A 288,358-nucleotide genomic window follows, 5' to 3' on the forward strand; every position below is an offset into this window, starting at 1 on the left:
ACCGCACCCATAGGGACAGACCGAATCATGACTCGGGGTTTGTCATCTTCCCTCTGACACCATGCCCATATCCTCATGCCTGTCAATACTTTCTTTTTTTCCCCATCACTTTCATCTTCAGCTGAGGTAAGAAATAGCCTTCTTCCCTCCAATGAAATAACTCTTAACTGGCTCCCAAGTAACATCCTTTGTACTGCCCTAGAGATAAAAACCCTTTCTTAGGCTCAATTTCTTAAAGTTCTTCACCTGAGGCTCCTAAACTCAGTTGTTGGGAACTGATACTGCTTACTATGAATCCCTCAAGTTCTGTCCCTGGCACACTTCTGCTGGTGCCTCAGGACTGAATCCTACCACCTCTACCCTGCTCACTCAGGTTCAACTAAAAACCATACTCCTCATAGGTCAGGAGGTTTGCTTGACTCTGGACTTGTTCAAGGGTCTCAGTCACTTCTCTTTCAAGCAGACTCCTTGAACTTGCATGCAACTAGAATCTTCCAAGTCCTTCTTGTTTTATTTCTTAATATATTGAAATTGAGAGTGGATGTACATTTTGGGCTTTTGTCATGCACCCTTGCTACATGGTTAGCTCTAATATGAAACAGAATGAAATAAGATCAAAACCAAAAGAATACAGAAAAGGTCAGGAGAATACAGACCAAGGACTAACTGATTCCAACTGGGGGAATCAGGTAACAATTTAAGAAGATGTGATATTTGAGCTGAGCTTTGAAGGGTGGGTTGGATTTTGATTGGGGTTATGGAAGCATTTCAGCTTGAGAGACAGAGTTGTGACATCCATAGTGAGTTTGGGGAAATGAAAGTACACATCCACAGAACTTTGGGGGACTAAAATGTATTCTCAGAAATCAATTAAATTTTTTCCCTTCATAGTGGGTCCAAATATAAGTCAAACCACTCATATGTTGAAAAATGAATACAGAAAAAAGATTATTGAATCCCCTCCATGAACACTGAAGAGTTCAGTCTTAACTGGGAGGGAGGGAGTATTATGAAAGGGCCAGAGCAAGGAAGTAATATTTTTTTGAAAAATGTTTTTGAAAGCAAAGTAAATGTTGGATAGAGAACTGCTAGACTGAAGATAAGAGGACCAGTTAAGAAACTACTGTGGATTGAGAGTGACCAGTTTATTAAGTAGCCTGAATTCAGAGGGAATAAATCAGGAAATAATTTTGGAGGTCAGGTAGAGGGAAAGGGCTGCTCTTCTCTGACTGATGCTGCTGTTGTTACCTCGGCAGCTGGTGCTTCCTGTAGGGCAGATGTCCGAATGCTTCTCTTCCTGTTGGAGGCTCTTCTGTGTCTCCCCTGAGACCCACCCCCAAAGGTCTCAGTACCTCCATATTGTACCATCCCCTGTCAGGAGTGATACTTTTTCCAGCTCACTCTTCAGGGCAACCTTCAGCTTTTCAAGCTTCTGTCCTGGAGGCAGACCCCTCCATAGTCTTTTCTGTTGGATACTCTTCCCCCACCAGACAACTCTCTTAGGCTAGGATCTGCCTTACTTCAGTGACATTTGTGTGGCCCACCAGAACTGGGCTCTGCCTCCAGGTCTGCCAAACTCTGGAAATGCAAGCTGCCTTTCCCACTACCCCTCCCTCTTCCCTCTACTCACCTAGCCGCCAAAGGCAACTGCAGCCAGATGCCACCTTCAAACTGCTCCAGGTGCATCTCGTACCTAGACTCTCTGCCCTCCAAACACCAGGGTTTCATTAGGTTCTCTCAAGGACTCTTCTACTTCACTCCTGTATTATCCCTGGATGAGCCAAGGGGTTTATCCAGTTTACCCACTTAGAAAGAAGCATCCAGTTGGAGAAGGAGATGCCTGTTGACTTTCCCTATGAGTATGCCACCCCCACCAATCTATCCAAAGATTCCTCTTTGCCCCTATCACTAGGAATTCATCCTAATAACCCCCTTAGAGGGAACTTCTCTCTAATGAATCTCTATCCTTATCTTCCATAGACTATTAGAAATGATGGCTTCTGGAACAGTTGGTAAGTCCTGTTATGATAGGTCCTTTATAGAGGTCCTATTTAACATTCTTTTATATTCATAAATGTGAATACGAATGAAAGGTTCTCAGTAGGAATTGCCAAGATCCAAGTTTGGAGTCTGCCATTTCCTAAGTATATGACAGGAACACTCAGTACTTCACTTCCCTGAACTGGAAAAATGGGGTGCTAATTGTACCTATCTTCGGTGATACAATACTGTGAAAATTAAATGAATAATAAATCTAAAGAGCTTAGGTTATTGCTTGACCACAGTCTTATACGGTCTTTGCTTCTTGTTGCTCTCACATCACAATAGTGGGGTAATAGTGAAGATCCTTATGACAGGATTTCTCTCAAATATCTGAGTTAAAAATATGTTCTCTATTTAAGTGATGAATTACGATAGATCCACTTTAGTTTGGTCAAAAGTGTTAAGATCAAAAATGGATCCAGTCACTCAGCTAAGGGCAAATTTTTTTCATTGAGTCAATGAACTGGGGACAGGTAAAATTTTCAAATACTAGGAGTTAATATATCGGGGCTTATGGCTTTGAAGAATGGGTAACAGATTATTGGGCTGGAGATGAAGAGACCTGAGTTCTACTCATGGATCAACAATTAACAGTGTGTGAATACAGACAACTCACTTAATTCCCTGGGCCTTGGTTTTCACATTTGACAAAGGAAGGGTTGCACTGGACGGGAAGATAGCACGGTGAGGAGAGTGGACTCTGGTGACAGAGAGAACTAAACCCATATGAGCTCTGCTGTTTACCAGATCTGTACTCATGAGCAAATTATTTCACCTAAGTGTTGTTCCTCTATGTGCAAAAAGAGGATATTAATAGTGCCCGTCTCCCAGGGTTGTCGTGAAGATTAGAGAATTCATCTAAGTGCTGAGCCCAGAACATGGTACATAATAAGCATCCCAGAATATTACTTTAATAATGACTACCTACTATTATTTCCGGTTTCATGATTAAGTCCACGGATCATCCGCTGAGGCTATGAAATTTGTATCTGTACTGATCATGTTTCCTGAGGTCACCCTTCTGTTTTTTGGCTACTGTCTCCTTCTACTGTTCTCCTGACACATGAATTAAATACAATGATCTCCTTTTAGTAAGTGTACTTGGGTCTCTTTTAAATACATAGTCTTTAGTAATAAACTGAAAGTACATTTATGTCTTTCCACATGCAATTTGCCAGTAAGCAATCTACCTTTCTTTTACTTTATACTTATTTGTTTTGGTCTGGAAGACAAGTGGCCAGTGTTTTATTTTCACAGTAGACTGAAGATATCCATCCATTTAGCATTGATTTCAGTAAATATTTATCAACATATTGTCTGCTATGTGCTTGGCCCTGGTAGGTCCTTGGGACACAATGTCAGAAAGGCATGATCTCTGGCCTCAAATAGGTTTACAGTGACTAATACCTAGAAATATGACAGATCTTGGGTGCCCTGTGGAAGCTGGAGTATGCATGTATTTAAATTGGTCTTTAAGGTGGCAAAAGTAATTTCTACTAGGTGGTATAGTCTTAGGAATACTTTAGAAGGCTGTTTTATTTTCCCTCAATATTTCTTCTTCTAGGTGACTAGGTCCTGCTGAAGAAAATGGCCTAAACATGGGTCTGGTGTCACTACAAACTCTCCAACCTTAGGTGGCTTCTCAATGCTTCTTGGCCATCCTTCAATATTTCCCCCAGCATCTCCCTTTGTGGCTTCATCAGGACCAAAACCTTCCTTTCAGACCTTCTCCACTTATCTGACGCCTCTCATCCGCTGCCCTGTCCTTCCTTTTCAGAAAGTGACTTACTTACCTCACAGAGAAAGTCGAAATCTGAAAGTGGAATTCCTCAACTTCCTGCCACTACACTGACATATTCACCTGGGTTGTAACCCACCCTTTAGCAGCCGGGTATCTCTTTCTGCCCAAGGCCAGGCCATCTACTCCTTCACAGGATCCCATCCTTGCCTCTTTCTTCTCTCAATCTTCAACTGTTCACTGTCTCCCGGCTCCATCCTATCAGGTTTTAAATGTGCTCAAGACACTTGTCTTTAAAAAGTTTAGAAAACACAAGCCCTTTTCAAACATGCGTCTCTCAGATGCCACTCTATCTTCATAATGAAGCTGTTTGAACTTCATTCTGAGCTCACTGTCTGCGCCCCCTCCGCCCTGGTTCACATTCATCCTACTCCCGTTTCATATCAACAGCTCCATGAAGGCTGTCGATGATTTCGTTTTTGTGAAATCCAATAGGTATTTATCACTCATTTTATTTGACTTTCTCCCCTTCTTACTTGACTACACCTGTCCTTCTGGAAATACTTTGGTTCTTAAGTAATCTGATTTTGATTCCTATTTCAACATTCTGTCCTGATTCTTTAAGACAGCATCTTGAAATGAACCCTCCTAATAGCTCTTTTTCCAATTCCAGCTGTGATTAAACAATCCCACAGAGGTGGGCATATCTCTATCCTTGTTCCTATATTAAGAAGAGATATGGGGCAGAGGAGAGAGATTGAAAGAGAGAGACTGAAAGAGAGAGAGGGGAGAGAGAGAGAGAGAGAGAGAGAGAGAGAGAGAGAGAAAGAGAGAGAGAGAGAGAGAGATGATAGATATTTCCAATATGCTTTGAGAAATGCTGGGCCAAGTTTTGAGAGGAGAGGCTGGTGGGGATCTGTGGTTACACAACACTCAGGGACTACTCTGGAAAAAAGAAAACCCTGAGTATTGTTTTAACTCAAAATAGAGACAAAGTGAGAGGGGATTTAAATAAGTTCACATGTGGGGCTTTGTAATAATAAGTGCAGAACCGTGCCTGCCAGGTCTCACTGATTAGTCATAGATGTGGTTTCCATGGTGATTTCATACATAGGCTGAGCTCCCCACCCTGCTCCTCCTACCTTCACTGGTGCTTACATTAGGTGAGACAAACCACAAGAATAATTAATAAATATTTCAATGCTTTAAGGTCTGATCCAGATCCTGGAAAGCTACTGTCAAAAATAGATAACTTAGCTTACCATTCCTTATTTTGTATTCACTCAGGGAAATGGGGATCTAGGTAATTTCCAGATTTCCAACTTCATATGCCTCATGTTCAGTGGGCATGTTAGAATTTTTGTTTCCTTCTGGAAGAATGGAGAAAACATGACAGTAAGAGATGATATCTGGTCCGCATTTCAGCAACTTTTCTATTTTGGATACTACAAATTTTGTGTGTTCTCAGCATCACCTCAAAAGTAAACGAAAGTTAGAATAGCACCTATTGTATTTATCTAAGACCACATAAGTGAAAAAAGGCTATGTAAGGCATTCCTTAGGCAGATGTAGTATACGTTCAAAGTGATTTCTAAGAGTTCACTTAATTTAGCTATGCCAGACTGAAGATGGTTTTATCTTTAAATTATATACATTGAATAATTTTGGTCAAGCAAATCACGTGGTAGATAGATGGTTAGATAGAGAGGTTATGCTCACAGTTCCAAAAATAAGAATGTTTTCATTTATAATATTAATTAAACAAAACAGTATATTTGTTTTACTGTACTATGTGACAGGGACCATTACTTTTTCTTAAAACAGATTGAAATTCTTTTTAAGAATTTTTCTTAGAGTCACTAAAAAAAAAAAAAATTAAGGTCCTCAGTGGAGGCCTTGAAATGTATTTGAGTTTTGAATACATTCACTATGCAACTGAGAGTAAGTCTGGTAAATAAATATGCAGCTTGGGCAATGGGTTAACACAAAGTATGCAGCAATAAAACAGGTAAAGTGATCTTCTCATATGGCTTATAACTGGGCTCTGAAACACACTTTTCCAACCATTTTTCCTGCACCTGCAAATAAAATTAGGAAAAAGCAAACAATCGAAAAACAATATAAAATTATGCTTGCTTCAAAGCGTCTTTCTTACTTTAATTTTCTGTAAAAACTACATGCCTTTACATGAAATATATTTTTGGTCTCAGTTTACACAGGTGAGTATATGAAGTAATGGAGACCCTGCATTTCTGTTGAGTCCATTTCAGTTTTTATCACCCTAATAGTTGAGGAATTCTTTCTATATTTGTGTGCAGTGTAAAAGGATGGAACTAAAAAAATCAGTGTCCATAAATCTTACCTCTATAGAATATCTCAAAAATGGCCGTGCAATGCCTACTTTTCTCTCTAACCTGTTTGTGAAACTTGGTTGACTACATGCAATTCATTTGAGCTGCATAGACCTCCATTGGATGCCAAAATATTGATTTCAGCTTTTGTTTCCCACCCTATTTTGTTTCATAAAGGAATAAAACATTTCTTCAAATTCCTGTATTATATCCCAAAGTGCATCATCCAGTTTTGCTACCCTCCCTTTAAAATAAAGATCCGATATCCATATTGACCTTTTTCAGTCCACAAACTCTTCCACTCCCTGGTGATTGTGTGTTTTTTATACTTTATTTCAAATCATAAAATTACAGCGACATAAAATGTTAGGCTTGTAAATGGTCACAGAAATGATCCAGTCCAGTCTTCATAATTTATCAGTAAGAAAACACATTGAGACTGCAAAAGTAAGAGTAAGTAAGAGATTTGACATATTTGTTTTTTGGTGTGACAATGTCCTTGAGTATCAGTCTAACTAGTCCATATTTTTATAAAATAAATGGCTATAATATTTGAAAAATGTAATGTATGTTGAAACAAAACGGCACAGGTGAATTTTTGTTTGGTGTCATATTCTCCTGAGTGAAGGCATTTACTTGACTCTTTGCAAACACACCAGTAGAGTCTTATATTTAAACCGCTCAGTCATCATCATGTTAGCCAGGCACCTCCCGAGCTAGAACAGAGTTGTATTATTAGCTCCTCCCATTGCTTCCAGAGTTTTGTAATTCAAGCTGGACTGGGAAAGAGCACTCCTTTCTTCTTCTGTCCTTGGAATGATGCCATCCTTTCCTTCATTTGTTTGCTGAGGCCCCTTGCCTTATTTTCACCCCATCCTGGTGGCATTCCACCTTATTTGGCATTCAGTCATGTCACTGGGGTAAACTTCAAGACTGGCTCCTGTGTATTCTGATCTTCTGCCATTTTTTTTTCCTGGCGAAAAAGTCTACTGGTTATATGCCACAGTGTCCAATTCCAATTTAACACCTCCTTAGAGGAAAGTTATTCTTGCTTTTTCTAAATGTATTATATCTTTGCCTTAGTGTAGAATTTTAAATAAATCTTAGTGATAATAATTTTTCCTGACCTTTTCTATCCCTAATAGATTGCTAGAATTTTGTCTCAGTAGCAAAATGAAATGAACAATATATTACTTATTTAATACTTTGTCTAGAAGGAAGCATTTTGTCTATATGGATCTTAGACCATAAACGATCAAGAACTTCTTTTCAAGAATAATTGACGGAAAACCAATTTTCAGGAGCAAGACACATCAGTTCATTATATTTTGCAGAATTCCAAATATAAAGGCCATTTAAACAGAAACGATGTGTAAATGTTTGGAAAAACTTACATCCTTTTTTTTTTTTTTGCGGTACACGGGCCTCTCAGTGTTGTGGCCTCCCCCGTTGCGGAGCACAGGCTCCGGACGCGCAGGCTCAGCGGCCATGGCTCATGGGCCCAGCCGCTCCGCGGCATGTGGGCGGACCGGGGCACGAACCCGCGTCCCCTGCATCGGCAGGCGGACTCTCAACCACTGCGCCACCAGGGAAGCCCAAAACTTATATCCTTTTAAAGCAGTTGATACTTCCAATTATATTTCATTTTTCATGGACCATTATCATTACTCTCTATAGAAATTTAATTGATGTATTCAATGTGAATCCATTGTGTCAAAAATACTTCTATCAAATAATCCTATAATATTTGTGCAACCAACAGGTTATGAACCTTAATATGCAGAATAGTATAAAAGGTAAAAAAGTAACATTTTAGATGTAAAATAATGATTAGACCCATCAGAATTCTACATTCTCTTGGGTAAAAGTACATCATGGCTTAAAAGAAAACCTGTGAATTATTTACGAATCCCTCAAAATCAGAGGAAAGTTATTAGATTTCCTTTTTTTCCCTTCCCTCCCCCTCTCTCTCTCACTTCTCCCTTTCTTTCTTTCTCTCTCTCTCTCTCCCTTTCTTTCTTTCTTCCTTCCTTCCTTCCTCCCTCCCTCTCTCTCTCTTTCTTTTCTTTCTTTTTCTTTCTTTCTTTCTTTTTCTTTCTTTCTTTCTTTCCTCTTTCTTTCTTTCTTTCTTTCTCTCCCTCTCTCTCCCTTTCTCTCTCTCCCTTTCTTTCTTCCTTCCTTCCTCCCTCCCTCCCTTTCTTTCTTTCTCTCTCTCTCTCTCCCTTTCTTTCTTTCTTCCTTCCTTCCTTCCTCCCTCCCTCTCTCTTCTCTTTTCTTCTCTTTCTTTCTTTCTTTCTTTCTTTCCTCTTTCTTTCTTTCTCTTTCTTTCTTTCTTCTTTCTTTCTTTCTTTCTTTCTTTCTTTCTTTCTTTATTTCTTTCTCTCTCTCTCTCTCTCCCTTTCTCTCTCTCCCTTTCTTTCTTCCTTCCTTCCTTCCTCCCTTCCTCCCTTTCTTTCTTTCTTTCCCTCCTTTCTTCCTTTTCTAAGTCATGAGTTAAATACCATGCGGTTAGCAATGTATTTTAATAAAATAAAAATGTTCTTCGGAGGGATGTATACCCCTCTTTCTTTCATTTTTTGTTGTTGTGTTGAACCTTTCTTTCCTTTCTTATTTTTAAAAGAAAAATTGAATAAGTAGTTAAGTGACTGACAATAGCCATGGAAGATATTTTGTTAGAATTTTCTTGACATTTTTGTCTTGTGAGATTCTAGTTATAGGTTCTGGTTATTGGATTAAGTTGTGTCTGGAAATAAATATTTACCTCAAAAGATTATTTTAATATTTAATACCTGAAGTTCTCTTAAACTTTTTCCATATAGTAAAGAAATAGTGGTGTTTTTTTCATAGTAAGTACTTTAAAAATGTTTATTATATTATTACATGCACATATACACAGAAAAATGATACATATCATTATGATATGAAAATACACAAGACTGCAGATGTAAGAAATTTCACACACCACCTCTTCAACTAGAACATAGATCAAGAAACAAAATGGTATCAGCATCTTAGAAGCTCACTCATCTTTATTCCAATCTCTATTATCCCCACCCTAAGAATTAGCCACTTCTAATAAAATCGAGCAGTTTTGCCTGCTTTTGTATATTGCATATAGATTGAGTCATTTTATATGCACTATATATTTTTTCGGGGGGGGGCTCTAAGTCTTTCTCTAAATAATATTTTTTGTGAGATTCATTTATGTTGTTGCATGCGGCTATAGATTATATGTTCTCAGTCTGTCCAGCATTCCACTGTGGGCATATATCACAATCTATTGATCTATTTTACTGTTGATTGATCATTACGACTGTAATGAGATTTGAGCTAGTATGAAGAATACAATCTACTCTTAAAAAGTATGGAATTTGAGACCAAAGAGATTTGAGTCTAACTTGATGTGTGATCTGGGGTGATTTACCTAATTTCTCTTGGGGGGAATGCATAAATTAAACGAGGTAACTTTTCTAAAGTCTCTTGTACAGTGCCTGGTATGTCCAAGGAATTCCATAAGTGGTAGCTATAATTGCCCATGTGGAGAAATGCTTGATTTAAATGGCATAGATTAGCTTATTCATGACATTTTCACTTGGTAGGGAAGGAGAAAGGAAGAGAGACAAATAATGTGAATATCGTAATGGGTCTAGTCTAGTATAATGAAAAAACTTTGGTGTCAGAAAGAGTTTGTAGATATCCAGTTAGTTACTTAGATACTGTGTAACATTTATCTTCTATAAAATGAAGGAAATAGTGTTCTTTACTGAACACTGTAAAGATTATAATGAAATAAAATACATATCTCGTACATTTTCCCGCTCCTTTAAAACAGGAAAAAATGGCCCTATTCTTAGAACATTGTTTCCAAAAAGTTAGAGCAGGTTGAAAATCAAATATCACATTGCAAATACTACTTTGAGTGACAAACGTTCTGTGATGGAAATGAAGTATCTACTTTGCCTGCAGTCAGCAGTCAGATAGCCAGTTAAACAGGTGCAGATCTATTTTCTGTTATTTGTATGAAGGTAGGCATAGCTCCTAAGGTAAAGATGCATTCAGAGCTGCAGTGTAATTGGAATGACTCTAAATTACAGTGTACTGAAGGTAACCACTAAACAGACAAGTGTGGGTCAAGTCCATTTTTGTTTTGTTTAGAGTAACAGTAGGATTAATTTAGAAAAACAACATGAGAAGTCTGTAATTCTGTGATGAATAAAATGACACTTGTGAGCAAGGGGTAAAAAAGAAGGGGATAGATTGTGGAAGAATTACCATTATAGAGCTGGGTAATTTCCTTGGCAAAAGTAAGAAACTCTCCTTCCTTGGACAAGATTGTTCCACATTTGATACAAAAGTATGGAGGTCTGTCATGAGAGGTCAACTCAAAGCAAACAGAATTTTCATTGTTGTGAGCTCACAGGAGAAAGGGCAGCCAGGGACTAAATTGAGAGTGTATTCCTTTGTGTTCGTGAAAAGTTACCCATATAATTCCTTTACTTTTTATACTCATATTCTTTCTCTCCCTTGGTTGGATTTCAACAATATCTGACCACTTCCACTTCATTTTTTTTTTCCATACTGGTTATAGGGAGAAACAGTTATGTAACCTGCAAATCAAACAGGTGGATTTGGGAAATGAGGAAGGAGTTCTGAAATGATGACTGCTTTCTGTTGCCATTGAGGTTTATCCAATTTAACAGACACAAGATGACTCAACTGGATTCAGAGCTACAATAATTGCTGAGGAAGATAACTGTGGATACATGGGGTCATTTGGATATTATAAACAAAAGACATATGAATACTGTGAAACTACCAGCAGAAAGTCTCATAAAAACAATGACCCAGGGGCAGATCCAAGTTTCATGGGGCTTGACATTTATATAATTTTGGGGGGCCCTTTATACAAAATTAAGTACAAAAATGAATACTGAAATGAAAAAAGTCACAATAAGTTACTGGAACTTTGGAGACTGAGATCCTTTTTTCTCTGGCAACTGCCAGAAATTCTCACCCAGAAGTGTTTGCTGATTGCAACCTCACCTTTGCTTTCCCCTCCAACACTGAAACTCACAACAACCCCCCGGGTGCACAGGGGTACTTGCAAATGAGGCCTGGCCATTAAGCTTCGCTGGTAGCATCCTCTGCCTACAAGAATTTTCCGCTGTAGCTTACTTTATCTTGTTTGAGAAGCCTAAAATTACCGTGAAACATGACAGAAACTTTCCCTCTGATGCTTGCCATTTCATTGTAAGAACTAAAACCTCGCACACCTATCCCCTATCTGGACCTCGGCCGCGCAACTTGTATCAGTCCTAGGTTTTACGGGTACCGGGATGGTGTCCAACTGGGCCTCGGGCTACTCACCACGCTGCACGCCCACAGCCGGAGCCTGCGGCGACCGCACTCCGCTTGCGGCTAGGGGCTGGGGGCGGGCAGCGCGCCGGAGGGCGAGCCCGGGCCGCGCCTCCAGCTGATTGGCCGGGCCCGGCCCCTGGGGGCGGGCTCTCCCCCCCAGCTCGCCAGGCCCGGGGTGGCTATATTGGCACCGTTCCTGCTAGGTCGGGTCGCTTCCTCGCGCTGGGCTGGACGCAAGGAGAGGGCTTCTGAGGGCTGTGCGGGCGCAGGAAGCGGAGCGAGGCTGCCGACTGCGAGCCGGAGGCTGCGGGGCTGCAGTGCGATGAAGCAGTGGCTCAGCGAGCGGAGGCTGGCGGTGTGGCGCGACGGGCCGGCCCGGGGCCGGGGCTGCTGCTCCGGAGGCTGCTGAGGCGCCGCGGCTGCCGGCGCGGAGAGCGGCAGGCGAGAGGGAGGAGAGGCAGCGGAGCGCGGGGAAGCCGGCGGGGCGGCAGGCGTCTCTGGTTGGCCTCCCCGGTCGGGATCCCCGCGGTGGAACCATGCGGGTGGCCAAGTGGCTGACGGGGCTGCTCTACCAGCTCTCGCTCTTCATCACCAGGTCTTGGGAAGTTCACTTCCACCCCAGGCAGGGTAAGGTCACCGCGGGGCGCCTTCAGCAGCGTGGTGGGGCGCGTGCCCGAGTGGGACGGGCGGACGGAGGCGGGGGGAGCGGTTCTGCCCGCTGGGGGACCCTGGCCCAGCCGGGACTCTCGGGACTCCGGGATCAGTCAGCCCCAAGCATCCCCGGAGGTTGCGGCTGCGCGGTGTTTCGAGGAATCGCGCGCGGGGCACACGTTTCCCTCCGGGGACCACGCGGCGGGGACGCGTGGAGCAGGGTGGCGCGGGCGCCCGCGGGGCACGAGTTGGCGGCGGCAGGGGGGCGAAGAGGGGCGCGAGAAGGAGGTGCTGCTGAGGGCCCTGAGTGTCAGGGTCCCTGTTTGGGGAGGGTGGAGCGAATCGGGGTTGTGGGAAAGCAGGCAGGCACACTCACAGAGCGCACGTGTGTGTGTGTGCGCGCGCGCTCGCCAGCGTGTGTTCTTTCGTCGCGCCTCGCCGGGGGTATGGGGACCTGGGCCTCGGCTCTCTGGCTGGGACGTTTGGTTGAAGAAGTTCGGCGCTGGGGAGTTGGAAACGGGTAGAGGCTCAACGGCCTTTTCGCTGTGGTTGCAGAAGCCTTGGTGAGGACATTGGCCTCCTACGAAGTGGTGACCCCCGCGCGGGTCAATGAGTTCGGCGAAGTGTTCCCAAAGAGCCACCACTTCAGCCGGAGGAAGCGCAGCGCCGAGGCGCTGGAGCCCACGCCGTTCAGGACCCACTACCGAATCCGCGCCTACGGCCAGGTCTTCCAGCTGAACCTGAGCGCCGACGCGGCCTTCCTGGCTGCCGGCTACACCGAGGTGAACTTGGGAGCCCCTGCGCTCCGGGCTGAGGAGCGCCGCACGGCGCCCCCAGACCTGCGCCACTGCTTCTACCGCGGCCAGGTCAATGCTCGGGAGGATCACACAGCCGTCTTCAGCCTTTGTGGAGGCTTGGTAAGCGCGCTCGGGTCCCTTGGCATTTTCTTGGGATCCATCCTTGCTTGTTCAGGGAGCCGGGCATTGGCTTTTCCCGAATGGGCGGTTGGTTGACCTAAGAGATCAGAGTGGGCCACCAGAGGGATTAACACCTAGATGAACCCAAGCCAGAGGCCACTCCTTTCTTGCAGTGGGGAGAAGGGTTTGGAGGATCAGCATGTCTCTCCCTGCTGGGCAAAATTGACCCTTCTGTGCAAAGCTGCAAGAAAGAGTGTCAGATGCTGAGCTAGTCAGGGAGGTGGGGAGTGGCTTTCTGCTACACAGGAAGTGTGGTTTCCAGCAGGACAGCAGCCTCCTTCATTCAGACACACCCATTCTGGACCATCTATTAAGGCAGACTCCCCTGAAGTTACTTAAATTTATTCCTTGAATGAAGAATGATAGAATGAATAGAGAATGAATAAATGAAAAGGTTTGAAAACAAAGAGTTTTTGTTTGTTTTTTTGTTTTGGTTTGGTTTTTTTTGCTACTATGGGGATGGCCATTAATCTGTGAAGTACAGGATGGGGAAAAGGTTGAATATGCCAGTTTAAAATGCACTGCACTTAAAAATGTAGAGCATCTACAAAGACCTGGTGCCAGCAAATGAGAAATGATCATTAGAGTGACAAGAGTAAAGGATGTGGATTTTGTAAGAACCTCATTGCGGAGAGAGGAAATGAAATAAAATATTGGGTTCTATGTGTTTTATTTGTTTCTCTCCCTCTAAAACAGAGGTTCTAAACTTTTTTTTTTTTTTTTGCCATCAACTTTTCAGCATTCTAGGGGAAACCCAGGGCCTCCTCTCAGCATAATTTAAATGTGTAAAATAGCATACACGTTATTTAATTGGTTTCCTTTTAAATACTAACAGTAATCAAATGTTACAAGTATTAGAATTTGTGGTGTCATAATACATCCTTCTTTATTAATGCGTTAAATAATATCTATTGGGGAGGGGACTACTTACTTCTATACTTTTGTAGTGGTAATGAGAATAAACAATCCGGATAGTTTTGTATTACATTACATTAGAGTTGAAGTAGCTATTATTTTATTGCCAACAAAGTCACAATGTCTGTGGTTTTACCTACAATCATAATTGAAGGAAATGTTATGTATCAGAGGTTAGGGAAAATAAAGATGTCTTTCTCATCCAAGTTCATGGAACCTTTGGTTGAGAACACTTACATTAAAACATATATGAACTCACTTTATCATTAACTCCTCTGATACATACGTGTTCAAGAAGAAACAACTAAGAATTTGGCTACAGGATTCTTTCCAAGTATTCTAGCTTTTGTTGGGCAAATTTTAGATGAGTTTCAGAACACCAACATTGTTTACTCTTTGATGAAGTAGAAAATTGATAACAGTTCTTTCTAGGCCAAATGTAATACTTCCTTTCAGGGTAATTGGTGTAAGATGTCTTCCTGGGTGTGAGTATTGGTCATTACTAAGTAGATTTGGAACACCTCTTTGTTCTTTTTTCTGCTATTATCTTGATATATATATGTACGTATACATATATATATATGCCTTGGACAGTTTTCTTTTCGGCTGTAGATAAGTGTAAAATGCAACATCAGAATGGCAGAAACACACTAATATTTACACAGCCATCTACACATCAAAGGAAAGAAAAATATTCTCTTTTCTAGAACCTTTCAAAATGTTTAGTTTGTCTAGAAAATTCTAGATTTACTACCACAAATTTGTCATGGTCAGTATGTTTTCTTGATTTAGTATTTAAGGCATGGAAAAAATTCCAGATGGGAAGCATTATTAGGAGTGATGTTTCTGCTCATGTTGATTCATAATTTTTGTGTAGTTCAAATTATTATTCAGTATCTCCTTTTTGAAATCAAAAAACAGTTGGAAATGTTTTAAAGTCATAACAGGAGTTCATCCTTTTCCTGTCACTGTGTCAATTTGGATATAATTGTTTAGTTATCATGCATTATTAATTTGATTTATGTATGTACTTTGCTTTTGGTAGACTTACTGATATTATCAGAGTTTGATTTAACATCTAAAAACATATTTTCGTACCTATGTAACTCAGCTTTATCTCCATTTCTCTGTATGTGTAGGGCTGCGTTGAGGATATCAGTCACAGCAGAGATAGAAAGTTTCCAGTAGTACAGCACATAACTAGAGGTATCAGGATCTAAAAATCTTTTAGAAGTATGATCAGGACCCATTATAAGTCTAAATCACTGATGAGATTAGTGACATTTCTTTGATTTTTCTCCCTTGTGATATTAGCACTATAACGGATATTAGCTGTATATTTATGATTTTTTTATTTCTACCTTGACTCTATCCTTAGCACTCTTTAGAATAATAGTTTCATCAAATGGTGGAACTTCTGGTAGGTTTTAGAGTCCATTTATTATTATATCAGATTCCTGTTTTTCAGTCTCAGATTAATCTTTAGATCCAGATAAAGTTGTGTTACCCACAACCTGGACCAGCTGAGTTTTTGCAGATCCTCCTTGATACAATGCCCAAGATGTCAGTAATGCTCACTTCCAGCCCTGCTCCTACTGCTTCCCAGCTCATCTTTGTGACTTTGCATGTGTGCGCCTGTGATGATTCAGCTTTGATTTTTGTCAGTCCGTTAAACACTAAAGTTGAGATTTACTGAAGGATTTTTAGAGCCAGTCCTATTGAAGTTCTCTTTTGCTAGTTGCTCTTTGCTTTTAGTTTTGCTTTTAATCGTGAATGGATGTTGTACTTAATCAGATGCTTTTCCTGAATATATTGAATGAGTGTGTGACTTCCTCATTTTTTTTCTGCTAATGTTCATTGTCATGGCTGGATTCAAGCAAATGTTGACCATTGATGAAAACTGACCTCATACAGGGCAGCACAGTGTTCTGAGGCCTCTGTATTGTTTGGGAGGAAGGTGGGGAAATCATACTGTCCTCCAGTGCCTCTAGCCTCCGAGGTCCTTTGTGCCTCAGTCTCCTTGCATTTTTTTGGCACCAGCCGCTGAATTCTGGGCCTGAGAACTTGTGGCTTTTCTTGCTCAGTTGGGGCTCACTGTCTCTTTCCTACCTGGGCTCTCTCTGTTGCTGCGTATCCCTCTGAGTTCTGGATGCAACACCTAGTTGGCTTCTTCATGTGCAGCCTTCAACGCAGGGTCACTTAGATCCTGCTGCAGTGCTCTCTCCACATAAGGTGGTTTGCTGATGCCATTGGTAATCTTCCAGACCCCTCTAAGGCTCTGAGACCCTTCATGGCATATGAAAGTCTAGGGGGACTTGATCCCTCCCTTCGCCAAACTCTGCCACACCTCTATTTCAGTGAGTGCGTGTGTGTGTGGGGGGGGGGGGGGGCGGGGCTTGTAGAGGTCCGTCCCTTGAGTCCCACATAGCATGCTAAAGCACTTCTCTTGGCAGTCCTCCTAAACTATGTAACATGCCTTCTGCCTCCAGGGCCTTAAACCTTCAGTGGAGAAGTCAGTGCACATACATCTTCCCAGCCGTATCCATTGCCTCCATCGTTCTTTTCTTCCTGGAATCCACGGAGTTCCCCTTTCATATCTCATTCATTTGAGCTGTTCCCCTTCCATCTTCCCATTTGAGGTAGCATCTACCTTTCCTTTCTCTGGTGGCTACTGAGGAGTGTGACTTTTAAAGGAAGGGAATACAAACCAAGTTACTACTTTCCAAATATCTCTGTACATACAACCATTTAAAAAAATTGACATCACAACATACTTATTGATTTCATTCAGTTGCTAGTGTTGCATTAACCTCAAACATATAAACTAACATTTTCTTTTAATTTCTACACAGCTACTTTTTTTCCCCACTTCTAGAAGTCTTAGTATTTACGTGTTTTTCTCTTTCACTAAACCACTGAACCATGACTTGTATTGTTTAGTTTTCTTAAGTGTTTTGGGCCCAAGAACCAGAGGGGCTGAGTCTGCCAGAAATTTTCTTTGTTTCCTGTGGGTATAACTTTTGCTTTTCTTTTTTTTTTTTTGCGGTACGCGGGCCTCTCACTGTTGTGGCCTCTCGCGTTTTGGAGCACAGGCTCCGGACGCGCAGGCTCAGCGGCTATGGCTCACGGGCCCAGCCACTCCGCGGCATGTGGGATCTGCCCGGACCGGGGCACGAACCCGTGTTCCCTGCATCGGCAGGTGGACTCTCAACCACTGTGCCATCAGGGAAGCCCTACTTTTGCTTTTCTAATCTTTCTTTCTCTGTAACTTTTCTTTCTTCTAAGTGTAAGTATTTATCACGTAATTCAAACATTTCTGATTATTTATTTTGACATTTCTAAAATCTATAGTAGATATGAAAATAGAGCCAAATCATAAATTTACCTATATGTAATATAATGGCTAATCAAATTCTGTTTTTAGTTCATTGATAAAGTCACAGAATATATAGTTATCAGGCGTTAATATCTCTAGATTCAACTCTAAACTTTGTTTTCATGGCCATATTATCTATTTTCTCATGATGTTGATACACTCTTGCCAATTAGAGGTCAGTATTCCATAAGTTGTAATATTTGGGGCGTATCCTTGTCAGAATGGTGTATGTAAATTGTACAGAGGCTATTCCCAACAACCCCTGTCGCTCTACCAGCTCTCTTACATTACCTGGTTGGGTTCCCTTCTTCCAAAGGCCCTCAGGGACTAACCCGACTGCCTAGACAATTAGCTTCACTGTTTCTTGGTGGGATTTGAATCAATGCAGTCTTTTTGGTTGAAAGAAACAGTTTCCAGATGTCATAAAACCAGACATTGCATCTGGCTTATACAGTATTCTCACGGAGCAGTGGCTGTGTGTACTTTTTTGAAGTTTCTCATGTGAACCATTCTGTGGCATGTCAGGCACTAATGCCCTCTGATGACTGATTATTTAGGTGCTGTAGTACCTCCATGTTCAGACAGGAAATAAATGTATGGAAACTATCAGTAGTGTCTTTACCGGTTTTTGTCTTCTTAGAAAACTTATTTTTTAAACTTCCTATTTGCTCAGAAGTCACATAGCCTCAGGTCATTACACATGCCATTCTGTATTCATATTTTTTGTTGGAAAACTCATAAGGATCCCTTTTAGTTATTCCTATACTTAGTCAAATACTCAAGCAACACTAAGGAGAATTTCTTAGGCCTCTACCTTTAACATTCGCGTGTTAGCCTAGGTCCTCCACGAAGCAGATAGTAAGGTGGGATTAAATGTGCAAAGAGTTTAATAGGGGAAGTGTCTGTGTTAGAAAAAAGGAGCGAGCAGTGGAGTCTGAAACAGGTGAAGAGAGGATGAAAATGTTGGGTAGAAGCATCCCAGGCTTCCGGGCAGTCTAAGCAAGGTTCAGCAAAGCACCCCTCAAGCCAGATTTGCCTGGGACAACGGTGCCTTGCCTCCTAAGAATGAGTTTCCTCTTCATATCCTTGCCACACTCAGTTACCGTCTGGAGTGGTGCATGGGAGATATGGCTGGGGCACACGCACGGATGGATCTCAAAACCTGGAGTGGGGGTCCTTGGTCAATTATGCTCAGCATTCTCAGGGCCACCACATAGTGACCCCGGGCACATGTACACACACTCAATGAAAATAGTCTGTTAAATACTGTTAACAGAGGCGTACAAGGAGTGCTGGGTGAACTTTGAGGAAGGAGGGAGGAAGAGTGTTATGAGACCTGGGCTGGAGGAGGCTTCTCAGCTGGACTTTGAGGGATGAATAAACATTTGGGGATGTGAAAATTCAAGGGCTTCTTGTGGGTCTCTGCAGCTGAAGAGTAGGGTGCATTAGGAGGTGAGGGTGAAAGGTAAGGTTGAAGTCAGATTAAGGCCTGGAATGTACTGCGAAAGCGTGAAGGCTTAGACTGTAGATGGTGGGTTAGTTTGATGTGTTGGGAGGGGTCTGCCCTTATGCATCATGGTGCAAGGAGCAGGGGAGGCAGCGAGGTGCTGAGGAGATCACCACTGCAGTAAGGAAGAGCAGGGAATGGGAGCCGCAGGAAGCAATGCGGTTGCAGTGGCGAGAAGAGTTGGGTCCCTGCGGAAGGTGCACTATGAGACCAGTGGTTCTCAACTGGGGCAGTTTTGTCCCCCCGGGGAACATTTGGCAGAGTCTGGGGACACTCGGTTGTCACAGCTGTGCAGGGGGCAAGGGAAGCTACTGGCATCGGGTGGGTAGAGGCCAGGGACGTTGCTAAACATCCAACAATGCCCAGAATAGCCTCCTACAATGAAGAATTATCAAAATGTCAGTAGTGCTGAAGTTAAGCCACCTTGTAGGAGACCCATTAGAATTTTGGACCAGAAGAGCAGACAACCAAAATGGTTCTAATGACTCTGACTTAAATGACTGAGTGATCCTGTAGCCATTAACCAGGAAAGTTAATAACAGGAGAGGTGCCAAGAAAGAAATACTTATTCTAGAAACATTTGTTTGATTCTCTCATAGGTTTACTTTAATCTTCATAATGGTTTGAATTTATATTTACTCTTCTTTTTGTCTAGAATGTCCTTTGCCTTAAACTCCTACTCATCTTTCCAGATCCATCCTGAGCCTTCTTTTCTTTGTCCCATCTTCTCTACAAAGAGCTGACCAGGTTGTATACATATATCTTTGTTAAGTAATTTGCTTTATAACATTTTGACAATATATCATGAACATCTTTCCATTATATACCTACAGAGTAGTTCTTTATCATTTCTTACTGTTTTAAATTTCTAATTCTTATAATGACTTTGGGCTTTATGTCTCTGCAGATGTTTTAGTAAGAGGATGGCAGAGGCTGTCCTGAGAACCACTACCTGGACCCCACAGGTCAAAGAAACGTGGCCATTTCTTTGACAGTTCTCTCCACTTTTAGTGAGTTCATGTGACCTCAAATATACCTCAGTGCCTACAAAAAAGAGAAATGTTACAGAATTCACTCCTTGTTAGTGATGTTGCTGGGACACTATTTATGTAGCTGAATCATTTGGCTGCACGAATCTCGGATAGATGAGTCCAGAGTCTGTCTTATTTTCTTGATCCTCATGGGTAGGGGTGTGGTGAGAGAGCAGTGTCTTTTTAGGTGAGTATCAGCAATGTTTCCTCTCACATTTATGCTGGAGATCTGGAATTGCCCTGTGGAATGGGGAATAAAGAATGCTACTAGAGGAGAGAAGACTCTCTTTTCAAAAACTTTGCAATGAATCTTCTGCTTTAGGCTTCTGGGGCCAATTACATATTCTTCATATCATCGATTCATTCATTCAATGTGTGCTTATGTATAATACGCTATTTCCTAGGTGTGGTCAGTGGTGTTATAATGAGGAACTGTCAGGGGAAAATATCTTTTGCATTGAACAGAGTACCCTAAAATAAAGATGAATCTCAGAGTTAATCTTCATGACCTTTTATTACATAACACTTACCCTCTGCTTAGGGTAAAAAAGGGTAGCTGTAACATCTGTGTTTTTAGTGGAGACTTTTCCATCCTATATCAAACTATACTCACTTTCAAAACAGTTACTGACATCATTTTAACACACATTGTCTTTCTAAGGAAGTTAGGTAGATAGAATTATTTGTTTTGTTTTATAAGTCATGGAACTGAGGTTTGAGATATGAAGTGGCTTGCCCAAGATTCCATGAGTGCAGACCCAGGACTCATACTCAGGCTTTCTTATTACAAATAGCATCAAACTGATTCTAATACGACATATGATTAAAGATTGAGAAACTAAACATTTTAGTCTTCATGGTAGTAATTACCAGTGATTCAGTCCTTAAATGAAAATCCAATTTTATTAATAGTTGAGAGCAATCTGTTACTAAAATAAATTCTCAGTATTGGCTCTAAATAATTGCCTTGTTTAATAGTACCTTTATTTTGAACTAGTTCTATAGCCGCCAGTGCTTATGTGATAACTGTAAATGATTTGGGAAAAGAGTCCAAATGGTTTACATTTTGTGCTTGTTGTTTTTACCCTTTAATAAAATCTGAGAGTACATTATTATTGGTGGCTATAATACATGTGTTTACCATGTATTTAGGGAAAAGTACATGAATGAATGTCAAAATACTGAAATAAGAACAGTTTGGAAAAACTATTGTATAAAAATTCTCTAAACATAAAAATTTTGACCTATGAGAGTAAATTGGAACCAGTTGCATAATCACTTGCTGCCTTGGCAAATGGACCATCATTGCTTCAAGTAAATGGGAACCCTTTGCCCAAGTGAAAACTAGTTATGCTACTTTTAATAGTCATCAAAAGAAAGACTTTGGAATTTGATTGGCATTTCTCATGAATCAAATTGCAGTGCCCCTCCGCAGATAGGCAGGTTGCTAAAAATATGGCATGATCTAAATATAATTCTACGAACCACCTGTTTTATTAAGTCCTCCAATGCCTTACGAGGTTCCTTTCCAAGTTGAAAAAAAAAATTAAGTGCTTCCTTAGGAGCCTTTAGGCAAAGCTCTAATTTTTTTATTTTTTGAAGAGAAAGTCCTCTGCAGTGGGGTGGCTTATAGAAAAATGGCTGGAAGCAAAATGCTTTTAAGTCCTTCATTGATAAATACGGGCAAACCCCTTTGAGGACAAATTATTTTTTCTTGAAATTACTCTTTTAAGCATGAGGTTTTGTTGAAGAAAAGGCCTCTGAGTTATAAAGGCAGTATTATTAGCAGGCTAGAGTGTTCTAGCATGACTAAAGGAAGTGCTGATGGACTCGAAACAACTATATTCATCTTTCACATGAGAGTGCAGGTTGGACCCATGTGTGGGTTTATTGGAACATTATCATAGAAGTACCCCATAGTCAGAGTTTGATCCAAAAGGTATATAAAAAAAGTTTTCAAGGTATAGATATTTACAGTATTGTTTGGGGAAAGTGTGACATTATTCAAAATCGTTTTGGGATGAGTAACAAGCTGCCTCATTCCTGTTTGTATCTTTTACCAGGATGCTATCACATTTCTTCTGCTCAGCATGCTTTTTAAAAAAGGTAGAAAGTGATTTTTTCCCATGGGTCCATTTACTCAAGTTTCAAAAGTAGTCTTTGTTACCTCTAAGTATAGTTAATTATTTTTTCTGGGAAAGCAAAGCTGGAATTTTGGTATGTATTGAAAATAAGGGATTTGTAGTTATATTTGGAAAATAAACACTGGTAGAATGAATGAAATATGCTAGAGTATAGTATACTTCTAAGAAATAGATGAATTCTTTATAAATTTTTCTATTTTACAGACTAGAATTTCAGTATATCTGATGGAATTTCCTTAATTTTTAAGCCTTTTAAAAATGTGTAATCCTGGGGCTTCCCTGGTGGCGCAGTGGTTGGGAATCCGCCTGCCGATGCAGGGGACACGGGTTCGTGCCCCGGTCTGGGAAGATCCCACATGCTGTGAAGCGGCTGGGCCCGTGAGCCATGGCCGCTGGGCCTGTGCGTCCGGAGCCTGTGCTCCGCAATGGGGGAGGCCAAAATGGCGAGAGGCCCGCGTACCGCAAAAAAAAAAAAAAAAAAAAAAAAAAAAATGTGTAATCCTAATATACTAGCACATTATGTAACCAAGAGCACCTACACATTTTACTTTTCAGCATTAAAAGAAAACAAAATCATGTAACTATATCTCAGACAAGTCCCTAAACTATTGTAACTTAAGAATATTAGAGGGAAAAAAAAAGGATTACTAAAGGGTATATGGGGGGAAAATCAGGTACTTTACCATGTTACCAAAATGTTTATTTCGGGCTTCCCTGGTGGTGCAGTGGTTAAGAATCTGCCTGCCAATGCAGGGGACATGGGCTTGAGCCCTGGTCCGGGAAGATCCCACATGCCATGGAGCAACTAAGCCCGTGAGCCACAACTACTGAAGCCCGTGTGCCTAGAGCCCGGGCTCCGCACCAAGAGAAACCACCACAATGAGAAGCCCACGCACCGCAACGAAGAGTAGCCCCTGCTCGCTGCAACTAGAGAAAGCCCACGTGAAGCAACGAAGACCCAACACAGCCAAAAATAAAATAAATAGATAAATTTATTTAAAAAAATGTTTATTTCTACAGATATGTGTTGAGTGCCTGCTACGTCTCAGGCAATGTTTTAGGTTTGGGAACTGTAAAAATAGTAAAGCCTTTGGTACCTTTAAGGAGAGGTTGATGTGGTAATAATTATGAATGTAAAGAAGAATTTATGACTATAATTGCCCTAATCATTTAAACAGCTTGCAGTGACTATTCAGTTAAAATAGTGATTTACATATGCTCTTTACAATGGAATTTAAAGCAACAATTTCAAAGTTATTATCACTAAGTAATTTAAAGATAATTAAGAAATGAAAATGAAGCCTCATTCACTAAAACTGTGCTTATCATAGCATCCATAATTTAGTTATTCATTTCTGAATTGGTTTTTCACAGAAATACGCTTTTCTAAGTGGAAACTTGCCAAGTTTTACATGTAGGTAAATGTACCTTTGTGTATTTGGAGGCGTGGTGAGTGCTTTCCAGTGTCAAGCATAATGAGTGCAGCCTGCCCCTACCTGTTGAGCTTCTGCTGTGTGTCCCCTTGTTGGCAAAGTTTCAGCCTCACTCTTCTCTGTCACTTGAACCTGCCAAGCTTTCCCCGTCACTGGGCCTTTCAGTCACCGCTCTCCTGTTTGCAGTGTTCTCCCAGAGTTTTCCATGGCTCCCCCCTCGTTATTCTAGCCTCAGCCTAGAGTGCCTCCCTCCACCCTCTGGGATTCTCTGTCTCCTTGCCTTATTTTCTTTATTGTACTTGTTACCACCAGGCATATTACATTTTTATTATCTGTCTTTTCCCATGTAAGTATGAATTCTTTGAGGGCAGGGATTTCGTCATGCTCACCTCTGTATCTCTAGCCCCTAGAACTCTGCCTACTCATTAAGTATTTTTCAGCTGTCTTGTAGGGTTTATCAGAATTGGTGTGTGATCCCTAGCACAGTGCATTGGGTTAAGGCACGAACTGTGGAGCCAGCCTAACTGGGTTCACATCTTGGTCCTGTCTCTTACTAGGTGTGAGACTTGGACAGGGTACTTAACCTCACTGTTCCTCATTCATCTCACCTGTAAAATGGGGATAATAATAACTTACCTCAGTTATTATTAGGTGGAAATAAATTATAAGTGTATATGAATGATGTCTGCTGTATAGATCCGAGTTAGCTATTGAAATTATGATTAATGCCTACCCTCGATGATTTAGCCTCACCAAACTAGAGAAAGAGATTTATTGATCAGAGCTGACCATTTGAGGGATTCTTTCCACTCTCTTGACTACCAGTGGGTGCAAGTTCTTTCTGTTTCATCCCTTGCTGTCTTAGCAGCTGCACAAAGATATTATTTAATCTTCTGAAGTTATCGCTTTGACTCTCCTTCCTCCTCCTATTTCTCTTCAAACCTCTTGATAATTCACCAATGGAGCCCTTCTCAGAATGTTTTCAAGTGCCTAAGATAAATTACAAAATAAACCAATTTTATTGAAATACAGTTATCAGGATATTAAAAATAATTATGTAAAATTTTACCTATTATCACATTAAATAAGATCTAATGGCAGATCTAATAACACAGTTGTTGAGCATAAACAATATTTTGAGATCTCAAACATCTTCACGTGATGAAAATATCTGCTCTCCACTGGCAACATCACTGGGATCTGTTGCCTACATTCACAGTTGAAGAAAATTCTAACTTTCATTTATAGGTTCATGGTAATAAAAATGCAATTTTTTTCTCACCTGCTTATGGACTCTTTTTATTATAACATCCCTACATTCAAGAGTTCATATTCTAGCTCCAGCTTGCGTGTCCAGATTTGTCCTACGTCTCTGCTCAACATAAGCTGAGTTTACAAAAAGTAGGAAATAATCTCTTTCTTGGTTTAACAGATATTTATTGTGTACCACGCTGGCTGTGTGTCAGGTACTGTATAAGGCAATGTAAATTCAGGGCTAGGTCTCTTCCTGTATGAAACCTGTTTAATGAGGGAGAACAGTTATAAATAGCAAACGAATATATAAATACAACATTGTAAGTGCTCTGAAGAAGTCAAACAGTAGTAAACTCTAAAAAAGTAATTATTTTCAGGATTGGGGTAGGGATGTGGTTACCTAGTTAGCTGGTAAAGGAAAAACTTTCTGGGTAGCTGCTATTTGAAGCTGAGACTTGAACGATGAGATGGAGTCCACCAGGCAGGGGGCTGTGGCAGGAATATGAGGTGAAGGGTGGGAATTGGGAACAGTGTATATGAAGTACCTGAAGTGAAAAGGATGCTATACCTAGTCCATCCTGAATCCATCTGCTTTCTCCCACCTCTACCTGTACTGTTTCTAATGAATCCTTCTAGCATTTCTTCCAGGCAAATAGAAATATTTAGGTTTTTTTTCCTTCCTTTATTACACAATGGTAGTATACTATACATCCTGTTTTACAGTTTTATATTTTGGTATAATAATTGTATTGGAGGTCTTTCCATATCACTACATAAAATGTTTATTCTTTTTTGTCTATAACAAGATATTCCATTATATGGTTATACCATAGTTTATGTAAATATACTTTAACAGTGGACTGTTGAATTGGTTCCAATATTTTGCTGTTAAAAACAGTGCTGTAGTTAGTAACCTTAATTATATTAGCTCAACATGTGTGGAAATGTACAGTATCTGTTGGATAAATTTTCAAAAGGGGAATTTGCTGTGTTAAAGAACAAACACATTTGTAGTTGCCATAGATATTGCTAAATGCTTTGCACTGTGATTGCACTAATTTACATTTTCAACGGCTGTGTATCAGAGTGCCCATTTTTCCACAGACACATTTGAAGTATGTTATAAAACATTTAGAATTTTGCCAGTCTCATAGGTGAAAATGGTTTCTCAGTTTAGTATTAATTTCTGTTCTTCCTGAGTGAAGTTTAACATTTTTTTAATGGGTTTTGAGTCATGGTTAGAATGACCTTCCCTATTCCAAAGTGAAAGGGGCATTCTCTCATGTTACCTTCTAGTGCTGTTACAGTTTTATTTCAAAAGTTTACATCACTGACCCTTTGGAATTTATTCTGTGTGGGATGTATCCAAGTTATTTTGTCCACATGTCACAATCTATTAAATATACTCTTTCCTCATTGATTCGAGATGCAGTCTATATACTAATAATACTAAGTCCTGTGGTTTAGGATTTATTGCTTGCCTTTCTTTTCAGTTCATTGGTCGGTTGGTCTCCTCACATGCCAGCATTGGAGTGTTTAACTAATGTGGCTTTGTAATATTTTAACATCTTATAGTGCTAGTCCCACCTCACTGTTTTCTTATAATTATCTTGGTGATTTCTTTTTTCTGTATGTACTTTGGAAGCAGTTTACATGTTAAAAAATCTGTTGGTATTTTTTTGAGATCTTGTTATATTGAGGAACATGGCAAGTGGTTTCTAAGTTCTCTTCCTTTGTTCTCCAGTAGACCTTTGACATTTTACAGGAATCTGACAAATTTGTTTTATTCCTGGGCATTTAACCTTTTTTTTGTAAATTGGATTGCTTCTTCCATAGTATCTTCTCACTGTTTTTTATACACATGAATATTATTGAAGCCTGTGTATTTTCTCACTGAATTCACTTAGTTCTTATAGTAGTTTTTCAGTTAGTTCTTATTTGTTAAGGTATACACTGATGTTACCTATGAAGATGAAAGTTTTAACTCTTCCTTTCCAATTTTATGTTTCTAATCTTTTACCTAGTTCTGTTGTCTAGGACAGGTGATACTGGGCATCCTTATATTCCTGATCTAAGTGGGAATGCCTTGCATGTATCTTTGTTATGCATGATACTGTCTTTGGGCTGTGATAGAGTTTATCTTGTTAAGGGAGCATCTACCTATTTATATTTTATTGATATTTTTAAGATCAAGAATGTTCGGTGATTTTTTTCAAAAGACGTGATTTTTTTCCATTTGTGTAAGTGATGATGATGAATTAAGATTTCCAATATTGAGCCATAGTTACATTCTTATGATAAACTTCACCTCGTTGTATATTTTTCACACATTACTGACTTTTGTTTGTTAATACAGTTTCAGACTTTTAGCTTGATATTCATATGTGAGCTTGTCCTGTATTTGTTTTGTTTTTCTGGGTGGTTGTTTTGTTTTGTGCTGTCTTTACCAGGCTTTGCTATATGTTTGCACTAGCTTCATAAAAATAACTTGGATTTTTTTTCATTTTTGGGAACAGTTCAAATAACAATGGAATTATCTGCTCTTTCAAGGTTTGGTGGAATTCCTCTATGAAATCATCAAGGCCAGGAGTTTTTGTGATGTAACTCTGACATCTTTTTCTGTTGTTTGGTAGAAAAGGGGTCTGTTTGGATTTTTAACATTTCTGGAGTCATTTTGGTAAATATTATTTTCCCAGAAAATTATCTCTATCATAAGTTCTCCCTCTCACTGTCTGTTTTTCTGCTTTCCTTAGGCATTCGCATCTGGTAATCTTTCTCTTCCAACTGCTATACCATCACTGTCACCATAATTCAGGTTTTGTTACCTCTCTTCTGGGCTATAGCCTCTATCTCATAACTGCTAGTATTCTACCATACAGTGTCACTAGATTAAATTCCATGTCTTACAGCCTTATTCATTCCTTTAATATATGTTATCCAATATCTGCTATGTGGTAGGCATGACAGACATGCAGAGAAGAATACAGTCAAAGCTCTACTCTCATGGACTTATATGTTAGTGGATGGTATCAGACAAGAAACAAATATAAATAATAATCTCTCAGGTAGTGATAAACATGGAGAAAAATGAAACTGGATAGTGGGGATAGACGTAGGAGGCTGGGTAACGTTTTTAAATAGGGTCATGAATGTTGAGTAGGGACCTGAAACAAGTGATAGTGGGAGTGATCAGGAAAAAAGTGCTTGAGGCAGGTTTAGAAAGTGCAAAGGTCCTGAGGTGAGAGAATATTTGTCATGTTTGAGGAATAGCAAAGACATCAGGAATGGAGCTGTAGAATGAGCCAAGGTAGAATGGGAGAAGGTGAAGTCAGAACTGTTGGTCATCTGTGTGCTTGGAGGGGCCGGGTGGTGCAAAGGGGTGGGCAGATCACGCAGGACATTGTGGACCATGGTAAGGAATTTGAATCTTACTGAATGACGTGAAAAGTCATGTTACTTTTTTGTATTTGTTTTTTTGATTTGAGAGCAACGTGATCTAGACTTAAAAATTACTGTGACTCCTCTGTAGAGACAATAGAGGGCTATTGATTTAGTTCAGAAAGGAGAGAAAGTTAGGTTAGATCATGGGTGTAGTGATAAAATTTGGGAGAAGTGGTTGGATTTCAGTTATACCTTGAAGGTTGAGCCATTTACATTTGCAGATGAGTTGAATGTGGGATTTGAGAGAGACCCATCCTTGGTTTCTCTCTAAGGACTTTTGTCCTAAGCTATCTGAATACTACTGTTGCCATTTACTGAGGAGGGAGCATTGAAGAAATAGCAGGTTTGGACTGAAAAGAAAGAGTTTGTCTTTGGACATGTTGAGGTTGAGAATGCTACTAGGAAGTGTCAAAAAAGCAAGTTGGATGTTGGATTCTGGAATTCAGGAGACAGGTCTTTGAGAAAACTCTTCAATGGCTCCCCATTGCTTACAAATTCAAATTGCTAGCGTCACATTCAAGATCTTTTATCTGACCCCAGCCTTCCTTTTAAGTCTTGTCTCACTCTATTACCTTACATAGACCAAGCCAAAGAGGCTTTCTTACTTCTGGAATGTGCTAAGCCTTTGGCCATTTTAATGCCTTTGCCTATGCTATTCTTTATACCTGGAATACCTGTCATTTCACCTTGGTTTACTGGAATATTATCCAGTCTCCGTGACTTTATCCATAAGAGGGAGAAGTGAGCCAGGAAAGAAACATCATGTTTAGTTGATGCCATTTAGTGAATGAACTCCTGGCTGTCTTGTTTCTGTGCTCTCACGTTAACCTGTGGCAAAGCGTGCTTTCTCTGCTTAGTGACAGAAGAAAATTAATTTTTATTTTCTTTATTTCCAGATGGGAACATTTAAAGCACATGATGGTGAATATTTCTTAGAACCTATAATGAAGGCAGATGGGAGTGAACATGAAGATGATCATAACAAGCTACATCTTATATACAGACAGGAATTAAAGAGGAACTATTTCCTGCAGTCTCACAAGCCTTGTGAAGTTTCAGGTAAACTATGAAGTAAAACTCTTTACAGTAAAAATATGATACTATTTAAATCTTTTTCAGGTTAGAATTCACATATTTTCCTTAAATACTGATATATATGATATTTTAAATAAATTTTCTTGACCTGTAAGGATCCATTAGAAATTATCTGTAGAGAATTTTGTTGTAGACTAAATTTGAATCCAAAAATGTGTTCAGTAGAGTTGACCCTTGAACAGCATGTTGGATAGGGGCACTGACGCCCTCACAGTTGGAAATACATGTATAACTTTATAGTCAGCCCTCCTTATATTCAGTTCTCCATCCATGGATTCAAACAGCCATGATCATGTAGTACTGTAGTACAAATTTAGTGGAAAAAACCCACATAAGTGGACCCGTGCAATTCTAACCCGTGTTGTTCAAGGGTCCACTGTATCCGAGATTTGTAGCAAAAAATCAGAAAACTTTTATTTCAGTCTGTTAGTCACAGTAGTATGATTTTTCTCAGCAGAATTTTACATGATTAAAAAAACTGAACCTAAGTAACAATAACATGTTGCTCGATTTTGCATGCTTTTAAATTTGCATGAAGGAAGCATTGCAGATCGTTTTCTGGGACTTTTTTGCTTAGCATTGTTTCTGAGGTTCATCCACATGGGTACATGTAGCAGCTGTTCATTTTCATTGTTGAGTATATCACAGTGCACATATCCATTTTCCTGTTGATGAGCTTTCGGGTTATTTGCAGTTTTTTGCTATTATAAACAATGCTGCTGTGAAATTTTTTGTCCTCATCGCCTGTGTTTGAGTTTTTCCAAAGTATACACATAGATACTAGAGAATTCCACATTGTTTTGCAAAGTGGTTTTTGTCAGTTTATATTTTCAGCAATATATGAGAGAGATGTGTTTTTTTTCATTATTTCCTATAAAATTCAGACTAATGATTTATCATAGATCAGAATCTAGGAATTGCCAGTTTCTATAAAGTGTAAGTCTCTTGCTAGTAGAATACTTGTACATTGCATAGAAGTTGTATTAAGAGTTGTGTCCATATATGTACATGAATCTTCACTGTATCATTTTGTCACTCTGTCACCCTATGAAGAATGGAGAAAAGCACCTGCAGTTATCATCAAAGTACAAAATCTAGACAAAAGAGTGGGATTAGAAAGGATTTATTTGAGATTGTAGGTGTCCATAAACTATAGTTCCAAACACTGCGATGCCATCTGTTTTGGGATATAATGATATGTAGGCCTTTGAAGGTTTTCCCTGGGAATGCACTTCTTAACCTTTGCTATTATAGGAGTGCCATTTTGGAGTGGTTCTCACTGTGTCTAAGGCCGTGTTTTAAATCTATTGACACAATAGATGCCTTTCTTATGCTTTTAATATGAGCATAAGGGTTTCATTTTTGTGGCTTCAAAGAAAACACAAATGGGTACAGCTCCACAATAGAATTCTACAGAAGGCAGCTTATGCTTGTTCTGATCTACCATTCAGGAGCAGCTTGTTTAATGAATTGTTTAGCTTCTTAAGAAGAAAGCCACCAAGTAGACACTCTGAATGCATAAATGTTTCACATAATGATATGCAAGGTTTTGCATTCACAATCAGTGTTCATTATCAGAAAGAGAATGGTTCAAGAAAAGCCAGGCCCTTTTGTTTAAAAAACCAAAAAACTTATACTAAGTTAGATTTATTATTTATTTAAAGCTACAAATAACAAGCAAGTAGAAAGCTATGGGATTTACTTTTAATCATGATATTATTTCCCACAACATTTATCTACTAAAATGTTAAAAGTAGTATCATTCTTTTCAGTTCTTAAATTACCTACATTTTTAGGTATAATTGACATGCATATTTTTAATCACTAAAAAAGGCAATCGATTAGTGGCCTAAATACTTACCTGTTAATCATCATCTTGTTAGTAAAAATGGAGAGTTATAAATGTAATTAGTAAAATGTTATCAAAGGCTTTTTTCTTCTTCCCCAGTTCACACATTGTTGTTCAGAAATACTTGCAGAATCTTACGTATTCTAAAGGTAAACCTTCATTCAGGAGAATTCTTCAAGTAGGTAGGCCTAAAGATTTAGCGCTTGAACCAAAAGGATTAATTGGAAAAGGAAAGGTCATTTTCCCCCCATATTTCTATTGATTTTAATTCATTACAACCCTAAAATGTTGTAATTCGTAGTGACTTCAGCCTTGATGAATTAGATTAAGTTGTTTTTAACATCAGATTTCACCATGTGCCTTGAGGCCATACGAATTATATTTGGTAGCCAAACCTAAGCCTTTGTGGATGCCAGGTTCCCAGGTAGACATCAGACTTAGTCTAAGTAAAATCCAGTGGAAATAGCAAAACAAGCCCATAAAACCCATGAAATGAACAAACAACCACATAGTAACAAAATTAAAACCCAAGGGAGAGGGAAGCCCTGAAAAGCCTGACAGGAATGAAAATAAACCTCTAGATTCTGTTAAGTGTGGTTCTGCTGTTGTTTATCCTCCAAGGCGGATCAGAGCTGGTCTGTGTTCTTCAAGGGACCCGGTGAGCCTTGCTCCCTTTCTCCCATTGCAAATTTATTCATTGAGTCCTTAATATATATAAAGGAGGGAACTGGGTAAGACTTGAGTGTTTCTCTTCACTTAGGTTCTCCAAGCCCAATGGGTACAAAAGAACACAAAAACAGAAAAATTGCAAAACTGAGCGGAGGCTGCCCTACCTGTGTTAGGAGCAGATCAAGCGGCTGAGCAACAAAAATTGCCCTGGGTTTCACCAAGGAGGTGACATTTAAACCATTTAATTTTCACTATGAAGGATTTATCGGTATTTTCTAAGAAAAAAAAAAAAAAAAGGAGGATGGGCTTATATTAAAACATCTGTGGGATTTGATTTAGTTAAGTATGCTAAGAAGATAGACATAGAGATAACTGCCTTTGAAAGAAGAGTTTATTACTTACAGTCCCCAAGAGATGGGGACATGCCCCCCTGGGTCTCATGGAGAAGCACCCAGCTTGGTCAGGAGGTGAAGGAGGGAGGGAAAAGCATGGGCAAAGGCTTTGTTCCTGCAGTGATGGGAAGTTGTTACACAGGGTGTCTCCTGTTGGGCAGGAAGTGAACCACTGATCACAATTTGTGGTTTGTGGTCGGAAGGTTCGTAATACGGTTTCAGTGTGCTTGTTGAAAGCTGGACTGTGGCGGACATATAAACATCTTTGGCTGTTAGTTTGGTCCTGTGATTAATGCCAACTCATCAGTTACAAAAACTACAGCAGTTGGTTAGGACAGACCTCTAGATAAGGGGGAATAATATTTGTGTCTTCAGCGTCTTGATGTGTGTGAAGGAGAGTGTAGGTGGTAAGGGAAGATGAGGCCGTGAAGGCACACAGGCTGACCGAAAGGGCTCCAGGGTCTTGTAGGCTATTCCATAAGCCCTGGGGAAATGAAGAACTTCCAAAACAGAGACGTCCTCTCTTATAACGTATTACTCAGCTGGCAGATTATTTTTAAAGATAACTTTGGATTTGAATAAGAAAAGACTGAAGGCAGAAAGACCGAATCCAAGAAAGCAGCTCTCTTGTCAACAAAGGACGTGTCAAACAAGTAAAGTGCACATAAAGAATAAATTAAAGATGATTTCCTTAACGCATTTCCTTCAATTTTGATGGTACGGTAAAGATTTTTTTTTTTTGTGAGTGATCAATTTGGATATTTCTGTGAATGTCTGAGAATTGTCTTCTTAATAAAATTATATTTAGATATAGATGATTTCCCTTTCCTTTAAAGATAATTAATTGGCATGTGTTTGGGGAAACCCAGAGGTATCTTTAGTGTCAGCAGAAGCCACGGTTCACTTAGTAAGCTGGGAGTCAGGGAACAGAGTTCTACTTCTGGCTCTCTAACTGACTTTGAGACCTTAACCTCTCTGGGTCTTAACCTAGAGTAGGTAGTGAATGGCTGATGAATTTAATGGTTCCTATTTAAGTCAAGTTTAGGAGTTTCTATCTTAGACACCTCACAGATACAGGAACGCAGTTACCAGAAATGAGTGAAGTGAGGTGTCATTAGGACGTTGAGGTGTCCTTAGGGCAGTGGAATAGACATGCTTCTTGCAAAAGGTGCATTGGAAGTGTGGGACCATTATTACCAGATCCTTTGTATCTTACAGAGAAGCTGAAAATCTAAGATTTTTTTTTAAGTGGGGGAAAAAGTTAGAAACATGAGAGCTGAATTTGGCCTGTTGGCTGCCAGTTTGCAATCGTTTAATGATTTCTAAGGTTCCTGACATTTATAACATTTTATAAATTTGTGGGTAGAGAAGGAGGTGCCATTAATCTAGGAAGAGAGGATTGTAAATACGGCCGTGACAATGGCCAATATTTTGAACTAATAACTTGTTAATGGTATTTTTAAGAGTCAGCTCAAGCTTCTAAATATTTATAGAAATGACTATAGAGATGTTACTCATTTGCCCACCGTTTATTAAAACTACTCTCTCAAAGATCTCTTATGAGCTTCTACTTGCCAAAAGCAATCATCTCTCTCAGGCTTACTGCTACGTCATTTGGGGGGATTATTTCTCACTCTTGATCAACTTTGGCTTCTCTGACACACTTTGTGTCCATCTTTGCTGCTTTTCTTTCTTACCTTTCTTCCCATTTCAGTTCCTGGTCTTTGTTAGTTTACCATCTTCTAAGGTAAACATTTTTTAAAAGTGCTCTTCTTGGCCACCAGTTTACACCATTTCTTATATAGTCTGTGATTTTTTTGTACTTCTCTAATTTTAACTACTAACTTAAACGTTAGAGAACTTAAAAATGTTTATATTCAGCTCGTCTTGAGATGAAATCTCAGGTTTACAACTGCGTGATGCTGATGTTTTCTTGGATGTCCCAGCGGCATCTTAGACTCAATACATCTAAATCCGAAGCCATTCTCTCTTCTATCTCGCTCTTCGCCTGCACCCACAAAAGAAGCCTTTATTCTTTTGGTGTCCAAATTTATGTTTAAATCAAGCACATGCTGTAGTGGAAACTTAACAAGTATTGCTTTTTAAAGCCTTATTCAATTAACTAGAAAAGACTGATTTATATTTGAATAACAAATTATTTGCCTCACCCACTCAGGTTTTCCTGTTTTGCTTTATTTGTTCATCAGTATTCTAAAGTGCATGGAGGTAGTTTACTATTTTCCTAAGTGGCTATTCTTCAGTCTTATTGAACTAGTAATGTTCTTAAGTTAAATTTCATCCCAAACCAAAGAAATATCCTAAACTGTGAAATTTGACCTATTAAGATTTTGAGACTGTGAATGCTATGGAATAGAAGATACATATATATGGTTCTGTGCTTTTCAAAGCACTCTTCATAGTCATATGTCACTGATCCTTAGAGTAATTCTGAGCTATAATCATCCTCAACTTATGCATGTTTTCTGTGAGGGGAAGACCTCGTGGTGCTGTGACAATTGTTTGTTCCACACGCACAGGGTTATTTTATTAGCTGACCTGTTTTGCCAGTTGTGTGCTCTGCTTTGCCATGATTGTGAAATGTGCGTGTATTTAAGAATGCATTCCAAAGAGAAGAATCAGTCTGCTATACTTGATGCTTATTTTGTGTTGCATTATTAGGCCTGTGGCAATTCCCAGAGCTTTGAAGTCCTATTTTATGTGTGAAGTCTTGTGTTATCTAGTTTTACTTATAGTGAAGTTAATGATTCCCACATTGGGTGAATTGTGTGAAATGGGCAAATGAGGAAGGGAACCAATATGTTAGGAACCAGAAGGTATGTTTATCCAGTCTGTCAGGTGTATTTTGAAAGGTATATATCACTATAGGTAACTGAAATCCTCTATATTTTAACTGTGGTAACAATAGTTCTTTCCAGGAAGGACTATCCGAAAACTACATACTCTTTAGAATTAAACAGTTTTTAAAAATCTTCCTTTCTCTGTATTGGGATTACATATTTCATACTATATCCTTAAACTGGAGAATGTCTTGCTGGTAGAAATAATGATTCATTCTTCTAGTTTTGAAGCGTAGTGTTTTTTCTTGATGTTGTTTCTGTACTAGCTTGGGAATGAATGGGGAGAATTGTGATTCTTGAGGTAGAAGAGAAACTATTATAGTTATAACCCCTGATTGGAGAGTAAGCTACATCAGAGTCTTAAATATAATAGTGCCAAACCACTTCTCATATTTCTGTTAAGATTTGATTACATCTCACTGTAAAATTTGAGCTTCTTGTTTGTTGCTAGGAATCCTGATGTCAACTTGTTCTGGTTCATGTGTTCATGAAATCTACTGTTGAGGTGGGAATGAGATTATTAATTCTTCTTTGAAATGTACTGTGCATGTGTGTTTCTCTTCCACCTTCATTAAGAACTTTTCCGTCTTTGCTTTAGATTGGTCTACTTCTTGTTTTGAAATTCCTTGTAGGGATTTTAGTCACTTTGCAACTTGGTAAATTTTCTATGTGTTTTAACTTGACAGTAATATAAGCCTCACTGCTAGAATTGGATACATCTCCATTTTCCCTTTCTTACAGCAGTGCTTGTTCTTCAGTGATCTGTCTACCACCTTGTATTTTCTTTGGCTTCTTTCATACTTAATCACATGTTCTTTAAGAAGTTTTCTCATTAATGTTTCCTGTACAATGAGATGTGTCTCCTCAAATTTTTTTTTAAAAAAATCCCTTTGCTCTAAGTAGAAGTTTATTTAGATGCTCTTCACTTACAGAGATAAAAATGTGAATGGAGTCATTAGGTTTTAGCTCTTTTACTAATTGTATCTTATTACAGGTTCTTGCTTTACTAAAAATTGCTATTCATTTTACTTATAATTAGCATCTTATTCATTCTCCTGTGGTTAATGTACCTCCTCATGATTTTGTAAGACTAAGAACACAGGCTTTTGAATGTCCCATAGAATGTCTCACAGTTTAGGGGCTACTCTATTTATGCTGCACATAATTAACACTGTCTTGCATTGTTTTAAAATTTCTTATGTGCTCTGTTATCCTACCTCTCAGTTTTAAGATTCTTTGTTTATGCTCCTTAAAGTAAAAGGTTACATTTTATTTCCTTATTTACATTCCTCACAGCAACTAATACTATTGAAATATATTATGCATATAATAAATGCTGTGTAAATAGTTGAGGAATTGTTAGTACTAAAATAGCCGCTTACAGGTAGGCGTGTAAGATGAGGTTCATTCAGACGATGATTTGGGACCTCATAGAAAGAGAACCTAACTCAGATATGGAAGTCATGGAAGCTTACTGGAGAAAATAACTCATTATCTGAGACTCAAAAGAAGAGTAGGGATTAGTCAGGGAGAGAGTGAGAAGTATTTCATATGGAAGCAACAGCATGTATAAACACCTGGAGATGAGGCAGTACTAGAACCATGTGGGAACTATAAGTAATTAGTAAAAACTGTGGGATGCCAGGAGATGGTGAGATGACCTGATGCTGGGGAGGTCAGCAGGGGAAAGTTTGTGAAGGTCAGTGTAAACCTGGATTAGGTGTTTGGGCTTTAACTCAGCACCCATCCAGTAGATATTGGGAGTCGTCTCCCCCAGTAGTTCAGACAAAGTTCCCGGTATAGGGTCTGATTATTTTGTTTGACCTGACTTGGCCTGAGTTAATTGCTGTTATTGGAGACAGAGCTGTAATCAGCCACACCCACCCTGGTGGTGGGGTCAGATCACTGTAACTGTAACTATAGACTAAGTGGATGGACAGGGATAGATACCCAAAGAGAAATTGGGGACTGTTGTAAGAAGTTAGGTGAATAAATGCTGGGTAGAGAAAACCATAACATGCAGAAACACGGGATGGACAGTTGTGATATTGGGGTTAGAAAAATTGTGTTTGACGAGCTTTTGAGCACTGCAAAAGGCGATGCCAACAACTGATAAGTACAGAATGAAGGGGTTATTTCTGACATTAATGGGTTAGTAGCTGAACTTCATGTTGAAAGACATAGAATGTGTAGAGGACTGAGTTATTAATAGCTAAAATACAGGCTATGGTACAAGAAAGAGAACTGGTAATATTATTCTTAGTGTAATACTGTCCAGAATTTTCAGTTACCTCATTTTTTCTGCTGTCAGAAAATTCAATAATTTCACATATATTCTAGCAAACTTGGATTATCTGACCACACCTCTGTTTTTTATTTTGGGGTTGGAGAGAATGCAAATAGAAAGACTAGCCTAATATTCAGGTTGTGACTTTCAAAATTGGTGCCACAAGAAAATAGAAGAAATTTCTGAATCCTTTATCTTTTACTCTAGTAGTATATCCACTGCTAGCCCTAGAGGACTCCGTTTATAGTTCAGCTGGAAAGAGAAAATGTATGGTGTAGGGTCAATAAATAAAAAGCCTGCCCTTTCTGTTTCCCATCTCGTGGTGTGCCAGGAGAAGAAAGGACAATAAAAAAGCAAGAAGAGTGTCGTCGTGAAGTGTGTGTGGGCAGGTTTTCCCTGCTCCACGTTCTGGGGTGGGGTTGAATTTAATAAGTGGAGAAGAAGGCTGACTGCTAAGAGGAGACTCAGGTCCTTGTTCTACATCAATAACTCTGGAGGATGAGGTCTCAATTTTACCCTAACATGGGTTTGTTTATTCATTGGTTCATTCATTTATAAAATATTTATTGAGTACCTCCTTCACTGAAGCTACAAAGGTGCTGGGGCTGCATAACACGTACCATGACCAGCCTGTACAAGTACAGTTGCTGTGAGGGAGGGGGAGACGGTAGTAGGAGATGAAGCCAGCGTGGTAGTGGGAGGCTAGATCCTATAGTTGTAGGTGGATCCAGGTTGTGGGGCCTGAAGATTAAACAAAGGGCGGGGGGGGGCTTCTTTAAGAAAAATAATAGAGAAATTATGAATACAAAATTTCTAGGGTTCCTTTAAGGTCTTTGAAAGGGACTTCATAAGTGAGAGGTCAGAAGTTAACCCGTTTTAGGTTCATGGTGAACCCACCTCAACCTGTAGGACATTGTAAGTCACAGTAATGGCTTTGGCTTTAACTTTAACAGTGGAAACCACTGTAGGAGTTTGAACGTAGGAGTGACCTGATCAGCCTACGTTTTAAAGGGATCACTCAGATTGTTGTAAGGAATGCTGTAAGGCTAGCAGAAGGGCAGAAGCAAAGAGGGTTAGAGGCTATTGCAGTAATCATGTTGCTAAATGATGTCTTGAATTAGGGTGATAGCCATGAAGTTAGTGAGAAGTGGCCACATGCTCTGTACATTTTATTTAATTAATTAATTTATTTATTAAACATCTTTATTGGAGTATAATTGCTTTACAATGGTGTGTTAGTTTCTGCTTTATAACAAAGTGAATCAGCTATACATATACATATATTCCCCATATCCCCTCCCTCTTGCATCTCCCTCCCTCCCACCCTCCCTATCCCACCCCTCTAGGTGGTCACAAAGCATCGAGCTAATCTCTCTGTGCTATGCGGCTGCTCCCCACTAGCTATCGATTTTACGTTTGGTAGTGTATATATGTCCATGCCTCTCTCAGTTTCTCCCAGCTTACCCTTCCCCCTCCCCATATCCTCAAGTCCATTCTCTAGTAGGTCTGCATCTTTATTCCCATCCTGCCCCTAGGTTCTTCATGACCATTTTTTTTTTTTTTTTAGATTCCATATATATGTGTTAGCATACGGTATTTGTTTTTCTCTTTCTGACTTAACTTCATTCTGTATGACAGACTTTAGGTCTCTCCATCTCACTACAGATAACTCACTTTTGTTTATTTTAATGGCTGAGTAATATTCCTGTGTATACATGTGCCACATCTTCTTTATTCATTCATCTGTGGATGGACACTTAGGTTGCTTCCATGTCCTGGCTATTGTAAATAGAGCTGCAGTGAACACTGTGGTACATGACTCTTTTTGAATTATGGTTTTCTCAGGGTATATGCCCAGTACTGGGATTGCTGGGTCGTACGGTAGTTCTATTTTTAATTTTTTAAGGAACCTCCATACTGTTCTCCATAGTGGCTGTATCAATTTACATTCCCACCAGCAGTGCAGGAGGATTCCCTTTTCTCCACACCCTCTCCAGCATTTATTGTTTGTAGATTCTTTGATGATAGCCATTCTGACTGGTGTGAGATGGTATCTCATTGAGTTTTGATTTGCATTTCTCTAATGATTAATGATGTTGAACATTCTTTCATGTGTTTGTTGGCAATCTGTATATCTTCTTGGGAGAAATGTCTGTTTACGTCTTCTGCCCATTTTTGGATTGGGTTGTTTTTTTGTTATTGAGCTGCATGAGCTGCTTGTAAATTTTGGAGATTAATCCTTTGTCAGTTGCTTCATTTGCAAATATTTTCTCCCATTCAGAGGGTTGTCTTTTCATCTTGTTTATGGTTTCCTTTGCCGTGCAAAAGCTTTTAAGTTTAATTAGGTCCCATTTGTTTATTTTTGTTTTTATTTCCATTTCTCTAGGAGGTGGGTCAAAAAGGATTTTGCTATGATTTATGTCATAGAGTGTTCTGCCTATGTTTCCTCTAAGAGTTTGATAGTGTCTGGCCATACATTTAGGTCTTTAATCCATTTTGAGTTTATTTTTGTGTATGGTGCTAGGGAGTGTTCTAATTTCATTCTTTTATATGAAGCTGTCCAGTTTTCCCAGCACCACTTATTGAAGAGGTTGTCTTTTCTCCATTGTATATTCTTGTCTCCCTTATCAAAGATAAGGTGACCATATGTGCGAGGGTTTATCTCTGGGCTTTCTATCCTGTTCCATTGATCTATATTTCTGTTTTTGTGCCAGTACCATACTGTCTAGATTACTGTAGTTTTGTAGTATACTCTGAAGTCAGGGAGCCTGATTCCTCCAGCTCCGTTTTTCTTTCTCAAGATTTCTTTGGCTATTTGGGGTCTTTTGTGTTTCCATACAAATTGTGAAATTTTTTGCTCTAGTTCTGTGAAAAATGCCAGTGGTAGTTTGATAGGGATTGCATTGAATCTGTAGATTGCTTTGGGTAGTATAGCCATTTTCGCAATGTTGATTCTTCCAGTCCAAGAACATGGTATATCTCTCCATATGTATCATCTTTAATTTCTTTCATCAGTGTCTTATAGTTTTCTGCATACAGGTTTTTTGTCTCCTTAGGTAGGTTTATTCCTAGGTATTTTATTCTTTTTGTTGCAGTGGTAAATGGGAGTGTTTCTTTAATTTCACCTTCAGATTTCTCATCATTAGTGTATAGGAATGCAAGAGATTTCTGTGCATTAATTTTGTGTCCTGCTACTTTACCAAATTCATTGATTAACTCTAGTGGTTTTCTGGTAGCATCTTTAGGATTCTCTATGTATAGTATCATGTCATCTGCAAAGTGTGACAGTTTTACTTCTTCTTTTTCGATTTAGATTCCTTTTATTTCTTTTTCTTCTGTGACTGCTGTGGCTAAAACTTCGAAACTATGTTGAATAAAAGTGGTGACAGTGGGCAGCCTTGTCCTGTTCCTGATCTTAGTGTAAATGGTTTCAGTTTCTCACCATTGAGAATAATGTTGGCTGTGGGTTTGTCATATATGGCCTTTATTATGTTGAGGTAACTTCCCTCTATGCCTATTTTCTGCAGGGTTTTTATCATAAATGGGTGTTGAATTTTGTCGAAAGCTTTTTCTGCATCTATTGAGATGATCATATGGTTTTTATTCTTCAGTTTGTTAAGATTGTGTATCACAATGATTGATTTGCGTATATTGAAGAATCCTTGCATTCCTGGGATAAACCCCACTTGATCATGGTATGTGATCCTTTTAATGTGCTGTTGTATTCTGTTTGCTAGTATTTTGTTGAGGATTTTTGCATCTATGTTCATCCGTGATGTTGGCCTGTAGTTTTCTTTCTTTGTGACATGTTTGTCTGGTTTTGGTATCAGGGTGGGCTCGTAGAATGAGTTTGGGAGTGTTCCTCCCTGTGCTGTATTTTGGAAGCGTTTGAGAAAGATAGGTGTTAGCCCTTCTCTAAATGTTTGATAGAATTCACCTGTGAAACCATCTGTTCCTGGGCTTTTGTTTGTTGGAAGATTTTTAATCACAGTTTCAATTTCAGTGCTTGTGATTGGTCTGTTTATATTTTCTATTCCTGGTTCAGTCTCAGAAGGTTGTGCTTTTCTAAGAATTTGTCCATTTTTTCCAGGTTGTCTATTTTATTGGCATAGAGTTGCTTGTGGTAATCTCTCATGATCCTTTGTGTTTCTGCCATGTCAGTTGTTACTTCCCCTTTTTCATTTCTAATTCTATTGATTTGAGTCTTCTTTTTTTCTTGATGAGTCTGGCTAATCAATTTTGTTTATCTTCTCAAAGAACCAGCTTTTAGTTTTATTTATCTTTGTTATTGTTTCCTTCATTTCTTTTTAATTTATTTCTGATCTAATCTTTACAATTTCTCTCCTTCTGCTAACTTGGGGTTTTTTTGTTCTTCTTTCTCTAATTGCTTTAGGTGTAAGTTTAGGTTGTTTATTTGAGATGTTTCTTGTTTCTTAAGGTAGGATTGTGTTGCTATAAACTTCCCTCTTAGAACTGCTTTTGCTGCATCCCATAGGTTTTGGGTCGTCATGTTTGCATTGTCATTTGTTTCTAGGTGTTTTTTGATTTCCTCTTTGATTTCTTCAGTGATCTCTTGGTTATGAAGTAGTGTATTGTTTAGCCTCCACATGTTTGTATTTTTTATGGATTTTTTCCTGAAGTTGATATTCAGTCTCATAGCGTTGTGGTCAGAAAAGTTACTTGATACAATTTCAATTTTCTTAAATTTACGAAGGCTTGATTTGTGACCCAAGATATGATCTATCCCGGAGAATGTTCCATGAGCACTTGAGAAGAAAGTGTATTCTATTGTTTTTGGATGGAGTGTCCTATAAATATCAATTAAGTCCATCTTGTTAAATGTATCATTTAAGGTTTGTGTTTCCTTATTTATTTTCATTTTGGATGATCTGTCCATTGGTGAAAGTGGGGTGTTAAAAGTCCTCTACTATGATTGTGTCACTGTCAATTTCCCCTTTTATGGCTGTTAGCATTTGCCTTATGTATTGAGGTGCTCCTATGTTGGGTGCATAAATATTTACAATTGTTATATCTTCTTCTTGGATTGATCCCTTTATCATTATGTAGTGTCCTTCTTTTTCTCTTGTGATAGTCTTTGTTTTAAAGTCTATTTTGTCAGATATGAGAATTTCTACTCCAGCTTTCTTTTAGTTTCCATTTGCATGGAATATCTTTTTCCATCCCCTCACTTTCAGTCTGTATGTGTCCCTATATCTGAGTGGGTCTCTTGTAGACAGCATATATACGGGTATTGCGTTTGTATCCATTCAGCCAGTCTATGTCTTTTGGTTGGAGCATTTAATCCATTTACATTTAAGGTTATTATTGATATGTATGTTCTTATTACCATTTTCTTCATTCTTTTGGGTTTGTTAATGTGTGTGTTTTCCTTCTCTTGTGTTTCTTGCCTAGAGAAGTTCCTTTAGCGTTTGTTGTAAAGCTGGTTTGGTGGTGCTGAATTCTCTTAGCTTTTGCTTGTCTGCAAAGGTTTTAATTTCTCCGTCTAATCTGAATGAGTTCCTTGCTGGGTAGAGTAATCTTCATTGTAGGTGTTTCCCTTTCATCCCTTTAAATATGTCCTGCTACTCCCTTCTGGCTTGCAGAGTTTCTGCTGAAAGATCAGCTGTTAACCTTATGGGGATTCCCTTGTATGTTATTTGTTGTTTTTCCCTTGCTGCTTTTAATATTTTTTCTATTTAATTTTTGATGGTTCGATTAATATGTGTCTTGGTGTTTTTCTCCTTGTATTTATCCTGTATGGGGCTCTCTGCACTTCCTGGACTTGATTAACTATTTCCTTTCCCATATTGGGGAAGTTTTCAACTCTAATTTCTTCAAATATTTTCTTAGTCTGTTTCTTTTTCTCTTCTGGGACCCCTATGATTCGAATGTTGGTGTGTTTAATATTGTCCCAGAATTCTCTGAGACTGTTCTCAATTCTTTTCATTCTTTTTTCTTTATTTTGCTCTGCAGTAGTTATTCCCACTATTTTTTCTTCCAGATTACTTACCTGTTTTTCTACCTCAGTTATTCTGCTATTGATTCTTTCTAGAGAGTTTTTAATTTCATTTATTGTGTTGTTCATCATTGTTTGTTTGCTCTTTAGTTCTTCTAGGTCCTTGTTAAACGTTTCTTGTATGTTCTCCATTCTGTTTCCAAGATTTTGGATCATCTTTACTATCATTCCTCTGAATTCTTTTTCAGGTAGACTGCCTATTTCCTCTTCATTTGTTTGGTCTGGTGGGTTTTTACCTTGCTCCTTCGTCTGCTGTGTGTTTCTCTGTCTTCTCATTTTGCTTAACATACTGTGTTTGGGGTCTCCTTTTCACAGGCTGCAGGTTCGTAGTTCCCGTTGTTTTTGGTGTCTGCCCTCAGTGGCTAAGGTTGGTTCATTGGGTTGTGTAGGCTTATTGGTGGAGGGGACTAGTGCACGTGTTCCAGTGGATGAGGCTGGATCTTGTCTTTGTGGTGGGCAGGTCTGTGTCTGGTGTTGTGTTTTGTGGTGTCTGTGACCTTATTATGATTTTAGGCAGCCTTTTTGCTAATGGGTTGGGTTGCGTTCCTTTCTTGCTAGTTGTGTGTCAATGCTTGCTAGTGTCCTGCATTGTAGCTTGCTGGTCGTTGATTGGAGCTGGGTGTTGGTGTTGAGATGGAGATCTCAGGGAGATTTTAGCCGTTTGATATTACGTGGAGCCGGGAGATCTCTGGTGGACCAATGTCCTGAACTCGGCTTTCCCACCTCAGAGGCACAGGCCTGACACCTGGCCGTAGCACCAAGACCCTGTCATCCACATGGCTCAGAATAAAAGGGAGAAAAAAAGAAAAATAAATAGAGTTATAAAAATAAATATTAAAAATAAAAATATTAAAAAGTAAAGAAAAAAAAAAGAGAGACCAAACAAACCAATAAACAAACCCAGCAATGATAACAAGCACTAAAAACTATACTAACAAAAAATAAATAAAACGGACATACAGAACCCTAGGACACATGGTAAAAGCAAAGCTATACAGGCAAAATCACACAAGGAAGCATATACATACACACTCACAAAAAGAGAAAAAGGAAAAAAATATATATATATCATTGCTCCCAAATTCCACCGCCTTAATTTGGGATGATTCGTTGTCTATTCAGGTATTCCACAGATAAAGACTACATCAAGTTGGTTGTGGAGATTTAATCCGCTGCTCCTGAGGCTGCTGGGAGAAATTTCCCTTTCTCTTCTTTGTTGGCACAGCTCCTGGGGTTCCGCTTTGGATTTGGACCTGCCTCTGCATGTAGGTCGCCTGAGGGCATCTGTTCCCCCTCTCAGACAGGATGGGGTTAAAGGAGCAGCTGCTTCGGGGGCTCTGGCTCACTCAGGCCGCGGGGGAGGGAGGGGCACGGAGGGCGGGGCGAGCCTGCAGCGGCAGAGGCTAGTATGACGTTGCACCAGCCTGAGGCGCGCCGTGCGTTCTTCCGGGGGAGTTGTCCCTGGATCATGGGACCCTGGCAGTGGCGGGCTGCACAGGTTCCCTGGAAGGGAGGTGTGGATAGTGACCTGTGCTCGCACACAGGCTTCTTGGTGGCGGCAGCAGCAGCCTTAGCGTCTCATGCCCGTCTCTGGGGTCCGCGCTGTCAGCTGCGGCTCGCGCCCGTGTCTGGAGCTTGTTTAGGTGGTGCTCTGGATCCCCTCTTCTCACGCACCAGGAAACAAAGAGGGAAGGAAAAGTCTCTTGCCTCTTCGGCAGGTCCAGACTTTTTCCCAGACTCCCTCCCGGCTAGCTCTGGCGCACTAGCCCCCTTCAGGCTGTGTTCATGCCGCCAACCCCAGTACTCTCCCTGCGCTGCAACCGAAACCCGGGCCGTGGCGGGGGAGCAGACAAGCCTCTCGGGCTGGTGAGTGCTGGTCAGCACCGATCCTCTGTGCGGGAATCTCTCCACTTTGCCCTCCGCACCCCTGTGGCTGTGCTCTCCTCCGCGGCTCCGAAGCTCCCCCGCTCTGCCACCCGCAGTCTCCGCCCGCGAAGGGGCTTCCAGTGTGCGGAAACCTTTCCTCCTTAACAGCTCCCTTCCACAGGTGCAGGTCCTGTCCCCATTCTTTTGTCTCTGTTTTTTCTTTTGTCCTACCCATGTATGTTGGGAGTTTCTTGCCTTTTGGGATGTCTGAGGTCTTCTGCTAGCGTTCAGTAGGTGTTCTGTAGGAGTTGTTCCACGTGTAGATGTATTTCTGATGTATTTGTGGGGAGGAAGGTGAGCTCCATGTCTTACTCGTCCGCCATGTTGAAGGTCTCACTGTGTATGTTTTGTCAAGCTGATAGGTGGGTTGAGTGTGAGGGTTGACAGTAAAAATTGTCACAGATAATTCTGTGTTTGTCTGTTTGTTTTGCCTGAACAAATGGAAGGATGGAGTTGTCACTTGCTAAGATGGGGAAGTCTGAAGGAACCACAGGTTAGGAGGGAATAACAAGAATTAGGTTTTAGATATTTTGAATTTAAGGTGCCAATTAGGTATCCAAAGGGAGAATAGTCAGGTAGGCAAGAGAAAATATGAGTTGAGAGCTCAGTAGGGGAATCTGAGCTTGGGATAATAATTTGGGAGTCATACCATAAATTATATTGAAAGATAAGTTTGTGTGAAATTGCATAGGGAATGGATTAGAAAGAGAAGAGAAAACGTCCGAGGACTGTACTATATGGGGCATGTCGATTTTTAGCAGTTGGGGAGATGAGGAGAAAACTAGGAAGACTGAAAAGTAGAGGCCAGGGTGATAATTAAAGAGAACCCTGAGGAATGTGTGCCCCAAAGCCAAGTGAAAAAAATTTTCAAAAGGTAGGACTGATTAATTAGCTAAATGATGCTGAGAATTCAAAGAACATGAAGATTTAGAACTGATTATTGGATTTTGCAAAGTAGAGATGATTGGTGACCCTAACTGCTGTGCTGACTGGAATGGGTTCCAGAATATTTTCAGGAATAAAACTCATAAAATTAAGGTATTATTAAGATTAGATGAACTATCTTTAGGCTTTCCTTGTTGAGGACTAATCCTGTCAATGGTGAAAACCTTTATAGAAAAGATGATATATTAAACTTTGGAATGTAGCATAAAATAAAATAAAAGATGAAATAAAATAAATCTTTGAAATTAAGAGCTCAATATATCAATTTCAAACTTTGATTTATTCCTTTTGTCAAAATCCAGAAATAGTGGACTTAATAAAACTACCAAAAGCAGTGTAAATAAGTTTATTTTGTGTAAAAGTTAATTGAGATGTTTCATAGAAATTGAAAACATTTAGCATAACATTTATTCTGAAAAGTGTCCTTATATGTCCATCTGTTTTGCATAGTAGTTTTTCTTCCATTGGTTCTTATATCTGTTGTTGTGCCAACACCAAAAACAATGTTGCTAAAAATAGTCCTAAAAATAGTATAGCTCTATTATAAGTCTTGAAATGTGGTAGGACAAGTCCTTGATATATGTAAATTACCCTTTACATTTCCGTATATGTATTTTAGAATCAACTTGTTGGTTTCCACAAAAGGAAAAAAAGGGATTTTGATTGGATTTAATTGCATCAATAGATCAATTTGGAACAATGACATCTTTCTAATATTGTCTTCTAATCCATCAGTATGGCATATCCCTATATTCTTGCTTAATTTCCCATTTAATATTTTATAGATTTATTTGTAGAGGTCTTGTGTCTTTGTTTTCTTCCTGGGTATTTCGTCAGTTTTGACACTATTGTAAATGGTATAATTTTTAAAATTTCATCTTCTAATTATTGTACATAAAAATGCAGGCAAACTTTATGTTGATCTTTTTTATTTTTAAAATTTATTTTATTTTTGGCTGCATTGGGTCTTTGTTGCTGCGTGTGGGGTTTCTCTAGTTGCGGCAAGCAGGGGCTGCTCTTCATTGCAGTGCGTGGGCTTCTCATTGTGGTGGCTTCTCTTGTTGCAGAGCATGGGCTCTAGGCACACGGGCTTCAGTAGTTGTGGCACATGGGCTCAGTAGTTGTGGCTCATAGGCTCTGGAGCACAGGCTCAGTAGTTGTGGCGCACAGGCTTAGTTGCTCCGCGGCATGAGGGATCTTCCTGTACCAGGGCTCGGACCCATGTCCCCTGCATTGGCAGGTGGATCCTTAACCACTGCACCACCGGGGAAGTCCCTATATTGATCTTATATTTAGCAACTGTGCTCATATATTCTAATAGTTTATCTGTTCATACTTTTGGGTTTTGTACATGAACAATCATATAAGACAGTTTTATTTCTTCCTTTGAAAGATTATTTCAACATTTTATTTCTTTTCTTGCCTTAATGCACTGGCTAGGATTTCTAGAACAATGTTGAATGGAAATGGCAATGATGAAAATCCTTGCCTCATCACCAATTTTGGAATGAAAGCTTTTGACCTGTTCTGATGTGTACAATGTTTACAACAAGATGTATGTTTTTCTTAGGAAGAAAAATCAATTTTTATCTGATTAAGAAAGTTCCCCTGAACACCTGCTTTATTAAGAACTTTTATTATGAATGGGTATTGAATTTTATCAAAACGTTTTATGCTGCATGTACCAAGGTGATCATATTTTCCCCCTTTGTTCAGTTATTTGATTCTCTAATGGCAAGTCTGGCTTGGGTTCTTATCAGACTAGGTTTGCTAATATTTTCTTTAGACTTTCTTCATCTATGTTCATGAATGAATATGGTTTGTAATTTTTCCATGGAAAAGAGCAAGCAATATGAGGGCCTATTGAAAAGAATGGTTAAAATGATGGACCATGGAATATGAGCTGTATAATCATTTTTGTTTTATACACTTGATATTCTTTTAGATTTACTCAGCAGGTAAAGGAGAGAAGTCAATAAATCAATAGGTTTGTGGAGAGCAATAAATGTAAAATTTTCTATCTGAAGTATTAGATTACTAATCAGCCAGATAGCTCATTTTACAGTTTTATTTTGGTCTACCAAACACATGACTTAACTGCAGATGCTTAGTGAAGTAAATTTTTATCTTTGGCTTGCTAACTGTTGAGTCACATTATGCTTTCCTCATGAAGAGGGTGCAAGATTCTAATTATTTGCAATTAAAATCCAATTCAGAATTGCAGCATTCAAAAGCAGCTCTGCTTAAAGACATTGAGACATGAGACTGGGCTACTCTCACAATGAGTACAAATGTAGGGGAAAACTGCACAAGGATGGGCCATGTTCTTGGCTGGTCTCAGCCTGTGTTCCACTATTTGTGAAGATCATTACTTCCAGAATGAAAGTTGGGCCAATGGCCAGGTCAGTGACAGATACACTGTTTCATGTGGAGAACATCCAGATCTCTGGATCTGCCCCAAGAAGGCTTCTTTCTTGGGCTTTTCTTCCTTGGAAGAGAGTCAGAAAACTGAAGAGAAAAACTCCCTTCCCACTCTGATCTGTCAGGCTGCAGTTTGCAACTTCTTTTGCATAAATACAAATGTACCTGGATGTTACAGTCACTTCCTTGTGTAAGATTGATGGAAACATTCTTTCGGAAAGTGGTGATTTGTTAAATTCTGAGATGTAGCATAAAATAAAATACCTGCTTGAAAATATGAGTTCAGTCTATCTAATTTCAAAGTTGGATTTTTTCCCACTTTTGTCAAAAACTAAAAATACGGACTTAATAGAAGCTTTTACAAAAGCAATGTGAGTAAAAACTGATTCCATAATATCTATTAAGATAGCACATAAAATTTTAATTTTTAACATTTTATATTCATTTAATGACTATCTTTTAATTATATCTCTGAGTTTTTCAGTGTTATATTTACTTCGGAAAGCACCTTTAATATTCCTTATTTTAAAAAATCTTTCAAGCAAATATTAAAGTTTCAAAGAATATTTCATATAAGAATTCTATTTTCAGTCAAAGCTGTTTCAGGAATTTTAGAGTCAGGAGAAGTAGATATATAGTTTAAGAAATAAATTGTAATGACCAGAGTAGCATTGGAATAAAGAATGGGTTTAAGTATAACCTTAGATTACATTTTAGATTTTTATGAGTTATAACTTTATTTTCCAAAAATATCCAAGACATAAATTATAGTTAATAACACAAAAGGAAGTGCTCATCTAGGATTTTAATGAGTTACTTAGTAATAGTGTAGAAAATAGTATTATATCAATACTTGAATTGATAGAGCAAATAGGGTGTAATGCTTATATAAGTGCCTACTTTGAACTAAGTTTGCACTTTGGGAGGTGTTTTAGAATGCTTAGTTAGTACTTAAAATTACCTCAAGGAAGTTCTGGAATGATTCCGCATGAATCAGATTGTCAGATAATATGGGAAAACTGAGCTCTAGGAGCAACTCATGCAAAGTTTGAAAAACAGAGGGAGTTATGTTATCTACTGTTAAATAATAGTAAGTGGATATGGTTTAGGAGTGGCTTGCCATGAAGGCTCATCTGAAAACAAGAAGATAAGATTGATAAGGTAGAATTCCGTACTGGTATCCATTTTAATAGTGTTATGCTATATTCTAATTTTAGCAGCCATGCACCCTTGCAAAATAAACTCACTACATATCAATGTGATATGTAGTGTTCAGCATGAATTCTGAATAACTAATTTTTCTTTAAAGAATGAAATGATACATTTCATTTACATGTTCAGTTCCTAGGGTATAAATTTAACTCATTGATAAGATTTTCAAACACCTTTTCAAGCAGTAATGGAGTAGGAGTTTGGAATATCACATTGTTATATATGTAATTGTAAACCTAAATTCTTCTGATATTTGTGTTGGTTGGTTAGTTTGTCTTAGTCTCACTTTGCTTAGAATTTCTGATAAGGGATAGGATTTGGAGATGCGAAAAGGCACAAAATGCAAAGGGCAATACAAATGTTCCTCTTTTATAACCATCAAGTGTAGAGGTTGGGATGCCAAAAGCTGAAAAGAGACAACTGGTGTGTATTCTTTTCCATTAAAAAAAACCTTAAAGGTTTTGAATTTATGAATGAATATGTGCCTGTTTTCAACTCTTTTTAAAATTTTGTTTTATTTTTTGCGGTATGTGGGCCTCTCACTGTTGTGGCCTCTCCCGTTGTGGAGCACAGGCTCCGGACGCGCAGGCTCAGGTGGCCATGGCTCACGGGCCTAGCCACTCCGCAGCATGTGGGATCTTCCTGGACCAGCGCACGATCCCGTGTCCCCTGCATCGGCAGGCGGACTCTCAACCACTGTGCCACCAGGGAAGCCCTCAACTCTTCTTTTTTTTTTTTAAATTAATTAATTTATTTGACTGCACCAGGTCTTAGTTGCAGCATGCGGGATCTTTAGTTGCAGCATATGGGATCTTTAGTTGCAGCATGCGCAGGATCTTTAGCTGTGGCATGCGAACTCCTGGTTGCAGCATGTGGGATCTAATTCCCTGACCAGGGATTGAGCCTGAGCCCCCTGCATTGGGAGCGTCGAGTCTTAGCCACTGGACCACCAGGGAAGTCCCTCAGCTCTTGATCTATGCAAGAATCCTTGATCAGCTTGTTAGGGAAATTGTCTTCTACACCTTTAGAGTAAGCCCCTAGGGTTGACTTCTTGAGAATATGGAAGAAGAAAGGGTATTTACTCTGTAATATTTGACCAGTGTGCCCTTTGCCCTGTCAGCACACGTAGCCGAAGGAACTAGAATTTCTTGCTGGATATAGGATTAATGTGAGTAATTTGGGGGTTTCCAGTGCCCTCTTTTCTTCTCTCTGAGGGCCAGTAGGGTAAAATGACAGTACCAGGTCTGTCTCAAGTCTCTGCAAGTTCGAGCTAAATCCCTTTATATCCAAATCTTGGCTCAACTCTATGATTCTGTAATACAAAGAAGACTAGACCCCGTATTTTCATTATGACTAGCTAGTTCCTCTTTTAATTTTGTAGGAGGCAGGATTTTCCATTATGACCTTGGTTACTAAATTCTTAACATTCTGCATATATTACCCACATATGACTTTTAGAAGAGTCATGTGATGTGGAATTCAGGTGTAATAATTGATATTGAGGAAATACGAATTCATCTCTTTGTTATGCCACTTATTTAGTTGGTGGCTGTTGAAATTTTATGTAACCCGTGTCACATCTCTGTTTTAAAAAGTGTACTGTAATAGTAGCTGATTCAGGGATGCAATGAGGACTAATGACATAATGATTCTTTTATATTTCAGGTTTCAGCTGGCCACAGGCAAGTCCATAATCTTCTGCATATTTATTATTAGTAGGTGGAGTTCTAATTATTAACTTGTGAACTGCTTTTAAATAAAGCACTATAAAATATTTCATAATCTAAGTGTCATAATTCTGTAATAGTGGTTGAGATTTCTAATATTGACAAATCAGAGAGCTATAGATTTGTATAAGTTTTTATGTTATAGAATATTACTATTAAAAAATATGTTCTGGAATTATATTTATAAGCTATGTTAGCATGGGCAGTTTACTTGACTGTTCCTCACTTTCTTCATATATAAAGTGAAGATAATCACAATACCTACCTTATAAAGTTATTGTTAATAATAAGAGATAATCTATGTGAAATGTACAAGTACCTGGTACATTGTAAGCAGTCACTGAGTATTATGTTTGCCATTATTGCTGCTAGTAGTATTAATAAGAAAACTCAATAGGGTTGCAACATAGGACATTTAATAGATCCAGAAAACAGTTTAAACCATGAGAAAATATAATTTAGATTTCACAGTATACCTGCTATGATCATCCTTTATTTCAAGGCACACCCAGTTCTTTGAGCTGGGAGTGCTACTGGGTATTTAACAGGTAGTTTGAAATGTTGATGGTCTAGAATAAGCTTCATTTGATTTCATGCCATCATTTTTTAAATGGATGGTTAGGTGCTATTGGAGAAGTATAAAATTTGTTTACTCATCTGGTCAAATACAGAGCATGAGTATCAATTCTAGCCTCAGCCCAGAGACTGGAGCAAATGTTGTACTTGATATTAGGAGAGTCAAAGGCAATCTCTCTTGTCTTTGAATTGCTGCTGCACTTCATGATTAGTATTACCCCTTCTCTGATGTTCTGGTCTGATAACTCTTTTGTCTTGTTCCTCAGTGTATTCCTTTCTTCTGTCTCTCTCCATCTGTCTTCCTTTTCTCCATCTCACCTCCAACTTTCTATCATCCTCATTTTCTTTCTCTTAATCCTTTTCCCTTCTTTCCATGAACATTTGTTGAGCACATACAAAGGGCAGAACACATTACCCAGTAGTGTTCCCAGGCTTTAGGGAGGGTATCGCTTGATGGTAGTGGGGATGACTGTGTTTAGTGGTAGGCTGATGGGGAGGGGCTTGGACTTCATCTTATGGGCAATGAGGATCCATTGTAATTTCTTGAATAAGGGTGAGATAAAAGAGATGTTTCTAAAAATTAATCTTTTTGGATACCAATGAAGGATGAATGGGAGGGAGAAGAGATTGAAGATGGTGGGACCTTTTGGAGACCCTTTGATTCCTATTTTGCATTTATGATTCCAGCAGTGTTGCTCTAAAGTGAGAAAGACCTGAATGAAGTTAGAGGCAACAATATTGTTGCCAACAGGAGCAATACAGGGAGCATTTTGAAGGAGAAGTGGCAAAACTTGGTGACCAGATGCAAAGGGTAAAGGAAGGATAGGAAGAACGCAATGGTGGTGTACAGTTTAGTGTCAGTATAGTATTTGAAAGTTATTGCTCACATTAATACAAATGGGGAAACTGGGAATGGGAAAAGAAAATTCCCTCATTTTTATATATTTTGAGTATGAGGTACCAATAAGACATTCAAGTCAAATTATGGGCTTCTAATTTCATTATTTGAGAAATTTTTTAGTAGTTTATACTCCTATAGATTATAACTTAATCTCCTTGCATTCTAGAATACACTATGCTGTTTTAAGGGTTATATTCACTGATGTAATTTTAAGTATTTTATGTTCTAGTAAGTAGATTATCATTGTTGCATGATGTTTGAGATGTGGTGGTTTGGTCTAAATTAGTTTTGGGTCACAATACACTTGTTATTAATAAAGGACAAGACGTTGCTTAAACATTTGAGTCAATAGAACATAGAAAGACAAGCATTGCATAGAAATGATGTAATTGAATTGGCAAGTGAGCTTTGAATAATGCCCATTTATTTAGGGTATTTGGAAAGGTTACATTATCATTATTTGTTATACTGCTTAAGTATAAATATCAGAAAAAAGATAATGAGATAAAACATTTATCCTATAAAATAGTTATAGATACTATTTTAAAAATAATATTGTAATTAAAATAAACAGTAAACAAATTCATTTTAATGATTTAAAGGGCACTGAGATTTAATGAAAGAATTTAATAGTTGTTCAGTCACACCTATCCATATGACCAGTGCTAAAAGTTTGAGGTATATATTTCTATATCTTTTTGGCTCATTTTATAAAATTTTATGAGTATATATCAATATTTTGTGAACGTTTGTTTTCACAAAAATGAGAACATACTATTCATATTGTTCTGCCACTTACACATTTTACTTAAAAATGCATCATGAACATCCTTCCTTATAAAAACACATAGACCTCATTCTTTTTTTTTTCACAGCTGCATAACATTCTGTTGTTGAATTATTCCTGTGCTGAGGATTTTTGGTTTTAAAAGTTTTAAATTGCATCTCTTGTTTTTTTTTAGTTACCAGCCATTTGTCTTTGCAAAATTATATTTGCAAAATCAAATCAAAACAATAGTGAAGAAAACTTTCTCCCTAATATTCATTCTGTATATTTCATTTTATTGTCTTACTGCTTTAGCATTACCAAAACAATACTGTATGATAGTGATGAGAGCTGTCCTATTATTTTAACGGCAGTTAATTTTGTAAATTACTGTTGGTTAAGAACTTGTTAATAATATAATGCAAGTCATGAAGATATGAACCAATACGAAATATAGGACTTGGACAACAACTTATACATGGCCACACAGTTCTGCTGTCACCCACCCTCTCATTCATCCACCTACCTCCCCTCACTTGAGGCATCATTCTGAATGTCATGTTTGTCATTGCTTTGCTTTAATGTAGTGTTATTACATCCATAGATATTTCTTAAAGTATATATCTTTTAGCTTTTAAGCTATATAAAAATACGTTGTATTTAATTTTTTCCACTTTTGTCACTTATAGTGACAAAATAGATTCATACTGTTGTGTGTTGAACTATGAAATTAGATTTCTTCTAAATTATTCAATGATTTTGACAGAGTCCTCTAGAATATTCTTATCATTATTTCATTTGCTATAGAGATTAAACTCTTGAGATCTGTACTGATAACACTGTATTTGTTGTTAAATTATGGTTTTCTTTCTTTTTTCCTTTAACCTTCATTGTCAAGCAGTATGTTTTAGGGGTTAAAACCACTGACTCTGGAGCCAGATCCCCAGGATTTAAACCTTAGATGTGCTACTTATTAGTTACATAGGGCTGGATTTTACCAACCCAATTCTATAAAGCTTTTGCTTTTTGATAGGCAAATTTAAACTACCTTTATTATGATATGAACTATTTAGTTAGTTTTATCTGTTTTCATTTTCAGCTTTATCAATGATTAACTGTTTATGTGAGTTCTGTAATCTGTTTATATTGTAGATTCCTCATTTATAAAATGGGATTAACAATAGTACTTATTTTGTATGCCACTATTAAATTAGTTAATACAAATAAATTTGTCAGAAATGTACAGCTGATCCTTGAACAAGGCGGGGGTTTGGGGTGCTGACCCCCGCTCAGTGGAAAATCTGCATATATCTTTATAGTTGGCTCTCCATATCTGTGGTTCTGCACCCGTGGATTCAACCAACTGCAGGTCATAGTACTATAGTACCTATTTATTGAAAAACATCCACGTATAAGTGGACCCACACAGCTCATACCCATGTTGTTCAAGGCTCTTCTGTGCTCGGATTATAATAACCAATATATTGTGTTATTTGTATTTCATATTAATGATATTCTGATTTCTTTTTTCTCCATTTCCTTACTTTTGCTGAGTTTTCTTAAGTCATCCCCCACCCTTTTGAAATTAGAAGTTCTACTGAGTATCTTTTTCCTTTGGTGATGTGGTTATTTTAACACTTGTATATACACACACCTGATACTTGCTGATATTAAAAGTAAATAATAATTATATCCTTTTTTGCACGAAGCTATGTGACCTATCCCAGTTCCTTCTTGCCCCACTGAAATTTTCCAAAGTAAATACGCCACTTTTCACCATCTCCAGCAGTATACGAGAGGTTCATGGTAATAACATTATATTACCATGCCTTGTTATTTTCAATATTTTTCATTTTAGCCATTTGGGAGGGTAAATAGTCAAGTTTCATTGTGCTTTAATGTGCATTTCCCTGATTATCGATAAATTTTTGGCACTGTTTTCATATATTTATTGCTTTGACTTTTGTCTTTTTTGAGGTATTCAACTCTCCTATTTTTGTCTTATTTCTTATTTGCAGTGGTTAATTATATAATCTGCATATAAGCCCTTTATTTATTTATTTTTTTAAGAGATCTTTATTAGAGTATAATTGCTTAGCAATACTGTGTTAGTTTCTGTTGTACAACAAAGTGAATCAGCTATATGTATACATAATATCCCCATATCCCCTCCCTCTTGAGCGTCCCTCCCACCCTCCCTGTCCCACCCCTCTAGGTCATCGCAAAGCACCAAGCTGATTTCTCTGTGCTATGCTGCTGCTTCCCACTAGCTAACTATTTTACATTCGGTAGTGTATATATGTCGATGCTACTCTCATTTTGCCCCAGCTTCCCTCTCTTCCCCTGTGTCCTCAGTCCATTCTCTATGTCTATGTCTTTATTCCTGTCCTGCCCCTAGGTTCTTCAGAACCATTTTTTTTTAGATTCCATATATATGTATTAGCCTATGGTACTCGTTTTTCTCTTTCTGACTTACTTCACTCTGTATGACAGAATCTAAGTACATCCACTGCACTACAAATAACTCAATTTTGTTTCTTTCTGTGGCTGAGTAATATTCCATTGTATGTATGTGCCACATCTTCTTTATCCATTCATCTGTAGATGGACATTTAGGTTGCTTCCATGTTCTGGCTATTGTAAATAGTGCTGCAGTGAACATTGTGGTACATGTCTCTTTTTGAATTACGGTTTTCTCAGGGTATATGCCCAGTAGTGGGATTGCTGGGTCATATGGTAGTTCTATTTTTAATTTTTTAAGGAACCTCCATACTGTTCTCCATAGTGGTTGTATCAATTTACATTCCTACTAACAGTGCAGGAAGGTTCCTTTTTTCACCATACCTTTTCCAGCATTTATTTTTTCTAGATTTTTTGATAATGGCCATTCTGACCGGTGTGAGGTGATACCTCATTGTAGTTTTGATTTGCATTTCTCTGATAATTAGTGATGTTGAGCATCTTTTCATGTGCCTCTTGGCCATCTGTATGTCTTCTTTGGTGAAATGTCTATTTAGATCTTCCACCCATTTTTTAATTGAATTGTTTGATTTTTTGATATTGAGCTTCATGAGCTGTTTGTATATTTTGGAGATTAATCCTTTGTCCATTGTTTCAAGGAGCTGTTTGTATGTTTTGGAGATTAATCCTTTGTCCGTTGTTTCATTTGCAAATTCCCATTCTGAGGGTTGTCTTTTAATCTTGTTTATGGTTTCCTTTGCTGTGCAAAAGCTTTTAAGCTTAATTAGGTCCCATTTGTTTATTTTTGTTTTTATTTCCATTACTCTAGAAGGTGGGTCAAAAAAGATCTTGCTGTGGTTTATGTCAAAGAGTGTTTTCCCTATGTTTTTCTCTGAGGTTTATAGTGTCTGGTCTTACATTTAGGTCTGTAATCCATTTGGAGTTTATTTTTGTGTATGGTGTTAGGTAGTGTTCTAATTTCGTTCTTTTACATGTAGCTGTCCAGTTTTCCCAGCACCAATTATTGAAGAGTCTGTCTCTTCTCCTTTGTATGTTCTTGCCTCCTTTGTCATATATTAGGTGACCATATATGCGTGGGTTTATCTCTGGGCTTTCTATCCTGTATGATTGATCTATATTTCTGTTTTTGTGCCAGTACCATATTGTCTTGATTACTATAGCTTTGTAGTATAGTTTGAGGTTGGGGGGCTTGATTCCTCCAGCTCCACTTTTCTTTATCAAAATTGCTTTGGCTATTCAGGGTCTTTTTTGTTTCCTTACGAATTGTAAAATTTTTTGTTCTAGTCCTGTGAAAAATGCCGTTGGTAGTTTGATAGGGATTGCATTGAATCTGTAGATTGCTTTGGGTAGTATCGGCATTTTCACAATGTTGATTCTTCCAATCCAAGAACATGGTATATTTTTCCATCTGTTTATATCATCTGGTGATTTCTTTTATCAGTGTTTTAGAGTTTTCTGGGTACAAGTCTTTTGCTTCCTTAGGTAGGTTTATTCCTAGGTATTTTATTCTTTTTGTTGCAGTGTTAAATGAGATTGATTCCTTAATTTCTTTTTCTGATTTTTCATCATTCGTGTATAGGAATGCCAGAGATTTCTGTGCATTAATTTTGTATCCTGAAACGTTATCAAATTCATTGATTAGTTCTAGTATTTTTCTGGTGGCATTTTTAGGATTATCCATGTATAGTATCATGTCATCTGCGAACAGTGACAGCTTTACTTCTTCTTTTCCAATCTGTATTCCTTTTATTTCTTTTTCTTCTCTGATTGCCATGGCTAGGACTTCCAAAACTATGTTGAATAAGAGTGGGGAGAGTGGACCTCCTTGTCTTGTTCCTGATCTTAGTGGAAATGCTTTCAGATTTTCACCATTGAGTATGATGTTTGCTGTGGGTTTGTCATATATGGCCTTTATTATGTTGAGGTAGGTTCCCTCTGTGCCCATTTTCTAGAGAGTTTTTATCGTAAATGGGTGTTGAATTTTGTCAAAAGCTTTGTCTGCATCTATTGAGATGATCATTATTTTTTCCCTTGATTTGTTGATATGGTGTATCACATTGATTGATTTGCATATATTGAAGAATCCTTGCATTCCTGGGATAAACCCCACTTGACCATGGTGTGTGATCCTTTTAATATGTTGTTGGATTCTGTTTGCTAGTATTTTGTTCAGGATTTTTGCGTCTATGTTCATCAGTGATATTGGTCTACAATTTTCTTTTTTTGTGATATCTTTTTCTGGTTTTGGTATCAGGGTGATGGTGGCTTCATAGAATGAATTTGGGAGTGTTCATCCCTCTGCAATTTTTGGAAGAGTTTGAGAGGTATCAGTGTTAGCTCTTCTCTATATGTTTGATAGATTTCAGCTGTGAAGCCATCTGGTCCTGAGCTTTTGTTTGTTGGAATACTTTTAATTACAGTTTCAATTTCATTACTTTTGATAGGTCTGTTTATATTTTCTAATTCTTCCTGGTTCAGTCTTGGAAAATTGTACCTTTCCAAGAATTTGTCCATTTCTTCGTGGTTGTCCGTTTTATTGGCATATAGTTGTTTGTAGTAGTCTCTTATAATCCTTTGTGTTTCTGCGGTGTCAGTTGTGATTTCTCCTTTTTCATTTCTAATTTTATTGATTTGCTCTCCCTTTTTTTCTTGATGTGTCTGACTAATGGTTTATCAATTTTTTTTATCTTCTCAAAGGACCAGCTTTTAGTTTTATTGATATTTGCTATTGTTTTCTTCGTTTCTATTTCATTTATTTCTGCTCTGATCTTTATGATTTATTTCCTTCTACTGACTTTGTGTTTTGTTTGTTCTTCTTTCTCTAGTTGCTTTAAGTGTAAGGTTAGATTGTTTATTTGAGATTCTTCTTGTTTCTTGTTATGAGATTGAATTGCTATGAACTTCCCTCTTAGAACTTCTTTTTCTGTGTCCCATAGGTTTTGGGTCGTTGTGGTTTTGTTTCATTTGTTTCTACGTATTTTTTTATTTCTTCTTTGATTTCTTCAGTGATCTCTTGGTTATTTAGTAGCGCACTGTTTAGCCTCTGTGTATTTGTGGTTTTTACAGTGTGTTTCCTCTAATTAATTTCCAATCTCATAGCGTGTGGTCAGAAACGATGCTTGATACGATTTTAATTTTCTTAAATTTTCCAGGGCTTGATTTGTGGCCTAAGATATGATCTATCCTGGAGAATGTTCCATGAGCACTTGAGAAGAAAGTGTATTCTGTTGTTTTTGGATGGAGTGTCCTATAAATATCAATTAAGTCCATCTTGTTTCATGTATCATTTAAAGCTTGTGTTGCCTTATTTATTTTCATTTTGGATGATCTGTCCATTGGTGAAAGTGGGGTGTTAAAGTCCCCTACTATTATTGTGTTACTGTCGATTTCTCCTTTCATGGTTGTTAGCATTTGCCTTATGTATTGAGGTGCTCCTATGTTGGGTGCATAAACACTTATAACTGTTATATCTTCTTTTTGGATTGATCCCTTGATCATTATTAGTTTCCTTTCTTATCTCTTGTAACAGTCTTTATTGTAAAGTCTATTTTATCTGATATGAGTATTGCTTCTGCAGCTTTCTTTTGATTTCCATTTGCATGGAATATCTTTTTCCATCCTTTCACTTTGAAGTGGGTCTCTTGTAGACAGCATATGTGGGTCTTGCTTTTGTATCTATTCAGCCAGTCTGTGTCTTTTCGTTGGGGCATTTAATCCGTTTACGTTCAAGGTTATTATCAATATGTATGTTCCTATTTCCATTTTCTTGATTGTTTTGGGTTTGTTTTTGTGAGTCTTTTTCTTCTCTTGTGTTTCCCTCCTAGAGAAGTTTCTTTCGCATTTGTTGTAAAGCTGGTTTGATGGTCTTGCTTGTCTGAAAATCTTTTGATTTCTCCATCAAATCTGAGTGAGATCCTTGATGGGTAGAGTAATCTTGGTTGTAGATTTTTTCCCTTTCATCACTTTAAGTATATCCTGCCATTCCTTTCTGGCCTGCAGAGTTTCTGCTGAAAAATCAGCTGATACCTTATGGGGATTCTTTTGTATGTTATTTTTTGTTTTTCCCTTGCTGCTTTTAATATTTTTTCTTTCAATTTAATTTTTGTTAGTTTGATTAATATGTGCTTTGGTGTGTTTCTCCTAGGGTTTATCCTGTATGGGGCTCTCTCTGTGTTTCCTGCACTTGGGTGCCTATTTCCTTTCTCATGTTAGGGAAGTTTTCTACTATAATCTCTTCAAATATTTTCTCAGACCCTTTCTTCTTTTCTTCTTCTGGGACCCCATAATTCGTACGTTGGTGCATTTAGTGTGTCCCAGAGGTCTCTTAGATTGTCTTCAATTCTTTCTCTTTTTTTTCTTTGTTCTGCTCCTTGCCAGATATTTCCACCATTTTGTCTTCCCGCTCACTTATTCGTTCTTCTGCCTCAGTTATTCTGTTATTGATTCCTTCTAGTGTATTTTTCATTTCAGTTATTGTGTCGTCCATCTCTGTTTGCTTGTTCTTTAGTTCTTCTAGATCTTTGTTAAACATTTCTTGTATTTTCTCAATCTGTGCCTCCATTCTTTTTCCGAGATTCTGGATCATCTTTACTATCATTACTCTGAATTCTTTTTCAGCAGATCACCTATTTCTTCTTCATTTATTTTGTCTTACAGGTTTTTACCTTGCTCCTTCATCTGTGACATATTTTTTGCTGTCTAATTTTATTTTTTCCTTTTTTTTATGAGTGGGATTGTGTTCCTGTCTTAATGGTTGTTTGGCCTGAGGCTTCGAACCCTGGAGTGTGTAGGCTGTTGAGTAGAGCTGGGCCTTCGTGCTGTGATGAGGACCTCTGGGAGACCTCACTCCGATGAATATTCCCTGGGGTCTGAGGTTCTCTGGTAGTCCAGTGGTTTGGACTTGGAGCTCCCACTACAGGAGCTTCTGCCCGACCCCCAGCTCGTGAATCAAGATCCCGCAAGCCATGCGGGGGTGCAAAATTATCCAGCTATGTTAGAAAAAATATAAAAATAAAAATATAGATGAAACAACAACTGGAAGGTAAAACAGAACCGCAATAGTAAAAAGGAAGAGGAGGAAAATGAAAAAGTTGAAAAGGCCTTGGCTGTGGAGGGCAGGACCTAAGCAGGGGTGAGGTTTGGGCATATGCTTAGTACCCACAGGGCTGGAAATGGCGGGGTGGGTTGGGGTGTGGGGGTTGGGGCTTAGGCTCAACGGGGTGGGTTGGGGTGTGGGGGTTGGGGCTTAGGCTCAACAGAACAGAAGAGGCCCAGGTGTGCCCCCCACCCCTGGTCTCAGAGGGTGGGGGACCCCACCAGGGAGGCCAGTAGGCTTCCTGGGCTCAAGTGGGTGGGGAAAATGCCCTCAGCTCCTCTCCTGCTCCTCCTGTCCTGGAGGATCCCTCCCATCTGCCTCTCCTGATCTCTCTGGCTGCCCTCCTATGCTCTCAGGACCCATGTGGCCTGGAGGGGGCTTTGGAGGATGGGGGACTGGCCTGGGAACTCAACAGGCTCCCCATGCCCAATTCGGTGGGGCAAACACCCTCCACTCCTTTCCTGCTCCTCTGGTCCTGGAGGGACCCTCCTGCCTGCCTCTCCTGTTCTCTCCTGTCCTCCCTTCTATGCCCCCAAGACCAACCCAGGCCAGAGGTGACCTCTGAGGGCGTAGAACCGGGCCCAAGAGCCGGGCAGACTTCCCCAGCTGATTGGGCAAGGGAGATGCTGGGTCTGTTCCCCCCAGTCCGAGCCCCTGAGGGTTCCTCCAGGCATGAGAACCCCTCCCCCCTCTCAGTCATCCCTCAGGGGCACCAGTTCTGTCTGGCCTCCACTTCTCCTCCCTGCTCAGTGCCCCCACGTCCTACCGGTTTGCTTGGGGGTTCTTCCTGTCTCCTTGGGTGTCGGGGTCTCCTACCAGCATCTGGCAGGCACCCTAATTGTGGGGAGATGTGAACTCTGCGTCTTTCCACACTGCCAGCTTGACTCCTCAAGCCCTTTTATATTTATTGCAGATACCTTCTCCTACTCCCATAGTGGTAAACACAAATTCAAAGTCTTAACTTACTCAAATGAATAGTCTTTATGGTTAGTATTTTTTGTGTCCTAAAGAGTCCTGTTTTAAAAATAAAAACCAGATCTTGAAGATATTCTGATATATCGTCATTTAAAATCCTCATAAAACATGTTTGGGATCTTTCTCCCTCTTTTTTTTTTTTTAATTCTTAGAAAAGTATTTGAGAAAGTAGAGCTATTTCTTCTTTAAATGTTTAATCATATTTACTGGTGAAGCCCTTTGAGACTGGATTTTGATTAGAGTTCAGTTTTTTTTAAGTTATGTGGCTATTAGGCTTTCTAATTCTTTATGGGTCAGTTTTGATGTTGTATTTTTTTCATAAATGTTCTAGAAAACATTTCTGAATTTTTTTGCATCAAGCTGTTTATAATGTGGTCTTAATGTTTACAGGATCCTGATATTTGCTATTTTTTCCTTTTTCAATTGATTAATTACTCCAGAATTGAATTTAAAATTTATATATTCTTTTGTTCTAGAGACTTTCTTTTTTCTGTGCTATATTACTATATCCAGTGTTTTCATTCCAGTTTGGAATTCTATTTGTTTCTTTCATTATTTCAGCCTGCAAAGAACCACCTATTCCAACTTACTATCAGTCTGACTCCTTCAAGACATAGTGCTTCATCAAATGTGTTGTTTAACTTACTACTAGCCAGTGAGATGTTTGATTTCTTAGCACTCAGGCTGGACAGACTTTGGGGGCTATCTCAGGTAGTGAGATATTGACAGGCCCTGGTAACTAACCATTCAACTTTGTTTCTGTGATTTTGACTATTTTAGATACCTTGTAAGTGGAATCATACAGGATTTATATTTTTGTGGCTGGCTTATTTTTAGTTAGCATACTATCCTCAAGGTTCGTCCATGTCAGAGCATGAAATAATTTCCTTTTTTAAGGCTGAATAATCCATTTTATACATATACCACATTTCATTTATACATTTATCTATCAATAGATATTTGGGTTGCTTCCACCCTTTGGCTGTTGTGAATAATGCTGCAATGAACATGGATGTGCAACTATTACTTCAAGACCCTGTTTTTAATTTGTTTGGATATATACTGAGATGTAGAATTGCTGGATCATATGGTAGTTCTATATGTAAATTTTTTAAGTACTTTTATACTGTTACCCGTAGCTGTTGCACCATTTTATAATCTTACCAACAGTTCACAAAGGTTCCAATTTCTCCATATCCTCATTGACACTTATTTTCTGTTTTTTTTCTTAAATAGTTGCCATCCTAATGGGTGTGAAATTATATCTGTTTGTAGTTTTGATTTGCATTTCTCTAATGATAAGTGATGTTGAGCATCTTTTTTTATATGCTTGTTGTCCATTTTTATATTCTCTTTGGTAAAATGTCTATTCAAGTCCTTCTACCATTTAAGAAATCAGGTTATTTTTATTGAGTTGTAAGAGTTTATGTGTATATATATATATATATATATTTCTTTTTTCTGTATATTACCTGCTTAACTCCTTATCAGATATGATTTGCAAATATCTTCTCCCATTCAATAGGTTGCATTTTCACTCTGTGGATTGTGTTCTTTAATGCACATACATTTTAAAGTTTGTAGTCGTATTTGTCTATTTTTTGCATTTATTGCCTGTGCTTTGGTGTCACATCCAAATCATCATTGCCACACCAGCTGTCATGAAGCTTTTCGTCTGTTTTCTTTTAGGAGTTTCAAAGTTTTACGTCTTTCTTTTAGATCTTAATCCATTTTGAGTTAATTTTTTTTTTTTTTGTGATATGTGGCCTCTCACTGTTGTGGCCTCTCCCGTTGCAGAGCACAGGCTCTGGATGTGCAGGCTCAGCGGCCATGGCTCACAGGCCCAGCCACTCTGTGGCATGTGGGATCTTCCCGGACTGGGGCACGAACCCGTGTCCCCTGCATCGGCAGGCGGCCTCTCAACCACTGCGCCACCAGGGAAGCCCTTGAGTTAATTTTTATATATGTTGTAAGATAAGGTCCAATTTCATTCTTCTATATGGAGATATCTAGTTTTCCAACACCATTCGTTGAGGAGCCTGTTCTTTCCCCATGTAGTGTCCTTGGCACCCTTGTCAAAGATCATTTGACCATATATGTGAGGGTTTATTTCTTGGTTCTTTATTCTGTTCCATTGGTCATGCTATGGACATTCTTATACAAGTGTTTTGTGGACATATATTTTCCCTCTCTTAGGTATGTATCTAGGAGTGTAATTGCAGAGCCGTTGGGTACATGTGTAACTTAACTTAGAAATTGCCAGATAGTTTTCCAAAGTGGCTGTACCAACACTTGGTATTATCAGTCTTTTAAGTTTTAGCCGTTTTGGTAAGGTTGAGTCACTTTTTTTGTCTTTTGGTTGAATTGTTATTTAAGAACAAATTTGAGGTAACTTTAAGTGCTTCAATATGTGTTCATTTATTTTTTCTCTTCCCACGAGAGTGTAAGCCTTACTAGATGCTGTTTGCTCCTCAGTTTCTAAATGTTTGCTGACATAGAGTAGGTACTCAATGAAAGTTTATTTTGAATGAATGAAGTGGATGAAAAAATAAAACAAAACATGAATATTTAGCTTCTTTCTGATATATCTGAGGTTTGTATTCATCAGATATATCTGGGATCTTCTCCAGGGTCTAATAATTCGTCATGGATATTTTGGTGGTTGAATCACCCTAGGAAAAATATGGCAGGACAAAGTTTTAGGAATGTATATTCAGTTTGCCAGATTCCCACAATCTCCCACTGAGATAAATTTTAAAACTTAAGAGCATAGTAACATTAAAAGGCAGGATGGTTTTAAGAATTAGAAGAAGTAGTTCATCTGTGGAAACATTGTTCAAGGACTTTTGTTTCTTTTTTTACAACCATAGGATTGCTGCTAATTTTAAGTGAAATGAATTATTTCTGTAATATAGTTTTATATTTTGTCTAATCCTTATAGTACAACTAAATCTTGATTGTTGTGGTATTGATGATTTGCCTTACGAGTTATTCAGGACCTTTTATTTCTTCTTACCTGATGTCTTTGGTCCACTTTTCTGTTCTAAATAGTTTCACTAAACAATTATAAGAGAAAAATAAGAAAGAGAGTAGAGGAATAAATTTAAAGAGAAGGAAAGAGGGCAAACACTCATGCTGCCTGTGAATTTTTTTCCATTAGCACAAATAAGAATTTAGAAGTGACTTTTATAAATGCATAGGACTTCAAGTAGTTGCCATAATAATCCCTAAGGTTTCATCAGTTTTAACACTGTATTTATATATAAAGAAATGTAATAAAAATAATCAGGTATTTCATATAATCAAGTATTATACAATTTATATCAACCTTTGACTTTCTGGGTTTGAAAAGCCGTCTGTTGTTATATGGGTTCATTTTCTGTTGGTGCTCTTCACATGCTGTATAACAAAAAATATGTTTCTTTTCTGTATTTTATGAAGTTTCATCCTACAAAATACTTCTCTGTAATGAGATTAGATGCAATCAGTGGCTTGAGGACCTAATTTACCTACTGAAAAAAACAAAAGTTCTCTTTGATTTGTTTTTATTTTCTGCCCAGTGGTTAATATATATTTTGAATAGTCATAGCTGTTAAAATAAGACATGTATTACATACAGTTTTGTTAGTGCAATCTATGAAAATGTGAACATTATATTACTGTGAGTAGTAATGCTTATGATAATATGGTATAACACTTTAAAATAATTTCTTTTTGTCCTTTTATTTCATATTGGAAGCAGGTGTGTAAGTATTCAATATTTTTGGTTATTCTATTCTGTGCAGTATTTTGAGTCACCTCCAACTTAATGACTCCACATTGTTGTATTCTTCCCCCACCAGAAAGTCAAATAAAGAAAACCACTTTACCCTTTCATAACTACAGCGACATGAATGAAGATCTTAATATAAAGGAGGAAATGGTTTTAGGAGACTTTTCAAAAAATATATCATTGAAAGATGAAAGAAGTCAATTACATTCCAGGAAAAAACGTTTTTTGTCGTATCCAAGATATGTGGAAGTTATGGTTACAGCTGATGCTAAAATGGTTCATCATCATGGACAGAATTTGCAGCACTACGTACTAACTCTAATGTCAATTGTAAGTAAACTTAACGGGTCCTTTGTATTTTCTAAGGTGTTTAACATAATATTTTTTCACATTTAATTAAAATGTTTTCCCGAACTTTAGATGTAAGCAAATTGTCTATATTTAAGCCAAAAATATTTCCTTGAAATTTAGTTTAAATAGATGTATATAGCAAGTATCCCATTCTGTTACTTGGACAGTTTTCTAAAAAATCTAAAATCTTTGAAACAAGCCACTTACAGAAATTGCTTGAATCTTTACTTCATCACATGAATGGCTTCTGCCCCCTAGTGACAGGGAAGATCTTAGTAGAACTGATCTTTTGCCCTTTGAATCTGAATTTTTAAACCTTATCTTATTTCTGCACAGAAGGAGGGGATACTAATTTTACTACTACTGCATTCGCCAACTCAAATTGGGACACATGATATTTTAAGTTATAAAAGTATTATGGCAATAAAAGGATAACCTGTTACTAATAGAGCTGCTTTAGCAAATTTGGGGTGTAAGATCACAGTAGTTATAAGAGCTTTTGAGCTGATGTTAATATCTCTTTGAGCAATGGTGGTGCCAGTATCGTTAGAACAGAATTCTAGTGCCAGTAAAGAACACTGGTTCTGTGTTAGTGGTAGCACTCTATGTCCTATATACATGCACGTATATAGGCACCCACATACATATATACACACATATATCTACTGTCTGGGACATTGCTGGATTAAGTCCTGCTGTTTTGAAGTAATTACTAAAAGTACCTCTTTCATTCTCAGGAGTATCTTGGTTTAGTTGATGAATTATATGGTCCCCTGTTTATACACATCCAGGATATTGGAACACATCTCATGGCTAGAAGTATCTCTATTCACAGGTAGGGAATTCAGGCCTACTTGGTGGATAAAACTTGACCAGGACACATATATAGGCTATTTTAAATCTCCTTTAACAAGAACTCGCCAGTTACTTTCATTGTGACTTAAAGATCCTAAGACTTTGTTATTTTCCTTACGTATAACATTTTATCTTAAATTCTTATAAGTGCTAAGAATACATGATCTCTGCTGCCTAAACACAGTATCTGGTATGAAATGGTCACTCATTAGTTAGTTAAAGAATGAGTAAATAAGTGATTAAAGTGATACTTTTTTCAAAATAAATGACATTGTAACAGACAAAAACCAGAGATGATCCAAAATGATTTTCCTAAATTTGTACAGTATAGATGTCTTTTGTTTACTTGAGTTGAATTTTTAAAATGACAACAGAGCTATACATACAGATTTATTCTGATGACTTTTTAACTTCCGAATCTGAAGTAGTTATCTAGATGTATAATTATCTAGATATGGGTGTGGCATGCTCATTATGAAGGGATTCTAATGAGAACATTGACATGGAGGATGTTGATTGATATGTAGGAAATTATATCAATTATATGGAACAGTGTGGGATAACCTTGGCAATTTTAAATGGTTAAAGCAGATACTCATTAAGAAAACTGGGGAGGGGATAGAGATACTGAAGGAAAATATTAGATTTTATAAATGCAACAGGTTTTGTAGCATGTTAAGTGACAACTCCCATATCAGTGCTTTGGAAGTAATGACTAGAAGAAGTCAAGGAGCACAAGAGTAATTTTCAGATAGCTCTCAAATACAGTTTTGGTGATGATGCCATCCTCTGAAAAGTTTTGTCATCTGTATTTTACATAAAAATCAATGTAATCACTGTTTAGAAGATATTGTGATGTACCTTGTGTCCATGGGAGTTTTAAAGCCAGAGTTCATCAAGGACAAAGCCGACATTCTGACTTCATGGAAAGTAAATCTGCTTCTGAGATTGCTTGAAACAGAAGACCAGTGCATGCACATACCATTTCCTAGATTTTTAGTCCCACTAGGAGAGCCAAATTCAGTTTAGACGAGATGTTTGTAGATGTAGTCAGTTGGTTTGTGTTAAGCTTTCATTCACAGGGAGATACTGCCACAGGTTGAGGAATAGGGGAACATTCCAAATACAGATGGGGCAGGAGGAAAGTTTCAGGAGGGTAAATCTCTCTTTTGAGGTAGTCTTGGTTTTATATATACTTTCTTTCCTCCTCAGAGGCCGAATTTCAGATGACTTCAAATTACCTGGGGTTTTTGCTCTCTTTATTCTTTTTCTCTTCTGTTGAATGTTTAGATAAGGATGCAGGAAAGTCAGCAGATTTTCTGTCAGGTTCTGGACAGTTATTGTTATTTTATTAGTGAAAAAAAGAGGTCATAGCTATATTTGTAGATGTAAACCATGTTAAAGGTGAATGGAAACTTGGAGAAAGAGTTGACAGACTCTTGTTTTGGGACTTTGTTACTTTTAGTATTAAAAGTCTCATGTCTCTGGAAATCCCTTAGTCCTGAGCAAACTGGGACAGTTGGTCACACTACACAGAGATAGTCAAATCTAATCCAATTTGTTTTATCTCCACTTGTGAAGTCCATTTCCAAAATTGCTCTAAAGAAGTAAGAGGAATACTATTTCCACATAAATGTCCCCAGATGTTTCCAGTTGAAGAAGAAGGCATTCAAGTTTTGCATATTTTGTCCTAATTTTTTTTTTTTTTTTTTTTGCGGTATGCGGGCCTCTCACTGTTGTGGCCTGTCCCGTTGCGGAGCACAGGCTCTGGACGTGCAGGCTCAGCGGCCATGGCTCAGGGGCCCAACCACTCCGCGGCATGTGGGATCTTCCCGGACTGGGGCACAAACCCGTGTCCCCTGCATTGGCAGGCGGACTCTCAACTACTGAGCCACCAGGGAAGCCCTTTGTCCTAATTTTTAAAAAGGCATTAACTGCATTTCAAGCACACACTTGAGATATTGGTAATGTTTTTTGGTCATAGTAATTTAGGAAAAAGACATGAATATGTGATTTGGACTTGGAATATGATTGAGAGCCATTTAAAGAAAAGTTCAAAGTGATGAAAGAGTTTCTGTGTTGAGCTCCAGATATAGTGGGAAAAACTGCTGAATGCTTTCAGCATTGAGCAGATCGATTACACACGTAATTTAGAAAGAGGATTATCTACACTTACTCATCCTGTACAAAGTAAACAATTATGCTCTCTTCTCAAACTTTTCCTTTGCTTTCAACAGTTTAAAAATATCTGAGTGCAGTGATATAGAAATAGTGTGTGTGATTTAATTCACCTTTTAGAGTGCTTTACTCATGTTGCAAAAATAACTTAGTGATCTCTATTCAAAGAGTTTCTGGAAATAACATTAAAATTAGCTGGGAAGAGCACATATGTGGTGTATAGTATATCTAATGAAAAAAGTGTGTGTTAAATGAGCAAAGATGTTCAATTATTTGCTATTCCAAAAATTTTATCCTTAGAAAATTTGGGTGACATGATCAGGTTAAAATGTAATTTTACATGCATTATTATTTTTTCAACAGATTTATTTTGATATGCAATGACTTACTGTTTAATTAATCTTGGAAATACTTACTGTGTCAGAAAACTCCACATTCCTTCGGGTTTACAAAGTTTTGACTTGATGCTATTCACCTTGCTACAGATTTAATAATGTAAATTTCAAGAGCATCATTTGATTCTCAGGAATTAGCCCTATTTATTAAAACACAATTGCTATTAGAGACACTTATCAACTAGAAAGCCTAACCTACATTACACTGACTTAATATCATTGCTTTCAATTCTTTGAGTTGCTTTTACTGATGTTATTTAGGATGGGGAAAATTTTCAAACACACTAAAATAAAAACTAATGATTTATTTTCGTACTTTATGTTCAACCATTTATGTTACCTTTCCCTTCAACTCAGTGCTCTACCTGTTCTTAATTCTTTGCACATATTTACTGTGTGCATATGCAGAATGTCATTTTCTAACTTAAAAACGAAAACATCTTTCTAATAAGAGTAATGGTCTCTGTAAGCAAAATGTGTTCACTTTGTTAAAATCAGTTCTTTACAGATGACTTTGAAGGTGAAGGTGGTCAGAGGGTACAAATATACAGTTATAAGATAAATTACTCCTGGGGATGTAATGTACAGCATGATGACTACAGTTAACAATGCTGTATTGTATATTTGAAAGTTGCTAAGAGAGTAGATCTGAAAAGTTCTTATCATAACCAAAAAAATTGCAACTATGCATGGTGATAGATGTTAACCAAACTTATTGTAGTGGTTATTTTGCAATATGTACATATATCAAATCATTGTACACCTAAAACTAATACAATGATATATGTCAATTATCTTAATTTTAAAAAATGGCTAAAATAATAAAGAAGGTAGTCTCTAAACATGCCATGTATGAACATTTGCTGAAGCACTATTTGGAAATTATTTCAAAATAGTTGGTCAGTTACTAGCGACATAATTTGTTTCATGCTTTGCATGAACTTTATTTTGCCTAGGATTTTCTTAAACTATTTAAACAATTCATACCATTTCTTTTCCTTTTGCTAATTATGAATTAATGTTTACTATTTTATGAGACCTACTATAAAGCAATATGAATTCTATATGCCAGGGAAACAAATACTTAAAGAGTAAAAGATTGGGGGATTGGTTCAAGATGGAAGAGTAGAAGGACATGCACTCACTCTCTCTTGCGGGAGCACCAGAATCACAACTAACTGCTGAACAATCATCGACAGGAAGACACTGGAACTCAACAAAAGAGATACCCCACATCCAAAGACAAAGGAGAAGCCACAATGAGCTGGTAAGAGGGGCACAATCAAAATAAAACTGCTGGGTGGGTGACTGACAAACTGGAGAACACTTAATACCACAGAAGTCCACCAACTGGAGTGAAGGCTCTGAGCCCCATGTCAGGCTTCCCAACCTGGGGGTCCGGAAATGGGAGAAGAATTCCTAGAGAATCAGACTTTGAAGGCTAGGAGGATTTGACTGCAGGACTTCGACAGGACTGGGGGAAACAGAGACTCCACTCTTGGAGGGCACACACAAAGTAGTGTGAGCATCGGGACCCAGGGGAAGGAGCAGTGACCCCATAGGAGACTGAACAAGACCTACCTGCTCTTGTTGGAGGGTCTCCTGCAGAGGCGTGGGGGTGGCTGTGGCTCACTGTGAGAACAAGGACACTGGCAGCAGAAGTTCTGGGAAGTACTTCTTGGCATGAACCCTCCCAGAGTCCACCATTAGCCCCACCAAAGAGCTGGGTAAGCTCCAGTGTTGTCCTCAGGCCAAACCAACAGGGAGGGAACCCAGCCCCACCCATCAGCAGACAAGCAGATTAAACTTTTACTGAGCTCTGCCCACCAGAGAAACAGCCAGCTCCACCCACCACCAGTCCCTCCCATCAGGAAACTTGCACAAGCCTCTTAGATAGCCTCATCCACCAGAGAGCAGACAGCAGAAGCAAGAAGAACTACAATCCTGCAGCCTCTGGAACAAAAAACACATTCACAAAAAGATAGACAACATGAAAAGGCAGAGGACTATGTACCAGGCAAAGGAACAAGATAAAACCCCAGAAGAACAACTAAATGAAGTGGAGATAGGCAACCTTGCAGAAAAAAATTCAGAATAATGATAGTGAAGATGATCCAGGACCTCGGAAAAAGAATGGAGGCAAAGATTGAGAAGATGCAAGAAATGTTTAACAAAAACCTAGAAGAATTAAAGAACAAACACCTAGAAGAATTAAAGAACAAACAAACAGAGATGAACAATACAATAACTGAAATGAAAACTACACTAGAGGGAATCAATAGCAGAATAACTGAGGCAGAAGAATGGAGAAGTGACCTGAAAGGCAAAATGGTGGAATTCACTGCCACGGAACAGAATAAGGAAAAAAGAATGAAAAGAAATGAAGACAGTCTAAGAGACCTTTGGGACAACATTAAACGCAACAACATTCACATTATAGGGGTCCCAGAAGGAGAAGAGAGAGAGAAAGGACCTGAGCAAATATTTGAAGAGATTATAGTCGAAAACTTCCCTAACACGGGAAAGGAAATAGCCACCAAAGTCCAGGAAGTGCAGAGAGTCCCAGGCAGGATAAACCCAAGGAGAAACACATGGAGACACATAGTAATCAAATTGACAAAAATTAAAGACAAAAATTATTCAAAGCAACAAGGGAAAAATGGCAAATAACATACAAGGGAACCCCTATAAAATTAACAGCTGATTTCTCAGCAGAAACTCTACAAGCCAGAAGGGAATGGCATGATATATTTAAAATGATGAAAGGGAATAACCTACAACCAAGGTTACTCTACCCGGCAAGGACCTCATTCAGATTCGACAGAGAAATAAAAAGCTTTACAGACAAGCAAAAGCTAAGAGAATTCAGCACCACCAAACCAGCTCTACAACAAATGCTAAAGGAACTTCTCTAAGTGGGAAACACAAGAGATGAAAAGGACCTGCAAAAACAAACCCATAACAATTAAGAAAATGGTCATAGGAACATACATGTCGATAATTACCTTAAACCTGAATGGATTAAATGCTCCAACCAAAAGACACAGTCTCGCTGAATGGATACAAAAACAAGACCCATATATATGCTGTCTACAAGAGACCCACTACAGACCTAGGGACGCGTACAGACTGAAAGTGAGGGGATGGAAAAACACATTCTGTGCAAATGGAAATCAAAAGAAAGCTGGAGTAGCAATACTCATATCAGATAAAATCGAGTTTAAAATAAAGAATGTTACAAGAGACAAGGAAGGACACTACATAATGATCAAGGGATCAATCCAAGAAGAAGATATAACAATTATAGATATATATGCACCCAACATAGGAGCACTTCAATACATAAGGCAACTGCTAACAGCTATAAAAGAGGAAATCAACAGTAACACAATAATAGTGGGGGACTTTAACACCTCACTTACACCAATGGACAGATCATCCAAACAGAGAATTAATAAGGAAACACAAGCTTTAAATGACACAATAGATCAGCTAGATGTAATTGATATTTATAGGACATTCCATCCAAAAACAGCAGATTACACTTTTTTTTTCAAGTGCACATGGAACATTCTCCAGGATAGATCACATCTTGGATCACAAATAAAACCTTAGTAAATTAAGAAAATTGAAATCATATCAAGCATCTTTTCTGACCACAACACTATGAGATTAGAAATGAATTACAGGGAAAAAAACGTAAATAAACATAAAGACATGGAGGCTAAACAATACGTTACTAAATACCCAAGCTCACTGAAGAAATCAAAGAGGAAATCAGAAAATACCTGGAGACAAATTACAATGGAAACATGATGATCCAAAATCTGTGGATGCAGCAACAGCAGTTCTAAGAGGGAAGTTTATAGAAATACAAGCCTACCTTAAGAAACAAGAAAAATCTCAAACAATCTAACCTTACACCTAAAGGAACTAGAGAAAGAAGAACAAACAAAACCCAAAGTTAGCTGAAGGAAAGAAATCATAAAGATCAGAGCAGAAATAAATGAAATAGAAACAAAGAAAACAATAGATCAATAAAACTAAAAGCTTGTTCTTGGAGAAGATAAACAAAACTGATAAACCATTAGCCAGACTCATCAAGAAAAAGAGGGAGAGGACTCAAATCAGTAAAATTAGAAATGAAAAAGGAGAAGTTATAACAGAAACTGCAGTAATACCCACCATCCTGAGACTACTACAAGCAACTCTATGCCAATAAAATGGACAACCTGGAAGAAATGGACAAATTCTTACAGCGGTATAACCTTCCAAGACTGAACCAGGAAGAAATAGAAAATATGAACAGACCAATCACCAGTAATGAAATTGAAACTGTGATTAAAAATCTTCCAACAAACAAAAGTCAAGGACCAGTTGACTTCACAGGTGACCTCTATCAAACATTTAGAGAAGAGCAAATACCCATGCTTCTCAAACTCTTCCAAAAAATTGAAGAGGAAGGAACACTCCCAACTCATTCCGTGAGGCCACCATCACCCTGATACCAAAACCAGAGAAGGATACTACAAAAAAAGAAAATTACAGACCAATATCACTGATGAATATAGATGCAAAAATCCTCAACAAAATCCTAGGAGACAGAATCCAACAACACATTAAAAGGATCATGCACCATGATCAAGTGGGATTTATCCGAGGGATGCAAGGATTCTTCAATATACACAAATCAATCACTGTGATACACCATATTAACAAATTGAATAAAACCATATGATCATCTCAATAGATGCAGAAAAAGCTTTTGACAAAATTCAACACCCATTTATGATAAAAAATCTCCAGAAAGTGGTCATAGAGGGAACCTACCTCAACATAATAAAGGCCATATATGACAAACCCACAGGAAATATCATTGTCAATGGTGAAAAACTGAAAGTATTTCCTCGAAGATCAGTAACAAGACAAAGGTGCCCACTCTCACCACTCTTATTCAACATAGTTTGGAAGTTTTACCACAGCAATGAGAGAAGAAAAAGAAATAAAAGGAATACAAATTGGAAAAGAAGTAAAACTGTCACTGTTTGCAGATGACATGATACTATACATAGAGAATCCTAAAGATGCCACTAGAAAACTCCTAGAGCTAATCAATGAATTGGTTAAAGTTGCAGGATACAGAATTAATGCACAGAAATCTCTTGCATTCCTATACACAAATGGTGAAAAATCTGAAAGAGAAATTAAGGAAACACTCCCATTTACCATTGCAACAAACAGAACAAAATACCTAGGAATAAACCTACCTAAGGAGACAAAAGGCCTGTATGCAGAAAACTATAAGACACTGCTGAAAGAAATTAAAGATGATACAAATAGATGGAGAGAAATACCGTGTTCTTGGATTGGAAGAATCAATATTGTGAAAATGACTATACTGCCGAAAGCAATCTACAGATTCAATGCAATCCCTATCAAACTACCAATGGCAATTTTTACGGAACTAGAACAAAAAATCTTAAAATTTGTATGGAGACACAAAAGACCCCGAATAGCCAAAGAAGTCTTAAGGGAAAAAACCGGAGCTGGCGGAATCAGACTCCCTGACTTCAGACTATACTACAAAGCTACAGTAATCAAGACAATATGGTAATGGCACAAAAACAGAAGTATAGGTTAATGGAACAGGATAGAAAGCCCAGAGATAAACCCACGCACCTGTGGTCAACTAATCTATGACAAAGCAGGCAAGAATGGAGAAATGACAGTCTCTTCAATAAGTGGTGCTGGGAAAACCAGACAGCTACATGTAAAAGAATGAAATTAGAACACTCCCTAACACCATACACAAAAATAAACTCAAAATGGATTAGAGAACTAAATGTAAGAGTGGACAGTATAAAACTCTTAGAAGAAAACATAGGAAGGACACTCTTTGACATAAATCACAGCAAGATCTCTTTTTGATCCACCAACTAGAGTAATGGAAATAAAAGCAAAAATAACCAAATGGGATCTAATGATACTTAAAAGTTTTTACAGGGCTTCCCTGGTTGCGCAGTGGTTGAGAGTCCGCCTGCCGATGCAGGGGACACAGGTTTGTGCCCCGGTCCGGGAGGATCCCACATGCCGCGGAGCAGCTGGGCCCATGAGCCGTGGTCGCTGGGCCTGCGCGTTCGGATCCTGTGCTCCGCAGCGGGAGAGGCCGCAACAGTGAGAGGCCCACGTACCACAAAAAAAAAACAAAAAAAACCACAAAACAAACAAAAAAATGGGCAGAAGACCTAAATAGACATTTCTCCAAAGAAGACATACAGATGGCCATGAAACACATGAAACCCTCTCAACATCACTAATTGTTAGAGAAATGCAAATCAAAACTACGGGGAGTTATCACCTCACACAAGTTAGAATGGGCATCATCAGAAAATCTACAAACAACAAATGCTGGAGAGGGTGTGGAGAAAAGGGAACCCTCTTGCACTGTTGGTGAGAATGTAAATTGATACAGCCACTATGGAGAACAGTATGGAGGTTCCTTAAAAAACTAAAAATAGAATTATCATATGACCCAGCAATCGCACTACTGGGCATATACCCAGAAAAAAACATAATTCAGAAAGACACATGCACCCCAATGTTCATTGTAGCACTATTGACAATAGCCAGGTCATGGAAGGAACCTAAGTGTCCATTCACAGATGAATGGATAAAGAAGATGTGATACATGTGTACAATGGAATATTACTCAGCCATAAAAAGGAATGAAACTGGGTCATTTGTAGAGATGTGGATGGATCTAGAGACTATCATACAGACTGAAGTAAGTCAGAAAGAGAAAAACAAATATCGTACATTAACTCATATATGTGGAACCTAGAAAAATGGTACAGATGAACCAGTTTGCAGGACAGAAATAGAGACACAGATGTAGAGAACAAACGTATGGACATTAAGGGGGAACTGGTGGTGGGGGTGGTAGTGGGATAAATTGGGAGGTTGGGATTGACAGATACACACTAATATGTATAAAATGGATACCTAATAAGAACCTGCTGTATAAAAAAATAAATGAAATAAAAATTTTTTAAAAGATAAAAAAAGAATAAAAGATTGAATACATTTTAACTGGATCAATAAAAGTTCTAATATATAGCACTCTAAAGTGGAGTGATTACAGTAAAATTTAACAATATTCCATGATTTTATAAAACAAAAGCTACCTTACAAATCTAACCTAGCAGTTCCTACAGTGTAGTCTGGGATGCGATACTCGTCCTTCGGCATGTTCCATGAAAGGGAAGAGAGGACTTGGCCAAGTAGTTGTGTGAGATGCTGCATGTAATACCTCTCTTGTAGATTTAATATTTATGCATATATGTTAGCCTATTCAAGACTCCATGAAGGCATCTGTTTAATTTTTTTACTCAACTTTTCTCAAACTGTGGAATGATTTTGTTCTTTAAAACCAACGTTTTCACACCCCTTCCCCAACAGCATCTGGTAAATACTAATCCGGCACACCAGGGCACTGTGACGGAGGGTGCTCAGTGCCTCAGTGTAGTTGTGGTATTGAGCCAAAAAGTAGATACATCCATTTCTAGAGTTAGACAACGGGCTTGTAACTGATAAGAGCTAGAACTAAAACCCAGGTCTCCTGACTATGTAGGACTTCTGAGGCCATGCTCAAGTGACTATAGCAGGACAGTGTCAGGGGCTAGGGCATGAACCACATCAGGGTTCTGAAATAACTTTTGTACCAAGAGCTAATTAGGAAATACTTAGGGTAGAATGCTGAAGCTCCATAAGATCAGATAAAGTAGTCAGAGCTGAAGCTAGACTGCCTTGGATGGAAATTGTTCTGTTGCTTACCAGCCACCTAACCTTGAGTCCGTTACTTAACTTCTCTGTACCTTAGTTTTCTCATCCGTAAAATGGATACAATAGTTTCTAGCTCATAGGATTTGTTGTGAGAATTACTAAATGAATTAATACATTTAAACTTAGATCACATCACAAACATAGTAAACATTCAGTAAATATTATTTCTAGTTATGTGTTTATGAGGAAGTAGCAAACATGGATACCCTACCATTATGGTGACCTAATATGGGGTGGTACTTTTAGGAATAAGAGAAGCATGTTGTGCATGCTAACTGGGAAAGCCTCTGAAGTAACACGTGGGCCTTCTGGTCATTCATCTGCCTGATTCACAATTCAGCTTAATTGAATAGTTATTCAATAAAAGCACCTCTGAATATCCAAATATTATAAAAGGTATGTATGTATAGAGTGTGAGCACATAGATTATAAAGGTCAGTACATAAAACAATAGGAGGTGCATACAATTAAATGAGCAAGATGACCTTGTTTTTATTTTATTTTTTTTTTGCGGTACGCGGGCCTCTCACTGTTGTGGCCTCTCCCGTTGCGGAGCACAGGCTCTGGACGTGCAGGCTCAGCGGCCATGGCTCACGGGCCCAGCCGCTCCGTGGCATGTGGGATCTTCCCAGACCGGGACACGAACCCGTGTCCCCTGCATCGGCAGGCGGACTCTCAACCACTGCGCCACCAGGGAAGCCCCCTATATTTATTTTTATGGTGTATTGTGGACACATAAATTGTGGATTGTGACACAGAATGTAGTGAATTTTTTGCTGAATCATCTAGAACAGTATTTTCCAAGCTCTAATGCGTGTTCAGATCACTTGAGGATCTTGTTAAAATATAGATTCTGACTCACCTGTCCAGGGTGGGGCCTGAGATTCCTTATTTCTAATCAGCTCTAGGTGATACAAATGCTGCTGATCAATGAGTGAATCTCAGTAGCAAGATTTAAGATACTGTTTCTCAAACTTGGCTTCACATTGGAATCATTAAAAAGCCAGGGAATTTTAAAAGATGCTGATGCCTGGGTCGCAACCCTTAAGATTCTGATTTAATTGATAAGGGATGTGGCGTGAGCTTAGGGATTTGTGAAAAGCTCCCTAGGAGATTCCAGTGTGCAGCTAAATTGGAGAATTGATGCTCTGGCTCAGACTGGTTTCAATTTACTTTTTGAGAAAAGGTGTTCATTTTAGGCATCTAATCTTATATTTTTTTCCTTGCAGGTTGCAGCGATCTACAAGGACTCAAGTATTGGAAATCTTATAAATATAGTAATTGTAAAATTAGTTATAATTCATGATGAACAGGTAAGAAACAGTTCTAAAAGTAGTAATCCTAGCTGTAGTAGGCTCTTAGCGGGAATATATAGAGAGATCATTAAAACTCTTATTAGAAATGAGATATTTTAAAAATGTATATTACAAAACTTGATTTGAAAAGGAGTGGGGTTAACTTTTTCTGTCGTGATGGAAACAAAATGGAATGACAACAGAGGAAGTAACAAAAATTAATAAACAATTTAAAAATTTAAGGTTGAAAACATTGAGGTATTCACTTTTATAATCCTACTGTTGAAAGATTTAAAATATAGTAATTTTCAGAAGTTAGCTTTTCAATCCCAAATTTTGGAAGGTCTAATTTTTGTGTTTTGATCACAGTGTTTTAAGTATTGCTGAAATATGTTTTAGATATGAGGGAGAGATGATACCACTTCTTCCTTTGCCTGTGAAAATGCTATTTAATGAATTGCATAAACATTGACAGGCTTGGAAGGAAAAAGGGCATGAATGTTTTGACGTAATGTTAAATTGCTGATTTTTTGTGTGTAGGAAGGACCAGTCATCAGTTTTAATGCGGCTACCACGTTACGCAACTTCTGTTTATGGCAGCAAACTCAGAATGTTCTAGATGATGCCCACCCATCCCACCATGATACTGCTGTTCTTATCACTAGGTACAGTTCTAGAAATAACGCTTGCAATGAAATTGTTTACCCTTTATCTCCTGTGTGATCACCAGTACTTCTTCTTACGTTAATTCTTTATCGATAATACATGGAAACGTTCTATGAGAACTTGTATTACAAAAGATACCATTGAATGAAAGCATTCTTCTGTTTTTTTCAGACCAGAACACTGGCCTGATTCCTTAGGAAATTAGCAACGTTAGGTTGCTAAGTAATGGTTTGACATAAACAAGATAATTTCCTTATTATATTAGTGACAGAGTAAGAATTAGGAAAATTACTTGGAAATTAATATAGTTATGGAACTGAGAACGCGTTTTGTTTCTTCCCTAACTTGACCTTTAAATCGCTTGTAAAAGAAAGCCTTTGAATTTATTCTGGACGCCCTATACTTAAAAATATCTATCTGCTCCTTGTTTTGATGCTCAACACATGACTTAATTACCGGGCTGCTTTTGCTAGGGTTTTTCTCAAACCTATTTATTTATATGCAGCTGCTGCTATTATAAAATGAGTATCCATTTTACATGTACCACCATACATTGTTAATTCACATCTTTGTTTCAGCAACGGTCATGCTACCAGAATATTTAGATCCTGAGTTTGTTGTTTGTTTCAGTTGGTTGCTTGGCCAAGGGGGAAAAATCTTTTACTTGAGGGTCAGACTCAGAGAAATTTTGGCTTTCTAGAACCCTGAAATGAAAACCTTTAGTCCATGTAAAACAGCTGACATATTGTCCATGTGCTTTATTTCTTTTCTAAACTAAAACAGAATTGACTCAAATTTATACAGAGTATTCTATTACCAATCCATGGTACTGCCCTGGGTTATAGTTAGAGGCCAAGCAGCAAAGACTGAAGATAACAGATTAATGATGGGAGGGAAGAAAAGGGCTGTAAGAGGAGACCATGAGGAAGGAGACTAGAGAACTGTCATAATGAATGTTTAAGGACTAAGTAATTTAAGAAGGAAAAAATTTAAGCAACTTGGTAACATCTGAGAACATCATTATTTTGCAGCTGAGAATAATAGCCGAAGTTCATAAAGGCATTGAAACATCAAGAGTATATTGCATATACTACTGCATAAATAAAGGCAGAGAGGAGAAAAATACACTTAGAAAGCTTTTCATTGAACTTGGTTAAGCTTCAGCTGTTCACAGCAATCACTTTTATATAGCACCTATTGCTTATTGATATGCAAAAATGGTGTATTACTCTAGGTTTAGGGTAATAGTCATGTCATAGTTAAAGCTTCTTTATCTTTGTTTTGGCATGTTGCAAAAATATTTTCTGAAAATGCTTCAAAATTTTTTGTTTTAAGGGAAGACATTTGTGGAGCTAGAGAGAAATGTGACACATTAGGTAAGTTATTTGGTAAATAAAATATAGCTTGTATAATTGTTTACTGAATTATTTAAAATGATGTCTCGATTATCTTCCTTTTAATTTACACAATCATTTTGATTATTAATTAATGGTTAGTGTCACTATTTGATTCTGCTCTAAGTTTTAAAGAATAATAAGAGCTAATATTTATGTACCAATTAATTTCTAAATATCAAGTGCTATGCAGAGCTTGGCATTTTAAAGTGTTTTATTGTGTAATATTTGATCCATACAAAATAGTACATAAAAACTTATATGCAAATTTAAAGCAAAAAAAAAAAAGAGTAGTCATGAATCCACCACCAGATTTAAGAATTAGAAATTTTTCGGTACTGTTCTATGGCCTGTGCTAAGTCCTTATTCTCTCCCTTGCACTTCCCCAAGAGGTAACCAATAGCATGAATTTTGTATGTGGCAGTTCCTTCCATCTTTTGAAAAATAGTTTTATTGTATATGTATATATTCCTAAAAGAAATTGCTTGATTATGCTTATTTTTGAGCTTTAGTTCATGCATTTTCACTGCTGTACAATATTTCATCCACAGTTCACATATCTATATCCTGTCAGTGAATATTTGGGCTGATTCCAGCTGTTTTCTATTATGAACTTTATTATAAGAGCTAAGGTATATTCCTACGGTTAGAATTGCATGCCACTAAATGTGCTTATGTTTAACTTTATAAGAAATACCAAATTGTTTTCTAAAGTGGTACCAATTTATACCTTTAATCAATAGTGTATAAGCATTTGTTTTGATTATGTCACTATTAATACCAGGATCTTCAAATTTCTCATTTTTGCCAATCTAAATTTAATATATTTCATTATAGCAATAATTTTCAGTTCCCTGGTCACTAATGAGTTTGGATGTCTTTTTATACATTTACTGGTCATTTATATTTCCTTTTTGGAGAGGAATGAAAGAAATGAAGAAAACATTGCCTATTTTTCTGCTGTGGTATTTTTCGTTTTCTTACTGCCTTTTAATGTTCTTTATAACTTCTTGATACCAAACCCTTTTTGGTTTATATGTATTGTAAATATCTGTTAATAATTTGTTCCTTAGTGTTAATTGTTTTGTGTGTGTGAAAATGTATGCTGTAGCTGAATTTATAATTTTAGGTTTAGCAATTTTGTATCTTATTAAAGAAATTATAGCCTTCTGAGCCTTCTGTAGCTCAAAAGTCTGAGTGTATTATCCTGTTTCCTTGTAAATATTTAAAAATTTGTCTTTTCACATTTAAATCTCTAAACCATTTGGCATAATTTTTTTGATGTGGTATCACATAGGGATCTAGTTTTGTAAGTTCCTTTTCTCTGTGAATGTCCAGTTTCCTCAGATCACGCATTGACTAGTTTACCTCCTTTCATTAGAATCTGCAATGCTGTATATAAAGTTTCTGTTTGCACTGGTATGTGCAAATCATCCCGCTGTTTCATTAATCAATACTTTTTATTTAGTCCATGTGCCAATTTCATATTAGTTCAAATTTTATAGCTATATAATAGATCATCATAATTCATAGGATATATAACTCCATCTAATTTTCTTCAAGAGTATTTTGGCTATTCTTGGACCTTTGCTCTTCCATAAAAATTTTAGACCAGCATGTCAAGTAATTATAAAACAATTATCTGTCTATTTATGAAGGTCTTTTAAAAATTTCTTTCAGTAGTATATAATATTTTCTTTCAAAGCTGGTCATGCACAACTTTCATTTACCTCTTTTATTAGTGTATGGTCTATGATGTTGATTGAGAGAAATGCATTAGATTATTTGGATTATTGATTTTAAATCTAGCCACCTGATTCATTGCTCTAACTAATCCTTATAATTTACCTGTGGATATTTATATCACTTGTGAATTATGGCTATTATTCCCCCTCTTCTTCAATCCTTATAACTTTCTCTCGTTTTTCTCTTTTTCTTTCTTTTGTCTTAAAGCAAGACAAAAACCTTGTCGAACGTTGAATAGAAATGATGATGGTAGCCTTTTATCCTGGATTTTGAAAGGAATACTTGTGCAGTTTCACCATTAGGAATAATATTTGACATAGGTTCTTGGCAGATAAACTTATCATCATAGTTTTCTGAGACTTAAAAAATGTATGCTTTTTTATTAAAAAATTTTGCAGATATTGAAATGATCATACAATTAATTTAATCCTGTGAATTCCTTTTATGAGTTTTGTAACACTAAACCAAACTTGATCAAGGTTTTTCCTTTTTTTTTTAAACACACTGCTAGATTCCATTCCATGCATATATTTTCAGGAGTGAAATGATCTTCCTTTGATTATATTTGTCTAATTTTGATACCAGGGTTTTATTCACCATACAGAATTTGTTGGAACTGTATTATTTCTTTTCCCATTCTCTGGAAGATTTTATATAATGTTGGAATGATCTATATTTTGAAAGCATGGGAGATCCCACCTAGAAAACCATCTGGGTTTCATCTTTCCTTTGTGGAAAGATATTTAACTATTTGATTTTTCCAACGGTAATCAGACTTTTAAAAAAATCTTTTTGAAGGTATTTTAAAAAGTGTGTTTTTCTAGATATCTGACCATTTCTTTTAGTAGTAGTAAAATTAATTAGCTTAAATTAGTCTCATAGCACTTTCTTTTAAGTTCTGTCAATAGCTATACTTCTGCCTTGTTTTATTTCTGATATTATCTATTTACACTTCTTCATAATGGCCCAATTTCACTGGAATATTGTCTATTGCATTTGTCTTTTAAATGATCAACTCTTTGCTTTCAATCTCATTTTTATTTCATTAATTTCTGCTCTCTCTCTCTCCTTTCCTTTCCAATTTACTCATGCTGTTCTATTTATAATGTAAACTGCCTGTTAGCTCAATAACATCCAGGATTTTTTCTTTTCTAATTTTATTGTTTAAGACTATCGATTTACTTCAAGGTATCATTTTATTGTGTCTCACAAATTTTGATAGGTATTTTTCATGTCATTTAAAATTCTAAATTCTAAGTATGTATAAATTCATCATGATTTCTTTTTTGACTTATAGTTTAGAAATGCGTTTAAAATTTTATGAATATATTCAGACTTACTGATTTTTGTTTATTAAATTCTAATTTAAATTCTAATTTAATTTCACTGTAGTTGGAGAACATGATCTATACGATACCCATTCTTTGAAATATTTTGGTATTACCTGTATGGTCTATTATGTGGTCAGTTAAAAAAAATGTTTCATGTATGTTTAAACAGAAGGTACATTCTTTAACTATGGTATACAGGTTTCTATATGCCTGTTAAATCAAACTTGCCGATTATCTTGTTCAAATCAACTCTATATTTACTAATTTTTTGCTTACTAGGTCACTTACTTGAAACATGAATATATCTCTGTCACTCTATCCCTTTTCAATTTTACATTATAATTTTTACAATTACAGTATTCAAATTTTTTGTTTCATCTATTTTCAGGCTAACTTATTAGGCATATATAAGTTTGAATTGAACCTTTTACAATTGTGCAGTGACTTTTTTTATCTCTAATAATGCTTTTTAAAGAAAATAAAGTCAGTATAGCTTTATGTTTAAAGTGCTGTGTCTGGCAATACTATAGCTAGCCAAACTTTTTCTTTTTTTTTTAGGTCTCTGAAGTCTTTTTTTTTTACATCTTTATTGGAGTATTATTGCTTTACAATGGTGTGTTAGTTTCCTGGCTATTGTAAATAGAGCTGCAATGAACATTTTGGTACATGACTCTTTTTGAATTATGGTTTTCTCAGGGTATATGCCCAGTAGTGGGATTGCTGGGTCATATGGTAGTTCTATTTGTAGTTTTTTAAGGAACCTGCATACTGTTCTCCATAGTGGCTGTACCAATTCACATTCCCACCAACAGTGCAAGAGTGTTCCCTTTTCTCCACACCCTCTCCAGCATTTATTGTTTCTAGATTTTTTGATAATGGCCATTCTGACCGGTGTGAGATGATACCTCATTGTAGTTTTGATTTGCATTTCTCTAATGATTAATGATGTTGAGCATTCTTTCATGTGTTTGTTGGCAATCTGTATATCTTCTCTGGAGAAATGTCTGTTTAGGTCTTCTGCCCATTTTTGGATTGGGTTGTTTTTTTTTTGTTATTGAGCTGCATGAGCTGCTTGTATGTTTTGGAGATTAATCCTTTGTGTCAGTTGCTTCATTTGCAAATATTTTCTCCCATTCTGAGGATGGTCTTTTGGTCTTGTTTATGGTTTCCTTTGCTGTGCAAAAGCTTTGAAGTTTCGTTAGGTCCCATTTGTTTATTTTTGTTTTTATTGCCATTTCTCTAGGAGGTGGGTCAAAACGGATCTTGCTGTGATTTATGTCATAGAATGTTCTGCCTATGTTTTCCTCTAAGAGTTTGACAGTTTCTGGCCTTACATTTAGGTCTTTAATCCATTTTGAGCTTATTTTTGTGTATGGTGTTAGGGAGTGTTCTAATCTCATACTTTTACATGTACCTGTCCCGTTTTCCCAGCACCACTTATTGAAGAGGCTGTCCTTTCTCCACTGTATATTCCTGCCTCCTTTATCAAAGATAAGGTGACCATATGTGCGTGGGTTTATCTCTGAGCTTTCTGTCCAATTCCATTGATCTATCTTTCTGTTTTTGTGCCAGTACCATATTGTCTTGATTACTATAGCTTTGTAGTATAGTCTGAAATCAGGTAGTCTGATTCCGCCAACTCTGTTTTTTTCCCTCAAGACTGCTTTGGCTATTCGGGGTCTTTTGTATCTCCATACAAATTTTAAGATTTTTTGTTCTAGTTCTATAAAAATTGCCATTGGTAATTTGATAGGGATTGCACTGAGTCTGTAGATTGCTTATGGTAGTATAGTCATTTTCACAATATTGATTCTTCCAATCCAAGAACATGATATATCTCTCCATCTATTTGTATCATCTTTAATTTCTTTCATCAGTGTCTTATAATTTTCTGCATACAGGTCTTTTGTCTACTTAGGTAGGTTTATTCCTAGATATTTTATTCTTTTTGTTGCAGTGGTAAATGGGAGTGTTTTCTTAATTTCACTTTCAGATTTCTCATCATTAGTGTATAGGAATGCAAGAGATTTCTGTGCATCAATTTTGTATCCTGCTACTTTACCAAATTCATTGATTAGCTCTAGTAGTTTTCTGGTAGCATCTTTAGGATTCTCTATGTATAGTATCATGTCATCTGCAAACAGTGACAGCTTTACTTCTTCTTTTCCAATTTGGATTCCTTTTATTTCCTTTTCTTCTCTGATTGCTGTGGCTAAAACTTCCAAAACTATGTTGAATAATAGTGGTGAGAGTGGGCAACCTTGTCTTGTTCCTGATCTTAGTGGAATTGGAAATGCTTTCAGTTTTTCACCATTGAGGATGATGTTGGCCATGGGTTTGTCATTTATGGCCTTTATTATGTTGAGGGAAGTTCCCTCTATGCCTATTTTCTGCAGGGTTTTTATCATAAATGGGTGTTGAATTTTGTCGAAAGCTTTTTCTGCATCTATTGAGATGATCATATGGTTTTTCTCCTTCAATTGCTTAATATGGTGTATCACAGTGATTGATTTGTGTATATTGAAGAATCCTTGCATTCATGGAATAAACCCCACTTGATCATGGTGTATGATCCTTTTAATGTGCTGTTGGATTTTGTTTGCTAGTATTTTGTTGAGGATTTTTGCATCTATGTTCATCAGTGATATTGGCCTGTAATTTTCTTTCTTTGTGACATCCTTGTCTGGTTTTGGTATCAGGGTGATGGTGGCCTCATAGAATGAGTTTGGGAGTGTACCTCCCTCTGCTATGTTTTGGAAGAGTTTGAGAAGGATAGGTGTTAGCTCTTCTCTAAATGTTTGATAGAATTCACCTGTGAAGTCATCTGGTCCTGGGCTTTTGTTTGTTGGAATATTTTTAATCACAATTTCAATTTCAGTGCTTGTGATTGGTCTGTTCATATTTTATATTTCTTCCTGGTTCAGTCTCAGAAGGTTGTGCTTTTCTAAGAATTTGTCCGTTTCTTCCAGGTTGTCCATGTTATTGACATAGAGTTGCTTGCAGTGATCTCTCATGATCTTTTGTATTTCTGCAATGTCAGTTTTACTTCTCCTTTTTCATTTCTAATTCTATTGATTTGAGTCTTCTCCCTTTTTTTCTTTATGAGTCTGGCTAATGTTTATCAATTTTGTTTATCTTCTCAAAGAACCAGCTTTTAGTTTTATTGATCTTTGCTATTGTTTCCTTCATTTCTTTTTCATTTATTTCTGTTCTGTTATTTATGATTTCTTTCCTTCTGCTAACTTTGGGGTTTTCTTGTTCTTCTTTCTCTAATTGCTTTAGGTGGAAGTTTAGATTGTTTTTTTGAGAATGTTTCCTGTTTCTTAAGGTAGGGTGCTATAAACTTCCCTCTTAGAACTGCTTTTGCTGCATCCCATAGGTTTTGGGTCGTCATGTCTCCATTGTCATTTGTTTTTAGGTATTTTTTATTTCCTCTTTGATTTCTTCAGTGATCACTTCGTTATTAAGTAGTGTATTGTTTAGCCTCCATGTGTTTGTATTTTTTACAGATCTTTTCCTGTAATTGCTATCTAGTCTCATAGCGTGGTCAGAAAAGATACTTGATACAATTTCAGTTTTCTTAAATTTACCAAGGCTTGGTTTGTGACCCAAGATATGATCTATCCTGGAGAATGTTCCATGAGCACTTGAGAACAATGTGTCTTCTGTTGTTTTTGGATGGAATGTCCTATAAATATCAATTAAGTCCATCTTGTTTAATGTATCATTTAAAGCTTGTGTTTCCTTATTGATTTTCATTTTGGATGATCTGTCCTTTGGTGAAAGTGGAGTGTTAAAGTCCCCTACTATGAATGTGTTACTGTCGATTTTCCCTCTTATGGCTGTTAGTATTTGCCTTATGTATTGAGGTGCTCCTGATTTGATGGAGAAATTAAAACCTTTACAGACAAGCAAAAGCTGAGAGAGTTCAGCACCACCAAACCAGCTTTACAACAAATGCTAAAGGAACTTCTCTAGGCAAGAAACACAAGAGAAGGAAAAGGCCTACAAAAACAAACCCAAAACAATTAAGAATATGGGAATAGGAACATACATATCAATAATTACCTTAAATGTAAATGGATTAAATGCTTCAACCAAAAGGCATAGACTGGCTGAATGGATATAAAAACAAGACCCATATATATGCTGTCTACAAGAGACCCACTTCATACCTAGGGACACATATAGACTTAAAGTGAGGGGATGGAAAAAGATATTCCATGCAAATGGAAATCAAAAGAAAGCTGGAGTAGCAATTCTCATATCAGACAAAATAGACTTTAAATAAAGTCTAGTACAAGAGACAAAGAAGGACACTGCATAATGATCAAGGGATCAATCCAAGAAGAAGATATAACGATTGTAAATATTTATGCACCCAAGTTTTTCTTGTTTAGTATTTGCTAGATATCTTTTCCTTCAATTTTCCAATGTCCTGTTACTTCAGGTGTTTTTATTGGAAACAACATATAATTGGATTTAAAAAATAACATCCATAATAATGTCTGTTTAACTACCAACGTTAGTCCATGTACATTTATTATAATTGTTTTCCATGCTTTTATTTCTTTTTGTCTTCATGCTTTATTCAAGCATCTCTAACATGCATTTTATTATTTTTCTCTTTGGCTGCATCTAATCTGATATTTCACCTGTCCTCTGAATTTTCCAGTTCAACAGAAGTTTTTCAATTTAAAATGTCCTAGTTAGTTCTTATTCAAAATCTGTGTGTTCATTTTGTTTACGTTCTTTTTATATTTGCTTATATTTGTAATTGCCTTTCATGTTTACTGACACATTTATTTGGAGTAATTTTATATACCATCTTTGACAATTCCCATATCCTAAACATTTGATAGCCAAATATGTGGTTTCTGCTAACTTTCTCTTATGCTGACTTGTTGGTTTGTATGTTTGGTGATCTCTGATCATAAGCTCATATTTACTTAATATTAATCTATAAGGTTAGTGGTGGACCACTTAAAAAGTGTGTGCTTTCCTTTAGAGAGCGTTTTCAGTTGTTTTTGCTGTAATCCAAAGGGTGTTACTAACCAAGGTCCCTGACTTAAGGCAGAGAATTCAGAATCAGATCCTGTACCTTGAAACTTCCTTTAGCAAGCTCTGGATCATATTGCTTTTATCAGTATTATCCCTCAGAGTAATTCCTATCCCTACTATTCATTGCTTACCAATTAGAATTTAGCCCATGGTATAAATGTTTATATGTATGTATGCATGCGTGCATAGGTATGAGATGGGCAGGGAGAGAATATATGTTAGGTTTTGGAGGTGTGGGGATTTGATAGTTCTTGTACACTGTGAGGTCAGTATTCATTAAAAAAGTACTTTTTAATACTGGTCTTGTTTCTTTGTGGTAGGAGGACTGTCTAGAAACTCTAATCTTCCACAAATGTGGAAACAGACACCTGCTACTCTAATTTTTACAACAGACTCCATTCTCTTCTCCTTGCAAACTATTCTCTGACTTTGTAGACATATTTTATGAGTCAATCATCTAAGAAGAATCCATTGAATATGTTATATTTCTTATATTATCTATGCCTTGTGGTCACATCTTTATACTAAAAGTTAAGTATGAATATGTCAGCCATATCTTACTATTTTTTAATGATTTAATGTTAGACATTCTTGGCTATTCATGTAGAAGTGGGTGGTCTCCTGGTCCCTATTCTTTTTTTTGCCGTTTTCAGCCACTCCTGTGCACATAAATCATAGTGATATCTAGAAACATAGAATGTGAAAATAAAAGTATTCCTATTATCCTTTAAGTCAAGAGTAATGGTGATGATAATGATAGCTGATATATTTGAGTGCCTACTATGTATCATACACTATATTAAGGTTAACATGATTGGACTTATTTAGTCTTCACAACAAACCTATGAAGTAAGACCTATAATTTCAATTTTATAAATGAGGATAAATAATTTGCCCAAGGCTACATAGTGTGTATTAATACAAGATTTAGTATTTTTTTCCCATCTAAAATATGTGGAAAAAAATAACAAGCTAAGAATAGCTTTTTTTAACATCTTTATTGTAATATAATTTCTTCACAATATTGTGTTACTTTCTGCTGTATAACAAAGTGAATCAGCTATATGTATACATATATCCCCATTTCCCCTCCCTCTTGCATCTCCCTCCCACCCTCCCTATCCCACCCCACCAGGTGGTCACAAAACTTCGAGCTGATCTCCCTGTGCAATGCAGCTGCTTCCCAATAGCTAGCTATCTTACATTTAATAGTGTATATATGTCAATGCTACTCTCTCACTTCATCCCAGCTTACCCTTCCCCCTCCCTGTGTCCTCAAGTCCATTCTCTATGTCTGTCTGCATCTTTATTCCTGTCCTGCCTCTAGGTACATCAGAACCATTTTTTTTTTTTTTTTTAGATTCCATATATATGTGCTAGCATATGGTATTTGTTTTTCTCTTTCTGACTTACTTCACTCTGTATGACAGACTCTATGGCCATCCATTTCATTTCTTTTATGGCTGAGTAATATTCTATTGTGTATATGTGCCACATCTTCTTTATCAATTCATCTGTTGATGGACACTCAAGTTGCTTCCATGTCCTGGCTATTGTAGATACTGCTGCAGTGAACATTGGGATACATGTCTCTTTTTGAATTATGGTCTCCTCAGGGTATATGCCCAGTAGTGGGATTGGTGGGTCATATGGTAATTCTATTTTTAGTTTTGTAAGGAACTTCCACAGTGTTCTCCATTAGTGGCTGTATCAATTTACATTCCCACCAACAGTACAAGAGGGTTGCCTTTTCTCTACACCCTCTCCAGCATTTATTGTTTGTAGAGTTTTTGATAATGGCCATTCTGACCGGAGTGAGGTGATACCTCATTGTAGTTTTGATTTGCATTTCCCTAATGATTAGTGATGTTGAGCATCTTTTCATGTGTTTGTTGGCAATCTGTATATCTTCTCTGGAGAAACGTATATTTAGGACTTCTGCCCATATTGGATTGGGCTGTTAGCTTTTTTGATTTTGAGCTGCATGAGCTGCTTGTGTATTTTGGAGATTAATCCTTTGTCAGTTTGGAAAATTAATCCTTTGTCAGTTTGGAAAATATTTCCAAATATTTTCTCCCATTCTGAGATTTGTCTTTTGGTCTTTTTTATGGTTTTCTTTGCTATGCAAAACTTTTAAGTTTCATTAGGTCCCATTTGTTTATTTTTGTTTTTATTTCCATTTCTCTAGGAGGTGGGTCAAAAAGGATCTTGCTATGATTTGTGTCATAGATTATTCTGCCTATGTTTCCTCTAAGAGTTTGATGGTGTCTGGCCTTACATTTAGGTCTTTAATCCATTTTGAGTTTATTTTTGTATATGGCATTAGGGAGTGTTCTAATTTCATTCTTTTACATGTAGCTGTCCATTTTTCCCAGCACCACTTATTGAAGAGGCTGTCTTTTCTCCACTGTATATTCTTGCCTCCTTTATCAAAGATAAGGTGACCATATGTGTGTGGGTTTTCTCTGGGCTTTCTGTCCTGTTCCATTGATCTATATTTCTGTTTTTGTGCTGGTACCATACTGTCTTGATTACTGTCGCTTTGTAGTATAGTCTGAAGTCAGGGAGTCAGATTCCTCCCGCTCTGTTTTTCTGTCTCAAGATTGCTTTGGCTATTCGCAGTCTTTTGTGTTTCCATACAAATTGTGAAATTTTTTGTTCTAGCCCTGTGAAAAATGCCATTGGTAGTTTGATAGGGATTGCGTGGAATCTGTATATTGCTATGGGTATTGTCATTTTCACAATGTTGGTTCTTCCAATCCAAGAACATGGTATATCTTTCCATCTGTTTGTATCATGTTTAATTTCTTTCATCAGTGTCTCATAGTTTCCTGTTTCTTAAGGTGGGATTGTATTTCTATAAACTTCCCTCTTAGAACTGCTTTTGCTGCATCCTATAGGTTTTGGGTCATCGTGTTTTCATTGTCATTTGTTTCTAGGTTTTTTTTTTTTTTTTTTTGTGGTATGTGGGCCTCTCACCGCTGCGGCCTCTCCCGTTGCGGAGCACAGGCTCCGGGCGCACAGGCTCAGCGGCCATGGCTCATGGGCCCAGTTGCTCGGCGGCACGTGGGATCTTCCCAGACCGGGGCACGAACCTGTGTCCCCTGCATCGGCAGGCGGACTCCCAACCACTGCGCCACCAGGGAAGCCCTCTAGGTATTTTTTGATTTCCTCTTTGATTTCTTCAGTGATCTGTTGGTTGTTTAATAGCATATCATTTAGCCTCCATGTGTTTGTATTTTTTACAGTTTTTTTCCTGTAATTGATATCTAGTCTCATAGCATTGTGGTTGGAAAAGGTAGTTCGTACGATTTCAGTTTTCTTAAATTTATCAAGGCTTTATTAGACCCAAGATATGATCTGTCCTGGAGAATGTTCCATCAGCATTTGACTAGAAAGTGTATTCTGTTGTTTTTGGATGGAATGTCCTATAAATATCAGTTAAGCCCATCTTGTTTAATGTGTCATTTAAAGCTTGTGTTTCCTTATTTATTTTCCTTTTGGATGATCTGTCCTTTGGTGAAAGTGGGATGTTAAAGTCCCCTACTATTATTGTGTTACTGTCAATTTCCTCTTTTATGGCTGTTAGCATTTGCCTTATGTATTGAGGTGCTCCTATGTTGGGTGCATAAATATTTACAATTGTTATATCTTCTCTTGGATTGATCCCTTTATTATTATGTAGTGTCCTTCTTTGTCTCTTGCTATAGTCTTTACTTTTAAGTCTACTTTGTCTGATATGAGAATTGCTACTCCAGCTTTCTTTTGATTTCAATTTACATGGAATATATTTTTCCATCCCCTCACTTTCAGTCTATATGTGTCCCTAGGTCTGAAGTGGGTCTCTTGTAGACAGCATGTATATGGGTCTTTTTTTTTGTATCCATTCAGCTAGTCTGTGTCTTTGGTTGGAGCATTTAATCCATTTACATTTAAGGTAATTATTAATATGTACTTTCCTATTACCATTTTCTTAATTGTTTTGGGTTTGTTTTTGTAGGTATTTTCCTTCTCTTGTGTTTCCTGCCTAGAGAAGTTCCTTTAGCATTTGTTGTAAAGCTGATTTCATGGTGCTGAATTCTCTTCACTTTTGCTTGTCTCTAAAGGTTTAATTTCTCCATCGAATCTGAATAAGATCCTTTCTGGGTAGAGTAATCTTGGTTGTAGGTTTTTCCCTTTCATCACTTTAAATATGTCCTGCCACTCCCTTCTGGTTTGCAGAGTTTCTGCTGAAAGATCAGCTCTTAACCTTATGGGGATTCCCTTGTATGTTATTAGTTGCTTTTCCCTTGCTGCTTTTAATATTTTTTCTTTGTATTTAATTTTTGATAGTTTGATTAATATGTGTCTTGGCATGTTTCTCCTTGGATTTATCCTGTATGGGACTCCCTGTGCTTCCAGGACTTGATTGACTATTTCCTTTCCCATGTTAGGGAAGTTTTCAACTATAATCTCTTCAAATATATTCTCAGACCCTTTCTTTTTCTCTTCTTCTTCTGGGACCCCTGTAATTCGAATGTTGGTGCATTTACTATTGTCCCAGAGGTCTCTGAGACTGTCCTCGATTCTTTTCATTCTTTTTTCTTTATTCTGCTCTGTGGTAGTTATTTCCACTATTTTCTTTTCCAGGTCACTTATCCGTTCTTCTGCCTCAGTTATTCTGCTATTGATTCCTTCTAGAGAATTTTTAATTTCATTTATTGTGTTGTTCATCATTGTTTGTTTGCTCTTTAGTTCATCTAGGTCCTTGTTAAATGTTTCTTGTATTTTCTCCATTCTATTTCCAAGTATTTGGATTATCTTTACTATCATTACTCTGAATTCTTTTTCAGGTAGACTGCTTATTTCCTCTTCATTTGTTTGGTCTAGTGGGTTTTTACCTTGCTCCTTCATCTGCTACATATTTCTCTGTCTTCTCATTTTGTTTAACATACTGTGTTTGGGGTCTCCTTTTTCCAGGCTACAGGTTCGTAGTTCCTGTTGTTTTTTGTATCTGCCCCCAGTGGGTGAGGTTGGTTCAGTGGCTTGTGTAGGCTTGGTGGAGAGGACTGATACCTGTGTTCTGGTGGGTGGGGCTGGATGTTTTTTTTCTGGTGGGCAGGCCCACATCTGGTTGTGTGTTTTGGGGTGTCTGTGAACTTAGTATGATTTTAGGCAGCCTCTTTGCTAATGGGTGGGGTTGTGTTCCTGTCTTGCTAGTTGATTGGCATGGGGCCTCCATCACTGGAGCTTGCTGGCTGTTGGGTGGAGCTGGGTCTTAGCATTGAGACGGAGATCTCTGGGACAGCTCTCACTGATTGTTATTACATGGGGCCAGGAGGTCTCTGGTGGTCCAATGTCCTGAACTCGGCTCTCCCACATCAGGGGCTCAGCCCTGACCCCAGGCTGGAGCACCAAGTCCGTGTCAGCCACACAGATGTTTTACAGGGTCTTTCTCCACCCAGGGACTCAGCCAGGATTTTAGGCAATGGCCTCTGAGTCCAAAAAGTGCCTCTATTTGGGAACTTGCAGAACATGGCATAGGAGAGAATTCAATATTTTCTTGGAGTTGGATTTGCTTTCTTATACTTCTCCCATTGCCCCCCAAAATCCTCCCCTGAGTAGCTGCTGCTCCTTTATTCTTACCTCCTCAATTGAACACACCCTAAGGATAGTTCTTAATGACAAATACAAGATGTTGGTAATAATTACTAGGTTTCCTGCTCATTTATCCTTTTGCAAGTACTGTTGCCTTAGTCTCTGAGCATGTTTTATAAAGTATGTTAAAAAATGGTTTTTATTCTTTAACATGATGGATTGGTGACTCTGTGTAGCTTCTTACACTTCCAAACATGGGGAATCTGTGTCAGATTTGGGCCTGTGCTGCTTTATTCTATCTCTGCCCAGTTTTAGAGAACCCTTGAGTGAATCTAGGCACAAACCCTCAGCCGGCTGCTTGGTACCATAAGGCTATACATTCACTTTGAGTTTTGTTGGTCTTGCCTATGGAGATATTTGATCATGGTCTCTAATCATATGCAATGCATATTTTTACAGATATGTCATGTGACTAAAATGTTCAGTTTAGAATATATCTATCTTTAAGCATGTAACATAAAGTTTAGGTGGTAATGGAGTCAATATTGTGTTCCAAATACACAGCCCTGAAAATGAATACACTGGAATTGAGCCACTAGGCAAATTGAAAATACTAATGAAGGCAAGGGAACACCAGCATATTCATGAAAGAAATGTGTTCAGTTTATTCTGACATTTATGACTAAAAGAATACATAGGAAGAGGGAGCTAAAACACAGTAGCTAATATAAGTATTTATTTTATATTAAGAAATTTCTAAATGTAAAACTTTACAGTAAGAAACTGGTTATTTTACATATGATAATCTTTTTTTAATGGAAGGAATCATTGTAGGAGAGCAGATAAATTTGCAGGCAAATATTGAAGGCTAGCAATAGCAAAAACCATTGTATTATGTTAAAAAGTAAAATGAAATGCTACCTTGGTTGATGATGGAGTAGGATTATTATAATGAACATTTATTTTGAATTTCTTTTTCTAGACTAAAAGACTATATCAATTGTAACTATTGCTGTCTTTGGTGTCCAACCAGTTCATGGTGTCTTCTTCTTTCAGCAGCAATTCGAGTTGCACAGTTGCACGTTGTTATTTAAATGAGTGACTAGATCTTGACATGTGATACATTTCCCATTGCTGAAGTGGTTACAAAATCAAGTGCTTCCAGTGATTATATTATTATCATGTTTTATTTAACACATATTAAATTCAGGCACTATTCTAAGCATTTAACATATTTTTACTCATTTAATTATCATATGGTAACTGAATAATTGTATGCTGCTTCAAAACTTTAAAAAATAAAAGAAAATTTATAATTTATATTGTTCTGTGCTATTTTCTTTATTAGTGCTATTATCAATTTAAACATTTATTACCTTTCCTATTACGCACACTAACGTGGCCTAAAACTTCATTCTTCCTGTAATAAATTTTTAAATTTATTTTTCTGTTTTTTAAAAAACTGTTTGCCTGTCCCATATTTTGGATTATTTTCTTCAGTGAAAGAATCCAAGAATTTGCTGAAAAGATTTCAACTACAGACAAAACATTCTGTTCTTTTTTCTTTACCTTTCAAAACGTTCATGCAATATTAACAGTCAACTGCATTCATTTCTAAGTAGTAATGCCAACGATAAATGCTTTAGTGCTTTCTTTATGATTCTGGTATTTCCCATTTTGTTGAAATACAAACATGAAATTTTTCAGGTTTAGCAGAATTAGGTACCCTGTGTGATCCTTTACGGAGCTGCTCTATTAGTGAAGAAAATGGACTCAGTGCTGCCTTTACCATAGCCCACGAGCTTGGGCATGTGTAAGTACCTTCTGTCACCTCAGTAACGTGCCTTCTATATACCATTGCACAAATGTCTAAAATTCCATCTTCAATTGAGTAATTAGCACCTTTATATCTTTATAAAGTATTAGTAGCATAATTTTCACCCCTGAAATTCTAACTCTGGCTCTTTTGTGATCTATGTTAGGTCAGACAGGCTGCACAGATCAACAGACTAAGCAAAGAACTAGAGCTTGGGAATTCTTTTATTTCATTTACTGTATTGGATTACATGACAAGCACTTCTGGCCTCTATCCCTTGTTATCCTATACATGACCAGGTACTGTGCTCTACCATCTTATGGGAGGGCCTGCAGGGGCCCCTGGTTCTGGGGAACTCCCCAAAATATTTGTAGTACCAATTCATTTCCTGCTTTTATAGCTCAGAGCCCCAGCAGAAGATGTGGCCTGTGGGAATTTCTTAATTACTAAAAGATTTTTTAAAAAATTTCCTCCCAGTTCCATAGTTTTCTTGTTTGTTTTTTTTTGTTTTTTAATTTGAGATTCTCCTATCTGTTCCTGCATTATTAAAAATTCTACTGGGGTTTTATGCTCTAAGAATGTGGAGGCTGTGATTTCCCATGATACCCTTGGGGCTCCCAGAGAAAATCAGAAACCCCTCTGAAACTCATCCCCTGAAAAATGCTCCCAAATGTACCCCCAGTACTCCTTTGATTTCTTGGTTATCTGCTAATAAGGAATTGAGGCTAGAGTTGCCTCTCTTGACTACATTTTCTTTTCCTGGTCATGGCTTAACGTCATTAGAGTATTCAGCTGGAATAATTTCACGTGGAGATTGTTTTTATTAGACTAGTGCCTCTTCAGTTCCCTTTAGCATGGTTATATCTCATGACCATCCACAAGATGCACACTCAGATTTTTATATTGTTTGTTGAAGTCGGGGCAGATCAGGAACCTGCCTGAGGTACATCATGCGTTGCAACATCTGGAAAGCACTGATTTCTGGTTACTACTGGTGCTAACTAGGAGAAGAGTGTTCTTGCAGAGGGTACCATCTTAGACATTTATTTTCTTCCTGAGAAACTCTTTAGGTGTCTTTAGAATATAGGTAAGTAGTTTAATTACAATACTGATTTATGTACACATTTTGACAGGCAAGGATCTGAATCAAGTGGTTTCTTCTAAATGTGAGTTTTTACTGGGGTCCTCAAAAGAATGTGTAGGATTTGTTGCTGACCAGCTAATCATTTAATAGCATTGCTCTTATTGTGAAGATTTGGTTGCCCTTTAGGAATATTTTTATTATTCCAGTTCAATCAAATCATCACTTATTGATTATAAACCAGAAAGAGCACTTCGGCTCTTTCATATGAAATAGATGGAAAATATAGAGTGATACGAAATTAAAGAAGTGCTTTTTGTGGGTTTTTTTGATACTGTAGCGATAGTCAATGGTCTGGAATTTAGTGTGGTAGAGCCTTCACCTAATCTTTCCACATGCATCTCCTAGGGTATGTGTGTTGGAAACTACAGTTATTTTTATGTTAATGCTAAGTCCATATTGTGATGAAGTGAGCCAGAATCCAAATATTTTGATTGTTTAAATTCAAATACCAAATCAACAGACTGTGCTATCTACTGTTTCTTAGGCATCATGTGCTTCTAAACATGAAGGTAACCCTAGCATTACAATACTTATGGAGAGATCAAGAGTACAAATCCTGATGTAATCAGATTTATCTGCATTTTAGATTATACTTTAAATATAAGAGATCTGTTTCTAATGTTGTATACATATTTTAGTATTCTTTTTTAAGTGTTTATTTTTATTTTTAGATTTAATGTTCCACACGATGATAGTTTTAAATGTAAGGAAAGTGGAATTAAACATCAGTATCATGTAATGGCTCCAACTTTAAATTACCACACAAGTCCTTGGACCTGGTCAAAATGTAGTCAGAAATACATCACTGAATTCCTAGAGTAAGTGATTTTGTGTTACTTTAGTTAAATAATTGAACATTTATTAGATTATGAAATTTGAAACTTGTATGTTCTTTTAGAGTGGTTCAATCTCTGTTGAGTTTTTTATTGTTTAAGCTTACTTTCACTGTACAAATGGATGTTTAAAAACAAGAAAAGAATTTTATTTCATTCTTAACTAATATTTTTGGTGTGCGGGGGGGGCAGTTCAGATCTAGCTATCATGTTTTTTTTTATTTGGGCTCTCTGTTATGGGAAAAACTTATTTTAGGGGGAGACTTAATGGGAATCAAAGCTTCCTTGTGTGTGTTTGAATTTTTTCAGAAGCTACTAGGTAATAGTTTAAGAGGAGTTTAGTTCAAGTTTGAGGTGCCCTTGAAGGGCAAAGAATAGCTAAAGTCAAACTATGAATATTACAAATCGTTCTCTGAAGGGACATGGAATCTCTAGGTTTGCCTGTTCTTTGGAGGCTCTTCCCAGCTCTGAAGACAGGAGGCAGGTCCAGATTGTTCTTGCCTTGCCTCTTCGACTCCTACCAGGTTTCTCTGCTTCCCAACTTCTTATCCAAATGGTATTTCTATCCTACTTACTGAAACTTGTTCAAAAGGCAAGGCCAAGCTCTTATAAACAAAATACTGTTTGATTTTTTTCTACTACATATTCTAATCACCAATTTATGCAGTTTTAGTTACCTATCTATACGAGAACTACAGGAATAAATGAAACCGTGTTTTGGAATATATGTGTATAAATATATCCCTTAATTATAATCAGCAGTGATTATTTATCCTTGTATGGGAACTTGATTTGAAAGTACAATACACAGTTGCTGATCTATACATGATTGCATATAGCTTTGTTCAATTGCTGACTGAGGTATTGATTAAAAATACCAGTGGGTGTGCTTATTTTTGGAAGGGGGTAATATGATTCTAGCCAATGGGTATTTTAAAAATTCCATGTTCATTTTTGGGACAAAATTTAATTTGCCCTCTAGCTGTAAAAAATCCCCCCCCCCAAGATATTTCTTCTAATTATTTCCATTGAATAAATTGCTGCTTTTAACCCAATTAGAATGGCTGAACATTTTCACAAAGTTTTCTGCAGACTATCTATCGTGTGACACACTAGGAATAGCACATACACATTTTCACCACTATTTACCACTTTTCTAACTCCTTCAAGATAATATATCATATACTTTAATAGCAATTTGCAAGGTAAACATACCACTCTCAATTTACAGATGAGGAGACTTAGGCTCAGGCAGACTAAATAACTTGTTCACACCATGCATTCTGGGAAGTGATGAGACCCAAAAGCAAACTCCCAAAGCTGACATTATTGACTCTGCTTTATATTCTTTTCCTAAAAAAACTCTTTGAGATGGAGACCACATAACACTTTTGGAAATTCCTTTGTTTTGTTGTCACTTAGAGCTATCAATGTACTTTCTCAGATGATCTGAAAACTTTACTTTTTACATTTTGACAATTTGGACATTAGATATAGGTAGGGCATTGCTATCGGATAGCAAAGCAGACCAAAAGTGTAGTGTGATCAAAATAGGAATGTATGTTTCAAACATGATATTGTGATGAATTTTTGTTTATTTGTTATTCTTTTTTAAAAATGTTTACCTTTAAGGCAGTTGTGGGGATCAAATGAGAACAAACACATAAAATGTCCTTTATAAACTGAGGTTTTCATACTGACTTTCATGTGAGTTGGTTTTTAAATTATGAAAAAATATTGATAGTTTCTTTGAAAGTGCAGAGCTATAGAAAATGTGATAAAGAATCTTATACTGAAATGCATCCATATGTATTCACAGTACTTTGTTTTCTGTCATTGTTACAGTACTGGTCATGGGGAATGCCTCCTTGACAAACCAAATGGAAGAATATACGATCTGTCTTCACAACTTCCTGGATCAGTGTATGACGTGAACAAGCAATGTGAACTTATGTTTGGTCCTGGATCACAAGTGTGTCCCTATTTGGTAAGAAAAATTATGTCCTTTTGTTTGAAAACTACCATAAAGTTGTAGTTTGACTACATTTCGAAGTGTACATTTATTCTCTTGGACAGACAGTGTGCTGAATATATCTTAAAAATTTTTAAGGATTAGAAAAATTTAGTGTTTGTCAGGAAAAGGTTTAAAAAAGTATCCCCAGTCAGAAAACAAGAGTCACAGAGAGGTTGCTGAAAATTAAAAGCATTCAAATAGTTATTTTCAAATGATGTTGTTTTGTGGGTGGGAGAAGAAAATATAAGTGTTTTGATAATGAATTGTATTAAAGGCCCCAGGAGTCTCAGAGACTACATTTTAATTTATACAGATTTGAATCCAAAGGAATGAAATTTGGCTCTTGTTGTTTAGTTTTCATTAAACCATTACTCTATAATTTATTTTGAGGATTTTTCACAGGTTAGATGCTTTAAATTTCCACCGAAATAGCTGAGTTAACATTTTTACTGAATCTATAACCAAGTTTTTACCTTATCTTGAGGGTAAATTAAATTTAAGATTTAGTTTGAATAAACGTCACTACTTTGGTGAATCCATGCCTTTCTTTTCCAAGCAGAATACTCATTCCATTTTCTTCATTCCTGTATAAAACTTTGCCAAATTGCTTACTATACTACTCGACTGTGAGGATCATTGGACCAGGAATCCAGCCTTATTTATTCATTTAAGTATCCCCAGGGTGCAGTTCAGGGTCTGCCACATAATAGGCACCAGAAAATAAGTGCTTACTGCATGTTGAATGAATGAATAAATGAATGTGTGAAGGAATGTATGAATAAATGAATGAATGAAAGTTACTTAACAGTGAGCACAGGGACATACAAAGCATATTCCATACAGTGAATAATATTCCTAAAATCTTAAGTTTATAATCACAAATTTTATAAGCTTTTAAACATCTACTTTGGAGGGGGGAAGATTTACCTTAATTTTTTGTTATAAAAGATACATTTCTTTCCTACCTGACTTAGGTACTGAATGAACTTTGAATTTAAATTTAGAAACAGAAAGGGATTATCTTGGGTATAGCTCCTGTGAGCCTCTGTGAATTTTCGTATCTTGTGAAAACTTCAGAACGCTTTGTTCAAAAGTTGAAAGTATGCATTATATTCACAAAATAGGAAACCAGTATACATTATACAATATTTCTATGCACATTATTCATACATTCCACTGTTGGATCAAAAGGGACTTTTGGAAACTCCTTGTGAATGACATTTAACAACAAAAAGTCCTTTAGAAAAATGTCTTGCAAAGAGAGAAAAATGTCCCACATAATTTTGAATACTTCTACTCCAAGACATCTCTTCCATTGTTCAGTGTTTGATGATAATCCAAAAGTTTTTAAAAATGAAATCTTGCCATTTTATGTGTTTAGAGGAAAATCGATGACTTGGACTGACTTAGCAAATATTTTTTTACTGATTATTTCCCGCTCTGACCATGAAACCAGGAAGTACCTAGGATCAGCTTATAAACCAATGCATGATACTGAATTGATTCCGTGGTTACAGTGTTATTTTCACTCTTGCTTGCGTGCCTTTTCTCACTCTGCAGAAACAATGCAGGCGTCTCTGGTGCACGAGTGCAGAAGGAGTTCACAAGGGCTGTCGCACTCAACACATGCCACTGGCAGATGGAACAAACTGTGGTCCTGGGATGGTAGGTTTTCTCGAAGGGTGAGTCTTATATCAAGAGATTATCCAAGGAGGCGATTGCTCTGCGTTTCAGCATTCTTCCTTTTCGCTGTCAACTTTTGTTCTGCTAGTTGAATTAATGTTTTTGTCTTATTTGTTTGATGTAGTATGTTGTCAAGTGAATTAAAATTTTACTCTTTTTTTCAAGATCTAGCAGATGGATATTATAGTTACATAATAACATGGATATTTAGTTATCTAAGCATATTATAGTCTTGTTATTAAAAATGAGTCTAGCCATAGATATTACAGCAAATCCCCCAAATTCAAGGATGTTACCATTGTATACGTTTTATCCTAAAAATTCAGATAAGTATAATTGAAAGTTTTAAGTGGCTTCTTCGGATCTTTATTGGTGTTAATGTTTAAAATACATTGTACTGCAAGATAAACTGCCTACCATACTACATCTTTGCCATTCTAGCATCAGTCATGAACTTATCTAAATCTGCCAACATGATGTCAAGTGATAGGGTTCACCAAGATAATGAAATGTGGTATATTACATTGATTAATTTGCGGATATTGAAGGATTGAATCCTTGGGATAAATCCCACTTGATCATGGTGTATGATCCTTTTAATGTATTGTCGAATTCAGTTTGCTAACATTTTGTTGAAGATTTTTGCATCTATGTTCATCAGTGATACTGGTCTGTAATTTTCTTTTTTTTGTGATATCTTTGTCTGGTTTTGGTATCAATGTGATGCTGGCCTTGTAGAATGAATTCGGAAGCATTCCTTCCTCTGTAATTTTTTGGAATAGTGTGAGAAGAATAAGTGTTAACTCTTCTCTAAATGTTTGGTAGAATTCACTTGTGAAGCCCTTTGGCCCTGGACTTTCATTAGTTGGGAGTTTTTTAAATTACTGATTCAGTTTCATTACTAGTGAACTTCATGTGCTGGTGTTTTTATATTTTCTTTTTCTTCCTGGGATTTAGTCTTGAGAGATTGTATATTTCTAGGAATTTGTCCATTTTTTCTAGGTTGTCCATTTTATTGGCATATAATCATTTATAGTAATTTCTTAGGATCCCTTGTGTTTCTGTGGTGTCAGTTGTAACTTCTCCTATTTCATTTCTGATTTTATTGATTTTAGCCCTTTCTCTTTTTTTTCTTGATGGGTCTGAATAAATCAATTTTGTTTATCTTTTCAAAGAACCAGCTCTTAGTTTCATTGATCTTTTCTATTATTTTTTTGTAACTATTTTATTAATTTCTTCTCTGGCCTTTATGATTTCTTTCCCTCTACTAACATTGAATTTTGTTTGTTCTTTTTACCCTAGTTCCTTTAGGTATAAGGTTAAGTTGTTTACTTGAGATTTTTCTTGTTTCCTGAGGTAGGCTTGTGTTGTTACAAACGTTCCCCTTAGAACTGCATTTGCTATGTTCCATAGATTTTGGATTGTTGTGTTTTTATTTTCATTTGTCTCTAGGTATTTTTTATTTCTTCAGTGACCTGTTGGTTGTTTAGTAGCATGTTGTTTAGCCTCCACATATTTGTGTATTTTACAATATTTTTCTTGTAGTTGATTTCAGGTCTCATAGGATTGTGGTCAGAAGAGATGCTTGATATGATTTCAGTCATCTTGGTCTTGTTGGTTGCCAGGTTCTGCCTTGTGCGGAGGCTGCTGGCCACTTGTGGGTATGGCTGGGTCCTGGTGTGGCTGGCTGCATGGTTAGGAGAGGCTTGGTCCTGGTGGTAGCTCACTGGTGGGTGGGGCTGGATCCCAGGACAGCTGGCTGTGGGGCCATGGTGCTTCCCAGGGATGGTGTCTGTGGGGTCCAGGGAGTCCAGGCACTCGTACCTGCCCATTAGTGGGTAAATCTGGTCCCAGGGCTAGTGGTGGCCCATGGTGGGTGGAGCTGGGTTCTGGGGTCTCTAACTTTGGGGCTTGGGGGTCCTAGAGCTGTTCAGTTTGCTGGTAGGTGGGCTACAGCCCAGGAAGTCCTAGGGCTAGTGCTGGTCCATTGGTGTGCCGAATCTGGTGCAGGACCATGGCTGCAGGGCCCTGTTCGTCCCAGAGTCCAGGTAGGCCAGCAGGTGGCGGGGCCAGGGCCCAGGGGGTACCAGGGCTGATTCCTGCCCCCTGGTGGGTGGAGCTTTGTCTGATGGCCAGCTGCAAGTCTCTAGGGATCTAGGGGCTGGGCGTTCCAGGACTGGTGCCAGCAGGCTGGTGAGTGGGGCCAGGTCCTGATGCTAATAAGCTAGCAGGAGGATTAAAAATGGTACTTGCCAGTACCAGTGTCCTTGTGGTAGGATGAGCTCCCTAAAATGTCTTCTGCCAGAGTCTCTGTTTCCAGGGTGAGTCCCAGTTGTTTTCTCCCTCTCTGGGAGGCTCTCCAAGATCAGCAAGTGGGTCTGACCCAGGCTTCTTTCAAATTCCTGCTTCTTCCCTGGGTCTTGGAGCATATGAGATTTTTTTGTGTGCCTTTTTAAGAGTGGAGTCTCTGTTTCCTACAGCCCTCTGGCTCTCCTGCAAGTAAGCCTTGCTGGCCTTCAAAGCCAGACATTGTGGGGATCGTCTGCCCAGTGTAGGACTCCCAGTCCAGGGAGCCTGATGTGGGTTTTGGACCTCTGGGTCCTTGGGGAGAACCTCTGCAATTGTAATTATCCTCTCGATTGTGGGTTACCTACCCAGGGGTGTGGGTCTTAACTATACTATGTTCTCTCCTACCCATCTCGTTGTGGTTCCTTCTTTATATCTGTAGTTATAGATCTTTTCTGCTAGTCTTCAGGTCATTCTCATTGATAGTTGCTCTGTAAATAGTTGCAATTTTTGTGTGCCCATGGGAGGAGATGAGCTCAGGGTCTACCATCTTTGCCCCATCTCCTGTGTGTTCTTGATTTTAAGTAAATGAAACTATACAGTATAGTCTGTCTTGGCAAGGAGCAAGTGGGTCAAGCTGCTTTTTCTCAACATAATGTTTTGGAGTTTCATTCAAATTGTTGTGTGCATCAGTACTTCATTCCTTTATGTTGAAGTGTAATTCAGCTGCACCGTAATTTGTTTACCATTTTCCTGTTGATGGATATTTGGGTCATTACAGTTTTTGGCTTTTATGAATAAAGCTGCTGTGAGCATCCTTGTATAAGTCTTCTTGTGGACATATGTTGCATTTCTCTTGAGTAAATACCTGGAGTAGAATTCCTGGGTCATAGGGTAGGTGTGTGTTTAACTTCATAAGAAAGTACCAAACAATTTTCCAAAGTATGTGAACCATTTTAGACCTACCAAACAATGTAAATATGAAAGTTTGAGTCGCTTTGCATTCCTTGCCAATTTTTGATAGTGTTAGCCTTAACAAAACTTTAGCCATTCTAGATGGGTCCAAAATAGAATTTCATTGTAATTTTAACTTGCCTTATCCTGATTATCGTCAATTTTGAGCATCTTTTCATTTGCTTATTAGCCACTTAAATATTCCCCCGGTGATATGGTATGGCGGGCATGGGTTTGCTGGAATTCAGGTAAATATGATGAGATACTGAAACCTACTATAAAGCCCATGTAGATTAAAGGTAGAGGTGGCATTTGGGATAAAATGTGGATCATGATAGGTATAAATTCCCTTTTAAAAAAAATCAATTCAAAACAGTGAGCCCCTATGCATTAGCCATTTTCAGTATAAAATGGGCCTGTTATTAAAGGAAAATTTAAACAAATATTCTATAATTTGGCCTTAACACTCTCCTCTAGTTCCTTTATCTTATGACTATCTTATGTGTGAGATATCTGTTAAATGCTTTTGGTAGTAAATCTGTTTGCATGAAGACATGCTGAACCCATCTGATGATGAGTTAATTTTACTACATGGTGAATAGTATAACATTCTTTTTCATGCTTTGATCTCTTAGAAATACATAAATAAATAAGGAACATGCAAGGAATCTTTAAATGCTTCTGGAAGATGCCCACAAAATTTATATGCACATAGTATATTCTATTCTGAGAGTTTGTTTTTGTTCACTTTTATAATGGCTTTCTCATATTGAATGATTTGTTCCAATGGAGGGCACAAAGCATTTTTTTCTGCTAATAATCTTGGTTATAGGATTAATTCATTCAACAAAAATGTATCAAGGACCTACTACATGTCAGATACTATTCTAGGCACTCAGGATACATCAGTGAACAAAAGAGAAAAGATCCTTGTCCCCCCTGGAGCTTGTATTCTAGTGAAGACTGGAGTATTACGAACAATATAATAGTACCATGAATGAGAGGAATACAGCAGAGGAAAGATTGAAGTTGTGTGGTAGGAGAGGGCAGATTGCATTTTAAACTATGGTGGTCAAGGTCGATCTTATGGGAAGTTGCCTAATGAGCTGTTTTTTTTGTTTTGTTTTTTTTTAAAGGGACTTCATTTTATTTTATTTATTTATTATTTTTGCGGTACACGGGCCTCTCACTGTTGTGGCCTCTCCCGTTGTGGAGCACAGGCTCCAGATGCGCAGGCCCAGCGGCCATGGCTCACGGGCCCAGCCGCTTCGCAGCATGTGGGATCCTCCCAGACCGGGGCACGAACCCATGTCCCCTGCATCGGCAGGCGGACTCTCAACCACTGCGCCACCAGGGAAGCCCATGAGCTGTTTTAAAGGAAGTGAGGGAGTTAGCTTTGAGGACATCCCGGGGGAGTGAGCTTCAGGAAAAGGGAATGGCCAAACTCCTAAGTCTGGAGTACTGCTGGAGTATTCAAGGAAGAGCAAGGAAGACATTTTGGCTGGAGTGGAGTGAAGAGAGAGAGAGAGATGTATGGGAAGTTACTGGAAGAACTTGCAGGCCATTGTGAGAATGTTGTATAACTCAGAGTGAGATAATTGAAGGATTTGAGCAGAGGAGTCACCTAATTTGACTTAATTTTTAAACTAAGTTAAAAAAGGATCATGACCATTCCGACAACTGTTGAGGCTAAACTGTAAGGGCCAAGAGTAGAAACGGAGGAGATGTACTCAGGGAGCTGTTGAAATAATGGAGATGAGAGATGCAGGTGGCTGAAACCAGGTGATGATTAAAACTCAACTTTGTGTATGGTTTTGAAGGAACTAGAGCATTTGCTAATGTGTTAGATATGGAATGTTAGAGGAAGAAGAGATAAGATGACTAGGTTTTTAGCTGATCAAATGAGTCAACTCAGCAGATTTTGAGGGGCCAAGGCAAGAGTTCAGTGTTGATGCGCTATAGTTAAAGTGGCTATTAGACATTCAAATGAAGATGAGGAAGCAGCTGTCTATGGAGTCTGGAGTTCAGGAGAGAGATCTGGACTGAGAATGACTGTCAATAAAGAAGAATAAAGGACTACAATCTGAGCCTGGGGACATTAAGAGGTCAAAAAGAAGAAGAAATAGCAAAAGAAACTGCAAAAGAGAAATCATTAAAGAGAAAAGAAAACCAAGAGTGTGCCAAACCCTGGAAACCAAGAGAAGAAAAAATGTATCAAAGAAGAAGAATGATCAGCTGTGTCACATACTGTGTCACATAAATCAATGAAGGCAGAGACTGAGAACTGGCCATTCATCATAGTGTCCTGGAGGCCATTGGTGATGTACACATGAGCAGGTTCATGGACGGTGGAATGATGAGAGAGAATAGACAGAGAGAGTTAGACAATAAACGTAGACAACTCTTTCAAGGAAAAACAGGTCAATAACTGGTGAAGAAAACGAGATCTAAGAAAAATTCGTTGTTGTTGTTGTTAAAGTGGGAGAAACAAGAGTATGTTTGGAAGTTAAAGAGCATGAGTGGAGTGCTTCTCAAACTATCTCTCATAAAGGACCAGTCTTCTCTTTTAAACAGTTCTGGTCATTTATAAGCATACTCTTGCACAAAATGATAAAAATGAATGAAAAAAGACATTCAAAGTGTAAGCCAGTTTTTTTCTGTGGAAAACAAAATGGTGGTTCTTCAAAAAGATTAAAAATAGAAATAGACCCAACACAAACACTTCTGGGTATATATCCAAAAGAATTGAAAACACGGTCTCTGAGAGATATTCACACACCCGTATTCAGAGTTGCATTATTCACAATAGCCAAGAGATGGGAGCAACGCAAGTATCCATCAGCGGATGAATAGATAACGAAAATGTGATATATACGTACAATGCAGTATTATTCAGTCTTCAAAGGAAGGAAGTCCTGACACATGCTACAACATGGATTAACCTTGAGGACATTATGCTAAGTGAAATAAGCCCATCCTAGAAAGACAAATACTGTGTGATTTCAATTATGTGAGATATACAGAGCAGTCACATTCATAGAAACAGAGTAGAATGGTGGTTGCCAGCGTCTGGGAGGAGGGGAGGATGGGGAGTTACTGTTTAATGGGTCCAGAGTTTCAGTTTGGAGAAGAGTTCTGTTTATAGATAGCGATGGTTGTGCACCAATGTGAATGTTCTTTATCCCACTGAACTGTACACTTGAAAATGGTTGAGAGTAAATTTTGTTATGTGTATTTTAGCACAGTTAAAAATAGAACTAATATAAGCTAATTTTAAAATGATTAACTTTAATAAACGAAATTACTCTGTCAAAATCTTCTGAAAGTTTCTGAACGCTTACTCTCAACTTCTGTATACCTCTTCTCCCTACTGACAGTGACTAGTTCAAAGCCTGGCATCCGTGCATGGACCGTGTTTTGATTAGCTTTCATGTAGTAGTGCCTGGAGCAGTGATGATGTAGGAGAGATGGGAGAATTGCTGGAGTGGTGTTTGGAGTAGCGAGAAGAGATGAGATGAGGGGCACAGTGGAGGGATCGACTTTGGATTTTTCATGTATACTAATTGGCAGGAAGGTTGAGTACTGGGCACAGATGCTTTTGGGTGGGTAGAAGGGATGGTGGGAGATTTTGGGCAGATTCTTTTGTACGTTTCTGCTTTCTTGATGAAAGCAAGGAACGAAGTGGTCTTTGAGACTTTGAATGAGATAGAGCCGAAAGTTAGCTTAAGGCATGGGAGAGTGATAGATATCTTTGCATAAAAATAGAAGCATGGACAAATACCACGTTAACAAATATTTGTTTGCTTCTTTTTCAAAAATATTTTTCATTATACTATTTAAGTTTTCCCCATATGTGTAGGTCTTCCCTCTCCAATGAGACTATAGATCTCATAGGCAAGGTAAATTTCCTGTTCATTTTTGCATTCTGTCGATCTTTTTACAGTTACTCAGTAGATACTCAGGAAATATTCACAGAGTGGTGTCACGTGTAATCTCATTTCTGAATTGATAACATTTTGCTTAAAATTGTATACCCATTTTTCTACTGATCTCTGTGCTATTGTTATTATTACTACGATGTCCCAATGAGATAATGCATGAATCATTTCTTTTTGTTTTATTTTTATAGCATTGCCACCATGGGCTATGTGTAAACAAAGAAATGGACACACGTCCTGTAGATGGCGATTGGGGACCGTGGGGACCTTACAGTTCTTGTTCAAGAACATGTGGAGGTGGAATCAAAAGCACAACCAGGCTCTGTAATCGGCCCGAGTATGTCCTTTTTATGTCACTGTAAATTAAGATTATCTCAAGGCACCAGAAAGTAAACATCAATTTCATTCACTTCTAAAACTGGAGGTCAGTCTGTAAGTTTCTGAGATTCAGAAAACTTCTGGAGTACTTTAAGCCATGTTACTTTATATCTTGGTAGATTCAGACCTTAAACAAAAAAGTAAATTAAAATAGTCTTGAGAATTTGAATCAAGACCAAGCCATTTTCTTTCTTTTTTGATCTGGTGTAAATTTGAGGAATAGTTGTCAATAATGATGGTAATATAATGGCAGTTTTACTTTTACTGTGCTTCCGTTGGAAGATCCTGGCCCCTTTCGACTATGTTTTGGCTTTCCTGGATGAAATATGTAGTTTTGTTACCGTATTTCTACTGTTTGGTATAATCTGTCATGTCATATTTTCTTTCTCTTCTTTTCATGTTATAGATGCTTCAGTGTCTTTAGTTTGAATAAGAACTGAAGCATAGGTCCTGCTCACCAAACTATTTAAAAGAACTTAGGGATTCCATAAAAATTTAAAAATAATGTTTCTGTTGTTATATGTTATATATGTGAAGACTTTTTAATGCAGAAATGTGACATACTTTGAATAAAATCCGACTTAGTTTATTTGAATTTTTGAAAAGCTAAATTATGCTGAAAGTCTTCATATTAAAAGAAAAACACCGACAAAAGAGTTTTTATGTTCCAGCATAAGTTGATATAGCGATAGATGGCTATAGATTGATACCGTGAAACTCTTTGAACTGAGTGATAAGTAGGATATACACAGCAAAGAGGCATATATACTTCTTTTAAAATTTAACGTGTTATCATCTTCCTTTCTGATCATCTTTGGCTCACTCTGTGTGTCCCCACACCTCCAAAATGAAGAAACCCTTTTTTGAGGTTTTAAAACAAATCCCCATCATTACTTAGCTCCTTGTTAGTTAATCTAGTCGTGAATAAGACATCATTTCTGCCCTCCAGGCCACAGTGTCCATGTTAAAATATATTTTCTACAGTTTCATTAACCACAGAATTGCTTCACAACCACGTTACATACTTCTGTTAAAAACGAAAAGTGTGAGTGGGACATCAGTGGTTTTCCAGGTCCTGGAAAGGAATGGAAGAGTTTTAGAAGTAAATGGCAGAAATAATCTTGTACTGATGTGCTTTACAATGTAATGAATTTGACTAGGCCAAGAAACGGAGGAAAGTACTGTGTGGGCCGCAGGATGAAATTTCGATCATGTAACACTGATTCATGTCCAAAAGGCAAGCAGGACTTTCGTGAGAAGCAGTGCTCTGATTTTGATGGTAAACATTTCAACATCCATGGTCTGTCCCCTAATGTGAGGTGGCTTCCAAAATATAGTGGGAGTAAGTAATTAGAATTTTTTTTTAATGTAAAAATTTTTGAGACATAGGAACACATAGCTGTGTTATCGTACACCCAGAATTTGACTTTTTCTTACAGTTGCCATGAAAGATCGTTGTAAACTGTATTGTCGTGTGGCTGGAACCACTAACTTCTACCAGTTGAAGGACAGGGTTGCCGATGGTACTCCTTGTGGAACTGAAACAAATGACATCTGTGTTCAAGGTCTGTGTCGGGTAAGTAAACTTACTACATTTAAAATGACTTTCAAAATACTATTTTCCTTCTATAACTCTAACCAAATACTGCTGCTATGACTTCAGATACGTTCTTGCGAATTCAGCGCAGCATCCTTGGTTGCTACCGGGCTGCCTATTCCTAGGCCATTCTCCGGCATTAGGAGTGACTCATGAAGCAGTAAGATGAGTTTGCTGATTTTGTTTTGCCTATGGCACTTAAAATCAAGATGAAAGATGAGGTCAGCTTCCTAAAAAGATAGAATGTATTAGGACCCAAGGGTTGTAAAGTCCTTTTGCTACTTCGAACATGACCCTTTCGTGGTGACATTTTTCCCCTCAGTGTTAGAAGCAGTGATATCCTCCCTCCCTCTCTCCATTCTCTAACTTCTTACAGACGTTCAGCAAACTTTTACCGAATACCTGCTAGATGTCACATACCGTTCTGGTCACCAAGATGAAAGAACGGAACAGAGCACCTGCCGCCAATGTGGACACAGATTTGTGGGGGAGATAGGCACACACACAATTAGAATGCAGTGCTATGGGCTCATCTGCAAGGTGGCATGGGGACGATGTAGGAGGAGTGTCTTGTTCTGTGGGGAAGTGGGTAAAGGATTTGGGGAATGCTCTTGGAGGGTGTGAGTCTGGAGCTAAGTAGGTTTAGAAAGGTGAAGAAGTAAGGGGCCAGGGGTAGAGGTAGCTACCAGCTGATGGTGGTTATATGAAATTTTTTCCTGAAGTTCTTGGAAATACAAGGATTTAGAGTTAAGCAAGAGATGTGATTCGATTTGCATGTCAGAATCTTCAGAATGTACTGGATTGTCAGGAAATTGGAGTTAGGTAGGCCATTTAGCAGGATTCCAGGTGAGAGCAGATGAGCCCCTGAATCGAAGCATGCAAATTGCAGATGGTGATCTTAAAAATGGATGGTGAGTTTGAGAACTAGGATAGTGAATGCTGTCTAAAGAATACAAATGTCATCTTGTGAACTCATTCCTTTCATTAAGTGGAACTTAATAGGACCAATTTCTTCTCCCTATAACCAAACATCTATTACCAGTTACCTAGGTGAGAAAGGCCTCGCACCCAAAGGGCTAATGAGATGTTCAGAGAAACTTAAATTACACTTTGGGAATAGATTAAATACTAGAAAAAGGGTACTTGGTGGCCTTAAAAACTGGTTTTATTTAAATTAACAGCAGAGAGTCAAATACCATGAAAAAATATGACAAGTATCTGAACATAAAGATTCATGTTACCTTCAGAAAATATCTGGATGAAATTTTGGAAATATTTGCCTTGTGAGTAAAAAGTCATGAGGCTTATGATTTTTTCTTACTTTCCTGATCACTAAATTTAAAGGAATATTCCAAAGAACTAAACGTTACTGCAATGTATGCAGAGGACACCATCTGTGTGGAGAAGAGCTGCACTTGTTCTTTCAAAGCCCTAGAACAAACCATGTATACTTTCACCTTTATTTATTTATTTATTTATTCATTCTTTTTCATAATCACTGTTTATTATGCTAGGTATTAATTTTAAAGAAGTAAATTGTTTCTCTCAAAAGTGCTCATTTAATTCCCAGAGTTCTAAGGTCATGAGTGAAAAACGTGAATCATGAAAGACATCTTTTTGGAGTTATTGTAATGTGTTACTTTTTGTCCCTTTTGAATTACGTGACTTTAAAGAGTGATTTTCAAATGACGGATGTGGGAATCACTGTCAGTGTTTGTTACAATTTGGATTCCTAGGTTTTTACCTCCAAGGATTTTAATTCAGAAAATCTGGGAATCTGTCTTTTTAAATCCCACGCCATGTGATTTTGATGCAGGAAGTATGTGGATGACCCTTTAAAAAACATTGCTTTTTCAACCATGTGAACAGATGTGTGAAAATACTGGTGTACAAACAAGATCAGTATTCTGAAAAAACCCTGTGTATTGAATCTCCTATTAATTGAAAGAATATTTTTGAAAAGAACTTTGTTTATAAAGCACCATGCTTTTCATTAGTCCTTTTTATGACGTTCATTGTAATTATTGTATTTTGAAGCAAGCTGGCTGTGATCACGTATTAAATTCCAAGGCCAGGAGAGACAGATGTGGAGTGTGTGGTGGGGATAACTCCTCATGCAGGACAATGGCAGGTGCCTTCAACAGTGCCCATTATGGTGAGCTGTGCAGTTCTTTCTAATTTTCTCTTTGGGTATAATGGAGTATATAATGGAGTATATAATGAAGGAATAATAGTAATGGCTCGTTATTGTTTTGTCTATTCTGTACCTTAGTTCATAATGATTAATTAAATCTTATACCAGATGTATCATTGAATTAATGAATACATTAATTAATTAATGAATAACCTGCTTTAAGACAAATCTGATCCTTAAAAATTTGTTAGGTGCATTTATTAGAGTAAATGTGGTGCAGCTTGACAATGGTGTGTGAATAGTCCCCCAGTTAAAGAAATGTTTTTACTGCTCTTCCTGTAATTTGTATTGTATTTATTTATAATTTTTACAGGAAATTCGCTTTCAATTATTTTTAATCATTTGAACCACATTTTTTTGTGCGTGACCTGGCCTATCTACTGTGTTTCATATTGATGATATATTGAAACTGCTTGAAGGTGAAGGATGAAACCATTAACTTCAGTGCTAATCTGGAATTAGTGTTACATTTGATTTTTCGGGAAGTATCTGGATTACAGATATAATTGATGTTTGGCCACGGTTTCATTTTTCTTCAAAATTATGAGAATACAATATGTCAGACATTTTCCATTAAATTTTCTGAGAAAACTTTTTCTTTTTATGGTAATAAAAAGCAGCCTTTTAAAACTTTCCTTGCAAAATAAAAATGTATTTTTTATTACAGCTTTATTGTTCAGCTTTAAATTGTATTCACATATTTTTGAACATAGTTGTTTAATAAGTTAGTAAGAATTCAGTTAAAGCAGTATAATTTAAAACACAATTTATATTTTTATCTATATGAAAAGCATAGTACATTTCATACTCTGGTCGTGCTTATGAATCTGAGTTACTAGATAATTTGACATTATTTTTCTAGTTATTATGATTCATTATTTCACGGGAGCCGTAAATATTTGATCCCCTTTTGTAACCAATGGCACACATTTATCAAAGTCTGGTCTGTATTCACTGAAAAACTTTTTTTTTCCTGTGTAAAACCACATGCACCAAATTATGATCATATATTTAACCTTGACAAAATTGTACTATGACTTAATCAGTTTGCAAACGGAAAAAGATCTTAAACTCATGTGCAGGGTCTGAATAGCGTTTGTCACATTACTGCCCCCTGGTGGTAGCCTTCATTTTGTCACATTTGCAATGCCTAGGAACGCTTTCTTGAAAAAATAGCAAAGACATAAAATAGTGGAGCTGGTAGGGATATTTTATAGTGAAAAAATCATGAGTCAAAATTATTTTTGTAGGCTTATAACCTACACCCAATATGCATATAGTGTATACAGAATCATCAGATCATTTATCACTTTACGTTTAAATGTGATGTCTTAAAGAGATATAAATAAATGAGGCTGCTCTAAAAACATGCAAGGTAATTTCATATCAAGGTTTCAAACGTAAGCTCTTTGAAAACTTCCTTTTCTTAAGTTCATTCTATATTTATCAAGTCAGTACATACGAAAAATTTTAACTCCTTTTATGTATTAAATAGAAGAGGAAAATCCTAAAAGGGGAAAGGAAAAACTTAGAATAATATCACTAGAGCAAAATTAATTGTTGACTTAAAACCTGAGAGTATTCGGAAAACTGTGACATGAGTGGTTTTAGTGCAGGAGAAACGTTGCTTCTTGTTTAATGTATATTTGATATAGTGTTTCCTCATCTTTTGAGAAGTGCCAGTGTTGTTGAATTCGGTTTCATAAAACAGAAACATTTTCATTTCTCTTGAGTAAACTTTTTACTTTTCTCTTGACAATTTGTTAGTAGACTTTACAAAATAATGTAAAATTTGGGGGGTAACTATAGGGATTCTTGCTTACACTAGAACCTAAAAGCTTAAGAAAAATGTTTCTCTTTAACTTTCATTATTTTGCTGTTCACTGAGTCTGTGTACACATATAGCAATGACCAACTATTTTTATATCTCCTGGACTTGTGAATAGCATTTAGAATTTTTTTCCTCATTAGGAAGTATAAGATGTAAAAGTATTGGTCAAATTTTAAAATGAATATGTGTACTAAATAGTTCAGGAGCTAAAATACTAGTTTCATTCTTATTCTATATTCAGAATTTTAGAAGTAAGAGTAATTAAGAAATGTACTTTAAGAATCCCAGACTGTGTATTTCTAGACAACAACCACTTTTTCTTAATCCTTAGTAATTTATATAAGGCACTGATTCAAAAAGAATAAGCACGATATCATCTTTCAAAGATAAGATGAAATTAAGTCTGCTATGCTATTCAGGTTTTTCTTTCAGCGGTACTAGCCTCCTGGCCATTCTGCTTTTTGTGAAAGTTAACATGTGTAAACTTCTATTGCAGGTTATAATGTCGTTGTAAAGATTCCCCCAGGAGCAACAAACATTGATATTCTTCAGCACAGCTATTCTGGAAAACCAGAAGATGACAATTACCTGGGTAAACATTTTTAGTTAAACAGCAGCCAGTATGTGGTTCGTGTGCAATTTCACAGAGGTCTGTGGGTGCTGTAAATTCTTGGAAGGCAAGAAGAGCCCCTTGAACAAACGTGCAATTTCAGTTCACACTGAGCTTAAGTCATGTGACTCCCTATGCGTGATTTCTTTTTGAGCTACACACCATATCCTATCTTAAAAATCCTTAACTAAATTCTGGAAAGTAAATTAAACTTTTTCTCCCATGAGGGTGTTTTAGAAAACCAGAGGTTATATTCAGTTAAAGTTGTGTGTGTATTTAGAATAAAATCCTCTATCCTTCTATCTTTATCTAAAGTTAATTATAGACCTCTTTGGGGTTAAATGTTTTAAAGAATTTTCTTAAATGTCTTTACCATGTAGCAAAAGTCTTTAAATACAACTTTTACAAAGCTCTTATGTTACAGAAAGGCAGAAAGAATTATGGTTTCATATTTTTAGATGTTAATGAGTATAGTTATAGTATATTGTCCTTTAGCTAATTCTAGAGTATAAATTTCAGTTGTTGTTTATTTTTGGAAATTAACTTTTAGGCTTAAAGAATTTCACTTAGGCCCAGAGATGAAAAGAATGCTTTACAAACCTTTTCTTTGTGTCTGATAAATACCTTAATATTGACTAATTCGTAATTCACCAAACTGGTGATGCAAAGCTGATAATGAGAAAGTACCTGCTTCACATTAATGAAATGTGAAATATTGGCCCAAGTAATCAACTCTTCTAACTTGAAATCTGAATATATAATGAACAGCTTATCTCAAGAATTATATTTGGCATTATAGAGTCAATTGTAAAGAGAACGACTGCTGAATAGATGTAGGTTTTCCTTTTGGGATGATGAAAAAGTTTTAGAACTAAGTAGAGGTGGTGGTTATACAACATTGTGAATGTACTAAGTGCTATCAAATTCTTCAGTTTAAAATGGTTAATTCTATGTTACGTCAATTTCACCTCTATAAGAAATGCAAAAATTTCCCAAAGAAAATCAAATGTAAATGTTTTAACGTTTTACATTTAGTTGCAATTCTTTTTCTTTTGCATATACATAGATATATGCTACCATATTGTAGATAATTTAATATGTCTCTCTTAGGATCCAAATATAGATATTTGGGTTCTGCCCAAGTTTAAAAATTGGAAATGTTCACCAATAAAGTATCACTATACTTTGTAAAAGAACTACTAATGGAAATATCAAAATCTAAATTGGAGTGAGCAAAATAAACATGTGAAGACATTAGAAAGGACTTGTAAAATATTTATATTTATGAAATTTGCTTTGGTAACTAAAAATAATGAAATGTATACAATTTTTCTCAGTAAAGTTTTATTTCCCTTAGTTTTAATGTAACTGGTAGTCCCTTAAATAGGCCTATCCACTTCTGATAATGTCCAGATTTTCATTTTATAGGATAAATGTGGGACTTTATTTGTTCTTCACTGAATTCAGTGTAATGTATAAAGACAATCACCGTAGTCCATACAGACACAGGAACACCAAATGCCTTTGGCAGTAATCCCTTCATGGTTGCTTTGAGGTGTGTAGTATTTAGTAAGTTTAATCATAGGTAATTTGTATGCTTTGGGTGGGGTTCCCTGGAAGACCAAACAAATGTTTTCCAAAACAGTTATTCCACTGAGAAGTAAAGCAGCAAAAATATATTTTATTAATATGGAGTTTTTATTAGTGCAAAATTTAAAATATCATATATCCTCTTGAAAGTTAAAAAAAAAAGCACAGTGCTTTTTTACAGTTTATACACTTTTACAAACACTTTCCAAATTTGATTCCGATTAAAAGCCTGTGAGGTAAGAATTTTTATTATTCCTGTTATGCAATTAGGAAGCAAGTAGTTTATCCAAGATCACATAGTAATTAATTGGAACAACTTGAATTTAAACCAGTTGTTCTAATACCAAATTCTGTGGTCTTTTTACTACCACATCACTGTGGACACCATGTACTTTTTGCGTTTAAAAAGTAACAACAACAAAAAATAAATAAAAAATAAAAAGTAACAAATCGTGAATACATATTGTTACATACTCTATTATATACATATGTAAATATTAGTATATAGATAGACATACGGATACATATTTGATAGGCTGATATTAATACCTTGCATTGGGGAAAAAGAGAGAATAAGAAGGGGTAAGAACAGAGAGGGAGGTCAGAGGATTCTGAAAAGCAGCAGTCACTCACGTATGCGTGAGCAGTGATGAACGCCTTGCCATGAAGAAGATCCAGATGTTTACAGAGAGAGGAGTGGAGAGGCATGGCCTTTTAGAACGTTGACGCTAGAGTGTTGAAGCTTTGTACATTTTTTCCAAGATAAGCATTAACGGAATGCCGCAGCGGTCTGGCTGCCCTTTCTTTCCTCACCATGGATGACCAGGATTGATTTAGCTGATCTGTCTGCAGGCCGGTGCATGACTTCTTTCTGTTTTCCCACTTCTTGTGTGTCTCTCCAGAGCTGCACACCTTGTGGAACATGACCTTCTCGGAAGGAAAAATTATGGGGTGAATTTATTTTCATGTCTTTGGCTGATGTGCTGAAGTTTCCCTGCATATGGCTTAGATACCACTTTACAGTAAAATAAAGTTTATTTCCTCCATATTAACTTATGTTTATATTCTCTAATTTCAAAAAAAGGATGTGGATTGTAAAAGTTAAAAATGCTTCTGTACCATTGACTGGTTTTGCTATTTCATGAGTACTCTCCTTTTACAGCATTATCAGACACTCAAGGGAATTTTCTTTTGAATGGGAATTTTGTTGTAAGTATGTCCAAAAAAGAAATCAACGTACAAGGAGCTATTTTTGAATACAGTGGTTCAAACAACTCGATTGAAAGAATTAATAGTACTGATCGTCTGGAAGAAGAACTTCTTTTGCAGGTAAATTCTCAGTAGTTGTTAATAAGATAGTTTTAATCATGTTAGTAAAGTATGATGCTTAAGTGCTTTGCATTTATTATTAAACATAAAAATTATATCTTTTAAGAGTATATCTTTTATGAATTAATGGCATGCTCCTTTGTATTTTTATTGAGGTTTTATGTGTGGGTAATCTCTACAACCCTGATGTACGTTATTCCTTCAATATCCCCATGGAAGAGAAGAGTGATCTGTTCACGTGGGACCCATATGGACCATGGCAAGACTGTACAAAAATGTGTCAAGGTACACTGGTATTAAATGAAAGAGACAAAAGTTCAGCTCTGCATGCTGGTATAATCTGGGGTGCTCTTGAGTCTGACTGCCTGTGGAATCCACGCATGTACACCACACAGACATACAGAGGTTTTCTGTCTTTTTTCTCTTCCTGCTTTTCTCCCCACTTATTCTTTGATTCTTATACTTAACAGCCTCCCTTATCTCTACCCTTTTCAACGTTCTCCATCACTGCTTCTTCCCTATCACGTCCTCGTTCTCTTTCTCGCCGTCACAGAAGGGTTCTCTAACTGGGACTCTGTTTCCCGGTGAAATACCCACCCTCTTGTCCTTTCCCCTCAACACGCTTTCCCAGCCACCCATCTCCCTCTTTTAGTGTTGGGGTGTGAACATTCTCTCATTCTTTTATTTCCCTTCTCTGACCACAAGGAAATGTGCTTGTACTGATGGATGGGTAACTGAAAGGAATATAGAGGGAGATGGAAAAACAGCGAAATTTGTAGTAGAGAAAGCAAATGAAGAGACTGGTGTCTTTGGGCAGTCTGTAATTACGAATACCTAGTTGTGTGATGCTACATTTGTGCAAATCAGTAAATGTTTATTGAGAGGCTACTTTGTTTTGGATTATTAGGACCCTGATTTGCATTAAAGCTTTAAAGTCATATGGATGAAACAGAGGCATGCGTAGGTCATCTTAGTTTTAAATGGTAAATGCAATGCTACAGGTATGCACAGAGAAGACCCCAGGAAAGATGGAGGGGGCAGTTTGAGGAGGTGAAACGGGAAGATATAGGGAAGTTTGTATAGAATGGAAAGGTAGTTCCGATGGGGACTAGAGACAAGTTTTGGCAATTAGGGGAGCAGTGAGTCAGAAGAGTCAGATCAGAACAGTATGGAAAAGAGCTGAGAGAAGGTAGGTGGCCAGAGGTGATCACAGATGATGGAAACATGCGGGACATTTTAACAAACTGACCTCAAGGTGCCAAAGAAATTGTGGTATCCCGTTCAGAAAAAGGCACAGACTTCGTCCTGTGGTGTCGGGACAGGGGTGCCCGGATGATAGTGTGGAAACAGGCATTCCTGTTTAAGCAGTGTCTCCGGGGAGGGAGACTGAAGTAAATGATGCCAGGCTGACTGGGACAACGCTGTAAGTAGGAACAAAGCTTTAGGAACACAGGAGATGGAGGAATTCATTTTGACGAAAGACCCTGGTTATGCTTTATAGAAGAGAATTTCGGTTTGGGGAGCTGGCACAAGCATTCCAGCATAACTGGGTAAGCCGGTCTCTGTCAGTGGATTTGGGGAGCTAGAAGAAATCTAAGTAACAGTTGAGTGAAAGAACATTCTAAAATGTGGGGAACACACCAAATAAAAAATAACAAGATCCAAATGAAAGGTGGGATGAGGCATTTTGAGATAGTTTGGAAGTCTGAACCAGGAGAGCTCTCTTGTGTGCAGGAGGAAAGGAGCTATTAAATCAATTGCCACAATGTATACTGTGATTATAGTTCCTTTGATGTGTGTGTGTAACTTTTGGGTTTCTTTAAAGTGAAGTTTCTTCAGTTTTGTTTACTTGTTTCCTGTGTACTGAAAATGGTCAGTCCCCCAACTTTTTGTGAGTGCTATAAATTTTGTCTTGATATCTTGAAGTCCATTATTCAATGTATCAGTTTCAATTTTCCTTTATTTTTCCTGATCTGTTGCTCCTGTGGCCCTCTTCTCTCCTGCTCTAACTTGGCCGTGTTGCTTTTCAGGCCTGTTACACGGCTGTCATCATGCACTTTCCCTTTTTTATGTATTTGATTCCCTGTGTTCTAAATCCTATGAATTCCTCTTTTTATTTCCTCCATTGCGGGGAACATATCTGTCAGTACTTTCCTGAGAAAGAGAGGCAGGTTTTTGGTATTTTTTTTCTCTCTGAAAATAGCATTATTCTATTCGCGCGTTGGATTGATGGCTTGGCTCATATAAAATTCTAAACTCGACTATTTTCCTTTAGAATGTTGAAAATCTTGTTTTCTGGCTCATTTTCTGATTTCCCGTGCTTGGATATGACACTTCCTGATGTGGAAGTTTTGTTTCTCCCCACCTTAATTCTGGTGGTGTGGAATAGCAAGACAATGTGCGTCGTTTTGGCTTTTTTATTTGTCTCTTTTCCTAGGTAATTAGGATGCATTCCAATCGGAAAACATAGATTCTTACTTGAGAAGTTTTGTGCATGATTTCTTTGATAATTTCTTCACGTTAAATTTTCTCTTCTGTCTTTGTAAAATTTGTATTGTCTGGATATCCAGCCTCCTGGACTGATCTCTTATCTCCTAATTTCCTCTCCAAATGTACCTTGGTTTCTTAATGTTTCTTCTCAACAGCTTGCTTTTGTTTCATGGATGCAATACCCATGTCCTTGAGAGTATTAATCTTAGTCTTGTAAGTTTCTTCTGCCCCCTGACATATCTATTTCATCTTAGTTCTGTTTTGCTTCTGCTTCTTTTGGCCCCTTTTGTGTGAGTGACTTTCCTAAAGTGTCTGCTGATCCTTTGCTGTTTGTTCATATTTAAGACTAAAGTACTAACTGAAAGTCCTGTGTGGGTTAGATAGTTAGATAGTCCTGTGTGGGATACTCTATAACCCTCATTATAGAGTAATTGGATCTCTAAGTAGCCCTTTCTTGTGTCACTGGGGGAGAAGCCCCAAATGTCGTTGTCATTTGACCTTTTTTCTTGGGCTGAAGAGTTTTCCAAGAGAGGAGTTCTCCCATCTTCTGATGGTCAGTTAGGGGATGGGAGAAACCATAAAAACTGGCTTGAAGCCAGAGGGAAATGGAGGGAGAGCCCAGTGGGCCTGGATCTCATCATTCAGTATGGGACTTTTACTGAATACCCCTATTTTTAGTACAACTTCCCTTTTTAGTACAACTCCCTAACTTCCCTCAGCTGCTGTGTCTGTGTCCTCAAGTTCACCTTCTCTAGAGCTTTGCTGTCCAATATGGTAGCCACTAGCCACATGTGGCTAGCCCATTGAAATGTGGTGTAAGTGTGAAATGCACAATGAATTCTATAGACTTAGTATGAAAAAAGAATGTAAAATACATCATCAATAATGTTTACATTGCTATCAGGTGGAAATGATCCTATTTGGATATTATCTTGGATACTTCTATCTTTTTACTTCTTAATGTCACTACAAGAAAATGTAAACTTACATGTGGTTCACGTCATGTTTTTATTGGGCAGTGCTGCTCTCGACGAGAAGGTAGGAGTCTGACCAATCTTCATAAATAGTGTTCAGTCACTTCTCCATTTTTTCAGGCCTACCCCTCACACATTCACCTCTTTAGAGGAAACTGGTGTTTTTGACTCCTGGACTTTGCTTGGATTCTGTGGCATGAATGGTTTGTTTCTTACTTTCTTCCTCCACGACCTTAGATTTCAGCTTCCTTGGCTCTATTACAATAGTTATTTCCATCTTCTTTTCATATTCAGAATTTCCTTTTCTTGCCTACTGTGTTTCCTTCTTTATACTTTTTGCTTTTTGTTCCTTGAGGTTTTTGCCTTTTCAAAATTCTTTATAGTTACCTCAGATGGTATTTAGGAAGGAGCAGAGATAAACATGCATGTTCATGTTTAACTAACTGAAAGTATACAGTTGAACTTGGATAAAACAGAAATTTGATCATGGCACTGATGGCTTAAACTTATTCCTGTCTCCTCATTGCAGAAAGTGCAAAGTTCAGTCTACTCTGGCCCCTGTGGCTTCTCTTAGTTTACTTTTGCTGTGGTTATGCCCCATACAAACAACCGCCAAATCTCAATGACTTAGAACAATAGAGGTTTATTTCTCGCTCATACTATGTGTTGGCTGCTAATTGGCTCTGACTCTTCTCCAGCTTGGTATCTGCATCCGTGTCATTTTTCAAAAAAAGTAATAGACTTTATTGTTTTAAAGAAGTTTTAGGTTTAGGGCTTCCCTGGTGGCGCAGTGGTTGAGAGTCCGCCTGCTGATGCAGGGGACACGGGTTCGTGCCCCGGTCCAGGAAGATCCCACATGCCGCGGAGCGGCTGGGCCCGTGAGCCATGGCCACTGAGCCTGCGCGTCCGGAGCCTGTGCTCCGCAACGGGAGAGGCCACAACAGTGAAGTGAGAGGCCCACGTACCGCAAAAAAAAAAAAAAAAAAAAAAGAAGTTTTAGGTTTATAGAAAAGTTAACAGAAAGTACAGAAAATTTGCATATTCCCCCTTCGTCCATACCCTCCCTCCCCAGTTCCCCTATTGTTATCATCTTGCGTTTGTGTTGCACATTTATTACAATTGATCCATTATTATTAACTAAAGTCCGTCTGTGCTGCCTTTTTCATTCATGATTCCAGGCTGAAAGATCAGCCCCATCTGGGAAAGGCTGTTTTAGAGACGGAGGGAAAAGGGAAAGAGTTGGCAGAAGCATACCGTGGCTTTTAGAGCTTCTGCTTGGAACTGGAATAGGTCACATCCCCTTACAGGTGGTTGTCATAAGCCTGATGTCAATGGGCAGCGAAGTCTGCTCCTCCTGTAGGAAGTTATAGTAACACTGTAGCAAGTGGAGACTGTAATTTTGTTACAGGGAAAAGGGAAGCAAATAATGGGGAACAGGGGTGTAGTGTATCATGTATTGTGTATCCTGTATCATGTATCGTCAGCACTGACCCTGGCCATTCAGTTCTCTATTAGCAACACTTCAATACAGCTATAATAAATTTCTTTCTACTCCACACCTGTCCCACCTTCCCTTATGTCTCTCTACTAAGCAAACTCCTCAGTGTTTCAGGATTCAGCTTGCTTGTTGCAGAAAGTCATTCCTGACTAGATCAATATGCTAGCCTATTTGTATGCTATGCTGGAATTTTTTTTTTTTTTTTTTTTGCTTTCTTAGCTTAATCCTTCAGGCTATTAGCAGAAGTAAATGATTATGCAACATCTCCTTATGTGAATTTTCCTTTAATTTTAAATTTTCATTTGGCTTTGGCCAAGGTCTTCATAGAAGAAAAATTATCTGTGTACGTAAGAGTGATCATATGGTAGTGTCTGATCAAAGATGTGACCACTTACCACTTCCATTGTTGGTGACTGAAAGGTGCAATACAGACTGTGAACTAAGGTAAGTAAAAGAGAAATAATGTATAATGTAACCAGGTTAAAATCAGTAACTGAGGTAAGATGTAAACATCTAGTGTAGTGCCTCTCACAGGGTGGACGTGTAATTAATGTCTATCCTTTGCCCCTTCGGTTAAAAAACTTTAGACTCACTAACTTATTGTGAAACTCGGCAGTTGGTTTGAGTTTTTTATTCATAGTATTTGCTGAATTCCAGTATAGAGACCTCAATATTTTGTGTAAGAAATCGAATCAAATTCGTCTGTAAAATAAATACAGGAAAACTCTAATCTGAAAACCTATGGTTTAAAGATCTGAAACAATACATTTTGTAGCACTATCCTATAATTCTCATTGAACTCATGAATGAATAAACTTTTAAAGTTTGAGGATTAATCAATAAATTGATTTCTATATCTTATCAGTATTTTGTCCGTTAAACATTAGGAACATGATCCTTGATCATGGCAGAAAGTTTGTTTTTCTAAAATTTTTGTTATTTGATTATCTGTGATGGGTCTTAGAGTGAAGCTAAGAGCAATAACCCCCATGTAGCAGGTGACAGTCAACTTTCAGGGATGGCCAGAACCTCTTTGACTCAGCAAGGATGAGAATTTTTATATATTTATAGTGGTATTTGAAGGCCTATAGTGAAAGGCTAATGACAGAACAGCCTGTACAAGGCGCATCCTCTACATTGCAGTAGAGTGAAGCACAGTGAAACCCTTGAGGTGCAGGTGGGATGGAAAGGAACTCCATGAATTCTCTTATCTGCTGTACTAGTGCACTCATATTGTCTGAGAGATTGCTAGACTGTAATTGAGATAATGTGGCTCAAACTGGCAGACTTTACTTGTGGAAAAAAGTGTTTTCCCTGGAAACATGTCTAAAAATAGATTACTTGAGTTAATGAGAAAATGTGATATGCCTTACAAAAACCAAGTTTACCAACTTGTAAAGGCTTTATCTTTATTGATGTAGTCATATTCCCAGATATTCCCTGATCCTCCGTCAAATAAAGGTTGCATAGGGAGGCACTCCCTGATGATGAGTCAAATATATTCAGTTCTAGTCTTAAATCTTCTACTACGTAACTGAGCAATCTTGATCTCAACTAGTTGTTTTCAAAGGTCTAGCGGGAGGCATGGGGTTCCTAGGACCTCCAAAGCTGCCTCCAAGTGCCTGTATAGCTGGTTCCCTACCTCTGTCTTTAACCAGACACTCCATGTTTATGTATTTGGAGTGCAAGTTAGATTTTATTTGGAAAAAAGTAAGATTTCTGACAAGTCAGGTGTTCATACCATTTGAATATACAGCACCTCTGGTCTTCATTTTCTCATCTATAGAATGAAAGTTTGGGCTCTGATGTCTAAGAAGTTTTCATCCCTAAATCAATGATACATCAGATATTTTTAGGTAGCTTGTCCATTAATTGCAACAAAATTTTAAAGATGAGTAATATGCATGAGTTTCTCTGAATCCTTTTTTTAAATTGTGTTCGTTGGCACACCTCCTAAGTGTAATAGCATCATTTTTTGAAGGTGGTACATCATTGGCAAAAGTGAATGTTCATCCCTTTGTGGTCAAGGATATAAGTCATTGGACGTCCACTGTATGAAGTATTCCATTCATAAAGGACATACTGTTCCAGTAGATGACCACTACTGTGGTGACCAGCTTAAACCTCCGACCCGAGAACCCTGCCATGGTGACTGTGTCTTAACAAGGTGGCATTATTCAGAATGGTCCCAGGTACAAAGAAAAAGATTGCTTAAGAAAAGTTGCTCCTTTTTTTTTTTACCTCTAATTAAATATTTGTCACTCTAGAATTTTGTTAAAATTTTAATTTTGTGTCCATTTGTCACCACTTTTCTTTTTTTAATCAGTGTTCCAGGAGTTGTGGAGGAGGGGAGAGGTCTCGAGAATCTTACTGTATAAATAACTTTGGCCACCGTCTTGCTGACAGAGAATGCCAGGAACTTCCCCGAGTGACAACTGAGAATTGCAATGAATTTTCCTGTCCCAGTTGGGCCACTAGTGAGTGGAGTGAGGTAACATTAAACCCATGAGGCTTAGAACTGTTATAACATTGTGTAGGAGAGCTTTACAATCGAAGGCTATATAATTCAAAAAAATTTTCAATTTATTTTATCATGTGGTAAATAACTTTATCAAGGTAGTAAAACATTTAAAAATGGTTCATTCTTTAAGTGTTTACAATATCTGGCCAACAATGACATACTGATGTTTAATCTATAACCACTTTCATAGTGTCCACAGTAGGCTGAGATATACACTTGTTCTAAGGTTAGTTTTGTACCTTTGTTTCTGGAACAAATGGATGTTGCACTGGGATTTGGGCAGCAGAAATTTGGGATGGCTGATTTTACCCCATGTATATCTCTGATTTTTCTGAGGAGTGAAGGGAAAATGTCCTTAGGAATGGTCTTTCAGCTGTATTTGAATATGCAAATTGATCATTCATTATATATTTTGTAGGTATATGTGCTGACTAATACTGAAAATAATGGTCAGTTGTATTCTTACAGTGTCTTGTTACATGTGGAAAAGGAACAAGGCAGCGGCAGGTGTGGTGTCAACTGAATGAAGATCACTTGAGTGATGGCTTCTGTGATCCAAGCACCAAACCTGAGTCTCTGAGACCATGTGAGCTTCATGCATGTGCTTCCTGGCAAATAGGACCATGGGGTTCTGTGAGTATATGATAAGGGTTTTCTACTCTAATCCATCATTACAGAATAACACAGAAGTTGTGGTGTATTCACTCTTTAGTGGCTGCATCTAAATTTGGGTGTTTTTTTGGAAAAAGATTCCTGAAATGTAAATCCCTACCTGCACAATTTTGTCAGTACTGCTAATGTTGCTGTGGTAAATATTCTAGCTTTGCTTTTTAATTCAGTTTTGTTAAGCAAAATGCTACAAATTTTATGTTTTCACGAGGAACCATATTCAGTATCCTGTAATAAACCATAATGGAAAATAATATGAAAAAGAATATATATATAAATAACTGAATCACTTTGCTATACACCAGAAACTAAAATAATGTTGTAAATCAACTATACTTCAATAAAAATTTTTTTATGCTTTCATCAGCTTTATTTAAACTATAGACATTTTCATGTTCGGTGTCTAAATTATTATCTTTACTGTATTTAGAGTAGGCATTGTTGGGAAGTTTTGCCAAACAGGCGGCTAGGAATCTGCTGGATGAGGGTGGGCAGCTTATTAGCCTACACAGGTTGCCACAGTTGCTGGGAAACCTTCTCTCATCTGCCCTTTAACTCTGTTCTATGCTCTTCCTTTATCTCTTTGAAATTTACTTAGCGTATTGAATGACATGCATGCACCAGGTCGATTTTGAAAAGTATTTAGTTTCTCTAAACTGTATTGACTCTGCCTCCAAAATATCAGGCTTCTATTGATATTTTTACATGATAACTTTAAAGATATAGTAATTGTCCATTTTAACTTCACTATTTTATTAGTATCTCCATAAATTTGAATAAAAGTGTGTGTTGATTCAATTTGCTCATTTTAAGTCTAGAATCTGGTATAAAAGACTAATAAAAATATCTACTGAAAGTATATTCTTAACTGTCTATTTACAAAGAAAATTAAGTTTGTGTAATTTTTGAACAATGGTGTTTGGTATCTGCTTATATTCTTTCAGTGCACAGCCACCTGTGGACAAGGGTACCAGATGCGTGCTGTGAAATGTGTCGATGAGCTACTTAGTGCAGTGCTAGATGATAGAGTGTGCCATGGAGCTAGTCGCCCAAGTGACAGGCAGGTAAAGGACACCTCTTCGTGGATTATAAACAAAAATGTTTGATACAGGAGGATTATTGATATGTTAAAACTATTTCCATACGTATTTTTTCCACTTAAACTTCTATGCCTTAAAAATGTATGTGGGTGACTTCCCTGGTGGTCCAGTGGCAAAGGCTCCGTGCTCCCAATGCAGGGGGCCTGGGTTCGATCCATGGTTAGGGAAGTAGATCCCGCATGCTGCAACTAAGACCTGGCGCAGCCAAATAAATAAATAAATAAGTATATTTTACAAAAGTATGTGGGCATCAGAAAGTATATTGTTCTTGGTTTTGCCAGCTTTATTGATGCATTTTTTTTACTCTTTATCTGCCATTGGATCACTCATTTAACTTATATTTCCATCCTTTGAACTGCAGAAGGCTGAACCTCTAAAGCGTGTCGTACTGCCTAAGGGAGCATCCTGTGTTCATTCAGGAGGTTTCAGCTTAGTGGTAATTTTGAAGGACTATTACTCTTTTCTTTTCAACCATCAGGCAGAACGATCCAAACTTTAGCCTTCAGAGTCATACTATCCACTTCTAGCCCTTGATAGTATTTTGTACTTTTTTTTTTTTTTTTGCGGTACGCGGGCCTCTCACTGCTGTGGCTTTTCCTGTTGCGGAGCACAGGCTCCGGATGCGCAGGCTCAGCGGCCATGGCTCACGGGCCCAGCCGCTCCGCGGCATGTGAGATCTTCCCGGAGCGGGGCGACGGGGGCACGAACCTGCATCCCCTGCATCGGCTTGCGGACTCTCAACCACTGCGCCACCAGGGAAGCCCCATATTTTGTACTTTTGAAAAATATAAACCTTTACATCGCTTCTTTGTAGTTTAGAGTGCAAATGTCCTTTACTTATATATGTGGAGGATGAAATGAAGTATAGGATTTAGTATAAAGCAGAACGTTAATTAATTCATTGATGTTTTGTGAGACCCATTTTTCTTTTGAACAGGACTGTATTGTTACACCTTGCCCAGTTATCCCTAAAATTGGGGCCACTTCATTACCAGCCCTCCCCATGGGGAAGATAGCACAATGGCGATATGGTTCTTGGACCCCAGTAAGTGAATTCCTTTAAGAGGTACAGTGTTTCTACTATGGACCCTTTCAGACATCCACAGAATAGTTGCTACAGATTTGCCAAATTAATGTATGCATTCATTCTCAGGTATTTTGATGAATATAAGGTTTAGAATTAGATAATTTAATGACTAAATCCTGTCCTGCCTTTCAAGAGCTCTGTGTCTCTGGGAAGAAATTTAAGTTTTCTAGCTCTATTTTCTGATCTACCAAATGGGGATGATAATATTTATTGATTATTTTTTTAACTTTTATTTTATTTTTTTTTTACAACAGGTTCTTATTAGTTATCTATTTTATACATATTAGCATATACATTTCAATCCCAATCTCCCAATTCATCCCACCACCACCCCCCCACTTTACCTCCTTGGTGTCCATACGTTTGTTCTCTACATCTGTGTCTCTATTTCTGCCTTGCAAACCAGTTCAGGGGATGATAATATTTATGTCCCAGGTTGTTATGAGAGCAGATGTGATGCTTTTTATCAGCCTTTATTTAAACTACCACATATTCATGTTGTTTTTCTAAACTGAAGGCTTTAATCTATTCGGAGTATATACTCGCTTTAGTATATATGAAAATATATACTAAATATATGAAAGATATATGAAAATATATGAAAGATATATTTTTAAGTTTCACATATTCTCTGAATATTTTAATTATGAGAGCCTATCTACTCTATTACCTAGGTCTTCAAAAGTTATCTTAAATGATATCTTAAGATTCTCTTACATAAAATATTTTCTGTTCTTTTTTAAATTTTGGCCATCAACTAATCAATATTCCTAGAAGCTGAGTATTTTATTTCATTACCACAAATATCTGATTTGTGAAATTTATTTTCTAAACTCATTGGAATATTCACTGCCCTGTCTTTGACTCAGAAAGGATGCCAGGTGATAGTATTTATAATTTAACTTTTTTCAATAAACTTGAGGTTTAGAAATTTGAACAACAGCCAAGTGTAAGGGATGTGGAAATGTCCTGTATAACTCCTTGGTATTATTCAATTTTTTTAGTGCTCTGTGTCTTGTGGAAGAGGGAATCAAGCCCGCTATGTAAGCTGTCGTGATGCTCACGATGGAATAGCGGATGAATCATATTGTGCCCACTTACCCCGACCAGCTGAAACAGCTGTCTGTTTTAGCCCTTGTGGAGAGTGGCAAACAGGGAATTGGTCACCTGTAAGTATTTTTGTGTGAGAAAAATGAAATGAAAAATTTAAATATAATACTTGCTATTTAAGATAATGTAGTTTATTGGCTGAATTTGTGATCAGTGTTCAGCTTCCTGTGGCCATGGAAAAACAACTCGACAAGTTTTATGCATCAACTATCATCAGCCAATTAATGAGAATTACTGTGACCCTGAAGTCCGCCCTGTGATAGAACAAGAATGTAACCTGGCAGCCTGCCCTCCCACATACAGCCACTTTCCGAGTTCCTCTGAGCAGCCAAGCCATTTACCAGGCAGGAATTTTCCATTAACTCACAAACCAGAAGATAATCAAAATCAGGGGGTCCATCCATCAATCAGAGGAAACCAGTGGAGAACAGGACCATGGGGATCAGTAAGCCCTCTTTATTGAGTTATACTAATTCTGTAATTTTGTTATGTTATATGGCCTTTTAACAGATATGTGTGTAATGACATCGAATGCTTTTAATGCTAAATTTTTCTGAAGATCAGTAGTTTAAATCTTAAAAGGATTAAGCAATTTTTGATGCAGATTACAATTCCCCAGAGTTCTTATTGAATTATACAGTAATGTGATATTATGATTACAGAGGAATGCACTTGAAAACAATCTCAGAGTTTATTATAGTAAAAATAAAAGAAAATCTTTTAAGTGTTAAGACTACCAGTGTTTATGAAGAAAAAAGCCCCCAAAACCCAGAAATTACTCTGATAGCAGTGCAGTAAGCTGGAATAAAATCATGATTACTAGAAAAGGTACAACTGTGGTTCATATTTTATATGAGAGTAAAGATACCAAATAAAGAAAAACAATGTGAAAGTTTAGTAACTTAACATTATCTTTTGGTTTTTTTCCTTCCTAGTGAGACCTGAAAACTTTAATTCCTTTTTACTTAACACTTAGGACAAGGGTGAATTTCCTTTTGCAAGCTTTAAAACTTCACCTTTCCATCAACAAATTCTAATGAAACCCCTAGTTAAAACCCAAGTGTTGGTTATGTTGGGTTAAATAAAACACATTATGTATTAAAAAAAAAAAAACCCAAGTGTTTCTTGACAGATATTCTTGATTCAAATATTCCAATGAGGGGGGTTTTAACGTGGAAAGCTTGAATTTGAGTCAAAGTACTGATTTTTTGTGGGGTTTTTTGGATGTAATTTTGTGCCATGGAATCTGCAGTTTGTGTGTTCCTGTGTTCCATCCTTTTCAGTGCTCTAGCAGTTGTGCTGGAGGTATTCAGCGTAGAGCTGTGGTTTGCCAGGATGAAAATGGACAAAGTGCCAGTTACTGCAATGCAGCCTCCAAACCCCCAGAATCAAAGCACTGTGATTCGGGGCCTTGTCCACGGTGGAGCTACGGAAGCTGGGGAGAAGTAAGTCATACTATCTCCTAAACTTGTGGAGATTATGACATCTCCCAAGACTGAAAGTTAAGCACTTCATATTGTTACTGTTGGGTAATCTTACTTCACTGTCCTACAGAGAAAAGATTTTTTTTTTAATTGAGTCAGTAAAAATATGTTCTTTTAATAGACATTGTGTCATGGTATAAATCACTCATTCATGATAGGAAATATATACTCCAGATTTTTAACAGAATCCTTTGTGCTAGCCAATAGGTCTGTGACCTACTAAAACCTCTCTAAAAGTAGTATATTATTGTTTTAATTTCTTAGAAAATTAGACGGATATAAACAATTAGAGTGATATATAGGCATGTTTATATCCTTCTATCCATATCAAATGAAGGCTGAACCATTCATTTGGTGAATCTTTTAAATGGAGAGCTGTCAGTTATTGAGTGCTTTCTTCATGTCCTGGCATTCTTTTAGGCACTGGGATTATGAAGATAGTTTTAAAAATGGTTATAATGAATACTAATTCCACCGATATTATGCATGAGAAAGAAGAAAGACTTACATTGGCTTTGGATGAATAAAACAAACTGCCTAGTTTAATTAGTCAGATATTTTTGCTGAATGATTTTAGTACATATTTTCTCTCCATAAGGAGTTTGGAAATCATTGTTTAAAGATACACTCTGACCAGGTGCTAATAAATAGCAAGTACCTCTTTAAAATGTACTTTTACTATTTTCCAAAATGAAAGTAACTTTTTAATTTCTGAGTTAAATCTCATAGTGAAAATTCAAATAAAATGAAAAATTGTGAAAAGATAAGAACTTTTAACATTTGATACATTTCCTGCCAGACTTTTGTTTTGTGTGGGTTCCAGAAATAGGTTCATACTATACATGCCACTTTGCCATCTGCTGTTTTCATGTAATATATATACACTGAACATCTTTCTATGTTTATAAATTTTGATCTCCCTTATTAGCTTTCATGGCTACACAGTCATCTTTTGATAGGATACCATACATTATGTAGTTAATACCTATTACAGTACCAATTCTCAAAATTTTGTCTTTTTTAAAAAAATTATAGAACTAAAACTTTGATTTATTTTTTACCCAGGAAGAAATGTTGAGAATTGTAAGGATTCTTATATTTCTTATATAAGAATATAAATATATTCTTATATATTTCTTATAATTATAAGATTATAAGAAAGGATAACTTTTAATTCTAGCAATACTGATTATGTACTCAACATTGAATAAAGCAGTATAATATTCTTTTTGAAGCCACATAGTTTTGATTTTTCTTCTTATTTTTAGTGTACACAAACATGTGGAGGAGGAATAAAATCACGATTCGTAATATGTCTATTTCCCAATGGCCAAATGTCACGAGAGCAAAACTGTGAAATCTTAAACAAGCCACCTAGTGTGGTACAATGTCATGTGCATGCTTGCCCTGATGATGTATCATGGCATCGGGGACCATGGAAATCGGTACGATAGTATTCTTATTTTTATCCTTCTGTTTTGTTTTGTTTTTCTATGTTCCTTTTACTTTAATTTCCTCTCTTCATAAATTGTGATGCACACATTTTATCTTCTGATTTTTTTTTAAAGTAGACCATTGGCCCTCTTGGCTTGATAGTTTGAAAGAAGAATCATTCAATTTCAAGTACTGTAATATATACATATATATATAATAGTTTTATATGTATTTATTTTTTTATAAGTGAATTTTGAACCGTAGCACTATTCTAATGGCAGTATCTTTCTCCAGTATACCTTTGGCTTGCCCACAAATTAATTAGAAATATTTTACTATTTACATTTGTACATAATGTTAACATTGTGCTTATAACAATGGCGAGTTAAGGCTGTGTCTTGTTTGAGTATATAACTGTTTGTGGCTTTTGTCTGTCAATGTCCAATAACTGATCTAAAAGCAAGTAACATTCTTGTTTTTATCATTGTTAAACTTAGTATTTTGTTTGGAAATGTGAAAATTATTGTATTAAAAAATATAGAGAAATTTACTTACACAAAGTAAATTAATTGTTTACAGTTTGTCACATACATCATGGAAAAGTATGATTTATATAGTAGTTTATAAGAATATTCATTTCTTCCACTGTGTGGAGTTACTATGTTTTGAACTGTTTTAATTTTTTATTTTTTTTGGAGCCATAGACAAAATTCATAAATATTTATGAATGATTAATTTCCTCTAGTATTTTTCAAATACCAGGCTTTGAAGAATAATTAATATATAAATATATTGAAATTAGCATTTTGGTCACTTTTGATATTTTAAATCATGAACAACTAAGTATACTTCTCTCAGGTGAAAAACTGATTGGAGTCTATAATCTATTTATAATTAAATTTATAAAGTTAAACAATTCTTTATTTGGAAAATAATTATAACTCTGGTTTTATATCCAACCCTGATGTGTACACTTGTTTTACTTCACCCAAGCCAAAGCTTTATGATGAAATGTAAACCTGTTTCAATTCATGCTATTTGAAGAACAGGTCAAGTTCAAGTTCAGGCTGAAATTCATCTTTAGAGTCAGTGTGACTGATACAAAACAACAGAACATTTTAACTTTATAGGAGGATCTTAAAGTTAAATGGCTGCATTAGAAGTAGAGAGCCATTACTTTTCAGGAACTAACAAAAAACATATTTTGCTATGGAAAGCATTCACATATTTACTTAATAATATGTTCACTGACCATCTGCTATATCCTAGGTACTGTGCTACAGGAATAATAAAGACATATTTCTTACCCCTATGGAGTTTACAGTTTAGTTGGAGAGATGTGAAGTACTGTAGGAACTCACTATAAAGATATTTTTTGTTAGTCATTTTAGATTGGAAATTCACTTTCTCCTTACTATATCTGTTACATTTTCTTTCATTTTATTGGTTTAATTTGCAAGCCTAGTTCTTAATAAGACTTAATCCATAGATTGCCTTCTTGGAATTTTGCCTCAATTAGGAAAGCAGACACGAAGGTTTTATTTTCCCCACTCGTTCATGAATTCATTAATTCACGAAGCATTAGACATTTACTTATGTCTCCTGCTTTGTGCTAGATATTGAAGTTCCTAAAATTAAGTGCTTTTGAATCAGATTTTCTATTTCAGGGGTCAGCAAACTATGAAATCTGACCCATTGCCTATTTTTGTAAATAAGTTTTATTGGAACACAGTCATGCACAACTTTTTATGTATTATCTATGGCTGCTTTTGCACTACAAAGCAGAGTTCATTAGTTGCAATAGAGACTGGCCCTCAAAGCCTGAAATATTTACTGTTTGGTCCTTTCTAGGGAAAGCTTGTTGACTCCTGTTCTATTTAATAACATTATAAAACTTTTTAAATTTAATGTAAAATGTACTTAAAGTTATAGCATATTACAATTGCAAATATTCATTTGGGGTCAGATGTTTTTGATCCTTTAACATTTTAAAATACCTTAATGTTTATCAATCTTCTCTACATATTCACTGTAATATTCACATAATTTTTCCCCAGCTTTATTGAGATATATATGGTCTTATTGTATAAGTTTAAGGTGTACAACATCACACAATGTTTCTTGTATTGGAATAATATCTAATACTACATTCCAATATATTTGTGTCATGTTATTTTTTTGTATGTAAATGATGTCATAAGTGAAAAACCTGAATGTTCATTAAAGACCCTGTGTAGAGGTAACTTTTTTCAACCTCACAAAAAACAAATGACCAAGAAAACAATAACCACAAATTAAAAAATAGTAAGACAAAAATATAAAAGTCTTCAATTATTTAATACATGTCTGTTCCACAAAGGAGTTCATTGACTAATTCAGTCTTTGCACTAGGAAAGAACTATAATTTTTTTGATAAATTGAGGATAAAAATTTAAAAATCACAGTAGATGTATATATCAGAATTTTTATAAACTTTATTTATAAACTTTTTATAGGTATAAAGTAAATATATATCATTAGAGTACCTGGATTTCTTATTATATGAAGAATTTTATTCCTTAAATTAGCCTTTTATATTAAAAGGGTTTAAGTGATCTGAAGTTTTGTTGTTAAAACCAGATATAACCCTTTACCTCTTTCAGTGTTGTTGCATATTAGCCAAATTTCAGAATACCTCTAATTAACATATCAGGTTGATATTCTTTCATGTACAACTTTAATTTCAGATCCTATTTACTAGGTTAGAAAATTAAGAAATGTATGTATATATATACGTGTGTGTGTGTATATATATATATACACATATATGAGTGACATGAAATCTTAAACACTTTTCATTTTAAAGCAAAATTAAAATACCAAGTGCTAAATCATTAAAATGTAACTAGGAAAAAAGTTGCAAATATACATTTAAATTTTCTCCATGTTGGAAACCTTGTGTTGTAATAATTTATAAGCATGATTAAAGAAAGGAATAAATAAATCTTAACATATGTTAATTTAATGACTGCATTTTTGTGATTAGTCAATGTGAAATGATTGTATTTTAACCCTTGCTTATTAATGATGTGTTGTGGCTTTGTGCTTTGCATAATTCACATGTATGTTATATTTTTATTCCTTGGATCAATACTTAAAATGTTTTAAGTCACTGAACAGATCCTGTATTATAATGAATGCCTCTTTTCTTTTGATGTATTTTTCTTAAATAACAAATTGTTAATTTTTCTTATTAAACATTTAATTGTTGAATAGTTTACGTTTTCATAATTTTACTGAGTATATGTATAAGCTACTGCTATTTTTCAGATAATCCTATTAGAAACTAACATTGGTATTTAAAAATAAGATTTATTGTTGGCTATCAATTTTTAAATACTAGAAATTTTAATATTCTTTTCATATGTTATAAATAATGAATAAAAATTTGTGATGTAAGCAAATTCATTTAGTAAGTTAACAATAGATGTGCTCTTGCCCAGGGTAGTCTTTAAAAGATGAGTAAAAGTTTTATTTTTCCTTTATATTGTAAGGGACACTACATGTAACATAAACTTCTACAAATGCTCTTTAAAGAAATTTATATTAACTTATCTTTATTTCCCCCTAAACCTCATTTAAGTGACTTATTTTCCTAGAATATTCCTACATAAAATGAATATTTTTTTATTCCCTACATAAAATGAATTCATGTTGGTTAAGAAAATGATGTGTATTCTATTGTGTTCTGGGGTTAATAATGATCACACAGAGGTAAAGAGAGTATTTTTCCCATTCAAGATTGTTTTTTCCTCTAAAAATGAGAAAATTATTTTTTTAAAAAGGAAAGCTTGATACTTGAACCCTCTTGATGCTAGTCCTTTTCCCCAAGTGTCTCTTTTTAAAATAATACCCTCCTGTAGCATTGTGTTAAAATACATATATATATGTGTATATATATAGAGAGAGAGAGAAAGCACTAAATTTCTAATATGATACAACAGAATGTGACAAATAGAGGCGCTTTCAGAAATGAGCATGGGGTAGCCATACACACCTAGTAAATCTGCAGTTTGTCAATTTAACAGTTTTGTGTAACAAAAGAGCAGTGAGGGACTGAGCAGAGGGGTCAGGCAGCCTCTTAAACTGTAGCTCCCACTCAAGGTGGAATGTACTCGGGAAGGAACTTGTTACTGGCTCCACTGCTCCTAAGACCAGAATCAGCCAGGGGAACAAGGTAATGTGTGGGGAAATGGTTTCAAGAAACTGTCCATTCTTTGTAAAGTGGAGTGTTCAGTAAAACAATTTATAGTAATCAGTTATTTTCGCAAATTTGGAAAAGACACACGCAAGTATAGCAACAGACTGGAAATCTATTTTATTTCCAATTTATCATAGAAATCTGTTGAAATAATGTTTCCATTTATTATATTGCCATATCATTCTACGGTACATTCGTCAACTCTCCCCCAAATTATGAGCATCCCCTACATGTTCGGCATTGTGTTAGTCACTAGACGTAAATCAGGCACAATCCCTGTGTACAAGGAGTTTGCAGTTTAGTGGTGAAGGTACCAGATAAACAGATGATTAGAAGCAGAATGGGATTCCTATCTTATTTCAGTAACAACTTTGTGATTTATAATATTAAAGACTCATAATATCGGGGGCTCAATAGATTATAATTATCCAAGAATTGGTAATAAGAATTGTATTTGAAAGCATAGTAATTATTCCAGTAGATCCTTCTAGAAAGCCTTAACTAGCAGGAGGTATTCCATTATAACCTGGCTAGAGATGAGTGGCGTCCAAGTCTCTGTGCTAGAAGAATAGGTTAGTTTTTGCCTAATCGCAGCATCTTTTTCTTTTGTCTGTGTGTGTGCATAAATTTCATGAATCATGAAAGGGAGAATGTAGACTGATTTATAGTTTGCCCTAGATATGATGCTTTGAAAATAATTTTGAAGATACAAATGGACCTTGCAGGTTTGAAATGTGTGACTTAGGAAAAGTTTAAGGAGATAATCTAACGATGAGAATGTAAAAAAAGATACTTGTAAGTGTGTTTGGTTGAGTGAAGTTAGAATGTAGAGTTTAAAATAACTCTAAAAAACATGTCAACGTGAAATGGTGATACTGCTATATTTTTCTTTATATGAAGAAAATGGATGATCATGTTTCCATTGTAATTCTGTTTTCCCAGGCATAATGCTTCAGAATGTTTAAGAATTTCTGGAAATAGATTTTTAGATGTTTTAGAAGAACAGTCTCAGTATTCTACAATATCTATATGCTGTATGAGATATACAGGCATTGTTAATATTAGTGCATTTATTAGATCCCTAATTTTTTGTTATAATTTTGTGTCAACTTTCGGTAGACTGAGAATCAGATTTTAGTTCCTATATAATTACAACAGAGTCAAACATTAACACTTTAAAGAGTCTATTTGACATTTTCTAGACAATTTCTAATTTTTAATTATATGTACATTTCTCAGTAAAATATTTTGATCACATACCCTTATATATTATTATATATCTATACATTGCAAGCATAAACTAATATATAAATGTGATTTATAGAACATATAAATTTAAAAGGGTAAGATGAATATTAAATACATTTTTAATTTTATGGATAATAAAGTTTTTCTCTCAGTGAACTATTATTGTACTCATCTCATGTTTAAAAAGTGGTAGAATGTTTCATTAGTTTGAAAACCTTGTTTTGGTACTGTTAGAGCAATTCAAAAGTCTGGTTTATTCCAATATGTGATTTCAGTAGCTTCCATAGCTGAAGAAATTACTTTGCTAAATGCATACCTCCATATAGCAAAGTTTATCACTGGATGTTCCTGTTATAAACTAGTCATTGATTTTAAATCATCGGATCATACCAGTTATTTTAAAAATTTTTATTGAAAATTGATGAATTTCCATTTTCCATTCTGTCATTTGCTTCTTGAAAAGTACTGGAAGGGGTTATATCTTTATATTTTAACAAATACTGTTAAAACAGTGAAACTTTGAAAGATTTGGAAGCAATTTAAACATATTAGAAAATCTTGCTCCAAAGTTTTAAAAATACACTGGAGAATTTTTATCGTTGGCATACTTATGGTAACAAAGTCCCATAACACTAGAAACACTTCCAAACATTTCAAAATGTTCTCTCCTTAGAAGGATTTCCCAAAAGCAGTTCCTTTCTCATCCAATCTTAAATGTTTCCTTTATCTTAAAGGAGAGATTATAAGTCTATTTGTTTAAGTGACAGGTGTAACATTTTAATCCTTATCATAGAAAAAATCAGCAAATTTGGAACAAACCTCTTTTCATAATAGAAAAATTAATAATTCATCTTCATGATCCCATTTGGTAATTTGAACACAATCAGCAAAACTCTGTGGCTTAAAACTGAAAAACCAGCAGGAGCAGTGTGTCATGGCACTCATCTGATTATAGTGTTATGAGTTGATACATGTACTGTAATCTGTTCATCTTCCTAAGTGGGTGTGTGTGAAGTGTGGTGGGTACACTGAAAGTGAGTGGCAAGTGATGATCTCCCTGCCAGGATACCTAATGTATTATATGCATTACATATCAGGCTGACATATAACCCCATATAGTAAAGCTTATTTTCTTACTTTAGATGAAAACAAATGTGAACAGAGACTATTAAAAAAATGTTTTTGGTACTCCATTGAATCACCTTGCCTCTGAGATATACTTGAGACTTAACGGTTCAGTAACATCTCTAAAACCTTATACGTTACACAGTAAAGATTGGAATTATGTAATTTGTTTTCATAGACACCATCATCTGCTTCTTGGTTGTACTCCCCTACCCACATGATTGGGTAAACTTAAACTCACCAATGTACCTAAATCTAGTAGGCTATATCTAGGAAGGTACTCTATCATGTCCTATTGTGATATGACCTTTGTACTAAAACCCTGGTATCATATAATATGCATTATATGACATTCATATATTTGTGAAAGTTAAATGATGTATTACAAAGTTTTTGGTAGATCACATAACAAATTCTTCTCTATCAGTTGTAACTGAGCTCTAAGGTGATCCTCTAAGACTGCTCTGAGCTATTTTCAATCTCCCTGAACTTTTGACATTTTGCAGTTGTGACCCAGGGAAACTCAGAGACTTTGGAGGTAACTATGAAGGGAATGGTGGCCACTGAGCTCCCAAAAATTAATCCCCATCAATCCATTCAAGGTTATTGAGAGCCCATCTGTAACAGACACTGGGCTAAGAAAGCTAAAGATGAATAAGAATGACATACTGTGCTCAAAAGATTCACAGTCCAGGGAAAAGTAAATATATACACAAATCACAAGGCAGAAATGGATGTCATGGAAAGTCAGAAAATGTGCATCCAGTTGGAGAAACGTAGGGCTTTATCAAGAAGGCATAAGCCTTGATGGGTAGGTAGGATTTGAGTGGGAAAGGAGGAACCAGGTTGGAGATCACGCTGAGCAAAACCAGAGGCCAGAAAAAGTAGTTATTTGACTAGTGTAGGTTGGTTTGTGAGAGACAAGGGGCAAGAATAAAGTTAGAAATATGAATTGAGCCATAGCAAGGAGGACCAATAAGTATCATGCTTAAGACAATTTAAAAATGGAAAAATTCTTTAAGTTTGTTAAAAAACATTGAATTTTTTGGAGTGGGAACACAGCAGTGTTTTAGGAAGATTCATAGGCAATTCTCATCATAAATTATAAACACATTGAAAATATCAGAGACTGGAGATGAGAAGTCCAAGAGGGGACTCTTCTAAAAGTTTAGAGTGATGATTTAGGGACTGTTCAGTTACTCAGCAAGTATTTATGGATTACAACACTCGAATTGTAATGGAGTAGAATAAGCTGGTAGAGGAGAGATTCATGGGACAATTTTTTGCAAATGGGAGGAAAGGATGTATAAGAGAACATCTTGTCAAGTACCGTATTGTCAAGATAATAAAGTTGAGAAAAGTCATGTTGGATAATTTTGAGATAAATTAAGTTTGGGCTTGAAGAGAGTAAAAAGTTTGGGCAATGAGTCAAGAATTTACTATGCTTACAAACTGCAGATTGAGCGGCCCATTTGATGGTGTATAACTTGGCTTTGTATTAGTTTCACGTAAGAGAATATAATCTTGACTTCACCAAGAGAAATGTAAATTTTCATTTACCAAAAGAGTTTGAAGCAATATCATTATTCCTAAGCCTACTGAAACTTTTAATAGTAAGTCTATTCTAGATCTTGTGATTAAGAGTTGTGGTGTTAGAATGCCTACGTTTGAGTTAAAACTGCTATTATTTAACTGAGTGACTTTTGGAAAGTTACTGAACATTTCGAAGATTTTGTTTCATAGAATATAATAATAGTGCCTACAGAAAGAGGACACTTTTTAGTATTAAATGGACAATGGGTAAAGTGATTAGCATAGGGCCTGTTACTTAAAGACTCAATGTATTTTGCTTTTTATTATCACTTATCCAATAATAAGTACTAACTCTTTCCTCAAAAAGCTAAAAATCCAAACGCAGTAGATAAGTATAACACATTGAACAATCTGCAACAAGATCTACTGAAGCAAAAATACTCTAGTGTAAGAAAGAAATCAATTCGGACTAGAGTTTGGCTTCTTCTTCAAACTTTTAGGAAATGTGACATTCAGCAATACTTTCAATCATAAAGGTACAATTCAGTGAATTTTAGTGAACACACCTGAGTAGCCAACACCCAGACCAAGAACAGCACCCCAGAAATTTCCCCACATACCCCTTGCAATCACTATACCCCCCAAAGCTACCCATATTCTGGCATCAAATATCACTGATAAGTCTGCCTGTCTTTGGACTTTATATAATGGAACTTAGAGAATTTGTTTGTGAGAGTCACAATATGACATTTGTGTGATTCATTCATGTTGCATGTAATTGTAGTTTCTTATTACATTCTAGTACTGTATGAATAAATTTGTTGTGTGAATAAATTAATTTATATGAATATTCTCCAGTTGGCAAGCAATTGGAGTTGTTTTTAATTTGGGATATACAAATAATGCTGTTATGAACATCTCTCACACATGTTTTTGGTGAACATGTATATGCACATCTGTTGGGTAGGTAGACAGGAGTTGAATCTTGGTTAATGCTTAGGTTCTGGTTTAGTAAATACTGACAGACAGTTTTCTGAAGGATTGTATGGGAATTACAGTTGCTCCACATCCTTCCCAACACTTGATATTATCAGACTTTAAAATTTATAATCTTCATGGATTTCTCTTAAGTTATTCATTCAGTAGATATTTACATAGCAGTTCGTGTGTGTTAACGATGGTTGCATAGTACTTGGTGTGGAGGATAAAAACACGAATGTATCATGAGATAGAAGATATTACATATTACAGCTGGATAAAAAAAGACTAAAGCAACAACAAATTAATACATTTAAAGAGATGACTATCATCATTTTTGAGACAAACGTTTCTTTTAATGTGATATTTATTAATAGCAGGAAATATGATTCTAACCTAGTTCCAAAATATAAATAAAAACAGAATTGAAAATACTGTGGCAAGCAGTCAGACTTCTGGGGAAGAGAACTTTGGTGAAATTATTAAAATTCTCAAAAAAAGGCTTGCCCAAAGTAGAACCATTTTTATTTCTAGCCTGTAATTTTTTCAGGGTATAAATATATTCACAAAAGTATTTCTTCTTATAGTAGACTTTACCCATCATAAACAAATGCAAACATAATAATATTCAATAGGTAGAACCAGAAAGCATTTTGTGTGATTAAAGATTAATCACTCTGGGATATCATTAAAGATAGTGTGAGAATTAAAATGTGCAAATTGTACCGTGTAAATGGTGATGTGTGCTCTGTGAGAATATATTCTTTATAGGAGAGTGAAAGAATAAAAGGAACTTTTTACTGCCACACTAATAAAAAATGACTCCATATTCTACCACCAGAGTTTGCATCCTTCCATCTGAGGGAAGCCTTTTTACTGTTTATTCATGGGCCTTAGGAATATTTTCAGATCTGGGAATAGGGAAGATAATCAGGCCTGGCTCCTCTCACATCAGTGGACATTTCTTCAGCATCCAGGCTCCAAAGAACAGTAGGAGCTCATATGGGCTCCAGTCTCCAAGTCAGCATTTCGTTGCTAAAATTGGCAAGATCTTAATTTTAGATGAAACCAGGAGATGTTTCTCATCTCTGCTGATCCACAAGGCACCCCATAGAATCAGTAAAACAACAACAAAAATCTTGGAGAAAGAGATCTAAATTACATGAAGCTTTCTTTTCTATGTAATTTTGGTAGAATTAAGGGCCATTCAACTCTACCTCATTCAGATAACATAAACTGCATATTTAAGTGATGTTTGTTTGTATGTATTTGCTCGTTTTTTTTCTACATAACATTTTTTCATTCAGTAAACATTTATAGATGTGGTTTCTGACCTTATTAAGTTTAGAATTCTCATTTATTTTTTATTTCAGCATCTTTAATGTGTGGGCATATTTTGGTAGAAAGTCTAGTTATTTTTGTTGATGCATAATTTATACATGAAAATCATCCTAATATCCAAATTTCTATTATGTTAACAAGGATATGGTATTTATTTAGATATAATTAAATAGGCCATTTAAGATTATGGTTTATATTGAGGAGAGCTTTGGAGACGTTTTTTGTATTTCATGAAATTAAACATTGTCTTCAAGTTTTTATGCCTGTGTCACTCTCAAACTATGAGGATTTTTTAGTTATTTTTAAGTCAAAATATGGAGAAAACTTGTACATAAAACTCACTTCCTTATTGACTGGGAAAATGTTTCCATGTATATATATATTAATACTTAGGAAAACTCTAGAGAAGTTTTTAAAAGAGAAATTAGTTGGAAAGATTTTAGCTGTGGCTATGATAATGAAAAGCAGATTCTTTTTTGAAAGCTATTTTATCAGAAACTAAAATTTATAAGTCTGGGAATAACTTCATGATTTCATTCAGATACCTATGTCATAGTGAATGAGGCAATATAAAACTATAAGATTTATTTGAAATTTCTTAGGAAGTAAAGGATGGCATATTCTCCTACCAATGGATGTCCTGTAATTCAGGTGTGCAGGAATTTGGATTTTCTGGTTTGAGTAAATAATACAGCTTTAAAAATAAACCCATAAATATATATCTAAAAAGTTAAATTATTGTGATTCTTGAAATGTTTTAAAAATACTGTTTTCTTACATTTTTTTGGTATTATACCTTTAAAATTGGGAGAGACTTTCAATTTCCTCTTTCCTATCCTTCTACACAAAGCATAGATTATTTACTAAGTTTCTCATCTGAATTATACACAGTTTCTATGTTGATGAACCTTTCTAAAGTTGGAGACCATACATAACATAATCCACTTCTTTTTAGGAAAATTATATGACTGCTCTTCTGTATTTTGAGGTAAAATTTATATATATGGAATATTCCTCTGTAACTCTCATTCTGCACCTTGAAGTAAGAATACATCAAATTCCTCCTCTACAGAGCAAATACTTGAAGGCAGCTATTTTTCTGTTTTCCTGGTTAAATATATTTATTTTGTTCAACTCTTTAATCATTGTAATCACCTTTTTTTACTTCTCTCTCAAAATCTAACATCTAGAATTTCATTCATTAGCAAAAATGGTCTAACTGTAAAAAGAATATTGCCACCCTTGATATGAACACTGAACCCAATATAATCAATATTGCATCAAATTTCAGTTCCTAGTGGTCACCTAGTTTTTTTTATACTGATCTTACATCAGTATAAGCCTAATATGTATGGTATATGATACTGTTATTAATCATTTTATTTTTCCTTAGCAGTAGATATTTTTAAGTAAAAGTATAGAACTTCTATTTTTTTTCTCTAGTAGTTTGCATTCGTATAGTTTTTATTTAAATTCTCATATTTGACTTTTAAATAAATCCTTCCAACTTTATGTCATAAGTAAATTGGGAAGCGTGCATTTCATGTCTTCATAAAGTAATTAATAGTCTCCTCCATACCCAGGTGGATCCAGAGCTCAAGCACATACCTCTAGAGAGAGCTCACCCAGTTTGGCATTGATCTCCATTAATGAACTAAATATCATCGATTACAGTTTTGAATATAGTCTTATTAATGTAACACATGTACATAGTTAAAAAAATAAGTGATGCTAAAATGCTGATAAAGAAAAAAAGCTATCTCCTGTTGCAGTCTTTCCTAACCCAGAATTAATCTTTAAATCCTTTTATCTATGTCTTCTGATACGTAATTCCTTATTCCCGAACAGGCTTACTTTGCTATTTATTGATGCATCAAAAAAAAAAATTACCTATTGACTTCCTTTTATAGAGGTTGACTATTTAATTCCTAAATGGACTACTAATTCTACAATCCTATCTTCAAAATAAATCTTGATTCAGTCAACAGTTAGTGTTCCTTACGTCACTGTGAAGCCAAGTAGTGTACTTTGAAGCACTGTGCTCCTTTTTGAAAAATTAATTAATTAATTAATTTTTTGGCTGCGTTGGGTCTTCGTTGCTGCATGCAGCCTTTCTCTAGTTGCAGTGAACGGGGGCTACTCTTCACTGTGGTGCGCGGTCTTCTCCTTGTGGTGGCTTCTCTTGCTGCGGAGCACAGGCTCTAGGCGTGCGGGCTCAGTAGTTGTTGCGCACGGGGCTTACTTGCTTTGCAGCATGTGGGATCTTTCTGAACCAGGGCTACGAACCTGTGTCCCCTGCATTGGCAGGTAGATTCTTAGCCACTGCGCCACCAAGGAGGTCCCTAAAGCACTGCTCCTTTCTTGCACAACTCTGATTTTCCTAGAGTTAGTAACTGCTTCCTTTAAAAATTTGCTTAGTTTTTCTTTGAATGTTCCAATTATTATTTTTTCTCTCAAGTGCTTGAACACGTATATAAAATCTCTATGAATGTTTTTTTCTAAATGCTCAGATATTTCTCTTTCCTAGACTCCTCCCAGAGCCCCCTGACCCCCAGTCATCCTCTTCTGATCTGGCCAGGACAAACAACCTTGCTGACCATTCTCTAATCCTGTGAAGCCTTTCACTCAGTTTCGATTATGATGACTTTTTCTTGCATCACATGTTGTTTTTTTTTTTTTTAATTTACTCTTGCATATGAAAACACTTTTCCCTGTATCTTCTGGAAAGATGAAAAATGGGAGGTACATTTTTCCTTTTGTGCAAATCTGAAAATGTCTTTGGTCAGTCCTCATATTTCATTGATAATTTGGCTGGTTTTAGAATTCTGGCTTGAAAATAATTTCCCTCAGAATTTTTAAGGGATTATCTTATCCTCTAGCATTCTGAGATGTCTGGTGATTCTGACTCCTCATTTGTTGTAGGTGCCTTTGTCTTCATGTCTGTGTCACTGAAGCTTTTGGTATCCTTGTCGCTGTTGTTCTGATATTGCATGATAAAGTGACTTAGTGTTTGTGTGTGTTTAGAATTCAGTTTGTTAGGCATTCTATAGGCCCTTTCATTAAGGAGACTTGTGCTGAGAAAATCAACTTTGTTATTTCTTGGATAATATCTATGCAACTATTTTCATTGTTCTTTCTTGAACTCTTTCTAGTTGAATATTAGAATTCTTGATCCTCTAATTCTCTTATTTTCTGTCTCTGTCATTTGATTTTACTTGATGGGAAACTTTGTCAGTGTATAAACCATCTCTTGAATTATTTATGTTATTACATATTGAATTATCCAAAGCCTTTTCTTGCATTCTAATTGCTTTGGGGTCATAGTATTCTATTCTTCTTTTGCCCATATAGCATCTAGTCTCTCTCTCTCTCATATTAATTACTGTTTTTTTGAAGGGAGATTCTCTCTTGATGGTCTCCTTATCCTTTGGACCCTTTCTTTGGGTAAGGGTGGGAGTGGTTTTCTGGTTTTCCTATGGAAGTCTTTTCTTTCAAAAGTTGATAATTTTCTGCAGCTCATATTTAAGAGTAAGGCACTAGAGAATTGATATGAAACTGCGTTTGGATAGCATCTAGTGACTGATGATATTCCCTGTAAGTCAATAGTTTAAGGTCTTTTCTCTTGGAGACACAGTTTCTCAGAGAAGAACCCTTGAACCCCCTGCCAGTGAGCAAGAGTACTCTGGGCAGAGAGATTAAGGGTCAAGAGTTCAATGTGTAGAATTCCCTTATTCTTCCTCCAGCATCCCCAACTCTGGAACTCCTGCAATTTAATTTCTCCAAAGAATAAACCCCTCATCTACCTAAAGAGGAGTTGAGGAGATGTAGCCCTTCTTGTTGCATCCAGGTGCTAAGTGGTTCAGAGGTCTTGTAGGTACAAGGTTGTCTTGCTTCACATTGGTCTTTTCTCTTCTTTGCATCTTTCAGTCTGTTTTATTGGCTTTGACTTTGTGGGTTGAAAAAAAAAATCAAGGAGGGAGGGGGCAATGAACACATATGATCACTCCATCATTTTTAACGGAAACTGGTTAGGTTTTTGTTGGGGTTTTTTTTGACCATATGTCTATTCACCTCCTATTCTTTCTCTTCCTTCTCTCCACTCTGAAATAACTTGAAGTATGTCTGATGAGTTTTTCAGCATCTTGGTAAACAGAATTTTTTTACAGAGGGAACAAGATAGGGTCTTACCTGAATTCCCTTGAGGTGGTTACCCTCCTTCTCTCACTACTGAATGAGCTACAAATGTATGAGTGTTGAACCATGCCCCTATTCCATTCAAGTGTTTAATAGAGAAACCCACACCATGGATTGTATTTTCACTACCTTTTTTAAAATTTATTTACTGAGGATTTGGGAAAGGAAGAAAAAGACAGGGGAACGGAGGTTTAATATGACTTTAGAGTATTGTGTCAAGCACTGTTTTAGGTTCATTCATCCATTATCACCTTTAATCTCACAACTACCCTGAGGTGTAGGTGTTATTATTGCCAGTTTATGATGAGAAAACTGAGGACTAGGAAGGTTAAGACCTAGCCCAAGGCTGTTCAACTGCTGACAATTGAGGTTCAAGTGTAGGTCTCTGATTCCAAATCCCATGCCCTTTTTATTATTCTATCTTCCACTCCCCACTAGTAAAAACTATAAAACCCCGCCTTAAATTTTAACATAAATAATCTTTATCTGATTAATATAATTTTAATGTTAGCTTAAGTTCACTGAAAAATTAATCCCGAAAACATTTTTGCCTCACAACTTTTATTGCATATGATAAATAGACATAAATAGGTGCAGTGGGTATCGCTCCTTTAATTTCAACTCTGACTTTTCCCTTATCAAAGCCTTCATAGAGCTCATTTTTTATTTCTCATCTGAGAGTTCTCTGTGCATATTCCTTTTCAGATCTTTATAACCCTACTTGAAAGCAAACTTCTTGGCTTTACTTCTGTTAACTCCCACAGCTAGCATGAAAACATTTGTAGAAACTTGAAATGGTAAATCCTGCTATTCTGTTGGCACTTGATTTTAAGAATTTTGTAAATGTTACCATAGTAAGTAATGCCTTGAAAGTCAATCTATTTTTTTAAAGGTATGCTTTAGTTATTTTTCTGATCTCTTTACCTTTTTATGGTCTACCCACACTGAATAGTTTTCTGCTTTGTTCCATCCAGGAAAGCAGATGCTCATGGTTCTGAATGCAGCTCCCAGGGGTTAAAATGTGGGGTTTTATCACGGAACGTGCCATACCATCTAACAAAAGTAACGTCCCAGTTGTTGTGATTTGTATAAAGACATCAAGAAAAAGTAAATGCACAATAATGGCCCCTAAAGAATTGTTAAAATTAGACAAGAGTTATATTATTCTCATATTGAGAGTAACAGTTTTTTTCCTGATACCATGTAATTGTTAAGATTTATGTTAGTGAGTCAATAAAATCTCTGAACAGGAACTCTTTAGATGAGATTTTACAGAGGCGTCTGAAATGTTCATTACTCCTTTGTAATGCACATACACTATACTATTAGACAGAAAGTTAAAAGAATAATCTACAAGCTTTAAACTAATGCCAGTTTTTCCTGAGCAATTTTATTTGCTACAAATAGTGCTTACATTTGAATTAGACTTACATTTACTGTTGCTTCTAGCAAAATAAACCTGAGTTCTGTAACTCATGTTTGCAGGTTTATAGGGATTGTTTATCAAATCTTATTATTGAAGAAAATGAATCCAATAATTGAGTATTTTAGTTATCATATACTGGGGTGATTTTTATCGCAATTTCCTAATATTTATGTGTGGAAAACAGTATATGATAAGTGAAATTTTCTGTATAAAGTACTTGCATGAGTTATTGCAATTTTGCTTCAGGTTTTATATTTGAAAGTGAAAATAATCACAACATTTTTCCATAGCTATAACTATATTATAGTAAATTATCTTTAAATATTACTTGCAATTTAATTAGCCAGATAAATTATACATGAGATAATTGTGTTGCATTGACTAGCTTAGAACTGTAAGTCCATTTTGTGTGTGTATGTAAATATATACATATATACCCCCCCAAAAAATTTTAGAACATGAAATAGAAATCAAAATATTATAATTTTTACAATAATATAAATGTAGTGAAAGTTTACTGGATATGTTTGTTATTAAGCATATATTTCTTTGTCCTTTAAGTTGAGACTCAAACATCTTTGCAAATGAATCTGACTTGAAAAATTTTAAATGTCTAAATTTGCAGATTTTAAATATAATCAGATACAATGCAACTGAATGAAATATTTCAGTAGTACGTATTCTAAAAACCAAATTCAGTCTTGCATAGTCAAAGGGTGTCTGTAACAGGTTAAAAAGGAAATATTCAAACTCCATTAAACTTTAAAACTCTTAAGTATAATCTTTCAGGAAATACTATGAATGGGGTCCCTGTTGATAAGATTTAGTATCTTACTCCTTACTGCACATATGCATTGAATTAAAGGAACAGTAGCAGTACTATATTTACAGAGTTGACACTCTACTCTTAATATGCATATTTTTGTCTTTTTTTGCTTCTCTTTAAACAGAGAGATACCCTACTCTACTATACTCTGGCTGTTTTGCTCTAACTACTTTAATGTTTTACTTCTCTAATAGTTTTGGAGCTCAATTTAAAATAGTATTCCACCATTGTAAGGAATGCCCTTAATTACAAAGTATTAATAGTTGTATAAAACTCATAGCTAAGATTTTTCTATAGTGGGGCTTTTCTCTTAGAGAGATAGTTATCGTTGTCTTCCTGAAATTTAAAAAAAACATGCTGTTCCTGGGGTTTAGATGTAGTCTGTTTGTTTGATTAGCCTCTTTACTTTATTTAGAGAATGTTATAATAGGCTTCTTAAAAATCAGAAAGAAAAAAAGAAACATACATATCCATGAATGCATACACACAATAGTGTTTTATTCCATAGAATATCTAACTTCTAGACTGTTTTGGCCTGAAACTCTATTATTTCCCTTTGTAATATGTCATTTCATAGACAATTTTTTTGTTTCATAAGAGTGTTGTAAAGACATTTAACATAATCACCAAAACATAGTTTAAAAAAATTCTCTGGCAAAATAGCTATGATCAAAAATTTTCCATGAAAAATTTAAAATTTAACTTTACTATAGAAGCATACAACTGTTTAGTTTTGAAAAGTTCAAAACAAAGATAAATAATACATGTTCCTATAATGAGAAATTCATTGATACTTTTGGAATATTCATAAAGACAAAGAAAACGACAACTAATCCTCTCAAATTATTTCCAAGTACATGATTATGTTTTAGCTACTATGATACGTTTGTGTTTAAATCAAAACCTCTCCATTTTTTTCATTGTAAATTGATGCTTCTTATTCAGTTGCACCTGTCTTGATGGAAAGCATTTCTGGTTTGTAGTGAGAAGGTATATTTGGACTTCGATTTGTAACGTGAAATGATTGCATTTCTGTGAGTTTAGCTCTCCTAAAACAAAAAGACTGTGTGAACCCCTTTGTCACTTGATAGCAGGTTTTCCTTGGTTGTCTTAGCTAATACCTGTCATACAGTAAGCAATAGGATGGACATGACTCCCAGCCATCCAGTTGTGAGCTTTCACATTTTCAACAGATGACTGTGGACCTTGCTGTCAGGAAACAGAGATAATGTGACATCTAGAAATAAAGTAAAAATTCATTTCTTCATTAGGTTGTTTGATGACTTAATGATTATGTTTCGAAAAACAACCAGAAGATTCCAAAGATTCTGAAAAGCAAAGTGAAATTGATTAATAGTAACTCACTTATTTTTATTCAGTTTTGTATTTTCTTGTTAGTCATTTTTTGCATAACAACATTAGAAAACTAAAATTAAGTCAAGTTATGCTATTTCTGATAGCTGAAAAACTAAATGTCATTATTTTTAACTATCCCTGACATGGTTTGTGATAAACCATAATATAGAATAAAATGTTTACAATGGTATTATCAAATTTTGATAATACTTGTTTAATGTTAAATATTTTCCTTATCAGCAAATGAAGAGGAATGTTAAGGAAGCTGTAGTTTTATTGCTACAAGATACTTTTAGTTCTGACTAATTGACCTTGAACGACTAACTGACCCTGCTGACTTTAAACAATGGGGTCATTGCCAAATTTACTGATTGAAGTCCATTTAGAGAACTGGAAATTATTTAGGCTATATATTGAATTAATTAGGAAATTTTAAATAAAAAACCGAGAATCTATGTGAATTGCTAAGTTTTTCTGTAAAACCTGTGCTTTCACTGATTGGTTGCTTATCTTGATAATCATTAAAAATATTTAATGTAGAACTTATAGTTGATGTTATAGCTCTTTTCTAATATTAAGTGTTTCTAATAATAATTTTCTAATATAAAATGTCAAATATTAGTTTTAGTACTTATTCTTAGAGTTATTTAGCTAAAGTTTACGTGAGGAACATAGAAACAAAAATATACTCCTTCATCCATAGATGACACTATGCAGTGGCAAGTGAAATAGACATTTCTAGCCAAATTTCTAGTCTAGCTACTTTTTTTTTGCCTAGCTACTTTTCTAGTCAAACTTAATTAAAATAGATCCCACGAATAATTAATTCTTACTCTTAACTTTGACATCACTTGTTTTTCAGTAGACCAAACTTTAGGTTCTTTTCTTTTTTACTCCGGTTTTCAAAGAGCTAGCTAAGGGATCTTTATAGCTAAAATTGAGGCTGACCATTACTATGTAATTTAAGCATTAAATTTAAAATATACCATCTAAAATCAGCTAAGGTAGCACCAGTGAAATAGTTATTTTAGGAGAACTATGGTTCATGGTACAATGGTACAATTATTTCTTCTTTTGAGAAGAAGAATGGTTCATAACACGTTAAATTAGGAACAAGTGATTCTGGGGTTCTTTCTACTTTTCATGATTTCCTGTAATAAGTCTGTTCCCAGTAGAATTTATAGTCTAGCAGGGAAAAGAAACAGGGGAAGAGGTAACCAGGTATTGAGGTATAAAAGCTCTGTAAGAGCCACACCTAATCTAGCCTGGACTGATATCCTCCAGCAGCCAAAGGAGGCTTTGCAGAGGGAATGAGATTTAAAACTCAGCACTGAAAAATATGTAGGGATTGAAATGGAAGGAGAGTGCTGGGACTGGAGGACATAACATGTGCAAATGTCGTGAGCTGGGAATGAGCAGAGTGTTTTCCAGGAAACAATATTCTCTCTCTATGTCATCTTCCCATTCGCTTTTACATTATGGGAGACATTTTCATGGTTGTCCTTCATATAATTAACATTAAGTTTTGTAGGATTCTTTTTATTCTTTATTAATTTTAATATTTTTTACATTTTGCTATAGCATTATAAATTCTTAGGAGTTTTTTAAGTTTGGCCCCTTCTCTCATTTAAAAAATTCCTTTCTCCTTACCTTTACCCAGACATTTATATGAAATAGTTATTCTTTTACTAATATTACGTATGAAAAATAGAGGTTGAGTGAGATTAAAGAACTTACATACAGTTACCCAGTTTGTTGTCAGTAAAAGGCAGTTTATACATGACAACGGTATAGTGTAACAGTTACTTTTCAGGTCTATTTTATTGTTAATTAGGGTACATACTAATTCTCCCAATATCAGTATGTTTCCCACTACTTTCAGAGAGGATAGAGACCCAATCACCATTACAGTTTATGAAAGTCTAACACACACGCACAAACTCCACAGTTTTCCATTTTCTAGAACTGGAGCTAGGTAAACTTCATTTCCTTGTTTTATTTTGTCTTGCAATTTAAGTTTCTAGAATTAAATTAACAACAAGTTTCTCACAAATTGTCAATTCATTCATTCTTCTATAGTATCCTTATATGCAAACAAAGCAATAATCCACACTTCCAATATCAGAAGTAATCATTCTGTAATTATGTACAACTTCATTTGAAAAACGAGAATAGACTTGTTCCAAAGTTAATCATGTGAAAATGGACTCATTAATTCCAACTGTCCATCTTGAGATTGAATGTGCCAGTCAACCTGCACAGTTCTGGATATTCTATTCTATTTTTAGGGCCTGCAAATTCTACATTTGCTTTGAACGCCCTGTTTTCCTTAAATAGGCACGTGTCTTCACCTAATTTATAAGAATAGTCAATTCAGATTACTTACATTTAATGTCACCACTTCCTATAGCTATTGCTCCCTAGTATTCATGGAAAAATCTCAGAAAGGGTTAGTTAGTAAGACTGTCAACTAAGGATGACAGAGATGATTTTAAAGAAAAACAAACTTTGAAGACAATGCTGGAAATAAATTTTACAGTTAATCAAAAAATGGTACAGATGAACCAGTTTGCAAGGCAGAAATAGAGATACAGATATAGAGAATAAACGTATGGACACCAAGGGGGGAAAGAGGGATGGGGTGTTGGTGGTGGTGGTGGGATGAATTGGGAGATTGGGATTGACATGTATACACTGATACGTGTAAAACAGATGAATAAGAACCTGCTATGTAAAAAATAAAATAAAGTTCAAAAAAATTATACAGTTAATAAAACCTCAAGGGAATAAGATGGTATTAGGGATATAAAATAGAGAAAAACAAAAATGAAAAGAATTACTGGGGTCCCAGAGCAAAGAATGACCATGTTTGGGTTTTTCTACCAAATAAGCTATTTTGTGGAAACTTTACAACTCAGAATGTATTGTGGTTTGAGAGAAGGAAGGTAACATTTCACTAGTTATTTACTCTATGACTGCTTCGTTCCAACCAAAACATAATTCTTTGCATAATGTGTTCTCTTTTACTTAAATGCCCACATGGAATTCATCATACATGACAAAATAATGTACTTATTCCTTTTCAGATCTTGGGGAAAGAGAGTGCTACTTTAAAAGTGTAACGAAAGCATAATTTACTTTGCAATTCTTTGATTTTATACATTTTGTCTATCTTTCCTAGAAGACTTTGAGTTTAATATCCAATAAATATATTTCATGGAAAAGTAAACTTTTAATAAATTATTTTAGAGTTTAATAAAAACAAATAACTGCTTGCACCAAGAATCAACATCAATTAATCAGCTGATATTTATCGTACCTTCCACTTTGTGGGTGACGTGGGTGATCTAAAAGGTCCTTGACCTCTAGAAGTTTGGATAAAGTATGTGACAAAAATAGAAAATGATGAAGTGCCAAAAACAGAGACAGAAGAGTTCAGAGAAGTGAAAGATTGATATGTATTCACCTTAGACATGGGATGGACTTAGAGCTTTAAGGATAAGTACTATGTAGAAAGCACCAGGGCAAGTGATTAGTCGAAGTAAAAGGAAATAATATGAATCAGGTACTGTGGTGAGTGAAAATGTCACCCTAAAGAGAAAGTAATTATGTTATACGTTAGTAGAGCAAAGGTTGCGTGTTGAAAAGAAACAGAATATTGTGCTAGAAAGGGATGTTGACTGAAATTTGGTGAATCAAGAAAGCAAGGAAGAGGTTTGTTTTCGTATTGTATTAAGGACAACAGAGATTCATTGTCAGTTCTTGAAAAAAGTAAAGAAGCAATATGTTTAAAATTATGTTTAACACTAGTCTTGGTTACAGATTAGAATAACAAAGAAGAGAAAGAATAAAAGGTGACTTCCAGTTAGATGAGGAGAGGCTATTCAGTTCTGTGAGAAACAGTCCTCACTTTGGTAGTGAACTGTAATGTCCCAGTTTACATTCCACTCACAAATGCTGCTTATAGAGGAAATGCATTGTTCAATTCTAAAGTAGAATCTTTAATGTCTCTTCTTGTGTTAGTTTCATAAATGAATTGGTCATTCTTATCAGAAATATCAACAATTTACTGCATGTTTACTGCACGATTCTTGGATTCTTGGCACTGATAAAAGAACTATGAGAATTTTGCAAAACAGAGACACATGGGCATTAGATAAGGCACATCAAACAAATATACAAGACCATCTGTCTTTGTCCATCAGCAAAACTACATCTTCAAGACTGAGTTTAAATATCACCTCTCCCTGAGTGCTTACCAAATATCCCATAAAGAAATGACTACTTTTCACTATTTTCTTAATTCAATAATATTTTTATTGTATTGTCTTAATGGTTTTTACTGTCTTGTATTTTTATTCTGATCTTTATTGAATTTAATATTATTTAAGATGTACTCTGGCATTATTCATTTAATAGATGGTGTCATTTAGATTATAAGCACTTTGAGGATAAGTCAAGGCAAAAGATGGTTAATGAATCTATATTTATATGCTACTCTTGGTATATGGCAAAAACTCAATAATATTCATAGAGTAAATAAAATAGTAAACATTTTTCCATCTTCCATAAGTACTACTGGGCTCATATCATGAGTATTCACAATAATGATTACTTTTTACAAGGGACTATCAGGGAGAGTAATAAATCCTCCTTTGTTCAAAAAGTCACAGTTTAAAAGTTAGAAAAAATACACAACCAAGGAGAAAAACATTCTTGTATGTGTGAACATGCATGTATACTCCCAGATAATATACGCCTGGTACTCAATAGTATGTGATTTGTTAGTATAAACTATGTTATACTCTTTGAAAAATAAACAATGTAGTCAAGAAACAGGCAGGGAAGTGCCCAAGATAAGAGACCAAGAGGAGTAGAGCATAAAGGTAGATCTGAAAGGGAAGGTCAGTAGTAGGAAAGATGATATCGAGCACATTCAGAATGAAACAATGCCATTTGCAGCAACATGGATGGACCTAGAGATTATCATATTAAGTGAAGTAAGCCAGACAAAGACAAATATCATATGATATTGCTTATTTGTGGAATCTGAAAAAAAAAAGATACAAATGAACTTATTTCCAAAAAGAAATAGACTCACAGACATAGAAAACAAATTTATGGTTACCAAAGGGGGAAGTGGGGGGACGGATAAATTAGGAAGCTGTGATTAATGTTTACATACTACTATATATAACATAGATAACCAACAGGACCTACTGTATAGCACAGGGAACTATACTCAATATTTTGTAATATCCTATAAGGAAAAAGAATATGAAAAAGAAAATATATATACATACATATATGTCTCTCTCTCTCTCTCTCTCTCTCTCTCTATATATATATATATATATATATATATCTGAATTGCTGTGCTATAAACCTGAAGCTAACACAGTATTGTAAATCAACTACACTTCAATACAAAAATAAAAAATAAAAAAAATAGCAGGAAAGAATGTACATGTAATACAGTTTATCAAGACCCGTTAACAATTCACACTGAATTAAAGTGTGTTCTAAGTGGCATGTAAAGCTGTAGGTGTTAACAAGAAGAGAACATCTCAGATATGGTAATGTCTTAATAATCAAGGTACCAAGTTAAATTAATTCCCCACACAAATGGGATATAGTATTGCAGATAACATATAAAGGTAAATTATCCCCAAACTATTCATTTTTTTAATTTAAAATATTTTAAACATCTAATACTCTATATTAATCACTCTTTGAACTCATAATATACATAAAATGCATAATATATTATCTAATGTTCTCAGAACTCAGTATATGTTTCTAAATGAAACCATATGTAACCAGCTGTCTCAGAGGAATGAGAGGAGTTATCTGGAATCCGTGTCTTCTTTGCTTAACTTTTCCCTGGTACATATATCATGCTGAAAATTGTCAACATCCTCAGAGTATATGAAGGAAAATGGTAGAAGAGGAAGCTAATATTCACCGAAGATGTACCCTATGTAAAAGGACTGGATTAGATATCTCATTTTCTTTATCTTATGTTAATCTTCATAATAAACCTCTAATATTGGTGTCATTATCATCACTTTATAATGAAGAAACTGAGGTTTGGCCAGGGGATGAAATATACTCAAAGTCACCCAAATAGTAAGTGGCAGAGCTGGTATTCAATGCCAGAGCCCAAGCCCTTCCTCTCCTCTGCACTGGAATTGCTTATAAAATGGCAACTGGCTGAAAAAGGAAGTCTGATCACTGTTTTACATATATCCTTACAGAGATTTTAGGTAGTTTGTTTTTCACTAAATATTTTGGAGGGTTGATGATGGGGACATACAGTTGCCAGATGGAAGTGAAAAACAAACCTGAACTGAATTGCACTTTAAAAAATTAATTTTATACTTTCTCATAGTTTCCTACATTGAGAGATTTTTGTTTTGTTTTGTTTTTGACATCCAAAGCACAGTTTGCACTATGGCAAGACATATGGGGTTAAAAATTGAATAGGTGGCGACCATACAAAATCGAAAGCAAGTTTTATTGAAATATGTGTGATAACAGGAGTTAGCTGCAGATAGTCTTTAACCTCAAAAGATCTAAAGCACTTATGTGCCAGAAGAGTGCTTTGTATATGGTAGACAATCAATACTTTTTTGAAGAATAAATGGATACCTTATCATATCAATATCAGTGATGGTCGAGGGCAGATAGGCAAATTTTAAATTCTCTCATTAGAAATATCAAAGTATATCTTCATGAAATATCAAAGTGATGATGTTTTGATTGCTTCATTTTACACTTCTTGCAGATAAACTTTAATTAGTAAAGATAAAATGAATCAAGTGCATTCATATTTATTTTCCAGTGCTCAGCTCCTTGTGGTAAAGGTTTAAAGTACCGTGAGGTGATTTGCGTTGACCAATTCCATGGGAAATTAGAAGAAAAATATTGCAGTCATCTACAGAAACCTCGAACTCATAAAGCTTGTAGATCTGTCAGATGCCCTTCATGGAAAGCCAAAAAATGGAATGAGGTATGTAAGATGTTTTATGATTATATATGTATTTTTGCATTTACAGAGAAAATCTTAATTCATTCTGTATGCTTTCAATAACCTTGAAAGTTTTACTCTACTAAATGTGTTTTATTCTATTACACAATTTTTTTGCACTATGCTCTGAATTAATATTGTACAGTGTTAACACGTTTGCTAAGTTCATAGCTTAATAACAAATTAGTCTTTTTTTTTTTAAACATCTTTATTGGGGTATAATTGCTTTACAATGGTGTGTTAGTTTCTGCTTTATAACAAAGTGAATCAGTTATACATATACATATGTTCCCATATCTCTTCCCTCTTGCGTCTCCCTCCCTCCCACCCTCCCTGTCCCACCCCTCCAGGCGGTCACAAAGCACCGAGCCGATATCCCTGTGCCATGCGGCTGCTTCCCACTAGCTATCTACCTTACGTTTGTTAGTGTGTATATGTCCATGACTCTCTCTCGCCCTGTCACAGCTCACCCTTCCCCCTCCCCATATCCTCAAGTCCGTTCTCCAATAGGTCTGTGTCTTTATTCCTGTCTTATCCCTAGGTTCTTCATGACATTTTTTTTTCTTCTTAAATTCCATATATATGTGTTAGCATACGGTATTTGTCTTTTTCTTTCTGACTTACTTCACTCTGTATGACAGGCTCTAGGTCTATCCACCTCATTACAAATAGCTCAATTTCGTTTCTTTTTATGGCTGAGTAATATTCCATTGTATATATGTGCCACATCTTCTTTATCCATTCATCCGATGATGGGCACTTAGGTTGTTTCCATCTCCGGGCTGTTGTAAGTAGAGCTGCAATGAACATTTTGGTACATGACTCTTTTTGAATTTTGGTTTTCTCAGGGTATATGCCCAGTAGTAGGATTGCTGGATCATATGGTACTTCTATTTGTAGTTTTTTAAGGAACCTCCATACTGTTCTCCATAGTGGCTGAACCAATTCACATTCCCACCAGCAGTACAAGATTGTTCCCTTTTCTCCACACCCTCTCCAGCATTTATTGTTTCTAGATTTTTTGATGATGGCCATTCTGACTGGTGTGAGATGATATCTCATTGTAGTTTAGATTTGCATTTCTCTAATGATTAATGATGTTGAGCGTTCTTTCATGTGTTTGTTGGCAGTCTGTATATCTTCTTTGGAGAAATGTCTATTTAGGTCTTCTGCCCATTTTTGGATTGGGTTGTTTGTTTTTTTGTTATTGAGCTGCATGAGCTGCTTGTAAATTTTGGAGATTAATCCTTTGTCAGTTGCTTCATTTGCAAATATTTTCTCCCATTCTGAGGATTGTCTTTTGGTCTTTTTTATGGTTTCCTTTGCTGTGCAAAAGCTTTGAAGTTTCATTAGGTCCCATTTGTTTATTTTTGTTTTTATTTCCATTACTCTAGGAGGTGGGTCAGAAAGGATCTTGCTGTGATTTATGTCATAGAGTGTTCTGCTTATGTTTTCCTCTAAGAGTTTGAGAGTTTCTGGCCTTACATTTAGGTCTTTAATCCATTTTGAGCTTATTTTTGTGTATGGTGTTAGGGAGTGATCTAATCTCATACTTTTACATGTACCTGTCCAGTTTTCCCAGCACCACTTATTGAAGAGGCTGTCCTTTCTCCACTGTACATTCCTGCCACCTTTATCAAAGATAAGGTGTCCATATGTGTGTGGGTTTATCTCTGGGCTTTCTATCCTGTTCCATTGATCTATCTTTCTGTTTTTGTGCCAGTACCATACTGTCTTGATTACTGTAGCTTTGTAGTATAGTCCGAAGTCAGGGAGCCTGATTCCTCCAGCTCCTTTTTTCATTCTCAAGATTGCTTTGACTATTCGGGGTCTTTTGTGTTTCCATACAAATTGCAAATTTTTTTGTTCTAGTTCTGTGAAAAATGCCAGTGGTAGTTTGATAGGGATTGCATTGAATCTATAGATTGCTTTGGGTAGTAGGGTCATTTTCACAATGTTTATTCTTCCAATCCAAGAACATGGTTTGTCTCTCCATCTATTTGTATCATCTTTAATTTCTTTCATCAGTGTCTTATAATTTTCTGCATACAGGTCTTTTGTCTCCTTAGGTAGGTTTATTTCTAGATATTTTATTCCTTTTGTTGCAATGGTAAATGGGAGTGCTTTCTTGATTTCACTTTCAGATTTTTTATCATTAGTATATAGGAATGCCAGAGATTTCTGTGCATTAATTTTGTATCCTGCTACTTTACCAAATTCATTGATTAGCTCTAGTAGTTTTCTGGTAGCATCTTTAGGATTCTCTATGTATAGTATCATGTCATCTGCAAACAGTGACAGCTTTACTTCTTTTCCGATTTGGATTCCTTTTATTTCCTTTTCTTCTCTGATTGCTGTGGCTAAAACTTCCAAAACTATGTTGAATAAGAGTGGTGAGAGTGGGCAACCTTGTCTTGTTCCTGATCTTAGTGGAAATGGTTTCAGTTTTTCACCATTGAGGATGATGTTGGCTGTGGGCTTGTCATATATGGCCTTTATTATGTTGAGGGAAGTTCCCTCTATGCCTACTTTCTGCAGGGTTTTTATGATAAATGGGTGTTGAATTTTGTCAAAAGCTTTTTCTGCATCTATTGAGATGATCATATGCTTTTTCTCCTTCATTTTGTTAATATGGTTTATCACATTGATAGATTTGCATACATTGAAGAATCCTTGCATTCCTGGAATAAACCCCACTTGATCATGTTGTATGATCCTTTTAATGTGCTGTTGGATTCTGTTTGCTAGTACTTTGTTGAGGATTTTTGCATCTATGTTAATCAGTGATATTGGCCTGTAGTTTTCTTTCTTTGTGACATCCTTGTCTGGTTTTGGTATAAAGGTGATGGTGGCCTCGTAGAAGGAATTTGGGAGTGTTCCTCCCTCTGCTATATTTTGGAAGAGTTTGAGAAGAATAGGTGTTAGCTCTTCTCTAAATGTTTGATAGAATTCGCCTGTGAAGCCATCTGGTCCTGGGCTTTTGTTTGTTGGAAGATTGTTAATCACAGTTTCAATTTCAGTGCTTGTGATTGGTCTGTTCATATTTTCTATTTCTTCCTGATTCAGTCTTGGCAGGTTGTGCATTTCTAAGAATTTGTCCATTTCTTCCAGATTGTCCATTTTATTGGCATAGAGTTGCTTGTAGTAATCTCTCATGATCTTTTTCATTTCTGCAGTGTCAGTTGTTACTTCTCCTTTTTCATTTCTAATTCTATTGATGTGAATCTTCTCCCTTTTTTTCTTGATGAGTCTGGCTGGTGGTTTATCTATTTTGTTTATCTTCTCAAAGAACCAGCTTTTAGTTTTATTGATCTTTGCTATTGTTTCCTTCATTTCTTTTTCATTTATTTCTGATCTGATTTTTATGATTTCTTTCCTTCTGCTAGCTTTGGGTTTTTTTTGTTCTTCTTTTTCTAATTGCTTGAGGTGCAAGGTTAGGTTGTTTATTCGAGATGTTTCCTGCTTCTTAAGGTGGGCTTGTATTGCTATAAACTTCCCCCTTAGAACTGCTTTTGCTGCATCCCATAGGTTTTGGGTCGTTGTGTCTCCATTGTCATTTGTTTCTAGGTATTTTTTAATTTCCTCTTTGATTTCTTCAGTGATCACTTCATTATTAAGTAGTGTATTGTTTAGCCTCCATGTGTTTGTATTTTTTACAGATCTTTTCCTGTAATTGATATCTAGTCTCATGGTGTTGTGGTCAGAAAAGATACTTGATACAATTTCAATTTTCTTAAATTTACGAAGGCTTGATTTGTGACCCAAGATATGATCTATCCCGGAGAATGTTCCATGAGCACTTGAGAAGAAAGTGTGTTCTATTGTTTTTGGATGGAGTGTCCTATAAATATCAATTAAGTCCATCTTGTTTAATGTATCATTTAAAGCTTGTGTTTCCTTATTGATTTTCATTTTGGATGATCTGTCCATTGGTGAAAGTGGAGTGTTAAAGTCCCCTACTATGAATGTGTTACTGTCGATTTCCCCTTTTATGGCTGTGAGCATTTGCCTTATGTATTGAGGTGCTCCTATGTTGGCTGCATAAATATTTACAATTGTTATATCTTCTTCTTGGATCGATCCCTTGATCATTATGTTGTGTCCTTCATTGTCTCTTCTAATAGTCCTTATTTTAAAGTCTATTTTGTCTGATATGAGAATTGCTACTCCAGCTTTCTTTTGGTTTCCATTTGCATGGAATATCTTTTTCCATCCCCTTACTTTCAGTCTGTATGTGTCTCTAGGTCTGAAGTGGGTCTCTTGTAGACAGCATATATAAAGGTCTTTTTTTTGTATCCATTCAGCCAATCTGTGTCTTTTGGTGGGAGCATTTAGTCCATTTACATTTAAGGTAATTATCGATATGTATGTTCCTATTCCCATTTTCTAAATTGTTTTGGGTTCGTTATTGTAGGTCTTTTCCTTCTCTTGTGTTTCTTGCCTAGAGAAGTTCCTTTAGCATTTGTTGTAAAGCTGGTTTGGTGGTGCTGAACTCTCTCAGCTCTTGCTTGTCTGTAAAGGTTTTAATTTCTCCATCAAATTTGAATGAGATCCTTGCTGAGTAGAGTAGTCTTTGTTGCAGGTTTTTCTCCTTCATCACTTTCAGTATGTCCTGCCACTCCCTTCTGGCTTGTAGGGTTTCTGCTGAGAGATCAGCTGTTAACCTTATGAGGATTCCCTTGTGTGTTTTTTGTTGTTTTTCCCTTGCTGCTTTTAATATGCTTTCTTTGTATTTAATTTTTGACAGTTTGATTAATATGTGTCTTGGCATATTTCTCCTTGGATTTATCCTGTATGGGACTCTCTGTGCTTCCTGGACTTGATTAACTATTTCCTTTCCCATATTAGGGAAGTTTTCAACTATAGTCTCTTCAAATATTTTCTCAGTCCCTTTCTTTTTCTCTTCTTCTTCTGGAACCCCTATAATTCGAATGTTGGTGCGTTTAATGTTGTCCCAGAGGTCTCTGAGACTGTCCTCAGTTCTTTTCATTCTTTTTTCTTTATTCTGCTCTGCAGTAGTTATTTCCACTATTTTATCTTCCTGGTCACTTATCCATTCTTCTGCCTCAGTTATTCTGCTATTGATCCCATCTAGAGTACTTTTAATTTCTTTTATTGTGTTGGTCATCGTTGCTTGTTTCATCTTTATTTCTTCTAGGTCCTTGTTAACTGTTTCTTGCATTTTGTCCATTCTATTTCCAAGGTTTTGGATCATCCGTACTATCATTATTCTGAATTCTTTTTCAGGTAGATTGCCTATTTCCTCTTCATTTGTTAGGTCTGGTGCATTTTTATCTTGCTCCTTCATCTGCTGTGTGTTTTTCTGTCTTCTCATTTTGCTTATCTTACTGTGTTTGGGGTCTCCTTTTTGCAGGATGCAGGTTCGTAGTTCCTGCTGTTTTTGATGTCTGTCTCCAGTGGCTAAGGTTGGTTCAGTGGGTTGTTTAGGCTTCCTGGTGGAGGGGACTAGTGCCTGTGTTGTGGTGGATGAGGCTGGATCTTGGCTCTCTAGTGGGCAGGTTCACGTCTGGTGGTGTGTTTTGGGGTGTCTGTGAACTTATTATGATTTTAGGCAGCCTCTCTGCTAATGGGTGGGGTTGTGTTCCTGTTTTACTAGTTGTTTGGCATAGGTTGTCCAGCACTGTAGCTTGCTGGTCGTTGAGTGAAACTGGGTGCTGGTGTTAAGATAGAGGTTTCTGGGAGATTTCCGCCATTTGATATTATGTGGAGCTGGGACGTCTCTTGTTGACCAGTGTCCTGAAGTTGGCTCTCCCACCTCAGAGGCGGAGCCCTGACTTCTGGCTGGAGCACCAAGAGCCTTTCATCCACACGGCTCCTCAATTTGGGATGAATCATTGTCTATTCATGTATTCCACAGATGCAGGGTACATCAAGTTGATTGTGGAGATTTAATCCGCTGTTTCTGAGGCTGCTCAACAAATTAGTCTTTTGTGTTTTTTTTTTGTGGTTGTAAACTTTACAAGAAATTCTGTTACTGAATACTAGGGAGGCTACTGATGATTATAATATTATTCCAGGTGACCTAACAGTAAAATATACCTGATGAGGTGTTTAGTAACTGTCTTGCTTCCACACTAAAGTCTTGGATTTGAGCTGAGTTTGCAACTTGGAAAAGGGACTGGTAAGTTCCAGAAGGATCATGATTGGAGATGGTTTAAGAGTCAGGGAAATGACAGAACTAGGGAGCCCAGCTGGTCTAAGGCCAGAGAGTGGACACACTTGGAAAGACTCAGCAAAAATGAAGCTGCTGCGGAGATGAGACCAAGGCTGAAAACTCAGTTTATAAAAGAAGGGTGATGGATACTTGCTCTGGCACACTCAGGGAAGTAAGCTCCAGATCTAAACTGGGAAAGCCATATATTTGAATGTGATTGTCCAGCAAAGACCAGCCTGGGAAGTATTAAGGAGGAAAAAGCCAGAAATGAAGCCAGAAATGATAACTAGAATAATTTCCTGAGGCCTGATTTCAGTGGGGCTAGGCTTTCAGCAAAGCTATCTGGCTGCTCTCAGCAGTATCTCAGGATACTTATCCGTGTCTTAGAGGAGCTAGTCCTACGATGGGAAAAAGAGCTCATCTTCTGCTGATGGAACTTCCTTGTCTCTGTCTGATGCTGGAGCTATGTTAGGAAGGTAGGGGTTCAGACAGGAGCTAGAAGTGGGGTTTCCCTGGACCTCTAAGTTTTCATCCTTCACTCCGTGAGATCAGATCCTTGGTGGCAGAGCACCAGCTTTTAAAGTGACAGTGTCAGCGCATCATTATTTTTGAATAAAAAGCTCCCAAATTGAGTGAGCATCTCAGGTTTCTGTGTAGAAGAGTTAGCCTCTGTCAAGTGTTAGTGTGTTGAGAATTGTGGTTCATCTTTGACTGAAAACTAGGGGCAAACATGTCTCTGTTTTTCTTCTCAAAGCAAAACATATATATCTGAGCACTTACTTCTACCCTGAATTTTGGTACAGTAAATAAAATTAATTTTGTGGTTTAGCAGAGACCATTATTTAAAAGATATCCCATTAACCTGTTTTATTTAGTGAATGCCACTACTACCTACTAAGTCGTTCAAAACAGAAACACTGAGTCCATCCTGTCTCCCCTGACCCCTCAGTTAGTTATCCCCTAGCTTCTCTCAATGACAGCAGGCAGGAGACGCTGGTGGATGGGACTGGAGGCAGGAGAGACTCTGCTTTTTGGCCACCAGCATCCCTTTTGATCCCCAGGATTCTTTTGCTGCCTTGCAGCTGCTGCAGCTGCTGTGGTTGCTATTCATGAGGGACACTTCCTGACCCTTGACCTCCAGCTCCACAACAGTGAATCAATCATGGGTGCTAACAACTTGTCCTTGGCTTGCCACCAACTCTGAAATTATATAAGATTCACTAAAGGGATGTATTTCAGGGGTTTCTAAGATACAGATATGAATATGTAAAGACTATAAAAAACACAGATGCTTTTGTACCGCGTCGGCTTTTTTTCTTTGAATTGGTTTTCCTTGTCATAGAAATTAGCTTCATACACCCACACAGTCCCCAAAACTCTGCCAGAAACAAATGACCACTAGTAAAGTCGCTGGCTTTGATTTATTCTATAAAAAGTACCCACATGAAGTTAACAATTGCAGGCTGTCAGTGAGCTGCATATAATAATATATTCAACAGAAGTGTAATTTCAGAGGTAGTTACAGGATAATCACTAGTTGCTACTTTGTTCCAGCTGCATAAATTGTAAAATTGCTTTACTAGAATCCCTCACTATAATTTCATTTTATTACTATTTTACATTGTACCTCTAATGGAAAGACTTATTTGGCAAACTGTGACCACAGAGGTGCTCAAATGAGTTTTGAAGTTAACACTCTTCATTTGGTATTTGATATCATTTTTTTTAATGAAAGGATTTAGTAATGCATTTTAATGACTGCAGCCAAACAGGAACAAACATTGCTATATAGAGTCCTTTGTCCCTAGGATCCAGATGTATACGTTTAGAGGCAAAATAAATACTGGAATCATTTAAAACGAAAAATGCCTCATCCTCTTATTTCTGGAACCAGGCTTTTTGTTTTTGTTTTCACCTAATTTTACCTATTTGGGAATACCAGCTTCACTTGTAAATTCAAGTTTTTAAGGCTAGCATGGGGTGTTAGCATCCTCATGGTCTCATGCTTAGTTCAGTGCCATCCAAACGTAGTTTTTATACTCAGAAAAAAAAAAATCATCCAGAATTCTCACCTCCCCTTGATCATGGCAAACTTGCCGGACAGCTTAGAAAGATACTTGAAGAATCTCAGGCAACCCTATTGAATCTAGAGCCTCGTGATAGCAGCCACTTACTTGGTCCCTCTTTTCAGGGACCCATTATTTTCTTTGTAGTATTTTATGATCAGAGTTGGAACCAAATGTGATATGAGTTCCAAAATCTCACAAGTCTACCGGCTAGTGCCCCCCTTTCCCAAAACACCTAATGTGAAAAAAATTTTTTTGGAAACTATTTGCTAAATGCTGACATGGTTAAGTGATTTTGTATTTCTGTAATTCCATATTTTCTATATTTCCAAAATACATATATAAATCATATTTGATTTAAATATTTGATTTCAAATATAGTCATATTTGAAAAAAATGTGATGTATACATATATATCTTTTTTTTTTTTTTTGCGATACGCGGGTCTCTCACTGTTGTGGCCTTTCCCGTTGCGGAGCACAGGCTCCGGATGCGCAGGCTCAGCGGCCATGGCTCACGGGCCCGCCCGCTCCGCGGCATGTGGGATCTTCCCGGACCGGGGCACGAACGCGTGTCCCCTGCAACGGCAGGCGGACTCTCAACCACTGCGCCACCAGGGAAGCCCATATATATCTTTTATAATCTAAAAAGATAGTAAATCTTAAATCCCCACAGCCCTTGACCAAGAATGCAGAGCCTCTTCATCTTTACACCCAGGTTAAGTGAGTTTTCTTCCAGGAAGACAGGCTGAGGCCAAGGTCAGAGAGGATGTCTTTTTGTTCTGGGGCTGGATGAGCTATGCTTCTCAATCTTTTCTAGCTAGTGCCAGCAATTCTGCTTTTGAATTTCTATGCTGCCTGTTAACTCTCTTCCTTTATCATCTTTCTTGATACTTAAGATGGTCTATCTTTGAGTGGGCTGAGATGACTAATACTCTTTGGTTTGAGGCATGTGTCGAGAAACTTTTCAAGGCAAAAATATTTGTATCTCTGTAAGAAAAGTGAAAAAAAATGGGAATAGGACGGAAGCAGCAAGGGACAGTCAGTTCCTGACACTGCTGAGAGACTTCTGTATTCTTCCCAACTGTAGGTATTCATTATGCAGATGAGGAAACAACAGCTTACAGGGGTTAAGTACTGAACAGCTTGTGCAGGTCACAGGCCAGGAAGTGATGGGGGCGGGGGGTGAGCATTTGAACACTTGTCTGAGTCTTCCCTATTGTAGTTGCTGTCATAATTATTTTATAGTTATCATTTTACATGAGCTCATCTTTATACTTCCTTAGCAATGTCTTTTACTTCCTTAGCAATGTATCTCCCCTCTTACAAGGCATCTGAAGTCAACAATTGCAGAATGTCACTGGATGACACATAACAATGCATTCAACAGAAACGTAGTTTCTATGTTGTGTTGAGTTCATTACAGGCTTATTTATATATAAAAACCTGTTGCATAAATTTAAGATATATATGGATTTTACATATCTTAGGAAAATAACTGAGGGTTTAATTGATCATGTATTGAATATGGTGTAGTTGCTTAAATCACTAGCAACATATTAGGCTACATTAATACATGAAGTGTGTTCAAAATTTTGCACTAATAAATTCTGGTCAGATTTTTGGAGCAGTACCTATTCTGAGACCCACACTGTAAGAAAAGTCTTGACAAATTACCAAATCCCCAGAGAAGCCCAATTGAATTGTTATAACTATTCTGTATCAGTTCCACTGTGTTCTGTTGCAAGTAGGAAAAGTACTGATTATTAGTGGCTCGAACTCAAAGTCATTTATTCTTTACAAAACAAGACCAGAAGGTCATTAGATTTAAGTTTGATTCAGTAGCTCCACAATGGCAGGGTGCTGGATGGGCATTTCTGTGATTCTGTTGATCAACCCTAATGGTCATAAAATAGCTGCTCCCTTTCCAGACCTCACACCTTTATACTTTCTCACATGAAAGTAAGTATGAATTTGTTCTATGTTGATGAGGACAGGTTCTAGACAGTGGGTAAAGTTTACGGAAGAATATTTCAGCTCAATATAGGAGGGTATTTGCTAAAACTTCAGAGTCACCCAAAAATGAAATGATTGCTTTCAGGATACAGTGAACTTACTCATACTGAGGCTGTGGAAGTATGGGTAGGTTTGATATTCATTCATTCACTACTGCTGTAAAATGGATTTCAGGATGGAAGAGGAATTGGAATTAGATATTCCTAGTGTCTTTTCTAACTCAGAATCCTGTACTACTGCTAATACTACTGCTACAGTATTGATGAATTTGAAATAAACTATAGTTACAAATAACTGACTATAATAAAATCAAAACCTTAATCCATTAACAAGAAATTATAAATAATGCATCAAGAAAGGACTTTACTATTACATTTTAAATAATTTTTTTATTAAATAGCAGAGTGAGTTAGCCTTAATGAACCCATTTGGCAATGCATGTTCTAACATTTCTTCATCTCTGCTCTACAGTAGCTAAAACAGCTACAGTACCTGTGGATTGGCTAAAACTTACCTTCTCCACTTCCACTGTCAAGTTTTTAAAGCACCAGGCTATGCAGTGTTGTAGTACATGTACGCATGAATAGGAAATTTGGCTGACTTTTCCTCTCTGAGTTAAATTATGCAGTGGTGGTCAGTTAGTGCCTTCCAATCAATTATTTGTGTCATACTCATAATGATAGACCCGCATTGCCTTCATTTGAGTTACTTGGATTTTTAAAGAAAGATAAAATTTAACATGCTTATAAAAATGTGGTTCAATAAAGCTGTTGAATAAGGGTGACTACTCTGGAGTTACAGCTGTACCTTGGGAGGTCATTCTAATAAGTCGCTGGACGTAAGAGTGAGTTATCATGTCTTCACAGCATCCGCAGCCCGTAAGAGGAGCTGATGGGCAAAGGCGATAAGTTAGGCTTTGGAAATGTTGGATTTGAGGTGCCTTTGACATATCTATGTAGAAAATACATGAAAAGTCTTGTCAATACATGAAAAATTCCTTGTAAATACATGAAAATATAAATGGAGAGCTCAGAATTATGATCAAGGCTGGAGAGAACAGATTTAGAAATTATTGGGACATAGAAGAAATTGCTCAGGAAGAGCTCAGAGGTTATAAAGAGAAGCAAGTTATAAAGAGAGCCCTGGGAGACGCTAACATTTAAAGGCTAAACAGAGAAAATAGAGTCAGTTAAGGACTACAAGAGGAGAGTACCTGGAACCAGAGGGGATTTCAATCACAGAGACCAGAAAGGCTCAACAGAATGTGGTCACTGGTGCTGACAGTGTCAGTGAGATTAACTAAGAAAAGACTTGAAAAGTGTCTCTTGGACTTGGCAGTTAGGGTTATTGATGACATGAGGCTAAGAAATACTTCATTTAAGCAAAGAATTCTCTCCTCTGTTCAAATCTGAAATCACATCAGTTTACTCTTTTGTACTCTTAGCTCTAAAAAATGCTGAAAAACAAAAGTTACTTGTGTTCTTCCAAGCAGTAGTCCAGTTTTTTTTTCCTTTGAGGGTGAGGTCCATTATAGTAGCCCCCTATGGTGTCAGTGGACTCTTCTAAATGCATGCTGTGGTCAAAGAATCAGTCAGCCACTGTGGATTATTGAACTGTAGAAAACGCTATTTATCAACTTCTTGCTAAATTGTGTTTTGTGAAATTTATTTTCAGGATTTTTTTTTCAGGTTTAGAAGTAGGAATTTTTCTGAATATGGTTTATATTTGTGAAATTATTACTGGAAAATGTTTGCAGGAGCCTTATTTTATAGACTAAACATTTCACCAAAGGTTCAGATAAGTTAAACTACAACCTGACATCTTAGTCTGCTTAATATTGTGCCCTGCACAAAATACATATTAAGTTATTATTATCTCCATACAAAGGAGCCATGTCTTTTTTGTGAAAACATTCAATGAGCTGTCAAAATTCAAATGCTAAAGCATAAGATGAGGGTCAATATAAGTAAGCAATGTAGATATGCATAATATTCTTTGTAAGTTAAAAAAATATAAAAATCCTCTTTTAAGTCAGTGGTTGCCGCTTATACACACAAGACAGAAAACTAAATCTAAAGGTGCCGCTAGAGTAAAACTGTTGCAAGAGTTTATAAGAGGAACTTGAGTCTAACAGGTGAACTAAGTCCTTAGGTTTTGTGGGCTTTAAGTGTTTTACAATTCATGGTGAAACCATATTCTACAGAGACATATTTACTGTTAGAGAAAAAAGCGACCACTGACTCTGTGAATCCTGCAGAAACAGAGACCTTAATGAAAAAGCTGAAGTTTTACCCTTACACTGTCATAGTTGCGAACAGCCATGAGGCCCCATGTAACACTCAATATGACCTCCAATCCCTTCTGGAATAACGAAGAGTATAAAAACCAAGCTCACAAATTAAATAAATACCCTTAGACGTTCTGCCTACTTTATTAAAGTTGGCATCCTAGCTCTTGGTTGTGGTCAGGCTCTGCTGTTTTATGGCTTGGCCTTGCAGAGTTGAGAAAACCCTGAGAAGTTGCCAAGTCCTTCTCCATCCCGTGGAGGCAGCACGGGGAGAGCTCAAAGGCTGCAGTCAGAAAGAAGTGGGCTTAAACCTGCTTCGCCACTGACTTCACGTAGCAGCTCAGGCAAATGACTTAACATCTCTTAGCTAAGTCCCGGGCCCTCAGCCCTGGTGCCTCCTTTGAAGAGCTGTTGCGAGGAATAAATGTGTGGGACATGTTCTGTGAAATTTTACAAATAACACAAAACCTGCTTTGTACAGATAAGACAAGTGAGAGGAGAGGCTAAGACAAGGTTGTCTAAGTAAACTGTAAGCTTACACCATCAGTTTCCCAAAACACCTCTCCACTGAAATACAATCACGAGTCAACAAATGAGCAAATGTTTGGATCCCCAAGCTGTAATAGGGACGGCAGGTATAAAGATGGATAGAACCCAAACTTGGAAATTATTGTTGCTTTGAGGGAGATTATGAATACAGTGTAATTTCAATATTTAAATAATGTTCAAAAGCAAGGTAGTAGTAGAATAGTTTGTGTGGTAAATTTTATAGATATTAAGTATGTTTAAGTCAGAAGAGAGAGCTATCAATTCGGACGGAGTATCTGGTCATAGTTTCTACAAGACTTGAATAGGTATTGCAAAATAAAGAACATCTATTTGTATACTTGTATAGGTGCTCCAGACCAGGCGATGTTAAAAATACTTCTTGCATGTATTTTCTATCTAATGCATGGTATAATTTTGCTCTACTTTGCGATTTTTACATAATTTTATATTTGTTAGTTAATTATTCCAATCGTTTGGGTTTCTTCATAGTGCTCTGTGACCTGTGGCTCTGGAGTTCAGCAAAGGGATGTGTACTGCAGACTGCGAGGTGTTGGTCGGGTGGCAGAAGAAAAGTGTGATCAGTCCACACGGCCTTATTTTCAGAGACAATGTTGGCGTCAGGACTGCATACAGTACCATTGGGTGGCGGGAGAGTGGCTGGATGTGAGTATTGTCAAGTACGCTTTCAGACAACCCTTCAGTGAAAGAATGTGTTCTTCATTTCGTCATTGTATTTCTAGTGTTCAACGTCATGTAAGAAAAGAGAGACACATCGGCAAGTGAAGTGCGTGGGTGCACAAAACACGCAAGTGAATGAAAGTTTCTGCGATCCTTCAACCAGACCTCTTGCAGTCAGAAAGTGCAGAAACCCTCCCTGCAAGTATATTGTGGTAACGGGAAACTCATCACAGGTAAGGCAAAGAAAGGAAGTTGAGAATTTTCGCTCCTGGAAAACACAGCTGAGTTTCAAATTTGACCCAGTTGAAACTGGGTCTAAATTTGAACATGGGAGCAGATGATGGTGTGCATATCAATCTAAGGGATAAAATCGCTGGCAGTTGGATGGTGCAAATAGAATAATAGCGACATGTATGTTAAACTCTGGTGCAGTTCTGAAGCGGTGACAACTTTGAAACCGACTACCAGGGACGGTTTGGCATCTGTCCCTGCATAGTTAGCTGCTTTAAAAAATTTTTCTCTTCCGGTTTTATTGAGATATAATTGACGCACAACCCTGTATAAGTGTAAGAGGTACAGCATATATCTCTGTCATCATCCATATATCTATCTATCTATCTACCTATATCTATCATCTATCTATCTATCTATCTATCTATCTATCTATCTATCTATCTATCATCTATCTATTGCTTCTTTATTCATCTGTTTATGGAAACTTAGGTTGCTTCCATATCTTGAATGTTGTAATCAATGCTGCAATAAATATTGGGGTGTATATATCTTTTTGAGTTAGTGTTTTTGTTTTCTTCAGGAAAATATCCAGAAGTGGAATTTTGCTGGATCATATGGTAATTCCCATTCACAATTTTTTGAGGAAATGCCATAATATTTTCCATAGTGGCTGTACCAATTTATATGCCCACCAGCAGTGCAGGAGGGTTCCCTTTTCTCCATATCCTTGCCAGCACTTGTTTGTTTGTTGTCTTTTTGATTATAGCCATTCTGACAGGTATGAGGTGATATCACAGTTTTTATTTGAAATTCCTTGATGATTAGTAATGTTGAGTATTTTTACATGTGTCTGTTGGCCATCTGTATGTCTTCCTTGGAAAAATATCTATTCAGATCCTCTGCCCATTTTTAAACTGAATTGTTTGCTTTTTTTTGATATTCAGTTGTGTGAGTCCTTTATATATTTTGGATATTAACCCCTTATCCGATATATCATTGCAAATATATTGTCCCATTCAGTAGGCTGTCTTTTCACTTTTTTGATAGTTTCCTTTGCTGTGCCAAAGGTTTTTATTGTGATGTGGTCTCATTTGTTTGTTTTCGCTTTTGTTGCCCTTGCCTGAGGAGATGTATACAAGAAAATACTGCTAAGATTGGTGTGAAAGAGCGTATTACCTAGGTTTTCTTCCAGGAGTTTTAGGGTTTCAGACCTTACATTTAAATCTTTAGTCATTTTGAGTTTATTTTTGTATATGGTGTAAGGAAAGCATCCAGTTTTATTCTTTAGCACATAGCTGTTGAGTTTTCCAAATGCCATTTATCAATGAGACTGTCTTTTCCCCATTGTATATTCCTAGCTTTGTGTTGTAGATTAATTGACCATATAAGCATGGGTTTATTTCTGGGATCTCTATTCTGTACCATTCAGCTATGTTTCTGTTTTTGTGCCAGTATCATACAGTTTTGTTTACTATAGATTTATAATACAGTTTGAAATCCAAGAGCATGGTAACTCCAGCTTTAGGGTTTTTTGGGTTTTTTTCTGTTTGTTTTTTTTCTTAAGATTGCTTTGGCTATTCCAGGCCTTTTGTGGTTCCATTCAAATTTTTGGATTCTTTGTTCTAGTTCTGTGAAAAATGCCACTGGTATTTTCATAGGAATTGCATTAAATCTATAGATTGCTTTGGGTAGTGTGGACATTTTAACAGTATTAATTCTTCCAATCCATGAGCATGGTGTATGTTTCCATTTACTTGTGTCATCTTCAATTCTTTCATCAATGTCTTATAGTTTGCAGAGTACAGGTCTTTCACCCCCTTGGTTAAATTTATTCCTAGGTATTTTATTCCTTTTGATGCAATTGTAAATAGAATGGTTTTTAAAATTTTTCTTTCTGATAGTTTGTTGTTAGTGTATAGAAATGCAACAGATTTCTGTGTATTGATTTTGTATCCTACAACTTTAGTGAATTCATTCATTAGTTCCAATAGTTCTTTGGTGGAGTCTTTAGGGTTTTCTATATATAATATCATGTAATCTGCAAATGGTTACAGTTTTGCTTCTTCCTTTCCAATTTGAACGTCTTTTATCTCTTTTTCTTGTCTGACTGCTGTAGCTAGAACTTCCAAAACTATGTTGAATAAAAGTGGTGAGAGTGGTATCTTTGACTTGTTCTTGATCTTAGAAGAAGGCTTAGAGGAAAAGCTTTCAACTTGTCATCACTGAGTGTGATGTTAGCTGTGGGTTTGTCATATATAACCTTTATTATATTGAGGTATGTTCCCTGTACTATTGAAATAATCATATGACTTTTATCCTTCATTTTCTTAATGTGGTATATCACGTTGATTGATTTGTGGACATTGAACCATCCTTGCATCCCTGGACTAAATCCCGCTTGAATTTGGTTTGCTAATATTTTGTTGAGGACTTTTGCATCTATGTTCATCAGTGATATTGACCTGTATTTGTGTGTGTGTGTGTGTGTGTGTGTGTGTGTGTGTATGTGTGTGTGTGAGATATCTTTGTCTAGTTTTGGTATCAGGGTAATGCTGGCCTTGTAGAATGAATTTGGAAGTGTTCCTTCATTGGCAATTTTTTGGACTATTTTGAGAAGGATAGGTGTTGACTTTTCTCTAAATTTTTGATAGAACTCACCTGTGAAGCCATCAGGTCCTGGACTTTCGTTCGCTGGGAGTTTTTAAATCACAGTTTCAATTTCAGTGCATGTGATTGGTCTGTTCATATTTTCTATTTCTTCCTGGTTCAGTCTTGGGAGATTGAACATTTATAGAAATTTATCCATGTCTTCTAGATTATCTAATTAGTTGGCACATAATTGTTAGCAGTAATCTTTTATAATCCTTGTATTTCTGTGGTGTCAGCTGTAACTTTTTCTCTTGCATTTTCACTTTCTTGATAGTGTCTTTTGTACACCAATGTATTTAATTTTGATGATGTCAAATTTATTTTTTCTGTTCATTTGTACTTTAGGTATCATTTCTAAGAAACTATTGCCCATCCAAGGTTACAAAGGTTCACACTTATATTTTGTTCTAAGAATTTTGTAATTTTAGCTGATACGTTTAGGTCTGTAATCCACTTTGTATTAATTTTTGTATATGATGTGAAGTGGGGTCCAACTTTATCCTTTTGCATGTGGCTATCCAGATGTTCCAACACAATTTTTGGAAAAAACTGTTCTTTCCTCATTGAATTATCTATTACTGAAGAGTTATTTTTGAACTCTGAATTCAGTTCCCTGATCTATGTGCCTATCCTTATATCGTTACCACATAGTCTTGGTCTTATAGTAATGTAGTTTTATAGTAAGTGTTGAAATCAGGAAGTGTGAGAGAACCAATTTTGCTTTTCCTTTTCAAGATTATTTGCTTATGCTGTGTCCCTTACATTCCTATATAAATTTTAGGATCAACTTGTCATATTCTGGGTAAACTCCAGCTAGGATTTTGTTAGAGATTACGTTGAATCTTGATCAGTTTGGGGAATGTTGCCATCTTAATAATGTCTTCCAATCCGTGAATTGACATGTCTTTCCATTTATTTAGGTCTTATTAATTTATTTCAAGGATGCTTTATAGTTTTCATTGTACAAATCTTACACTTTTTTGGTTAATTTTGTTCCTAAAAATTTTATTAATCTTTTATGCTCCTGAAAATGAAATTATACTCTTGATTTCATTTTCTGCTTGTCCGTTCATAATGTGTAGAGATAGAATTGATTTTTGTATGTTAAACACATTTATTGAGCACAGTTCTTTTTTTGTGTGGATTACTTAGCATTTTCTATATACAGAAGTATATCATTTGCAAATCCAGGTAGTTTTATTTCTTCCTTTAAATCTGGGTGCCTTTTACTTCATTTCTTCCCTAGTTTCCCTGGCTAGAAACTCCAAAACAATGTTGAGTAGAAGTGGTAAAAACAGATATCCTTCTCTTTAGAGGAAAACTTTCAATGTTCATAATTGAATAGGTTAGCTATGGATTTTTTTGTAGATTCTCTTTATTATACCCTCCTATTCTTAGTTTGCTTGATGTTTGTATAATGAAAATGTGTCAGTTTGTCAAATGCTTTTTTTGCATCTCTTAAGATGCTCATGTGGTCTTTATGAGTCTATCTGTATGATGTATTCCATTGATTGATTTCACATGTTGAAACAATGTTACATTCCTGGGATAAATCTTACTTTGTCATGGTGTATGATCCTTTTTATTTGCTTCTGGGATTGTTTTGCTAGTGTTCTGTTGTGGATTTTTACATCTATATTCACAAGAGATATTGGTCTGTAGTTTTCGTTCCTTGTTATGTCTGCCTAGTTTTGGTATGAGGGAAATACTGGCCTCATATGACAAATTAGGAAGTGTTCTTTTCTATTCTATCTTTTGGAAGTATTTTGGAGGGGGAGGGTGCTAATTCTTTAAACTTTGGGGGGAGTTCACCAATGAAGGCTCTGGTCCTGGGTTTTTATTTGTGTGAGGCTTTTTGTTTATTAATTCCATCTCTTTACTTGTTATAGGTCTACATAGATACACAGATTTCTACACATGTTCTCCCATCTTCCCAGAGTTTGTTGTTACTGCTGTTTGTTGTTGTTTGTTTGTTTGTTCAGTGACTTTTCTGAACTAACTGTAAAGTCTGTATTCTTTGTCTCATGTGATCACTAAAGTCTCTATCTGATTAGTTTTCAACTAATGACTGGGTAGTGATTTCCTGAGATACTTGGAACCAGTAATCTCCAGTCTTTGCCAAGAGGCTCTGTGTGCATGTGTGGGCATCTTCAACACTAGATGAGGCAGTTGACAACTCTTCCTTAACCTTAACTTCCTGCTTGAGCAGAGCCTTGACATCAGCCAGAAATGAGAGTGTAGGTACTTCTCAGATATTTCCTAAGCTTGCACACAGCCCTAGACATGTGCAAACCTTATGTATGTCCATGGCCTTCTAGTTGTCCATGACTCTGTTGGAGTTTTTAAAGCCCCTGTGGACATCTCCTTTCCAAGCTTTTCCTTTTAAGCTTTTCTTGGTAGCCCATTGCTTGCCTGACTGTTATCCACTTCCTCTGGAAGCTGCAAAGTTAAACAATAGCCTTTAATTGTGTTAAAAAATGCCTCCAAGGAGAAGGCTTTTAGCACTGGGCAAGTGCTGGGTAAAGTCAAATAGAGACTTGCAAGTGAGGTCTTTCAGAAAACCACTAAACAGTTCAAATAATGACAGTTCTCTGGAAATGAGGCTTAGAAAGATGTCCAGTCCCTCTGGTGGCTTCCATGCTTTTGTTTTTCAGTATGTTTGCAGGGCTATTGATTTTCAATCCTCCTATAGAGCTAAAGAGGGGGAATGGGAATAGGGCAAACTAAAACACACAAAGCTCACTGTTCTTACTGAGATTTAGCCTTATTTCTTTAATAAATGCTTCCCGGATTGCTGCAAGCCTTTGGTTAATTTACAGAGTTCTGAAAAAGTTGATTTTCACAAGTTTTGTCAGTTTTCTCATTGCCTTTATAGAAGAGAACGTTTTCAGATGTCCTTGCTCTGCTGTTTTCACCGATGTCACTCACCCCTTGGGGTCTGCTTTGATAGATGGATATTTCTCCTCATCATAGGTTATATTTTCCTGCCTCTTTGCATGCCAGTTAATTTTTTATTGCATGCCATGCATTATGAATTTTACTTTGTTGGCTACTGGATAGTTTTTATTTCTATACGTATATTTTGAGCTTTGTTCCAGAATGCAGTTATTTTGTCTGTAAGAAGTGTGATCTTTTCTTGTCTTGCTCTTAAGATTTTTTATGGGAGACCAGTTCATTGTTTAGTCTAGAGCTAGCTATTCCCCTCTACTGTGGCAAGACCCCTTTGAGTACTCTACCTATTGCTGCATGTATATAAGGTTTTCCAGTCTGAATGAAGGGAACAGACACTATATTTGGTCCTGTGTGAGTGCCAGATACAGTGATTCATATGTCATTTATTTACTTAAAAATACTTATTTATTTATGTTGCACCAGGTCTTATTTGAGGCACACGATATCTTTGTTGGGGCATGTGAGATCTTTAGTTGCAGCATATGGGATCTTTCAGTTGTGGCATGAGGACTTCTTAGTTGCGGCATGCGGACTTTTAGTTGTAGCATGCGTGCGAGATCTAGTTCCCCGACCAGGGATCGAACCTGGGCCCCCTGCATGGGAGCATGGAGTCTTACCCACTGGACCACCAGGGACGTCCCCATATGTCTTTTAATCGGTCCATGCCTTGGCCTCAGTTGGAGTCCTCACATGTTTGCACTGGTCAGAACTCTGCTGTCCCCTTGGGATCCCTTTCCTTGTTCCAAAACCTGGAAACTCTCTCAAGACATTAAGCTGGAGCAATTATAGGGTCACTTTGTTTGTTTCCGTCTCCCAGGGAATCACTGTCCTTTATTGCCTAATGTCCAGTGTCTTAAGAGCCATTGTTTAATCAATACATATTTTGTTCAAGTGTTTTTTTTGTTTTAGGTCAGATGGTAACTCTATTCCTTGTTACTCCTTTTTGTTGGAGTCAGAAATCTATTTGCCCATTCTTTTCTCTGGATCGTTAATTTATATCTAAATCACTTACCTATTCTAGTCAAATGGTAGTACACATCACATTTTATGTATAGAGATAAATATATGCTAAACTTATATAGAGTTACAAGTACATTAAGACTAATAAATGTCCTTTATTTCAGGTAAGAATGCTTGATATGTTTCATTTCTCCAAAGCTCTGCTTATCAGGAGATAAATTTTCATTCAGTTAAGCTATTCTTTGTAGTGTGACCAAGAAAACAGAAAACAAACAAAGGAACAAACAGAAAAAACATAGGCACTGAATATAGACAATCTATCCTGCATCTGGATCCTTTCCATCCTGGTACAACTCTGTGAAAGTTGCCTAATACCTCTGAACATTTGTTTACCCATCTGTAAATGAGGCTAATAATAGGATTGTTGTGGGGATACCATAACATAGTATATATTAAGCACCTGGAAAGTAGTGGTGCTTAACCCTGGTTAAGTTTAAGAGCATCTTCTTCTCCCTTCGTAACATTGTATTTTTCAGTGTGCAGGTAACTGTGGATTTAGTTACCGACAAAGGATTTCATATTGCATTGGGATCCGATCTACTGAGAAATATAAGCTTCATGAGCTGTGGCCTATAGACTATCAAGAATGCCCTGTGCTGCCTTCCCCTCAGGTTTACAAATGCAATTTTAGAACCTGTTTGCATATGGCCACTTGGAAAGTTGGAAAATGGAGCAAGGTCAGTTTATAATTATGAATTTAAAATCTTCTGAATGAGACTTTCTAGTTGTGGGATGCCTACTATTCTGCACTTCTAACTAGATATCAGAGTTGTCTCATACCCCTATTGTCTAACAATCACTTTACCAGTTATTTATCAGTTATCATCTCTTTTTCTAAGTTTGCTATAACCTGCCTTAAGCAGGGACCATAATTAATACTTGTTTCTTTTCCTCAGAGCACCTGGCACAGTGGCTTGCATTTTGAGTAGATGCTTAAGCAATACTTATTGGTTAAGTGAAAAAGTAAATAAATCTAATGTATGAGTAATACAGGTTATTGGCACCATATTCCATTTCCAATTTCATTGATAGAAAGCAAGTAAATATTGCTTTGCAAACAGCATACAACAATGAGTAAAAACTCAGTAGTCTGAATAACCATCATTAATTAATATTTATCAGGTATTAACAATATACTGCTGAGCTAACGATACAAAATAAATGGAAAGGAGCCAGTAACTGAGAAAGAATAGATTGAGTTTCTTAAGGATTAGCCCCACCTGTGACTCTCTAGCCTCCAGGATATTTTTGTGTCTGCAGAAATTCTAGCCATTATTGATCATCAGTTTGTTCCAAAAGGACCTAGCTTGAAAGGAGGAGATATGTATTTACTGGCCTTATTATCCATTATATACTTTACCTTCAAATTTTACTCTGTTCACAGTGCTCTGTGACTTGTGGAGTTGGGGTAATGGAGAGAAGAGTGGAATGCATAGCTGACAATGGTTGGTCCAGTGACTTATGTTTAAAGAGTTTAAAACCAGATGCTCAAAAGAAATGTTATGTCCATGACTGTAAGTACTAGACTTCAAAAATCTAGAACCTAAGTGCTCCTCAGGAGTTTTAATTAAAATCTGAAAATAAATATTTAGAGTAGTCATACACTCCACAAAATGAAAGGTCTGTTTTTTTCAGAATATAACAATATTGGTGTAATTGAGTTAAATTCATGTTGTGTCTGTAATTTGTTCATTGTTGATAAGTTGTACTCACTTGTCCTTGAAGGTAAAACATTTACCAGCTGTAAAGAAATCCAAGTGAAAAACAACATTACCAAAGATGGTGACTATTACCTTAACATTAAAGGAAGAATAATAAAGGTATTATGAAGACAGCTCCTGTTTGATTTTAGCATTGACTGTTGACTTTGAAAAAATCTTTTCTAGATCTTTGCATTTTCTCTTTAGATCTATTGTGCTGGCATGCACTTGCAGAACCCCAAGGAATATATATCATTGGTCAAAGGTGAAGAAGACAACTTTTCTGAAGTGTATGGCTTTAGGTATATGCTGTGTTTTGCCTTATCTGAGCATTTTCATAGTCCTTCAAGAGAATTAGAAGTTCCAGAGTTCAGAGTGGTACTTGAATAGCTCCCAGTGTGACAAGTAATTTAGAAACAGGTAGATATATTATGACCTAAGCCAGATGTTGTCCATGCCTGGTCAATAATAAAGATTTGAGCATTAACATGTACTCACAGAGAGACTGACTAAGAAAGATACTATGGGTGAGCAGTGAGACAACAGAGGAGGGAAGAATTTAAGACCTGAGTGTATTTTCATAGAAATCAAATTAATTCCAGTAATAAAAGCTAGGAGAACTACAGCTGAATTATTTTTCCACAAACTGGTCTTGAATTTCCCATTGATCATTTTGTATTTCTTTGACATTTAACTTGTTGAGTGATTTTCATTTCTTTCACATTTAACCTGTTGACCCTAAAATATTGAAGAGTGTGTCTTTTACCTTCCCACTTCCAAAGTTTACCATTTATCTGCATTATGATCTAATAATGATATCTAATACTAAAATATTTTAATGTTGTTACAGACTGCAAAATCCATATGAATGTCCTTTTAATGGAAGCAGGAGGCAAGACTGTGAGTGTAAAAATGACTACTTGGCTGCTGGACACACTGTTTTCAGCAAAATAAGAATTGATCTTAATTCCATGCAAATTAAAAGTAAGTGCTGAATCTCTATTTGTAAAATGAAAAGTACCTGTTTGCTAATGCAAGTGTAACAATATACTATATGGTATATGTGGTAGCTAGGGTATAGAGAAGGGCCTAGCATTGTACAATAATTACTTAGAATTCTTTTTAAAAAGTTATTAGCTACATAGTTCCAGTGCAATGATACAAACCATGGGAACCCTTAATAAAAATGTAGTGGTAATGACACTGTCATTAGTAAAGATAGTAAGGATACTGTCACAGTAAAGATCCTGCCCTTCCAAGATATAACAATCTACCTTAAAATCCTCAATTACATTAAAAATAAGGAAGTTAATATCCTCAGTGTAGTTGTATAAGCTTTTTTACAAGGGCTTAAAGTAATAATTAACATTAGCTTCAGGTGACAGTTTGTCTAGTATTTTCTTATACTTTATCTCATTTGATCTTTTTAACAACCCTATACTAGATAAGGCAAAATTTCATCACATTGTTGCAAGTGATGAAATTAAGATGCACTTATAGAATTAAGTGATTGGCCCAATTCATACAGTTAGTAACTGGCATTGCAGGGAGATAAAGTCCCACTCACAGATCCCAGATTATGGACCTGCTGCCTTTCTAGGAAGTAATTTATAGTACAGTCAAGTTAAAGTAAATATACTTTATGAAACCTAACATACACTGAGCATCAGACAGTCTGCCCTCCTGAAAATTACATAGTGACATGAAAATGCAAAGAAGTTCATTTCAGAAGCAGAAACTCTAAATCACAATTGAATCACCAGTGCCTAGCACAGTACCTAAACCACAAATAGAAACAAAACAATGTTTGTTGGGACAGTGAATGCATGAATACATAATTTCTAAATCAGTCATATGATGGTGAACTATTATTGTCAGTAATAGTGGCTACCATTTACTGAACACCCACAATTACTGCAGTGGGGAAGTGTTATAATGCTTTGATTATGATCATAGACTCTGGAGTTAGATTGCTGGGTGTAAATTCTCTGCATCCAGTTACCAGTCTCTGGCTGGCTCTCAGGTTTTTTTCTTTCTTTTTTTCTGCTTTCTTTCCTTTTTTTTTTTTTTCGGTTAGGATTAAGAGATAATACTTGTAACATATCTAGTAAATGCCTTGCGAGTAGTAGGTGTTCTATAAACAATGGTTATTATTTAATAATATATGTTGTGTCAGCATTGCTGAGTACATAATGGGCATTTGGGAACTTATTTGCTGTTTAGCAAGCTTTTATCTTTCATTAATTTATCAAACCTGCCATTTTGCCAGGCATTGGACTGGGCTCTGAAGATACAATGTTAAATGTATACATTTTCCACTTGCTTTCTCTTTTCCTTCCTCATGCTTGTGTGCCAAAACCCCAGTCTTGATTAAATTAAACCTTTCACCTACTCTGCACTTGCACCATGAATCTTGCATGTGGCAAGTAATACACAGCCCTCCTGACTGATCTTACTTTAAATGCATGACTCCTGAGATTGCACAGACCCTGATTCATTCCTCCCCAACTCTTCTCAACGTCTGACTCACAGCTTCTCCTCTGGCTTCAAACTTCAAAATTTTCTAATACCTCCACTCCAGTCACTCATTGCTGATGACCTAAACCTTGACCTATAGACTTTGCCTTCTCTCCTGGTCACTGTGGATGAACTATTTCTGCTGCCATCTGAGGCAACCCCTTCTACTTGTACTCTGAGCTCCTTGCTTTGTACCAACTCAGGACCGTTATTTCAGCAAACTTTCCTTTTTCTCTTACATCACCAATTCTTCTTCCATTTCTTTAACTCCAATGCCAAATTCTTGATTTTCATTTCATTTGATCCATCAGCAGTCTTTGGTTTCCAGGACTTCTCACTCTCATCATTTGGCTCCTGTCTTGGTCACTCTTTCTCCCATCTTTCTCACTGTTTCTCAACTTGGCTAGTTACTCTTCATTTTATACAACACTGAGTATTGAAGAACTTCAGGACTCAGTCATTCCCTTAAGGATCTCTTTCAACTTATAGATTTCAAATACCATCTATTAAATGACAGTCCCAAATGTATATCTCTAATTCAGACTGCTTCCCTGAATTCCAAGATTCAACTCCCTACTCCGCATATCCACATGAAATCTAATATGTGTCTGACAATGTATCCAAGACTGAACTTTCTTTTTTTTTTAATTGGAGTATAATTGCTTTGCCATGTTGTGTTAGTTTCTGCTGTACAATGAAGTGAATCAGCGATATGTATACCTATGCCCCTCCCTCTTGGACCTCCCTCCCACCGCCCCATCCCACCCATCTAGGTTATCACAGAGCACTGAGCTGAGCTTCCTGTGCTTTATAGCAGGTTCCCACTAGCTATCTATTTTACACATGGTAGTGCATATATGTCATTCCTAACCCCACCGTTTGTCCCACCCTCCCCTTCCCCCACTGCATCCACATGTTCATTCTGCATCTCTATTGCTGCCCTGGAAATAGGTTCATCTGTACCCTTTTTCTAGATTCTACATATATGCATTAATATATGATATTTGTTTTTCTCTTTCTGACTTACTTCACTCTGTATGACAGACTCTAGGTCCATTCACAACTCTACAAAGGAACCAGTCCTTCTACCCAAATTTTTACCATTTCAGTAAATGGCAACTATCAACTTCTAGTTACTCTTGCTAAAACATAGCAATGTCTTTAACTCCTCCCTTTATCTCACACCTACGTGCCATCCATCATCAAATTCTGTCAGGTGAATCATTAACATACATGCTGCTGTGCACTGTATTGTGTCCTGCATAATTCATATGATGAAGCCCTAATCCCCAATGTGACAGTGCTTGGTCCTGGGGAGATAATTAGGTCTAGATTAGTTCATGAGGGTGGGGCCATAATTGTAAGATGAATGCCCTTATAAAAAAAAGAGGAAAAGACACCAGGACTCTCTTTCTCTGCCATGTGAGAACACAGCAAGAAGACGATCTCCAAGCCAGGAAGGGGGGCTCTCACCAGAACTTGACCGTGTTTGCATCTGCACTTCTTTTGTTTAAGCCCCCAAGTCTGTGATAGTTTGTTAGGGCAGCTTGAGCTCAGACACATGCAAAATCCCACTTTGCCATTATCTCATTTGCTATAACCGTGGGCCAAGTCCATATCATTTTTTTCACCTGGATTCTTATGCTTACTGACTGGTATTCCTGTTTATTCTGGTAGCACTCAGGTTCCTTTTCACCTTTTCCCCAACTCCTGACCTAGATTCTCTTCTCAATAGAGAATCCAGAGTGATCCCTTAAAACATAAGCCATGTCTTGTCTTATACATTATCTCATTTCATCTTTTTAATAACCCCAACGTCTGCTCAAAACTCTCCAAACATCTCCCATCTAACTCATAACAGAATTAAAAATCCTGCCGATGGTCAATAAAACTCAATAAGACCTTCCCACCTCCATTACCTTTCTGCTCCTTCCCTCCACACTCCTCCCTTGCACGATCTGGTTCAGACACATTTGTCCCTTTGCTGTCTCTTGAATACATCAAGCATGCCCTCCACCCCTCCTTAAGGCCTTTGCACTTTCTGTTCTATCTGCCTAGAATGATTGTCTGTCGGGTTTACCCCTCAGTTTCTTCCTGGTCTCTGCTTAAATACACCTTCCCAATAAGTTCATCCTGGACCCTCTCCACTCCAAAACTCCCTTTCTTCTCATTCTTTTCCTGCTTTATTTTTTTTTTTTTTCTATAGCATTGATCACCTACAACATATGATAGTATCTACTCTATTACTTGTTTCTCTCTGGTAGCACTCAGGTTCCATCGGCCCCTATGTCATCCACTATTGTGCTCTTACAGTACTTATAATAATGCCCAATACGCAATAGGTTCTAAAGAAATATTTGCTGAATAGAAGTCAACTTTCCTCAAGAAACTATCTTAAGGAAATCTTGAAGACAAATTTGAATTAACCAAAGTGAGGAGAAGGAGTTTCAGCAGGAGACATCATGAACACAGCATGAAATGGTGAAGCATTTTGGTTCCACTAGAGAATAAGGAATAGTCTAGTTTTGTCTAAGCATAAATTGAATGGAGGTTGGGGGATAACCGCTTATTAGAGAAGTTCTCAGAAAGCAGATCATGAAGAACAACGTGTACTAAACTATACAACTGAATTTATCTTTTAAGTTATGGGGACCTTTGGGGTAAAAGTATAAACAGGGGAGGGAACAGGCTCAGTTGGAGAGAGAACAAATTGTATCCATGAAGATATTTAGGAAGCTAATATAATAGTTCAGATAGAAGGTGATAAGGACCTAAATTAGGGACTTGGTTCAGAAGAGAGAACCTGAGAGAAATATTAAAGAGGTACACTCTATGATTTTCCAACAGATGGAATATGGGGATTTGTGGCATGGAATATTTAGAAAGAGTTCCAAAATAACTGGGTAGATGCTGATATAGTTCAATGAGATGAGAAATATAGCAGGGGGAATATGTTTGGAGAAAAAGATAATGCATTTAGCTTTGGACATGTTAAGCGAGAGCTGTCTGTGGGTTATCCAGGGAATGATGGAGGAGATAATAGCAAAGGCTAATTTGAAAACTGTGTCAGTTTGCCCAGCCTAACCCTAAGTACCATGCATAAGCAGTGATGTGCGGATAAATGTTTAACAACCAGCTCTTAACAATCAGGAAAAAAAAAGTTTGATTTGTAGGTTTTGCCAGTTTCCATGGGGTATATATTCCCACCATGGCCAATTTTAAGCTACCAACATGAGCTCATTATGCATGGAGTTGGGAAGAGGCACACACAATTGGTTCTCATGATTTGGTACAAGCTGACTCTGGCACACCATAGAAGGCCTGCTGGCTTTGGAAGCTGCCCTTGGAGATATGACAAATATTTCCAGAAATGTTACCTTTGGGGATTGCCTCTAGGGGGGCTGGTGTCATCATGAGGGCATGCAGTGATCTTGCAGTCCTCCTGAAAGATATTTGAAACAACATTAGCAGAGGTGAGAGCCACCGACTGCATGAGCATTAGTTGGGATGTTATTTAAGTGATTCAAGCATGAATAAGTGATTGTACCAGCTAACCTTTAGGGTTCCTCCCAACCTATTTTTGAGCCAATGACTCTTTCTTTCTGATACTTTATATGGAATCCCCAGCATTGTTGCCAGTCAAGAAATTTTGCTAATAACAATAGCAAAAGTAAGATTAGAAAGAATGAAATAATAATAGAAGAAATCAAAGAAAATGGCACACTTTTTACCTTCATGTTTTTGAATTCTCTAAATGAATTGATATGCATACTCTCTATAAGTACGTATATGTTGCTTTATCATAATTTATCTTTAACTAATGTTTTTTCCTCTGTAATTTTGCTCCTTATGCCACTTTATCTATTTTAGATATTCACTATGATGTAAAATATGATAGAGCATTTATTTAGCTTTTAAAACATATGGATTAGTTACAGATGTCCCTGTCATATTTTAGAGCAATTTATGAGGTGAACATTTTTATATTAAATAAATATTTGAGAGCCTGATCTATATTATGTACTACAATTGTGCAACATTTTTGCTTAAAATTTTGGATTAGTTATATGAATGTATTTAAGAATGTAATATGAAGACTGCATGTTTTGCAATGAAGATGTGAAAACATACAATGTCTCAGTGCTAAAGAATTTCATTTATTATTTTCTAGCTACAGACCTTCTTTTTGCCCAGACAGTATTTGGAAACGCAGTTCCATTTGCCACAGCTGGAGATTGCTATAGTGCAGCCAGATGCCCACAGGTATTTCATAGTTGAGTATTTTTTCTCACTGACTAAAGTTAATACTGTTTCTCTTCATTCACTTTCTTGACCAAAATACTGCAAGAAACATAAGTAACTAGAAAATGCAAACTTCTGACATGAAATTCATTTCAAAGGTTATAGATAAACTTTGGAGGAAAAGCATCTTTACCAGTACCAGGTTTGTGTGAAGGGTGTAATAATAAGAATTTTAAATTGTTTAGATCCTGTTTCTCCTTCCATGATGCTTTATCACTGTCAATCTTTTGACTTAGTCCATAGAAATGAATGGACATAAGTTACAAGGTAAAGGAATGGATCACAAACATGTGACTTTCATACACTGCTGCTAACAACAGTTATATTAGCTGTTTGGGCCTGTAACATTCTCAGAATAACTTTCTATTACTGTGAAATAATACATTTCCATGTATTTATTCTTGTTTTTATCCTTTCTTTTGCAGAGTTCTCTTTGCACACCCTTTTATGTCATTTTTGAGCTTTCCAGTACAAAGTGTGCTTCCTAGAAGAGATTTGCTGTCTCATTTTTTTAACATAGGATTTTATAAATTCTGTGTGAATAACATTTTTTATGATAAGATACAGAGACATAAGCTAGGTGAATATACCATTATTAGGTAGATTTATAGATTAATGAAAAATCCTGCCCAGGAGATAGTAATTATAATAATCATTTCATTTTGAAGAGAACTAGCTAAAGGGTTTGCCATAGCCCTCTCTTCTAAGAATTTCTCATTCACAGTTTTCATCCTATGACATAGAAAGTATGCTTATGCTAAAAAGAGAGGGCATTTTCTGTATTAGAGAAGGACACTTAAAGGAGTTCAAAAGACACTAGAACTACAGGCTGAAATGAATATGAAAAAAGTTAACTGGAATAAATATATAAATCTTAGGTCCATAAATGCAAGTAGAACCTGGCAATGTCATATAAAAAGACCTAGGTGTTTTATTCAACCACCATGAGTTCAATATAACTAGTGTAGATCAAGTAGTAATTTCTTTTTTCTTTTTCTTTTTTTTTCATATTGAGTTATTTTTATTGGCTGGCATAATACAAGGATTATTTTCCTCTTCACGGAACAAAATGTGATACCACATTTCTTTACAATTAAATTAAGGCTAAAGAACAACAAAGACATTATGATTCATATGATGCATTGGAAACATATTGTCTGTGCTCCACTTGAGCAGAGGGTAGAATGCCTTTACTTTGTTGCTTTATGAAATGCCAGGTCTTCAGGGCAAATCCTATTAAGGGGTTTTAGTTCCTGCCTGATACTTTGCTTCTCTGCCACTGCATTGGAGATGCCTCAGGATTGTTCAGCCCATGGTTGGACTTGATTTAGAAATTAAAACTACCAAATTGGAAAATGTGTCCATTCATTCTTTCTCATCTATTTATCCATCCAATATCTATCATATCTATAATATTATATGGCCCGCGTACCGAAAAAAAAAAATTTCTGTCTGGGAAAGATAAATTTTTAATCTATCTAGGAGTAGAAGGTGACAATCAGGAAAAAAAGGAAGGTTTAAATTTCATTATGTTAGGAAAATGAAGAAGGTAGCCAGGAAAATGGTGGGAGGTTATGATAACTACTATTAAATATGTAAGGAGCTCCATGAAAGAGGAGTGACTTCAGTATGTGTTACTCAAGGAGACATTAATAGGGCAGATTCCAGCTCAAGATAAAGAAGACTTTTGACAAGGAGAATTGCCCAATAAAGAGACCACCCCCCCAAAAAAAAATCCGAGGCCTCAATAAATCACTAATTTTTGCCAATATTTTTGTAAATTGATCTTGTATTCTGCAACCTTGCTGAATTCATTTATTAGTTGTAATAGTTTTTTATTGGATTCCCCGGGATATTCTATATACATAGTAATGTCACGCACAAATAATTTTACTTCTTCCTTTGCAATCTGGTTGCCTTTTATTTCTTTACCTTGCCTCATTACACTAGCTAAAACTTCCAGGATAGTGTTGAGTAGAAGTGACAAGAGTGGACATCCTTGTCCTATTCTTGATTTCAGAGGGAAAGCATTCAGTCCTTCATCATTGAGTGTGTTAGCTATGAGTTTTGTAGATGCCTTTGATTAGATTGAGGAAGTGCCCTTCTTTTCCTAATTGAAGTGGTGTTATCATGACTGTTGGATTTTGTCAAATGCTCCTTCTGCATCTGTTGTGATGATCCTGTGGTTCTTGTCCGTTACCGTTGTGATATGGTGTATCACACAGCTTGATTTTTTTTTTTTTTTTTTTTTTTGCGTTACGCGGGCCTCTCACCATTGTGGCCTCTCCCGTTGCGGAGCACAGGCTCCGGACGCGCAGGCTCAGAGGCCATGGCTCACAGGCCCAGCCGCTCCGCGGCATGTGGGATCCTCCTGGACCGGGGCATGAACCCGCGTCCCTTGCATCGGCAGGCGGACTCTCAACCACTGCGCCACCAGGGAAGCCCACTGATTGATTTTTGTATGTTGAAACAATCTTGCATTCCTGGGGAAATCCCACTTGGTCATGAGGTCTAATCCTTTTTATATGTTGCTAGATTTTCCTCTGTATTCAGAAGAGATATTGGCCTATTATTTTCTTTTTTTGTGATGTCTTTTTCTGGTTTTGGTGTCAGGGAAGTACTGGCTCCATAGAATAAATTGGGAAGTGGTCCCTCCTCTTCTACTTTTTCGGAAGAGTTTGTGAAAAATTAATGTTTGGTAGGATTCACCAGCAAAGCCATCTGAGCTCAGGCTTTTCTTTGTGAAAGTTGTTTTATTTACTAATTCAGTCTCTTTACTTACTGTAGATCTTTTCAGATTTCCTAGTTCTTCTTGAGTCTGTTTTGGTAAGCTTATGTTTTTTGTTTTTGCTTTTAGGAATTTGTCTATTTCACCAAAGTTATCTAATTGGTTGGCATGTAATTGTATGTAATATTCCATATAATCCTTTATATTCCTGTGAGATTCACAATCATGTCCCCTCTTTGATTCCTGATTTTAGAGCTTTGAGTCTCCTCTCTCTTTTCTTGGTTTGTCAATTTTGTTCTTTTCAAAAATCCAACTTTTGATTTTATTGATTTTCTCTGTTATTTTTCTCTTCTTTGTTTCATCAATCTCCACTCTATTCATTATCATTTCTTTCCTTCTGCTTGCTTTAGATTTAATTTGCTCTCCTTTTTTTCAGTGCTTTAGGTGGAAGGTTAGGTCATTGGTATGAGATCTTTTTTCTCTTTTAATATAGGCATTTGCAGCTGTAAATTTTCCTTTAAGCACTTCTTTTGCAGCATCCCTGAAGTTTTGGTATGTTGTGAATTCATTTTCATTCATCTTAAAGTATTTTCTATTATCACTTGTGGTGTCTCATTTGACTCACTGGTTATTTAGGAGTGTGGTGTTTAAGTCCCATGTATTTGTGAATTTCCCACATTTCCTTCTGTTATTGATTTCTACTTTCATTCCATTGTGGTTGGAAAACACACTTTGTATTATTCAATCTTTTAAAATTTATTGAGGCTTGTTTTATACATAGCATATGGCTGTCCTGGAAAATGTTCAATATGTGCTTGGAAAGAATGTGTGTTCTGTTGTTGTTGGGTGAAGTGTTCTGTAGATGTCTGTCAGGCCTTGTTGGTTGAAAGTATTGTTCAACTCTTCCATTTCCTTGTTGATCTTCTGCCTAGTTATTCTATCTATGGAAACTTTGCAGCTATTATTGCTGAATTGTCTGCTTCTCACTTCAATCCTTTTGTTTCGTTTATTTTGTATTAGATTTATTTACCTTGTGATTTTGTTGTACATGACTGTATGCTGTAATTGTCATAATATCCTGATATAGTGACCCTTATATCATTATAAAATGTTCTTCTTTATCTGTAGTACCATTTTGTTTTGTTTTGTTTTAAAGTCTAATTTATCTGATATTAGAATGGCTACTCAGGCTGCTTATAGTACATGGTATATATGTTTTCATCCCATTTGCTTTTAACCTATATATTTTTGGATCCTAAAAGTGTCTCCTACAGGGAGTACTTTGTTGAATCTCTGCCTTTTGATTGGATTGCTTAATGTTGTAACTGATATGTCTGGATTTATCTTTGCCATTTTACTTTTTGTTTTTATAGGTCTTGTATTGTTTGTGTCTCTTCTTTACTGCTTTTTTTATTCAGTGAACATTTTCTAGTGTAACATTTTAATTTCCTTAATAATTTTCTCACTATATTTTAAATTGCTTTCTTAATGGTTGCTCTAGGGCTTACAATGTACATCTTAACTCTACTACAGAATCTTCTCCAGAATTATACTACCTAATTGCAGTGACATATAGAAACATTACTCCTATATATACTCTTTTTCCTCTTCCCTTTTTTTTTTTCTTTTGCAGTACATGGGCCTCTCACTGTTGTGGCCTCTCCCATTGCGGAGCACAGGCTCCGGACGCGCAGGCTCAGCGGCCATGGCTCACAGGCCCAGCCGCTCCACGGCATGTGGGATCTTACTGGACCGGGGCACGAACCCATGTCCCCCGCATCGGCAGGCAGACTCTCAACCACTGCGCCACCAGGGAAGCCCTCTTCTTCCCTTTTTTTTTTGTTATATTTGTTGTCCATATACCTACCTGTGTAACAAACCACAATACATTTTTATAGTGTTACTTTATATAATTTTATATCTTTTAGAGATAAGAAATGAGAGAACTTATATTTCATTGAGTTTTTTACATGAGCCTTTTTATTTAGCATTTCTGGTTCTCTTCATTTCTTCCTGTGGTTCTGAGTTATCAGCTGCTGTCATTTAATTACTGCAAAATAGCTTTGCTTCCATCTGCTTTATTTGTGGCATTATTATCAAATATACTACATTTCTATATTATACTGGTCAGTAGTATAATTACATACATATTGGTTTATATAATTGCTTTTTAAACAAGAGAATAAAGAAAAAGAAATATGCAATTATAGTGTCTTTTATGATTACTGCAATTACCTCTACTAGTACGCTTTGGTTGTTTTGTATTGTCTGATGTCACTTGACTTCAGCCTGAAAAACTTCCTTTAGTATGTCTAATAATAACTAGTATGTCTGCTAATAACAAATCCTCTCAGTTTTGTCTATCTGGGAATGTCTTTATTTTGCATTCATTCTTGAGAGATTGATTTTCTAGAAAATTATTTTACAGTTTTTATTTTTCAGCACTTTAAATATGCCATCCCACTGTCCTCTGGCTTCTAGAACTCAGCTATTTATCTTACTGGGATTCCCACATATGTGGTCATTTTTCTCTTGATGCTTTCAGTTTTTTTGTTTTTTGTTTTTTTTTTTGACTTTCAGCGTCTTTACTGTGACATATCTGGATGTAGATCTCTTTGTGTCTACTTAACTTGGAGTCTGTTGAGCTTCTTAGATGTGTAGGTTAATGCATTTCATGAAATTTAGACAGTTTTCAGCCATTATTTCTTCAAATATATTTTCTGCTCTATTTGGTACTTCCATCATGCATATGTTGGTGCACTTAATGGCGTCCCTTTATTTCTCTGAGGCTTTATTCATTTTTTCTTCATTCTTTTTTCTATTTTTCAGATTGTTTCATCACTATTGATATCTTTTCAAGTTTGCTGATTATTCTGCCAGCTCAAATCTACTGATCGATCTGCTCTAGTGAATTTATTATTTTGGTTATTGTACTTTTAAACTCCTGAAGTTGTCCTTTGGCTCTTTTTATAAATATAATTTTTATTTCTTTATTGACAGTCTCTATTTGATGAGACATTATTATCATACCTTCCTTTACTTTTTTAAACACAGTTTTCTGTAGTTCTTTGGGCATATTTATAATAGGTACTTTGAAGTCTTTATCTGCTTAGCCTGACATCTGAAACCTCTCAAAGGCAGTTTCTGTTGCCTTTTCCCCTGTATATGAGTCATCCTTTCCAGTTTCTTTGCATGTTTCACAATTTTTTGTTGAAAACCAGGCATTTTAGATAAGATATTTTAGCAACTGTGGATACTAAGTTTCCCCTTCCCTCTAGGATTTGTTGTTTGCTTGCTTATGTATTTGTTTAGCTCTTTGGCTGGGCTATTTCAGGGACATCTATTTCCCCTGTGGTGTGCAGCCTTTAATGTCACTCCTCAGAGGACTCAGCCTTGGACATGTACACTGTCACCCCAATCCTCCTGGAATGACAGTGTTTTTAGTTGGCCTGTCTTTGATGAAGTTTCTAGATGGCCTGCCTCTACTGATATCACACTCAGCTCTTAGCTTCCACTAATTAGTATATGATCACTCTGTTCTTTCAGTAACATCCTGGAGGCATAAATTACTACATGGTCTGATCCAATTAAACTCAGGCCCCTTGGCCAGGGTAGTCTTATAGGTCAGTCTTTGAGGTCAGGTCAGACTTCAAGAGGAGCCCTTCTTGGCTGTCTCTTTCCCTGGTTTTCTCTGATAAGCTGAGCTTTGACCTACCATTTGGCTTCTTGCTCTCATCCAGTTACCCCCATCCTCCTCTTAACTGCACACCACTAAAATCTTATTTTCAATATGCCCTTTAGGCTTAAATTTCCCCATGTTCAGTCCCAAATAAGCTCAGTCTCCTTAGGAAAAGCTATGGAACTTTCTGTTCTTACAGATTGATTTTCCCCCAAGGAAGGACCTTTGCACCAATTCTGTGGATTGAGTGGGTAGAACCCACTTTTCAGAGTAACATCCCCCATCTATAAGCAGAATTCTGGGTAATGGCAACATCCCCTGGTCTTCTTGGCGTGCCTTGCTCAGCATGGAACTTCTGCCCTACCAGTGATTTTGAGTGGGACTGACTCAGGCCTTGTGTTCTTGGGCTGCCATGCCTGGGGCAGATCTTCTGATCTATGAGTAGGGACTGAGTGGTGGAAGGGAGCTTCAGACTCTCCGCCATTCTTGCCTCTAAGACAGCTTCAGCAACACAGAGCTGGGTGAGATGAGGAGTGCTGGTGTCCCCCAACCCCCGCTGCCCCACACACACCCTAGGAGAAAGCTTAGCCCTAGCAGAGAGCTGGGGGAAATACAGTCCTGTGTTCGTAGCTGCACCCACGAAGAGTAGAACTGTCATCTTGCTGAGGTGGGGAAGAGAGGACAGGTCATGGTTCAGATGTCACAGATGCTTACTGTTCTTACCTAGATTTCATAGATTTTCCCGAATAAATGTTTCTCCATTTTTTTGTATAGCCTTAGGACAATTTCAAGAGACTTGAAATCATTTTGTATTTTATATATTTTTTATATTTGAAATTAAACATTTTATTTTGAGGTAACTGTTGACTGACATGTAGTTCTAAGAAATAATACAGAGATCCCATGTACCCAGTTTCCCCAAATGGTAACATCTTGCATGATTATAGTATAATATCACAACTAGGATATTGACATTTCTACATCAATATACAGAACATTTTTATCACCACAAGAACTTTATTTTTTTAAATTTAATTTAATTTAATTTTTGGCTGCATTGGGTGTTCATTGCTGTGTGCGGGCTTTCTCTAGTTGCAGCAAGTGAGGGCTGCTCTTCATTGCGTTGCACAGGGTTCTCATTGTGGTGGCTTCTCTTGTTGCAGAGCACGGGCTCTAGGCACGCAGGCTTCAGTAATTGTGGCATGCAGGCTCAGTAGTTGTGGCTCTCAGGCTCTAGAGTGCAGGCTCAGTAGTTGTGGCGCATGGGCTTAGTTGCTCCACGGCATGTGCGATCTTCCCGGACCAGGGATCGAATCCGTATCCCCTGCACTGGCAGGTGGATTCTTAACCACTGCGCCATCAGGGAAGCCCCACAAGAACTTTTATAATGACAACTACTTCCCTCCTACCACCAGCCTCACTTTATCCTCTAGCAACCACTAATCTAGCCTTCATTTCCATAATTTTTGTCTTTTCAAAGATGTTATATAGGTGGAATCATACTAGTACATATGTCTAGAACTTCTAGCATTATTTTGAAGAGTGGTGATAGTGGACATGCTTTAACTGCTTCTGATCTTAGGGGGAAAGCATTCAGTCTTTCACCATTAACTGTAATGTTAGCTATAGATTTTTGGTAAGTGTTCTTTATCAAGTTGAGGAAGTTCCCCTCTATTCCTATTTTTCTCTATTGTTTCACTGAAGAAAGAGTCCACAGGTCTCCTCAAAAGCCATTCCAAATGTGCTCCCTCTATTGGCTATATTTTTTAAGGTACACAGCTTTGCAGAGGAATCTCAGGTTCTCATTCAATCTTTGAGCCTGGTTAGCTCTATTCATGTCCATTCTTCTCCTTCCCTGCTTCGCTCATGTTGGCCTACCAGATGATTGGTCTCCCTGCAAAATGGTGACTCTCTGACCTACATCTTTTATTTAGTTCTCTTCCCAGGACTATGCTTTTCCTGATGAACTCCCCCTTCTGAAGTCTTACACTATGTCTCTTTGAACAGTTGTTCTAAGGTCAAGGATGTGTATTCTAAAACTTTTAGCACTTTAAACAATCTTTTCTTTCACATATGGATATTTAAAATAACTTTTCCATTTTGACCCTTTTAAATGGAGATTATTCAGTCTCCAATGACCAACCCATGTCAAGACTGGTCAACTTTGTCCAACAATCCATATTCCTTCTAATCAATGCCTTCTGGTCATATACTTGATATGATTAGAAAGAAGTAAATTAGAAAGAAGTAAATGCCACCTAGAGATGTGAAGAGTGTGCTACAAGGTACTATTACCTCGGAAACGTCATGACATTCTGGGAATCTGGTCCTTTTCATTACATGTTGAATTGAATAAATCTGGTCAATGAGACATCAACAAAATTCACAGGAGACTGATATACAAATAAGTAATATAACTGTCAAGTGGAATCAAAACTCCTTTTATCTCATTAGTAAACTTTGCTTATAGAAAATATCTTAACAGAAAACTAATTATTATAAACAGTATATTTCTCAATGAGCATGAAATCAGAATAAGAGATCTTAGCACAATCAAGTTTTTAAATAATAAAACATATTTTCAGTAATTTCTAACTCCATTACTCCAATTTTTATGTAACCCCATTTTTCCCTACAATATCTTGAGAAAAGTACATAGTTATAAACTGGGTAACCCCAATTTACAGTTGGAGAAACAGACACTCTGTGTCAACAACCTGTACAAGATCCTTGAGGAAGTCAGAGGTAGCCCCAGTGTAGTAATAAAATGCTCCTCTCTGCTAGTCAAGGTGAGATGGCTCTTCCACTTAGTTTGCATTTCTGGAATGCAAAGCTCTATTTCCAAAATTAGATGTTATTGGGCATAGGTATGTGCTGTCAAAAAAAGGTATGCCCATTTTTTTCAGTCTGTATTCAAGTGCCTGAAGTTACTGTTACCAAAAATACAAACTGTCCAGCATTCTTGAAGCTATTCTGTCAAATATATAAACCAGATTCTGTGTTAAGTTATATAAGATTTGCATGAATACTCTCCAGATGTTTGATGTCACAGAAAGAACTTATTCTGTTGTTTGGGATTCCTCAAAACCATATTCTCTTTGTTTGCACCCTGGGACGTGAATGCTAGAAGGAAAATGGACACATATGGCACTCTCTAGGGAAAATAAACTTTGCCACATTGTAATATAAGATGAAGTTAAGGAGTGTGATGTGACTTTAGAATATATATATATATATATATATACCTCAAAAGTGAAGTAAAATGTTCGGTACTTTTCACAGAGCCATAAAAAAAAAACCAAAAACGCAATGTGTATCTCTTTAGCTGTTTTGTAATTAATGTTGATTACATGAGAGCAAGAGAAATAACCAATGCCAGAGGATCATGGCCAGCATCCATTTTGAGTATTCAGAGCCAGTTTTTACATATTTTGAACGTGTATTCTTTATTATCAGACTGCAGAGTTTGATATATATGCATAAGATCTACCCTTTTATTTATATTGTTTAGATCATCTCTCTCCTTATTTTTGCCTGCTTGATCTATTTTGTTATTAAAAGTGATATATTAAAATTTCCTATTATTAGGATGTTTCTACCTATGTCTCCTTTCATCTCCTGTAGTTTTGTTTCATAAAAGTTGCTGTGTTTGGGCTTCCCTGGTGGCGCAGTGGTTGAGAGTCCGCCTGCTGATGCAGGGGACACCGGTTCGTGCCCTGGTCCGGGAAGATCCCACATGCCGCGGGGCGGCTGGGCCCGTGAGCCATGGCCGCTGAGCCTGCGTGTCCGGAGCCTGTGCTCTGCAATGGGAGAGGCCACAACAGTGAGAGGCCCGCATACCGCGATAAAAAAGAAAAAAAGTTGCTGTGTTATTTGATGCATAATACTCACATATTACGTCTTCATTGTGGATTATGGTTTTTAGCACTTCTTTGTCATGTGTTCCTGATTTCATACTTGAATTCTATTCTACCTTATCAGGATTTGCTACCCCTGTTCTCTATGTACATTTTCCTGATATACTTTTGCACATGCTTTTAGTTTTGGCCTTTATGAGTCACTTCAAGTGTGTCTATTACATATAGCATGTACTTGGGTTTTGTTTGCAAGTCAATTGGAAATTTTTTTCTTTAAATAGGTGTTATATTCATTCACATCTTAAGGTGAAAAAAAACCAATAAAATTGCCTTTATTAGTATACAGTTTTAACATACATACAGATTCATGTTACTTTACCATAATCTGAATATAGAATAGCTCCCTCACATTTCCTCCATGGAGTCAGTTCCTCCCTCCCACCTAACTCCTGGTACACACTGATCTTTTTTCTGTTGCTTTAGTTTTGCATTTTCTGAGATGACATAGATATGTGTTATAAATGGAATCACACAATATGTAACTTTTTGAGATTGACTTCCTTCACTCAACATAATGCCTTTGAGGTCCATCTGTGTTTTTGCATGTGTCAATAATTTTTTTCTTCCTTATTTCTGAGCATTATTCCATCAAATGGATGCCATACAGCTGTCCTACAGTTTGTTCATTTGTTGGAAGAAAATGAGTTGTTTATAGTTTTTGGAGATTATGAATAGAGCTGAGATGCACATTTGCATACAGGTTTTTGTGTGAACGTACATTTTCATTTCTCTGGGATAAATGCCTATGAGTGAGATTGTAGGGTCACATGATATGTGTATGTTTAACTTTATAGGAAACTGCTAAACTGTTTGATACAGTGGCTGTACCGTTTTTTATTCCCACCAGCAAAGATTAAATTTCTAGTTGATTAGCTTCCTTGTCAGCACTTAGTATTGTCAAGTTTTTTGTTTGTTTTCCCATCTTCTGTGGTAGCTCAATGTAGTTTTAATTTACATTCCACTAATGGATAATAATGTTAAGTATCTTTCATATGCTTATTTTCCATGTATATACTCTTTGGTGAAGTGTATGCCCAAGTCTTTTGCTCATTTTTAAAATTAGGTTGTTTGTTTCCTTATTGTTCCTTACTGTTTAGTTTTGAGGGTTTTTTACATAGTCTGGTTACAAGTCTTTTGTTGTATATAACATTTCCAAGTCTTTTTCTCCTGGTCTGGACCTTATCTTTTCTTTCTCTTAATTGTCTTACACAGAGTGGAAGTTTTAAATTTTAATGAAGTCAAATTTATCATTTTTTTCTTTTGTGGGTTGTACATTTAATGTCATATTTAAGAGCCTTTGACTTACTCCAGGTTACAAAGATTTTCTTCTATGTGTTCTTAAAAATTTTTTTATAGTTCTATGCTTTACATCTAGACCTATGACTGATTTTGAACTAATTTTTTATGAAGTTGGAAGGGTTTTGCCTACAGACATCCAGTTGTCTTAACACCATTTGTTGAAAAGACAGTGCTTTCTCCAGTAAATTGCCTTTCCGCCTTTGTCAAAAATCAATTGGAGGGACTTTTCTGGTGGTCCAGTGGTTAAGAATCTACACTTCCAATGCAGGGGCATGGCTTCGATTTCTGGTTGGGGAACTAAGATCCCATATGCCACGTGGTGAGGCCAAAAATATATATATATATATATATATATATATATATATATATATTGCACATATTTATGTGGGTCTATTTCTGACTCTGTCTTCTGTTCCATTTATCTACATGTCTCTCTCTTCACCAACACAGCACTGTCTTGGTTATGATAGCTTTATTATAATAAGTGTTAAAACAAGGTAGTGTGGGTCCTTCAAATTTATTTTTTTTCAAACTTGTTTTAATTATTTTAATTTCTTTGTCTTTTGATATAAATTTTAGAATCATTTCTCTTATTGGAATTGCATTAGATCTATAGATCCCATTCATAATAAAATATGTGGAACAAACTTTAATATTGTAAAACCTAATGATATAATGGGCACATATGAACCAACCAGTCAATCAAAGAAGTGGAACATTAAAACTTGCATCTATTTCTGTGCTTTCCCTCTGCCTTGTATCCATAACTACTTTTTCCTTTGATGCAGCTAATTACTCAAGGGCAGACATTCCAATCTGTTGAATTCTTAGGTCTTCTGAATCACCTTACCTTCCACTTGTGATTTGGCTGTTAGAATTTTACTTCTTACGATGGCCTCTTCTAAAAAATGTCGAGAGTACAAGAGGAGATAAACTTCATACTACTTCAAAAAATCATATTTTTTAGTTGATACTATGTTGAACTAATTTTTCAAGTTAAATATTAGGTTAAAGGAGGTTTAAATTTTAATCTTAAATAAAGTAATGGAATTGAAATAAGTAATTAATTCAATTATTCAATCATTTATTACTTCTAAAGTTCCATAGGAATGTACCAGTACCTTTCTTATGGCACCTATAATTCTCTACATTGCATCACATTTATTTATGTGTATATCAGATTTAGTTTCCTCCATTTTATTAAAATATAATTGTCATTAAACATTGTATTAGTTTAAGATGTACAACATAATTATTTGACTATGTATATATTGAAAAATTATTACCACAATGGTTTTAGTTAACATCCATCACCTCACATAGTTACAATATTTTCTTTCTTGTGATGAGAACTTTTAAGATCTATTCTCTTAGCAACTTTCAAATATACAATACAGTATACTTAACTATAGTTACCATATTGCACATTAATCCCCAGGATTTATTTATCTTGTAAAACACCCTCACCCGTTTCCCCCTTCAGCTCCTACCTCTGGCAACCACCAATCTGTGCTTCACTTCTCAAACCTAGAGCAAAACCTCTCTCTGTATTGCAGTAGTGCTTCATACCAAGTCTGCCACTCAGTTAATTTCGAACAAATGAGTGAAGTGTATTTTTACCTCTGTCAATATCATCCCAGAGTTCAGTTGAATTGTTTTGCCATTTCTTTGAGATTGTATTATGTAGCTTTTGAACAAGGACTAAAGATGTAAACAAAGATCATGAAAATTAGTCTGGAGAAATGAAGCAGCAGATATTTCTAGACCCAACTCATTGTGTTAATGACCACCTAAGTCTCTCAGTACTGTAGTCAGTTGGATTTTTGTCTTTCCTTTCCAGCTGAATGCTTCCAAGCAACCTTGAGCAGGGAGGTAAAGAATAAATGGAAGTGTAAACTATTAGGTTGTGAAAACATTGCATTCCCCCAACTGGGGCACTCAGTAAGTGGTTAGCCACAGGAAACCTACACCACAGAATATAGTTCCATTTCTTTTATTTGGTGAGAGGCCTATTTATGAGTTAAGGTGGGATGAAGGTATTCAGTGCAAAACCTGTATGAGATGACTAAGTATTAACCAGTAGACTATATCCTTAGAATTGCTTCTTCTCATTCAAATATTCACTAATATAAAATTCTGATGTGTGTAGCGTTAGTGTCATTCATTATCACGAGCATGAAGAGTTTAGCTGTGTATTTGTGTATTAACTTTTACAATGCTAAAATTTAATATTTATAATGTTGCACTTCATTCATCCATTTAAAAACACTTACTGAGTGCCTAGGCCTTCTTTTGGACTCTAGGAATACAGCAATGAAGCACACATACAGGTCATATTCTAAATTTCATAACCAAATGACGTATATAACAATTAATTTTCTTTGAAATTTATCTAAAACAAATTATTTCTATTTTGGGGAAAATTCTCCATATATTATCATTGTATTATAAATGTATTTGAATCTCTATTTTGATTTTAAATAAGAAGTATATAAGAGTCCTAAGAAATCTAACTTAGTAAACTAAACTGATACATAATTTTTTAGCAGTTGTAATAATTCATATTATAAATATATTTGAAATCTATTTAGTTTGCTTTCATGACAAGATAATATTTTCATTGACATAACATAATCTTTAATGTTTTATCACTGTCTTGCTCAAGATTCCTGAGTCTTAGGCCATAGGATATTGTGATGTGATCTAAGATTGTCCTAATATCACTCTAAATCTGTATGTATATTAAACATTGGCAGTAGGCTTAATTAGCTTTCATTAAGTACAGCTTTTCAGTGTATAATTCTGTACTGCAAGATCGTATACATGTGCCACAAATTTTACCAATTTTAGTCAGGCACTTTCTTAATTAACAGATATTTAAAGTTTATTTTTAAATAAATTTATTTATTTTATTTATTTAATTTTGGCTGTGTTGGGTCTTTGTTGCTGCATACGGGCTTCTCATTGTGGTGGCTTCTCTTGCTGCAGTGCACGGGCTCTAGCGTGCAGGCTCAGTAGTTGTGGCGCACAGGCTTAGTTGCTCCGCGGCATGTGGGATCTTCTCGGACCAGGTATTGAACCTGTGTCCCCTGCATTGGCAGGCGGATTCTCAACCACTGCGCCACCAGGGAAGCCCTAAAGTTTAATTTTTAGCAGAGATAGTCTGGAATATTTTGACATGAAACTGGTTCTTGTGTCTTGAAAATAACTCGATCATAAAGCCACTAGGGGGCTCACATACCATGTGTGTAAATCATGTGGAATCAGACGTCCACATAACACTTCTGGGCTCTTAAAAGCACATGATAGCTGGGGCAATAATATCACATTCAGTAGTTTTGTGTGGTAGGTTAAAAAGTAACATTCTTAACGCAAAAGGTAAGGGCACAGTAACAGAAGATTCTAGGAAATACAATAAACAGGTGTAACTTAGGGAAATTAGCAACAAGGGGTCAAAAATTGAAACTGGAGAAATGTTAAAGTCTGGTTGGTATCAATCCCTGTGAACACCCATTCTGACTGGACTTGCTGTTGCTACAGGAGCATAAGCTCTAGCTGTCAACCCTAGAGTCCTAGTGTTGGACAGAATTACTTTTGCACAAATAACATTATCTGGTATTATTTCAGTTGTCTCTTGTAATTGAGAAGACTTATTTGTAATCAATTTAAAAAGTCTTTAGCCTGTTCATTTTCTTTAGTGTAAGGTTGTATCAATATTCTTTCATTTTCTAAAGAAAGAATCTTGAAAACCAATTCGAGTCCTTTCTTACATAATTCCAATTCAGGTGTTTCCAGCAAAGTGGATGCTTAAATATTTTATGAATTCCATCTATTTTTATTTTGTTTTGTTTTCAATCCAGGGACAATTCAGCATTAATTTGGCTGGAACTGGAATGAAGATATCCAGTACAGCAAAGTGGCTTGCTCAGGGCAGTTATGCCTCTGTCATCATTCACAGATCACAAGTAAGTCCTGCTGGACCAAAAAATCTGTCTGAAATACTTCTGTGCTGTGAACTAGCATTAAAGGTCCTCTACTTTAAATTTAGAGTTATATGAAGTTAATGACTAATGCGTTATTGCATATGATAGGCTATATTACATATAATGAAATATAACATTAATTTATGAAATTATGGAATTGGGTTCATTTTTATTCATGTGCTTATGTAGGTTTTATATACATACACATTCATGTTTAGCCTACATATATCTGAACATGAAATCAAATGCCAGAGCATATAGATTGAAGTAGCTCAAGTTTGGGGTCGATGGCTTGAAATGCAGGTACTTCAAAAAGAGGTAGTGCTTTTAGCTATATTCTAATTATTAAAGGTTTGTAGGTTTTAATATTTCAAAGTGAGAGGTAACTTTTTGGTTTATTTACCTCATTACTTTGATTTAGTGATGGAGCTGAGGTTGGAGCCATTTGTCATTTAACAAATATCCTTTATAGGTTCTTCAAGAATTAGGAATATTTTTTATGGTTGTATGCATATTTTCCTCTGTCTACCTTTATCTAGAGAACATTGGTATTTGGTTTTTACCTATAGCACATGTATTATCTAAAGCAGAATCCATTTAATTTTGATGCTGGTATGGCGTACTAGCACATACTCTTTATGAGATGGCTCCTAGTACTTGGAGTTCCCATGTCTTAGATAACATGATTCTATCTATAGTAAATCAGGATCTACATTGTAAGTGTCCTCACCTATATTGCACATAAATCAGCACCATCAACAACCCCCTGCCCACTCTAAGGTTTTATCATTTTTCTTTCTTTTGATAAAAGTGACTTCTGTTACACTCCTATTTATATGAATACTACTTATAAATGAAATTCAATTTTCTAATAATCAGAGACTAAAACATTATCTTTCTGAATATTATGAAATTGTGTTTCAATTTATAATTAAAGAATTTAAATTTTTATTATTTCTATCATATGGGCAAGCAGTAGGCTTTTTAAAAATGGCTATTTCTAAATATTTATTTGGCAAATTTTGGTCTAATCCCTTTTGGTAGAAGAATGGAAATAAATTAATTACCTAGTTAAAGTATATTCCGAGCAAGTAGAAAATGTAGAGAGTGCAATGAGATATTCTGACTTTATACAGCTTTTAGGTATCTTTTGGTTAAATGAGATCTGGCTGAGGGCAGCAGTAAAAATGAATATTTAGTACAATCATTACTTTTGCTTCTATTTAAGTTCTATTCTAAAGATTATTTATTTGTCTATTTAATTGAGAGTTTCTCCCTCAATCAAAAATTTTGCACATGAAGGTATTTCCTGAGATCTATTGCCTGGTGTGAAAATGAGACTTGTGAAACCCAAATGTACTTATGGAAATGCACACATATTTTCATTTCCCGTTAAATTTAAGCAAGATTAGGGGTTTACTTATACGATCCGTTTGCAAACAGGAATGTATATAAATTGGAATTTTTACTGCCATTCCTTTCTCTGTTTACTCAGACTCTCTAGAGTTTAGAAAGCTTTTGAAAGGAGAGGCAACTTCAAAAGCCCCCGATCTCAAAATATTCTTCATCCTCAAAAGTTCCAGGAACCCAAAGTTTCCTTCTCTACCCTCCTTCCTTAGATTAAAAAAACAAAAACAAAGCAAAACTTACCTTTTCTAGAAACTACAGGAGTTCAAGCTATTTTTGCTTTATCCTATCAAAATGCCTTTTGACTTTTGGACCTAAAGATGGAAGACAGTTTGGAAAGAAAATCTAGCATGTCCTGACCACCTTCTTCACCAGCCATTCCTCAGTAAGCAGCTCTGCTTTCCTAAAAAAAGAAGAATCTCCCTTTTTAGTCCTTGTCTAATTATAATTCCTGCTTTCAGTCCAGTTTTATTCCCCGCCCCCCCCCCATTTTATCACCTTCTAAATATTTTCTTCAGGCTGTGTTTCTAATGCTTCCAGGATATATTTGAGGTTAATATGGCTTGGATTCAGTTAAGGTCAAGTTTGCATACTATCTTTTTTTTAGTCTGTGAGAATCTTATATAAAATCATGGCAATGCTGGACAACAGATTGGGAGAGGTTTTAATAAACTCACTGAAGCAAATAGGTATCTTGTTGAAAAATAAGTGGGTTGAGATGAATTGTCTAAATTAGAGTGTGGTTTATAATCATTAAGTAGATAATATGAATCTCACATTATCTAATTCCCATGACCACAAATTTCAACTAATCCTGAAATGGCATGACCTTTGACCTCAAGTGTAATTGTTGTATGAAACCTTGGCTAATTATTTCAACCGCATGATTCAAAGCATTTGCTTTTTCTGCCCTGTGCACGCAGATACTAGCTTGTAACAGATTCTCCTGTATCTCTTCCTCTTCCTATTTTCAGGATGGAACCAAAGTCTACGGCAGATGTGGAGGGTTCTGTGGAAAGTGTATTCCTCACATGACTACTGGTCTCCCAATTCAAGTAATATGAACATCCAGAAGTGGGAAGTATGTCCCAAAGAGGAGACATTCTCTGGAAACTGCAAATAGCTGGTGCTTGTTTCTTTACCCTTCCCTTCCTGAAATTTCCATGTCTAAAATGTCTGTGCCTTTTTTTCAGGGTGCTCATCAGGGAGTCACATCACTGCTTAATTTTTCAAGGGCTTCAAAATAAACTGAACGATATGTGATTCTAATCTGGATCCTTAAAAGTATATAGTAATTTATGGTAGGGTACACAGGGATGCTTGCATTATACCAAGATAGTATTGCTGTTAACAGCTTGGACTGGACCACAATTACCTTATGCCTATAAACACACATGTAAATCTCTGCTCTGGTATCCTACTGTACAATGAATGTTTATTCTACTTGTTAAAATGGAGCAAGTAAAAATTAGGAAAATGAACTTATTTAAAACTGCGATAAACATATTGAATCTGTCAGGTGAATAGCAAATCAATAGTCACATCAAAAAAGTACATAGCCATTATACTTTCTACTGATACAGCTTAGATACTTTGTTTTATGTTTCCTTTAATTTTTAATTGTGCATTATGGTGCTTGAAAAAAATGATCCTAAAATATGGTATAATTTTGTATTTAAAATATATGCTTTGGTTAAATACTAAATATGAAATTTTGTGGGAATAATACAGAAGAAGATATGATATAGTAGAATTTGACTTAAAACACCTACCTCTAATTTGATTGTACTTATAAGAACAATACATTGTTTTTATAATGTGTATATTCTATCATGTCTTTATAGATCTTATATATGTATATGTCTACTCTTAAAAAAATAATTTTCTCACAGTTAAGTACTGTATTTTATTAATCAAGTAGAAAAGTAAGAATTATTGACATGTTGAAGATCCTATTTTGGTAAACATAAAATTATGTTTACATTTGCAAAATTTTTATTAGAGACGTTCAAGTTATTTCATATCTGAGGTATCTCAAAGCCAGAACATAAAAGATAGTATAAAAATTAACTGTTCATGGACAAATTCTCAGGTATTAAGAGATTTTTTTCAGGTGAATAATTTGTGTATTATATAATAATGTGATTTTAAAAGAATCATAGACAAATAATATTTTTCTATGGCAACCTACTTTATAAACCAAGAAAACTGAATCTACTAATAGATTTTTGCCAGTAAATAGTAGTGTACTAGTTTTGCCCACAAAGTTTTTCTTTTTCAAAGATTTATTAGGGGTATATTGTACCATATAAGGTACTAAAGCAATTTTGTGCCAATGTGGTTAGATAAACATTTAGGGATCTCTGTATCAGAAAAGAAGTATTTTGCACTATGTGCCTGAAACCAGTTACAAACATTATTACAAAATGTGTAACATTTTCTAGAAATGTTTTTATTCATAAGTAAAATCTTATAATTTATAAACATTTAAGTAATAAACATGTTTGTGTGATATATTAGGACTTTGTTTTCATTTTCCTTTCAGGTTAAAAAAAAAAAAAAAGAATTCTTCACCAAAAAGTCTCTAACTCTAAAATCACTACAGAAATTCTAAAAAGATTTTATTCAAATTGTTGCAGCTGGGATGGAAACAGCTCCTATCCAGTGTATACCCTTCTCATGGAAATAATGGGCAGGAGGCTGACAAAAATTTGCAATGACTTCAAAAGCTTCTGTTCATAGAAGGGGTACCCATGTATACTCATATTCAATTGGTCAACTTAAATCGCATGACCAAATCCTAGTCAATGGGGCAGGGAAATATACTACCTCTACAGTGCAGGATGGCCAGACATATGGAAATGAGTGAGGACTCACAATCCTCTCCCAAGGGAGGGAGTAGATCCTTTTGAGCAATAATATGTTTCATCCATCCATCTTAAACTTCCCTAGAAATTGCCAAATTACTACTTTCTAAAGGGGTTAAATCAAGTTACATTACCACTGGCAGGGTGTAAAAAGTTTAGAGTATCCACATCCTCAGTGACATGTGAAATTTTTTTCTGATCTTATGGGGCAGAGCATAGTATTTCATTGTTTGAATTTATATTTATTTAATTACTAGGTTGGATGAAGATCCTTTCATATATTTTTTGCTATTAGGTTCCTTTTTCTGAGAATTGCGTTTTTATTTTTTGTTCACTTTACCTCTCCCGTCCTCCAACTTTCCTGCCTTTCCCCACCCTCTAAACTCCACCCCCCAATAAAAAAAACAAAAAAGGAAAGAAACAAACATATAAGGGAGTCAGTTTTATGTGAATGTGATTTAAAACATTTGAGGATCTCTTATCACAAAGCATGCTTTTTGCACTGTACCTTAGTTACAAATATTACTATGCAGTGTATAGTAGTTTTCTATACCTGTTTATCATTTAAAGTGAAGCACCCTCTACATCTATTTTATCTATTTTTCCTACTCCTTAAGGGGAAAAGCTTTCCCTGATCATATCAAAGGCCAATCTGCCCATCTCTGCTCTTGATTTCCTCCCACTCTGAATTACCCAAGGCCTTTCTCCGCAGATTATTCTCTCTCCTTTTCCTTTCTCTCTCTACTGGCTCCTTTTTTTCATCCGGAAACCGTGTTCACCTCTCTTATATTTTAAAACAAAAATATGTCCTCCTCTGCCACCCCTATTCACTCTCTCTTCCTTTCACTGTCAAACTTCCTAAGAGAAACACCTATCCTCATGATCTCTTCATCTTTACCTTTCATTCAAGCGTTGGTCCATTATAACGTGGTTTCCAGCCCTCAATATTTCATCGATACTACTTTCGCTAAAATCACAAATGAATTCCTAATTGCCAAGCACAATTATATATTTTGAGTTATTTTCCTTTTGATGTTTGAATAGCGTTTGGCAAGGGTGAGGGAGCGTTCCATGAAATATTATGACAATAGCTGAAAGTATTGTCTATCATGGTACATATTTATGTGCACTTGAAAATAATGTGTATTCTGCAGTAATTTTGTATAGGTTTTATGTAAGTAAATTATGTCAAGTTAGATTTTCATATTATTCAAATATTTTCTGTATCTTTTTTCTAATTGCAGTATCAATTACTGAGGGATACAGTTTTTCTAATTGTAGTGTCAGTTATTATAGTAGTGTTATAACTGTAGAGTATTAATATATAATAATAACTGTAGTGTCCATTATTATATATTATATTATATATTGAGATATTTTTCTAATTGTAGAGTCAATTTTTTAAAATTATATTACTGAAAATGATCACTTATTGATTAAATTATTCTATTCTATTAATAGGATGTTAATATTCTATTAGTCTTACAAATGTTAAATTCTTCAACTACAATTGTGAATTTGTCTATTTCTCCTTTTAATTCTGCCAGATTTTTTCATGAATTTAGAAACTCTGTTATTAGGTACATACATGTTTATGAGTGCTATGTCTTCAATGAATTGACCCTCTTTATGAAATATTCTTATATCTCTAGTGATACTTATTGCCTTAAAGTCTACATTGGTATTAAAAAAACTATCTCAACTTTCTTTTAATTAGTGTTTGCATGATATATCTTTTGCCATCCTTTATTTTTAACCAGCATATATCTTTAAATTTTCTTTTATAAATAGCATAGAATTGTTCTGTGTTTTTTCATTTTTCAATCCAGTTCAGCAATCTGTTTTTTTCTTGAAGAATTTAAGACCATTTACAATTAATGCAATTATTGATATGGTTGAATTTAAGTCTACCTTCTTGTTATTTGTCTTTTATTTGTCTCATACATTCTTTCTTCCATTGTTCCTCCTTTTCTGCCTTCTTTTGAGTTGTTTAGTTTCGTATTCAATTTTATATTCTCTTTTTATGTTGGCGTCTTTGTTTTATTTTTTTAACGTTTGCCCCAGGGATTAACCTATCTTATCCCACACTTTCTCTACCTTGCATAAGATTATTTCACATTATTCTACACTTTAAATGCTTACATTTCTCTCAAGTGTTAGCTCAATATGACCTCCTCCATCAAGATTTTTGTGGACCATTCTGCCAGGAACACTTTATTTTTAATTTCTCATGTATTCTATTCCTTTCTTACATCACTTATTATTTATACTTAGTATTTGATTAGGGTTTTGAACACTCACTCTATCTGCTCTCCAAGACAGTTATTTGAGTGAAAACTGACACTGGCTTAGCCACTATTTTGTGCTTGATATTGAGAGATTAAATTAGATATGGATACTTTACTCCTTATCTAATTTAATCTTTACAACAATCTTATGAAACCTCACCATTTTACACATCATTTTATGTAACAGCAGAAACATTTAGCATAGTACATATATGTCCATACATAAAACCTTTCTTTTTATTCTACTGTATTCTTTGCTTAAGAACAGAAACTATGTTTATTCTCTTCTGAATCCCTCACAGCAACTATCAGAGTGTTGAATATAGCATAGATTTAATATTTTCTTGTCAATTAATTAAAATATTCAGCAATTCAAATCCACATGAAAATATATGAAAAAATCTATTTGAACTATAATTTACAGATTTTTGGTGGGATTGATGTTTTAAAAAAAGTGAAGAGTCATTCCAAAAATATGTTCAGGAAGATACAGGGATTCCAGGAGTGATCAATCATGTTCCACTGTGGAATTTGGGAGGCCAGCCTAGAAGTAACCAATAGCCATCATATTTTTTCTCATGGAATAGGCCATGTAGGTCTGCTTTAATTTATATATTTTAAATTATTTTAAAAATACTTAACACTACGAATATTGATGGAAATATAAGAGAGTAACATAATAAACAGTCAATTTTGTAGTAACAGCTTATTCACCATTGAGTGTAGGCTTGAGAAATACAAAACTATTTTTATAATGTCTCAATAGTAACAAAAAAGAATAGAATTGATGTTTTATTTTACTCTTCCTTATGTCACTCATCAGGTAGGCTATATCTTGGCTATTAAATATAGCTATTAGTCAACATTGGTGATTGCATCAACTTCTAATTTTTAAACATGATTATTCTTTTCAAACATAGAAGACTTACAGTTTTTCTTGTTAATTTTTTTCTAACAAGTTAGCTCATATCTTTTAGCTGACAAGTGTCTAATTAAATGTTTTGCTTAAAGGTAAATAATAAGATCCAATTAATGCATTACTTTTGTTACATTTTTTTAAGATAACATGATTATTTTTGTTACACTTATCCTATTTCCTTCTGTAATGACTCATCTCCTTTATTTGAAATGTGAAAAATTATTTACAACTGACAACAGTGGCATCTGCTGGCCACTCTTAACTATTTTGCAGCGTGATAAAGAAAAAATGTCAAATTAATTTTCCTCTGCAATTTTCTGAAGAGCTTGAGAAGCAACTGCTTGCAATGGAGTAGGTGAACAGTCTTTGAGTTCTCTTTAACCCAGTTGAACACTGTTACCTATATCCTTATCAGATCCATATCTGTATCTCTGTCATACAAACATACATGTGTTCTTTTCACTACTTCAATCTGAGAATATTCTTAACAATATAGAATCTTCCTTGGCTTCCAGGAGCCAAAGAAGTTGTTTTTAATGCAATAATTTTTTTGGAGAAACTTTATGCTACAAAAAGAGGAAACTCAGGATGAGAGCAAGGGTTCGGGGACACCTCAGATTTCTAGACCAGGCTCTAATATTAACAAATAGCGTTAACATTAAACTTTAGGTTTGTTTCCTCAGCTGTAAAATAAGGGATTTAAAATAAATAATTTCCAAGGTACTTTTCAACTCTAAATGTTTATATGTGTAAATTGTGTCTGGTGCCTTAGTTGGCAGTTTATTCAGTTTGCATTTATCTGACTATACCTTCATATTTTTAAACTTCATCTATAAAAATTTACAGAATTAAAACTTACAAAAACCTGCAAGAATAGTACAAGTAGCTATCATATGTCCTTCAGCTGGATTCACTAATTTTTAACATTTTACCACGTTTGTTATATAAATAAAACTATTTGACATTTAATTGTGAGTAAAAAACACAGTTCTAGAAGGGGGTAGATCACTACTCTTTCACTTTTACTACACAGAAGCTGTTCAGTTTATGAAACAAAGCAAAGATAGGTTCTGTTCACAGTATTTCATAGTTAAGAAGACCTGAGTTTTTAATGTACTCTGCCATTTTGTATCTTTCCAGTGTCATAACAAAACACACAATCTCAACCTCAGTATTGTAAATTGTAAAATGGATAGAAGAAAAATTGCATTGCTTGCCCTCCTAACATAAAAATTGTGAGAGTAAATGAGTTTATGTTTGTGAATATCTTTGAATGGTAGAAAGTGCCAAATTAGCTACATTCCCTCATTTTAAATACAGAAAATAGCTTCGAAAGCACTATAGTGAGTAGACGGCAGGTTCTGAGGGTCTACACTCCAGTTCTGCTGCTTATGTAAGCTCTGTGACCTTGGGAAAATCACTAGATCTTCCTGAACATCATGGTTGCAATTATAAATCTGAGCTGTTTATAGTATCTTTCTCACTTTGTGGCTGAAAATATTAATCTGTAAAATTTTGGTACGAGGTCAGGCTCTTAAGTTGGGTTCAGTTTTTTTTGCTTAAAATTTTTTTATCGTGGTAAAATACACATTGCACAATATTTACCACCTTAACCATTAAAAAAATACACAGTTCAGTGATACTCAGTGAATTCATATTTTGTGCAACCATTGCCACCATTCATCTCCAGAACTCTTTTCATCTTGCAAAACTGAAACATTGTACCCATTAAACAATAACTCCCTATTTAAGGTTCATCCATGTTGTAACATGTGTCAGAATTTCCTTCCCTTTTTAAGGCTAATGATATTCCATTGTATATACCATATATTGCTTATCCATTCAGCTGTCAATGGACATTGGGTTACTATCATGTTTGTTATTGTGAATAATGCTGGTATCAACATGGATATACAAGAATTTCTTTGAGACCCTGCTTTCAGTTCTTTTAGTGTGTACCCAGAAGTGGAATTGCTGATAATATGGTAGTTCTGTGTTTATTTTTTTGAGGACCCATCATATTGTTTCATACTGTTTTCCATGAACAGTACAAATTTCCAATATTTCCAAATTTCCAATTTCTCCATATCTTCTTCAACGGTGGTTATTTTTAATGATTTTGATAGTAGCCATACTAATGGGTGTGAGGTGCTATCTCATTGTGGTTTTGATTTGCGTTTTCCTAATGGTTAGTAATTTTGGCAGTTTTTTCATTTGCTTATTAGCCATTCATATATCTTCTTTGGAGAAATGTCTATTCAAGTCCTTTGCCTGTTTTTTAATTAGGTTATTTGTTTTTGTTGTTGTTGTTGAGTTTTATTCTGGATATTAGTCCTTTATTTGCAAATATTTTTTCCTGTTGCATAGTTTGCATCAATGTTCATGTCTATATGTATTTGTCTATAGTTTTCTTGTAGTGTCTTTGGCTTTGGTGTCAGAAGAATGCTGGCCTTAGAGAATGAGGAGCTAGAAGTTAGGAAGTGTTCTCTCCTCTTCAAATATTTTTTGAAGTTTGAGAAAGATTGGTGTTTGTTAGTTCTTCTTTAAATGTTTGATGGAATTCACAAGTGAAGCCATTAGGTTCAGGGATTTTATTTGTTGAAATGTTTTTGATTACTGATTCAATCTCCTAACTGGTTATCAGTCTAATCAGGTTTTCTACATCTTTGTGACTCAGTCATGTCAAGTTTTGTGTTTCTCAGATTTGTCCGTTTCATCTAAGTTATCCAAGTTATCCAAGTTTGATCCACACAGTTGTTCATAGTACTCTTTTATAATCCTTTTTGTTGTCTGTATTTATTATTGGTTGTAGTGTCTCCACTTTCATTTCTTATTTTAGTTATTTGATTCTACTCTCTTTTTCTTAGTCAATCCAACTAAAAGTTTTCAATTTCATTCATATTTTCAAAGAATCAACTTTTGATTTTTTTTAATTTTTCTCTATTGTTTTTCTGTTATTTATTTCATTTATCTCTGCTCTAATCCTTATTATTTTCTTCCTTCTGCTAGTTTTATTTTTAGTTGGTTCTTCTTTTTCTAGTTCTTTAAGTTGCAGAGTTAGGTTGTTGATTTGAGATATTTCTTCTTTTCTAATGTGTTTATAAATTTCCTCCTTAACATTGCTTTTGCTATGTCCCATAAGTTTTGATATTGTGTGTCTTCATTTTAATTCATCTCTAAGTATTTTCTAATTTCCCTTGTGATTTCTTCTTTGATACATTTGTTGTTTAAGAGTGTGTTGTCTAATTTCCACGAATTTGTGCATTTTCCAGTTTTAGTTCTATTTTGATTTCTAACTTCATCTTGTTGTGGTCATAAAAGATATTCTGTATGATATCTATCTTATTAAACCTCTGTAGACTTAATTTGTGGCCTAACATATGGTCCTTGCTGGAAGATGTCCCATGTGAAGTTGAGAAGAATGTGTGTTCTGTTGTTGTTAGATAGAGTGTTCAGTATATGTCTGTTAGATTTAGTCAGGTTATTGTGTAATAAGTTCTCCATTTCCTTACTTCTGTCTGATAGTTCTATCTGCTATTGAGAGTAGAGCATTGGAGTCTCCAACTATTATTGTGGAAATGTCTATTTCTCCCTTCGATTTTGTCCATTTATGCTTCATATATATATATATATTTTAGCGGTACGCGGGCCTCTCACTGTTGTGGCCTCTCCCGTTGTAGAGCACAGGCTCCGGATGCGCAGGTTCAGCGGCCATGGCTCACAGGCCCAGCTGCTCCGCGGCATGTGGGATCTTCCCGGACCAGGGCACGAACCCGTGTTCCCTGCATCGGCAGGCAGACTCTCAACCACTGCGCCACCAGGGAAGCCCTGCTTCATATATATTGATTGTCTGTTATTAGGTGTATAAATGTTTCTAATTATTATATTTTTGATGTATTGAAACTCATTAATATATGAAGTTTTTCTTTGTCTCTTATACCTTTTTTTAATTTAAAGTCTATTTTGTCTATTAGTATAGCTTTTCCTGCTGTCTTTTGTTTAGTATTTGCATGAAATATTATTTTTCATCTTTTTACTTTCAACCTATTTGTGTCTTCAGACTAAAGTGAGTCTCTTATAGACAGCATATAGTTGACATGACAGCATATGATGTTTTTTTATCTATTCTTCCAATCTCTATCTTTTGATTGGAGAGTTTAATTCACATACTTTTAGAGTAATTACTGATAAGTACTTACTTCTGTTATTTGCTATTTGTTTTCTATATGCCTTATGGTGCTTTTTGTGTCCCTTATTTCCTAAATTCCTGTCTTCTTTTGTGTTTAGTCAATTTTTTTAATAAAATGTTTTAATTCCCTTCTTATTTCCTTTTTTCGATATTCTGTAACTATTCTCTTTGTGGTTACCATGGGGATTACATTTAATATTCTAAAGTTTCAACAATCTAATTTGAATTTATACTAGCTTAACTTCAATAACATTCAAACGCTCTGTTCCTTTACAGCTCCTTCCGATGTCTTTCAGTTATTGATGTCGCAAAAGTACATCTTATACCTTGTGTGACCTAAAACATAAACCAGTAATTGATTTTCATAATACATTAGTCTTAAATCATGTAGAAAACAAAAAGTGGAGTTACAAACTAATTCTACAGTAATATAAGCTTTTATAATGAATCATTTATTTACCTTTATTGACATCTTTATTTCTTCTTATAGCTAAGTTACTAGCTGGTGTTCTTTCATTTCAATCTTCAGGACTACTCGTAGCATTTTTTTGCAGGGCAGGTCTAGTGGTAACAAATTCCCTTATCTTTTGTTTATCTGGAAATGTCTTAATCTGCCTCACTTTAGAAGGACAGTTTTGCCAGGTATAGGAGTCTTGGCTAACAGCTTTTTTTTTTCTCTTAACACTTTGAATATATTAGCCCACCGCCTTCTGAACTTCAAAGTTTCTGATGACAAATCTGTCCAAAATCTTATCAAGGATCACTTGAATGTGATGAATTGATTCTCTCTTGCTGCTTTCAATATTCTTTCCTTGTTTTTGGCATTGGACAGTTTGATTATAATGTGTGTCAGTGTGGGTCTCTTTTAGTTCATCTTCTTGGAGTTCATTGAGCTTATTGTATACTTTTGTTCATGTCTCTCATCAGATTTGGGAAGTTTCTGGCCATTATTTCTCCAGATAACTTCACTGTCCCTTTCTCTCTTCTTCTTCTGGGACTCCCGCAGTTCATATGGTTGTCTGTTTGATGTTGTGCCACAGGTCCCTTAGGCTCTGTTCACATTTTTTCAAGTGTTTTTCCTTCTGTTTCTCAGACTTGATAATTTCAATTGTCCTGTCTTCAAGTTCATGGGTTATTTTACCTACTCAAATCTGCCCTTGAATTTCCCTCATGTATTTTACTTTTCAATCGTTGTATTTTCAACTCTAGAATTTTTTTTAAATTTTCTTTTCAAGTTTTCTCTGTCTTTATTGATATTTCCATTTTTTCATACATCATTTTCTTAACTTTATGTCTTCTTTTAGTTCTTTGAGCATCTTTCAGACAGTTGTTCTAAAGTCTTTATCTAGTAGATCTGCCATCTATTCTTTTTCAGGGGCAGTTTTATTGGTTTATTTTTCCCCAATGAATTGTTCATACCTTCCTGTGTTTTTTGGTGTGTTTTGTAACTTTTTGTTGAAAATGGGACATTTAAATTTAATTATGTGGATTCTGGTAATCAGATTCTCCCCTTTTCACAGGGTTTGCTTTTTGTTGTTTCTCTCTTGGCTTTGACTGTTATAGGCTGTCTCTGTGTCAACAATAAACCTGGGTATAAGTTTAAAGTCTTCTCAGATCTTTCTTGAGCCTGTGCCTTTCCTTAACCACGCACAGTGACTTTATAAATTTGAAAGCAATTGCTCTTGAATGTCTTTGTCTTTAATGTCTGGCTTCTAAAAGGAGAAAAGTAAAGAAGGGAAAAAGATCTGACCCTTTAAATCTCCTGGAAGTTGCTTCAGCCTGAGGGTGAGGGACTTGCAATGGTGGGTGTGTATGTGGGGAGGTGTTTAACACTGACTGCCTGCTTCCAAGTCTGTATTGTCATGATCAGAGGCAGCTCTCAGTGAACAGAACAAAGATCCCCAAATTTTCAGGACAGGTCCTTATTGCCCACCCTGGATTCCTCAAGCTGAGTGCAAGCTGTTGCAGAAACATATCCATGGCTGTCTGCCTTGGGACTTGGGAGTGGGTGCTGTTGAACTAAAAGGTGAAATTGACTAAAATTCATCACAGTTTACTGTCCAAGCCTTCCCCTGGAAGTTGCAAAGCTTCAGTAGATGCCAGAGGTCCAAAATGGTTCTGCCAGTACCATTGTTTTCTAGGCGGGGAAACAGATTCTTGATGATTACTACTATGCCATTTTCCCAGAATCCTCTCTCCAATAAGTTTTTAAAATGTTAGCTGTAATTACCACTTTTATCATGACCCATGGGATCATGTATAATACTTTTGTGAACTAGTTTTAAAGTATACAAACATGTTATATGTGTTGAAAGATGGGAGTGGGTACTTCTTTGGAAACCTAGGGTTTCAGGGATAGTGCAGGGGCTTTTTACTTTAAAATGTTTTATTCAGTTTTTAAAGGTTACGTTCCATTTACAGTTATTACAAAATGTTAACTATATTTCCTGTATTGTGCAATACATCAATGAGCCTTACACCCAATAGTTGTACTTCCCACTCCCCTAACCGCTATATTGCTCCTCTTCTCTGCCTACTGGTAACCACTAGTTTTTTCTCTGTATCTGTGAGTCTGCTTGTTTTTTGTTATATTCACTAACATGTAATTTTTTAGATTCCGCATATAAGTGGTATCATACAGTTTTTGTCTTTCTCTGACTTATTTCACGTAGCATAATGCCCTCCAAGCCCATCTATATTGCTGAAAATTTCATTCTTTTTTTATGACTAAGTAGTATATATATACCACAGCTTCTTTATCCATTCACCTGTAGATTGGCACTTAGGTTGCTTCTATATCTCGGCAATTGTAAATAATGCTGCTATGAACATTGGGGTGTGTGTATCTTTTTAAATTAGTGTTTTTGTTGTTTTCAGATATATACCCAGGAGTGAAATTGCTGGGTCAGGTGGTAGTTCTATGTTCAGTTTTTTGAGAAACCTCCATACTGTTTTCCACAGTGGCTACACCAATTTACATTCCCACCAACAGTGTATGATGGTTCAAGAGGGCAGATCTTATGTTAAACATTCCTATCACAAATAATAATAATAATAAAAAGAGCAGAAGGAAACTTTTGGATCTGATGGGTATGTTTATGGCATAGATCGGGGTGATGATTTCACTGACGTATTCTTATTTCCAAACTCAACAAGCTGCGTACATTAAATGTGTACAGCTTTTTCTATGTCAGTCACACACCTCAATAAGTGGTTTTAAAAATGAGTTTAAACACCAAGGTTTTATTTTCATTCCAAAACAGCCTAAAATGAAATAAAAAGCACTGATAAATGCACTAAAGAATGATCCAAATCACACAAAAGTGAGTTGTTTCCTCTTTGATATAGTAAGCCACAGTCAGTAGAGGATGCTGTTGCATCTTTTATAAAGTGCTCTTTCAAAGACAGCTGTGACCCTCTACTTAGGGCAGGAAGGGAAAATGAAAGTGAGTCGCAGAGATGGGGACTGCCTGGTGAAAATGATTCACCCAATTTGACTTCCTGCTGGGCAAAACAGCAAGGACTGAAAAAGCTAAGAAAATGCGGGGGAAATTATAAGCAGATGGAGGCTTTGCTGCCAAAGCTCTCCTGAGAGCAATACTCAAAGGTGATTTCAAAGACCAGGGAACTATATAATTGAGCAGTGTACACCACTATCTCCCTCAATATGTGATTTAGTCGTCATGAGAGTTGACCATTCCTGGATTTCTGGAAGCTTGACCCTAATTAAACAAAGTTGCTCTAATGTAGGACATGGGTTAGGACTATTTTGATTTACTTCATTGCTTTTTGACTTTTTGGCAAGGTCAAGTGTGTGCACTATGGTTTGCAGCATTTACCCTTTTGGCCCAGACTGTAGATTTCTTTCATTTATGCATGGAGATGTATTTTGGAATATGATTGCAAAAAATAATAGAAGCCACTAACACAGGCATTTGAATAGGGCTGAAAGACCCTCAAGGTGGCAAAATTATATGGTCATAAAAAGTGCAGGAGCAGGTAACTACTGGCCAGGACTGTGTACCAGTTCGACTCTTCTCTAGTTGGCAGTGTGATTCCCAACAAGTTGTTTTGCCTCTCTGAACCTCAGTCTCTTTATTTATAAATTATTTGCCATAATGGCTTGCATATAGTAAACCTTCAATATGTGTTAGTGTTATTTATAAATTGTTTCCATTGTCATATTTGATTTTCATAACAGTTATGAGGTGGGTGAACAAAATATTCTTGTCCCCACTTTAGAGATGAAAAAAAGGGGATTTGGAGAGCTTGAGTTGCATGCAGACATCCCCATGCCTAATGAGAGAGAGGGATTATGATTCTGCTTTGTCTGAAGTCAAAGGTCACACTCTTTTTTTGTAATCTACTTCAGTGCTTCTGGTGCAATCATGAGGGTCATCCATGAATCCTGGTGAAATGCAGCTTCCAATTCAGTGGGACTGCAGGTTGGGGCCTGAGGTCCTGCATTTCAGACCTGCTCTGAGGTGGCCAGTGGGCCAGCAGCATCTCCTGGGAGCTGATTAGAAATAAGAATCTTGACTCTAGATCCACCAAATCTGAATCTGCATTTTAACAAGATCCCCGAAAGATTATTGTTAAAGTTTAAAAAGCACTGATTTAGAGCAGGAGACAGCAAATTTTTTCTGTAAATGATCAGATAATAAATATTTTAGGCTTTGCAATCTTTGGTGATTCTCTTGTACCTTAAAGTCTCAGACACTCAGGTTTAATCCACACTTTACTCTTCCATGAGGGCAGAGTGGTGTCTGATGAATTTAGGTCTCACTAGGGACCCATGAGTAATTCTTTTTCTCTGGACAAGTTCTGTAAACGTCAGGGTTTCTCAATTTTTGCCTGAAAACAAGATACCTTCTAGTGGAAAAAACACCTATGTCAGTGGCGACTGAAATTTCAGCTGAGTGAAATGTCTGACTCCATGTGAGGTTTAACCACCATTTTTGGATGCTTCTTTGTAAACTTGTTAAGTACACCATAAATATCCTAAAACAAGAATTTTAAATGGCAGTGCTCCTAAGAACAATGTGGGGCTCTTGATTGAATGCAGATGGGATCTTCCACAAAAGACGATTGGAAGTTCTGGGTAAGAGCCAGGAATCTTCCTTCGAAGCCTGTTGCCCAGGTGATTTGAAGCAGGGAGACCTCGGGACACCGTGGCCCGAGCCAACCAAGCCGCACCTGGATGTGGCACTGCTGATAGAAGAGCTTCAGTGAAGTCTCAAGAAGAATTGACGGTGGAATTTCAAACGATGTTCTTTTGAATTCATGATATCTCAACAAGTTTTACATTGATTACATGTTGAAATGACATTCTTGGATTTACTGGGCTATTAAAAGTTTTTTAAAATCATGTCCTTTTATTTTGGTGACTGAATCAGATTTCCCCACATTTACGACATGGCTGGATGTGTCCTCTAGAGGCCATGATAAATCTGTATCAGGTCCAAGGTACTGTTACAGCAATGGTTCTCAAACCTTTTGTTTCAGGACCTCTTTAAACTCTTAAAAATTGGTGAAGACTCCTAAGAGCTTTTATTTAGAGGAGTTATATCTACTGATACTCTATATTTATATATCAGAAATAAAACTGAGAACTTTAAAAATATTTATTAATTTACTATAAAATAAGTTTAATAAGCCATTACATGTTAATGTAAGTTATATAGTCTTATAAAAAATAACTATATTCTCCAAAACAAAGCACTGTTATTGAGAAAAATGGCATGGGTTTATGTTTTATAAACATCTTTAACGTCTGGCTCAAGAGGAGACACCTGGATTCTTACATCTGCTTCTGCATTTAGTCTTTTGTGATGTAACACACCATGGGAGACTCCACAGTAAACCTGTGAGGCAATGAGAATGATATTAATATCTTAGTATTATTATGAAGATAGTTTTGACCTCATGGACTCTAAAAACCTCATGGAGGCTCCCCAGGGTTCCCTAGACAACACTTTGAGAATCACTGCTTAGAACAATGCTTAAACCAGGATTTCAGAGGCTGAGGAATAAAAGCCCAAACTCTTTATCTTAGCATTCTCAGACCTTCAAAATCTGGCTCCAACCATCCTTTCAGATACTTATCTCCCATTTCTCTACTACCTGAACTGTGTAGTTAAACCAATTGCTATTAATCTTCTAGTTTATTTTTCTACCCTTGGGTTTCTGCTCCTGTATTCTTGTGTCTCTGCTTATTTTAGTTCCTCTCTCCAGGTCACCCTCTTTTAAATCTACTATATCCTTATTGTATCAAAGATAAGATTTTCAAATCTGAACTTTCTCTATTCAGAATAAGTTGCCTTTTCAGAAATATCTTTCTTGCTTTGCTCCCACTGCTGTTGGGTTAAACAGTGTCCTTAAATATTGATTTTTATGATAATCACTTCAGTGTAATTCTATTTCCCCTCACTAAACTGAAAGTTCTTTGCGGATGCCTTTGTATACCAATCACAGAGCAGGTTTTTTTCTTTCTGAATGTGATTGCTAGTAGTATTTTAATGAATGAATAAAGGAAGCATAATGATTTTTTATATTAAGATGGAGCTATATAAAAAGTATCTTAAATAACATTTCCCCCAAAACAGTCAAACCTTTTACATAATTTCTATAAAATGTTAGAATTTCAAAAAATAGAACGAATCATAAGATGTGAATGAATTCACAATACTTATATAGAATCAAAGTTGATGGTTTATTATTTAAAATGTTACTTAATTCTTAAGATTACATTCATCATATGGCAAGAGATGATGAGCTAAAAAGTGGAGCTAACTTCACCTGTGCTTTAGCAGAAATTTGGAAACAATTTTTATAGAAATATTTTATATAGGAATTATAAATAATTTTAGATGAAACCTACAATGGGTCATTTGGAAAGCCACCATATAGTTCATGGTGGTTTTCTTTTTATTCAAACCATATAACCAACATGTTTGCAGCCAATGTCATATGTTTATGTATATTTCTCCACATGCCTGAGGAAGAGATAGAGTCTCTTTATCTGTTTGGTAGTATCATCCATTAGGCTGTCAGTCTGAAAAGTAACAGTTCTAAACATATTTGAAACAACGAAATATTCCCTTAGCAGGTAGCAGAAAGGAAGAATGAAGTTCCCATCTTCCATAATGTTACTATCCCTCCCTATTATACCCTATTATAAGATTTACAATCGTAAACTTTCAAACTAAAATTTTCTGTGAACAGAATATTTTAAACTAAAACATTTGAAACTTTGAGCTCTTTTCCCATGGTTAAACTACAAGAAAAAACAGAATCTACACTTAACTGTTCATTCAATCCAGCTAAACTTCTTTTTAAAAGTCCACACTAATTTTCTCTTAGAGTGGAGAAAACTCGGACCTTCCGCAGACCAAGATTTAATGCTCTGCTTCAAATTTTTGGCAAGTTAGTACACATTTCTAGACTGTTCCTTCATTAGTTCAAAAAAAAAAAAAAGGCGGCAATATTTACCTTGCAAAATTTTGATCACTTATTCAAATGATAATAGTTATGATTTCTGCGGCGTTTTGTATGCAGTCTTATTTAAGACATACGACAAACATATGTGATAAGCAGAGTGATTTTCTTTCTCTTTTTTTTATTTTGTGTGTGTGTGTGTGTGTGTTTTTTTTTTTTTTTCGCAGTACGCGGGCCTCTCAGTGTTGTGGCCTCTCCTGTTGCGGAGCACAGGCTCCGGTCACGCAGGCCCAGCGGCCGTGGCTCACGGGCCCAGCCGCTCTGCGGCATGTGAGATCCTCCCGGACCGGGGCACGAACCCGTGTCCCCTGCATCGGCAGGCGGACTCTCAACCACTGCGCCACCAGGGAAGCCCTTCCCTTCTTATAGAAATGGTTTTTAAACAATTTTGTTCCCTTTTAGTTGAGACGTAATTTATATAAAATAATGTCCACAGATTTTTAAGTGTTCAGTTAAATGTGGTTTGACAAATTTTTACACCCAGTAACCAACACTCCTATCAAGGTAAGCAATCTATGGGAAACTTGATTTTAATTAACTTGCTTAAGGCTACATAATTAATTGTTGAGCTGGGATTTGAACCTAGGCAGTCTGGTTTCAGAGTCCATACCCTTGACCTTGTTTATCCTCAGCTGCTTTTCAGTTTAATCCTGGAGAATAGAGATAGAGAGTGCGGGATTTAAAATTATGCATATCACAACATATATATTGTTTTATTTACATAATTTACATGTATTAAGTACAGACTACACAGCTTCAATTAGCTATTAATTTTCCCATGTTAAAAATCAGATTTACTGATTTAAATAGTTTTATTTTTTCTTATGTAGATACAACCCAAATAGCTTATATCAGATTATTCAATGATGGGAGAAGGACTTCCTGCTATAATCTCTTTCAACTATATTATTAATATTTCAAACTTGAGCCCTTCGTGCTTGTTTTCCCCAACTTCAAGTCCACATCAGTCTATGACGGCCAATGATAAGTGCTTGTTGGAAACTCATATGACTCACAGAGTTTTATAGAACATGACAGTTGATCCTTTGCAGGCGATAGAGAAAGGAGTTTAGCTGATGCAGAAATGTTTCTCTGCATCATTTATTGTTTCTCACTGATGTTCTTTTGTTCCAAATGAGGTTTAAAAGATCATTTTACCAAGTTTCATCATTTACTTATTTATACTTTAAAACTAAGGGTCTTCACTTTGAACAGTTTTATTTAGGGTGGGGCTGTTTCTGGGAAGGATTTGTAAGAAATGTAAAGTATCCAACTACATGAGTAATAAGCATGACCTCATAACGTGAGAACCTGAAGATAACAACACGATGGCACTTTGGATTTGGGTTATGTTATCCTTCTGAGGCTCTGAAAGCACTTTGTGGACAAATACTGAATTTTTATACTTTAAGGTTGACTGTAAATTAAGATAAACATTTTATGCTGCTTTGTGGAATATTTTGTACTTGCTCCAAATTATCTCTCTCTGTACAATGGCTTTGAAGCTAACAAAGAAAAGGCAAGGAGGAGGTTGACTTTGGTCCAAGCAATCATTACAGGTAATCTGAATATCCCCCCCACTACCGAATATTGCAGAAACATGGTGAAAAACAGTGAAAAAGGGAGAGGAAAGGTCCCTACACTAGAAAATCTGTACACAATTTGTCATCAACTTATTTTTGATCATTTATGTGACTCACTCTTTTATTTATTTACCAATGTTTATTTTATTATTCTTTGTTGAGCAAAATGTGCTTAATAAGTGTATATTTTACCAGATAGTACAAATAGGTCCCTGACTTCGAAATTTTACATTTTAGCAGTGGGGATACCCAAATCAATATAATGTTGGACAGAATTTAGGAAGCACCAAAAGACAAGTTAAATCTACATAACAGGAAGATGTAGAGGAGGCAAACTCATGAGATCTTGTTGGAGCATAAAAGAAGTTTTCATGAAAGAGGCAGCATTTTAATGGTAACTTGAATCACGGGTAGGATTTCTAAAGCAGATATTTAAAGGGAAAATGACTAAGTATAACTTGGACAAAGGTCAAGTAGTGCTGATTTTTGGGGTATGTTAATGGAGCACTAAATAGTCTGGTTTGCATGAAGCATAAGCAATAGGAATCATAAAACAAGAAATAACTTGGGACAAAAACTTGACATTCAATTGTGGCAAAAAGCCATGGAAGAATTCTAACTGGAAATTAGTATCATTAGAGCTGTGCCTACCAATGTTTAGTCTACAGAGAAGTCTAGTGGGATGTGCAGGAGAGACTAGTGATGTTGGAATCACCCTGGAGTAACCAAACTAAAGTGGTGGCCATGGAAAGAAAAAGACAGAAGATCCAAGCAAACTGCAGAAATGGAATCAATGGGATGTGTCAGCTGAATGCACAAAGAAGGAGAAGACTAAAAGAAGGTTTAAGAGATAACTGAGTCTTCCACTTTGGTGGGATGCTATGGCAAACCAATGTCCCTACTGTAACAACTAGAAAAGCTGGATAATTTTTTTTAAACCCTATTTTTAAAGGCGTCAGAACAGCTAAGTAAGCATTATTAGAACAACTGAAATCCCAAAGAGGAGGAAGCTTCCTGAGCTGAGCGGAAGATCTCTAGCTGTTTCCTTTGTTTCTGCTTGGAGATTTTGCTGATTCTGAGCATGGCCACAGGCAAACTTTGGAGTTTCCCAAGCAGAGAGAGCCCCCGCTGGGGAAAATAGAGATCAGCAAAGCTGTTGGCTTATGGGTCTGGTGTGACAAGTTAGAAAATTGAGATGACTCAAATTCACTTTTTTTTTTTCCCCAGAGCATATTTGCTAAATTCTGCTCTGTTTAGAAGGCCAGGAGCTAGTCCTAAAGGCCTTAAAGGCAGAATGAATGTATCCTAGTGTTGTAGGGCTGAGGAAACAGAGACTAGCCTCCAAGAATTCCACAGGCCTCCGCCTCAAGACATTTGACAGATTTAGAAGGATGTCTGGAAACTCTGAAGAGCAGAGCTAGGTCTCATTCAGGGTTGAGGTGACAGAGGTCTGTCAGGCTTCCATCCTAGGCCACGCCTTAGGAAAAAGGAAAGACCCAAAGGGAGGAGAATGGGGCAGAGGAACAGGAGTTGTCTTATGTTGTGTTGAAATGGCCAGGCCTTTACAACTTGCTCAGTCCCCAAAGGCATGCAGCACTGGACAAAGCAGGGAGACTTGGGGTGCAGTGCTCCCCTGCAGTTGAGGCAGACCCTGAGGGAGCTGACAATGGAGGCAGTCTGCTGGTAACGCTCCCTACGGCAGGGCAACAGGCCTTTCTTGAAGATGTGGGAGATATATGTGCATGTCTATCAGCAAATGGACTACGTAGTTCAAGTGAAAGAATAAGCTTGTCAGAGTGGATAAAGAGCCAAAGATTATTACAGGCAGTTTACAAGAGGCCTCTTAAATACAAGTACACAGAAAGTTCAAAAAGACAATGAAAGGGAAAAAAAACTATACCTTACAAACACTAACCAAAAGAAAGCTGATGTGACTATTCCTATAAAAGAAAATGTAAACTTTAAGGCACGGAGCATTATTGAAGATTAAGAAGAATATTTCAAAATGATATCGGCCAGTAAAATCTGGATGCATCCAATTATAGTTTCAAAAGAAAGGAACAGACAAATTTGCAATCTTAGTGGGAGACTCTAACACACCTTTCTCAACTGGATCTGGAAGATACGGAAGATGTAATGAACACGCATAGAATGTAACTTCCAACAGCAACATAACCACAGTTTTTTCAAGAACACATGGTACATTTATCGAAATAAAATCAGATGAAAACTCTAGCAATGAAAAGCGTGGTAACAGGAAAGAGGAATGCCTTTGATGGGCCCACTGGCAGACTCAACAAGCTAAGGAAAGCATAAGAGGACATGAAGATAGGTCAAAAGATATCACCCAAACTGAAACACAAAGAGAAAAAAAAGACTGAAAAGAATAGAATAGAGCGTTCGAAAGCTGTAGGACATTATCAGTCAGTCTAATAATATCGAATGGTAGGCCAGAAGCAGAAGAGAGAATTGAACTAAAACTGTATTCCTTGACAAACTGCTCTTTGTCAGCTGAACGGTAATTTTGTGAGTTATTAATTAGATTTTTAAACTAAGGTAGTGTTTATGAATTTCACTGTGTATTTAATAATGAGATTGGCCTGTAGTTTTCTCTCTCTTCCCTCCCCTTTCTCTCTCTGCCTCTCTCTATTTATATCTCTTTCACTGTCTCTCTATCCCTTCCTCTTTTATTGGTACTATATCAAGTTTTGGTAATAAGGTGTCTGGTTTGATAAATGAACTAAGAACCTTTACATCCTATTACTATAGTCAGGGAAAGATCCGGTATATCCTGAAATTACCTGTTCTTAAGATTAGAGAAAAATCAGCTGTGAAACCTTCTTGTATTTGCGCCCTAATTATGATGGAAGAACTTTCATAACATTGGTATGTGCTTGCTTTTACTCAGGGTTGTTTGCATAATAAACCAACCTAAAAGTCGAAGATTTAACAGCCATGTTTTATTCCTACAGGTCTTCAGATTATCTGTAACAGCTCTGCTCATCTGCACTGACCTTGCTTATTTGTCTACAGACTGATTTCTGCTGGGCTTGGCTGGCACCTCTGTACCGTCTTCCTTGGAGAGGTGGCTATAGAGGTATATCCTTTTTTTTTTCCAAGAATAATTTTTATTTTATTTAAAATACCTTCTAAACAAATGGAATATGACACAACAGAACTTGTTTTTATATGACTATCTCTGAATCAGAACCTCTATATACATGATAAAATCAAAGAAGTTGCAGACAAATCAGAAATTCTAACTTTGAAACAATACTAGAACTTGCTATCATTAGACTGCAAATTCTTAAACAACTGAAAAAAAGATCTCCCCTAAGTTATCAAATAAGAGGAATTATTTAAAAATTAATGAGCCAAAGAAAAATATTTGGAACTAGCTTATAATTATTTTTCTTATTTTTCTCCATATCCTTTTCATGGCTGTGTCAGAGGCAAAGAGAGAGGGCAGAAACACCTGAAGCCTCTGAAAGGTTAGACTCAGACAGGCATACTCGCCCTTCATCCATATATTATTGGTTAAAGAAAATCTTATGGTCAAGTGCAAAGTCAAGAGGTAAAAAAATACATAATGACCAGGGTATAGATATACGTAGAGTAAGGAAACTGCCACACATTTTAAATCCCTTTGGTTTATGCAAGCATTCTACCTCTTCTTTGGTCAATTGTTATATTTTGCAAAGAAATCATCAATTTCCTCTGGGTCTTAAAAATGCCTATTATAGATTGTAGATGATATTCTTTCCTAACTCTCATAGTATTAACTGTATTATGTCTTCTCATTTCTAAACTTGTATGATTTTTCTTTCTGCATATTTCCCTTAATCAAGCTTGCTAGAAATTGTTGTTTTCTAACTGGCCTTCTCAAATAATGCAATTGAGTATATCTATACTTTCTTAAATATTTTCATTCCTATTTCTCATTTTCCAAGGTTTGATATTGATTTTTGTCTATGTATTTTCTTTTGGTTGATTTTGCTAGTCTTTCCCTAATTTTTACACTGTATTCCTCCCTTAAATTTGATACAGTTTTAGCTGTCTCTGGAGATTTTGGTATAATGTTTTCTTTTTTCTGTGTATAGTTTTGTAATTTTTGTTTTTAGCTTGTGATTTAGAGTTTCTTTAGAAAGATAATTCTTAATTTCCATATTGTACCATATAATCAAGTTTCCCCATTACCTGTTTATATTTTATTTAATTGATTTATGATAAAAAATGTAGTCTGTAAAATCTCTACTATTTTGATTTCATCTAGGTTTGTTTGTGGCGAAATAATGAACTGATTTTGCATCTATACCAGTAAAATTTTAAAACTGTCAATTGTCTAATATTTGCAAGCAACATCTTTCTCTCTCATGCCCACTCTCTTCATACACATGCATGTACACATACACATGCACCTATACATTAAAAGGAGGAGGTTGGTTTTTAAAAATATTTTGTTATAACTTTTTTCCTACTCTCCTACTTTTTTCCTAATCTCCTATTCTCAAATCTTTTAAGAGGGGAATTAATCTTGATCACTTTTAATTTTCTAAATAATATATTTGATCTTATTTCTGCTCTCTGTGTATTCTGTGTACTTGACTTCGTTATTTAAAAAAAAAATTCCAGTTGTTAATTTAGAAGTGAATTCTGCTGTCTATTCTACTAACAGTTGCAATTTATCATGTTTGTTACAATGAGGTAATGGTGTTATTGACTGAGAGATGTCAAGAGAAGTGGACGTAAAATGTCTTCAATGACAAAAGCTAAGGAATGTGAATGATATCACTCACAAGGAGTGAAGATTCTACCAGCCAGGAGAAGGTCCTTTTGTAATTCTCACAAGGGCTTTCTTCCTTGATCTCCCTCACATCTGGCTGTCCTGAAAACTGGCCTGCTCATCAGAAGAAAGTGGCTGATATAAACAATTCCAGCACATTCCAGAATGTTTACTGAGATATTGGGCAAAACAAAGATCAATTTCCCCAAAACCCAGAGTACTCCTCAACAGACTCAGGCTTCAGTTTGTCTGAAGACTGTTCTTGTTACCCATTCCAGGACCCCAAATGACATCTGTGTCAACTCAGCAACACTTTTCTTCTCTTTTTCTTTCCTTCTTTTCCTTTTTCTTTCTTTCCTTCTTTGGTTCTTAGTTTCCTTATTATCTTTCACTTCTCAACCAGAATTATAAGGAAGAGGATATATCAATTAAACATATCAAAATATTTGATCATTGTTATCAATGAAATGATTTGTTCTCTGAACCTTCTCTACTTTTAGTAGACATTGGGCATCGATCCCTTCACTCTCATCAGTAGGTATGACTTTTCTCGAGTGTACTTTATATTTTTTGTTTTTGTAAAGCATCCTCACTGACATGTAGCCTATCACAAGCTGAACTGATTCCAATTAGCTCCCGTTTCCCAGAAGTTCATAAGTCATGCTGCTACTTCCAATTTGAGTGTCTTTTTTACTTTGTGATAATGTAAGAACTTATTAATACATTTCCCCTCTTTCCACGAAATATGCCTGTCTTAAAATAGACATATCAAACAATGTGTTCAAATTAGTGTTTTCCCCAATTTTGAATTCTCCATTTCCCTTTACAATAACGCTGGAGTTGCACGTAAGTGTGCTGTTTCCATTAAGTGTGCTAATTTTGTATGAAAAGTAAAAAGGAAATCCCAACCCTCTCCAAGGGCACTCCAAACACTACGAAGAACAGAATGCATGATAGCTCAGAGATCATCCAGTTCAATAGGCAAGGGATATGAAATGGACATTAGACACAAATAAAACTCTTCAGATTTTACCTAAAACTCTCTCCTTCTAGCTTTTCATGTTCATAGTTATTAAAGCCATTTTAAAATTTTATCTCAAGCAGTTTTAGTAGTGTGCTCTAGTTTCTTAAAGACTTTTAGACAATTGTAGGCATAATTATTAAGAATACTGTAATCATCAGTATGTCTCAGTCCAATCAAAACCAATTAAGAAAGAATGCTAGAAAGCATAATCCAATTGACATCAAGAAATGTCAGCAATGTTTACAACTTTGCCCAGAGTTCAAAGCAGGGCAATTTCTTTAGGTCACAATATTTTTATGTTCTTGTGTTCCATCAGAAGCAGCTCATAAAAGATGCTAGCATGTTTAGATTGTGTACAGCTGTGAATGATACCACCCACAGAGAGCAAGGCTCTGACCAGGTGTGAGAAATTCCTTGTAAAGGGTTGGGTCCTGAACGCCCACCACCCTTCCTGACCAGCCTGTTCTGCAGACTCTGGCTACATGCCTGCAGTGAAGGTCAATTTCCCAGAAACACCTTTCCTTTTTTGATGCTTGTGATCAAACACATATTTCTCCACTCTTCAACAAAAATAAGATACTGACCCACTGCCCAACACACGAAGGCATTCTTATTCCCAGCTGTGCATCTCCTCATCAAGATAAGATCTTTAGCACATTTTTATTTTCCCACACTCCCTCATTGAGGTAGGAGAACTTTATTTTACTTCTGCCATCTTACCCAGCCCCACCTCACTAATTCCCAGATCTTACTAAAACAGTCCAAGTTTTTAATTCCAACCTACTATTAGTTTCCCCTTTGAGTATATATTTCAAGTATCATTAGTAAAGTGCTTGAACAGTGTCTAACACAGAGTAAGTACTGTAGAACCGTATTATATTCGTATAGAACTGCAAATTATCTTTATTTTAACCTACAGGTAAAAAAAAATTAAAAATAATTATTGATGGCTGATTTGTAACTTGTGTGACCTCCCTGATTACCTGTGTGATTTTGGATACTCCAGGATAATGGCCCTGGCAGTGACCTGTTTCATTCTGAAACTGTTGGGAAATCTAGAGTATGTCTAAGAGGTATAATCCATTTGTTACTCATACTCAAGGGAAAATGACTTTTCTGATGAGGTCTAGTTAAGAATTCAAGGCATCATCAGTGTAAAGGAAATGGAAATGCAAATAAGGGCCCTGAGAAATTCAGTGTTTTTTATGAGTGGAAATAAGACATATAAAAATTTTAATTAAATAAAGATTCCCTTTAGTTGTTAAGTTGTAGAATGTAGAAAATTCTCTGTGACATGTCCCTGCTGTTTTATCAGCACGACTGTCTCATAGAGTGGCATATTAGGATAAAATCCTAAGCAAATATTTACACTATTTCAAGAACAACTCTAAGTCAGTTGTTGGAGGAAAATGGATGATGTCAAGGAAGGAAAGAAATGTAGATTTCTGTAACCTGTCTCTGCCATAATGGGTAGAGATTTGAGAATGAAAGAGGGATTCAAAAACTGCTCAGTTAGGAAGTTATATCAAAGGTACACTACTGGCTTTGTGGGTGGCCCATTAAAAGAGAAGAAAACAGGGGAAATAGAGATAAGTAGCAGAGAAAAAAATACATTTAGGAGGGAGAAGTAAAAGTTTACAAAATAAATATGCAATGAGTAAGTTTGTTGAATCCACCAAATAAAAAGAGAGATTAAAATTGACTTCAAGAGGAAACTTGTCAGAGTGGCTCTACACCTAAATCAGAGCTAAAGGTTCAGGGGCAGCATGAGAAAATAGATCCTGTGCAACTTCCTAAAACTCGCTGCAGTCAAACCTATACAGCTTCCCTCCTATTCTCTTTTTTTTTTTTTTTTGAGTCTTATGAAAACAATGACCAGGAGTTTATTACTTTGAACTTTACCATTTGATGACCATACTGATGAAGGAAAGAACGTAATATCATGACAACATAAATAATTATTGGAATCTAGATGTTCAAGAATGACCATCACTGAATAATTGAGAGAAAATAGTCATGTCGGACTCACCAGAAATTAAGGGAGTTGTCTTTAGTGGGGTAGAGATGGTATGTCAAACAAATCCAAGATGAATTCATGGATTCGATGGTGTCTTTGTAGTTTGGAAGAACAGATTTTTAGGTAGGGAGTTCTATTTCTTGGAGTGCTGGACTAAGACCCTACTAGAAAAAAAATCTGCAGGAAAATTTAAAACCTGGAAGTAACACATAAAACAGTTACCTGAAGGTACTGGGTAGTGAGGGGAAGACAGACCTGAAGGGGAGTCTATGCTCACTTGAAGGAGGGAACAGAGGGCATTCTCTTTAAGTAAATTTCCCTCTCTGCAGCCCTTATCCTGAGCTAAGTGCAGTCCAGGAGATACACACAGGAGTTGGGGCTCATGTGGAAAGACCCAGACCTTCTGGCCAGTGAAATTAGAAACATGTAGCCACAAAAGCTGATCCACTGAAGAGACTGGGTAAACCTCACAAGGATAAGAGCCAAAATGTGGATCCCCAGATTCTGTCTGCCTACATTTTTGACTGACACGTGAACAATGCATGCGTGAAGCAGAGCCAAAGGCAGCCCAGCTAAAGGCAAAAGACCTGAACTGAGATGAGAGAGGCCATTCAAGAAATCCAGCAGTGTTTGAAGTTCAAGCCTAGTGGAGAAAATTATTTGCTAAAAGCAAATGTTCATCAGGGAAAAAGAACAGAATTCACAATCCCCACAACTTAAAATTCATAAAGCCCAGGATACACTGAAGATTACCCAAAATATGAAAAACCAAGCAAAAAACACATTTTCAAGAGAAAAAGAATTCATCCAGTCTGAACCTAAGATGAATTACATGTTGAAATTTTCAGACAAGGATTTTAAAGTGATATTATAACTATCCTCAATAAAGTAAAATAAAACAAAACCCAAAACAGAAGAAAACCTGAAAGACATGTTTTCAGGGGGTAAAAGTCTCAATGAAGAAATGGAAATTCAGCCAAAAAAAAAAAAAAAAAAAGAGAGAACCAAATGGAAATTTTAGAACTGAAAAATAAACTATGAAATAAAGATGACTTAAACAAGTGGAGGGATGTTTTCATGAATTGCAAGACCATGTTCATGAATTGGAAGATTCAATTTTGTTAACCTGGCAATCTTCCTTAAACCAATATGTAGATTCAATGCAATCCTACTCAAAATCTGAACAAGCATTTTTAAAGAAATTGATAAGCCAATTAAAAATTTCATTTGGAAATTCAAAGAACCCAGAATTCTCTAGGTCGGTGGGATTACACATGTTATCTACTGGTGGAACTATATAATTCCTAGCAAGAAGAGAACAGCACCATGCCATTTACCCAGCAACTCAGCTATCCAGAGAAAAGCAGATGACATATAACAAAATGTCTTTGTGGAGGAATAAAACAGCTATGCAAGTCTCCTGCTGTTAAGTCTGAAACATGTTGACATAGACAGAATACATAGTTTTAAGTGAGTGAGTGAGTGTGTGTGTGTGTGTGTGTGTGTGTGTGTGTGTGTGTGTGTGTATTTGATGGAACATCAAGTCCATGACAGGATCCTCAGATAAAAAAGGGTTTCAGTGTCTACTATGGTTGGGAAATAATTCACACCTCATCATCTCTGGAGATTCGCTGTGCCTAGTTAACTGAGCCACGGCTCTGAGATTTACTGCAAGTCCAAGCCTATTTAACATTATCTTTCAGTATACACAACTTGAGAAAATTATTTGGATAATATAGAAAATTAAGATTACTCATGTAAATGTCTTGATCAATTATTGTCTACTGGTGGCATTCAGTTCTTCTTAGGGGGGATAAAACAGCAAAACAGGGGCAGTGGGACTGTTGCTGGAAGTGAACATCTTAAAAGAATAGTCATCATCTAGCCACCCCCTAATTAAAGAAAAAAAGAAAATGAATTCTTCACAGTCCAATAGGTACCAAGAACATGTATGTCATACTACTTAGTAAGGTAGAATTACTAATAAAATGATCATAATGGCCATAATAGAGAAAAATTGATATTGTACTCATTCTACATATTGAATAAATTTCCAAGTGGTATTAATTCTACCATTAAAATGTCTTTAGGGCTTCCCTGGTGGCGTAGTGGTTGAGAGTCCGCCTGCTGATGCAGGGGACACAGGTTCGTGCCCCGGTCCAGGAAGATCCCACATGCCGCGGAGCGGCTGGGCCCATGAGCCATGGCCGTTGAGGCTGCGCATCCGGAGCCTGTGCTCCGCAACGGGAGAGGCCACAACAGTGAGAGGCCCGCGTACCGCAAAAAAAAAAAAGTCTTTAGTATTTGCTCTTTCCTCTCCATGTTTAACATGTCTTCTCTCGTTCTTGCCGTCATTGTTATTACCTTACTGAAAACACAAAAAGGGTTAAAAAGATAGATACTAGAATGCCTGCAGGCAACATTTAAAAGAGTGTGGACAGATGAAATCTTAAAATAATTTAATGATATCTTTCTAAGATTTCTTGGGATTTGAGCTCCTTTATAACATTTAGCAGAAAAACATTTAATTGCTCTCATTTACTTAAATTGGTTCTCATTTTAATTTCTTAATCTGCATGAAGTTTCTCAGGATCAGTAAGTAATTCAAACTCTGGAAGAAGGTCAGAATAATTGAATCATCTGCCCTGAATGGCCCACCTAAAAAGAGAAGACTTTGCACGGAAATGAGTAATTTAGTAGTGGAGAAAAGGAAATATTAAATTTTGATATATATTGCATGTTCAAGGATATCAGCCTTAATTCCCATGGCCAGTGTCCAGAAGAACAGTAGTAGCCTATCAAATGCACATTGGGTTTAATTGGTTACTCCATTAAAAAAATATTATTGACTGCTGCGTGTCATGATAACATGATGTTCAATTAGATCTTTCTTCAGCTTATATTTTTTCAGACTGCATTTCTAATAATTTTAGTCAGCCTTCATAGGCTGGTCCACCTTGCCCCTAAAATGATTTTTACTTTTTCTAGCACATTTTCCAGTGTCATTACATTTTTCTTGAGTAAGCCAGCTATTTCAGTGTTTCTCAGGGAACAAGCCAAGGACTGCCTACATCAGAAACATCTGGAGTCTTGTTAAAATTGTACACTTCTAGGCCCAGCCAAAGGCTGTTGGAGAACGTGTATTTACAGTAAACACATTAGATGGTATTTACACCCACTAAAATTTGGGAACCACTGAACTATTGGATGATGCGGAAGGGGCAACGAGACCCAGACCACTGACCTTCACTTGTTTAGACAAGCAAAATAGTGGCTGTCCTTTTCTTCATCCAAGGCAGAGTTTCTAGTTCTTGAGAGTCAAATAACAGAGAGTTAAGGCTCTGGATCAGTTTTAGAGTAAGGCTGTCAGTTAAAACACAGGATGCCAGGTCAATATAAATTTCAGATAAACAGCAAATAATTAGTATATGTAGGTCCCAAATTCTGCATGGGATGTACTTATATTAAAAATTATTTGTTGTTTATCTGAAATTCAAAATACTGGTTGTCTTATATATGTATCAGTTAAATTTTTATTTTATTTTTTAAATTTATTTATTTATTTTTGGCTGCATTGGGTCTTCATTGCTGCATGTGGGCTTTCTCTAGTTGCGGGGAGCGGGGGCTACTCTTCATTGCACTGCGTGGGCTTCTATTGCGGTGGTTTCTCTTGTTGCAGAGCACGGGCTCTAGGGCTCGTGGGCTTCAGTAGTTGTGGCTCAAGGGCTTGGTTGCTCCGCACCATATGGGATCTTCCTGGAACCAGGGCTTGAACCCATGCCCCCTGCATTGGCAGGCAGATCTTTAACCACTGCACCACCAGGGAACCCCTCATGTGTATACTATCAGACACTATCTATAGTGTCTGGCATATATTAAAATCTCAATAAGATGTAGCTTTTATTGTTATTGCGGTTGCTAATAGTACATTGATATAATATAGTAATATACAAGTTAAAGGGATGGTCTATTTAACAAATATTGTCGGTTAGAAATTAACAATATATTTTTAGATAGCACATTAATGGAGTTTACAAATCAGCATGTTCAATATTCCACTTTCTGTTCACTACCATCTTCTTATGTTTGGTTCTTTACCATCATTGTATCACTAATTTAGGAACAAAGTGTGTGACTCGATGTATTTTTCACTCAAGACTCCCTCTTGTGGTTGTTTTACAATTGATTCCGAAAATCTAAGCAGTATGCTACCTATTTTTTAAAAAAAAAAAAAATTTGCTAAAATCTTTAACATAAATTGAGGTAAGTCCATTATATTTTTCTGTATCAGACAGCATTTCAATAATTAAAATTATTGTCAATGTATTTCATTCCAACTAAACGTGTATGCATATGTTTTTAGTTTCTCCTTTTCCTGTTCACTTAAAAAATCATTTTGGGGGCTTCCCTGGTGGCGCAGTGGTTGAGAGTCCACCTGCCGATGCAGGGGACACGGGTTCGTGCCCCGGTCTGGGAAGATCCCACATGCCGCGGAGCGGCTGGGCCCGTGAGCCATGGCCGCTGAGCTTGCGCGTCCAGAGCCTGTGCTCCGCAACGGCAGAGGCCACACCAGTGAGAGACCCGCGTACCGCAAAAAATAATAATAATAAAATTTTTGTTGAAATAATTATTTTTTATAAATCATTATGATGAATATTGGAAGTTATACAGAATCTTGGTATCTTATAAGTAAGGAATGAGTATGCCATGCAGTCTCATATGTCAACTAATTTGTTCATTTTTGAGGAAGTTTCCTACAAAGTAATTGTTTGTCTACAGGCAAATGGGTAAACGTGGGGTTTAATTTTGCAATAAGACATACTTTTGAAGTGCTTTTGTAGGCCTATGCAATATTTTGGGGACTTAGTTATTTACAATGAGTGTATTTTTTCTAGAATGCATAAACATTATGAAAAGCACATTTTACGTTCTAAATTATTATATATTTCTGAGTATAGACATAGAAATAACTCAAAATCAATATAAATCTCAAACATATAATATTGAAAGAAATAAGAGTTGCAGAATTAAATGTAAAAAATGATACTAATATATGTGTGTAAAACAATCAAGTCAATACTACACAATATTGATGGATGTATTTAGGATATAGTAAGGGTACAAAGCCATGTGAGGAAATGATACCCACCAAACATGGAACAATGTTGACCTTCATATATGTCATGAGCAGAGGTGGACTGAGTTCAAAGTGGGTGGCATGATGAGCTTAATCATATCTGTTCTACTTTATGTTTCAAAAAAATAGAGAGATCTGAAGCAGATATGGCAAAATATTGAGATTTAATAAGGCTAGTGTTGATTATATACAGATATTCGTTATGTCATTATGTAAAATTTTCTGCATGCTTGGAATATTCCATTTATAATGAGATGGGCAGAATTCTTGGTCACTGTCTCCCATCACACTCACATCTCATTGGCCAGGAGCTGGATAACCAAGCCACGGAGGGGTCATGGTGGGGAAGTAGCCCCTTGATGGGAGTCTAGAGACAAACACACCAACACGTGGGCTTCAGAGAGGCTGCTCAGGCACAGTAGGGAGAAGTCTGTGACTAATCTAGTTATTCTGCTTGGTGACTCAGAAATCTTAGAGTGAATGGTGTGTGTGTGTGAATGGTGTGTGTGTGTGTGTGTGTGTGTGTTGGGGTGGACCAAAGAAGAGAATTTGGGACACATGTTTATGGAAGCAGGATGAAGTGATGATGGTCCTGTGATACCAAGAAGAAGTTAAGACTACCTGGGCCTAAAATTTCCACATGGAACCCCCTTGGGAATGGTGACACCATCAGATGGACTATAATGTATTGTTCTTATTTTTCACATGGGAGAACTGGCTCTTTCTCCTACAAAACTAACGTTGTCCAAATGGGTAGTATAAAAGGATGACTTAAGATATGGTCCTGTTTTCCCTGGTAGAGCTCACAGTTCAAGGTTAGGGACTGACAAGAAAACAAGCCATTGTCATCCAGTTCTGTAGGTGTTGTGCTGGCGGGCATGGCAACAAGCAGGTGTTGGGAAAAATCTTTGCATCAACATATAGTGCATGATTTTTCCTGTGACTCACAGCAGTATTTTACTTCGGAAATCCACGAATTTTATTTCTCTGCTAGTAGCCTTCAGTCTTTATTCTTAACACTATACTCCAAGTAAAAATAGACTGAGAATAAAATAATCAAGTCCGAAAATTTGAACAGACACTTTTAAGAAGTTTATACAAAATATAATTTAACTTAAAAAGTTTCCGCTTGAGAATATATAACTCTTCAGGTAATTTTTAGCCCTTCAAGTTACGATGTTACCATATATCCATGGCAATAAAAAACACATTTTGTTTTACAGTATGAACTTCTTTCTAACACTGCTTCTTGTATTAATTTCAAGTCTATGAGATAAATGAAAAGGACTTTTCACTTCTTCATAATCTTATTCTCTTTTCATTGTTTTCCTGTTATATTTCTCTGTACATATGATGACACAAAATATGTAATTCTCAAAATTATGTTAAACAAGTGCTGCATATATGTAGTAGAAAGATTTTACAATTTTTGAAGACATGTAAAATCTTATCAAAGTTATCTGCTTTTAGACACAGTGTAAAATACTTTAATTACATAGGGAAAAATTCTAACAGCCAATTCTACCTTTTAATCTCCTGCTTTCATCACATGGCTTAAGCTAATGATGGCTGAGTTATCAGAGCAGAGGTTAAAAGGATGGACTACTCCAAGTTGTCTTCTTTGTGTCTTGAACATTGTAAGTCACCCATGATTCTCAATATGATTTATTGGGTTGACAAGAAAACAAAACAAAACATTTCTTCAGAGTCCACACTTGTGTAAATAAAGTGTAGCATTTCAGTCCTACGGATATCTCTGTGTCTTGGATTCTTTTAAACAAACCCTTTAAAGGAGTTGTTTTAGGATTTTCATCAAAACAAGAGTACCTTCTAAACAAAGTGTGTAGTTACTTTGAAGGGCTGCTCTAAGATTTTAAAGGGATTTTCTTGAAGGCAAGACCTGGGGAGAGGAAATGGAGCATTTGAGATGCAAAAACCTTGGCAGATATAGTGTGAAAATAAGTATTATTTATACCACCTATTAGAAAAATTTATTTGAATGAATTTTGCTTTAAAAGTAAATTATTTTATCCAGGTAGCACATAATGTGAATGTTTCTTAATTGGATTAAGCTAAAGAGTTAGAGTAAAAATGAGTAAAGAAATGAATTAGCAAAATTCCCTGTTAGCCTTTTTCCTGAGGCACACTTCCCAAACTTCAGGGTCATCATCCCCATAAAACAAATTATAGGAATCTCCAGAAATCTCTGTGACCTTGAGTCTCAGATTTGTCATTTTATATTCTGTGCTTTTTGTATCATGCAGAGGAAAACATCTTTTGGGAATCATTTGGCCACTGATATATACTATAGAAGTGTCCGTTTTGGAACTTCCCTGGTGGTGCAGTGGTTAAGAATCAGCCTGCCAATGTAGGGGACATGGGTTCGATCCCTGGTCCGGAAAGATCCCACGAGCAGGGGAGCAACTAAGCCTGTGTGCCACAACTGCTGATGCCCTTGCGCCTAGAGCCCATGTTCCACAACAAAAGAAGCCACTTCAACGAGAAGCCCTCGCGCTGCAATGAAGAGCAGCCCCTGCTTGCCACAACTAGAGAAAGTCCGCACGCAGCCAAAAAAAAAAAAAAAAAAGAGAGAAGTCTCAGTTTTGTTTCAATACAAACTTTTTTTATAGGAAAAGAAAAGGACGTTAGTCTGTCTTAGCCGAGGAAGGAAACTTAATGACAAAGACAGCAGCTGTGTTCTTTCATGGAGATCTCTTTTCTAGTGTTATTAGCTTTACACATAATAGCACTTTTGATAGTTACAGACAAACCAGAAAAATATCTCTAGTCTTTAATTTCACAAAAGACAGTACTACCTGACAATACTTTTATGAATAAATAAGGTGGTTTTCTTTTGTACAATGAAGTTTATTTTATAAGACCATAGCTTCATAGGCCCATATTGGTTTTGTTTATCCTGGCTCTGGAGAAGGGGCCTGTGCTCTGTTCCTGATAAATTTCTCCTTGTTTTCAGTTATGACAGATATTCCTTTGAATATGGTGTATGAAAATGTTCTAGCATCAAACCAAGGATATCTAACCTTATTTATGTCTGTATTCTGTCCTTAAACACAAACAGCTGTGCACACATACATCTGTCTCACGTCTGACCAAGTACTGCTGTCCAGGACTTCATATACACAAATAAATGTTCCCTGTTTTATGGGAAATTGTGGCTGGCACAGCAGGAGTTTCAAAACCCACATGCATTTTTCAAATCTTACTTGCACAAACAAAAAGAGGAAAAATACAGACTAGCCAGGTTTGGAATTGCTGACTTTTAGTGTGAGTACAGAATGGCTGAAGAATCCCTATTTTGACCAAAAAAAAAAAAAAGTAAAGAGAGCATGTATAAAAAAATTACAGTTTGTCAAATCTTTTAGAGCCTAAGTTATGCCTTGGTAAAGAAAAAGCAATTCTAAAGTCTTCATTAGGGCTGCTTTCTGTATGACCCTGGAAAAGCAACTTACTGACTGATCATTAGTAAGAGCAGATGAGCAAAATCTTTGATAAATTTCTTGGTTCCATTATTAAATACTTTGAGAAGTCACAGGCCAAGCAGAGATTTAAGAAGTTCCTCATTCTGATGATAAGATTAGGAGATATGTTTACTTTATTTCATTCATTATGTTTGTGTGTGTTACCTAATTTTCTATAATGAACACGAACCACTTTTATAATCAGTTTAAAAAGTTATTAAAAAATAATTTCCGGGCTTCCCTGGTGGCACAGTGGTTGAGAGTCCACCTGCCGATGCAGGGGACACGGGTTCGTTCCCCGGTCCGGGAGGATCCCACGTGCCGCGGAGCGGCTGGGCCCGTGAGCCATGGCCACTGAGCCTGCGCGTTTGGAGCCTGTGCTCCGCAACGGAGAGGCCACAACAGTGAGAGGCCCGCGTAACGCAAAAAAAAAAAAAAAAAATTTCCCATTTTGCCTTGAGGTTGATAAGTCAAACTATATTAAAGGTTATGGATAGCTTTTTAAAAAATACATATATTATCATATTAGTATACTTTAAAAAAATGTTTTGTTCATTGTTTCATCTTATCTGGAAAAAAAGAGTCACCCTACCCTGGAGAATTAATTTCAAAATGAAATGAAAATGAAAGCAAGTGGCAGAATATATTGCAACCAATGGAGAAGCGAAGAAAAGCTCCTGGAAAATGCTACCAAGTTTGTGATCTTTGGCATACTTCCAGTTATGTGATAGAATATGGCTCTGTTTTGTTTGGGATACTCATTTATAAATTAATTTGTCTATACCTGTTAAAGTCAAGTAACATATCTAGGGAAATTTGAAGTCTGTCTTAAGAATTCATAAACTTTTTCTATTCTGATTGCCAGTTCAAGATGACAGATAGAAAACATGTGTTAAACTTACCTTCCTCCTCAACCCAATTAAATTACAGAAAAAGGTGTACTAAAGAAAATAATTGCATAACAGTACAGGGCCATCAGTGGTCCAGAGACTATGAGGAATCCCAACTGAAAGATGGATGTGAAACTGAAATTTTTCTGAAGAATTAACCAGTGGGAACTCACTCTTCCTGATAGAGCCTCTAACATGTCTGTTTGGGACAGTCATGGGAAGAATGAGAAGGCTGTAATTTGGTTAAAGGACTGCATGCTTAAGAACAGGGAATGATTAAAGACAAACCCAATCTGACTCCAACCCCAACTTTCATGGGTGCAAAGATCTTAAGGGCAAACTAAACAAACCTCTTTGAAAAGGGATTAAAATCTATGTGAGGGGAGGGCAAGGTGGTTACTGGGGTTGGTGGGGGTTGCTGATTCCACTCCTTCCACTTGCCAGCTCCCAGCCCATACTGTGCAGAAGAAAACTTGCCAGCTGAACACTCGAGAACATCCAACTCTGGAGAAAACAGAGATAATTCGGAAGAAAGGGTAATGTGTATCTGTGCATGTGTAGTGATAATTTTTAATATATAGATCCTGAAAGAGGAAGAATCTTCTTCCTTTAAGATTTCAAGCCATAACTAAGCAGGCTTGCAGAGACCAGCTCCACAGCTTCCACCAGTGAAGCAAGACCCAACCTCGAATATTCCTCTTATGTAATTAATGTTATCTTTATGAAAATAATTTGATTAGAAGTACATTTCAAAGCAGAAATAGAGACACAGACATAGAGAACAAATGTCTCTACCAAGGGGGAAGGGAGGGTGGTGGGATTAATTGGGAGGCTGGGATTGACATATATACAGTACACAGATAATTAATGAGAACCCACTGTATAGCACAGGGAACTCTACTCAGTGCTCTGTGGTGACTTAAATGGGAAAGAAATCCAAAAAAGAGGGGATATATGTATACGTATACGTATGGCTGATTCACTTTGCTGCACAGCAGAAACTGACACAGCAGTGTAAAACGACTATACTCCAATTAAAAAAAAAAAAACCCAACAAAAAAACCAAACAAAAAACAAAACCAAAATAGATAATTGACAATGTCTATATAAAATGAGCTATGAACACAAACATTTAGGTTCTCTCCTTCCCCAAGAACATGAACCTTAAAGCAAGACTGCCTGAGTTCAAATTCTATTTTAACCACATACTAGCTGAGTGACCTTAGAGAAGCAGCTTAAACTCTCTGCCCTTAGTGTCCTCATCTTTGATTAGCTGTAATAAGTGCACACACAACATGGATATTTGTGAGGATTGGATGAGCTAATATAAAGTACTTATAGATCAGACCCTGGCCCATAGTACTCACTATGTAAGCATCTACTATTGAGATTATTATTATGAAAAAAAGGAAGAAGTTGATGCAAATATTAGGGAAATTTTTGAAGGATATGAAATACAAAACAAAATCTTCACTTGCATGAAAATTTAAGTATTTCTTTTTGATAAAATACAGGTGGGGTGAGATCAAAACACAGCATTAGGAACTAACTTGCAACTCTTTTCTCTGAGGAATAGCAAAACAAGGAAGAAATAAATCAAGAAGATCTTTATATATAGCACCTGAGTCATCTGCCTAAATTAGATGAGTTGAGACCTGGACATGCAGGAGGCCACAGGCAGTTGAAAGCCAGATCATTTGGCTTAGTTTTATGGTTATATTCTAATGTTATTTATTCTTCCACTCATTCATCCATTCATTCAGCAAATGTATGGTGAGTCTCTACAGTATGTTAGGCACTATGCAAAACACTGAGCTTACCACACAGAACTTACAGTCTAATGAGGGAGTTAGACATTACAGAAAACATACTTATTACAAATGATAAGTATTATGAAGGAAAGAATAGGACATAGTAGTAATGAAAACTGTGTTTACTGGTGCAGGGATAGACAAAACAGTGGGATGACATAGAATAAAAAACCGAATCCACACATCTTTGGAAACTTGATAAATATCAGGTCTAGCTTTATCAATGGATGGATAAAGGAAAGACTGTTCAATATATTTTATCAGAATAGTTTGTTATCCAGATTGGGAAAAAATGGAATCATATTAGTACCTCTTACAATATATAAAATAAATTCTAGGAGATTGGTGGCCAAAGTGTGAAGAAAGCAAAACTTTGATACTAGAAATAGAATAAAAATTTAAATATATATATATTTATGACCTTTATATAGGAGGCATTTCTTAGGTCACAAAGATCATAGATCATAAAAAAATCAATAAAGATGACAATATAAAAACATGAATTTTTAGTACAATCTATAAAGTTCTTATATCTAGAAAATATAAATACATAACAAAAAACTATAAATACATAAAAAAATGAAAAACAAAGCAATAAAAAAAATGGTCAAATCTCACTAATAGACAATTCAGAAAAAAAATGAAAGAACAACCCAAAAGGAGATCCTAGAGAGCTTTGGAATCTTCTGATTATCTTGTAAACAAAGTCATCTCTCACCATCAATGGTTATTCTTACCAACATATGCGGGAAAAGATGTTTAACCTCATTAGTGTCTCTCTAGCCTCAGGCCACCAGGAACATACCTAAAATTGAACGATTTGGGTTTCTTACTTGTTGCACTGAAGGAGAACACTCACTATGGTGAACTGAGAGACATCTCAGTGAGAGAGGGTCAGAGAGAACTTGTTATGGATTGAGGCTTCTGTAGATGCTATGGGGGAGGATGTAAGAAGTGGGGCTTTGCTCTGAATGGGATGTTAATTGGAAGTGGAGTAACTGTATGATTATTTTGTTAAATCTTATATAGAAGGAGGGAAGTCTAGGATGAGTCTAAAGCTGTAATTAGTAAAGGAGAAGCAGTCATTCATATTAGCCAGGAGAAAGGAATGTTTGGTCATTTTTGTTGTTTGAATTCATGTTTCTGTCTATATTCAGAGACAATTACATAGTACTCCTGGTTTTTGTCCTGATCTATTACAGTCACAGAATGGCCTTGTTTGATGTTGATGTTCTATGAAATTGTTATTGTTTAACTTGAGAGCACCACCAAGTTCTAACTATTTACAATAGGAAAAAATTGAAAACAACCTAAATGTCCATCAGCAGGAGAAAATGAGCTTAAAACAATAAGGAACATTAAGGAACATACCAACCCCAAATGGGGGATCTTCAAGATGGCAGCAGAGTAAGACATGGAGATCACCTTCCTCCCCACAAATACATCAAAAATACATCTATATGTGGAACAACTCCTACAGAACACCTACTGAATGTTGGCAGAAGACTTCAGACTTCCCAAAAGGCAAGAAAATTCCCACGTACCTGGGTAGGGCAAAAGAAAAAAGAAAAAACAAAGACAAAAGAATAGGGATGGTACCTGCACATCTGTGAGGGATCTGTGAAGGAGGAAAAGTCTCCATACACTAGGAAGCCCCTTCACTGGCAGAGACAGGGAGTTGGCGGGAGAGGAGTTTCAGAGCCATGGAGGAGAGTGCAGCAACAGGGGTGCAGAGGGCAGAGCGGAGAGATTCCCACACAGAGAATCAGTGCCAACCAGCACTCACCTGCCTGAGAGGTTGTCTGCTCACCCACTGGGGCAGGTGGGGGCTGGGAGCTGAGGCTTGGGCTTCGGAGTTCAGATCCCAGGGAGAGGACTGGGGTGGGCTACGTGAACACAGCCTGAAGGAGGCTAGTGCATCACAGCTAGCCGGGAGGGAGTCCAGGAAAAAGTATGGACCTGCCTAAGAGGCAAGAGACCATTGTTTTGGGGTGTGTGAGGAGAGAGGATTCCTTCCCTGTCTGCCCACAGAAGGCAGAGCACCACCTAAACAAGCTCCAGAGATGGGTGCGAGCTGTGGCTATCAGCTCAGACACAAGAGATGGGCATGGAACACTAACGCTACTGCTGCAGTCACCAAGAATCCTGTGTGCAAGCACAGGTCACTATCCACACGTGCCTGCTCCCCCACCCTCCAGAGTCTGTGCAGTTTGCCACTGCCAGGGTCCTGTGATCCAGGGACAACTTCCCCTGAAGAACACACGGCATGCCTCAGGCTGTTGCAAATTCATGTCAGCCTCTGCCGCCGCAGGCTCGCCCAGCATTCCAATTATAACTGCCATACCCTTTCCTCCCCCTGACATGAGTGAGCCAGAGCCCCCTAATCAACTGCTGCTTTAAACCCGTCATGTCTGGGTGGGAACAGAAGGCTGAGGGCAACCTACATGCAGAGGTGGGGCCAAAACCAAAGCTGAACCCCAGTAGATGTGCGAAAAAAGAAGAGAAAGGGGAATCTATCCCAGCAGCCTCAGAAGCAATGGATTAAATCTTCACAATCAACTTGATGTACCCTGCATCTGTGGAATACCTGAATAGAAAACAAATGTTCCCAAATTGAGGCGGTGGACTTTGGGAACAATTGCAAACTGGGGTTTGCTGCCTGCAACAGAATGTTTCTGATTTTTATGTTTATCTTAGTATAGTTTTTAGCACTTGTTATCATTAGTGGATTTGTTTATGAGTTTGGTTGCTCTCCTTTTTTAAATTACTTTTCTTTTAATAATTTTTAAAAATTATATTTATTTATTTTTAAAAATTTATTCATTTTTTATTTTTTTTCTTTCTTTTCTTCTGAGCTGTGTGGCAGACAGGGTCTGGGTGCTCTGGCCTGGTGTCAGGCCTGAGACTCTGAGGTAGGAGAGCCAAGTTCAGGACACTGGACCACCAGACACCTCCCAGCCTCACATAATACCAATCGGTGTGAGATCTCCCAGAGATCTCTGTTTCAGCACTAAGACCCAGCTCTACCCAACTGCCAGCAAGCAATAGTGCTGGACACCCCACACCAACAACTTACAAGACAGGAACACAACCCCACCCATTAGCAGAAAGGCTGCCTAAAATCATACTAAGCTCACAGACACCACAAAACACACCATCGGATGCTGTCCTGCCCACCAGAAAGGCAAGATACAGACTCATCCACCTGAACACAGGCACCAGTCCCCTCCACCACGAAGCCTACACAAGCCACTGAACCAACCTTACCAACTGGGGGCAGACACCAAAAACAATGGGAACTATGAACCAGCAGCCTTCAAAAAGGAGACCCCAAACACAGTAAGTTAAGCAAAATGAGAAGACAGAGAAATATGCAGCAGATGAAGGAGCAAGGTAAAAACCCACCAGAACAAACAAATGAGGAAATAAGCAGTCTACCTAAAAAAGAATTCAGAGTTACGATAGTAAAGATGATCCAAAATCTTGGAACTAGAATGGAGAAAATACAAGAAACATTTAACAAGGAACTAGAAGAACTAAAGAGCAAACAAACAATGATGAACAACACAATAAATGAAATTAAAAATTCTCTAGAAGGAATCAATAGCAGAATAACTGAGGCAGAAGAACGGATAAGTGACCTGGAAAAGAAAATAGTGGAAATAACTACTGCTGAGCAGAATAAAGAAAAAGGAATGAAAAGAATTGAGAACAGCCTCAGAGACCTCTGGGACAACATTAAACTCAACAACATTCAAAATATAGGGGTCCCAGAAGAAGAAGAGAAAAAGAAAGGGTCTGAGAAAATATTTGAAGAGATTATAGTTGAAAACTTCCCTAACATGGGAAAGGAAATAGTCAATCAAGTCCAGGAAGTGCAGAGAGTCCCATACAGGATAAACCACAGGAAAAACAAGCCAAGACATATATTAATCAAACTATCAAAAAGTAAATACAAAGAAAAACTATTAAAAGCAGCAAGGGAAAATCAACAAATAACACATAAGGGAATCCCAAAAAGGTTAACAGCTGATCTTTCAGCAGAAATGCTGAAAACCAGAAGGGAATGGCAGGACATATTTAAAGTGATGAAAGGGAAAAGCCTACAACAAAGATTACTCTACCTAGCAAGGATCTCATTCAGATTCAACAGAGAAATTAAAACCTTTACAGACAAGCCAAAGTTAAGAGAATTCAGCAGCACCAAACCAGCTTTACAACAAATGCTAAAGGAACTTCTCTAAGCAGGAAACACAAGAGAAGGAAAAGACCTACAAAAAGAAACCCAAAACAGTTGAGAAAATGGTAATAGGAACATACATATCGATAATTACCTTAAATGTAAATGGATTAAGTGCTCCAACCAAAAGACATAGAATGGCTGAATGGATACAAAAACAAGACCCGTATATGTGCTGTCTACAAGAGACCCACTTCAGACCTAAGAACACATATAGACTGTGTGAAAACATAAAGGTCAGATTAGAAATAAATGAAAAATAAGTGAAGGAAACAATAGCAAAGATCAATAAAACTAAATGCTGCTTCTTTGAGAAGATAAACAAGATTGATAGGCCACTGGTCAGACTCTTTAATAAAAAAAGGGAGAAGACTCAAATCAACAGAATTAGAAATGAAAAAGGAGAAGTAACAACTGACACTGCAGAAATACAAAGAATCATGAGAGATTACTACAAGTAACTATATGCCAATAAAATAGACAACCTGGAAAAAATGGAGAAATTCCAAGAAAAGCACACCCTTCCATGACTGAACCAGGAAGGAATAGAAAATATAAATAGACCAATCAAAAGCACTGAAATTGAAACTCTGATTAAAAATCTTCCAACAAACAAAAGCCTAGGGCCAGATGGCTTCACAGACGAATTCTATCAAACATTTAGAGAAGAGCTAACACTTATCATTCTCAAACTCTTCCAAAATATAGCAGAGGGAGGAACACTCCCAAACTCATTCTACAATGCCACCATCACCCTGATACTAAAACCAGACAAAAATGTCACCAAAAAAGAAAACTAGAGGCCAGTGTCACTGAAAAACATAGATGCAAAAGTCCTCAAAAAAATACTGGCAAACAGAATCCAACAGCAAATTAAAAGGATCATACACCATGATCAAGTGGAGTTTATCCCAGGAATGCAAGGATTTTTCAATATATTCAAATCAAACAATGTGTTACACTATATTGACAGTTGAAGAATAAAAACCACATGATAATCTCAGTAGATGCAGAAAAAGTTTTGACAAAATTCAGCATCCATTCATGATAAAAACTCTCCAGAAAGTAGGCATAGAGGGAACTTACCTCAAAATAATAAAGGCCATATATGACAAACCTCCAGCCAACATCATTCTCCATGGTGAAAAACTGAAACCATTTCCTTCAAAATCAGGAACAAGACAGTGTTGCCCACTCTCACCACTTCAACATAGTTTTGGACGTTTTAGCCACAGGAATCAGAGAAGAAAAAGAAATACAAGGAATCCAAATCAGAAAAGAAGAAATAAAGCTGTCACTGTTTGCAGATGACATGATACTATACATAGAGAATCCTAAAGATGCTACCAGAATACTACTAGAGCTAATCAATGCATTTGGTAAAATAGCAGGATACAAAATTAATGCACAGAAGTCTTTGGCGTTCCTATACACTAATGATAAAAAATCTACATACAGATGGAGAGATATACCATGTTCTTGGATTGGAAGTATCAGTATTGTGAAAATGACTGTACTGCCCAAAGCAATGTACAGATTCAATGCAATCCCTATCAAACTACCAATGGCATTTTTCACAGAACTAGAACAAAAAATTTCACAAATTGTATGGAAACACAAAAAACCCCAAATTGCCAAAGCAATCTTGCAAAAAAATAACTGAGCTGAAGTAATAATCCTCCCTGACTTCAGACTATACTACAAAGCTACAGTAATCAAGACAGTATGGTACTGGCACAAAAACAGAGAGTTAGATCAATGGAACTTGATGGAAAACCCAGAGATAAACCCACACACATATGGTCACCTTATCTTTGACAAAGGAGGCAAGAATATACAATGGAGAAAAGATAGCCTTGGAGCTTCCCTGGTGGCGCAGTGGTTGAGAGTCCACCTGCTGATGCAGGGGACACGGGTTCGTGCCCCGGTCCAGGAAGATCCCACATGCCACGGAGCGGCTGGGCCCGTGAGCTGTGGTCGCTGGGCCTGTGCATCTGGAGTCTGTGCTCCGCAACGGGAGAGGCCACAACAGTGAGAGGCCTGAGTACCACAAAAAAAAAAAAAAAAAAAAGACAGCCTCTTCAATAAGTGGTGCTGGGAAAATTGGGTAGCTACATGTAAAGGAACAAAATTAGGACATTTACTAACACCATAACAAAAATAAACTCCAAATGGAGTAAAGACCTAAATGGAAGGCCAGACACTATAAAACTCTTAGAGGAAAACATAGGCAGAACACTCTATGACATAAATCATAGCAAGATCCTTTTTGACCCACCTCCTAGAGAAATGGAAATAAAAACAAAAATAAACAAATGGGACCTAATGAAACTTAAAACCTTTTGCATAGCAAAGGAAACCATAAACAACATGAAAAGACAACCCTCAGAATGGGAGAAAATATTTGCAAATGAAACAATGGACAAAGTATTAATCTCTAAAATATACAAGCAACTCAATATCAAAAAAACAAACAACCCAATCCAAAAATGCACAGAAGATCTAAATAGACTTTTCTCTAAAGAAGCTATACAGATTTCCAACAAACACATGAAAGGATGTCTAACATCACTAATCATTACAGAAATGCAAATGAAAACTACAATGAGGTTTCACCTCACACTGGTCAGAATGGCCATCATCAAAAAATCTACAAACAATAAATTCTGGAGAGGGTGTGGAGAAAAGGGAACCCTCTTGCACTGTTGGTGGGAATGTAAATTGATACAGCCACTATGGAGAACATTTTGGAGGTTCCTTAAAAAACTAAAATTAGAATTACCATATGGCCCAGCAATCCCACTCCTGGGCATATACCCTGAGAAAACCATAATTCAATAAGAGTCATGCACCACAATGTTCATTGCAGCACTATTTACAATAGCCAGGACATGGAAGCAACCTAAGTGTCCATCGACAGATGAATGGATAAAGAAGATGTGGCACATATATACAATGGAATATTACTCAACCATAAAAAGGAACAAAACTGAGTTATTTGTAGTGAGGTGGATGGACTTAGTGACTGTAATACAGAGTGAAGTAAGTCAGAAAGAGAAAAACAAATACTGAATGCTAACACATATATATGGAATCTAAAAAAAAAAAAGTGGTTCTGATGAACCTAGGGGTAGGACAGGAATAAAGATGCAGATGTAGAGAATGGACTTGAGGACATGGGGAGGGGAAAGGGTAAGCTGGGAGAAAGTGAGAGAGTAGCGTTGACATATATATGCTACCAAATGTAAAATAGATAGCTAGTGGGAAGCAGCTGCATAGCATAGGGAGATCAGCTTGGTGTTTTGTGACCACCTAGAAGGGTGGGAAAAGGAGGGTGGGAGGGAGACGCAAGAGGGAGGGGATAGGGTGATATATGTATACATATAGCTGATTCACTTTGTTATACAGCAGCAACTAACACAACATTGTAAAGCAATTATACTCCAATAAAGATGTTAAAAAAAATCAATTAAAAAAAAGAACATACTAACCAAATTATACATTCAATATATAATTTTTTTAATATACAAAAAATTATATATACAGAACAGACTTTTTCAAAACATGCAAAAGATACAATGTATTTTTAATGAATATACCATTTGTAATGAAAGTATAATGTATTTATGGATATTGTAAGCTACAAATTTAAGATAGTAGTTACATCTGTGAGGGAAAGAAAGTGAACTGAAGAAAGTATACACTGTAGGCTTGAACAATCTGAAACATTATTTAAAAAAACCTTGAACAATTATGGTGAAAATGCCAAAATTTGAAGAATTTGGGTTATAGGTGAATGGGTGATTATTTATTATTCTTTATATTTGATGCTTGATATTTTTCATAATTATAGAAAATCAAATCATAGTTTGAGAAACTTACATGCCAAAATTTTTTGGAATTTTTCTTTTTCATCCTTTGCTTGCCTGGAGAAAATCCACTCACATATGCCTGTTGTGAAAGTTGGAATCACTCAGAAAATATCCTCGTAAGAGGAGTCTGTCCAATTTACGCCAGCATTAAACGCAGACTTTAGAAAGAATTTATGTAGAATGAGTTTGCTGCTAGTTTTTGAAGTTCTTGAAGGAAAAAAAAGAACAAGAAGGGGAGGAGGAGTAGGCAAAAGGGAGGAATGTTGGGGGAAAATCCTATAATCTAAAAAGTTTGCTAAATTGACAGAAATCATAGTTGAGTTATGCAAGCCTCGTAGAATTACAACTAACACATCCTGTTTATTTCATTACCAGTTAGAAATGCCCCACAGGGAGAATTTTAATGTGGTTTAGGACCCTTGTAAGAAGGATCTGAATGATCAGATTAAGGCAGGAAGATGGAATGTTAAGAATTCATCTGGTCTTCTCTATTTGCTGGGTTTGGTCCATCTGGTAATAACCTACCAACATGTATTTTCAGAAAGCAGGAAAAGACATGAAAATAAGCTCTAGTGACAGAAAACAGTATTTTTAAAGTTCTAATGAAAAGTTTTTCATGACATTTGTTAAAGATGGTAAGGAAACGTTTCTTCAAGAGGGGCAACTGCAGTGGGAGTTTTGCAGTTGGAAAGAGACATTGGGGCTCAACTCAATTTGAGAAGAGTGAATGGAGATTTACAGCAAAGGAGCAGGGTGGTGGTGGCGGGGGGTCAATGGATGGAAAATTGCTAAGTAAATATCAAGTCTAAGGTGATTCTGGCTAACATGACTTGACAAAATTCTTGCTGAAGATAGGCCAGATTAATAAAATATTAAGGGAAGGGATTTTCATTCATTTGACTCAGCAGGATTTTTGCTAAAACTGGACTAAGCAGGCCAAAGGCATAGCCCAAGGGCAGGACCCAGACAAAAAGACAACTCAGAAGAGACTGACTGAAGGTAGGTCAAGGAGAACATCTTTATCTAATGTTAGTACATAAGGGTGTGGCTAGATCTTGGGAAGAAATGGTGTTAGGGCTTGGAGCATTTGGGGTAGAATAAAATAAATTATTAAGTCTAAACTTTGCAGCATGGCCGGCAAGGCTGTTTATTGTCTGGCCACGATTCCAGGATTTAACCTTCTAGCCAACAGCTCCAATAACTGAAAAGGAATAAAAACATTACCAATGAAGGACCTCATTGCCCAGTAGTATGTAGCCACCTGCATCTTAGGTAGAACTTTTAAAATTAAGGTGACATTCTGTTGTGAAACTCTCATGGTAAAACCTGATGGGAGAAGAAATAATTTGCAACTCTAGACTTCAGCATTTGCAGTGGGAAACAAGCAAACAACAGCCATTGTTTCTTTCACTTTGTGGCTCTAGTCATCAGCAGCTATAATAAAAAAATTGAAGGTATTGTGGTCATGGAAAAGATGCTTCTATGAGTTCTGCTGCTTTATAACAACTTAGGAGGAATGTCTGAAAGACTGCTCAGTGTGGCACTACCACACTGAGTAGTGTGGCTGAACTCTTGACATCGTATAGTGGAAAACTCTAACTCCACCCACACTGGTGGAGCTGAAAAGTATCTGTGACAGAGAGATGTTCACAATTCATGGAGAAAGAAGAAGTGCAGACAGTAGTCAAATTATTTGCACATCTGTTTGATCTCTCTATCCTATAAATGTGTGTGTGTGTGGAGTGGTCAATGTGAGGATTCTGGATTCAGACTGAAGTCAGAATTCGAATCCAGCCCCTTCACATATCAGCTGTGTGACTCCGGACAAGTTACTGTACAGTGCCTCAGTTTCCTCGTTATAAAATGAGATGATAGGATCATTATAATATAATTGTCATAATGTTGTGGGGTTTTTTGCTTTTTTTGTTTTTTTTTTTTGCGGCACGCGGGCCTCTCGCTGTTGAGGCCTCTCCCATTGCGGAGCACAGGCTCCAGACGCGCAGGCTCAGCGGCCATGGCTCACGGGCCTAGCTGCTCCGCGGCATGTGGGATCTTCCCAGGCCGGGGCACGAACCCGTGTCCCCTGCATCGGCAGGCGGACTCTCAACCACTGCACAACCAGGGAAGCCCCATAATGTTGTTTTGAGGACTAAATGAAATTAAAAATTTTTAGAGCTTAGCCCAGAGTTTAACACAGAAAGAAGTTAAAAATATTAACCATTATTACCACTACTTTTATTATTATAATTTGTTCCTTTAGCTCCCCTGCCTACCACACTATTTTGTGCATAATTTACACTTAACAAGTTTTGTTAAATTAATTCCAAAAGCAAAATCATAATTGTCTTTTAAGTTTCTGGCTGAGTCTAGATAGAGACCAATGATCGAGACACCCCTCCCCCCTTTAGTTAATCATGGTGCCACTGCTCATGATATGTTAGCTGGGACATAAAGAAGGCTGACAATGGTGGCTACTCAATCTCCTCCAACAGTCCAATGGCTGGTTTGGGTGATATATGGCAGCACCTGGATAAGTCTCCAGTCTACAATACAATGAAGTTTAAATAGCCAAAAGGTAGCATTTTCCAAGTTGGGTGCTGCAAACACCTGGTGAAGAATTATAATTTTATCAGGAGATTTGAGAAGGGCCTAAGGATGTATTCAGTCATTTTGAGAAATCATGATAAAGTCTTCACTTGGAATCTTCTTAAAGATGAGCAATCTTGGTCACAGCCCATGGCAAAAGTGTATCTTCAAGACATTACACATTCTAGCATATGGTGCATTTGTTTATGGAATTGTCAATATTCAAATGGACTCTAGTCCTCCAGACTGTCCTATCCCAGCAGCAGAACAGAGAAAAGCAAATTCTAAACAAACCTATTCTGAGAGATGAGCTATGTAAAAAATGTGAAGTCAAGTCATTTATTTAATATGATAGGAGGATTTGAAAGCTGAATAGAACAAATGTCACAGTCCAAAGTATGAAAAAGAGCCATGGCCAAGAACAACCTAAAAATAACAAGTCATCAGAGAATGAAAATTTGGGAGGGAAATATAGAAGGTCCAACATACTTCCAGCAGGCCATAACTTATCAAGACGGAGCTCTTTTAGAGGGTGGAGGATGTACCTTGAATGCCTAAGCACCGTCCTTGGCTTCTAACCCAGGAATTACTTAATCTGCAAGCTGGAAGGATTCAGTGATTACTAAAATTGACTGTTATTCACTGAGAAGTACAGAGAGATGGTGAATGTTGTGGTCTCAGGATCCCGGCAGTATGGGTTTAAATCCTGGCTCTGCAGATTGCTGGCTGTGTAAGGACAGCTTCTTAAATTTCCTGTGCCTCCTTTTGCTCCGCTAAATGGGAATAATGGAATACACCTACGTTATAGACATCTCAGAGTGTCTTGTTTGGCATATAGTAAGTATTCAATGTTAGTCTTTATTATCATCATCATCCAGGAAAATCAAGAAGTTCTACAGTACTCTAGGTATATAATACTGCAATTTTTAAAAATCAGTATTTACCTAGGAGGTTTTCAAAGCAGTCTTGGAGGCTAATGTTCTGAGCTACCTACCTGTGTTTCTCACTGTGATTCCATATGTAACTGGCTTTTGTCCCAATTAATTTGACATTTATACATGTATTTTTTACTCTAAAAATTAAGTCAAATATCCAAACAAACAAGGTATCTTCAAACCACTCATGGTGGAATAGTCATGGTGGAATAGACTAATTGTGTCAGGTTATTTTGTCTCACTGTTTTTTTTGGAAGTTTTGATATTCTTCAGGTTCATAATTGTTAGAAACTTAACATTATTCTGGGTCTTATATTGGGTATGGAAGTGTGTCCAGCCCAGAAAAACCTTTTTAAAATTTCAGACCTTTCACGAGTCTTCAATGTGAGCTCTGTTGATAAAAGATGACATTTATGGGGAATTAATGTTGTTTTAACAGAAGCTTTCAGTTCTTGCCTTATTTCCTCTCTCCCTTCCCCCAGTTCCTGAATGTGGAATCTCCTAATGGGCTCTTTAGCAGGCTTTGGCCTGTTCAAGTAGCTGAGCCAAGTCTGACTGCGGCAGGAAGTAACGTCAGCCAAGTCTTCTGAGGGGGCTTCACATTGAGTCATGCTGGAGGCCAGCCTAGTGTACTGGGCCAAAGGGGTCCCAGGGAGTCTGGGTGTCACTTCTGGGCCTTTCCCTCTTCCCTCCCATCGTCTCCTGTGTTAGTTCAGGCTTCTGCCTCTTACTCCACTCCACAGAACATTCTGCCAAAAAACCAGAGACTTAGAAGTCCTATAATCCCTGCCAGTACGTTTATGTTAATGAATATATTGCTGTAATATGCTATACTAGATGAGAAATCTATCTCATGTTTTGTGTGTGTGTGTGTGTGTGTGTGTGTGTGTGTGTGTGTGTCTAGGGATGAGGGCATTTAAAAAAACTAGAAAACATGAATGGCTAAAGAAAGTTTGAGTCTTTGGTTTGATTTGAAATAGGCTTATCAGGACATACATCTGACTTCTCATGAGTGGGATGATATAATAACCAAAAAATGATAACCATATTTGATTTCATGTGGACCTATTTTTCTCTCTGGAATAGCTGACAATCTTTTTGTAAATTTATTTTATTGACATATAGTTGATTTACAGTGTTGTGTTAGTTTCTACCGTATGGCAAAGTGATTCAGTTATACATATATACACATTCTTTTTCATATTATTTTCCATTATGGTTTATCACAGGATATTGAATATAGTTCCCTGTGCTATACAGTAGGACCTTGTTGTTTATCCACTCTATACATAATAGTCTGCATCTGCTAACCCCAAACTCCCAATCCATCCCCCAGTACTCCCACTCCCCACTGGCAACTACAAGTCTGTTCTCTATGTCTGTGAGTCTGTTTCTGTTTTGTAGATAAGTTCATTTGTGTCATATTTTAGATTCCACATATAAGTGATATCATATGGTATTTAACTTTCTTTTTCTGACTTACTTAGTATGATAATCTCTTAAGTCCATCCAAGTTGCTGCAAATGGCATTATTTCATTCTTTTTATGGCTGAGTAGTATTCCATTGTATACATATGCCACATCTTCTATATTCATTCAACTGTAGATGGACATTTCAGTTGTTTCCACGCCTTGGCTTGGAATAGCTGACAATTTGACACCAATATAAAATTTCCTGAAATCTTTCTGAGCATTCACTATTAATGCCATACTCAGGACATTCATCATTTCCTCAACTTCGTTTGCTTATTTATTGAGCATGTCCTCTGTGCCAGGCACTGGGGAAATAAGAGTGAGTGAAGTTAACAGCACCTACATTATGGAGCCCAGAGTGATGGAGAAAGTGCTACTGAAATACAGAATAGGACTGTACAGGAGACAGTCTGTACAGGAGACATTTCCCACACTAAGGCTTGGAGGATGAATGAAAGAATCATCTGCTCATTCAGTGGATATCTATTGAGCATCCATTTGTGCTTGGTACTATGCTGGTGCTGGGGGATAGAGTCTTGAAGAAAAACATCCAACACCCCTGACCTCATAGTGCTTATAGTCTAGTGATGGGATAATAATAATTAATAATAATAACAATAATAGCATAGGTTTTTTGCAGTACATGGGCCTGTCACTGCTGTGGCCTCTCCCGTTGTGGAGCACAGACTCCGGACGTGCAGGCTCAGCGGCCATGGCTCACGGGCCCAGCCACTCCGCGGCATGTGTGATCTTCCCGGACCGGGGCACGAACCCGTGTCCCCTGCATTAGCAGGTGGACTCTCAACCAATGTGCCACCAAGGAAGCCCATAGCATAGGTATTTTTGATGGAGTTAAAGACTATGGAGAAAAATAAAGCAGGAAAGAGGGAACAGGTGTTCATGGGTGGATACAACAGAGGTAAGCTGTCCAGGGAAGGGTTAACTGAAGGGAATTGGAGTAGCTACTGATGGAGGAGAAGGAGTGGGCCTCATGCTGGCCTGAGGGAAGAGTGCTCAAGGCAGAGGGATGCCTCCAACAGACCTGGCATTTTGGAGGAGCAGTGAGGAGTGAGGAGACCAGCATGACTGGAGCAGAGCACAAGATAAGGCAATAGTAGGCCATGAGGTCAGAGAGGTAATGGGGGACCAGACTGTGAAGAGCCCTTTGGGTCATTTGCAGTTAAGTTTGGCTTTGAGCTGGAAAGACATTGAGATTGACATGGTCTAACTTGTACCCTTACAAGGTCACTGTGACTGCTGCTGAGACGAGATCGGAGGAAGCAAAGCCTGCAAATGCAGTGTTTGAATGCCTATTGCCTGTCAGGGGCTGTAATGGGAACCCTGCCCTCAGGACCTAACCAGCTAGTCACAGGAGAGAAACTTGAACTGGTTTGGTAAATAGTATGAATGTCCAATGATTGATATTGATTTTTGCTCATGCTGGGGTCCTTGTTCCTGATTCTGGCTTAGGGATCCACCTCTTTCCCACTCTCTGACCATGTGGTTTGATGGCCCCCATTGCCCAATTAAGAGATGGAGTTGTAACCTAAGCCTAAGCCAGTGAGCAGAGTCCATCCCTCTAGCACAAGTTCAAGCATGAGCGGGTAACTCAAACTCATCAATGAAGCCCCAATCCAAGTGGGCCTTTGTGCATCGTGACACTCTTCTGGGATGCATATGAAAGGTCTGGATCTTCTGTGGCCATCTTTAGCTATATAGGAACTGGCCATGAAACCATACCAGTCTGTGATTTGCGTGTATGTTTTGCTTGCTTAAGTTTTGGGAGAACATATGCTTTTTATTTTTAAAGTCAAACTTTTATTAATTTTCCCATGGTCTTCAACAAAATAGCAAGCATTTTAAAAGTTTCTTCATGCTCAAATGGTGCTCATTGCCAAATAGCATAGTGTTGAGTAGAAGTAAAACTAACAAACGACAAGGAAGATTTCAAGAAATTCTGTTTTACTGGGACAAAAACAGTAAAAAACAGTAAAAAATCATTGTAATATTGACTATACCTCAGAGGGACTAAAAGTAAGAAAAAGAATTCAAAAGCTTCAGAGAGAAGATCCAGAATACACAAATATGAAAACTGCTTTGAAATCATGAAGTGCCCTCGTTGACTAACTCAGAACACAGAAGGAAGAGTTTGTGCCTCTACTATAATGTGGAATTCTTGAAGATACTTTAAAAAAAAATCATTTTAATGACTAACCTTCCAAAACAGTTCCTAGTCTGGGACTAGCATTTGATTGCAACTGAACAAATTTAAGCTAAAATAAAGGGATTTATTTAACTATTTTCCTCATTCAAATACACATCAACATTGTAGAAGCACAAGTTCATTTTTGCCCGTTATGTTTTAACTTTGCCAACAGCTCTTTTTAAAATTGTTGAGTAAAATTTCAACATAACACACTATACACGTATGCAATATATGTTGCAGAAATGAGACTTTCTTAATACTAATTATTAAGTACCTTCTAAATGTCAGAAATTTTTGCACATACGTTTCCTAATTCTCATAAAAAATCTTCAAAATTTGTATTATATTTCCCTTTTTTCGTAAGAATTAAAATTGAGGCATAGCGAAGTTCGTGAATTACCTAGTGTCAAACAGCTGGCAAATGGGAGATTTGGAGGAGGTGTTTTGGCCAGGCGCTGCATTACACACTTTACATGTATTACTTCATTTAATCTTTACAGCAGCCCTTTAAAGATGAGGACATTTAAAAGGAGATTCAATAAAGATAGTGGCAGGATTCACCCCAGGACTAACTTTAGAATTTATAATCTTAGCAGTATATGGTTTACTGTCTTTTTAAATTCCCCACTTGAGAGTATTTCTGAAGCTCAAAATAGGTTGTACCTGGTGTCTTATATGCTAATTTTCAAAGAAGTGCGAGATAATTATTCTTCATCCAAAAGTTCAAACTTAGACCTACAGAGAGAGTCTTTCCTACATTTCTTATGAAGAGCTCTTGCTTTAAAAATTAGTGTGTGCCAACTTTCAAGTTATTAGTATGTCAAGGCTCAACAGTCTTCAGATCTTTCCCTTTTCCACAAAACACTTTTTAAATAGTCTGATACTTGGCTGTACATGTAGAGGTTCATACTGCAGGCATGGTCTTGAAATTACTCTTATTCTCACAAATTACTAATTATGTGACTTTGGTCGATTAGGCAACCTCTCAGGTATAAAAGAATCTTACCACTGTAAAGGATAATGTAACTAAACCTATTTCCCATTTGTCAGTTTCATGGTTTAACAACACAGTAAAAGTGAGAAAATATAGTATCAAATTCATTGCATGGAATTATTTCACTGATAATATCAATAAAAAAGAGAAAATAAATCTAATATCAATAAAAAAGAGAAAATAAATCTAACCAGGGAAGCTTTGTCTCTTAAAAACCATTGAAGATATTTAGAAGTTTGTTTTGGACTTACACATTTTGTGTAAATCCTCAAAAGAAATAATAGAAATTAAGTAATCATATTAAACAGTATGTATTTATTTTTAGCAAGAACTAAGTTTATTAGTATTTGTGTCTAACAGTTTCCAGATGGCCTACTTGTACATGATATAGGAACAAATTTTAAACTCTTAATAAATTGAAGGACAAGGTAGAAGTATTCAAAAATATTTTTTATCAGAGATGTTCTTTTTCTAAGATGCACTTAAGATTTTTAAATTATTGAGTATATTTGATGCATTCCTGAGACAATCCAGATCAGAAGATGTATTGCAGTTGAAGTATTTTCTGATTTGTGTTTTATTTTATCCATTTGCTGGAAATTTGGAACCCAAGTTTGGAGTCTCAACTTTCATATACATTCTTAACTGGGTGTCTTCCTTAGTCATGCTTTCTCTTTCCTATCAAAATCTGTTTGCCGTGTAGGACCAATAAACAAATTCATAAGAGTTCAAGTAAAAGAAAATTTAATAGTCTACCATTAGGTTTCATATTACTTAGGGATCAGAAGTCTTAAAGCTAACAAAAGAAATAATAATTGTGGAATTTCAGGAATTATACATTACTTCTACAAATGTTTATTGAAACCCTAGTAAATCCTAAGAATGAATGCAGTGGCTCAGAGCACAGATTCTGGAGCCAGGCTGTCTGGGTGAAAGTTCAGGCTCCACACTTGCCCTCTGCGGGTGACCTACAGCAAGTTACCTGATTCTATTGCTCCTGTTTTCTCACCTGTAAAATGGGGATAATAATAATATTATCTCATGCATATTGAAGATAGCTGAGATTGAATGAATTAAGGTAATTAAAAGATTGAGAATAGTACTCTAGCCACATTATGAGGGTTACATTGTTAGTGAGTATGATTATCATTATTACAATGAACCAGCCATGGTCATTGCCCTCATAGTGCTAAGGAGAGGCACTTTACAGTGAAGAATTGATATCCATTAAAGATTATTATGTTCCAAGTACAATACGACCATTTTATTTTTCTTTTATTATTGAATTCTCATAATAACTATTTTGAGGAAGATTTTACTCTTTCAGTTTAAAGGTGAGAACATTGACGCTTACAAGCGATCTAATAATTTTTCTAAGGGCTCAACTAGCAAGTGATGAAACGAGAATTCAAATCAAAGTTCTATTATTTCACCACAGCAGGATGATCATTTAGAGAAAATACATCAATCATTTAATAGGAAGACAGTATAAATGGCAGTTAAAAGAACAGACTGAAGACACATGGTGAGGATTTGAATTCTGCCTTTTCCTCTTCCGAAGTATTGATATTAGTCCTTGGGTAATTTGGTTAACTTCTCTGTGCTTCAGCTTTCCCACCTATAAAATGATTATAGTAAGTTCCTCAAAACAGAGTTAATATAAAGATTGAAGGAGATAAAATATACCCAGTGCTTGATTTGTACTAAGTGCTCATTGTTATTTGATTCATTTAATTGAAGAGTGTAAGTAGTTGTCTATTCCGCTTTCTCACTTCACGTTCCTGACTGTCAAAGCCAAGTTTCTAGAAATTCTGATGCAGAATGAGAGGATGACTTGGCTAATTTAAGAGAATTAGACTTCCATCATTTAGTTATCTATAAAGACTAGAACATTCTAGGCAGGGCTGATATTCAGCTGATGAGCACCACTACAAACATACTAGCCATTAAAATATTGAAATACAGGGCTTCCATACCAGATGGTGAATGATTTAAGATCTTGAGCCCATGTGCTACCTAATAAGCTGCATAGTAGTGCAGGCTGGTGAGGGTGACCCTCAGCAGCTGCAGTGTAGACTGAGATGGATGCTGGCAGAAGCACCTGCAGCCCATCTCCTGCTCTGGAATGGCCCAGCATAGACGAGGGTGGTAAGGCACGTGACAGGGCAGACAGTAGTGATGACAGAGATGTTGGTGTGGGTTGAGGTGCAGACTGTTTGGATCTAGGCACCGCCTGCCCTGCTTCATGCTGGCAGCAGCAGAGAACCAGCTTGACCCTAATACCTTCAACGGAATGGGGAAAAATCAGGCTTTCTATGTCCAATTGTAGTTCAGATAGGGACATCTTTTAACTGATGACAATAGCGTCAAAGAGCACATCAATTATTCCTAAAATTCAAGAAATGGTTTAAAATTTATTAGAATGAGTTGATGAAGTGGTGGCACTACAACTTCTATCATTTGGTAAGCAATTCTATATTATCTATATCAGTTTATTTGGAAAATAAGCAGGATTATGATTTTTTTTTGATTTGTTAACTGGTTTCTATACTAAATTTTTATTTCCAGTTGTTAACTATGTTTAATTACATGTAATTATAGGCATTAGACCATGTACAAGAGCAGTGATGTCTCACATAGGTTTTTAAAATATATTTCAACAAAAAATGATGGAATAATGTCTCACAAATAACTCAAGACTTTAACTGTTTCCTAGGCAATTTGCAGACACAGTGTATAAAAAGGAATAAAAGAGGGTGGGGAAATCTGTTAGCCTCACAAAATATTCTAAAAATCACAGTGAAGAGCTGATAGTGAGTTTATTTTTAAAAATGTCACATTACTCTCTTTTGTCTGATAATACTATTTCCTCCTTTTCCCGTTCACTTTCTTTAGTTATTAGTTTCCTCTACTGTTTCTGAGAAGCATCTGCAGCTCCAAAGTGGTTAAATTCCCCATTCTGGGTAGACAAATTTGTACTCTCTCGATTGTAATATCAGAAAATGTATCATCATAAGAAGACATCAGACTCAGCACTAGAGTGATCCAGTTTTCTGAACCTAAATTTGAACACATGGTCAGACCATGCTTCCTCAGTTCATCAAATACCTATTTAGGTCTACCACATGCTGTTCCCAAGGGATGCAACCATGGCAAGAATGCGTCCACCCTCATGGAATTTAGTCTAATCTGGAGGTCAGGTTACTAATCAGTAACACTATACTGTAGTAATTGCTACAAAGGTAGAAATAAGGAAGACGGTCCTCTATCCCTTGCGAGAAGGGAATCAAATTTGAGGAGACTCTTATTCCTCAAAGAATAAGAGTCCTGGAAGAAAAAGCAGTTCTTTAGCAAGGTAGTATTATGGCTGGGGGAAGGGCATTCTCCAGCAACCCAGATACACAGCAATTTCTCTATTGAAAGAACATATCTGCCACATGACTGGACAATTTAACATTCTCCAGGTATATACAACTTGAAAGAAAATAATTTCATTTGGAAGCCTTGGGATCTGATCCATCTTGATGTTTTGTTGCGCTTTATCAAAGTGCATTGGCTCTCCTAGCTGTAGGAAGACTTCAGCATATTGTTACACCTGAAGGAGCTTCAGATGAATGAAGAAAGCGACTTTGACTTTTTGCTTGTTAATATAAATACTAACTTTGCTTCATTTGTGGGACCAACCTCTTTAATGTATCTTGGGTTGGTTACTGAGGATTTTGTCAGTAGGCTATTTTTGGAAATCTGCTTGGAGTTAAATCGCAGCAATTACAAGCTTGAGATAAAAGGAGCCACGTGTATACAGAGGCTTCTTAAAGACCCAGCCAGCCTTCATTTCCTTTCACAATGGGAGGCTTTGGGCCTCTACTGACTAGGATGAACCATAGCAAAACAATATCTTCGTGTGTGGGTTTTAAAAATAAACTGAAGTGATTTGTATGCACAAATGGCATCTTAGAAAAAAGAATGTAGGAAAGCCAAGTTGAAAAAGAAAACAAACAATACTTGAAATTCTCCTCTTTTCTCTTCCAACAGGTTTTCTTTCTTAGAACTGTTGTCTGGAAAGCTCATCTATTATAATATTGCCTGCTGAGCAGTTCAACCACCCTAGGTATTGCTCTGGGATTCTAATGATATTATTATAAGTAGTATGATAGATAGGCTATAATCTGGGGTCTTTGCAAGGATAACTAAAAGTCTCCAGCCTTTTAAAACTAAACTCAGAGAATATGCATTTGTTATCTTGGCTACATGACTGACAACATAAACGATTCTTTAGAGACTTGAAAGCTGGGGTCAGCCATGTCAACTTGCAATTTAGGAGAGTTTAATCAACTGACTAATAGCACAAAAAAATATATCCACTCACTTGAGGTTTCATTTGCATAGTTTATCAGTAGGAGATTTTTCTGGTAATTTGCATACTTTCCTGCTCTCACAATTAGGATAATTAGGAGAAATCATCAAACTCTATAAACAATGGCTACCAGCTAAATCTAAGTATAGAAGGGAAATTAGAATTTATGTAGACCACTGTTATTAATAAATATATATTTTAAATTATATAATTACTAGTCAGCAGAAATTGACCAAGTTATACAGGCTTCATATTTTAAATTATTTAGATTTTATAATGATCTCTAAATAAATTCAGTAATCCTAATAACTTACGGATAGTAAATCATTAGGTCAAGAAACTAGTTAAAATACACTTTATATTCAAATTAAGTTTGCATCTCAATGTGCTTTTTACTTATAGGAATCTCCAAGTACATGAAAAGTTACAATGACAAGGATTTTATGTTAAAATGATATATTTATAGAGGATAGTACTGCATAATACTAAAATATCTGATTAAAGAACAAAACTTTCAGCCAAATGTCAATGCTCTGACAAACAAATGAATATCTCTCCAAATATATAGATAATTAAGTTTAAAATCATCAAATACTTTCTTTGGAATAGTTTTAAGGTAACATATAATGACTTTAAAAGTCAATGCACCTTTAAGATTCTGCTACCGTCTCTGATGTTCTGAAGTAGTCCTAAAACTAGGAGAGCAAAGGTACTTTGATAAAAACTAAACAAAAGATCAAGATGGATCAGATCTTAAGGCTTTCAAATGATTTTTTTTCTTTTAAGGTGCATATACCTGGAGAATGTTAAATTGTCCAGTCGTGTGGCAAATTATGTTGTCAAAAAGATTCAAACTTTTATGTCTCTGTTGGCCCAGACTGCCCTTCCCACAATCCTAACAATTGTCTGCTAAGGAAATGCTTCATCTTCCAAGGCTGGGCTAAGAGATTTGACTCCTTTCCCCACACAAAATAGATGTTCTCTTTCTTCTTGTCTCCTTTGTAGCAATTATTGCATTGTAACAATGTAACTAGGATATTGTTTCTTCCAGCACTGACTTTATAAAATCACTGGAGTTTTAAAATAAAAGATTTTATTAGGCTTTTTCAAGTCCAAGAAACAGAGGAGCATGAAAAAAATATTTCTGTTATGACCTTTTATGCACTTTTGAGTAGATCAAACAGAAAATTGAATTTTGACTTAGCACAAGCTTTCTTTAAAAATATGTTCAAGGATACAATTGAGGAGTTAAAATTACTTTAGAAAACCTGAAAAAGTAGAAATGACACATCCAAAGATTTGTTTTCCTTTATTAAAATGTATAAAATAAAGCTAATTTTATTGTTATTTGTTCATTATTATTCTTTTTTAAAATTTAGGTAAAATTGGTGCATAATGTTTTATTAGTTTCAGGTATACAACATAATAATTCGATATTTGTATACACTACAAAGTGATCACCACAATAAGTCTGGATACCATTTGTCATTATAGAACTGACCCATCACCCTTTTCACCTATTCTATACCACCCCTCCCTTTACCACCCCTCCCCTCTGATAACCACCTATCTGTTCTCTGTATCTATGAGTTTAGTTTAGTTTTGTTCATTTGTTTTGTTTTTATGATTCCATATATAAGTGAAATCATATGGTACTAGTCTTTCTCTGATTACTTGTTTCACTTAGCATAAGACCCTCGAGATCCATCCGTGTTGTTGCAAATGTCAAGGTTTCCTTCTTTTTTTATGGCTGAGTAGTACTCCACTGTGTATATACACCACTTCTTCTTTATCCATTCATCCATCAATGGATGTTTTTATATCTTTGCAATTGTAAATAGTGCTGCAACAAACATTGGGGTGCAAATATCTTTTTGAATTAGTATTTTTGTTTTCTTCAGATAAATTCCCAGAAGTGGAACAGCTGATTGTAAGATAATTCTATTTAAAATTTTTAAAGGAACCTCCATATTGTTTTCCATAGTGGCTGTACCATTTTACATTTCCACCAGCCTCATAGGAAGTTTTCATTTCCTCCACAACCTCTCCAACATTTGCTATTTCTGGAAACCATCAAGAAATCCTACGGAATGGGAGAAGATATTTGAAAATCATATATCCATTAAGGGGTTAATATAAAAAATACATAAAGAACTCATACAACTTAATAACAAAAAACCCCCTGAATAATCTGATTAAAAAGTGAGCAGAGAATCTGAATAGACATTTCTCCAAAGAAGACATAGAGGGCTTTCCTGGTGGTGCAGTGGTTGGGAATCCACCTGCCAATGTAGGGGACACGGGTTCGAGTCCTGGTCCAGGAAGATCCCATGTGCCGGGGAGCAACTAAGCACGTGTGCCACAACTACTGAGCCCGTGTGCCACAACTACTGAAACCTGTGCTCCTAGAGCCCGTGCTCCACAACAAGAGAAGCCACCTCAATGAGAAGCCTGCGCACCATGACAAAGAGTAGTCCCCGTTTGCTGCAACTAGAGAAAGCCCAGGCACAGCAACGAAGAGCCAACACAGCCAAAAATAAATAAATAAGAATAAATAAATTTATATTAAAAAAAGAAGACATAGAGATGACCAACAAGCACATGAAAAGATGCTCAACATCACTAATTATTAGAGAAATGCAACTCAAAACCACGATGAGATATCACCTCACACCTGTCAGAATGGCTTTTATTAAATAGAGCTAATTTTGAAAGAATAATTATAAACATTTCTTGTAATTTTTGTTTCAAAATGGAAATATTTGATGGGGTCACTAAATGTATAAAATCTTCATATAAAATCACCAGGATTAAGATATTTTATTTCAAGTCTACCTGATTTAAAAAAAAAAAAAAAACTCAAAAGTAAGCGTAGAAATGCCTTTTGAAAATGAAATAGAACTCTTTATTTGCCCTCACACAGTTTGCTTCCTTCGAGTCTTCCAGTCTCAGTAAATTGTTGATGTCCTACTCAGTTGCTGAAGCCAAACTCCAGGAAGCGTCTCTGATCCCTCCCTTTCCTCACCGTCCATGCAATATGATGTTCCATTTGCTCCACGCAATTTTCTCAAGATCTAGTTGGTTCCTTGTTGACGTGCAGCTCTTAGTCCAAAGGGAGCACTTCCTGACGGTCTCAACTAAATTAGTGCCCCAGCTCTTCACACTCACTCTAGAGCATCAGATCACATCCCTCTGTTCTACTTTCCTCATAGTCCTCAGCACCATCTGGAATTTATGTTGCTCCTTGTTGTGCTTATTTTTTCTATCTTCTCCTCCAGACTTTAAGCCTTCAAAAGCAGAGACCTTTTCCTTCCTGTTCTCCCCAGTGTTCCAGTACTTAATACAATGCTTGCGCATAACGTACACTGAAAAATATATTTCAAATGAATATTTTGAGAACAGACTTTTCTTTCATTCAAGAAATACCTCATTTGTGCCTAGTATTATATGAGGCAAAGGTAAGGGATATGTGTATATATATATATATTTTTTTTTTCTTCTGTGGTACGTGGGCCTCTCACTGCTGTGGCCTCTCCCGTTGCGGAGCACAGGCTCCGGACGCACAGGCTCAGCGGCCATGGCTCACGGGCCCAGCTGCTCCGCGGCATGTGGGATCTTCCCGGACCAGGGCACGAACCCGTGTCCCCTTCGGCAGGCGGACTCTCAACCACTGTGCCACCAGGGAAGCCCAAGGGACATATATTGAAAGAAAAACATTTTATCACTTTCTACTAACCTGATAAAATAAGACAACTTGGCATTCTTCCCTGTCCCTCCCCCCCCACTCCCAATGCCCAATTCCCACCTCTCTCTCTCTCTCTCTCTCTCTCAGGGATCTTAATCACAGGGAAAGAGAATGGCAAAATGGGAATAGACAGACTACAGGAGGCAGACAGGTTTGTGACTTCCAAACTGTGTAAACTTAGACTACTTGTTTAGACTCATAGATGTTGTGTATCTTCACTTGAAAAACAGGAATAAATTTTTCTACATTACTGGTTGTTGTGAAAACTGAATGCAAAAGTGAATGTATGTAATAAATATCTTAGCACATTACTGGCTTTCAATAAATGCGAGCTTTTATTACTTCATGAGATGATCGGAGGTCAGTCATGCCCCAAGCCAATTTTCTTTTGAATAGCGCTTGTGTAAGACCAGTTTTTGAGAGGACAATTGGCAACTAGCAAGCATACTAAAATACAATATGTATCATATTTTTAATGGTCTGATTCCTTTCCTTTCCTTAAGAATAAAGCAAGAGATAATTACGACTCTAGTTCCTGTTGCTTCCTGAGGTGGCTGCCAAATCCCACGGCAGGCCTGGAGGCAGCAGTCTGTCAGTAATGGCCTGAGTGAGTAATAAGATGCAGTAACGTCAGAAGCATTGGGCATCATCTCAGAGTTAGGCGTTGTGAGGTCAGATGGCTGCCTGAGAAGGTAGCATCAGTGGATCCAAAGCAGAGACAAAGAAAAATAGCCAAGTTCTTCCACCCAAGAGGAAATATGAAGGATATCAGACTGTATGTTATTAAAACGTAGTCTGGAGCCGAAAGGATGTGTCTCTGAGGCCAAGAACCCACCAAATATGGGAGCTTACACAATATAATATATTTTATCATGAATAATGAAATATCTGACAAGACTAATTTTATTTATTGCTTGATAGATAGCATTTCCTTACTTAAAACTAGTGATAAGTTAGGTGCTTTGGCAAAAGGATCTAAAGCAATCTCAGTTCCATTTTTACGTAGGCTTAAATCATCCTTTCTTTTACTTCATTCCCTGATTAGAACTTTTAACAATACAATTATGTCGAGCACATACGGTCACCAAGTCTGATAGAGGCACCAACACCCAAAGGCGTGTATATGTGCATGAATGTGATATTTCCTATAGTTGCTGCTCTGACCCTATTACACATGGGACCTAAATCCTCTTCCCCTATAGGTAACTGAGATAATCAGAGGCAAACCTGCTCTTTTCATCTCTAACCGGGCCTGTAGCAGAGCTTGGGGCCCATCATTTTTGAGATGTTACAGGGAAATGTGGGATTCTGTTCTTAGCTGAAATGGCCTAACGCTGGGTTATCTCTGATTGACTAAACCCAGTAGAAATTTTCAGTTTAAGAACTAATCCAGGTCTACTTCAGACTGGAGCTAATTGGAGTCTAGATTGGACTTGGTTTCTTAGAGCTACCTTATATCTTTCTTGGCACCACCCCAGAAATGTAAGGAAGCCTCCTATATATTAGAGGAGTCAATATGACTCCAGCAGAAACAAATTCCTTTAAGCTTTTTAGACTGATTTATACCCCCAAATTCCCAAATGTAATGACAGAGGAGGCAAGTTTAAAATACTTTCAGCCACATGGGAATCATCTATAATTATACTGTCAATATGGTAAGTACTAACTATATATATATATATATATATATATATATATATCTCCAATGGAATATTACTCAGCCATAAAAAAGAATGAAATAGTTCCATTTGCAGCAACATGGATGGACCTAGAGATTATCATACTAAGTGAAGTAAGTTAGACAGAGAAAGACAAATACCATATGATATCACTTATATGTGGAATCTAAAAAGAAAATGATACAAATGAACTTATTTACAAAGTAGAAATAGACTCACAGACATAGAAAACAAACTTATGGTAACTGAAGGGGATAGCAGAGTGAGGGGGAAGGATAAATTAGGAGTTCGGGATTAACATATACACACTACTATATATAAAAGAGGTAAACAAGGACCTACTGTATAGCATAGGGAACTATACTCAATATTTTGTCATAACCTATAAGGGAAATAATCTGAAAAAGAAAATATATGTATATATAAGTATAACTGAATCACTTTGCTATACACTTGGAACTAACACAACATTGTAAATTAACTAAACTTCAATAAAAAAGGAAAAAATCATGTTAAAAACTATAAAAAATAAATTTTTAATTAACATAAATTAAATGAAATTTAAAAATTCAGTTCTTCTGTTACACAGAGTTCAATAGCCACATGTCCATGTATTAACACAGATATAGAATATTTCCATAAGAGCACTACTTGGTTTCCCAAGCTAAGTTTGGGAATCACTGCTTGGTTTCCCAAGTTTGCTGTAGACTTCAGAGTTAGTGTATCTTGTGAGAGCCCAGTAATCATGTGTTGAATGGTTGAATAAATGATCTCTCTATTTTCTATACATGCTTAAGCACCTGTTGCCTCTTCTCTAATGCTCATCAGGCTTGTAAATACTTATGCAACATCTATCATCTCCGCTAAACATGGAGCTCTGTGAAGGCAAGCACTGTGTCTGTCTAGTTTATTACTGTATCCCCAGCATCTAACACAGTGCCTGGAACAAAGTTATTGTGCAAGAAATATTTGTTGAATGAAGTAATGAAAGAATGGATTCTAACTTTCTATATATCACTCATGGATAAAAATGCCACAGATAAAAATGGGGTTTATGTGAGGACTAAATGAAATAGTGTAAATAAAGTACCTGACAGATGCCTGATATATAATAGGTGCTCAAACACTATTTCCTCTCTTGTTCTCTGATTAATAGAAGCCTGGGTCACTTGGATCCACAGGTCACAGAGACTTCTGGTCAAGCCAATAATTTCCTTAGTTCTTAGCTTTGTGCTTCCTTCCCTTTGATCAAAAGTTTGGCTTAAGTTATTAACTACAAGGGAAAAAGATTAGAGTTCAGTTCTGTTATCTGGCACTAAGGCAGCAGGTCTCCAAGGGAACAAGGTACCAACTCAGAGCAGTAAATTTCATAATTCATCCTGGAAATCTCTTCAAGACTAAAAGTCTGTCCTTTGACCAACCATCCAGTTAGTTCAGCCTTCTCTTCTCCTATCAGAATTCTGAATGCAAAACTATACCATAATTAAGCGTTGAAACCATTCCTAGAGGTTCCTAGACATGAATTATTACTGCAGGGGCAATTGGAGGGAGAAATTTGGAATGAATTGTCCTTTAGGATGAGCATTTAAAGTCTTTTTCTTTGTTCTTGCTTTGTGCTTTCAACTTTCCCCTAAAGTGCTGCCTCTGGACATTTTAGAGGTGAGGATGGATGGCACACTTTTGTTTAGCTTAGAGGTAGTTACTAGAAAAGCCAGTTTTAAAATGTACAAAGTAAAAAAGGGAAAGGAAAAGACCCTGAGTGTTCTCCAGGGTGTTTCTAAATATTATGGGGTATAACTTTTTTTGTGGAAAACTTTTTAGCCATCTGCTAACGGATATTAGTAAAAGTAGAGACTGTGCTGAAAAATAAAGTGTCGGATTGTCCTTTGCAGAAAGTTAATAAAAAGAAGGAAGTGAAAGACTGCTCATTATTTTTAATGACCCCACTTTCCAGCAGAGCGCCTGTATCTCTCTGCCTTTACTTTCTGCCTTCTTTCAGTTCATTATAACACACTAAGCGACTCCTTAGAATGACGGCTTTGTTCTAAAGCACAGAGCTCATCAAGAGGCTCACAGTCCCAGGCTGACTGGTTGCTACTCACAGGTCCAGAGCCAAGGTGATGATGCAAAGATGAGCCTAGAACATTGTCCACAGAACAGTCACCAACCCTGAATGCCCTGGACTTCCTTTTGAGTATGTCCGCTTTGTTACGGGAAGTCAGCTCTCAAATGCTTCATTGTGTTTGGTGGGTGATGCAAGTTTCAGCCATCCATAAAAGGAGTGGTTACCAAAGTGGTCCCTCTTACTTTGGTAAACCAGGAGGCGTTATGGTGTGGCTAGGAGTAGGCTTTGTTTCTGAAAAGTCCATATACATATATGAAATTTTATACCCACTTGCCCTCCTAGCTTTATTAGCTCATATACACTATTTGAATGAATAAACTTTTGCTGTATATTTAGAGTAGGTAGTTTTCTGTACTAATATCCTTAGCTATCAGTGGCCTTATATCTCCCAGATAAATTATGGAAAGATGGATAATAAATTCATGATTAATGAGGCAAAAAGTAGTAAGTAATCCTTCATTTCACTATGATGCTAAAAGAAGGTAAACTCTTTAATCTAGGCATGTGTATGTTTCATACAGCAGTAAAACAATGTCAGCCCACAGATACAAAATAAGGATAAACACACACACACGCAGAAGGAATGAAAAGTTAACTCTAAACTCTATATTGGGTATACCTGCTGTCTTTGTTAGATTTTTTTTTTAAACATTATTTCTCTCTCCAAATAAGGGCTAAGCTGGCTGTGCTTTGGAAAGACCTTTGAACTTTGTATTCAGAAGTCCTTGCGTTTTGAAAAAGAGATAAGTGCTCTGGAGAGTGCTTGAGATGGACAAGTGACACCAGACTCTTGACTGTGGGCTTGGAGCTGGAAATGAAGCAGGAACATTTTCTCTGAATTTAATGGGGCTGGGTCCCTTTAACATCCTTCAGGCAAAATTGTTCGAGATTTACCTGTTTATAAACTCAAGAACTGGAGTGACACTCTGCAGGTTTATTTGTGTTTCCATGTGAGCATATGTGTTTTTTAAACAAAATAAATGGGTCTTTTTGCCAAAAGTATTCAGGCTTCCTCATACCCTTAAAAAAGCCTTGCTAGAAATAATGTATATGTTTATTCATTAGCTGTCAGGCGCTTCTGGGCTCTGTACCCACACACACAGGTTGTTTAATGTGAAGTTTAATAACATTTATGAAGAACCAAGCTGGGGACTATCTTGGTGGAAAAAAATCCATACTGACAAAACATATGATTTTGCTCGTCTTCATCCAGGAGTGGAAAAGCCTGACTAGGATTGCCCTGCTTTATCTAGACACTGCCATGCTACTGATAAAAAAAATAATAAAAATAATGCACTTTACTGCCATGCTAGAAACAAAGAATGAACCCAGCCAGCCAATTTGAAAGAAAAATTAACATATTTTAGTTTTCCCCAAATCCCAGTAGAGATTCAGTTTCAGCTATTTTTAACCTCTCCTCAAATGATTTAACTTTGTTGTTTCCTAAGATCTAGAGTTGTTTGATCTGTTTAGTTTGCAAGAGGCAAAGCTGATAAGCTGTGGAGCAGACAACTAATTAGGCAAGAAAGAGTTCGTTGGATTGCAGGCGAAATAACAAAATGAACGAAGCAAAGAAGGCAAGTGTTCTCAACTGTCATCAACTGGGCTCTACTATGTGGAGGGAGTTACCTAAGTCATTTCCACAACACCAGGCCAGCTGTAATTGACTTATTATTAGAATCCATAGGAAAATCATCAAACATGGCCATGACAACTCATTCTAGAATGGGTGGTGTGACAGGGGTAGGGATGGCTAAGTGGAACTGTGAGAAAAAATAGGACAACACCTAGCCTTAGTGGGTGAAGAAATACCATTTAGGGTGGTTCATTAGTTAATCACATTGATGGCTAAACTATCTATTAAGGGTTACTAACTGAGATGAGTAACTGCATTTCCATTTTAGAATGATAATCTTTCCTGAGCCTGGTGGTATAGGTATACAATTTTCTAAGTCTGTGTATTTTTGTGTATGTGCTCAGGGGAGTGATTTGAGGAGAGGGTAGGGGGAAGAAAGAAACAGTTTCTATTGCATAAATCTCTGCTTGGAATCATAGTATTTAAACAGGTAAAAATTACTAACAGTATATTGAGATACATTATCATCTTTAAGACTCAGCTGCTCATTTATAAAAGGCAATTTTAAGCAACTCATGGCTTAGTTATGAGCATTGAATAAGAGTATATGTGTAAAGAACATTTTATTATCTCATTAGGAACAAATAAATATTAATTCCTTTTTTTTACTCTCCACCCTGAGACCTACCCGAATAGCCATCCTTTTCTGCCTTCTATCTAGGATGAAACAAACGAGAAAACAATCCAGTTAGCTACTGAATAGGAGAACTAAATGCTTACTCTACCTGTACCTGAATATATAAAGAGGGTTGGGGTAGGGTAAAATGATGACAAAACATGTATTTAGCAGATGATTGGTGTTCAGTTTAGTTTCCTATCTATTCTACTCCAATTATTTTGGGTGCTCTAGGGTGGCACAATAGGGACACAGTACTAATAATAAACCCAGCTTTGGACTAAAAATAACTTAAACAGCTCTACCTCTTTCAATCTTTTTCTTGTCAAGTCTATTGAGCTAATTAGTTTAGAGCATGAACATGGAGAGAGAATTCCTAAAAACAGATAATGTCATTAAGAGCCTTGGAGAAATACTCTACCGTAATTTGCTTTCCAGATAAATTTTTTATATAGGTATATAAGAACTATTGCTCAATTATAATAAAATTCCTATGGTATTACACTCTCTATGGTAATCAGTGTGAGCTCATTCTGGCCCACATGTTACTGCAATGAATACCACAGTGTCGTGGTGAAGAGTCAGACAAGGCAGAGAAACAGATGATATAGGTAACCAGGAAGCCAAAACTGAGAGCAGAGAAGCTAAAGACCACAACAGGTTTCGACTGAGAAAAAGGGGGGAGGCTGGGGTCTTGTGCAATGAAACCTCCTTGTACTTTAAATCTCACTTCCTGAAAATGTTGCAATACCATTTCCATCTCTCAAAGAGTCAAGTCTGGGTAAGAAAGGAGTAAATGGAAATTGCAGAAAGATTGTTTTCTTTCTGGAACAATATAAAAATTTTGGCTGCCTTTTCTGGCAGAGAAATGTTGAATTATATATCTTTTTCGTATAATATACGGCCTTTCTATGAGATAAGTCTTTAGGGAAATGAGCCAATATCCTTTCCCACCCTTACAAGCTGTCAGATTATTTTATTTGTTTTGCAAATTTGAATTTGCTAGAAGTTATCTGTTGAGATGGGCCAAATAGAAGAAATCAAAGTAGTGTACCACACGCAATCTCAATCAACTTAACGTGAATGCAATTTTTCACGGACTCGAGACTGCCATTTTCCAAATCTCATTCATCAGTGGTCAAAACAACTTAAGGCTATTTGGTTTAATTTTATCTGATAAACAAGGTCAGGTCTGGACCACACCTTAAAGAGAGTTCTTAAGGAAAACAATTAACCCAGAAAGTAGTGATGTTAAATAAGTTTCACCTTTCCCAGGCAAGTTGAACCCATAGAGAGAATATTTGATGAATGAAACAGTTCTGGATAATGGTTCATTTTTTCTTGTTAAAAACTCCAAGCGTCTGTGCTCTTTCTGCCATTTTTTTGCAAAATCATCTGAAACTAATTCCAAGTGGCTACCCATATTCAAACATCAGAAAATTTTATATTCTTTGCACTGTTGGCTCCTTGCTGTTGTATAAATGATATGCTGCCTTTTTCTGTCTATAATTCCTGCCTCTAACTTTTATACTAAAATGCTCCCCAGAAAGCTCCTCACATACAGTAGACAGTCTCTGAGTTATTCCGTCAATAATGGTGTAAAGTTGATCAGCAAGTTACTTTTCTATTAATACCTGACTGTTAATAGTAAGGTTGTGCATTAATTGAAGACTTGTGACTAGAAATCTTATTGCATTTAAACCATTAGTTATATCTTAAAGATTTGTCTGCAGTTTGGCTTATTTATCACTGTAGCTGCTAGAGATAGGCCTGCCATATCATTAGGATCTCAATAAATATTGGGAGAGTAAATGAATACATTGTTGAGAGGTTATAAATCCACCAACTTTATATAAAATGCTAACTGTTTCTTGCATTACCAGCAAATTTGTAAGTGCCTTTTCCTACAAAAATGAATTATATAGGGCTACTACCTCGATGACCTTACAGTTTAGAGAGAAAAAACTTAAATAGATAAATAATAAAACCACCAGCAGCAAGTTGACATTAGAGAAAGATTAAAGATAGTGTTATGGAAGTTCAGAAGAAATTATGATCATCTAAGCGAAACAAGAAAGCTTCTGAAAGGATGTAGTTTATGAATAGAGCCTTGAAAAATAGGTAAGATTTTGTGTGGTGAGAAGGGCTATAATAATGTATAGCATAGACTCTAGAGCTGGGCTTCTGGGTTCAAATTCCAGCTCCATCTAGTAAATTTAGCCACTACCATGGATGAAGTTACTTAACCACTCTGGGTAAGATAGTGATGGTTTAACAGGTTCTGTTTTTTAGGGTAGTTGTGAAGATATCCCTAGTTACTGAATGGAATTTCCTGATAAAGGCACAACATCAGATTCAATTCTGGTGACCAGTGATCTAGGTCTCAGACCTTCTTTAGTGAAATTGAAACTGCACTCCTTCCTGGATGGGACTAGAAGCTAGCCGCACCACAGAATGGGACTTGAACACACAGTCCCTGACTTAGGAGGAGACTTAAACCCACTGTCTTTTTTAGCACAGGCTCCGGACGCGCAGGCTCAGCGGCCATGGCTCACGGGCCCAGCCGCTCCGCAGCATGTGGGATCTTCCCGGACCGGGCCACGAACCCGTGTCCCCTGAATCGGCAGGCGGACTCTCAACCACTGCGTCACCAGGGAAGCCCAAACCCACTGTCTTTTAATTGAAACCACTTACCTGGTCTCAGGACTTACTGAAGCTCAGGTTCTTTTGTCTTGTCGCAGAAAGAATTCGGTGTGAGGCAAAGAGGCAGGCAAAGAGTGAGTTTATTAGCATAGGATGCTTGTGAAGATACAAGCAGGCCAGCAAGGGAGCACAGCAGCCCTGAGAACAGAGAGGGCTGCATTTTTATGATCAAAGAAAAAGTGGGGAGGGGAGAAGACCACCTTCTTCCTCATTCTTGGGTAGACATCAAGGCTTACATCATTAGTTCCTCCTTTGACCCTATATGGTCCAACCGGGACTATCATGGCGCTATTTAAATCATATGTATATTAGCAGAAGGGTAGTAACATATACTAAAATATGGTAATCATCTCAGGTTTCAGTACAATGTCCCTTTCACCTAGTTTCTTTCCCCTTTCGCCTATATTCTTGTCTTGGCTACATGCAGAAATGCTACTCTTTAAGGACCAGTAACTCCCTTACTTCATGTAACAAGATTCAGACCCCGTATCTATTGTCTTGTACTTTAAGTACATATGTAGATTGCTGCTTGGTTACTGGATTCTTTCCTTGAGTGGTCGTTAGCTTACAACTGTCTCCCAAACTCTCTTAAAATTCCCTTTCTGTCTTTAATCTCCTATTGGGATTTCTAAGCTAACTATTTAATTATCCTACTCTATCTGTATCAAACTGGGATATGGAAAGTATTCAGACAGCATCATTCACAGCATATGGGGAAGGAAATGGACATCAGATCATCCTTGAACATGTGATCCTAGACTCTGCAAAGAGCTTCAGCCACCTATTGAGGGACTCTCTTCCTAGACTCAGTGTGGACCAACCCAGTCCTTTAGCAGTATATCTACCACCTGGTGGAAGTCACTACAAGGTTTGCAGTGGCAGTAGCACTAAGGTACCACATATGGCAATCAGCACATTTGACAAAATTGTAAAATCCTGGTGGAGTGCGTGATAAGAGTTGAGGGTCTAGATTCTTACACTTAGAAACCTGTGCTGCTCTTGCAAAAATCCCTCTCATAAATATAACTTCCCTTCCTGCCTTCAGGAAATGTTTTACACAGGATGTGATGGATTTATGGTGAAGACTATCTCATTTGAGATTCTAGGAGGCAACAGTACAGAGCCCAATGCTTTCTTACTCAGGAGCTGCAATTGAAATGGTCTAAGATTCCTGACACTTACCAGAGCATTCTTTATTATCCTCACTGAGGGTAGCATTGAATTTCTTCTGATCTAAGGTCTTTCTATCCTGAAATCTCTACTCCAGTTTGGTCTTTCAGATGAAGCACAAAGACTTATGTACATTTTGCCTGGCTCAGTACCTCTTGAGGAAAATAGTAGGGCTATAGAAAAGGTAAGTAAATGTTCTTTACAATTCATAGCCCTATAGTATGTCTGTTTGTGCAGCTCCAACACTGAGCAGCAATATGAGGAATTATTGGCTCCAAACAATAGGTATATTTGTGTTGCCTTCCCTTCAGTTGTAAAGAAAAGTGAAAACCAGACCATTATTATTTACAGATTTAACTCTCTGGGAAATTAGAACTTGCTTACAATGCAATAGTTTCAGTCAAAATGAAAATGAATCTCATTTTAAAAGTTAGGTTTACTTGAATTCAATGTACCCTCTGAGATTTAAGAAAAGTGGATTAAAACTGGTATCAATGTGTTATAAAGGCTATCATTCTAACTTGTAAGAAAAGCTGTGTTCACTTTAAAATTCATTATCCTCTAATAAATTCCTCTCAATGAGCTATATCATATATTTATACATCAAATTTTCAAAGAAGGAAGACAAATAACTTATATTATTAGAGATGGCTGATTCGGTTTCCTGACACTAAAGAGAGAAAATCCTGATTACTAAAACTGCTTTACTTTTAAGTGGACAAGAGAGGGCACTCGTGTATTTCATATATAATTGTACATAACTTTTTCAGTTGTTAAAGGATTGACTTTAATAATCCTTAATGCATTTTTAAAGGGATTGAAAAAATGTAAAAATAATCTATAACATTGCTATGACATATCATTTTTATAAATAAAAGCAAGCAGGAAAAGATAATTTTTGGAAGTTTACTATGCACATCACTTTAAAGGGATTTTGACTAGCAAATTCAAATAAGAACAAACATAAAAATCCTTCTCTACTGAACTTGATTTTAATTCAATCTGAAATAAGCAAACATTTAAAAATAATGCTAATTATTCAAAAAGAATGAGAAAGACTTCTTTCAAATCAAAAGTAGGCACATGCTAGATTTGGACTTGAAAAGATGTCCTCTGACTGATAACAGGGGGTCAAAATTGCCAAAATTTATAACTGAAAACAACGGAACAGTCTCAACTCAGTTCCAAGGAGAAGCCTGTTCCCTTTTCAAGGGAATGCCAACCTAATGCCTCCCTTGAACCAGCCCACCAAAAGGAGGCTGGAGCCCAGAAGAACAGCAGTGCTTCAGGCCAGGAGAAAGGTGAGAGGCAGAGCCTTCTCTAAGTTCCTGATGTAGCTGTCACTTCTGGCCCCCAGCACCACTCTGTTCCATGTCCAGACCACCTTCCTGCAGAGGGTCATAGAGCTTTGCATCTGAGTGGATGTTTACATTTTTCCTGAAATCTTTTAGCCATCAAGTGTTAAGTATAAAATCCTGGTAAAAGTCTTCAGATTTTTCTGGTGGACCTCAGAAGAAAAGGAACCCGGGGACAGCATCTTTATCCAAAGATCAAAATGGGGTGCAAACAGCAAGAAATAATCAGAAACTTCAAAGCAAAGGAAGAAATCAGAATTTTTTTTCTTCTAAAGATAAGGGATTAGTCATTATAATCTTTTCCACGAGTATTTGGTTCAGGGTTGGAGAAGTCATAAATTTTGCTGCCTTCAAATATTCTAATGTTTTTATGTTCTTAAAGTTTTGCCTCTTATAATGTAGAACACTCCAAACCACAGGGAAGCAGCACTGTCTCCCCAGTCAATTGCAAGTTTTTCATCCAGACAGAGAGCTTTGCCGAGAAACAGACACATTTGTGAATTTGATCATGTTACTCATCGATCCTTACACGATTCTCTTCAGTTGTCCAATTGTCGTAATAGCAGCTATTACTTCTGACACATTATCAATGGGAAATGAGGATTCAGGACAAAAAGAGGCAGTAGTGATGTGAAAGCAAGATCCGTTTATTCATTCAGGCTTACAACAATGGGCAGTTGGAAACAGTGGCCAAATGAAAGGAAAGAAGTGACTCAACTTTTATTGAGAGAGCTTACTGAATGTTCAGCAAACACACAGGATCAAGAAAAGAAGAGATCGCAAAAAGAGATGAAACAGAATCCCCATGATACACTCTGTGGCCACCATTCTCAAACTTTTGGTCTCAGAACCCCTTTACACTCTTAAAAATTATTAAGAACCCTAAAGGGCTTATGTGGCTTCTATCTGTCTATATATATTCTACTAGAAATTAAAACAGAAAAAAATAAAATATTTATTAACTTATTTTTAAAATAAGAGTAATAAACATTTTCTTATGCAGAATAACTATATTCCCCCCCAAATTACAGTTGCCCCTTGAACAATGATGGTTTGAACTGCACAGGTCCACTTACACACAGATACGTTTCAATAGTAAACACTAAAGTAATCCACAGTCTGGTTGGTTGAATCCACAGATGCAGAGGAACTACAGATATGGAGGGCCGACTATAAATTATACTGAGGATTAACCTCCACATTGTTCAAAGATCAACTGTAGCTATGAGAGTACAATTGTTTTACATTTTTGAACATCTTTTAAAGGTCTGGGTTAATAGAGTGGGATTATCATATCTGCATCTTCATTAAATCCATTGTGATCTGTGATTTTGGTTGCAGTATATGAAGAAAATCTGGTCTCACACAGTTGGAAAAAGGAGAAGCATTTTAATGGCTATTTTAGATCATTGTGAATATCCTTCTTTAACACTACATCAAACTTCAAAAAGTGGTTGTTTCTTAAAGATTAATTGTCCTATTGAATCTGAAACCATATTCATGAGCTGTTTTGCAGTCTGTTACATTGACCCATCTATACCTTGAATGTATTTTTTATGCATAATTTTTGTAACATCATGATTTGTTATTTGGAACATACTGGTTCATTCTTTTATGTAGATTTCTCAAATGTACAGTGGAAAACTTCACTGTACACTTATGAGAAAATGAGCTATTACAAGCGAATAGTGTACCAGTATTATTGAAAAAATTATGTGACTTCATGAACTCTCTGAAAATATCTCAGGGAACCCCAGAGGCCCACACTCTTGGAGCACAGCTGCTGAATGGCACTTTTTTTCTCCATAGAGTTTAAGTTCATTTGTGGCCCTTTTTACACTTTCAGGTACCTCACTATCACCATTTTGACGTTTTGATTCACCATGTATGCTTTTTCTCATTTCAGAATCTTTGCTAACTTCTACTCAGGCTTTACTAAAGTTTTAGTTTAGATGCTACTTTTTCTAAGAATTTTACTTTAACTTTCCTTAATCTGAGATAGATGCTCTGTCCTATAGCCATTAATCAAAACGAAGACTTGTTTATTTTCTGAAATTTCTAAATAAATTAAAACCTCTATCGGGCAAGAATCACTGTCTGAATTAGTATGTGACTTATGTTTTTAATAAATCTGTTTTTTTTTCATTTTAAAGAATAATAACCAAGAAACAACACTATGGGAGTAGAGGTAAAGAGATGATTTTCTGCTGCATTAAATTCTACTTCCTTTGGTCTGCTACTGGACTCTTGCTATACCCAAGTATGTTATGTGGGATTTTCTCTTTGTCGGCAAAGGTAATCTCTCTGTTAAATCTTCCCATTCTTCAAGGCACTGGTCAAGTTATACTTCCTTTAAAAAAAAAGCAAAAAGTGTTCCTGACCACTTCCATCCAACAGCTATTGCTCATTCCTTTGAACATATGTAGCCCTAAAATATTTTCATACTGCTCATTTGGCAACTTACCATGTATTGATTACCTTATAGCACTGGTTATTTTGGGTCCATATTTTCCCCACAAGCAGTGAGCTTCCTGAGAGTAGTGATGTGTTCTTTTTATCTTTGGACCCTCCCTGTACACCTCTGGAACCTCCTAGTACATTTCACATTTTTTGACACACAGCAGATGATTAGTAACTGATGTTTGACTGACTGACTGGTTTGTCATTGGGATCATAGTCTTTGTCTGTAATGGGCCATTATATCATAGATTTTGAACTTGTAGTACAGTCTTATTTTACACTTTAATCTGGAGAACCTGCATACTGCAAGGCAATAGTTGTCCACATAAGAAGAAAAGCACATCCTAGTTCAAACTCTTCTTGAGTATATGTTCATTAACTTGAACAGGACTGTGTCCCAAGTAATGTATATTTTTTGGAGACATCTGATTGTGTAAGTGACAGTTGCAAGTGACAGAAATCCAATTCAAAACGTCTTAAGTAAAAGGAAAATTTATCGGCTCGTACAAATACTAAGTCCGTGTGTGGAGATGTTTGCATTTAAGCCTGATTAAATCCAGAAGCTAAAACAATAATAGAAGCTTATCCATCTCTTGGATCTATCTAAACATCTATTTGTTTTTTCATCTCTCTTACCGTTGGCCTTATTCTCTCATACCTTTACTCAGAATCTCAAGGAAGCTCAGGTCTCTATGCTTATAGCCTACAATCCACAAGGAATAGATTCACTCTCTCTCCAGCATCTACATTTGGAATGTCAGTGGAAGCACTCTGATTAGCTCAGCTTAGTTCATGTGACCATCCCTTAGACCAATCATTATAGATAAAATATTGGAGTACCAAGGTTGAATAACCCCCAGTCCTACGACTCTCACTACTGTCATTCCCAGTCTAGCCATAACCAAATGAGATGGGGATGGTACGGAAGCCTAACAGAAATTAAGATGCTAGACAGAAAAAGTTTATAAATATCAACTATGTCAGGGTTCACAGATTTCTTTGCAATAAAACCGATTTGTATTTGGTCAAGGCAAGAAGTATTTAAAATTGGATATAAAGAAAACATTTTATGTCTGGGTTACTAGATAGGAAAAATATTGGTTACTTGGGGAGAAAATATTATTTCCTCTTTAAAAAATAACTATTTTATAATTTGGAAATAACTAGATTATAATTTGGAAGAGAAGATACATGTATTTTATCAACATATTAGCTGTGGATTGTAGGCATATCATTTACTGTTTCAGAATTTCAGTTTCAGTAAAATTAAGGAATTTTAAATTATATTTTCTCTTATCGTTCTAGGGAGAGAATTCGATATCGTATTTGAAGTACCTAAAATGGACTTGACACGTAGCAGTTACTTCATACATGTTAGATCCATTATTCTCTACAACATTATTATTTTCCTATCCTCTTTTCCCTCCTCTCTACTGCAGAAGATGAGGCATAAACTGGCCAGCTTTAGGATATTAATGGTCCAAATATGCCTGTCTCCTCCTGTACTGTTCACTCTTGCTCTAAATCAGTGCTTTTTAACCTAGGTTACACATTAAAAATCCTGATGTGCAGCTGCGCCCTAGACAAATTAAAGTCACAATCCGGGATGGGGTCTCAAAAGCAGTACTTTGGTAATTCCCCATGAGATTCCAGCATATTGCCAAGTCTGAGAGCCATCTCTCTCAATTCTTCAATTCTTTTTGTGTATTATACACGTATTAATGGTACGCTGTGTTGTTAATACTTACCAAGTTTTGAGTTATTTCTGTATTCAGCATGTCTTTTATTTTCTGTATTCTGATGCTTTGACATCTGGGGCCTTGCTAACCCTGGAGGGACTGTCTCTCCCAGGTTTAGCCAATTCCTACCGATGGTAAAGAACACACCTGCAAGAGTGCTTTTCAAATGCAAACCAACCAATCCAGGGTCCACACTCCAACCACTTCCTTTATCAGTTTCTCACACTCCAGCCACTATCCACCTGCTCTAATCAGCACTGGGCCGGGTACCAGACAACTAGTGACAGCTCCTGTGTCTTAAATATCCTAAAATTATCCAAACTAGCTAATCCTAAGCCTCCCTGTTCCTTCCCACAGGAGCCACAATAAAGCCTCTCACCCAGTTTCCCCTCTTCCTGCCAGGTCACCGATTCTTCTCCATGTGGCCCCCATGACCTTGCATGACTTTTCTGTGTGAGAAGTGGGAGTAACAAACTATCTTTTCAGTGGCAATCATCCCCTGATCTGTTGGCCTTACTATGCCTCAAATTTCTATTAATAGACAGTTGACCCCTGGACAACACTGGGATTAGAAACACAGATCCTAAAATCCATGTATAACTTTACAGTCTGCTCTCCCGTATCCGCCATTCCACATTCGCGGATTCACCCAACCTCAGATCCTGTAGTACTGTCGTATTTACTATTGAAAAAAATCTGCGTATAAGTGGATCCTCGCAGTTCAGATCCGTGTTATTCAAGGGTCAACTGTACTACCTTTTTTTTTTTTTTTTTTGCGGTACACGGGTGTCTCACTGTTGTGGCCTCTCCCGTTGCGGAGCACAGGCTCCGGACGCGCAGGCTCAGCGGCCATGGCTCACGGGCCCAGCCGCTCCACGGCATGTGGGATCTTCCCGAACCGGGGGCACGAAGCCGTGCCCCCTGCATCGGCAGGCGGACCCTCAACTACTGCGCTACCAGGGAAGCCCAACTGTACTATCTTTTAAAAGAGTTTCTCCCAAACAGACTGTAAGTACTTTGAGGGAAGAGAATACCTTTTACATTTTCTTAGTATCCTCATAGTACTTAATTTAGTGTGGTCAGTGTTAGTTTTTCAATAAATGCTTGCTACTTGGCTCAATTTAGGACCTATGGATTTAGGATATTATTGTGTTAAATTGATATAAATCACTGGAAAAGCCCAAATAGTTACTTAAACAATGTGAATTGCAATCTACTATAGCTCTTCAGAAAAACTGGTCTAAGACCATGTAAAAGATTAAGATTAGAGGTTTCTAATTAACTCTGTCTGGTTCTTCCCTTTATATCTCTCATTCGTGTTCAAAAAAAAAAAGCCCAAACTAGGCTCATGATTTGATGTTTTAATAGCTTTTTAGAAACGGGTTCTCACCTGCTTTGAAAACCATATACATGAAGCCAAGAACAGGTTAAAACCTGGTCACCTTATTAATACCTTTAGTGGGGGCCAAAGTCAAGTTAGGATTTAGTCATCTCATAACTACCTTATTTAGGTACCTCCGATTTAGTAGCCAGGCAAGGTATTAATGAGATGACTGAGTTTTAATCCACTTCTGATGCAAGCAAAGGCACAGTATTTAAGGCAAATTATGACATATTGTGAAAAATCCCCATTAGACATCAGTAATGGAACCCAACCAGAGAAATAGTTTGGTTGCAAGATTGTTAAGAATAATATTAATGCCTTCTTACCACGTTTCATACGTAAAGCAGTGTTTTGCTGTGTTATGTCATTTCATGCACACAACAACTCTGTATGAGAGGTTCTATTATTATCATCATTTGACAGGTGGAGACACTGAAACTCAGAGAGGTTAAGTGACTTATCCAAGGTCACACAGCAAATAATTGGCAGAAATTGTCTGCCTTCCTTTAGTGGCGTCATTCTCCATTGCCCCTTCCCCAGCCCTGGCTTATTGTTTTGAGAAGACTCCCCAGGTGATTTTTATGCACAGCTGGACATGAAATGTACTGAACTTTGGCAGTGCTTTATAAACTGGGGGGTCATGACATATTTGTGTGTAATGAAGTCAATTTGGTGGTCTGCAGCAGCCATACCAAAATTAAACAGAATAAAATAGAAATTATCAAAGTTCATTATCTGCAGTAAAGGTAAATATTTTTACATGAAGCTTTTGCTTTAGTTTTATATATGTATGTACAGGATCTGGATGAACATGAATTTCTTGCTTCGATTATGGGTTCAAAACCATTTGAAAAACACTAGTTTGGGGTTATGAATTAGCAGCAGAGGCTGAAGAAGAGCAGAATGCACTGCTTTTGGAGGAGAGGTCTGTATTGTTGGAAGTACCTCCCTAACCAGTGTCTCCTTGGGGAATCTTTGATGAGGGGCAAGGAGGCAATTAAGAGCTGCAGGAATAGGACAGGCTTCTGTAGTAGAAACAGCCTTGTAAGAAAAAAATGCCTCACTCATTTGTCCTTTAAATGTAGAAAGCCTCATGGTTTTTGTGGTTACATTTCTCAGCTTGTTACGCTGGAAGTTTTTCAGCTAACATGGCTCATGTAGACATGTGACTTTGATTTTTACATGATAAACCTGAGGGAGTCTGCATAGAGCAGGCTTGCTATGAGTTACACTCTAATCCTCTTGTGGCAACAGACAAGATGTTTCCTTATTTTTGCAGCTGCCACTGACTCTGGTTTGGACCAGACCACTATCAGCTGCAGAACTGACACAACTATAATTTTTAATACTAATAAAACTAATATGGTTCAAGAAGTTGGGCAAAGTAAGTTGTACCAAATGTTACAGTTTTGTTTTTTCTGAATAATATTTCTTGGTACTTTGGGAAGCTGGCCTCACTTTGAGCTTTACTTCAAGGAGTTTCTTTGAATTATTCCCATTTATTTTTTAAAATTAATTAATTAATTTATTTTTGGCTGGGTTGGGTCTTTATTGCTGTGCACGGGCTTTCTCTAGCTGCAGCGAGCTGGAGCTACTCTTCCTTGCGTCTCATGGGCTTCTCATTGCGGTGGCTTCTCCTGCTGTGGAGCACGGGCTCTAGGCATGTGGGCTTCAGTAGTTGTGGCACGTGGGCTCAGTAGTTGCAGGTCTCAGACTCTAGAGCACAGGTTCAGTAGTTGTGGCTCTGCATTGGCAGGTGGATTCTTAACCACTGTGCCACCAGGGAAGTCCCTGAATTATTCCCATGTAGAAAGAACAAAGCTGAACTCGTAGAACCTGACATACAAGCCCACACTGTCAAACTTGCGGTCTAACAAGATCGCTGTTACTTTAAAACAAAACAAAACAATTGCCAAATGCCTTTTATTTACCTCTTCTTAGGAGAAAGAAGAAAATTAAAAGAATTAAAAGTGGTTTGTATAAAATGGATAAGCAACAAGGATTTACTGTATAGCACTATATTCAATATCTTGGAATAACCTATAATGGAAAATCATCTGAAAAAATGTGAATAATTGAATCACTTTGCTGTACGCCTGAAACTAACACAAAATTGTGAATCAACTGTACTTCAATTAAAAAAAGAAAAAACAACACCAGCAAGCTTATAAAAAAGAATTAAAAGTGATGTTGGGTAAATATCACTATTGGTGTCTTCCTAGAGGCTCTATTGCAAGTTCTATAGACATGTTGCCCATACTTTCTCATCTTGCCAAAAAGTGTCTTCTCTTCTAGCTTGGTGCATTCACAGGCCCCCAAGACTGCCTGCACATGTCTATTCTGACTTACTCATTTTATTAATGCTGGTGACTAGAACACTTCTTGTTTCCCCAGCAATGTTTCTCCAATGCTACCCATCAAATTGAGGTTTTCAAGTGGAGCCATGACAGGCAAAATATGACGTCTTATTCTCGTATTTTGAAAATTGTTAGCAAACTCTGGACATTTGGTTAAGGATTGCAGCAGTCAGAATTAGCCTGATCTCTTCCCAGAATCCTTCCTACCCCATCCCAGATGACACCATAAAATCACTGAAGATCTTTATATTATTTATTCCATTCAAATTGTGTTCAAGTTCTACTAGATTATCATGTACTCATTTCAGTTTATTTTTTATTGTATTATGGTCTCCGACATACTCATACACAATCGCACACAAGTAGAATGAGGCTCAACAGCTAACTGATAGCTAAGGCCAGTAATTTTTAGTTCCAAAAAATATATTAAAATCCTTATAAAGTGCTTTTTCTACCATTTCTCTCTTCCTCCTTTTGATTTAAACATTCTTAATAAAGATTCAAAATATAATACATTTTAAAGCAATAATAATTCCTTTGTTAGCAAAAAATTAATTATATATACCAAGTTTTTCAATTTTTATCAAAATTTCAGGTGTCAAAATACCCAATAATAATAGCCAAAATTCTCTGAACAATTCGCCTGTCAGTGTGTGGATGGGATTGACCCCATTTGGAGCATCTACTGTGGTTGCTGCTATAAGTGTGTTATATAGAATTATGAATGCCAACATGAAAGAAAAAAGAGTAAGATAAGCTTACTTCTCAAGGCTTGTTATTGAAGAGCCATGCAACACTTCCTATTTTTAAGTGGAGGTCAGCCCATGTATTGATAAATGATCTTGTTGAATGTAACAAATTGTGCTAGAAGTTTCAATTAAATTGAATACATTTAGACCAACCCCTCTGCAAACGTGTTCCCTACACCATCATTACCAAAAATGTGATCTGTCCATTCATTAAAACTTTATAAAATATGTATTTATTGAGATTATACTATATGCTTTTCTCTATACCAGAAACAAAGATATAAGCATGAAACTAAATTGGAATATAATGTGTGCTGTTAGAAATAAAACTTAATAACAAAACAAAAAACTAAAACTAAAACCACAAAAGAACTCTGTGTGTATCAGGAATCCAAGACAAAAGAAGGAAATCGAGTAGTGTATTTCCGCCCTAATTATGGAGTACAATCTGCTGATAGCTACATAATTCTATTGAATTTCCTCCTCCATTGTAAAATTCATCCTTGAATGTTGCCCAGTATATCTATATTGCATGCATAACTCTGAAACAGTACTTACCATACAATATCATAATTGCTTTTTTATTTAATTTTCTAGTTTCT

General features: G+C 36.6%; 1 protein-coding gene across 2 annotated transcripts; it reads left to right on the top strand.

Annotated features, from left to right (window-relative positions):
• Positions 1 to 11,889: 11,889 nt before the first annotated feature.
• ADAMTS20 (ADAM metallopeptidase with thrombospondin type 1 motif 20) lies at positions 11,890 to 207,376 on the top strand. 2 transcript variants are annotated; one of them, XM_060306576.1, is made up of 40 exons: positions 11,890 to 12,117; positions 12,697 to 13,058; positions 29,116 to 29,278; positions 66,253 to 66,512; positions 79,033 to 79,116; positions 79,639 to 79,763; positions 81,100 to 81,140; positions 96,581 to 96,686; positions 98,505 to 98,651; positions 100,512 to 100,653; positions 102,241 to 102,345; positions 109,733 to 109,878; positions 111,080 to 111,261; positions 111,359 to 111,495; positions 113,554 to 113,671; positions 116,038 to 116,133; positions 118,904 to 119,070; positions 119,226 to 119,355; positions 124,350 to 124,476; positions 126,014 to 126,224; positions 126,359 to 126,523; positions 127,022 to 127,186; positions 128,167 to 128,286; positions 129,260 to 129,367; positions 130,414 to 130,578; positions 130,674 to 130,964; positions 131,803 to 131,964; positions 133,272 to 133,448; positions 158,549 to 158,716; positions 172,316 to 172,489; positions 172,567 to 172,737; positions 179,836 to 180,036; positions 180,744 to 180,873; positions 181,085 to 181,179; positions 181,267 to 181,361; positions 181,910 to 182,043; positions 187,748 to 187,839; positions 203,362 to 203,466; positions 205,866 to 205,972; positions 206,085 to 207,376. In XM_060306576.1, exons 1-39 carry the CDS (start codon positions 12,027 to 12,029, stop codon positions 205,953 to 205,955), a joined length of 5,748 nt encoding a protein of 1,915 aa, XP_060162559.1. In that variant the 5' UTR covers positions 11,890 to 12,026; the 3' UTR covers positions 205,956 to 205,972; positions 206,085 to 207,376. The 2 variants fall into 2 exon arrangements, with proteins under 2 accessions (XP_060162559.1, XP_030691214.2); XM_030835354.2 differs by having other exon boundaries at positions 205,866 to 207,376.
• The last annotated feature ends 80,982 nt before the right edge of the window (positions 207,377 to 288,358 follow it).

Source organism: Globicephala melas, chromosome 10 (assembly GCF_963455315.2).
Source record: "Globicephala melas chromosome 10, mGloMel1.2, whole genome shotgun sequence".
Classification (NCBI taxonomy): Eukaryota; Metazoa; Chordata; class Mammalia; order Artiodactyla; family Delphinidae; genus Globicephala; species Globicephala melas.

What these genes read in the sequence shown, in the direction of transcription:
- ADAMTS20 (XM_030835354.2), top strand. Translation starts at nt 12,027, where the DNA reads ATGCGGGTGGCCAAGTGGCTGACGGGGCTGCTCTACCAGCTCTCGCTC. An exon ending in ACTGCTGTTCTTATCACTAG is followed by an intron (nt 79,764 to 81,099) that starts GTACAGTTCTAG and finishes TTTTGTTTTAAG; the next exon opens with GGAAGACATTTGTGGAGCTA. An exon ending in TAATTCCATGCAAATTAAAA is followed by an intron (nt 182,044 to 187,747) that starts GTAAGTGCTGAA and finishes ATTATTTTCTAG; the next exon opens with CTACAGACCTTCTTTTTGCC.